Raw genomic sequence first — 288358 nt, forward strand, 5'->3', positions numbered from 1 at the left:
ATCTGTTGACAATATTATTGAGGAACCAGCTTCAAAGTAAATGAAAGAAAGTGAAGTTGACAGGAGGTGATTGTTTTAAATAGTATGATGTAGGAAGCAATCTTTGTGGTAAGAAAATAAAAGTTTAAATGGAAGCTGTCCTCAGAAGTGCTTAAATTCTTCAAAGATCTTTGTGCTACACACAAGTGTCCTGATAAAGACTGGGTAAAAGAATCTTTATTTAGTGGATTAGGGGACATTTTTTGGATGGACCATGCAGTATGCCATATGCTAACTGAATTTCCGCTATTAGTTTCTCTTACATTCACCACAAATGATGTCTTTAAACATACACTTGGTTTACAAAGTATACACTTCCAGTTAGTTGTCAATTTTGTGGCTCATTGGAGTGAGAGTTTTTTCTAACTGAAGTGTACATCAAGGCAAATTGACAGAAACCAAGGGCATAAACAAAGATGAGTGAGCATAAATCTACACATTGGTCTTCTACTTTCATTAAAACAATAAGAAATAAAAGATTACTAAAACAATGCATTTCTTCTGACATCTCAAAAATTCCAGACTGTTAGAAATTATAATCTGATATCAAATACTCAGTTTGATTTTTTGCTTGACATCTTAGGGATTCTAGGCCATTAGAAATATGTAATTTGGGATTAAAGAACACAAATTGCTTTGCTTAACTAAAAAGTGATCATGTAGTCCTCTGACATGGAGAAAGCTACTAAAGTGAAGTCAGGGATAAGAAAAAAATTTTTAATTTAAACAAATTTAAAAATTGAGAAATAGTAATGACTAATAAGGTCATAAAAATGTGTTTAGACCCTATGCATGATATTAATTCCATTTCAATTAATTCCAAGTAATGCATACATGAGCAGTTTAAAACTAAGAAATGGTTACATTTTGCCCAAACTTTGAGATAAATTTATTTGCAGTTTAGGGAGATATTTTAAGAAATTATCAACTTTTCAAAATAAAGTGGTATAGCAGACAACTATTTGGGACTTACTCAACAGCCATTCTTCCCTGGTCTCCATTTCTAAGTTTGCAGAAATTTTATGTTACTAAGGTGTCAGGCACAGCTGAGGTTACAGAAGATGAGATTTCCCCAAGCCTCAGGGAAGAAATCACAACTAGCCTAAGACAATTATTGCAATACCACACCCTTTGGAGAAAGCTGTCCATCTTATCCACCTCTAGCTATTTTCATGTAATGGAAAGTCTGCTGGAGGGCAAGTGTTATTTGAGCTTCATCTAACCAAAACAACCACATAAAGAAATATTTAATGAGCTTGATCACTTAGGCACCTTATCTTTACCACCTCTCAGGTTCAGACTCTTGCTTCTTATTTCTTTCATTTCAATTGCAATTTAGCTTGTTTCCCAGTACCTTCCTTATTCCACTTAAATTCATCTTCTTCACAGCTGTCAGAGTAAAATATTAAAAATGCAAATTTGACCACGTTAATCTCCTGCTTAACTTCATTCATTCACTACCCAATTATCTATAAGACCCAATCTTCCTCTTTCAACAGGAAATCCACCCATACTCATCTCCTTTTCCCCAGGATGGTTAAAATGTTCATTTTTCATTATAAACATCAGTGTATGTGACTTCTCAGGACAATGTGAGTTTCTTGACTACAGTGGTAATTTATGTATTTCCCTATGCTCAGTACACAGGACAGTACATATAACATAAAAGAAACATTATAAATACTTGCTGAATAGTGAAATTAGTAGTGTATCTATAATTATTTAAAAGGAACTCCTAACTTCAGTTCTTAAGGTTTAAACAGATCTCCGATCAACAAGGAAAATTGATTTTTGGGATACATCTTTTGTCACAGCATGCTATATCATCCATGTCTGTAGTATGGTACTTTAAAACCATTTCACACTCAGTTCTGGAGGGAATTTGAGTATTATGCAACTTGATGTGAAACTCCGAGAGGAGATTTTGGGGTTCAGAAATTTTGACTCCCAGGGGCATAAGAATCAGAAAGGAAGAGGTTACATTGTATTGTACTCTTCTAAACTCTCTTCACTAATATAAATGTCTCATAAACATTAGCTTCTCAATACACTTTTGGTCAATATGTGTTGAATCTTTGAGCTATTTGTACTGTACTTTATTCTATCTTGTGCACCTTAACTGGAAATATATCTTTAATTCCAAAGAATTTATAGCATCTGTACTATTCTCTCTCTTACATCACAAGAAAAAATTAATCTTCCAGTTCTAACAGCCATAGATTGAACAGACATCATTGAAAAAAGAAGTGGCAAAATGCTGAAACATGGCAAGTCACTGTTTTCAGATGATATGGCCAAAGGAAACAAAATAATCATCTGTCTTAAAAAAATTATTTATTAAATGTATGGCCACATTCATCTTTTAGTGTCAGGTCACTCATTTTTCTTGTGCTTTCACTAACTGTTTTTCAAGATTGTCTTTTTGTTTCTACATAAAATCTAACGACATTTTACTTTAATCTAGTTATAAGTGCAAATTTCAGTGAATTTTTACAAAGTAAACACATAATGAAACTACCACTCTGATAACATATTTGAAGGTTGTCATCCCTCTAGAACAGGGGTTCCCAACCCACGGGCCACAGACCAATACCAGTCCATGGCCTGTTAGGAGCTGGGCCACACAGCAGGAGGTGAGCGGCCGGTGAGCAAGAGAAGCTTCTTCTGTATTTATAGCCACTTCTCTTCACTTGCATTACCACCTGAGCGCCACCACCTGTCAGATCAGCTGCGACATTAGATTCTCATAGAAGTGCGAACCCTACTGTGAACTGTGCATGACAGGGATCTAGGTTGCCACACAAAAGTAAGTACTCTCCTGACTTTTATCACCATGGATTAGTTCATATATTCTTGAACTCTAAGTAAATAGAATCCTACATTATGCCATATTTTATGTCTGATTTCAGTTGCTTAACATTACCTTTTAAGATCTGTACAGATCATTGAAAGTAATAGTTTTTTTTCCTCATTTCTCTATAGCATTCATTGTTTGACAATAACATAATTTGTTTATTCATTTTACTTTGAGTGGCTATTTCAGCTGTATACAGATTGAGGTTAATGAGGATAATCCAATTATGAACATTCTAGAGCATGTGTGTTGGTACACAATTATATGCATTTTAGTTGTATGTATTTAAGATTTCAAATTATTGGGACATGAAGAATTCATATATCTAGTTTAATAAAAAAAGATAAACAGTTTTTCAAAGTGTTTTGTATTGATTTTAACTTATACCTGAAGTATATGAATGTTCCATTTATTCTATATTATTGCCAAAAGTGGCAAAAGCTTCCTTTTTAAATGATAGCCATCCCTTAAATAACATAACATCACTTTAATTTGCATTTCCCTGGTAAACATGAGGTTAAAAACAATGTCACATGTTTATTGGCCATTTGAATATCATCTTTTCATGGATGAAGTGCCTTTTCAACCTTGCCCATGTTTATTAGGTTCCTTTTCTTTTTTCATGTTAATATGTAGGGGTTTCTTACATTTTTTGTATTTGAATCATTTGTCAGATATATATTTTGGAAATTATTTCTGTGACTCTTTGACTTGCATTTTCACAGTTAATGGTGTCTTATGATAAATATAATTTCTTATGTAAATATATTCCAATTTATCATATTTTAATGGTCAAAACTATTTTAATACTGTTTATAAAATCTTTGCCTTTTCAAGGACATAAATATATTCTCCTATGTTAAATTAGCAGCTTTTTTACTCCTTCCCAATTTATGTATACTATCTATTTAATATATATGTATTTATGGTGTGAAGTGTACGACAATGCTGCACAATATGGTAGCCATAGGCAGTATGTTTATTTAAATTAAAATTAATTAAAGTTTAAAATTTAGTTTCTCTGTCACATTATTCACAAATCAAGTTCTCAACAACCATATGTAGCTAATGGCTACCATATCCAAGATATGTAGAACATTGCCATCATACAGAAACTTTTGGACTGTGCTGGTCTAGAGTCACTTTTTTCCCCCTCATAAATATTTAATTGACCCAACACCATTTCTATTCTTCCCAAATCTATTTACAAAGAATATTTGTCGCAAAACAACTGTCAATGTATGTGTAAAGAAAAAAATGTTGCCCGCCATTCCAGTTCTACAAGGTCAAACCATTAGCTACTGCAGTCACCCACCAATAGTGCATCCTGAGGGGGAACTCAGGATGGAGAAAAACAGAAAGCATTCTGTGCTTTGGATATATCAGCCCCTAGATAGTTAAGATGTATATCAAAGAAAAAAATACAATGACTCTAGATTCTTGCATCTTCCCATATACAGAGAAGAACTAAAATCATTAACTCGATATGTCTATTCTTTGTGATTAGCAGTAATCTTTTTATGCTTGACTACTTGTTTCTCCCAGCAAAAAAAGTTCATATATACCCTAACCTCTTAAGAACATTTCCTCAGAGCTATGTGACAAACTGTCTCCCAGGCCATAGTCCTCAGTAAGGTTTCCAAATAAAACAAGTCATAATTTTTATGTTGTGTGTTTTTATTTCAGTCCATATATATGTAGTTTTGTCTGGGTTCTCTATTCTGTGCCACTGAATTATTGTCTGTTCTTGTAACTAAACCACATTCTGTTCATTGTGTAACATATTAAGTATTCCTGTTAGTATAACGTCTCCAAATGTATTTTTCTTTTTCAAGATTTTCTAGCTATTTGTAGTTCATTGCATTTCCACAAAACCTACAGAATAATTTTGCCACTCTCTTCAACCACCCAGACAAGCTGCTTGAGTTTTGTTTGGGATTGCAATTAATCTAAAGATCAATTTGAGAATAATTAACATTTTACAGTATTTGATTCGATTCTTCCAATTCATGAACTTGTATTCATTTCATTTACTTAGGTTTTAAAATTATCTCAGTGACATTCTGTAGTTGTCTTTATAGATGTCTTTGATTTTTTTTTTAATTACATTTTCAGGTATTTAAATTTTTATATTATATTTTTGTTATCTTTATATTATTTCAAATGGTAGCACCAAAATATTGACTGTTGATTGCTTATCTACAGAAATATGACTAATTTTCTAAATATTGACATTGTATTTGCAACTTTGAGTTCAAATATTAATTCTAAAAATTTGTAATTAAAAAATGTTCTTATTGATAATCCTGTCATTGCCATATAGTGATGTTTTCATGTGATGTTTTTCAGAATATTTTGCATTATCTCAATGAATTGGACATCTAGGTCAGCATTGAATAAAATGGCAGCAGTAAAAATATTTTTCTTGTTCCTGATCTTGAAAAATGTTTCAGTGTTTTTTGCCGTTAAGCATTGTAACTGAGATTGCAAAAACTCTACTCTTATTCTACTATGCTTACAACTGTGGTCCATAAGAATCCCAACATCCAATATCTACATCATTAATGGGGAGAGACTTCTTCCTTGAAAGCTGCCAAGCCCAACCATTTGGCAGGCTTGGAAATGCCAGGAAACTAACACCTCAAGGAAGCAACACTTAACTACTCACTGGATCACAGTGGTATGTAAATATTCCTTTCCCTTGAGGCATGTGTTTTGAAGCACTTCCCAGAGTTTCCCCATTGAAGTAAGCTTCAATTACCTACTGTGGTAGCCAGCTCAAAAACCCTCTCTTCATGGAGTTCCTTCTGCATATCAATTCCCTCATTCATACTGGCCTTCCCTACAACACCCAAATAAACTATTTCCTATTTGCTCTTGGATCCTTGCCTCTGCTTTTGCTTCTGAGTCAATGCAAACTAGGAAAAGTGTGATTTTTTCTTCTCTTACCTTTTATCAGATTAAGGAATTTCCTTTCCATTCTTGCTTGTTAAAGATTTTTTTTTTTCATGAATGGGTGTTAAATTTAAATAAATGCTTTTCTTCTTTTTTCTATGAATGTGGTAAATTACATTGATTGATTTTCAAATAAACAAGTAAATTTGCATTTCTGGAATAAATGCAAGCTGGCTATCACTTATTATTTACTTAATAGATCACATATTTGGTTTGCTAATAATTTCTTTAGAATTTTTACATCTAAGTTTAAAAGAGATCAGTCTGTAACTTTCCTTTATTGCAGTGTATTTGCTACTGTCAAAGAAAAATTGCACCAAAAGGAGTTATAAAGGCAAGGGAGACTTTGTTCAAGACTACTGCAATAGGGAAAGAGATTGAGCTCATCTCCACTGAAACAAAAGGCAGGAGAATTTTTAATCACTGGGTGAACTAGTGGGAAAGTACTGGAGGACACTAGGGAGAGGCTGGTCAACGGTGATTAGGCCATCTTGTTTACTAATTGGTGCCTACTGAAGACAGGCTCCTACAGAGCCTGGAAGATAGGGGTATTACCTTTCTTGATGTTTCCATTTCAAAGAGATGGCTCCTAGGTCCCTAGGAAAGACATTCCTGGGTTGCAAACTGACTAGAGGTTGGAGACGATTAGCATCTCAAAGGGATGGAGAAAAGATTGATAATTACAAGTTTTTTAAATTAAATGTTATAAGAAAAGGGAGGTCAGATCTATAGTCAAGAAGAAACGTATCTAACATTTAGTGAAACTGAGGGGACAATGGAAACTTTGTTTGGAACACTCCCAGATTCTGCCTTATGCATCTCTTCTTTTGGTTGGTTCTCATTTGTATCCTTTTGCTATTATACAACTATAATCATAAGCATAGCTCTTACCTCAGTTTTGCGAGTCATTCTAGTCAATTATCAAATCTGAGGGTGGTTTTGGTTCTCTCAGACTTGCAAACTGTGTCAGAAGTCTGGGCAGATTTGCTAGTCTAGAGCACTGTTGTCTTCACATTGAGTTTGGCTAATTCCAAGTATTCAGATTAATCAAGTACTTTTATTGCACCCACCTTTATTAGCATACTCATTTTCATTCTTTTGCTTTTCTTTTAGTAGTTATCCTAGACTTTATAATGTACATGACTGACTTACTCTCCTTTTAATTTAGGTCTCTTAGCTATGAATGCTTTTAGTTTTTGTCTGCCCAATATTATTTCATTTATGCTTCATATTTGAAGGATATTTTCAGAGTGTAAAAATGTAGGTTGATCTTATTTTTTTCAGTATTTGAAGCACAGATATATATATTGTCATCTGGATTACTTTTCTTTTCCTACTGAGATATCAGCTGTATTGTGATTATTGCTTATTTGACGGTAATGGTAATGTGTTTTTATTTCTGGCTTCGTTTAAATGTTTCTCTTTTTCATATTTATTTACTATGATATGCCTCAATATTTTTTTGTTATAATTTTATTGCTTGGATTTGTAGTTCTTTTTTGAATCTGTAGATTGAGATTTTTGTCTACTTTGAAATATATTCAGTTGTCATAACTCCAAATATTGTTACTGACTCATTTTTCTAATGTTCTTCTCATTTTGGGACCCCAAATATGCAAACATCCAACTTTTTCTCAAATTCTGATATTGCCCTTATACTGTTTTTGATGTTTGCTATGTATTTTGCTCTCTGTGATGAAGTCTGGCATTTTCTCTTGATCTATTTTTTTCAATTCATTGCTTTTTTCTGTAAAAAGCAAAATCCATAGCCAATTAAAAGAGATGGCTTTATTCAGGTTCTGAGCTAAAGAGACCATTCATTAATAAGGATCATCTAAATGAAAAGGAGGGGAAACTAGGGATTTTTAGAGGCAGACCAACAAAGAGTCAACAGTGAGTGTTTTACATGGCATGAGGAAGAACAGAGATGGGCCTTATCTATGTCAACGACAAAAGATGAAGTTGAGCCTTGAATTGGGAGATATGAAAATAGAGTGTGGTTTTCTTTTTTTTTTCTTTCTTTCCTTTTTTTGCTTAGCCTTTCCTCAGAACACAGAATCATAGTGAGATTTTTCAACTCTCACTGCTTTCTGGGAACATCGGGCTTAGACAAAGTTCAATATTGTCATCTCTAGCTGTGTTTAATCTACTTGATAAATGTACATATTCTGTTGTTAATTTCACTTACTTTGTTTCCAAGTCCCAATGCATCTATTTGATTTTTTAATAGATTCCACTTTCCTCATGAAATACAACAATTTGTCATTTATTTTCTTGAACATTTTAACCACAGTAATTTCAAAGTATCTATAGTATAATGCCTCCAATAGCTATATTATCTATGGTCATGTTTCTATTTTTTCCCTCATGGTTCTCTTTCTTGGTGTAACTGCTTATTTTTGATTGATTTTAGGAAAAGTTAAAAAGGCCTTTCAAGATACTGTCATTCCTAGATTAGATTCTGTATCCTCTGTCAGGAAGCTTTTGTAGAATCACCTCTCTCCCATCAGTGACTGCCTACTTAAAATAGGTATATAGTCTTAGGAGACTCAGTATAATTTTGTTTTGCTTTATTCTCTTCAAATGTCCCAACTGAAAGTCTAAGGTTTTTACTATGGCCCCTCTTCCTGGATCCCCTGATCTCCTACTTTTGTCTTTCAGAATCATAAGACTCCCTTAAATTTTTCTGTTTTTAATTTACTTTTTCCTCTGGTCTTTAAGCTCCTGTCTTTCACAGATTCTCTATTCCTGTCTTCCTTGAGCCTCCTTCTTGCAAGAAACTCACTCCTGAAGTGTTGGCTGCTTTTTCACTTTTATGATGCCTTTGAACCAAACCTATTTCTAAATTAATTTTTATGGCTTTTCTAGTTGTTCTTGGCAGAAGCAATGCCTATGACAAGCTACTCCATCATGGCCAGAACAGGAAATCTGTTTCCACTAATTTTTTTTTTGCTACTTTCCTTAAATTGAAACAAAATTGTTTAAAAAATATTTCAGAGATATACTGACCTACAATTTGTTTTTATTGCAGTGGCAAGTAACTCTGTCTCTTCATGACTGTGCTGAAGCATATTTGCTAAAATTTCAAGTTGTACTCGCTCTTAAAAAATATCTGCAGAATCACAGTAAGATGATTTTTTTAAAGCAAACCAACTGGACTGAAAACAACAGCTAATGTCTTTTTATAGTGTATAATTGTTTTCCTTGAGTTATTAGTGCTTCCATCCATGAGTAGAACAATTATGTGTTTTGAATAATTAAAAAAGATCTGTTGCTTGTTGATTTTGGATTTGTTTGCCTGACATATTGAATTAAATATTAAGTTAGTGAATGGCATATGGCATTTCTTCACTGAAACATGGCACATATGGCTTTTTCTTGGTGTACAGACCTTGTTTTCAACCAATTTTATAAGCTGTGCAGAATGAGTGAATTCAGGAATAGATTGTTCAAGATTTATAAATCACATACATTCAATGATTGTCTTCTGCCACAAGGTAAATCCAGACTCATGAATAATAAATATTTATGAAGATGAAAACTTTTTCAGAATTCTAAATTTAGAAACCATATGCTGGCTAACTGCCTTGTTGTATCTTTCTTCTGTCTTTGTTAGTTTGATATTGTCCAGTTCACCACATTTTTCATGGTTCCTCACTAGCTCAATTTTGTCTGTTGCTATCAATACAATTTGGCATATGAAAAATGCATACCACCGTGATAGTCTACAAATTATTAACTAATCCAATTGTGTGCATTGCTATCATATCTACATGTTCAATGAATAAGATTTTGTGTTTTATTCCTATTCTTAGAGAATTTAGCATGACATTTTATCTTGTATCACTTGGATATTCCCCCATATATAAGCACCTCAATAAAAAATTAAAACAAGTAGAAGAAAAATCAATGGAATCATATTAAATGTCATTTCATGTAAACAGATGAAAACTGGTTAAGAGAGATAATAATTTTAAGACTTTTTCAATTTTTTGGTATAACTCTACTAGATAATCATGATGAGAAATAAGAGAGCACAAGAATAATCCTGAAAATGGAGCAATGATGACACTTTAAGTTCTTTGAAGGAACGGATTTTGGTCTACAAAACTTCTTCATATATTTTCCATGTAACCCTTTGCTTTGTGCATACTAGAAGCTCAAATATATGGTTTATATTTACAAAATAATATTTCATGAGATTTCCTTAAAACTTAGCTGCAACTGAGAGACAGTAAAGATAAGTGGTTTTCTGGTACTCCTGATTAGAAGGAAATAATTTTTGTACTTACTTGGTCTCTATTCTCATTTACTCACAAGAACTTACTTCCAGTGACCTCCATTTTACTAAACTTTCTTAGCTTTTCCTTTCTCATATGGTCATGGATAAAGGCAGCCATAAGAGAAATCTGTGTGAGATTTGGAAAGCTGAAGTGAATACTTGACTTTTTTTTTTTTTAACATTCTGACTGTTGAAGTAAAGCTAAGACCTTTGCAGCTCACTCAAATTTTCATCCATACGCTCATCTTGTTGCTGTAGGGAAGAAGCTGGGCCCTTGGTTTCTGAGGTTCTTGACAGATCTGTGCTTCAGCTTCTGCACACTGCAACCCACAGAGAAGTGCAGCTCTTTCATGAAGGGTGCCCAGATTATAACTTAGGTTGCTCACATCATTAAGATTGGACACAATGAGTCACAGGTGTGGGTTCTACTTTGTTCTTATGGGTTCCATTTTGTCCTCATGGGTTCCTGTTTATCTCATAGGTTCCTATTTATTCTTATGGATTCCAGTTTTCCCTTAATCTTCTCAAATTTAAATACACTATTTCCTTCCATATCCTGGTCTGATTTCAACTCCAACATCAGATGCAAAAGCAATAGCCTTAAATAAACTGCTTAAGCAGCTTTGATAATTATGTAAGGTCTAATACCTATAACAAATCCCTTACCCTGTAATACTCATTGTGGTTCTTGTCCTCTTATTAAACCCTCAATTATACAAAATTTGGTAACACAAGTGATTCTAGGGGACCAGGACCTTAAGAATAAGTTATCTGAATTGGTTGTACAGAACTGTTTCTCTGATTTGATTAGTTTTAAAGATGTTAATGACTCTGTTTCTAGTAGCAAGTGGGTCAGTAGAAGTTCATGCCATGAAGTGACAAAAGAGATATTTAAATTATCATCTAGAGATATCTGTGATCAAGTGTTATAGAAGGTAAATCTTTGGATGACTATGCAGTTGCTGCCATAAAACACAGTAGTAAAAGTATGGAGTACTATCAGATTTGTTGTTTATTTCTAAATACGCTAGGGACTTGGGGAAAAAAACTGAAGAGCTTAGTATTTTAAAGTTTTAACTCAGGCCTTCCGTGGTGGTCCAGTGATTAAGACTCCTGGTTGGGGAGCTAAGATCCCACATGCCTCGTAGCCAAAAAACCAAAACATAAAAAAAAAAAAACAAACAAAAAAAACAAAAACAAAAGCAATGTTGTAACAAATTCAATAAAGACTTAAAAAAAATAATAAAGTCTTAACTCAAGTCTGGGTCAGGTAAGGGACAAGAATGCTTCTATGACCTCCTGAAATGAAACCCTTGTATCCTCTATCCATGGAACTCAGATCTGAAAATAAAACCTTATTCCACAAGTGAATGAATTATAATGCAAATTACATTTCTGTTATCATGGGTGTCTTTTGTTTAACTTAGAGCATTGATCGGGAAGAATAGGGTCCCTCAAAAATGGTAAGGATCCTTATGAGCATATTCTGATGAAGCTGGAGACTGCAAACCCATATATTATCCTGAGATCCTTTTACCATTATAAGTAGATGTTCCTCCCTTATGAAGAGGTTGGTATCCTTTTGCTTGAATAACCTGTAACAGCCTCCTCTGAAGCATTTGACTTACATGGAACTACTGAAACTCCTTAATAACTACCACATCATCTCTCATTGCTTCTGAACTCATAATCAGATTCAAGTTCTGGTAGGCCAGAAAGGATAAACCCAAAAGTGTACCACATGAGAAAGTACAGTAAGCATCAAAAAAAGTAAAATTTATGCTAACTTGTTATCAGCAGAAATTTTGAGAACATTTGTAAGAATATGTTCTAACATTATTGGAACACAGTGGAATGAAGATAATATTAGACTGGGATGAATTCTTTTTCATGAGTGCACTAAGCAGAGATTCTGGATTCAATGTACTATTATGAAGGGATGAGAAAGGTTTTAGCATTGTGCTTAGTTAACTGAAATAAAAACCCAAAGATGGCCTACACCAACAGAGCTGAAGTGCTAGAATTTTCTTGGTATATTATACAGGAATGCATCTAAAGGCTTAGGATGTTTTAAATGCTAGAATGAATTAATCACATAAGACTTATTCATAGACACTCCAACTCCGTTTTAACTACAACCACTGAGACAGTACAAAGGATGATCCCTTCACCAAGACTGTAAGAAACACACATTGAGAGAAACCTCAGAAAAGAGCACTTTGGTGTCCATTCCTTGTACACAGAAGCTAGAGGAGTTGCAGGCTCTGCTCAGAGGTTTGTGCAGAGCCAGGTGCTGCCACAATGAACACACATCACCGCTGATCTGCTAGCTCTTCTGGTTGCCACAGAACAGCAGTCAAGCCTGCAGTTCCTCCAGCTCCCACTGCATGATATCATTCAAAAAAGGGAGATGACTCAAATCAATAAAATTAGAAATGAAAAGGAAGCTACAACTGACACCATGGAAATACAAAGCATCATAAGAGAGTACTATAAGCAACTATATGCCAATAAAATGGACAACCTGGAAGAAATGGACAAATTCTTAGAAAGGTATGACCTTCTAAGACTGAACCAGGAAGAAATAGAAAATATGAACAGACAAATCACAAGTAATTAAATTGAAACTGTGATTAAAAATCTTCCAACAAAAAAAAGTCCAGGACGAGAAGGCTTCACAGGTGAATTCTACCAAACATTTAAAGAAGAGATAACACCTATCCTTCTCAAACTCTTCCAAAAAATTGCAGAGGAAGGAACACTACCAAACTCATTTTTCGAGGCCACCATTACCCTGATACCAAAAGCAGGCAAAGATTTCACAGAAAAAGAAAATTACAGGCCAATATCACTGATGAATATAGACGCAAAAATGCTCAACAAAATACTACCAAACAGAATCCAACAACACATTAAAAGAATCATACACCATAATCAAGTGGGATTTATCCCAGGGATGAAAGGATTCTTCAATATACGCAAATCAATCAATGTGATACACCATATTAACAAATTGAAGAAGAAAAACATTTGATCATCTCAATAGAGGCAGAAAAAGCTTTTGACCAAATTCAACACCATTTTATGACAAAAACTCTCCAGAAAGTGGGCATAGAGGGAACCTATCTCAACATGATAAAGGCCATATATGACAAACCCAAAGAAAATATTATTCTCAATGGTGAAAAACTGAAAGCATTTCCTCTAAGATCAGGAACAAGACAAGGGTATTCACTCTCACCAACATTATTCAACATAGTTTTGGAAGTCTTAGCCACAGCAATCAGAGAAGAAAAAGAAATAAAAGGAATACAAATTGGAAAAGAAGAAGTAAAACTGTCACTGTTTGCAGATGACATGGTGCTATACATAGAAAATCCTAAAGATGCCTCCAGAAAACTATTAGAACTAATCAATGTATTCAATAAAGTTGTAGAATACAAAATTAATACAAAGAAATCTCTTTCATTCCTATATGCTAACAATGAAAGATCACAAAGAGAAATTAAGGAAACACTCCCATTTACCATCACTACAAAAAGAATAAAATACCTAGGAATAAACCTACCTAAGGAGGCAAAAGACCTGTACTCAGAAAACTATAAAACACTGATAAAAGAAATCAAAGATGATACAAACAGATGGAGAGATATACCATGTTCTTGGGTTGGAAGAATCAATATTGTGAAAATGACTATAATACCAAAAGCAATCTACAGTTCAATGCAATCCCTATCAAATTACCAATGGCATTTTTCACAGAACTAGAACAAAAAATCTTCAAATTTGTATGGAAACACAAAAGACCCCACATAGCTGAAGCAATCTTGAGAAAGAAAAACAGAGCTGGAGGAACCAGGCTCCCTGACTTCAGACTATACTACAAAACTACAGTAATCAAGACAGCATGGTACTGGCACAAAAGCAGAAATATAGATCAATGGAACAGGATAGAAAGACCAGAGATAATCCCACACACATATGGTCACCTTATCTTTGATAAAGGAGGCAAGAATATATATGGAGAAAAGACAGCCTCTTCAATAAGTGGTGCTGGGAAAACTCAACAGCTACATGTAAAAGAATGAAATTAGAACACTCCTTAACACCATACACAAAAATAAACTTAAAATGGATTAAAGGCCTAAATGTAAAGCCAGACACTATAAAACTCTTAGAGGAAAACATAGGCAGAACACTCTATGACACAAATCACAGCAAGATCCTTTTTGACACACCTCCTAAAGAAATGGAAATAAAAATATAAATAAACAAATGGGACCTAATGAAACTTAAAAGCTTTTGCACAGCAAAGGAAACCATAAACAAGACGAAAAGACAACACTTAGAATGGGAGAAAATATTTGCAAATGAAGCAACTGACAAAGGATTAACCTCCAAAATATACAAGCAGCTCATGAAGCTCAATATCAAGAAAAAAAAAAGCAATCAAAAAATGAGCAGAAAAACTAAATAGACATTTCTCCAAAGAAGACATACAGATAGCCAAGAAGCACATGAAATGATGCTCAACATCACTAATTATTAGAGAAATGCAAATCAAAACTACAGTGAGGTATCACCTCACACCAGTTAGAATGAGCATCATCAGAAAATCTACAAACAACAAATGCTGGAGAGGGTGTGGAGAAAAGGGAACCCTCTTACACTGTTGGTGGGACTGTAAATTGATACAGCTACTATGGAAAACAATATGGAGGTTTCTTAAAAAACTAAAAATAGAACTACCAGATGACCCAGCAATCATACTACTGGGAATGTACTGAGAGAAAACCATAATTCAAAAAGACACAAGCCCCCCAATGTTCATAGCAGTACTCTTTACAATAGTCAGGACATAGAAGCAACCTAAATATCCATCAACAGAGGAATGGATAAAGAAGATGTGGTTCATATATACAATGGAATATTACTCAGCCATAAAAAGGAATGAAATTCGGTCATTCGTAGAGACGTGGATGGACCTAGAGAGTGTCATACAGAGTGAAGTAAGTGAGAAAGAGAAAAACAAATATCGTATATTAATGCCTATATGTAGCATCTAGAAAAATGGTATACATGACCTTATTTGCAAAGCAGAAATAGAGACACAGACGTAGAGAACAAATGTATGGATACCAAGGGGGAAAGGGACGGGGTGGGAGGATTTGGGAGACTGGTATTGACACATATACACTATTGATACTATGTATAAAATAGACAACTGATGGGGATATACTGTATAGCACAGGGAACTCTACTTAATGCACTGTGGTGACCTAAATGGGAAGGAAATCCAAAAAAGAGGGGATATATGTATATGTATAGCTGATTCATTTTGCTGTACAGTAGAAACTAATACAACATTGTAAAGCAACTGTACTCTAATAAAAATTAATTTTAAAAAATTTCTTCAAATCTTGAGACAGGTGTGTATGTTGCTCCACAGTGAAGCTTTTCCTGCAGATCACTCACATTATTGAGATCTGAATTTGTCAGAGACAGATGTGGTTTCCAGTTTGGACTCCAACATGTCCTCAGGAGGTCCGTATTTTTCCCTGATCTCCCTCACTTCATGTCTGTCTTTTCCTTCCAACTACCAACTTGCTGACTTCAGGCCCCATATCAGACACAAAAGCAACAGTCTTACATAGAGCATGAAATTGGCTTCCACAATTTTACAAGATTTAATTCCTACTATAAATTTCTTATTCTACAGCACTCATAGGCTCTGATTTTCTGATAAACTCTTACTGATACATCTGTCTATAACACTGAAATACAGGGATTATACAACAGGTTCTCTTCAACCTCTCATTATAATGTTAAATTTTAATATTTTCTAGTCATTATGCTTAAAATAATTCAGTGCCTTAACTGTAGCTCTGTGAATGTGGTCTATTAGCAAACTCACTGTCTCTGAGTATGACAGGAAAACATGGCTGAGCAGAAACCAAAATGAGAAATATAATTAGGAGTAGTTGTTGCTCATTTTTGAGTAAAATATATTTTCAGGAAAAAAGTAATTAATAAGTCTTGATCTCTTTTAGTTTTATGGGCAGTGACATTGAGGAGTCATCTTGAGAGATATTGTCCATATTATGTGTCAGTAAGTATGTCTGAGAAGTGTCATATTTGGAAGAGCAATTTCATAAAGATAAAGGCAACATTTCTATCCTGTAAAGTCCAATGAAAGAACAGTCATAGATATAACCAGGAGTATATTTGGATATACAACAATTGATTATTATGGCTTCCATCTTCTGCCCATGTTCATGTTCCAAACGATGACAGGCTATAAAGCTCTTACAACTGTTAGAATCAGGAGGACAAAGGAGGAGAGTGGTAGAATGTGGATTGGAAGGCAATGTTGGTTGGGGAAATTTCAGGAAACCTCTTATCAGGAAGCAAGAGAATCAAGTGTGGATCCCTGCTTCCCCAGTATTCACCCAGTATTCAATTCTCCTTAAGATAGGCTAATAAAATTAGTGCCAAATACTTGGGAACTCCAAGAATTTGTTTCTACTATTTAGAAGTTCTAATTACTCACAGGACCAAAACTGACCCCACTGATATGAAATCCAGATTGGGTAACACCCAGGACCAGGATAGATTTGGATGCTATTCTTCCCCTATTCAGCTTTCAGCAAGCTACCTGCATAAACTCATCCAGGTTAACTAATTAAACTCCAGTAATCTGAACCCACATTTTTGAACCACACGTTTTGCACTATGACTCTGTTTCTTTGCATTTGATTGATTTCTTCTCTTGGGCATAACAGCTATAATCCTGGATAACCAAAGAGCTTGGTCATTTAATATTTTCAATTAATAGAAGAAAGAAAAAAAAGTGAATGCTAAAAGATTTCTCGCATCCCATCTCACTCCTCTCCCTGGGAAAAAAGATATTTACATGCACAAATGTAAAAATGGGCTTGGTTCCAAGGCATCACTAGTTACTGAATAACTGCAGTAAGTGGTTACTGAACCTACTTCAGGTTTCCTGACCACAGAAGACCTTAGCTGGGGAGGTAAGAAGGTTAAACATTAAGTAATGTTAAACTTAAAAATCAGCACATAGGACTGCACATTTGAAATTACCGAACTGAGATAATTTCAACTTAAAAAGGCTGTAAGACTTTCTTTTCCTTTGGAATCAACAGATAATCATGGACACTCCCTGAGATCTTAGCTAAGAGCATAATTTCACTTGGTAAATAGTTTATAATATCCCCAAGCCATGCTTACTCAATGCCCTGCTTAAATGTTAAATATACATCTATTTTTATTAAAAATATGTGCTTATATTATACATATATATTTATATATCTATAGCTATATATGATGTAATATATTATATAGCTACATTTATCTATAATGTCTATATAGACATTATAGATATGTCTAGATATAGAAGATATGTCTATATCTATATCTAGATATATATTATGTATTAATATATAGATCTACAATCTATATATATCAACATCTATATATCTATCTATATTTATATTTATATCTAGATATATACCTCTATATAACATGTTTTTATATAGATAGATCTATAATCTGTACATATCTAGATATATATTTGTATATATGTGTATAATTATATATACATATATTTGTAAATAAAAATAGATTTCTATTTAACATTTAATCAGGGCTTTGCATAAGCATGGCTTGGGAGATATTATAAAATATTTAGTCAGGGAAAACATTTTTTCCCTGCTCTTGGCTAAAATCTCAGGGACTGTCCAGTATTGTCTTGTGATTCTAAAGGAAAAGAAAGTCTTAGTCATTTTAAGTTAAAAACATTGTATCAATTTAGTCATTTTAAATGTGTAGTCCTATGTAATAGATATGTTACATCTATCTATATTATATATGTGTATATAAAATCTTTTTAGATATATCTATATAGATTATGTATTTATATCTAGATATATAGAGATATTTGTACATAGAGATATGTAGATATATCTAAATATTTAGATATCGATATCAATCTTAATGTAGATATACACACAAGCAGCTCTAGATATATACATTCTCAGTTAAATATTGGTAATAACTGAGGTGAATGAATATGAGTATTTTAAAATATCCTTTGAAATTTTATCTAATTTATCTAAAACAGCGTAGTGTTAAAAGCATAGATTCTAGAAATAGAGAGGCTGGATTTGAATCCTAAGTTTAGAAGTGAATGAAATTTTTCCATGTCTCAGTTTACTCCTCTGCATATTGGAGATTAAAATAGTGACTTTTCCATAAGGTAGTTTTTAAGTCTTCAGGAGTTAATAATTTAAGATCTGAGAACAGTATCTAGAACATAATAAATTCTATATGTGTAACTCTTGTTTGATATGAATTTAAATGATTTTTCTCTGCAAAAATAATATCAGTTCATATTTTTTTGAATTAGGGATATAGATTTAGTTCACAGAAGAATGAAGTAATGCAACTTCCTGGCAATGTCTAATTATCCCTGTATTTCTATTGCTAAATTTGCAACAACAACAACAAAAAAAAAACTTCTTAAAACTGTGTGGTTTCTATATAACACTGTGTTGCCTCAAATCAGCTATGGTGATAATTAAATCAACCAATTGTTTTTTTTTCAGCTGACATGATGTTGAATTCAAATGTCATTTTACACAGGAATTTGATTTTTCCCACTGATTTATCTAGGTGAAGAAGTTATTTTGACATTGCACAAATTACAAGTGGGACAATTATATAACTCAAAAATTAGAGTTAAGACAAATTTCATCTGAATGAGAGGAAAACAGCAACTTGAAAGATGTCTTACCCCTTAATGTATTTAACAATGGAAGGTTATTTTGAAAAGGAAAGATACAAGTTTCTGGGTCCATGTTAAATGCTTTTTACCAAGAGGAATAAAATAAGGTGGAAAAAGAACAAATATAAAGATGTAGAAGAAATTTGCCTTTTGTTTTTTTGTATATTTGAAATTAGATTACTGTTCTACCTACTATAATATTGGTGTTGCCATTAGAAATAAATATGCTACAAGAACAAAAATATGAATAATTTTAAAATATAGAGAGACAAGTATAGTTAACTTATATTTGTATATTTCTTGATATTTTTATAGCTATTCCTGTATAGTCAGTTAACTGAAATCCATAAAACCACATTACAAAGGTAGATGTTGTTAATTAGAAATTCATATACAAATATAATTAATGTATCTAATGAATCCCTATTTTATGTACATAATTAAGCTATGCACTAAGAAAGAATGAAAAAAGTAATGAAGTCCTTGACATACAAGAGTGTTGTGGGGAATGGGAGAAAATATTTGCAAATGATGTGACCGACAAGGGATTGGTCTCCAAAATTTACAAACAACCCATGCGGCTTAATATCATGAAAACAAACAACCCAATTAAAAAATGTGCAGAAGACCTAAATAGACATTTCTCCAAAGAAGACATACAGATGGCCAAGAGCCACATGAAAAGATTTTCAATATTGCTAATTATTAGATAAATGAAAATCAAAACTACAATGAGATATCACCTCACACCAGTCAGAATGGCTATCATTAAAAAATCCACAAATAATAAATGCTGGAGAGGGTGTGGAGAGAAGGGAACCCTCCTACACTGTTGGTGGGAATGTAACTTGGTACAGGCACTATGGAGAACCGTATGGAGATTCCTTAGGAAACTAATAATAGAGCTAGCATATGATCCTGCCATCCCAATCCTGGGCATATATCTGGAGAAAACCATAATTTGAAAAGATACATGCACCCTAATATTCATTGCAGCACTGGAAGCAACCTAAATGTCCATCGACAGATGAATGGATAAAGAAGATGTGGTACATACATACAATGGAATGTGACTCAGCCATTAAAAAGAATGAAATAATGCCATTTGCAGCAACATGGACAGACCTAAAGGCTGTCATACTGAGGGAAGTAAGTCATACAGAGAAGGACAAATATCATATGATATCGCCTATATGTGGAATCTAAAAAAAAAAAAAAAACTGATACAAATGAACTTGTTTACAAAACAGAAACAGACTTACAGACTGAGAGAAAGAACTTATGGTTACCGGGGGGAAGTGTTGCGGGGAAAGGGATACTTAGGGAGTTTGGGATTGACATGTACACACTGCTATACTTAAAATGGATAACCAACAAGGACCTACTGTATAACACAGGGAACTCTGCTCAATATTATATAACAACCTAAATGGGAAAACAATTTGAAAAAGAATAGATACATGTATATGGGTAACTGAACCACTTTTCTGTACACCTGAAACTAAAACAACATTATTAATCAACTATGCTCCAATATAAAATAAAAAGTTTAAATAAAAATGTTGTGGGTTTTTTTTCCAGAATAAAAATTAGAAAATCATGTTCGTGTGAGTGTGTGTGTGTGTGTGTGTGTGTGTGTGTGTGTGTTTTAGCTACATAATCCTATACATGCCAGCTAGGAACATTTTACTTAAATTCCTTATTCATAAAATAAAAACTATAGTACTCTCTGCTTTCTATCTCAGAATAAATGCAATGTTCTATGTGAAATCATGTTTATTTATTGGAAGGAGAGAATGTATAATGAACAATATATCCATTAGCAGAGTGAGTCCCATTGTAGGAAGGAGTAAGCCATCTTTTCCATTTGCCGGGAAAAATTAGTGTCAAAATTTCCTCCCTCCGTATTATCTTTCTTAATAAATATGATAATTTTAATAGAATTTACTCATTTTTTCTGAGGAAAAGATATTGTAAATGGGAATAAAATTGTATTTCAAAATATTACAAAAAGTAGTACAAAGATTCTAACCCACAGCTTCATTATGTAATAGAAGGAGAAGTCAATTAAATTAAATGACAGTTTTGCCTTAAGATTAAATGAGGTCCTGACATTAATCTTTATTACCATGGCTGATGGTAAATTATCAATTCCAAGGACTCTTTTTATTGGACATAATTATTCAGATTTACCAGGTGTCTCTAAAGAAGATGTTATCAAATAACTTGTTCAACTTCAGTGTTGTAAATAATTGGGATAGGATGGTTTTCAGCCAAGGTCATATAAAAAATAAATAGAGCACACAGAAATGTCTGACAAGGTAATATGTTCATAAAATCTATCAACTTTCCTGAGACACTGAAAAATTTCTATTGTCAGCATGATATTCTCTATTATGTCTATACCTGGATATAATATTCCTTTAAGAATGAATACCTTGAACTATATCTATGGTATGCTTTCTTAATAGTGGTATTAGGGCTAACAGAATTGAAATATTTTTGAAAGTAGATAGTGTTCAAGTGGACAACTCAATAAAATGAGAATAGAAAAATAGGTTTAGCACCCCTTCTCTTGAACAAAAAAATGGATTTCAACTTTTTGGAAAATTCATCTTTCAAAAAAAGTTTATAGTTGAAAAGAGTTCTGTTAACAACATGTCCTCTTGCATTTATGCCTTTCTCTCCCACAGCATAAGAAGGAATTGACCTGACTTTTTGCCTACATCTATAGAAATGTCACCATCTTTAGAATAAAAACATGAATGTACATGCAATATGAAAATTTGTTGCAATGAAAACAAACTGACTCAAGAAAAGTTAAGAGCTTGATTCAAATAATCAACTAAAAATTAATTTTGATGAGGTTAATTTTAACGATTGTATATTACAAAGTGCATTTTAAGACAGTTCTATTGATCCTTAAATCAAACATAATGTATTGTTAACTTGCACAAACAAAAGCATTCACAGATAAATAACTATTCAAGGTCTCCATCAGGACCCCTTTGAGATTCTGTTCCTCCAGTAAACTCAACCTCATCTCCAGTCAGCTGTAATTTCTTACTAATTTGAATTCCCCAAACACTTTTTATCTCTTCCATTCAGTTGTAAATTAATCATGGATAGCAGGATTGCATTTATTTAAATCATGCCATACTAATTTAATTTGCCTGTGTATTTTGTTCTACCTACAAGATATAAAACTTCCAGACGGCAATGAATTCTATCTAACCTTTTCTATTACGGTACCATGCCACATATTTGGGTGCTCTTAATACATCTCTAGCTTGACCTTGTACATGCATGCCAGCATTTTACTGTTTTTCTTCAAAGAGAAGCCTAACATAAAATTTGTAATTAACTACTATACTATTAATCTCAATAAATACTAGTTTATCTTAATCTCAATTTCATTAGAAAAAAAAATCCTGCCAAATGCATGATATGTATGAAAACTGTTAGTTGCCTCATTTTTAAAGATAATTTTCTAATGGCATTTTACTGTCTCTCTATTTAGCATCTCCTCTGATACCCTATACATTTGGGAAAAGCAACACAGATGTCACCTCCTCCAGGAAGCCTTCACTAGTCCTCAGTCCCCGCCACCAGCCTGTGCTCTCAGATACACTCCCATAGTTGCTGCATATCTCATAGCACATGTGTTCTCACTATGCTATCATTACTTTCCAGGCAAGATTTGCACTGCTTTCCATGCCTGGCATGACACACCGTATCTGGAACCTCAGGGACTAAGCCACCTCCAACTAAAATGTGATTAGAAATTTAATTTATTCATCCAAGTGTCTAGCCATGTGTCTATCTACCTGCATCTGGCACAGCGTTTGCTAAAATATGATTAAATGCATACTGGTGTGTTGTAGTACTTTTTATATATTTCTGATGTTTAGCACAATAACACGTTGTGAGATTGCAGTGACAACACATTCTGAATTGATGAATATTTGAGGAGGTCCAGTAAATAGCACTACAAAAAGTAAGACAAAGGATTAAAGCTGGGTTGAAATATCTACAATACTACTGAGGATGCTAAAGTATTAGAGAAAGGGCTTATTCTGTGAGTAAATGCTACTTTGTACCAGCTACTACAGTCGTGTAGATTCACCAGACAATCACAGGAACTGCTAGACCAGTGAAGTCTCCTGCTGTGTGTGTGAAGGTAGGTGGGGCAGGTAAAGGTTGTCTGGAAAGCAGAAAAGCTTTGCTCTCTGTAGACAGACTGGCTCCATAGAGAAGAAAGGAGGAGGAAGGTAGGCTGAAAGTGACCAAATTGTTCTGAAATTATCAGTCTGGCATAATTTTCCAACTCCTCTGATGTAGAATGAGTGACAGGGTAGAGAGAGACCATGCTTATTGAACTTTCTGCATATGGAAAGAGATGGCAAGAGCAGGTAAGAGACATCTTTTAGGCCCATTGAATGAATAGAACAAGTAAACAAATGTATTTTTATCAGATTCTTGTGTCAAGAAGAATATATATATATATATATATATATATATATATATATATATATATATATACACACATACATATATACATAACCATGAAATATCACCATCTTTTTTTTCTCTCAAATGAGTGATCAGTGGCAACTGAAAACATGAAAATAACAAAAAATGTAAGTTCAGACCCAATTCTAGCAAATATCAGAAGGTGGGAAAACATAGTATAACCTAGATTCATGTTTCAAATCTAATGGACAGTGGCTATAATACAGCCACCACTTTTTGATATGTGTCCTGCCAGTAAGTATGACTTAAATTTAAAGACGTTGAATATTTGCCAGATGTAATTCAGTTTATAAACCATAAGTTCACTCTCATTCAGCCTCTTCATTACTTACATTCTCCTGCTGTCTCCTGACTGACTCTTTTCCACTTCCATAATTACCTCATTCTGTCTTTCTATCTAGTCCCAGATCAGTTATGTTTTGACCTTCAGTATTCTTTTTGGAAACATATAACACTACCAAGTCTCCTTCTTCTCTAAATTCCTGTTTTACCTTGAGGGAGATGTGCATATTCATATGTGATACACTTTGGACTAAGTTTCCTGATAGCATTTTTTTCTTGCAGCTCAGTAACATCATACTGCTCTATTTTACAGAAAGCAGAAAATTTTATGAGTTCAGTTTAGTTTGTATTCCAAAGCAGTAACTGAAATTGTCAATTTGCTCCATTTGCTTACAAATAAGCAATTTAAGGCTTGAATGAATTCTTTTACTGATTACAGTCTTCAGCAGGAAGACATGGTATTTAATATCTTAAAAATAAACATAACTCTAGTAAATTTAGGGAGTCAAATGATGAATAATATGAGAGTATTCACATTGCAAAGGGACAAAATAAGTTCACATCACACAAGAAAAATTACTACACATAAGAATGATAGTGGTATTATTACCTGTGTCAGTGTGCTCTCATACCCAGGTAACTCCCTTATATAATAAGTGCACATTCTACCTAATTGATGGTAAGTCTAAAGTATGTGATGACAGGTGAGTAAATTTCACTTTGAGCTGTCTGTGAGGAAAATATTATTTAAACACAGTATTTCAAAATAGTATTGAGAATAACTTGCTTTTTGAACATTGTAACTCATCCTGTTTTTATTTTCTGATCAGTTGGAGATATATGATTTTGGTGAACCATAGCATGATGTAATTTGCATCTTGATGCGTGAGTTTAAAGAGTAAGAAATAGTCCAACTTACTTATATTTTTTTAACTTGTGATTTTTTTCTGCAAATAAGTAACAAATTTAGCGTTTAAATATGAAGTTAAAATCTTTTTTACGGAAAATATTTGTTTCTCCATTAATTTAAAATATATTAGGTTATTTTCTAAAGTCTTGTTTCTACAAACTTCTATTGCTGCAACACAAAGTGTATAAAGTGGCTAAAGTGCTTTCGAATGTATCATAAAATTTTTAGTAATTTAAGTTTAGCACAGGATTTTGAAAGCCTCAGCATTACTATTTTATAAATTATCAAAAAAGTGTAATGATCAAAAGAGATTCTATAATTGAATCACCATTAACTAGATTATTTAAAATGAAATATAACAGATGATACATTATTTTTATTGATTAAATTAATTTTAATAGGGATTTAGCTGATATAATGGCAGTCATAAGAATTGGGTAATATATAGGTTTTTGAGTTACTTGTTAGATGTGGCCACATCATCAGAAGTCTAGTAACTCAGTATTTGGTAGGAATCTACAGGTATGGATTTATTCAATTTCCCATTTTCACCAGTCTGGGTACATTAATGATATTGGTGTTATTTTTTCTTTTATGCTGTGATTCTGAAGCAATGATTTGTGAATTTGAAGTATTATTCAAATTATTTAATTGTAAATTAACACTGCCTTCCTCATACTCTTGGAACATCATTTATCTACCCACTCTGCCAGTATTTATGGCCATTGGTAATAGAATATCACCACTTTGCTTTTAATCACGACCATTTGATATTTAGAAATATCTTAGAATTAAACTCAACTGCCAGTTGTTAACTTGGATGGTTTTACTGTCCTTATGCAGCAATAGACCTTCACAGAACATAGGCAATCCAGTGCCCTACATTTGACACAAATGTGACAAACACTCAAGATAGTTTAACACTCAGATAGTTCACAAGACATTCCTCCTGCCAGAATATTAAACAAGAGTCTCTCAAGTTAGCCCCTTCCCGACATAACATCCATTACATTTAATGGGATAGCAGAGTGACAGGAATATTATCAGAAGAGACTGGATAAAACTAGTTTCTAGATGCTTTTCTTTTGTTTTTTAGTCCTAGGAGAAATTCTTTCATTTTATCTCTGTCAACTTCCTTGGCATCTTACAATTTTTAGCATTAGCTCATAAGCACTCAAGCCTCTGGTAAGTGGGTTCCTCTTGCTAGTTCAGAAGAGTGTTACAATATAGAGAGGTAAGGAAAAAGATAAACAATGTTCCAAGTCAAGAGGAAGAGCATTTACCATGGGGGAAGAGGGTGGGTTGTTCAAGGAAAATTAAGCTGGAGAACATAAAACAGAATGACCAGGGGTCAAAACAATGTGTTTCTTGATCAGAGATGCTGATGTGAGACCACAGAATATTACTCTAATTTGTGTAATAACCACCCTGTCATACAGTTTTTTAACTTAAAAAGAAAATCAAACAAAAAATGTGATCGACCACTCTTTTTTGGACAACTGGGAATTTACTAACAATAATACTTGATACAAGTCTTCAGGGAACTATTGTTTACAGTTATGTAAGAGAGATTCAGAATACATGAAAATAAATGTAATAATTGAGACATATTTATAAAGTTTAAGGTGATCACAATAGCAATAGTTCTTGTCCGTTTGAGGTGTCCGGCATCATTCCTTAATATTTTTAATATTTGAAGTATTGGAACACTTATAATGATTCCTACTACAGTCATCTTTGGGTAGCTGAGAAAATATTTACAATCATTAATGACAAAGTCCTAATTTATTGAATATTGATTAGATAAATTATCTAGTGTCATCTATATAAAACCTAATTAGCTGTAGGAGAGCCTTTTGAAATGACTTAGCAAATTTTGTGGAATAGAATGAAGGGAAGTTATGATGTAAGGATGGAGTGAGTATTCATATATGAGTATTCATATATGCCACATTTCTCCAAAGAAGATGTACAGATTGCCAACAAACACATGAAAGGATTCTCAACATCACTAATTATTAGAGAAATGCAAATCAAAACTACAATGAGGTGCCACCTCACACCAGTTAGAATGGGCATCATCAGAAAATCTACAAACAACAAATGCTGGAGAGGGTGTGGAGCAAAGGGAACACTCTTGCACTGTTGGTGGGAATGTAAATTGATACAGCCACTATGGAGAACAGTATGGAGGTTCCTAAAAAAACTAAAAATAGAACTATCATATAACCCAGCAATCTTACTACTGGGCATATACCCTGAGAAAACCATAATTCAAAGAGAGTCTTGTACCACAGTGTTCATTGCAGCTCTATTTACAATAACCAGGACATGGAAGCAACCTAAGTGTCCATCAACAGATGAATGGCTAAAGAAGATGTGGCACATATATACAATGGAATATTAGTCAGCCATAAAAAGAAATGAAGCTGAGTTATTTGTAGTGAGGTGGATGGACCTAGAGACTGTCATACAGAGTGAAGTAAGTCAGAAAGAGAAAGACAAATACCGTATGCTAACACATATACATGGAATCTGAAAAAAAAAAGAAAAAGAAAATGGTCAGAAGAACCTAGGAGCAAGACGGGAATAAAGATGCAGACCTACTAGACAATGGACTTGAGGATATGGGGAGGGGGAAGCGTAAGCTGGAACAAAGTGAGAGAGTGGCATGGACATATATACACTACCAAATGTAAAATAGATAGCTAGTGGGAAGCAGCTGCATAGCACAGGGAGATCAGATCTGTGCTTTGTGACCACCTAGAGGGGTGGGATAGGAAGGGTGGGAGGAAGGGAGATGCAAGAGGGAAGAGATATGGGGATATATGTATATGTATAACTGATTCACTTTGTTATAAAGCAGAAACTAACACACCATTGTAAAGCAATTATACTCCAAAAGAGATATAAAAAAAAAAAAAAGTGAACTAAGCTGAAAAAGAATTTGGTATTATCTTATAAAATTGTTCTGTTGAATGAGGGCTTGTGACTCATCAGAAGCTCACATTGTCTTCTCTAAGTAATGAATAGATAAAATAGCCAAAGGAAAGTCTAAGATTATCTCAAATAATTAATTTTTCATAAATGCAAAAATTTTGTTATGGAAAGTAAAAAAATAGACAAATGCCCATCTTCACACAAAATTCACATAAGTAAATCATATTAAGAAAATCTCTCTTGGAAAAATAAAACCTTCTAATGATCCCCACAAGGTTATCTGGTTAAAAATCCATCTCTGGTCACAGAAAAGAAATTGTTAGACAGCATTATTAACTACTAGTAATTAAAAGTTATAGTGGGATGGGGAGGAGATAACCTTGATAACCTTGATGTAGAAAATTGATTACTGTTAACTTTTCTGTGTTTGTTTGTTAAAATTCACCCACCGTTTCACCCCTCCCTGTATCCACACTCTTTGCAATGTGACTTCACAAAACTTCTCATCAAGATATGATGTTCATTCTCCCTATCCTGGCAACTTGGTTGCCCTTGTGATTTACTTTAAAAGAAGGCAGTAAAAGTCTCATTTCCAGTTCTGAGCATAGGCCTCAAGAGGTCTTGTACAATTCTGTTTTATCTCTGGACATTGCACCGCCATGTGAAGAAGCCTGGGCTAGCCTACTGGTTGATGAAACTACAGTGACCCATTTACTTCTGTTATTCCAGAAGACAGCTAGTCATACATCAGATATGAGAATGAGGCCTTCCTTCCTTTACCAGTCATCCTCAGGCTACCTACCAGCTGACCACAGACACATGAGAAATCCCAGCCAAGCCTGGCCAAAAACAGAAGAATCACACAACTGACCTATACTCTTAAGAGCAATAATACACATCTATTATTTTAATCTATTGTGCATTTGGGGGTGATTTGTTATGCAGCAATGTCTAACTGATACATGTCTTTTCCAACAATGAAAAGGAAATCATATTTTCCATTAAAGTTTTGAGTATTACAATTTTGAGTAATTGATGATATAAAGTCAAATAACTATAATTTTGAAGATTGCTTTCCTCTCTTGTTCTTTGTTTTTTTTTTCTTTCTTTATTTAGGAGAATATGGATTGCAAATGATACAAAATTGTTAAGAATACTAAAAACAAGGGAAATTAGAACACATTCTTGTTTTACTCAACTTGGTGTTATGATAGAACTTTTCTAAAAATCATTTTCCTAATGTCTTCCTACCCTTACCCTCATCCCTATACACTCACTTATTCTAGATACACACTGAACTGCCATAGCCCGCTCCACAACATTCAATAACCTCTATTTTTATCTCATCTCAGACCCTTAAGTGTGTTGTTCCCTCAATATGAAATAATCTTGACCCTAATTTATCTAATTTTTACCTATTGTTTAGAATTCAGCTAAAAATCAGCTTTTCATAAAAGTCTATACTCAGTATGGTTTTACCAACTTTTTTTTTTTTTTTTTTTTTTTAACAGGATAAGTATTCTTGTTGTGCTGCCATGGAACTCTGAATATATCATCATGGTGTCCATGACGATTTTTAACTGGATCTTCAATTGATTGTCTTCTGCTTATAGACTAATGTTCTTACAGGGTTAAGAACATGTTTCAATAATATTTTACTATTAAAAAAATGTCAAGTTCACAATGAGTGTTCAGTAACTGTTAAATATGTGAATTAAAGATTTAATATTTAATTACACTGGTCTCCATGACTGTCTTAATGTATGTTCCATGTCATTCTAAGTAGGAAAACATATGAATCAAGTATTCTTAATGCTAGCTGCAATAAAATATAAATCCTAAAATCTCAGTGGTTTAATATATTAGTTTATTTCTCATTCATAAAGGATGAAAACGTGTGTCTCTGATTGGCATCAGCCTCATGGAAGTTAGAGTTTCTCAGCCCTGGCTCTATTAACATTTTTGGCCTATCTAATTCTTTGTTGTGGTAGACTGTTCTTGTAGATTGTATAACAGCATCTACAGCCTCTACCAACTAAATTCCAATAGCACCTTCCTAGTTATGATGACCAAAAATATCTCCAGATGTTGCCAAATACCCCATAGGGGACAAAATCAGCCCCAGTAGAGAACTACTGATTTAAACAATTACAAGGACCCAGGCTCCTTCAATCTTGTGGTTACAGTATCTTCAAAACATGGCTTCCATGTTCTCCAAGCTCTTATGCTTCAAGAGGTTGAAGGAAAAGAACAGGAGAATCAAATGTGAGAGAATTCTATGGCCCATATATGGAGATGGTGCAACTTTCTTCCACTCACATTCCATTGGATATACTCAGTCACATGGACACACCCAATTGCAGAGACTGAGAAAGTGTAATTGTGTTGCTTGGATTTATCTTCTAAACCATGGACTATATTTTTCAGTAACTGCTATATCTAGATGAGTCCATGTGACTAATTCTTTGTAAAGGTATGTGAGCATGAGTAATGTGTCATTTCTAGTATGAAACATTTAAGAAATATATGTGTCTTCTCCACATAATTTTTCACCAGTTATTATCTGGGATGAACACACCCAGGCTCTAGGGCTTGGCTGTGATGTAGAATGTAAAGTGCCTGAATCACTGTGTAGAAAGCCATCTGTGTAACACTCAGGGTAGCCCATTACATGAGAAAGAAATGAAGTTTTATTATGGTAAGCCAGTACAATTTTGAGGATTGTTTGTGATATAAGGTAAGAAATACCATTCAGCATGTAACTCTCTACCTATTCCACGAAAATTGCTCACCACTGTCATTTTTGCTTCACCTTTTGTCCCATGTTGATGTTTCTGTATTCACATATTTCCTTTTTAGTTAGTTTTCTCTCAAATAGCTACATTAGAGAGAATATATAGATTTTACAATCTTGGGATTCTAGTATATTCTTCAATATCTTCATATTGTCCTGTAATTTTATCTTACTGAAAAATAAAGTTATTTTTTCTTCATAGTTTATAAATGTCCCTTCAATGTCTTCCAGCTTCCAGGGCTGTTAATGGCAAATACAATAACAGAACTTATTTATTTATTATTCTTGCATAGAAGCTAGAACAAAAATTTATTTTTATAAGTCAGGAAGTTCCCAATAATCTAACTTGGAAATCAGTAATGTCTTTAATTATCTCACTAACCTTTTCTTCTACTATATTTTAATTTTTGTCCTCTACCATCTTTATTTTCATTGGGGAATATATATTTTCCCCAAATAACGTCTTCTGGATATATCTTACATTTCCCTTTTGTTTCATTTATTATTGTAGCCTGTTTATATTTGTGTTCACTTCCTTGAAATATTTCTTGTACTTAATCATCCTGGATGCTGACACCTTATTATGACCATCCTCTTTAATTCATCTACTCATTTATAAACACTTTAATGTTCAAAAGGTCTTTCTTTTCTCTTTCTTTCTTTCTTTCTTTCTTTCTTTCTTTCTTTCTTTCTTTCTTTCTTTCTTTCTTTCTTTCTTTCTTTCTTCTTGCTTCCTTCCTTTTTCCTTTCTTTCCTTCAGTTTTCTCTTCTTTTTTGCTTCATTTGGATTTTTTAAAACACAACGACTTTATTTATTATCACTGAATGGCTCATCTTTCTCATCCAAAATTTTATTACACTGGATTTGTGTTCTGACGCTCCAATATGATCTACTTTTCTCTGGTTGCTACACCTCTTATGTGGATTGTTAATTTATTTTGCTAGCTCAGTGCATCTGGTCTAAAGACTGATTATTTAGATGATAAAATGAATGTTGTATGTCTTAAAAGGACTTGATCATATTTAGGAGAAACAAAGTAATCTACAGTCAGCCCCCCAAATCCACAGGTTACACATCCACAAATTCAACCAACTGTGGATCAAAAATATTAAAAAAAAAAAATTCCAGAAAGTTTTTAAAAGCAAAACTTGACCAGGGGATGCAGGGGTAGGGGAATTGGATGAAGACAGTCAAAAGGTACAAACTTAAATAAGTACTAGGGGTGAAATGTACAACATGATAAATTAATTAACACTGCCATATGTTCTATATGAAAGTTATATCAGTAAATCCTGAGTTCTCATCACCAGAAAAACTTTTTTTCTGTTTATTTAATTTTGTACCTATATGAGATGATGGATGTTCTATAAACGTATTGTGATAATAACTTCATGAAGTATGTTAATCAAATCATTATGCTGTGTAACTTAAACTTACACATTGCTGTATGTCAATTAGATCTCATTACATTGAAAGGAACAAAAGCAAAACTTGAAGTTGCCATGCACTGGCAACTGTTTACATAGCATTTACATTGTACTTACAACAAATTATATAACATGAACATTGTATAAGGCACTATAAGTAATTTAGAGATGGTTAGAAGTACATGGGAGGAAGGTTATATGCAAATACTACACCATTTTATATAAAGAACTTGAGTGTCTTCAGATTTTGGTATCCTTGGAGGGGATGGGGTGCTGGAACTAATCCCCCATGGATACCAAGAGACAACTGTATTAATATAACTAGTAGAAACCAAGCTAGTAAATTTTATGCTCTTGTAACTGTCCTCCTTAAATTCATGTGTCACCAAACAAGATTGTCTTTGTTTAATTAATACTGAAATTTAGGGACCATTAAGCAACTGAGTCATAGAAATAAGCCTTCATTTCAACAATGCATGACCGATATGACTAAAAATATTTCGTGTAGGTTATTAAAAACAACAACAACAAAACAAAAATAACAGCAAAATTTTCTTAATGAATAATTTGAAAAATAATAAAATAGTCTCTGGAAACATTAGAATAAACTCTCAAATTTTTAAGAGTTATTACATCTTAAAATATATGTCCAAGAAAATGAATGAATCAATACACTTTGTTTTAATTTTATAAATTTCACTCACCAAAGTTTTTTTTTTTTTTTTAATATAACACAACACATACAAAATGAAAAACATCTTTTGGGGGCCTCACTAATTATGTCATAGAGAAATTTTCCCTTCTTATTGCTAGAGTCTCTCAAAATTGCAAGAATACTCCTTGTTGAAATTTCTCCAGTATTTAGGAGAAAAATAAATTATTCAGATTCAACACAGAGACAGGTATTAGAAATATCTTAATATTAGAAAGTAGATTCAGAGCATAAAAATATTTTTTTCAGAAATTAATGTTTTTCCCTTGATTTGAAAGCTAAAGTATAAAATACATATGACTGAAGATGTATTAAAAAGTTATATTACTTAATTGCATGTTTTTCAGATATAAAAATATCATTAATGGAATAAAAGCTTCCTTTTACAGATTCAATCACTGTGCACACCTATTCATAAGCTCTTTTATGTTAAAATTCAAAAAGAGTGACTCTGAATGAAATCTTAATGTGTGCTGAGTAGGTTCCATTATTGAGAACATAATTACCATATACAGTGCCTTGCCCAGTTAATAATGCAAGAAAACTAAATGACAGGGCTGCAGTGAGAGGTGGTCACAGTTTTAATGACTGCATGCAAGAGGTTTCATAAATCTCCACTAAAATAAAAGACTAACTCCTGGAAGAAAGTGGCATTAAAGTTGGGAAGAGCTGGCAGAACTGATTGTAAATAACTTGAACCATAATATTCACACACATCCACTCTAAGTATTTTTTCTCTTGGTATTTAGAGAGATATCTATTATACTGTTTGGCCCATAACACAGAAAAAGAAGGATATAAAGAAACAGGATATAGAGATATACATATACAAATTTAAATCATTATGTAATATGTACATATTCCTAATACATGTATGTGTATTAATTTTGTGATTTTTTTCCCTTTCTACAAACAGAATTATACTTGAATGACACTTGATGTAAGGTTGAACAATTACCATTTTTCAATTAATATATTTTTTAGAACGATGATTGGCATATGTATAATCCTTGCCCCTGAAATGAATAAACACATTCAAATTCTAGGAAAAATTATGTTCATGAATTTATAGATGCAGATGTCTGGTAATTAAGGTGCTGTAATTGCCGTACAATTAATTCTGCATTTAATAATAAAGAAGATAACAAATTTTTGTCACAAATAGCAGAGCAATTTTTTATGGATAATGTATCTTTATATTTCCTGATTGGACTTTTCTACCAGAGTTCAGTGCAGGAAACGGAAACCACTGTAGGCATTTTTAAACATGAGGAAATTTCATACAGGATATTCTGTGCTTACCAAAGCATTGACAAGCCTGAAGGAACAGTTTCTAAGCTGGGTCTCCTTGAATAACTCCTGGACCTATACAGAACTGACTTACTAGGAGGGCACTACCTCTGAGGTCACAAATGGCAATATGCCGGAAACAAGAGTCTCTGCCTTTGCCAACACAGACCAACACTCAGGAGGCTGGAAAATGTGCTCCTGATACTGGAGTCAAGGGATGAGACGCCAGATCAAGGTGCTGAACCTGCTGCTTGTCAACACTTAGGAAACTGGAGTTTGGACCCTGCAGTACCACTGTTGGCAACCCTCATATCTTCTGAGCATTGTTTGCCAATAGTAAGAGGTAAAAGCCACAAGAAGATGGTTTTTAATTAACTCTTCCCTTTCAGATCTTGCTACACATACATGTTAACGAAATGGTGGAAATCAATTTTCATTCAGGACCTTAGCTGAAAGGGAGTCTGGGAAATGTAGGTTTTAGATTTCAACCTTGTAGTAAGTAAAGGTTTACATAAGATAATGAATTGGATGCCTAATGTGAGTTACGTATAAACAGCATAATCTCCACATGTGAATAAAATGTTTTAAATATACTGTAGCAGCATACTACACTAATATTTCCTCCATGAAAACAAATATATCTCAAATTTTGCAGTATTTTGTTCTGGCAACAAAAACTATTCCAGTGGAAAAAAACATTTTTCAAAAAAAGAAATTTAATACATTTGGCAAAGAGAAGTTAAAATAAGAGACAACACAAGAATATCCTAAAAGATTTTAGAGTTTGGTAGAGATAAATTCAGTGTGTTTTGAGATCAGCAGCAACTGGTGATCATGTGAAAATTAAAAGTCAAACTGAGACCACTCAGGATTAAAGATAGTTTCCTAAATGTTTACCTATTTAAACTTAGAACGTAGTGGACATTCATGGAGGTGGGGGAGGGCATATTTTAACTAGATATTTACTCTATGATAGTAACACATGTTAATCATTCTAAAAAATAAATGTTTTCATGGAAATTACCTTGTCTGCTGTATTAGTTTTCTACTGCCTCTGTTATCACAAACTTAGTGGCTTAACACAACACAAATCAATCATCTTACAGTTTTGCAGGCTAGAAGTCTGACATGGGTCTCACTGAGCTAAAATGAAGGTGAGGTCATCAAAGGCAATGGTTTTGCAATTCTCTGTGCCTTTGTTTTCTCTAGTTATATCTCTGTCTCTTCTGCCTTCCTCTTCCATTGTAAGGACACTTGTGAAAATATCGGTCTCACTTGGATAATCCAGGGGAATGTCTGCATCATAAAGTCCATAACCATAATCATAGCTGCAAATTTTCTTTTGCCAAGTAAAGAAACATAATCACTGGTTCTGAAAATTAGGAATGGGCATTTTGGGACACTCATTATCTGCCTATCACATCTGCTAAGAGTAATAACAACAAAAATAGAATTTTCTTATACAGAGAAAAGCTCTTAGTTGTGATATCTCAGTATCATATTACATATCGTATTACATTTGATAAAAGGGAAACATTTTATTATATCCTTTGAAAATATCTGAAAGTTCATATTCTGTTTGATTGTTTTTCATCAAATATATGCAGTTTATATCAATCTAGTTGGAACACTCAGAAAGAAAGTTTATTTTATAGTAATAACTCCATGTGAAAAAATATTTTACTTTTAAATGATCTTATTAACAAAGATCAGATTGCTCATATGCCATGAAAACTGTTTCAGGGAACTTCTAAACACCTAAATTACATTTTATCATTCAACTATAAATTAAACCTAACACTTGGATCTATTTACTCACTACCTATAATATAGAATGTCACTGTTACAAGATATTTAGAAATGTGCCTATTATCTGTGTCAGTATTATTGTGTCTATTTGAGGATACTGATTTAGACAAAACTAACCTGCAGGTGATTTCAGTTTGGAAGAGAATATAAGAGTTACAACATGCAGTTTAGAGGTTATAGATTTTAGGGTAAAGAAAGACTCTACTGTTGACAGAAACATAACATAGAAATGTGAAGGCAGATATTAAACAGGGACATGAAATAAGCCCTGCTTATTATGTGTAAACTGATAAAATACAGATGTGTGACCCCTCAAAAAATCAAATTAGGTATGGGCACAAAATATACAAACACAATGTGTAATTCTCAGAGGAGGTGGAAGTATACATGTTTAATTCACATTTCTGTCAAAACAGATTAAGAATAGCACCACTGCTGTGACTGGAGTTTCCACAGGCCTCACCAACCTACAGGGCACCATTAACAGGGATAACTTATACTTCTCAGGGCATTTTCCCCACTGACTAATGTAGAACATCAGCCTCCCTTCTGGTCCCTGCTCTTTCCACCTAAATATCTTGGTTTTCCTAGGTTGTCTCACATGTGGATCAAGTCCAGAGAATGGCAACCTCTGCCACTTCTGTTGGGTACTGTTCAACTGCTATCACTCCTTGAGGTTGAGTTCACTGGAGAAAAGCCCTCCAAAGGCACTTCTACCTGCTGGACATGCTGGTTCTTTCATTAGGCACCACTCCATTCAGTGTCTCCTAGACCACATCATGAATGCAACAGAAATATCCATGAGATTTTTGGTAGAACAAAATGGGAGAGTGTCTTATTACTTCTTCAAGTGTTTTGGAGTCTGTTTAAAATCTACCAAATCCTTATGTTCAGGTCCTAAAATATAGCATTTTGTTGAAACACTTTTCTCTGTTTGTTGACGGTCCTCCCTATTTTTTGGATTTAGAGGGGAGAGGTTCAAATGACTGTTTCTTCAAATTCATACTATCTCTTTTCTCCTACAACAAAGGCTTTATTGTTCAGATAATCTTCTTTTGTGCCTTCCAGTGAGTTCTCTTAGGAGATCCTCAATCCTGCATGCAAGTAAGACTTCTATTTAGACTTCCCCACCTGTTCATCATATAGGCATACCCTTCTCAACAATAAGACACAGTTTAAACCTAGGCTGAAATTTACATCCTTTCATAACACATATTACCTTCAATGTAGGAGCTACTGCAGCACACTGAAACACTCAAAAAGCATGGAAATATTTAAAAAATGGGTGAGCATACTCCATGGATTTGAAACTGAAAATAAAGTCACCAAATATCAAGTTGATCTAGCCAGTGCTGGGAAACTATTAATCCAATCATATAAAGACCATAAATCTCCTATTTCCAATTTTGGGAGGAGTAAGTATCTACAACATGGTTCTAGGATATGTTGGGCATATCTGTGTCTGAATACAGAAGGAACAATTTTCTAAACTTATTCTCACTTCACCCAGACTTGAGACATGTCCTGTTTTGTGATCATCCTGCATTCTGCAGAATGTGTGGACAAATTCCCAGAATAGCTCTATAGTGAAAGGATTTTCTGGAATTCACTTTATCTCTGTGAATCACTTCTGCATCGATATTTCCTACCTGTAATATATCTAGCCTCTCTGCTGAAGAAAATGCTCTGTTCATGAAACTGGATACAATCCTGCTATGTATAAATTTTAAAAGATTTAGGACTGACATCACTTCATTATTCTCATAGGAAGGAAATGTTTTGAAATAACTGAAAAGTTGATTAGCTGTTTAATCTTAATATTTGACATACTATATTTATGTATAGCCTGTAGTTTAAAAAGTTAAGTCAGATATTGGGAAGGAATAAAACTTATTCTAAATATGTCAGAACCTAACATACTTTATACAGTAGAGTAACTTAAAATAAGTTTTTGTTGATAGTGTTGCTTTCCCTTTAAAAATGTTACTTTGGGGGAGGAGATCAAGATGGTGGAGTAGCAGGATGCTGGGCTCACTTCCCCTCATAAGCACATCAAAACTACAACTATATATAGAGTGACTCACACGGGAATCAACCTGGGAATTAGCAGAACAGCTCTTCTACAACTAAGGCTGTAAAGAAAGATCCAAATGAAGTCTGGTAGGAAAGGAGGAGAAGTGATCTGGTTAGAAACAGCACCCCTAGCAAGGGACACAGAAAGGAAAGGATAACACAGGCTTGGGTATCATCCCTGGGGAGTACAAGGTTTGAACCACATATTTAGCACTTAACCCCCAGGTCCAACACTGGGAAGATGAGCCCCCTTAGCTGGTTTAAACACCAGTGGGACTTACCAGAGGACTAGAAGAAACCAACAGTCTGCCCTTGAAGAATACACAAAGTTTTGATTACTCCCAGTTACAGTGTGGAGGCAGCAGACTGAAATTTTCTTGGGCATCTGGCTGGCTTACCAGGACCACTCCAGCCCCCAGCTGGGCTCCTACTCCAGCCCCTCTTGCTCTGGCACTTCTCTTCACTAAGGAGGAGGCTTCCTTTGCCAATGAGAATACTCATATATGGAGGAAACAGAGCCAGCTCTGAATGCAGCCCTGCCTCTGACCAGGGTAGAGGTAGCCATTATCAGCTCTCATGTCTCTGCACACACTCCCAAGGGATGGAAGCTAGCTCCAGGGCAGAGACCACCATCACTGAAGTATACATCCCTGTGCACACTAAGGAGGGACTGAGGCCAGTTCAGTGGAGTGGCACCAATCCCTCTGGTCCTGATCCAGCCTCTAACCAGGGGACACACTCTAGGAAAAAATGAAATCAGCATAGAAGTGCAGCCCCAAGTCCTCAGATTCCAGCTACATCTCAAACCGAGGTAAAGACTGCCATCATACCCAGGAGAAACAACTCCATCAGGTCTCCTGCTCCAGCCCCTAAGCTCCCGAACTAGCCCCCAATAGGATAGTGATGGACAGTAAACATAGGAGAAGCCCTGGCTTGCACATGGCTCTGGCTCTGGCCCCTCCAAATCAAGCCCTACCTCCCACCAAGATGGTGGCTGCCAGCCTATGCTCACTTCAGATCCAGCTTTCCTACCAAAGCCACTGTGCACACACAGACTGCCTAAGAACACTCCCACACAGGACACCATTTCAAGATCAGGAAAGGTAAATATTTCCCCTAATTTTATAGAGACAGAGAAAATTAAACAAAATGAGAAGACAGTGAAATAGGTTTCCAAAAAAAGACCAATAAAAAAAACCCTAAAGAAACAGAGATAAATAATTTACCTGATAGATTTCAAAGCAACAGTAAAAGAATGCTAACTAAACTGAGGAAAAAGTATATGAACACAGTGAGAATTTTAACAAAGAATTAGAAAATATAAGAGCTGAGGAACACAATAACTGAAATGAAAAATACACTGGAGGGAATTAACAGCAGATTAGGTGAAACAAAAAAAAGCATAAGCAATATAGAAGAGAGAATAATGGAAGCCACTCAGTCAGAAGAGCAAAAGAAAAAAAAACATATTAAAGAATGAGAATAGTTTAAAGGACCTCTAGGACCACATCAAGTGTACTAACACTTGCATTATAGAGGTCCCAGAAGGAGAAGAGAGAGAGAAAGGGGTGGAAATGTACTTGATGAAACTATGGCTGAAAACTTCCTGAACCTGAAGAAGGAAACAGATATTCAGGCACAGGAAGGACAAAGAGTACAAAACAAGATGAACCCAAAGAGACCTGCACCAAGACATATCATAATTAAAATAGCAAACATTAAAGATAAAAAGAGAATTCTAAAGGCAGCAAGAGAACAAAGAGTAACATACAAAATAATCCCCATAAGGCTATTAACTGATTTTTCAGCAGAACTTTGCAGGCCAGAAGAGAGTGGCATGTTATATTTAAAGTGCTAAAAGGAAAAAACCTAAAACCTAGGACACCCTACACAGCAATGTTATCATTCAGAATTGAAGGAGAAATAAAGAACTTTTCAGACAAGGAAAAACTAAAAGAGTTTATAAATACTAAACAGACTTTACAAGAAGTGCTAAAGGGTCCTCTTTAAATGAAAAAGAAAAGGCAACAACAAAAAATAAGAAATTATGCAAAGGGAAAAATCTCAATGGTATAGGCAAATATATAGTAAAGGCTATGGATCAACCATTTAAATAAGGTAGTGCAAAGATTAAAAGAAAAAGTATATAAAATCAAATATAACCACAATAAACAGTTAAAGGATAACTATGAAGATGTAAAACATGACATCAAAAACACAAACATTGGGGGAAAGGAGTTAAAACATGTAGATCTTTTAGAATGTGTTTGAAGTTACATTACTAACAGTTTAAAATAAATAGATTTAGTTACAGGTCAACATATATAAACCCTATCAGAATGAGAAATCAAAAACCTATAATATATACACAAACACTAGAGAGAAAGGAACACAAGCATACCACTAAAGCAAATTATCAAATCGTAATGGAACAAACTAAAAGAAGAAGAAAAGAATAGAGAAGAATTACAAAAACAACTAGAAGACAAGTAACAAAATGTCAGTAAGTATATACCTATCAATAATCACTTTAAATTCCAATGGACTAAATGCTCCAATCAAATGACAGAGTGGCTGATTCAATTAGAAAATGACCCATCTATATGCTGCATGCAAAAGACTCATTTCAGAACTGAAGACACATGAACAAAGTGAGGGTATGGAAAAGGGTATTCCATGCAAATAGAAGTTAAAAGAAACCTGGGGTAGAAATACCCATATCAGACAAAGTAGACATTAAAACAAAATCTAAAATAAAATACAAAGAAGGGAATTACATAATGATAAAGGGAACAATACAAGAAGAGGAGATAATGTTCCTAAACATACATGTACCTAATATAGGAGCACCTAAATATATAAAGCAAATATAACAGACATAAAAGGAGAAATTGATAGTAATACAATAATAATAGGGAACTTTAATGCCCCACTAATATCAGTGGATAGAAAATTAATAAGGAAACAATGGTCTTAAATGACACATTACACCAAATAAATTTAATATATATCTAAAGGACATTCCATCAAAAACATCAGAATACACATTCTTTTCAAGTGCACACGAAAGTTGCTCTGGGATAGATCACATGCTAGGCCACAAAACAATTCCCAACAAATTTAAGAAGATACAAATTACATTAAGCATCTTTCTGACTAAAATGGTACAAAACTAGAAATCAATTAAAGAAAGAAAAATTGGGAAAAACACAAATACATGGAGAATGAACAACATACTATTGAAAAACAATTGATGGGTCAATGAAGAATCAAAGAGGAAATCAGAAAATACCTTGGGAGAAATGAAAATAAAAATACAACTTTCCAAAATCTATGGGATCCAGCAAAAGGAGTTCTAAGAGGGAATTTATACAGATACAGAGACATCTCAAGAAACAAGAAAAGTCTCCAATAAGCAATCTAACCTACCATCTAAAGGAATTAGAAAAATAAGCACAAAGAAAACTTAAAGTCATCAGAAGGAAGGATATAATAAAGATCAGAAAGGAAATAAATAAAATAGAGACCAAAAAAAAAAAAAAAGTAGAAAAGATCAATGAAACCAAGAGTTGTTTTTTTCCGAAAAGATTAATGAAATTGACAAACCTCTAGCCAAGCTCATTAAGAAAAAAGGGAGAGGACCCAAATAAACAAAATAATAAATGAAAGAGGAAATATTTCAAATGATAACACATAGATACAAAAATTATAAAGGAATACTGCAAACAGTTATATGCCAACAAATTGGATAACCTAGAAGAAATGAATAAATTCCTAGAAACATACATTCTTTCAAGATTGAATCAGGAAGAAATAGATAATCTGAACAGAACTATTACTAGTATTGAATCAGTAATCAAAACACTCCCAATAAACAAAAATCCAGGACTGTATATCTTCACAGAAGAATTCTAACAAACCTTAAATGAAGAGTTGGTACGTATCCTTCTCAAACTATTCCAAAAAGTTGAAGAGGAGGGAACACTCTCAAATTCATTCTACAAGGTGACATTTACCGTGATACCAAAACCAGACAAAACACTACAACGAAAGAAAATTGTAGGCCAACATCACTAATGAATATCAACTCAAAAATCCTCAACAAGTATTAGCAAACCAAATTCAACAATATATAAAATATCATAGACAATGATCAAGTGGGATTTATTCCAGGGGTGTAAGGATGGTTCAACATCTACAAATCAATCAATGAGATACAAAACATTAATAAAAGAAAGGATAAAATCACATGATCATCTTAATAGATGTAGAAAAAGCATTTGACAAAATTCAACACCCATTCATGATAAAAACTATATCCAAAGTTGGTATAGAGGGACTATATCTCAACGTCATTAAGACCATTTATGACAAACCCTCAGCTAACATGATACTCAATGAAGAAAGCTGACAGCTTTTCCTCTAAAATGAGGAAAAAGACAAGGATGCCCACTTTCAGCACATCTATTTAACATAGTATTAAGTCCTACCCACAGAAATCAGAAAAGAAAAAGAAATCCAAGGCATCCAAATAGAAAGGAAAGTAGTAAAACTGTCACTATTTGCAGATGATATGATACTATATTTAGAAATTCCCCAAATCTCCACCAAAATCTGTTAGAACTAATAAATTAATTCAATAAATTTGCAGGACAAAGATCAATGTACAGAAATATTTTGCTTTTCTATAAGTAAAAATGAACTATCAGAAAGAGCAAGCAAGAAAACAATCCCATTACAATCACATCAAAAAGAATAAAATACCTAAAAATAAACTTAACCAAGGAGGTAAAAGACATAAACTCAGAAAACTATGAAACACTGCTGAAGGGAATTGAAGATGATACAAATAATTGAAATGCTATCCCGTGTTCATAGATTTGAAGAATTAACATTGTTAAAATATCCAAGCCACCCAAAGCAATCTGCAGATTCAACCCAATTCCTATCAAAATTGAACTAGAACAAGTAATCCTAAAATGTGTATATGAAACCACAAAAGACCCCAAATAGCCAAAGCAAACTTGTGAATAAAGAACAAAGCTGGAGGTATCATATTCCTGAATTCACCTCCAAACCAGGTTTACAACAAATGCTAAAGGAACTTCTCTAGGCAGGAAACACAAGAGAAGCAAAAAACCCAAAATCAAACACAAATCAAGAAAATGGTAACAGGAACATACATATAGATAATTACCTTGAATGTAAATGGATTAAACGCTTCAACCAAAAGATGCAGACTGGCTGAATGGATACAAAAACAAAACCCGTATGTATGCTGTCTACAAGAGAAGCACTTCAGATCTAGGAACACATACAGACTGAAAGTGAGAGACTGGAAAAAGATATTCCATGCAAATGGAAATCACAAGAAAGCTGGAGTAACAATACTCATATCAGATATAATAGACCTTAAAATAAAGACTGTTACAAGAGATAAGGAAGGACACTACATAATGATCAAGAAATCAATCCAAGAAGTACATAACAATTATAAATATTTATGAACCCAACACAGGAGCACCTCAATACATAAGGCAAATGCTAACAGCCATAAAAGGGGAAAGTGACAGTAACACATTAATAATGCAGGACTTTAACACCCCACTTACACCAATAGACAGAACTTCGAGACAGAAAACAAATAAGGAAACACAAGCTTTAAATGACACAATAGACCAGATAGACTTAATTGACATTTATAGGACATTCCACCCCAAAATGGAAGAATACACTTTCTTCTCAAGTGCACATGGAACGTTCTCCAGGATAGATCACATTTTGGGTCACAAATCAAACCTTGGAAAATTTAAGAAAGTTGAATTTGTAACAAGCATTTTTTCCGACCAAAATGCTATGAGATTAGAAATCAATTACAGAAAAAAACTGTAAAAAACACAAACAAATGGAGGCTAAAAACAGTGTGCTGCTAAATAACCAAGAGATCATTGAAGAAATCAAAGAAGAAATTTTAAAAATACCTAGAAACAAATAACAACAAAAACATGATGATCCAAAACCTATGGGATGCAGCAAAAGCAGTTTTAAGAGGGAGGTTTATAGCAATTCAAGCTCACCTCAAGAAAAAAGAAAAATCTCAAATAAACAATCTAACATTACACCAAAAGCAACAAGAAAAACAAGAAAAAAGAAAGCCCAAAGTTAGTAGAAGGAAAGAAAATCATAAATATCAGAGAAGAAGTGAATAGAAATGAAGAAAACAATAGCAAAGATCAATAAAACTAAAAGTTGGTTCTTTGAGAAGATAAACAAAATTGATAAACCTTCAGCCAGATTCATGAAAAAAAAAAAAAACGGTAGAGGACTCAAATCAATAAAATTAGAAATGAAAAAGGAGAAATTACAACTGACACTGCAGAAATACAAAGGATCATAAGGGACTACTACAAGCAACTCTATGCCAATAAAATAGACAACCTGGAAGAAATGGACAAATTCTTAGAAAGTCTTTCCAAGACTGAACCAGGAAGAATTAGAAAATATACGCAGACCAATCACAAGTAATGAAATTGAAACTGTAATGAAAAATCTTCCAACAAACAAAAGTTCAGGATCAGATGGCTTCATGGGCAAATTCTTTCAAACATTTAGAAAAGAGTTAACCCTATACTTCTCAAATTCTTCCAAAAAATTGCAGAAGGAGGAACACTCCCAAACTCGTTCTACTAGGTCACTATCATGCTAATACAAAAAACAGAAAAAGATATCACAAAAAAAGTAAATTACAGGCTAATGTCACTGATGAACATAGATGTAAAAATCCTCAACAAAATACGAGCAAACAGAATCCAACAACACATTAAAAAATCATACACCATGATCAAGTGGGATTTACCCCAGGGATGCAAGGATTCTTCACTATATGCAAATCAATCAATGTAATGCACCATATCAACAAATTGAAGAATAAAAACCATATGATCATCTCAATAGATGCAGAAAAAGTTTTTGACAAAATTTAACACCAATTTATGATAAAAACTCTCCAGAAAGTGGGCATAGAGGGAACCTATCTCAACTTAATAAAGACCATATATGAGGAACCCACAGCAAACATCATTCTCAATGGTGAAAAACTGAAAGCATTTCCTCTAAGATGAGGAACAAGACAAGAATGGCTACTCTTGCCACTATTATTCAACATAGTTTTGGAAGTCCTAGCCATAGAAATCAGAGAAGAAAAAGAAATAAAAGGAATACAATTTGGAAAAGAAGAAGTAAAACAGTCACTGTTTGCAGATGACATGGTACTATACATAGAAAATCCTAAAGATGCCACCAAAAAACTACTAGAACTAATCAGTGAACTTAGTAAAGTTGCAGGATATAAAATTAATGCACAGAAATCTCTTGCATTCCTATACGCTAACAATGAATAATCTGAAAGAGAAATTAAGGAAACAATCCCATTTACCATCACAAGAAAAAGAATAAAATACCAGGAATAAACCTACCTAAGCAGGCAAAAGACCTGTACTCAGAAAACTAGAAAACACTGATGAAAGAAATCAAAGGTGACACAAACAGATGGAGAGATATACTATGTTCCTGGATTGGAAGAAACAATATTTTGAAAATGATTATACTACCCAAAGCAATCTACAGGTTCAATGCAATCCCTATCAAATGACCGTTGGCATTTCTCACAGAACTAGAACAAAAATTTCACAATTTGTATGGAAACACAAAAGACCCCGGATAGCCAAAGCAATCTTGAGAAAGAAAAACGTAGCTGGAGGAATCAGGCTCCCTGACTTCAGACTACACTACAAAGCTACAGTAATCAAGACAGTACTGTACGGGCACAAAGACAGAAATGTAGATCAATGGAACACGATAGAAAGCCCAGAGATAAACCCATGCAAATATGGTCTCCTTATTTTTGATAAAGGAGGCAAGAATATACAGTGGAGAAAAGACAGCCTCTTCAATAAGTGGTGCTGGGAAAACGGGACAGCTACATGTAAAAGAATGAAATTAGAACACTCCCTAACACCATACACAAAAATAAACTCAAAATGGATTAAAGACCTAAATGTAAGACCAGACACTATAAAACTCTTAGAGGAAAACATAGGAAAAACACTCTTTGACATAAATCACAGCAAGATCTTTTTATGACCCACCTCCTAAAGTAATGAAAATAAAAACAAAAATAAGCAAATGGGACCTAATGAAACTTAAAAACTTTTGCACAGCAAAGGAAACCATAAACAAGACAAAAGACAACCTTCAGAATGGGAGAAAATATTTGCAAATGAAGCAACTGACAAAGGATTAATCTCCAAAATATACAAACAGCTCATGCAGCTTAGTTTCAAAAAAACAAACAACCCAATCTAACAATGGGTTGAAGAGCTAAATAGACATTTCACCAAAGAAGACACACAGATGGCCAAGAGGCGCATGAAAAAATGATCAACATCACTAATTATTAGAGAAATGTAAATCAAAACTACAATGAGGTTCACCTCACACTGGTCAGAATGGCCATCATCAAAAAACCTACAAACAATAAACGCTGGACAGGGTGCGGAGAAAAGGCAACCCTCTTGCTCTGTTGGTGGGAATGTAAATTGATACAGCCACTGTGGTGAACAGTATGGAGGTCCTTTAAAAAACTTAAAATAGAACTACCACATTACCCAGCAAACCCACTACTGGGCATATACCCTGAGAAAACCATATTTCAAAAACACACAGGTACTCGAATATTCATTGTAGCACTATTTACATTAGCCAGGACACGGAAACAACCTAAATGTCCATCGACAGATGAATGTATAAAGAATATCTGGTACATATATATAATGGAATTACTCAGCCATAAAAATAAACGAAATTGGGTCATTTTTAGAGATGTGGATGAACCTAGACTCTGTCATTCAGAGTGAAGCAAGTGAGAAAGAGAAAAACAAATATCATGTATTAATGCATATATGTGGAATCTAGAAAAATGGTACAGATGAACATATTTGCAGGGCAGGAATAGAAACACAGATGTAGAGAACAGACATGTGGACACAGGGGGGAAGGGGAGGGTGGCATGAATTGGGAGATTAGGCTTGACATAAATACACTACCATGTGTGAAACAGATAGCTAGTGGGAACCTGCTGTATGGCATAGGGAGCTCAGCTTGGTGGTCTGTGATGACCTAGATGGGTGGGATGGGGGGAGAGGGAGGGGATATATGTATATATATAGCTGATTCATTTCACTGTACAGCAGAAACTAACACAACATTGTAATGCAATTACACTCTAATAAAAAAAATAAAGTGGAAAAAATAAAACAAAGCTGGAGGTATCATACTCCTGAATTCAAACTATACTACAAAACTACAGTAATCAATACAGCATGGTACTCGCAAGGAAAAAAAAATCAACCAAGAAAACCCAGATCAATGGAAAATAATACAGAGCCTGGAAATAAAGCCATACACATATGGTCAATTATTCTATGACAATGTAGCCAAAAATATACAACGTTGGAATAGATAACATCTTAAATAAGTGGTGTTGGGAAAACTGTCCAGCTGCATGTAAAATAATAAAATTAGAACTTTTTCTCATGCCAAAACAAAAATTCATAATGGATTAGAGACTTAATTTCAGACTAGGAACCATAAAACTCCTAGATGAAACATGGCACTAGACTCTTTTATGTAAATCTTAACCATATTTTTTGGGGGGATCTGTCTCCTCAGGAAAGGAAAACAAAATAAAAAATAAACAAACAAACAAAAAACTTAAAAGCTTTTTCACAGTGAATAAAACTATCAATAAAATGTGAAGATGATATACAGTATGGGAGAATATGTTTGCAAATGATATGTTTGATAAGGGGTTAATACCTGATATTTTAAAAACTCATAGAATTCAATACCAAAAAACAAACAGACAACCTGATTAAAAAAAGGATAAAAGACCTGAACAGACATTTTCCAAAGAAGATGTACAGATGGCCAAAGACACATGAAAAGTTGCTCTACATCACTAATAATCAGGGAAATGCAAATCAAAACCAGTCAGAATGGCTATCATCAAAAAGACAACAAGTGATAAATGTCAGCAGGCATATGGAGAAAATGGAACCCTAGTTCACTGTTTGTGGGAATGTAAATAGGTACAGTCACTACGGAAATAGTATGGATGTTCCTTAAAAAAATAAATATGGAACTATTATAAAATCCAGCAATTCCATTGCTGTGTTTATATCTGAAAAAAATGAAAACACTAATTGGAAAAGGTATATGCAACCCAATGTTCATAGTAGCATCATTTACAATACCTAACATGTGGAAGCAACCTGTGTCCATCAATAGATGAATGGATAAAGTAATGTGGTACACACACACACACACACACACACAATGGAATATTATTCAGCCATATAAAAGAATGAAATTTTGCCATTTGCAACAACATAGATGGACCTGGAGGGTATTATGCTTGGTGAAGTAAGTCACACAGAAAAAGACAAATACTGTATGTTTTCACTTATATATGGAATCTAAAAAATAAAACAAATGAATGAATATAACAAAACAGAAACAGATTTATAGACACAGAGAACAAACTAGTGGTATCAGTGGGAATAGGGGTCTGGGAGGGGCAAGATAGGGGAAGAGTATTAATAGGTACAAAGTGTTAGATATAAAATAAATAATATACAAGGCTGTAATATACACCATAGGGAACATAACCAATATTTTATTTTAACTTTAAATGGAGTAGAACCTATAAAAATATTGAATCACTCTGTTGTATGCTTAAAAATAATATAACATTGTAAATCAACTATGTTTCAATTCAAAGAAGGAATTTTACAGAAAAATGTTATTTTTAGCACTTTTGTTAACATGTTATTTTAACACGTTATGTTCACAGGCTATACCAGAAACCATTATTCAATCTAAAATAAAGTTAAATTGTTCAAGTCTCTTGTAAACTAACAGGAAATATAATGCTTTATACTCATATTTTATATTTTATAATGCTATATATTACATGATATATTTTAATTTAATGTTACACTAAAGCTTTCAAAAAGGCAAATTTAATCCATGTAGATAGTGGAAGTGAACAAAAATTAGAGGATCTTACAAATAATTTCTGTCATAATCTCTCCAGGATACAAAAGATAAATTCCTCAGTTTTAGTGAAAATTTTTTTCTTTATGCCCAATTTCAATATGAAATAATTTTGTTATTTTATTAGGGGTTTTAACAAGAATGAAAAATATGTCTAACAACAAATGTTCTGTCAATATTTTGAAGTAGGAAAATGAGGAAATATAGAAGAATGTATATGAAACAAGTAAATATGTTTAGAAAGTTAAATATATAACATAAGTAAATGTGTTCTGTATGCAATCTATAACGCAATTTTTTTGCCAGTATGATGCATGGTCTAATGTAGATTGCTACTTCATTTTCTCATGATTGCAAAAGATAAGGAAATATTATTTTATATATATTTCCATAAATAATACATTATTTTTATACACATTACTCACTGAGGTATAATATCCATGTACTTTATTAGTTCCCTTTTTGTTTTAGCCTCTTGCATTGTGATATTATCAGCCCAGTCTTAACAAATTGTTAAAATAAACATTAAGCCAGAACAGAGTTTTGAAAAGTAAGTAGGTGAACAGGGGCAAACTCATTGCAAGTCTAACATCCCTAGCATGTTACTATGATATTCAGCCAACAAGAAAGTTCAGCCAAACTTAGAAATACAGTACTAGACATGAATTTATATATAGATATTTTAATCTAAATCTGTTTTAATTCCTTCTTTTGAAGACATTTTTATAAAAGAAAGCAATTTCAGAAGTCAAATTTTAATCATTCTTATAAAAAGTGAAGTAGATATAGGAGAAATAATATTTTTACTGAAATGGAAAAAAATAACACTTCAGCCAAAGAAGTAGGAATTTTCACTGAAACAATTGTGAAAATATGTATTCATTTCTGAATGTTGGGTTATTACTTGACATTTGTCCATAATTTTCCCTTATTCTTTTAATATCTGTCTTCTGGCATCCATTTTTCCTGATGAGAAGTCAACAGTTAATCTTACTGCACATGATGAATCAGTAATGAGTCCTTTCAATGTTGATAATATCAGGATTTTTCTCTTTTCCTTTTGATAGTTTTATTTCAGTTTGTCTAGGAATGAATCTCTCTGAGTTTAGCTCACTGAACTTTTTAGATGTGTACATGAATATTTTTCATAAAATTTGTGGAGTTTTGGCTATTATTTCTTCAAATATATTGTCTGTCCCTTATCTCTCTCCTCTCCTTCTGGGACACTCATCACAAGCATCCCAGTTTGACAGTGTCTCATAAGTGTCTGAGCCTCTGTCCATTATTTATTAGTTCTTTTTACTTTCTCCTTTTAGACTAAATTAGGTCTAATAATTTGGTTTCAAGTTTTGCTGACTTTTTCTTTTGCCTCAAATCTTTTACTGATCCAATCTAGTGAATTTTTCATTACAGTTATTGCACGTTTCCACTCCAGTTATTTCTACTTGTTTTTCTTTTCTTTTGTAAATTTTCTGTCTCTTTAGTGGTTTTCTATATTTGATGAGGCATTGCTGTCATGCATGCCTCTAATTCTTTAAGCATGGTTTTCTTTGGTTCTTTGAACATATTTATAACAGCTATTTTGAAGTTTTTGTTTATCAAACCTATTAGCTGTGTTCTGATATACTTTTCACTGTTTTTGTTTTTCCTGTGTATGGTCACACTCTCCTGATTCTTTGCATGTTGATATTTTGTTGTTGTTGATACCTAGACATTTTAGATAATATATTGCAGCAACACTGGATGCAGATTCCCCTTACCAAAATTATTTATTTTTTGTTTTAATTTGTTTGTTTAGTGACTCTCCTGAATTAATTCTACAGAAACTATCTCTTCTACTATGCACAGTAATTGATATTTTTGCTCATTTTTGATTTTTTTTCATATTTAGATTTTTTATATGAGTTGCCTTGGCTGGCCAGTGGGTCAGCATAGCATATTGGTTAGCCAATGTTTACTCTGAGGTTGGACTTAAATACCTTGAAATATTTGGCTCAAGTAAGTTAGCAAATAAGGCTTGGGTGGGAGCATCATTTGTAGTTCAGAGAGTTTACAAGTCTGATCCAGACTTTTTGCTTGTTCAGGATTTCATATTCGGCTGGGGATGAGTATATAAATGGGGCACTTTCCAGTCTCTTCTGAATAGTATCCTGTGCTTTGCATGCAAGAAGGCTTCCAAATTCTGAGTAATGTGTGAAAGCTTATCAAAAACCCTTATGGCCATCTTGTTCCCCAGGTCTTTCTGTTAGGTATTTATTGGTCTCTTGCTTACCCCAACCTATATTGAATACTCAGGCAGCTGTGGTGATGGCCTACTCCAACTGCCACTGAAACCGCTATTATTTTCAACAGTGAATCTACATATGGGGCTTTTCCTTTGAGATTAATATCAGAGAAATCAGCCTTCTCTGGTGGCAGCGAGGCTCTAGTCCTTTTAGTTATTGCCAAGGAGCAGGTGGAGGGGCATGGGGGATGGGAGAAGCCCCGTGTAAAAATGCCACAAACACCCACTGTTCTGATTGAATTTTGGTTGTTTTCCTTGAATAAATGCTTTCCAATTTGTTGTATACCTCTGATTACTGTCCAGACTTGTGAGATGATATTTTTGATAACTGTGTCCAGTTTTCTTCATTGCTTTTTGGTAATGGGATTTGCTAACTCCTCACTCCACTATATGAGTGCTCACTATTTCTTTTAAGTATTAGAAAACTTGATTGTATATTAGATATTTATTTCTTTTTTGAATCTCTTTTAAAAGGTTGTTTTGTATTAGCATATTTGGTCATTTTAAATTGAATTGTTTGAGCTTTATACATCAAGAGACACTTTATTATTAGCTTTGCAAGCACATTTCCTTATTTTGTTGTTTTCTTTGTTACATTTCATATATATATTTTTTACAGATAGATGTTTTTCATTTTATGTAGTCAAATATGTAATGACTTTTTAATGGATCTTTAATTTTGCAGAAGTCTTCCCTACACTGATACCAACAATATTTTCCAATATTTTTCATATTTCCAATATATTTTATTGAAACTTAAAACTAAATCCATAATCTTGATGGACTATCTTTCTGATGTATGATATTTAGGGGAATCTATTTTGTTGTTAAATGCTCAGTGAATTATGATATCACCATAATTTATCAATAATTTACATTTATTCTAGTGATATAAAGTAACTTTTTGTATAACAAATACATTTAGAAACTGGGTCCCCTTTTCTTTTACATTAAATTATCTCACTATCTATCTAATTTTACATATTGTAAGACACACTATCACTTTTTTCTAATTATTCAAACAGTTTTCTTGTTTTAAGGAACTTAGAAACATATACAGATTTATTTCAATAATATTTCATCAGTGTCATACCTATATTACAACTTGCTTGCTTCAATGAATATCTATAAACATATAATGATAGGATTTTAATAGTTGCATGATATTACATTGAATGAGCTGTAAACAATTTTTTCAACTATTTCCTTCTTTTGGAAATTTGGATTATTTTCCAAAATTTTATTCAGACAAATATCACTATAATCAATATTTTTATTAAAAAAATTTTGGACACTTGTCCAATTATTTCTTGCTCCATTTAACTGAATTGCCCTTTTAGTTCTAAAATGTTTGACATGAATTTTGGGAAATTTATTTATAGGCAATCGCATCTACAAACCAATACTGGTTTATCCTCCTTTCTAATGATTCTATCTCATTTCCTATTTCAGGGCTATCAAAGTGACTACAACAATGTAGGGTGATAATGGTGATAGTAGTCATATCTGTTCTGCTTCTGAATTTAATAGAAATGATCAAACGTTGCTTGGTTAATTATAGATACATTAAACTTTTGTGATTAATTTTGCTTATAAGGTTAAGAAAATATACTTCTAAGTCAAAAAGCATTTTTATCAAGAGTGTCATGCTCTTTATTATCTATAGGAATGGCAATTTTCCTCTCTCTTCCTTCTGCTCTCTCCTTCTTTATCATTCAATTATGATGCTGTTGCAACACTATTAAGAATAGCCAAGACATGGAAAAAACCTAAATGTCCATTGACAGAGGAATGGATAAAGAAGATGTGGTACATATATACAATGAAGTACTACTCAGCCATAAGAAAGAACACAATAATGGCATTTGCAGCAACATGGAGGCAACTAGAGATTATCATACTAAGTGAAGTAAGTCAGAAAGAGAAAGACAAATACCACATGATATCACTTATATGTGGAACCTAAAATATTACACAAATGAACCTATCTATGAAACAGAAACAGAATCACAGACATAGAGAACAGACTAGGTTGCCAAGAGGGAGGGGGTTGGGGGAGGGATGGAGTGGGAGGTTGGTGTTAGCAGCTGTAAGCTTTTATATATAGAATGGATAAACAACAAGGTCCTACAGTATAGCACAGAGAACTATATTCAATATCTTATGATAAACCATAATGGAAAAGAATATTTTAAAGAAGCATGTATATATATGTATAACTGAATCACTTTGCTGTACAGAAGTAAATGACACAACGTTGTAAATCAACTATACTTCAATTAAAAATATTAGTATTATAGTATTAAATATTATGATGGTAAAGTGGAAATAATAGAATTACTTATATTCAAATATTTTGGGTCACTTTGAATATGTATTTCAATTTATGAGTAAGTTTTGCCTATCAGTATCTGCATGTGTGCATGTTTGTGTGCACACACTTGTACGTAAACTATGTGAGTCTGATATTTTTGAAGTTTCTTACTGCTACTATGTTAGCTATATAAAATGGGTCAGATAAAGTATAAAAAGTTTATTATACTCTTTAAAAATGTTCCACTGCCATAAACTGATTTGTCTCTGTATCTTTAGAAGCTTCTTTTCTGACTTTTTCCCAACTGCTTCCATGAAGTTGTCTATTCTTTTGTGAGTCAATTTTAATTAGATATGCTTATAAAAGCATACATTTTAAAATTCTATAATTCTGCAGCATTAAATTGTATCATATTCACTTACCATAAAAATATATATCTAACATATTTTAATGAGCATTTTATTCATGTTATTTACCCTGTGTTTTTGTATTTACTTTACTCTTCACAAATGGTTGTATATTTTGTTGGTGTTTTCAAAAATAAACTCATAATTTATTTTGTGATGCTACTCATTCTATGTAACTGAAACTATTATTTTGTCACATTATAAGATACTTCTCTTTTAATTCATCAATTTTATTCTTGAAACAAGAAAACATTTAGTTGTTTTACACACTAAAATTGTCTTCATATTCACAGTTAATTTCTTACTGACTAGCAATTATTTAGAACATAGCAGTAACTCAATGTTTTAATTACTTATATAATTAATCATTGGAAAAAATATCCAATGAGATAGATAATTCTCTTATTTTAAGAGAAAGGAGGCTGATATGTAAGTGGGGAGAGAGGTCTGTGACAGGTCTTTAAATGCTGAAATGTTTATTTTTGTTGAATACCATACTGCATTTGAATGGTTATGGTGAAAAAGCATTAGTATATTGTGAGAGAAAACCATTTTGAAAGGCAAAGGTAAATTTTTAAACTTTGAAATTTGAAAGAATTATCCCACTTATTTTTTAATCTGTTTCTGTTGATCCCCACTGCAGGTTTTAATTGGCATAATTGGATTATATACCCAAATAATTAATTTTATATTCTATGTATTCTTGATCAATATTCTTTTTACTTTGTATGTGTTTGTAACTATATTAAATAAAGTCCATTTCAACACTTTCACTTTACTGATCTTGTTTATTATACTACTTCTTTCCTACTATTTAGTTATTGATTTTAATTATCCCTTGTTTATCAAGATCGCTTCTTAAACTCCCTTTGGCTTTTCAAAGGTTGTTATTCTATTTGAGTCAGTTTATGCCTGAGAATATTTTCTATTGGTCTTACAGAAGATACCATATCTATAGCCAGGTGTAAAATTCCAAGGACACAATTTTTGTCTTTAAAATTGTACCAAATATCTCAGCAATCAGTTTCAGAGATAAGTGGTACAGAGAAATTCAGAGATGTCAGTGTAATATTCTCCTTACAGTTCCACTTAAAATATGTGTATGTATGAGTAGGGAGAACTGTATTTAATTGGTGTATGCTTACATGACAGTGGCTGGTGGAGACTACGGAGCAGGAAGCAGAAACTGAATGGTCTATTCCAGTTTTACTAAAGCTCAGTATAAGGTAAATTAGAAATAATCCCACTAATACAAAAATGATACCTGGTTTCCTAAGTCTGTGTAGTAGGCAGAATTTGAAGATGGTTCCCATAATTTCCAACCTCTGGTCTTCATACCTTTGTTTAAGCCCAGCTCTCAGCCTTGTTTCACTTTCTGTATTTAGTAAAATTTCATCTATTATGGCTCAGTTACTAGAGATGGAATATTTTTCTGTCTCCATAGCTTATTTCTCTGGCCATCTAAACATATGTTTATCATGTATATTACTGGCTCCATGCCGGGCTTCCTTTCTTAACATTTCCTAATCACCACCCATTGTGTATCTTGTGATTCTATATCTCCTGGGATTAATGCATAAATGCTATCCATATTCTACTTGTGACACTGCCATCTTATGGGAGCTGACATCTCTGAATAAATGAATAGGAAGTAACAAATGCAATCCAGCAGATTAAAAATTCATCAGTCATTAATAGGGCAAATCTTGCTTAATTTTCTAGATGATATACTACATGAATTTTTGAAACCTAGGGCATCTCTTTGGGGTATTATCAGGGTCTCTTCATTTGCTTTTAGGTGAGAATGTTGATATGCTTTATATTTATGGGTCATCTATTAAATAATTTTTTACTAGATTTTTAAAATCTAGTATTCATTTGAAAAATTTCCAGATACTGACAGTGTATATTAACCAATTTATTTTATTAATTCATTCAAAAGCAATTACTATGTCTCTATTATGTGCAAAGAATTTGATTTTTTAGATAAGATCAATATACTCATTAAAGTCTTTCTGGCCTGGCTTGTTTGCAGAGGCTCTGGCCAGTGTCAACATCTGGAACCTCATCCACAATGTAGAGGGTTGGTAGACCGTCCCAGCAGCTGGAGCTGCACCAGTAGGAGGCTCTTCCCCTTCTACCACTGTGGCCCCAGCTGAGAACAAAGTAGAAGGAAAGAAAGAAAAATCTCAGGAGTCCCATGATGACATGGGTTTTGGTCTTTTTTGACTAAACCCCTTTTGTAATATGTTCAATCAAAAGCTGAACTCAAAAAAATATATAGAATGAGACATGCAGAAATAGAGGCTGAGGGATAATATCTCTTAGAAAGAACACACTGTACAAAACCCTAGTGATGTGAGAAAACAGAATGCATTAATGTTACTATAATTAAAGGGCACATGAGGTAAAGACTACAAAGACAGGGACTATGTTGTAAAACTCATATAGATTTACATTTCTGATGCCTATATTGTAAATAGGTTATCTATGTGTTAAAATAAGAGTTGAGCATCCATAAAAAAGTCACGTGTGTAATTCTTTTAGTTCCTTTCTCTCAGTAATTTCCTTCAACAGTTAACCAGATCCCAAGGACTAAGGTCCCAATTAACGCTTGGGCAGAGAAAAATTAAGTTGGTCTGGCTGACAATTAACCAAAAAAGAGACTATAATTTATTGAACAAGTATTTATACGTGTGTGTACATGCATATGTGTGTACATGTCTGTGCACATGTACATGTCTATATGTGTATAGATATGTATAGGTATGTGTGTGTATATATGTTTATATAAATTTAATGGACTCTCACACTAATGATCTTGGATACCTCATACCAACGGCCTTGCATAGTTATTCCAATGTGTTACCAGTGCAAATTATAAGGCCCATCTACTCCAGACCTACTGAATCAGAAACTGTAAGAATTGGTCTAATAATTTGTCGTTTAACAAGGCTTCCAACTGATCAATGACTAATCTAAAAGACATCATTTGTAGTATACTTTTCATATATGTGAAATATGGAAAGAAATTTTCAAGGGTTTTTCAAGTGAGGCATTTTATTAGACCATTCTAGAGCAAAATCCAGTACTTCCTTTGTTGTTTCTAGGTGAGGGACACTGGGATATGACAGTGCATCTGTCTTCTTATAAAGACTGAAATAATTATAAAATGATCACTGACTTTTATTTATTTGTGTAGTTCTATAATCATTAAAAAAGGAAACATTAATAAATATAGTCTAGATTAAAAATCATAGAAAACAGGCAGATATAGGGCAAAAATATCTTTGCAACTGATATTCATTTTTGTTTCAAAACTAGAGAACTTATTTTCTAAGAAATCATATTAGGTGAAAAAATGTTAATATGAATAAAATAAAAATCTAGAATTTTTATTCTTACCATCATGGTATCAGTATATTATTTTTTGAAGCATATCATATTATATATGCTAATTATAATACAGTACCATTTAAAGAAAACTAGTAAAATATACACCATGAACCGTATTTCTATATCAAGAAACAAAACTGTAGAAGAGTCACTAAAGTCCCTGTATACCCTTCCTTTTTTGTCTTGTTATTTTTTTCCTGAGTGTAATATTATTTTATTTTTTGATGTTACTGAAAATGGATTTTTAAAAATACTTTCTTTTCCAAATGTTTGCTAATACACAAAAATATAATTGATTTTCATATATTGATATTATATCCAAAAACATTGCTACATTTACTCTTTTAAAATAAACTTTATTTGGAGAAAATTGTAGATTCATATGCAACTATAAGAAATAATAGAGATTCCATGTACCCTTCATCCCTTCATCCAGTTTCCCCAATGCTTCCATCTTGCAAAACTATAGTAAAATATCTCAATTAGTATACTGACATTGACAGAGCCAAGATACAGAACGTTTACTTCTCCGCAAGGATTCCTCATGTTGCATTCAGCCCCCCACACACTGGATCAAACCTACATTTTCTTAATCCCTAGACATCATTAATTTCTTCTTCATTTTTATAATTTTTTCATTTCAACAATGCTATATAAGGGAATCAGACAGTATTTAACATTTAGGGATTATTTTTCTCAGCATAAAACTTTCGTGATTCAAAGTTTGTATGTCTCAATTGTATGTTCCTTTTTATCACTGAGTACTATTCCATGGTATGGGTGTTCCACAATTTGCTTAACCATTCATTATTGAAAGACATCTGGGCTTTTTTCCAGTTTTTTCATTATTAGGAATATCTGCTTTGAATATTTGTGTACATGTTTCTAAGTAAACACGGTTCCACATCTCTGGATAAGTGCCCAAGAATTCAATTACTGGGTCAGATGGCAATTTCGTATTTAGTTCATAAAAATCCACCAAAAGGTTTTCCTATTGGCAATGTATGGGTGATCCAGTTTCTCCATGTTCTCACCAACATTTGCTCTTACTTTTTCCCCCTATTTTTAAAATTTGAGCCATTTGGTTAGCTGTAGAGTTTTATTTTACATTTCCTTAATGGTTAATGATGCTGAACATATTTTCACATGCTTAGTTACCATCTTTATATCTTCTTCAGTGAAAAGTCTCTTCATGTCTTTTTCCCCTTTCCTGATTGGATAGCTTCTGTCTTTTTTAATTTTTACTGTTGATTTTTGGAAGTTTTGTATGTATTTTAGATTCTAGTCTTTTGTCAGATATGTGATTTGCAAGTATTTTTTTTCATGTTTGGAGGTTGTCTTTTTACCCTCTTCACATGGGCTTTCACAAAGCAAAAGTTTTTAATTTATTTACAGCTCAAATTAACATTTAAAAATTTTTTTCTGGATTTTTCTTTTGGTGTCAACACTAAGAACTCTTTTCTGAGCCTTAGATTCTGATGATTTTCTGCTGTTTTTTTCCTAGACATCTTATATATTTTACATTTCACATTCAAATCTCTGATCCATTTGAGTTACTATTTATATAATGTATGATTTTTAAGACTGACAGCTTTTTTTTTTTTTTTTGTCTTTGGATGTCCAACTGTTTCAGCACCATTTGTTGAAAAGGACAGTCTTTAACAATTTAATTGCTTTGACACCTCAGTCAAAAATCAGTTGGGCATATACATTCATTTTTTATTTATATTCTAGTCTATTAGTATACAGTATTTGTGTATATAGTTTTATGATAATGCCACCCTACCCTTGTTGTTGTAGATTTCTAGTGAGTCTAAAAATCATTAATGTGTATTCTCTAACTTTGTTCTTTTTCAAATTTATTTGACTATTATAGTCCCTTTTTCTTTTGACATACATTTTAGAAATAGTCTTCAATTTAAACAAAATAGCCTGCTGGAATTTTGATAAGAATTATGCAGAATCTATGAATTTATTGATCAGTTTGGGAAGAATTAGCATCTCAACAATACTGAGTCTTCTAGTCCATAGCCATAATGTATGTTTGTATGTATGTCTTGTCTGTCTCTCTGTCTCTCTCCTTATTTATTTAGATCTTAATTCATTTTGCTCAATGGTATTTAGTAGCTTTCACAGTAAAGGTTTTACACATAGTTTGTTAAATTTATACTTAATATTTCTAGGGTTTTGATGCTATTAAAATGGGCATTTTAAAATTTCCATTCCTAATGGTTCATTAGAATTATATAGAAACACAATTGATTTTGTACATTGAACTTTACCCTGTGATCTTGATTAATTTACTTATTAGTTTTAGTATCATTTTTGTTGATCCTTTAGGATTTTCAATATTGACAATTTTGTCATTTAAGAATAACTCCATTTTAAATTCTTCCTTTCCAATATATAGGTATTTATGTAATTTTACTTTGAAGTTAGTTGAAAAAATATGCTTTGATAATTTTTATTTCCTCTATCATTCAATTTTTAAAATTTTATTTTTTATTCATTCATATGTGGATTGTTTATAAAATTTTAAAAATGTGTTAATGTATTGGTATTTTGGTTTTAATTTATATTTATGTAAATGATTTCTAAATAACATTTTATGTTCAATGTTATTAGTCTTTATGACAGCATTTTAAAAACTTGTTTTGAAGCTTCATACCTTAAGACATTCATGTTTTTGTATTTTTGTCTATATTTGGAGACCTACTTTCCATCTGTTGGGTGCACTAATGTCTTAATTGTATTTGTATGTTATTATTGGTTTTTAATTGATTTGATCTATATATCTGTAGGAAAAGCTTGTTTAAATCTCCTATTATGCTAAAGCATCAACCATTCATCTTTTCTTTGGACAACTGACAATTTTTGCTTTATTGTACTGAAACATTTTTCAGTGAATAAAATGAGTTTTTATGTCTAGTTAGTTAATTAAAACTTTTAGCAGTAAGTGGTGATGGGTATTATTTCTATCAATGATGAAACTTGCTCTCATAAGTTATTAGTAGAGATAAACCAGCTACCCTTACATCATTTCCTTCTAATCTTTCCCAATTCTTATACTTTTAAAAGGCTCTTATTTTGTCTGTACAGTCTATGTATTTAATATTCAATATATAATATATTTTTGGAGTGACTGAAGTATTGTTTTATTTTTTCCTCATCCCATTTCTCTCTGATAGCTTAGATGGTGCATATTCTATTTCTATTTTATAGGTTACCCCAGAAATTTCCCTTTATTAAATCCATGTTATTTAATATATAATTACACAATATACAAACCATCAAATGCTTAAAATCTGATGACTTTGTCCTTTTAAAAAAATTACACAGTTATGAAATTTTATTTGTTTAAATGCACTCATATGTTTATCACTTTATTTAATTATTAATACTTCTTGCAGCTCAGACCTTCCTTCAGGGATTACTTTCCAACTATCTAATGCATATTCTCTATTCATTCCTTTAGTAAAATTGTGTTAGTAGAAAACCTTCTCAATTTTTCTTTCCTGAAATATTTTATTTGATCTCAAATATTTACTTTATCTTAAAGTTTTAATTTGTTCAAATATCCAGGCTAAGAGACATTTTTTATGCTGCTGTTGTTATTGTTTTTGGTAAGAATTTAGTTGATGCTCTAATTGTTTTTCATAAATACTTTGGTTTTTTTCTCAGTGCTTTTAGAAGAATTTTTCATCTTAGGCATTCGATAGTTTACTAAAATGTTCCTAGATACTAATTTCTTTTTATTATGCATGCATTATATATATTGTGTTTCCTATATATGTGGATTTATGTCTTTCATCATATCTGTCTTTCATCAATTCTAGCCATTTTGTAATCAATTTCTCTATGTTCTTTATTGTCTTCCTTGCATTTTATATATTCTTACTCTTTCCTTATTCCCTTTTAGTTTTCAATTTCTAATGGCCTACATTACCTTCTGGTAATTTGGTCTTCTTGTTTACCAATTGACTCTCAGCTATATCTATTTATTTTAATTCATGCATTCAATTCCAAATTTTAATTAATACAGTTCCAGTTTTAGAATTGCTATTTTTCTGTTCTTCAAATATGGCTTACTACTTTTTAACAAATAAATCTCTTTTAGCCATATGTTTACTGCTACCTCATATTTATTTAAATACATAACATATCTAATGACTTAAAGGAACAATTATTTTATTATCTCTCTAGATTTTGTGGGTTGATTGGGCTTAGCCACATGTTTTGAGCTGAAGCTACAATTAATTGGAGGTTTAATTGAAACATCCTGGATAGTTCACTCACCTATCTGGCAGTTTATAATTCTTATTGACTGGGAGCTCAGGTGGGGCAGTTGACCAGAACAACTACATGTGGTCTCTTCTATGGCTTGGTGCCATGCTTTCTATGCTCATGGAGAGTGGGTTCTAGAAGGACATGTTCCTAAAATAGGAGTTCAAAGAGCATGAAAGTAATTTTAATGAAAATTAAATTAAAATTTGCCACTAGCAGTCATTGAAATTATCCATAGTTCTTGCTTCCTTTTACAAAATGGATGCTTAATAAATTTTTTTCTTAAATTTGTATTTTATATTGGAGTATGAGTGATGATGATTAGTTATTAGTGAAAGCCATTATTTCAAGGTAACCTACTTTGGATACAAATTACAGAGATGAACTTAATAGACATATTTTTTAAATTTTCAGACAGTTTTATGGCCAGAATGATCATAACAGGACCTCTTTACCCAGGCAGTTTTCATAAAAGAGTTAGCAAATGTAATGCAAAATAAGTAACTGAATATTAACATAGGGAATTTCAGTAAGTGATAGTTCTGTAGAGCCCTATGACTTTCTTAATAGAGACATATGCTTTCACATTTTATAGAAATGATTGCCACTCACTTGATAGTGTAAGACTGATCTTAATCTTTAAAATCTTAAGAAAATGTTAAATCATCCTTGCGTGATACAGTATTACAATAATGGCCCCCAAAATGGTATTCACTCAAAACTATAATGAATTCTAAGTTTGTACTTTTTTGTATTTGTTTGTTTTTGTTTTACTACTTAAGTATTCTTATGGACCATTGTATTCAAACATATATATATATGTAGTCTTAAATCTCTCTTTCTCTCATTTCTTTATATGCAAAATGGGGATAAAAATACCTAAGTTTAAAGAAAGGGGTGGTGTGAGGATTAAAAGATATATGTAAACTTCATGATTTTATTCAGTGAATACCTCCTACCATATTAGAACAATTATTAGAAACAATTGTTATAAAAATCTATTATTTAACTACAAATAGCATTTATATTAACATCTTCTAAAAATGAAATATGTAGGTATAAATCAAAAAACATATGCTCAAGATCTATATGAGGAAAACTATAAAATTTTGATGAACAAAATCAAAGAATATCTAATTAGATGAATAAATATTCCATGTTCATGGATAGGCAGATTCAATACTGTTAAATTGTCAGTTCTTTCAAACTTGATCTACATATTCAATGAAATTCCAATCAAAATCTCAGCAAGTTATTTTGTGGGTAAGAAAACCTTATCCCAATGTTTATATGGAGAGGCAAATGACCCTGACTGGCCAACACAATATTGAAGGAGAAGAACAAAGTTGGAGGATTCATACTACCTGACTTCAAAACTTACTATAAAGCTACAATAATCAGGACAGTGTAGTATTGGCAAAAGAATAGATAAATAGAATAGAAAGCCCAGTAATAGACCCAGGTAAATACAGTTAACTGATTTTTGACAAAGGAGTAAAAGTAATAGAATGGAGCAAAAATAGACTTTAAAAAAAAAAAAGGTAAGGGAACAAGTGGACGTGCACATGCAAAAAAACAAATCTAGACACAGACCTACATCCTTCACAAACATTAACTCAAACTGGATCACAGACTTAAATGTAAAATGCAAAACTATAAAACTCCTGTTAGATAACATAGGAGAAAACCTAGATGACCTTAAGTATGGCAATGACATCTCAGATACAACACCAAAAGCACAATCCATGAAAGTAATAATTGAAAAGTTGGACTTCATTAAAGTTTAAAACTTCAGCTCTGCAAAGGACATCAAGAGAATTAGAGGACAGCCACAGAATGGGAGAAAATATTTGCAAAAGACACATCTGATAAAGAACTCTTATCCAAAATATACAGAGAACTCTTAAAACTCAATAATAAGAAAACCACCCAATTCAAAAAATGGGTCAAAGGCCTTAACAAACACCTCATCAAAGAAGATATACAGAGAGCAAATAAGCATATGAAAAGATGCTTCAAATCATATGTCATCAGGAATGCAAAGTAAAACAATGAGATCCCACTATACATCTAGTAGAATGGTCAAAATCTGGAACACTGATACCACCAAATGTTGGCTAGGATGTGGGGCAACAGGAATTCCCACTGATCGCTGGTGGAAATGCAAAATAGTACAGCCACTTTGGAAGACAGTTTGGCTGTTTCCTAAAATACTAAATGTATTTTTACCATATGATACAGCAATTGCACTTCTCATTATTTACCCTAAGGAATTGAAAACTTATGTAACTATACAAAAACATACACAAGGATATGTATAGCATTTCCATTCATAATTGCCAAAACTTGACAGCAACTAAGATGTTCTTCTTAGGACATATTAAACAATTTACATGCTGTAAACTATGGTACATTTACAGAATGGAATATTATTTAGTGCAAAAACAAATGAGTTATCAAGCCTTGAAAAGTCATGGTGAAACCTTAAATGCATATTACTAAGAGAATGAAGCATCTGAAAAGGCTACACACTGTGTAATTTCAAATATATGACATTCTGGAAAAGGCAAAACCGTGAAGACAATAAAAATATCAGTGGTTGTCAGGCATTGGTGGGGCAGGGTTGGGGTGGGGGTGGGGAGTCCAGGAGGGATGAATAGGAAGAGTCCAGAGCATTTTTAGGGCAGTGAAATACTTTGTATGACCTTGAAATGATGGATACATGCTATTATACATTTGTCCAAACCCAGTGAATATACAGCATCAAAAGTAAAACCCTAAGGTAAACTATGGACTTGGGGAAATTATGATATGTTAATACAGGTTTATCAATTGTAACAAATGTACCACTCCAATGGGGATAATGAGAAGGCTATGTATGTGTGGGGGCAGGGGGCACATGGGAAATTTCTGTACCTTCTCCATAATTTTGCTGTGAACCAAAAACACAATTTGTTTTTCCATTGTTTTTATGAGGAGGATTTAAATTTTTAAATAAAAATTAGCCAGATATCATTCTCTTGCAGTTATAAACACATAGTCATCTAGTTATTTTTTGAATTCATATTATAATTGAAATTATATAATTTATCCAATAATGTATTAAAATTATAAAACAATAAATTTCCTTTTTAGAAATCCACATCTTTTACTGTATCAAGAATCAAGCTCCATCCTGACAATTAAATGTATACTTGAGCCTTGTATACCCCCAATAATATAAAACTACTGTCTTAGTTCCAGTATACCTAGTTGAAATTTTCTAATACAAATGACAGGTGGGTCTTAAAGTGATACCTTCATGCAATTCTAAGCCTTTTAAATTAATTTCTTCATGGCTGCCAAGAACAATATGATATAGAACAGTGTGCTCATTGTGAAATAATTTTTATTTTGTATTTTAGTTTCAGATATTCCTAAAAATATTCTAAACATTTAAAATTTCATTGAAATGACTATTAGGTAAGTAGAACAAAATAAAGCTTTTCCTTTATACCTCTTTTTCATTCTTTATGATTAGAGTGTAGATTGTATTCCCTGTCTCTGAGATACAGTATTATTTTCCCCTGAAAAAAATATCCTGTCTATTGTACCATCCACTTTTCAGATACTCTTGGGAAATATACCAGCTGTTAAACAGAAGAATAAATAAGAAAATGATTGTAATTAGAAGATAAGCCTGCTTATAATCTTTTCCCCCTTTAAGAGCAAAGCTGACACTACCATAAGATGACACCAGGGGACCCTACTACAGTCTGTGTCAGGTAAACAGATTTGCAAAATCTTGAAATGATCTACCAAAAATCATATTGAATTAAATGTATTTAGGATTGGAGATAACATTTGAATGAAGATGAGGAAGTGATTTCATTTAAGTAATTTCTTATGCACCTGTATAAGAAAGGGAAACTGATGTTTCCCTTTAGGAATATTGTTACTAAGACTTAGAATCCATTCAAATAATCAAGCACAGATACTATAATGCACATGATACTAGCTCATGTGCTTCTTATAGGAAGCTACAGAGTTCATGAAGGTATATTGGTAATGCTCTCAGGCAAACCTCAGTAGACTAGGAAATAAAATCATCACTTAATCTCCTAGCACCATCATGGTTCTGATACAAATGCATTTATTTTTTTTATTTTTATACATACAGACGTTTAAAACAATTCAACTAATCTAGTAGTCTTGAAAACAACAAAAGACACTTGATATTTTAACTTGAATGAAAAACTGAATAATAGAAGAGAATTTACCAAACCTAACTTTGGCTGGGTGATTGCCAGAATCTCATCAGGATTCTACAGTGAATCCAAACCAATATGATATAGGAGGGATGGATGGATGGATGGATGGATGGATGGATGGATGGATAGATAGATAGATAGATAGATAGATAGATAGATAGATAGATAGACAGACAGATAGATCTAGACAGATAGATAGATAATAGATGGAGAGAGAGAGAGAGGGAGGGAGGGAGGGAGAGAGAGAAATGAAGAAATTGCCACATGCAATTGTGGCAGGCTGGCGAGAGTGAAATCTTTCAGAGAGGCTAGGGCCTGGAAATTCCAGAAGTAATTGATGTTGCAGTCTTGAGTCCAAAGGCAGTCTAAAGATATAATTCCTTTCTTTTGGAAGGACTCCAGTCTTTATTCTTAAGGCCTTCCACTAATTGGATGAGTCTCACCCACACTATGGAGGGTAATCTGCTTTAATCAAATTTTACTGATTTAAATGATAATCACATCTAAAAAATACTTTCACAGCAATATCTAGATTGTTGTTTAACTGAAAATTGGGCACCACAGTCTAGTCAGGCTGCAGTAGAAAACTAATCAGTACAGTGGTTTATCAAACTATGCAAAAAATACTTAATGTACAAGGCCAATCAATGTGGCATTGTTTGTCAGACATTCAAATGACACTATCCTAAATGGCCATCAGCCAACAGATATGTTGAATAAATTGTAATACAACCAACCAAAGAAATGCCACATAGAATTTAAAAAAAGAATGAGTTGGCTATACATGAATATGGAGAGATCTCCAAGACATACTGTTGTTGAAAAATGAGGAACAGAACAATGTGTATAATAAGCTACCTTTAGAGTAAAAGGAAGACGTGAAAGTATATGCCCAGGTATGCTTATTTGTATCTATAAATCTAAGGAAGGATGCAATAAAAATATAAAAATGTTTTACTATGATGGTGAGGGGGTGGGTAGTTAGTCACTAAATAGATAGGGAAGAGGATCAGATAATGGATAGTGGATAGAAGACAGAGAATAAAGAATGGAGACAGGGTAATGGATAGAGGATAATATAAAAACAGAAACTATACATCATAGATCTTGTTATATTTTTGGATTTTGAAACATGAGCAAGTTTATTTTTAAAGAAAATTGTAAATAAATAGATAAGAAAACAGGGAAGACATCTTCAGATATATTCCTAAGGCTTTTTTGTTTCTTCCAACATGCCCTTTATGCATTTTGAAATAATAAGTAATGCAAGTAATATGAAAGTCTGACTTCAGACGTAAAATTTGAATGACGTAAAAATATCACTTAAAGTGTTTTATTGGCTCTTGTGTTTTTATATAAATTAGTATTTATTTAAGAATAAACACTAAAGTCTCAGAGACTACCCCATTCCTTATCTGTGCTTATAGAGAGACTATTTTTCTTCTTTCAGATTGTGAAATATATTTTATCTTTCCACACATACATATATACATTTGACAATTATTATGAATGTGAACTTAGCTTGGAATGCTGTAACTTTTGGTGTATAATATAAGTGTAATGTGCATGTGCCACTTATGTAAAAGTGTACAAGAAATGGTTACTCAAGTATGTGTGTGTATATGTGTATATATGTGTGCACACATCATATTCAAATGATGGTCAGGCTTAGGTATATAAGCTTGATTCATATATTCTGAGCATGCTTTAATCCTTGTGTAATAGAATAAGTAAAAGAATAAAATGTTGCTTTATGGGAACACTTTAACATTGTAGCATCTCTTAAAAATTGGAGCCAAAGCAATCTTGAGAAAGAAAAACGGAGCTGGAGGAATCAAGCTCCCTGATTTCAGACTATACTACAAAGCTACAGTAATCAAGGCAGTATGGTACTAGCACAAAAACAGAAATATAGATCAATGGAACAGGATAGAAAGACCAGAGATAAACCCATGCACATATGGTCACCTTATCTTTGATAAAAGGCAAGAATATATAATGGAGAAAAGATAGCCTGTCAATAAGTGGTGCTGGGAAAACTCTACAGATACGTGTTAAAGAATGAAATTAGAACACTCCCTAACACCATACAAAAATAAACTCAAAATGGATTAAAGACCTAAATGTAAGGCCAGATGCTATCAAACTCTTAGAGGAAAACATAGACAGAACACTCTATGACATAAATCACAGCAAGATCCTTTTTGACCCACCTCTTAGAGAAATGAAAATGAAAACAAAAATAAACAAATGGAGCCTAATGAAACTTAAAAGCTTTTGCACAGCAAAGGAAACCATAAACAAGACAAAAGACAACCCTCAGAATGGGAGAAAATATTTGCAAATGAAGCAACTGACAAAAGATTAACCTCCAAAATATACAAGCAGCTCATGCAGCTCAATATAAAAAAACAAATAACCCAATCCAAAATTGGGCAGAAGACCTAAAGAGACATTTCTCCAAAGAAGATATACAGATTGCCAACAAACACATGAAAGGATGCTCAACATCACTAATCATTAGAGAAATGCAAATCAAAACTACAATGAGGTAACACCTCACACCAGTCAGAATGGCCATCATCAAAAAATCTACAAACAATAAATGTTGTGGAGAAAAGGGAACCCTCTTGCACTGTTGGTGGGAATGTAAATTGATACAGCCACTATGGAGAACAGTATGGAGGTTCCTTAAAAAACTAAAAATAGAACTACCATATGACCCAGCAATCCCACTACTGACCATATACCCTGAGAAAAGCATAATTCAAAAAGTGTCATGTACCACAATGTTCATTGCAGCACTATTTACAATAGCCAGGACATGGAAGCAACCTAAGTGTCCATTGACAGATGAATGGGTAAAGAAGATGTGGCACATATATACAATGGAATATTACTCAGCCAAAAAAAGAAACGAAACTGAGTTATTTGTAGTGAGGTGGATGGACCTAGAGTCTGTCATACAGAGTGAAGTAAGTCAGAAAGAGAAAAACAAATACTGTATGCTAACACATATATATGAACTCTAAAAAAAAAATGGTTCTGAACAACCTAGGGGAAGGACAGGAATAAAGACGCAGATGTGGAGAATGGACTTGAGGACACGGGGAGAGGGAAGGATAAGCTGGGACGAAGTGAGAAAGTGGCATCGACATATATACACTACCAAATGTAAAATAGATAGCTAGTGGGAAGGAGCTGCATAGCACAGGGAGATCAGCTCTGTGCTTGTGCTTTGTGACCACCTACAGGGGTGGGATAGGGCGGGTGGGAGGGAGACGCAAAAGGGAGAGGATATGGGGATATATGTACACATATAGCTGATTCACTTTGTTATACAGCAGAAACTAACACAGCAACGTAAAGCAATTATACTCCAATAAAGATGTTAAAAAAATTTTTGGAAAAATTCCATTATAACTTTTACATTAAAAAATTCCTTGCTTCCTAACTTTACAACTTTTTTTGTGGAAAAATAAATGTCATTGATGCATTTATGCTTCAATAATTTCTTGATAAGTCATCAAGTCCTTTAAAACAAAACATGTTTAGATATTTAGCAAAGTATTGTGTGTTGATATATATCTCCACATTAAAATCAAACATATCTCCTTTTCAAGTGAGATATATCTTTAATAATATATTAAAAAACGGTGCATACAATTTTAATCTAGCAATTACTTTAACGATTCAGAACTACATGAAGTAAATAATATAATATGTAAGGGAAAACTGCACAATTGGGGGAAAACTTTATCAAATCCAGATTTGCTAGAATGTTAAGACTAACATTGAGATTCTTGGCTGCTAAGGACGTATCATTAGCATAGTCTCAAAATACAACCAGGAGATAAGTACAGATATAAAATCTTATTATTTTATCAAATTAATTAATAGAATGAGATTATATGACCTATGGGTAGAACAGGACAACAGTATGAATCTCTTCAGACTGCTTGATTGTATGTTTTATATTCATGGATGTAAATAAAGTGGAGACACTGCATTATAAAGAAGTGAGACATAAACAATAGAATAGTCTACTGTTTAGATCAGATTTTAACAACCTTTGAGATATGTTGTTTAAAATACATTCTGTCTGAAGTGACAGTGCCTATATAAAGGCAGAAGAAAATAAAACAAAACTGAGTGATATAAAAGTTGTGGCCAAAATATGGTTAAACAATTAGAACACATTTCAAATACTAGTAATGCTTGTTAAGAAGATGCTAGCAACTTCCAAAAGAACATTTAATAATTCAATTGAATTTGACAATCTTTCAGACATTATCTTGAATTTGTAAATATTGAGTTTTATTTGTTGTTATATATGCAGTACGAGGCAGAATTTACTATATCACATTTAAAATTACTGGTTATCTTAAAATTACAGACAAACATAATACTTGAAATGAAACAGAATACCCATTTTAATTGATAATATAAATTCCCTAATGATGTTCCAAATATGATGTTATATCTTATCTATATTATCATTATTTTTGTTTTATCTTATCTATATTATCATTATTTTTGATACAATAAAATTTTAGTAATATTATCATGTTTACAATTACAGATGCAGTTCAATAGATTGATTTTTAAATTTATGCTGAACTAAATAATTAATGAAAAAGAAATGTTTTAAAACTCTGAAATGCTAGAGATGGACTATAAATATTTTAAGACAAACATTTTTTAGAATGAAACTTTCATTTCACTGAAGGTACTGTTTACTTGTACCACATTAAACACTTAATACATAATTGTGAGCAGTTTTATACATTGCTAGCAATTCATTTGCAGAGAGAACTGCATCTTCATGTTCATTTCATCATTACTCACAATAGCCAGGACATGAAAACAACCTAAGTGTTCATCAATGAATGAATGGATAAAGAAGATACACACACACACACACACACACAAACACACACACACACCATTTATTATTATTCAGCCATGAAGAAAGAAGGAAATCCTGCAATTTGCAACATGGATGGACCTTGAGGGCATTATGTTAAGTGAAATAAGTCAGACAGAGAAAGACAAATACTGTATGATATCACTAAGACTACATATATGTAGTCTTAAAAAGCCAAGCTCAGAGAAAGAGAGGGTAAAGTCGTGGTTACCTGGGGCTGGGGTTTGGGGGAAATGGGAAGAGAATGGTCAAAGGGTACAGATATCTAGTTATAAGAGTAACAAGTTCTAGGGATCTAGTGTACATCATGGTGAGTATAGCAAATAATACTGTATTACATACTTGAAGACTGCTAAGAGAATAGATCTTAAATGTTCTCATCACAAAGAAAGAAATGATAATTATACAACAGGATGGAGGTGTTAGCTAATGCTGTGAGGGTAATCATTTTGAAATACCGTTGATCCTCAAACAACACAGGGATTAGGGCACTGACCCCCGTGCCATCAAAAATATGCTTATAATTTTGCAATCGGCTCTCCCTGCCTGTGATTCTGCATCCATGGATTCAATCAGTCTTGGATTGTGTAGTACTGTAGTATGCACTTATCGAAGAAAAGCTACATATAATTTGACCTGCGCAGTTCAAACTAGTGTTGTGCAAGCGTTCACTGTATATAAATGTAGCAAATAAACATATGGTTCACAATGTTTTTTGCCAATTATAGTTCAATAAAGCTGGGGGGAAAAAGAAAAAAAACAACTTTCCACACAATAATTTTCTGGATTAAGCCTCTAAAGGAGTTTATCCCTATTACTTCAACTGAGTCACAACTTATCCCATAACTAAGCCATATGAAATAGCCATTTATCATGCTCAAAAGTTCTGTGAGTCATGAATTTAGATAAGGCACAGCAGTGATAGTTTGTCTTTCATCCATGATATCTGGAGCTTCAACTACATGACATGAAAGTTAGGTGCTGGAATCAAATGAATTCTTGTGTCCTCATAGGTCTGCTGGTTGATGATGGCCATAAGCTGAGAGTCTTAGGTACTCTACACATGGACTTTGCCATACGGTGTCTCCATGTTGTCTAGTTTGGGCTACTTCCTAGCATGATGACTGGGTTTCAAAGGTAGACGTCCCAAGAGAGAAAAGGATGACCAAGTGGAAATTGGATTACCTTTGTTAGACTAGCCTGAAATCACACAGTTTAACTGTATTATCTTCATTGAACAGTCACAAGTCCTTCCCAGTTTCAAGGAGAGTGGAGATAGGCCCCATCTCTTAAAGGGGACTATCAATTTTCTCTCAGATGAGCCAGAAATATTGCTGTGACCTTTTTCAGAAAATATAATCTTCCACATTCTGCCCTCTAGCCACAACAATGAATTTTTTCCTACATGCACAATACTTTCACCTTTCCTCTCCAAAGTCACATCACATTAGGATATTTCAAGCATAGAATGGAGGTCAAGAATCTCATCATATAGATCGGGACCACGTGTGAATAAGACTCATTAAGTATAGTTTCTCTCCATGTGAAGACTTATGAACTAAAGGACAAGTTATCTGACCTCATATATCCAATATTTAATGGTGGATCAGATATAGAATATCCACTACAGTTCCTCTATAAATTGAAAAAAGTGTGAAATACATAGGAGTCACTAGTTCATAACAGTTCTGAAATATAGCTAGATATATGTTGGCAGTTTCTTGACCAATAAGTCCTCCTGTCTGCAAATGACTCACAGTAGCTTTTGGCTCCATCCTTTGGACTCCTGTCTATCACCTGAGTCACTTTCTTTTCCATAAAAAAAGTAAGTCAGTTTTGCAACTAAGTTGTTTTCCCAGCTTGTTACTTGTCTCTTGAAGTTTGGGGGCTCAAACACCTATTTCAGTGCACTTGAAGATTTTCTTAATTTGGAAACATTTAAGAGACCAGGAAGGAGAAACATTTTGTCTTCAAACCTATCATTTCTAGGCTCCTTTATATCTAGCAGATCTTTAACTTATCGAACCCCTCTCATACTATCCAGTAAGTAGCAAGAAGAAGCCAGACAGCAGTTTCAACCTTGTGCCTATTCTTGTTGGTTAGATCATTAGGTTCACTTGACTTATTTTCTACTTTCCATGTTACCACAGTCAACAGTATTGTTAAACTTTTAACCACCACATGCAAGGAACCCTTTTATTTAATTTCCAGGAATATTTTCTTCACTTTTATTTAAGTCCTCACTGACAGTTTCCTCCTCCAGGGTTATCATGATTCATTTAATGATCTCTTCAGGACCATGTTCTCAAAGCCCTGGACGTTTTTAGTTTTTGGTTATGGCACTGCCCACTCCCACCACCAATATCTATTTCAGTTTCTCTGACTGGGTAACACATTACCATATCACCTGAAACTTAGTAGTATTAAACAAGTTTTTTTGGTTTCAGTGACTCTATGAATCAGGAATTAACACACGAAACAGCAGGAATGGCTTTTTGGCTCATGATATATGAGCTTCAGAAAGAATTGAAACCTGGGGGCCAGATTCAACTGTCATCTTATTTGCTTATATATGGTAGTAGGTGCTGAGTGTAAGCTAGTCATCTCATTTCCTCTCTAGTGGGACTCTGTATAGACTAGGTTGGCTTCCTTATAGAATGGTGACTGGGTTCCAAGAATAAGATTCCAGAAATAAAGTGCTACCAGGTAGAAGCCATACTCCTTTTTCTGACCTAGCCTCAAAGTCACATAATGCCATTTTCATTGCATTCTACTAATCAAGGCAGTCCCAAAGTCTTGTTCATTTTCAAATGAAAGGGAAATAAATTCCACTACTTGTTCGGGAGTGGAGATGTTTGGGACCAGAAATATATCTGTGGTTGTTCTTTGGAAGCGACAATCTGCCACGGGATGAGATAACATAGTACAACATTTAAAAAAAATCTGTTATCATTTACAAATAGTTTGTGGACATAAACATTTTACTGGTATATTGCAATAAATTGAATAAAAATAGAGATATAACTGGAATTTTTATCTAAAACCATGATATGAGTTTTAGCTCTGCCAAAACAGCTTAAATTCTCAATGGATGATGTTAAATAATCTTTGTACTATGTTTTAACTCATAACTGTATAGAGTACAATAGTGCCTTTTTATACATGTGTAGTTAATAAGGTGCTATTTCAAATAAAAAGGATTCTTCTGCTAAAATATTTGACAACCACTGGTATATCAGAGCAAAAGGGTTTCAAATAATTGTATGGACAAAAATAAAACTTTCAATTTGACTCTTAATATATTTTGTGTTAACCACTGTCAAGAAAATGGCTTAGCAGCAATGTTAAAGGGCCAGGAAATTTAACATTCTAAGCATATGTCAAAATAGGAAAGAGAATATGTTGTTATGCTTGGAAGGTATATTTTGAAATAATACTTTGTCATCATAAAAAAATACATATATTATTATGGCTTTAGGGATAATTATAAGGGACCAACATACAAAGAAAAACCTCAGGAAATTATCTTATGAATTTAAGGGTTCATCCTGAAGACAAATGGAATGGATGAGAAGGAGTCACAAGCATTAGTGACAGGAGACTCTCTAGAATCATAGCTTCAGAAGTTCCCAGTATTATATTATCCTATCAGACATTAGAAAAATAATGCCACCAGTGTAGGAGCATTGTTTTCAAGAAGAACAGGTACAATTTCTATTCTTTGCCTCCCAACATATGCGGAAACAGTGAAAAGTTTATTGGTCATTAGAGTAAAAGTAATTCTTTGATAGCAGATAATTTTTAAAAGAACTAGGCATAAGGGGAGAATCTTAATAAATCAGACTTTAAAAATTCAGAATTTGTACTAACTCGATATTGTTAACTTGGCCTTTGCATTTAACCATTTGTAAAAAATACTTTATTGAGTAACTAAGGAACATAAATGTAATTATTAAAATTAAGCTTCTCTATTAACTAATTCATGACTACATGAAACAATTTCTTGTTCTGTATTCTAGGCATTCATCTGGTACTTGGGATATAACTGTGAATAATACAGCAATGATCTATGCCTTGGAATGATTGGATTGGAATGAACACTCAGTGAAACATGGAAAGAATTTTAACACCCATTACTTTGCCCATAAGTAATCACTATAGCAAATACAACAAACATATATCCATGCTTACTATTGCATAATTTGAAACACTTGACAGGTTCCTCTTAAATAAAGTCTCCTATTTTAACACATGTTAAACTCCCACAAAAACACATTCTCATTGTGATGTGAACTAATTTTTTTTTTGCTACATCTTCTCAAGAAATTGCTTTCATATCCGACAGAAGAGCAAAGTAAAAAGATGTTTTTCTACAGTAGGGTTTATTAGCCTAGGCTTTATTCACACTTTTGGACTTGATAATTCGCTGTGTGGATAGCTGTCCTGTGTACTGTAGGATATTTAGCAGTATCTATAGCCTCTACCCATGAATAACATCACCTCCAAATTGTGACAACCAAAAATGATTCCAGACATTGCCAAATTTCCCTGGGTGGTAAAGTCACTCCCAACTGAGAACTACTGTCTATAGTAAATAAAGGTACTTTAAAGAAAAATATGTGTTCCTTTCTGTGTTTACTAAAGTCAGACTTAGAAATTCAAGAAGAGATATATTCTTCCATCAAATGTCCCATTCATTAAAGTTAACTAAGGCAGTTATATGTTTTATGAATATATAATTAACTGAGTTCATATTGCATTGCACAGCATTAGACTGTGAGCAAAATATAAGCAATATTAATCTAGAGTAATATCTAGATTCATTGGAATAATTTTCTGTATTTATAAGACAGATTGACAGAATTGAAACAAATATTTTATAATTAATTAAATATATTATCATCAAAACCCTATAGATAACAACAACAAAAAAAAGAGATGATAAAATTGGCTGGCTCAAATTTTACTTCTCTGTTTAAAAATTCCATAGTGCTTAAGTAAGAGATGGGTCACCTAAGAAGAGGGAAAATGAAAGAGGAAGATCTCGAGTGCCTACTGTAAGTCAAGTCCTACACTGTAATTCAGGTACATTTTATCCTCAAAACAAACCTTTCAGTTAGATTATTTTTGGTGAATTTTATTTTATTTTTTATACAGCAGGTTCTTATTAGCTATCTATTTTATACATATCCCAATCTCCCAATTCATCCCACCACCATCACCCGTCCCCCTACCTTCCCCCCTTGGTGTCCATACGTTTGTTCTCTACATCTGTGTCTCTATTTCTGCCTTGCAAACCGGTTCATCTGTACCATTTTTCTAGATTCCATATATATGCATTAATATACAATATTTGTTTTTCTCTTTCTGACTTACTTCACTCTGTATGACAGTCTCTAGGTCAATCCATGTCTCCACAAATGACCCAATTTCATTCTTTTTTATGGCTAATATTCCATTGTATACATGTACCACATCTTCTTTATTCATTCATCTGTCAATGGGCATTTAGGTTGCTTACACGACCTGGCTATTGTAAATAGTGCTGCAGTGAATATTGGGGTGCATGTGTCTTTTTGAATTATGGTTTTCTCTGGGTATATGCCCAGTAGTGGGATTGCTGGGTCATATGGTAAACCTATTTTTAGTTTTTTAAGGAACCTCCATACTGTTCTCCATAGTGGCTGTATCAATTTACATTCCCACCAACGGTGCAGGAGGGTTCCCTTTTCTCCACCTCCTCTCCAGCATTTGCTGTTTGTAGATTTTCTGATGATTTCTGTTAGATTTTTATATATCCATTATAAAATAAAGAAAATGAGGGTTGTGGATTTTCAGTAAGTTTTTCATGAGCACATATAAGAAACTGGCAATTTAGTATTTAAATCCAAATCTCTGTTGCCCTTCCACCATACTACAGTGCTTCCTTTCTTTCTAACTAAAGAAAGTGGGAAAATAACCAAGTGCAACTATTCTGGGACCCAAGAGGGTCAGATACATGAATCTGCAAATACAGAAGATGTGGCATAGTCTACGGTTTGTCCCCATTGTTCATTTTCCCCTTCTTTATTACTAGAATTCTTTGACTTTTAACCAGGCACGTGGCTTCCCCACAAAAGACTATACTTCTCATATTTTATTGGAGCTAGGTGTTATCACATAACTCAGTTCAGAGCCAAAGGCATTTGTGAAAGTGATATGGGCAAATTTAAAGTACACTGAAAGACAAAGTTGTTTATTTTATTATTCCTTTGTTGGCTTGAAGTGACTGGAAGAATCTTGGAAGCCATGACTTAAGGACAGTATTATTTCCCATTAGCCATGTGCTGCCTATGTTTATAGACTGCTAATGTGAGAGTGAAATATATAATTTACTGTACATTGAGTTTTTTTGTTACAGCAACTTAGCCAGTTTTAACTTGAATAAATAGACGGGGCATTTATAAAGAAGAAATGTAATGCAGAGGTTTTATGCACAAATATTAAATACAAAGTTTAATTCATTAATCCTAACATTAGCAGATCTGTATATTATATCTATTTTTCTGATGGCACACCCTTATTATTTTGAATTTCATTCCTATTTCAAAAATAAATGGCAATACCTTACTTTATATAATTCAAAAATAGTATGAAAGACTTTCACCAGTCTCTATGATGGCATACTTGGTACCAGACTTATCTTTTCTCTTAACACACCTACAAAACTTGGAAAAATAGATAAGAAAATACTTTTCAAGAACTGAACAACATAATGCAGGACTGTGGTCATTGAGGTAAGTCATTAGATAATTCCACAATTGCCTTTTCTTTCTTCTTGAGATGAATCTTCCTATAAAGCAGGGAGGCAGAACCTAAGCAAAGAGTGGGTCTTCAGAGAGGAGAGAGGAGAGAGAAACACAGAGAGAAACACACACACACAGAAGGAGAGAGACAGAGAGATAGATCAGAATTGCAAGCTACTTAAAAGGCTAATATGTGTGGACCAAGTTACCTAAGAAGTGAGACCTGTGCATAACGCTTCCCCAAAAGTCTGTTTGGTTGTCCACTGTATATCTTGGCACATGCAAAGGCCAAGATGTCAGAGAGGGCTTCATAGAATCTGTGAGGGTAAGAGATGAACAGTGACAAAGTCTTGCAGTGATGGAATATGTTAAATTCAATCCCAGACAGAGTTGAGAGCCTCACTGAGTGCCTTATGCATTCAACTGAAACTACATATAGACAATGCATTAGAGTTAAGAACAATGCTCTAGAGTAAAGTGTATCCTCTAGGTCTAAATTAAAAACTGAAATAGACTTGTCAAGCAAAGAATAAAAGTAAGCCTAAAGGGCCAGAGGTAGCTAATTTAACTGACTGTCAGAAAAGATAATCAATACTGTTTAAAGGAAAAAAATATAATCCACACTTCCTATGCTTATTCCTAGTATATATCAATATGAGATATGAAAAGAAAAAAAGGGAAATGGAAAAGAATGACCCACCGTCAAGAAAAAAGGAGGCAATAGAAACTGATCTCAAGAGAAACCAGATGCTCTATTTAACAAATAAGGATTCTATAGTAGTCTTTGTAAATATTTCTCAAAGATATTAAAGACAATATGATCATCATGGATGAACAAAGAATATCTGCAAAGACCAAATGGAACTTTCAAAAGAAAACTAACATATCAGAAATGAAAAATGTACTGGGTGGGCTTAATGAGTTTATAGATAGCATAAAAATTGTATGTTAATTGAAGATATAAATTATTCAAGCAAAAATTCAAATAAATGAAAAGTATTTTAAAAGAAGTAAAAGAATATTAATATCATGTGGGACAATTTAATATGGTCTAACATACACATACTTGGAGTTTAAGACTGAAAAGAGAGAGAAAGAGTATAAAGTACTTGAAAAAATGATTAATTTACTATCAAGTTTTAAGAAAAAGCATAAACTCAAAGATGTTAGGAAGATCAGAGAATCAGAAGCAAAATAAATACAAAGAAAACCACACTATGCATTCCATAGTCAAAATGCTGAAAATAAAAGATAAAGAGCACCATGAAAATATACATACAGGGCAAAAAAAATATGATGTCTAGTCTGATTTCTCATCAGAAACAGTGGAGGATAGAATACAATGGAACAACATCATTGAAGTGCTAAAAAATAAAATAATAATAATTAATGATGATGTTATCCTACAATACTTACAAATGTAAAACAATAATTGAAAGGAAGTAAAATAAAAATATTTGCAAATTAAAAATGAGACAATTTGTAGTTAGCAGACTTACAAGTCAAAAATTGTTTAAGTGGGTTAAACTAATCTGTGGTATAAAAAAGTTATCTTTGAGGAAGAGAGTGCATTCAATAACTGGGAAGACCTACAGAGGGTTTCTGAGGTGCTATTAATATTCTACTTCTTAATCTGGGTGATGTTCACTTTCTGATGATTCACTGAGACATTTATAATGTTTGCAATTTTTTGTATGTATATTATATGCCAATCTAAAAGTTATTTTTATAAATTGCTTAAGGAAGTTATTTAAGCTGAAAGACAATGATGTCAGATGAATATTAGATCTATAGTCTCAAGAGGAGAACACCAGATATAGTAAATATTGGGTAAACATAAAATCTAATGTATTTTTTTATTTTTATCTCTTAACATCTTAAAATATATGATAGGTAAAAAGAAAAATTTAACCATATATTGTGGGTTTTTAATCTAGGTAGATTCAATATGTGCATAATAACAGCACAAAGTTCAGGGGGATGAAACCATATTATTGCAAGGTTCTTAGATTCTAAGTGATATAATAAAACATTGAATGGAAGTAGAATATGATGGTTAAGGATGTGTAGTGTAATTCTTAAAGTGACTAAAAAAGGGATGCAAAAGTAGTATAGCAGAAAAGGCAAATAAGAATTAAAATGGGAGTAGAAAAAATTAATCCCCCAAAGGCTGGAAATAAGGAACAGGAGGCAAAACCAACCAAACAAAAGGAAAGCATTTAGCAAAATGATTGATATACTCAATGTCAGTAATTACATTAAATGTAAATGGAACAAATCAGTTAAAATACAGTAATTCTCTGACTCAATAAAATACAAAACCAAACCCTAATAACTGTCTCCTAGTAGCATACTTTAAATAAAGAAACACATACAAGTATAAAGTAAAGGAATGGAAATAGAAATACCAGGTGATCATTAAGAATAAGAGTGTACTGTATAGCACAGGGAACTCTACTCAATATTCTGTAACAACCTATATGGGAAAGGAATCTGAAAAAGAATGGATATATGTATACGTATAACTGAATCACTTTGCTGTATACCTGAAACTAACACAACATTGTAAATGAACTATACACCAATATAAAATAAAAATTAAACTAAAAAAACATAAAAAAAGAGTTCCTGAATGACTATATTAAGAACAGGCAAAATATCTTTGAGGACCAGGAGTATATCAGAGTTAAAGATTAGTATTTTATAATGATAGAAAGGTAATTCATCAGAGAGACATATCAGTTGTAAATACATATGTACCTAATAACAGAGTTAAAAATATATTAAGCAAAAATTAACAGAAATAATGGGTGAAGTAGAAAATTCAATAATCTTGTTTGGAACCTTCTAATATTATTCTCTCATCAGATGATAGACAAACCAGAAAATAACTTGTAAGAATCTGGAAAATCTGAACAACACTATCGAATATCAAGATTATGTTACTATAGAATTCCATAATCTCACTTTTCTTTCAAATGAACATAGACTCTTCATCAAGTTAGTACATTAGTTTACCCATATAATAAGTCTCAACAAGTATCAAATAATTGAAATCATACAGAATATGTACTCTAATGTTTGACAAATTTTGCCACCAAAATAAATACTGATAGTAAGAGATAATAGCCGACAAAATAAAATAAAGATCCATAAATTCTATGCCAAATGTATGAAGGAGATGGAGCAGAACCTCCTTCTTACGCTATTATGCCAATTTATATTACATTGAAGATAGAAAATTATCAGTGGATACTAAAACTAATGTAAGAGACTTTCATGAAGAACAGGATATTAAGACAGTGGAGTCTCAAACTATATCCCCACATGTTACCTACTAATTATAAGGAGAAAAAAAAATAAGTTTATGTGAAAAGTCCTAGCATATACCACTTTATGCAAAATGATCATTTAATACTACCAATATTGGGATAATCTCACCAATGTGTACTTACTTATATGATGCACTAAGATATATACATCGATTTTGTAACATTCCTGCCAAAAATGTAACGTCTCAAGTCTAACCATGAAGAAACATCAGACAAAGCCAAACTGAAGGACAATTCCACAAAAAAACTGGTTGTAGTCTTTGTAAGACTCGTGGAACATAGTCTTTAAAATACATGAAAGAAAAACGTTCCAAATTAAAGGAGAAAAAAGACAAGTAATCACTAAACATAATATTTTGTCCTAGAGTGAATTTGGGGTAAGAATTTTAAAAATGTAAAAATGTTTTTGTCACAGTTGATAATTGATAGATCATTTGAATTAGTATTAATAGATAACAGAAATCTATAAATGTTACATTTTAAAATTTTAATATTTTAACATGGTTATATATGAAAATCTGCTTGTGAAATGTGCACTGAGGTTTTTAGTGGCTAAGAAAAATAATATTTTTAACTCTCAAGTAGTTCATAATTGATTTCTGTATGTTAAAATTATAACAAAATAAAGTGTTACAAAATAGTATAGGGATCATGAAATATGTTGTTGAATTACTTTCAGCCCTTAAGTTAAAGATTTATATTCGTATATCCAGAACATACTTGATCTTAGTGAAGTCTACAAACAAATGAATATACATTAACATTCATTTCTACTGACTTAAAGTGTTAACAATTTATACGTTTTTTTGGTATTTTTTGAATCAGGTCAAGTTATATGTGTCAATCTTTCTCTTATTTGAATCTCTATGTTAACAATCCAGAAACAGTATGTTTTTAAAGCGAGAAGAATCTAATCTATCATATTTAAAGATTTTCATTTAATTGCTTAGAGCACTTAAAATTAATTAATTTCATTTTTAATTCAGTGGTATAGGTCTTCTATTTTTAGATTTTTCTATATTTTTTCCCCTATGTTTTACTAGCTGTCTGGCTTTGGATTGCTCCTTGTCCTCTCACTGTGTCAGTTTCATTGGTACAGTAATAGTTTCAGTATTATATGTATATTGTGATTAGCCAGAACATAACCAAGCACATAATAAGTCATTGCCAATTGTTATTAAACTGAGGCAGTATATTTGGTTTCCCAGAGACTAAAGCCATACTGCCTAAGTTCAAGCCCAGCTTTGTTACTTCTTACTGAGTAACTTAACTTTTCTTTCCAGCAGTTTCCCTACCTGTAAAATGCAAATAGTAATAATATCAACTTCCTGGGGTTACTATGTAAATAAAATCAATTAACGTTTATAAAATACTTAGAGCATTACATGGAAAATAGTATGCAGTTCTTGCATTAAATACTAATGATAATAATTATTATCATTATTATTATCCTTATTATTATTATTAATCTATCACAGTCTAATATATGTTACTTTTGTGTTTCTTTCCTTACCTTTGACTAGCTCAGCTAGCTGTATTAAGTACCTCAGCAGAACCCATATTACTTTAGAGTAATCTACCTAAGTGTAATCCTTTTAAATTCACATAAAGCACAAGTAAAGTTCCTTGATGCTATAGAAATCTGTATTACTATGGTTTCACAACCCAAGAAAAAGAAGGACTTCATTTGATTCTCTTTACTAGAGACAGTTTCTTACTTTAAACAACTCTTTACAACTGCTAATACATTAATTTGCTGAAAAGCTCCTGTACTGAATTTATATTGGGTGTAAATTTCACCCAATGTATTTACTTTCATTTCAATAACTGTCTCCATAATAAAGTAGCATTATTTTAATGTCTATGAAGGATATACAAATGAAATCTGAAAGAAAATTGACAAATTTATTATGTACTATTGTAGACAGCTTTCAAAGATGGTCCTCAGTGATCCCCATTTCTTGACATTCACCAACTTGGGTAATCCCCTCTCCTTGAGAGTTACTTCTAACCAATAGACTACCAGTGTGGTTATAAGCCATAACTTCTATGATTAGGTCAAGAAAGACCATGAGTTTTATCTTCTGCTAACAGACTCACTTTATTGCCTTCTTGGCTTGCATACTTTAATGATAAGTTACCATGTTAGAGAGGCCCACCTGGCAGAGAACTGAGGATAGAATCAGTCCAACAAACTGCTAGGAACTGATTTCTGCTAAAAATCCTGTCCAGTTAAGCAGTGAAATGACTTTGGCCCAGCAGACACTTTGCAGACTATGAGAGACCCTGAAGTAGAGAACCCAGTTAGGGTCCAGAAATACGAAATTATACATGCATGTTAAGACACTAAATTTGAGGGCAATTCATTATGCAGAAGTAGAAAATGAATAGTGTTTTAACCATAAAGCAACTAAAGAGCCATGTTAGGCTGCATTTGACTATTTTAAGATAAAATATCTTTCAAAGATTAATTAATATGTATGTTTGTTTTTGCTAGGAGAAATGATTTCTCAAAAAGAGATCCCCTTAATACAGCACAGCAACTCCTAGGTAATTTTAAATCAGTTTGACTTCTATGCCATTAGATAATCCCCTCTCAGAGAGTCCAAAGTAAAAGAACAAAAATTTAGTTTTATACTGACATGTTTATACTCCATATAAGCAAAATCTTAGTTGAAGAACTCAATTAGTTTTTAATCGTAATCTGTATTTTTCAAGAATATAAATAGAGTTTTCTAAATGTATAAGCTAACACCTAAAATAAGTAACTTGGCCTTTCTAAAGAATTAAAAGCCCTTTGAAGCTGGATCAGTTTTGAACCAGAAACTGCCTTTGGAAGTTGCTGGACCACTGAGTACTAGTGTATTTGTACTTTTTGGGCAATCAAGGTTATAGTGTATTACTAGATAAATCCTGGTTATATAACTATATAACATTGCTTTTAATGTCATTTCACATTAACCAGATCTATACTGAGTATTAACAAAATTATTCCAAAAAGTGAAGTATGAAAATGTAGAGCCCACATTGGGTATATATTATTCCTAATTTTCTAAATTGTTCTTACACATTTTTCACTCTTGTTTCCCTTATATTGCTGCCATTGAGAAGGGCAATTCATTTTGTAAAATTTGTTTTGTTTACCTCTTAATGAATTGCTTTCATGCCTACTATATTTCCTGCAAGTTATCCCAACTAAGCCAATCACACAGCTAAACGTATTTAATTCATGCATTATTTTAGAAGAACATTTCTTCCTTGATGCTGAAATAGTTATTTTAATGTAAAAATAAAATTTCCCTAATTATTTGTAAATGGGACTTTAAGTTATATTTACAGGTTAAATTAAATGGGATTATGTCTTTGATGTTGTATTTCAATGTGAGTTTCAGAGAGAAACTATATTTTGAATTTCTCCTTTAAAGATCTTAATATGAGGAGAATCTGAGTTATAAGTACATATAAACTCTATAAAGAAATTGAGAATATCATTCTATATTTTAATATGCATTCTGACTTTTAACTTTGAGCCTAATCTTTGCTCAGTTATAACATAAAATTATTGTATGCAAGTGTGTGTGTGCATGTTTAATGATCTAAGTTAGTTCTTTTATTAGTTCTCTGGTGTAAATAAATAATCAGTAAACACTTGGAGGAGTCATTGTTCTAATGTGAGATAGCAAGTGAGTTCTTAATTGAATACATGACTGTCTTAATTATTACTCCATATAACCCTTTTTCTTAGTTTGCTTGGGCTACCATAAAAAAATACCATAGACTTGTGGCTTAAACAACAGAAATCTCACAGTTCTGAAGGCTAGAAGTCAGATATCAGGTGCCATCATGGTGTACTTTAATCCCAAAATCTCACGTATTAGTAAATGCTACTTGGGAAACACTTAAAATGGTTATTCTTGATCTAGAGTTAGGTAGGCAGCATACAACCCTTAATATTTCTCTGAGCTCTTCAGTATGATTCAATGCATTTCATTTTAATGACCTCTTCAAGTATATTCTAAGAATAAAAAGTTGCTAGTGACACTTTTCTAGGTAAATGAAGGTATAACAAAGACTGTTCTGCCCTAACTCAAGATGGCTTCTCTGCAAGAATGTGATTAAGGGAAAAACTAATTATGTAATACAAGGATAATAATAACATTATCAACAGCGGAAAAGAGCTGCCCTGCTCTTCATTCCAGGAAAATTGTGTTTGAAAGTACTACCTTTATGTAATGCAATATTTTAGAACCGATTAATGTGGATTTTTTAATTGAAGTATAGTACTGTGGTAGACAGCATGTAAATACTTAAATTACTGATTTTAATAGTAGTTAATTTAACAGTACTAAATATAAATGTGAAATTACTTTTGTGAAATTATTTAATATATGTTTTTAATAAAAATTGTATTCTTATAAGTTTTCAACTAATATTATAGTAAGGAAATATATTGCTAACTCTGTTACTTACAGCCATGTATTATCATATATCTGAAAATTTCTAAGATTAATAAGTAGAATATTTATCTTTTGCTGTATGTGTACATGTATGTACATGTCTATTAATTTGTTTTTGTTATAATAAAAATTAAAATAAACAAAAAAGAATATGCTTCCATTAAAAAATATAAAGGTTATATGAAAGTTAGATAATTTTCTAATTAAAAATATCTCCAGATAGTATATGTAGTTTTAAATTATTTATATGTATTTGTTTATATATGTTTATATATATTTATATATGCATATGTATACTGTATCATATTGTTTGATATAGATCAAATACTACTTTCAAAAAATTAATACTTCATATTTTATTTTCATAAAAAGTGCTGAATCATAGGCATTAAACAATCTTTATGAAAACTTTCATTATTCTGGGTGTCACTAGTCCAGTTTTTAACACAGTTGCAATTTTTCCCCTGTTTTGGTATGCTCAGTGTTAAATAAAAGGTATTGAATACAATATGTCCCTTTATACATGAAAGGTGGATGTTGAATAATGTTAGTAGACACCTACAAGATGGTTAATGATATTGCAGAATTATATTGTTATCATTGCAAAATGATATTGTTAATTATCGCAAATTGCAGACAGAAGGAAAAGAAAGGAACTAATTGTATGTAGCATGACGTGTACCAATGAAAAATAAAAATCCAGTTAAAATATTTTGTTAGAGTTTGATATGTATTGGTTACTGTTTTACAAGGGAATCTCACCACTAAAATAAACTATTTATTTAAAAAAATAAGTATTCTTGATATAGAGGCACTGCAACTAATACTTTCGAAAGAGTATTACAATCTATTCAGTCTATAATGGATTTTTGCCTTTAAGGTTTCAAAGAATTAATACCATCCTTCAATTAAAGAGCAGGGAGAGTTTCAGCATCATCAGCTTTATCAGAGTATAGTCTGACATTAAATTATTTTTCTTGTTCTTTTGTTGTTATTTGTTTTATTATTGAGCTGCAGGGTCACAATATTTTCTTCTGAATTATCAGAGTACAGCTTCATTTATAGTGAATGAGCAATCAATAACAACTCTCTGAACTGGTACAATACTCGGTTTCACATCTTATATTTTTTTCTGAATGTATACACTTTAAAAAATCTTTATTGAAATTAGATGAAATCACCCTTAAAAAAATAAAGAAAAATTATTAAAGCCATTCTCACTCTGTTTCCAAATTCCAATACAGAATTCCACTTTTAGATGTTAGCCCTCTCATGCTCTACACCCCTATACTTTGTGGAAGTAGTTCGCAAACTGTGCCCTGGCTGTTCCAAAGACCTAGCCCCCCCCAGGGTTCCTCCTGGTAGAAAGAGTGTAAGGGAGGGACCAACGAGATGACATTAGATCACACCATCTTTTTGAATGTGAGCAGCTCTGTTTTCATCTGTGTTAAATATTAGATTACTAAGTAACTTTTCTTTAAATAAAGCAGTCTCTGATTAAAACATTTTAAAAGAGTTGGAAAATAACTCCATTCTGACATATTTTTAAACTTATACGAAAAGTGGCTTTTGTCTTATTGTACAGTTACTTGATAGTTTCAAGAATTCTCTTAAAATCACAGGAAGTACAATGCCTTAGATGTTGGGAAATTAGGTTTTGGCCTATAGTTTTATGGTATCACACACACAAACACACACACACACACACACACACACAACCAGCTGAGAAAAGAAGTCCGATCATAGAGACACAGTATGAATCTTCCCTGAGAAGGTCAAGGAATGTTCTAACTTCCTTTACAATTTCATTTCCTCAGAGAGCTTATAACTGATACTATCTCCCTTACCTAAAAAACTATATTAATATAAACACTGTCTTTTTAATATAAATTCAAACATCTCTGCTACATATCTTAATTTTTCTACAATCTTATTCTTAGAAAATTATCTGGGTAATTTTTCTGATTGCCCATTTACTTTATTTGCACAGGCTCTTCAACATACTTTTATGACTAAATAATTTGTGACATGAGGAAAAAAGAAAAAGAAAAGGAAAATAAAACTGATTAAGCACTAGGGTGAGCTACATATATCTATTTCATCAAATCCATCAACTGAAAGACACATTATTCATTTATGTACCCCTAAGAAAGAAAAATAAATACTACCAATTAAACTATGACAAGCTATCTATGTAGGACTGATTCCAATTTTATAAATGTCATAATGTTAAATATATGTACTTAGAAGAAATGAAATGTAGAAATCATTTATTTGATTTTTTATAAAAACATCACATAGGATGGATTATTAGTCCTGTTTCTAAGATGAAGAAAATTAGTATCAAACTATAAGTAACAAACACAAGAGTACAAAATAATATATAGCAGTCAGAATTCAGAATCAAAGTTGTCTGTACAGACCATCTTCTCCCTATAGATTTCTACTTCTTATGCATTCACTGTTGATGTTCCACTGCAGTTTGACTTCTGGAAATGCGTCTCTTGACTCTTATTTAATAGTCTCATATGCTATAATCTACGAAGAGATCATGTGTAACCAAGGTGTAATCAATGGCATAACCAAACAATAGATTTCAACATATCCTTAAGTCTTGATCACTAAGAAAAAAATATTGCTTCTCTACTCTAAAATCTCAATAAATGTTTTTGAAAAGTTCCATTTTATGATATTTATGCCAAATATAGTGAATTGTACTTAATAGTCTTAAGATGCTTTGACCATTTGGGCAAACTGTCAAAGGAACTATGGGGCTGAACAACCAAAGCTTTTTTAACCAATAAACCACATAACCCACATGTAATGGGTGTGAATTAGTTATTTTTTCCTTTTGCTATAAGAAATAAATTGAACATGGAATCCCTTTTATGAATTTTAACATTAAGCCATAATAAAATATAATTAATATCTTATATACTTAAACAGGTAATAATGTGTGCCAATAATTATCAGATGCTTATTGTGAACCAAGAACTAAGGTATGTAACCTAAGGATTCAACAAATAACTCCTTAAAACAGTTAAAACTGGAATGCAGGATTTATACTAGTCCCACACTGGAGGCTTTTAACCCATCTACATGTTTTCCTTTCAAGGAAGAAAGAGAAATGGGCTGGAACTCTAGAGACCACCATTAAAGTTCAGGTTACAAAGTAAGTGAGTCCTGGAGCCTAATCAAATCACTTTGCTTGACTCAAAGTGACTTTGTAAAATATTTGCCTTTCCCAGTTTATTCCAAGTTCTCCTATGCCTTACCATGGGTTTTCCTTTCTTTGTCCAGTTTAACCCGGTTGGCTTAACTCACCCTACTGACTCTGCATGAACATGCTTCTTTCAGCTCCCAACTCTCCAAATCCCATTCTTCATATAGAGGGTGCTCTTTCTTCTCTGCTTCCAGAGCACTCTGTGCATGCATCTACTGGTTCATTTAATTCACAATATTCCTCAAAGTCTCTGAACTTGTTTAACGCAGAAATGGTATCTCATTCTCCATGTGTAAACAGAGGGCCTAGCTCACATGAAGCATTTAGTAAATAAATATTAGATGAAAGAAGGACGAAATAAGTGAATGGACATCAACTTACTCATTTTATTATAAGGAATTGGGTCTAGCTGAAAGCTAAGACTCTCCCTAGCTCTAAAAACCAGTCACTTCTGCCTCTATTGACATATTAGAGCACTTAATAAACAACATTCATCTTTTCAACCTCAATCTTCATTACACATTTCTGTTGCTTTCTTACCTGCCAAAACTAGCAGCTATGGCAGTGATGATTATTGAAACTGAGTATGTGCTCCTTTCCATTTGCCAGCTTCTGTTGCAAATAATTAGGTTCTGTGACTAATATCTTGCCAAGAGGATGTTGGGAAAAACATTATATTACCTCTAGGCCAGGCATCCCAAAGATCCTGAAGAGTCTAATGTGTCTCTTCGGCTCCTCAGTCACCCTGATGGAGGGTATCCTCCAGGATATGCCATGGAGGCCCTAGAGGACAATGGAACAAACAAATGAAAGACCTCTAGGTTGGTGAGTCACTGTGTACATGAGAGCGACCCAAAGAAGCCACATGACCTGTGTCAGCTATATAAGACTATGTATGTGTAAGCCACTGAAATTTTTTTAACGGAAATGAACTTTAATACAGAAGAAAAAAAATCTTCAATTCCTAGAAGACTAATTTTATTTATTTATTATTTATTTATTTTTGTTTTAGCCTGAACATAACAAAGAATCTAGAATAAATTAACAGAATCTTCATCTGAGTTTTCCTATCAGACTTTCTGAGTCTGAGTTATAAATTTGTTTAGTCTTTGATACATGGAGCCATTATTAATGGGAGAGTAGAAACAGTCAATAAAGTTTCAAACTGACAATAAATCCTTTAATAATCAATCAATGCCCAAATATATGGTAGCCATTTTGTAGACATATCAAATAAGCAAAAACTTTAGAATTTAGGATGTTTATCTCTTGGTGAGTGGTATATAAACGTATATCCAAATGTGTTTCTTCTCTCCCTGCTGCTTCAGTTTTGCTTTGTTAAGAATAGGTGATGTAAAACCAAGAATATAGAATATGTGGGAAGGATATCACACTATAAGAACTTCATTTATGATAATTTATTACCTCCAAGATCAAATATTCTACAAAGCTTGAAATACTTTATCATCTTGTAGCTTAACGTTTAACCTTGTGAAATCTAATAAGAGATATCTTATACACAGAGAAAAAATACATGGTTGATTATTATAATTCCTCAAAAGTCTCTCTAAAACCAGGGTTACTTTAGGTCAATTATTTTTTAAATCATTTGCTAAAGTACTTGATGTTGACTCTCAAGTATTTAAAATATTACATTGAATAGCTTTAGAGGAATGTTCCTTTCAAAGGTTTCTTTCAAATGGAACTTATGACAAAGAAGTTATCCCATATTATAATCTCAATAAGTAATGATATTAACATCTAATTTCTGGTCTTAAACTTTTCTATTCCCTTTTGTGTCTTCTAACATTTCAGAGGCCTCTTGATTGTCCATTAGAATGTATACAGATGGTCCTCAAGTTAGTGATTTGATTTATGATTTTTTGACTTTGTGATGCTGTGAAAGTGATATTTATTCAGTAGAAACTGTGCTTCAAATGTTAAATGTTGATCTTTTCCCAGGCTAGCAATACACAGTAAAATACTCTCTCCCTGTGATGTTGGACAGCAGCAGTGAGCTGCAGCTCTCAGTCAGCCACACGATCACAAGCATAAACAACAGATATACTCACAGTCATTCTGTACCAATACACCTATTCTGCTTTTCATTTTCAGTATAGTATCCAATATATTACATGAGATACTCAACATTTTATTATAAAATTGGTTTTGTGTTAGATGATTTTCCCCAGCTGTAGGCTAATCTAAGTGTTCTGAGCATGTTCAAGGTAGGCTAGGCTAAGCCATGATGTTTGGTAGTTTAGGTGTATTAAATGCATTTTCAACTGATATTTTCAGCTTACAATGGGTTTATTGGGACTTAATCCCATTTTAAGTTGAGGAAGATATGTAGAGACAGAGAGAAGAAAGAGAGAGGAAGGGAGAGAAGGAGGGAGGGAAAAGAAAGAGGAAAGAGAAAGAGAGAGAGAAACAAGAGTGGGAGGGAAGGAGAGAAAGGGGGTGAGAGGAAGGTAGGAAAGAAGAATGGAGGAAGGGAGAGAAAATCTATTATTTTTGTGACGTGTGTATGGAAAAGATCTGGAAACTCAAGTTTTCCATTCAGAAAAAGAATGAGAGAGAAAAACCCATAGGTTTCATGAGTGGTTAAATTTGAAAATATGCCAAATCTTGGGGAAAAACTTCAGAATGACAGAGTTAGGCATATGTTGTATGATGAGACATTTTTGGTCAGCCCTAGAGATCACTGTCTGAGTACAAACTGATTCAGTTACACATTTAAAACATTAGATTCAGAAAATGGATAATAAATGAGACACAGTTCAAAGAGAAAAAAAAAACTTTATTACTCTAGGTAAAAAGGGAAAAACCTGAAACAACACTATTTTACTTTGTGTTTATTTCTTTTGTTTAAAAAATTGCAACCACTAATTTTATTGTTCGGAAATCTTTGGAAACTAGGAAAAAGTACATTAATAAACTTTGAAAACAACTACCAGTGGTGTAAACAGCCTGTCTCAAAGGAGACATTTAGGTAATTCCCTAATATTAAGACATTTTTTCCAGTAGATAATACACAAAAATGTCTGTGCTCTAATAAGAAAGCACCTCCCCCAAATTTTCTAAATCACTTTTAATGGTATTCATTTATACTTTAGAAAAATCTGATTATCATTACATGAATCAGCACAAATCTGCTAATTAGTGATAGAATTTTGACTAAAACATAATTCTGAATCCCAATCTCAACACCATCATGGCTCTTCACTGCTCTGATATTTAGGATATATATCTTTGTCTTAATCTCAGCTTGTTTACTATTAAACAAAAAGGATCATCCTTTTAAATTTTGTGACATCTTAGGAGGGGGAGTGGGAAGGGTTGAGTTGAGAGTTTGGGACTAGCAGATGCAAACTATTATGTATAGAATGGATAAACAACAAGGACTTACTGTATAGCACAGGGAACTATATTCAATATCCTGTAATCAACCATAATGGAAAAGAAACTCAACCAGAAACTATCACAATATTGTAAATCAAATATATGTCAATAAAAAAATAAAAACAATTATAAATAAATGAATGTATAAATAAATGAATAAATAAATAATTAAATTTCCCGATATCTTAAATCCATTTTGTTACATCCTTTCATGGAATGAATTATGTCCCCCTCCACATTCATGTGTTGAGTGAAATCCTAACCCCCAATACCTCCGAATGTAATTATATTTAGATAAGGTCTTTAAAGGGGTGATTAAGTTCGAGTGAAGTTTTTGTTTGTTTTAGGGTGGACTCCAATCCAATATGACTGGTATCTTTATAAAAAGAGGCAGTTTGGACACACACACAGACACCAGTAACATGTGCACTCAGAGAGATAACCATCTGCAAGTCAAAGAGAGAGACCTCGGAAGAAACCAGCTCTGCCAACTCCTTAATCTTGGACTTCCAGCCTCTAGAACTGTAAGAAAACAAATCTTTTTTGTTTAAGCCACCTAGTCTATCGTATTTTGTCATGGCAGCCTGAGCAGACTAATATAGATCCTAAGTTTTCTTTCCTGATATTTATTAAATATTATAAAGAAAAAGTATACAACTTTACCTCACTTTCCTGGAAGGACTGATGTAAACATTTATGAGATAATGATTGTAAAAAATTAGGGATTCATAAAGATTCAAGTAATAGTATTAGTTATGCGCACTTATTTTTTAAATGTTCAAAATTTTATGGATCTATTATATAGTTTTCAAATTAAGAGAGTATAGTAGATTAGAACATTGTTCAAAGATATTCACTGCCCTCCTTAGCTTCATAAAAGTGTAGTTCGCTGCCCCCTTATATTGGGCTTGTCAACATGCTTGCTTTAGCCAGTGGGATATTAACAAATGTGATACAAACAAAAGTTTGAGATGTGTTTGTGCAGTGAGGCACTTGTGACAGTTTGGCCCCTTTCATCTTGGGCCACAGAATATATTCACATTGAGCAGACCTAAGACCAACTTACAGTGAAGAGCCATGGCCAGTTGACCCCCAGCATAAAGCAGGGCTGCCCAGATGAATCCGAGCAAGATGAGCTGATGCATGGGTGAACAGCAGATGTGTGAGAGAGAACAAATGACAGCTGTTTTAAGTCACTTAATTTTGAGGAGTTATGCTGTGCAGCATTATTGAGGCCATAGTTGATAACAGACAGCAGGGTTACAATCAATAAAATAAAGATTGATTACAATGTAGGTAGAACTTTTCAGTAATTTCCAACAGAGTATTTAGGAAATTAGTATTCTTGTTGAAAATTTAAAGTATTGTCATATATTTTCAATACCAGAAATGACAGAAGCTAATGCTAAAATCTACTATTTCTTGAGCACTTATGTTCTGGGCACAGTGATAACCTCTGATCATTTTGTTTCATCTCAATGAAAACCCCAAGGTTAAATATAATGATTATCACACTTTACAGATATTTGGTGATTTTTACAGGATTATAAAGTTAATATGTTGTGGAGCTGGAATTTAAACTAAGGCAATCTGCCTCCTATGTCTGGGTTCTTAATTTTAAAGCATATTCAAATATCACAGATTATATATTTTTTGAAGGTGATTTTATAAATTTAATTTCCACTCTAAAAGATAATGTTTTGTATATAAAGATGTCTTCTCCACACTATACACACTAAAGATTATCATTTAATGTATATTCTATCATATATGAAGAATCTTACCTTTTAAAAAAATCTCTCTCATTTTATGCCTAAGTAGAAAAAATATTATAAATATACTCTCAGGCTGTTATCCTTAAACATATTCCTTGCATCTTAACATAATAGGAAACAGAACTAATAGGGAATTGCCAGGATAAACAGCTGTACTAAAACCAATTGGATTACCAGAGTTTTGCTTTAATGCTAACATCAAACTGATGAAAATTGAGTAAAAATATTATTCTCTGTAACCTCCATATCTCTCAGGTGGCCTATTCAAGAGGTATTACTGGACAAAGAAAGATGTGAGGCATTCATGTTAATGGGATTTATCAGAGCACTGAAGTTACTTTCAGAAAAACTGGGTGCTTAAAGAATATTTAAAACATTTGAGAAGGTCTTTGTAACTGGTCTAAAAGAATTCCGAATCCTCTCAGATCATCAGAAAGCATTCTAGGAAGCCCTGAAATAGAATAGTCCTTTTGGTCTCTAAAAATTCCTCCTAACATCCTATCCCTATTTCCCGCCACCTCCAAATGTCCAGGTCCAGGTCAACAAAATACAGTTTCTAGAGAATTTTCAGGGTGAACCATGACATACATAGAGACCTGAAAACATGAACATGAGAAAGAAGTTCTCATACAGAATACTAACCAAACATTAGCCAATCCCAAGGCAGGCCTGAAGTCAAAGTTGATGCTAAAAGCAGCCAAATCAAATTAGCTATCCTAACAGACCAGACGTGTATATTCAAAATGAAAGAATTTTGTTTATTTTAATTGATCAGGAGTATGCACTGGAATCTGGAAATCAAATATTGGTTTGATGTGAATATTAAGGCACCATCGAGTTGAGGGAGTTGAATAATTTTCATTTTACTCTATCATTTAACTTGCATTATACAAATTCATGTTATCTTTATGATACTGCTCAAAGGAATATAATTTTTTTACAGTTGTATTTCTTCAACTATGTAACATTATGGCCTCTCAGCAGTAATTGATTTCTAGAAGTATTCAGATAAACTGGATGGTTTGAGGCTGTCTCCAAAACTCCTTACAAAACATGTCCATACAAATATCGAGTCTAGTCATTTACTTTCATATTGGTCAGCTGGCGGTTTTCCCAGATCATTTAGAATTCCTATACTATTAACTTTAAATGACTATTGATTTCAAACTCCTATAGACAAGATGACTTTTCAACTCAGTGACACTAAAGCAGTGTCAGTACACATAGTAGGTATATAAGTAAGGAGCTGCCTAAGGCTAAAAATAATAGGCAACATTAAACAGGATTCATTGATATTAAAATTGATAAGGTTGTGTATTTGTATTTGATTTTAATGGAGTAAACAGCAAACGCCTTATATGTTAAGTGTACAGTTATTACCACATTATGGAACAATCTACCTTTTTACTTTCTAATTTGACTCTCTTGAAATAATTACATATTAAACTCTTTAACACTATAGCATTTAGGATTATGTAAAAGAAAAAAGAAACAACATGCATTCTTTTTCCACATTAAAGGAACAGAAATACTACTTGGATGCTTGGAATTTCTCCAAAACATACAGCTTAACATTAGAAGCAGCAATAGTTAAAGCATATCTAAAAGGTGCATTTTCTGCTGGTCATTTGACATCCTCTCAATCTGGCACAAACTGCCCCTGTGGATCTTGAGTCAACAGCTACCCTTGTGTGTCAGAGTTCAACAGGCCACTCTTCCCTTCTTTTCACATGAACTCCAGCACATTCGTGCATATTCATTGGCTCTAATGCACTTCTCATTCTCTTTACCATTCCTGGTGTCTGGGATTTTATTTTATTTTTTTTAATATCTAACAGGAATAGCATGACCCCATCTTAAAAATTGAAATATTCACTCATCTATGGTTATTCCTGGAATATCACTAGTGTTGGTGAATAATTCAAATTAAATAGTTTCCTATATATTCCATTTTAAAGGAACTTCATTTACTTTCTTTCAATGGTTTCCTCCTGCGCTGTTCTCACCCTGCATTATTCATATGCAACCTCACAAATTGCTTTGAGTTCGAGCAGTGCTGATATAAATCATAGGGCTATTTTCTCTGGAGGACTTTAGCCCTAAGCTCTACAACTTGTTTTAAAATGAAAACTGTGTTCAATTAAAGTGATTTGTTTGCTTCAAAAATTAACTATCTTATATTCCCATTTGCAGGGAGAGACTAAAGTTACATTCCAGGCTGTTGAATAATTTTAGAAGTAATTTACTTTCACACTTTCTGGCTGTATCCTTGCATCTGGCTTATCCAGTGCATTTATTTGTGCCTAGGTCATATTCCTCAAAATATAAATATAGCTCTCAAAGATTTCTTTCCCAATTGTTTTACATTTTGACTTTTGAATAGTTCCTTTGTAAATGAACTAAAATAATGTGTTCTTATTTGCTTTCCAGATCCATAACTGAATGAAAGAAACAGAGAGAATGAGAGAGAGGGAGAGGGAGAGAGAGGGGAGACAAATCAGTGGAAATCAAGCAAACTGAGAACTTAGATTCAATACTGAGAACTGATATAAAAGTAGCATTTTAAGAGTGATGTCACTGAAAACGGCAGAGGAGCAAATCCCACTCCTCCCTCCCCAAATGCAACTAATGAGATGAAAAGGCAACATCTGAAATGGGATAAAATATTTGCAAATCATATATCTGATGAGGGGTTAATAGCCAAGATATATAAGGAACTCATACAACTCAGTAGCCAAAATAAATAAATAAATATATAAATAAACTGATTAAAAATGGGCTGAAGACCTGAATAGACATTTTTCCAAAGAAGACATACATACAGATGGCTAACAGGTATGAAGAGTTGCTCAACATCACTAATCATCAGGAAAACGCAAACCAAAACCACAATGAGATATCACACATGTTACAGAATGACTATCATCAAAAAGGCAAGAGATAGTCATGGATACCTGGGGCAAGATGGCGGAAGAGTAAGACGCGGAGATCACCTTCCTCCCCACAGATACATGAGAAATACATCTACACGTGGAACTGCTCCTACAGAACACCCACTGAACGCTGGCAGAAGACGTCAGACCTCCCAAAAGGCAAGAAAATCCCCATGTACTTGGGTAGGGCAAAAGAAAAAAGAAATAACAGAGACAAAAGAATAGGGACGGGACCTGCACCAGTGGGAGGGAGCTGTGAAGGAGGAAAGGTTTCCACACACTAGGAAGCCCCTTCGTGGGCAGAGACTGCGGGTAGCAGAGGGGGGAAGCTTCAGAGCCACGGAGGAGAGCGCAGCCACAGTGGTGCGGAGGGCAAAGCGGAGAGATTCCCGCACAGAGGAGCGGTGCCAACCAGCACTCACCAGCCCGAGAGGCTTGTCTGCTCAGCCGCCGGGGCGGGCGGGGGCTGGGAGCTGGGGCTCGGGCTTCGGTGCTAGCCGGGAGGGAGTCCGGGAAAAAGACTGCAGCTGCCGAAGAGGCAAGAGACTTTTTCTTGCCTCTTTGTTTCGAGGCGCGCAAGGAGAGGGGATTCAGAGCGCCGCCTAAACGAGCTCCAGAGACAGGCGCGAGCCGCGGCTATCAGCGCGGATCCCACAGCAACAGGGACGCAGAGGGAAAAACGGAGAGATTCCCGCACAGAGGCTCGGCGCCGAGCAGCACTCACCAGCCCGAGAGGCTTTTCTGCTCACCCGCCGCAGCGGGCGGGGCTGGGAGCTGAGGCGCGGGCTTCGGTTGGATCCCAGGGAGAGGACTGGGGTTGGCTGCGTGAACACAGCCTGAAGGGGCTAGCACACCATGACTAGCCGGGAGGGTGCCCAAGAAAAAGTCTGCAGCTGCCGAAGAGGCAAGAGACAGCTTCTTGCCTCTTTGTTTCGCGGCGCGCAAGGAGAGGGGATTCAGAGCGCCACTTAAACGAACTCCAGAGACGGGCGCGAGCTGCGGCTATCAGCGCGGACCCCAGAGACAGGCATGAGACGCTAAGGCTGCTGCTGCCGCCACCAAAAAGCCTGTGGGCGAGAACAGGTCATTCTCCACACCGCCCCTCCCGGGAGCCTGTGCAGCCCGCCATGGCCAGGCTCCCGTAATCTGGGGACAACTTACCCAGGAGAACGCACGGCGCTCCTCAGGCTGCTGCAATGTCACGCCCGCTTCTGCCGCCACAGGCACGCCCCGCCTCCTCCGTACCGCTCCCTCCCCCCGGCCTGACTGAGCCAGAGCCCCCGAATCAGCTGCTCCTTTAACCCCGTTCTGTCTGGGCGGGGAACAGACGCCCTCAGGCGACCTACATGCAGAGGCGGGTCCAAATCCAAAGCTGAACCCTGGGAGCTGTACGAACAAAGAAGAGAAAGGGAAATCTCTCCCAGCGGCCTCAGAAGCAACGGATTAAAGCTCCACAAACAACTTGATGTGCCTGCATCTGTTGAATACCTGAATAGACAACGAATCATCCCAAATTTAGGAGGTGGACTTTGGGAGCAGGATATATTAACTTTTCCCCTTTTCCTTTTTTTGTGAGTGTATATGTGTATGCTTCTGGGTGAGATTTTGTCTGTATAGCTTTGCTCTCACCGTTAGTCCTAGGGTTAGGTCCGTCCGTTTTATTTTTGTTTTTTTTTTTTTACTTAAAAAAATTTTTTTTCCCTAATAAATGTTTTCTTAATAATTTTTTCCTTATTTTCTATTTTTAAAAAATTTAAAAAAATTTTTTTAAGTTTTTTCATATTTTATATTTTAAAAACTTAAAAAAATTTTTTTTCTTCATAAATTTTTTCTTAATAATTTTTTTCTTCCTTTTAGTATAAAAAATTAATAAATCTATCTTTAAAAAATTTAAAAAAAAATTTTTTCTTAATAAATTTACTCTTAATAATTTTTTTCTTATTTTTTATTATAATTGCTTTATTTTATTTTATTTTATCCTCTTTCTTTCCATTTTTTCTCCCTTTTATTCTGAGCCGTGTGGATGAAAGGCTCTTGGTGCTCCAGCCAGGCATCAGGGCTGTGCCTCTGAGGTGGGAGAACCAACTTCAGGACACTGGTCCACAAGAGACCTCCCAGCTCCATGTAATACCAAACGGCGAAAATCTCTCAGAGATCTCCATCTCAACATCAAGACCCAGCTTCACTCAACGACCAGCAAGCTACAGTGCTGGACACCCTATGCCAAACAACTAGCAAGACAGGAACACAGCCCCATCCATTAACAGAGAGGTTGCCTAAATTCATAATAAGGCCACAGACACCCCAAAACACACCACCAGACGTGGACGAGCCCACCAGAAAGACAAGATCCAGCCTCATCCACCAGAACACAGGCACTAGTTCCCTCCACCAAGAAACCTAAACAACCCACTGAACCAACCTTAGCCACTGGGGACAGATACCAAAAACAACAGGAACTATGAACCTGCAGCCTGTGAAAAGGAGACCCCAAACACAGTAAGATAAGCAAAATGAGAAGACAGAAAAACACACAGCAGATGAAGGAGCAGGGTCAAAACACACCAGACCTAACAAATGAAGAGGAAATAGGTAGTCTACCTGAAAATTCAATTAAGAATTAAGAATTCAAAAAAGAATTAAGAATAATGATAGTAAGGATGATCCAAAATCTTGGAAATAGAATAGACAAAATGCAAGAAACATTTAACAAGGACGTAGAAGAACTAAAGAGGAACCAAGCAATGATGAAAAGCACAATAAATGAAATTAAAAATACTCTAGATGGGATCAATAGCAGAATAACTGAGGCAGAAGAACGGATAAGTGACCTGGAAGATAAAATGGTGGAAATAACTACTGCAGAGCAGAATAAAGAAAAAAGAATGAAAAGAACTGAGGACAGTCTCAGAGACCTCTGGGACAACATTAAACGCACCAACATTCGAATTATAGGGAAGAAGAAGAGAAAAAAGAAAGGGACTGAGAAAATATTTGAAGAGATTATAGTTGAAAACTTCCCTAATATGGGAAAGGAAATAGTTAATCAAGTCCTGGAAGCACAGAGAGTCCCATACAGGATAAATCCAAGGAGAAACACACCAAGACACATATTAATCAAACTATCAAAAATTAAATATAAAGAAAACATATTAAAAGCAGCAAGGGAAAAACAACAAATAACACACAAGGGCATCCCCATAAGGTTAACAGCTGATCTTTCAGCAGAAACTCTGCAAGCCAGAAGGGAGTGGCAGGATATACTTAAAGTGATGAAGGAGAAAAACCTACAACCAAGATTACTCTACCCAGCAAGTATCTCATTCAGATTTGATGGAGAAATTAAAACCTTTACAGACAAGTAAAAGCTGAGAGAGTTCAGCACCACCAAACCAGCTTTACAACAAATGCTAAAGGAACTTCTCTAGGCAAGAAACACAAGAGAAGGAAAACACCTACAATAACAAACCCAAAACATTTAAGAAAATGGGAATAGGAACATACATATCGATAATTACCTTAAATGTAAATGGATTAAATGCTCCCACCAAAAGACACAGACTGGCTGAATGGATACAAAAACAAGACCCATATATATGCTGTCTACAAGAGACCCACTTCAGACCTAGAGACACATACAGACTGAAAGTGAGGGGATGGAAAAAGATATTCCATGCAAATGGAAATCAAAAGAAAGCTGGAGTAGCAATTCTCATATCAGACAAAATAGACTTTCAAATAAAGACTATTACAAGAGACAAAGAAGGACACTATATAATGATCAAGGGATCGATCCAAGAGGAAGGTATAACAATTGTAAATATTTATGCACCCAACATAGGAGCACCTCAATACATAAGGCAAATACTAACAGCCATAAAAGGGGAAATCGACAGCAACACAATCATAGTAGGGGACTTTAACACCCCACTTTCACCAATGGACAGATCATCCAAAATGAAAATCAATAAGGAAACACAAGCTTTAAATGATACATTAAACAAGATGGACTTAATTGATATTTATAGGACATTCCACCCAAAAACAACAGAATACACATTTTTCTCAAGTGCTCATGGAACATTCTCCAGGATAGATCATATCTTGGGTCACAAATCAAGCCTTGGTAAATTTAAGAAAATTGAAATCGTATCAAGTATCTTTTCCGACCACAACGCTATGAGACTAGATATCAATTACAGGAAAAGATCTGTAAAAAATACAACACATGGAGGCTACACAATACACTACTTAATAACGAAGTGATCACTAAAGAAATCAAAGGGGAAATCAAAAAATACCTAGAAACAAATGACAATGGAGACACGACGATCCAAAACCTATGGGATGCAGCAAAAGCAGTTCTAAGAGGGAAGTTTATAGCAATACAAGCCTACATCAAGAAACAGGAAGCATCTCGAATAAACAACCTAACCTTGCACCTAAAGCAATTAGAGAAAGAAGAACAAAACAACCCCAAAGCTAGCAGAAGGAAAGAAATCATAAAGATCAGATCAGAAATAAATGAAAAAGAAATGAAGGAAACAATAGCAAAAATCAATGAAACTAAAAGCTGGTTCTTTGAGAAGATAAACAAAATTGATAAACCATTAGCCAGACTCATCAAGAGAAAAAGGGAGAAGACTCAAATTAATAGAATTAGAAATGAAAAAGGAGAAGTAACCACTGACACTGCAGAAATACAAACAATCATGAGAGATTACTACAAGCAACTCTATGCCAATAAAATGGACAACCTGGAAGAAATGGACAGATTCTTAGAAATGCACAACCTTCCAAGACTGAACCAGGAAGAAATAGAAAATATGAACAGACCAATCACAAGCACTGAAATTGAAACTGTGATTAAAAATCTTCCAACACACAAAAGCCCAGGACCAGATGGCTTCACAGGCGAATTCTATCAAACATTTAGAGAAGAGCTAACACCTATCCTTCGCAAACTCTTCCAAAATATTGCAGACGGAGGAACACTCCCAAACTCATTCTACGAGGCCACCATCACCCTGATACCAAAACCAGACAAAGATGTCACAAAGAAAGAAAACTACAGGCCAATATCACTGATGAACATAGATGCAAAAATCCTCAACAAACTACTAGCAAACAGAATCCAACAGCACATTAAAAGGATTATACACCATGATCAAGTGGGGTTTATTCCAGGAATGCAAGGATTCTTCAATATATGCAAATCAATCAATGTGATACATCATATTAACAAATTGAAGGAGAAAAACCATATGATCATCTCAAAAGATGCAGAGAAAGCTTTCGACAAAATTCAACACCCATTTATGATAAAAGCCCTGCAGAAAGTAGGCATAGAGGGAACTTTCCTCAACATAATAAAGGCCATATATGACAAACCCACAGCCAACATTGTCCTCAATGGTGAAAAACTGAAACCATTTCCACTAAGATCAGGAACAAGACAAGGTTGCCCACTCTCACCACTATTATTCAACATAGTTTTGGAAGTGTTAGCCACAGCAATCAGAGAAGAAAAAGAAATAAAAGGAATCCAAATAGGAAAAGAAGAAGTAAAACTGTCACTGTTTGCAGATGACATGATACTATACATAGAGAATCCTAAAGATGCTACCAGAAAACTACTAGAGCTAATCAATGAATTTGGTAAAGTAGCAGGATACAAAATTAATGCACAGAAATCTCTTGCATTCCTATATACTAATGATGAAAAATCTGAAAGTGAAATTAAGAAAACACTCCCGTTTACCATTGCAACAAAAAGAATAAAATATCTAGGAATAAACCTACCTAAGGAGACAAAAGACCTGTATGCAGAAAATTATAGGACACTGATGAAAGAAATTAAAGATGATACAAATAGATGGAGAGATATACCATGTTCTTGGATTGGAAAAATCAACATTGTGAAAATGACTCTGCTACCCAAAGCAATCTACAGATTCAATGCAATCCCTATCAAACTACCACTGGCATTTTTCACAGAACTAGAACAAAAAATTTCACAATTTGTATGGAAACACAAAAGACCTCGAATAGCCAAAGCAATCTTGAGAACGAAAAATGGAGCTGGAGGAATCAGGCTCCCTGACTTCAGACTATATTACAAAGCTACTGTAATCAAGACAGTTTGGTACTGGCACCAAAACAGAAATATAGATCAATGGAACAGGATAGAAAGCACAGTGATAAGCCCACGCACATATGGTCACCTTATCTTTGATAAAGGAGGCAAGCATATACAGTGGAGAAAAGACAGCCTCTTCAATAAGTGGTGCTGGGAAAATTGGACAGGTACATGTAAAAGTATGAAATTAGAACACTCCCTGACACCATACACAAAAATAAACTCAAAATGGATTAAAGACTTAAATGTAAGGCCAGACACTATCAAACTCTTAGAGGAAAACATAGGCAGAACACTCTATGACATAAATCACAGCAAGATCCTTTTTGACCCAGGTCCTAGAGAAATGGAAATAAAAACACAAATAAACAAATGGGACCTAATGAAACTTAAAAGCTTTTGCACAGCAAAGGAAACCATAAACAAGACCAAAAGACAACCCTCAGAATGGGAGAAAATATTTGCAAATGAAGCAACTGACAAAGGATTAATCTCCAAGATTTACAAGCAGCTCATGCAGCTCAATAACAAAAAAACGAACAACCCAATCCAAAAATGGGCAGAAGACCTAAATAGACATTTCTCCAAAGAAGATATACAGATTGCCAACAGACACATGAAAGAATGCTCAACATCATTAATCATTAGAGAAATGCAAATCAAAACTACAATGAGGTATCATCTCACACCGGTCAGATTGGCCATCATCAAAAAATCTAGAAACAATAAATGCTGGAGAGGGTGTGGAGAAAAGGGAACACTCTTGCACTGTTGGTGGGAATGTAAATTGATACAGCCACTATGGAGAACAGTATGGAGGTTCCTTAAAAAACTAAAAATAGAACTACCATACGACCCAGCAATCCCACTACTGGGCATATACCCTGAGAAAACCATAATTCAGAAAGAGTCATGTAGCAAAATATTCATTGCAGCTCTGTTTACAATAGCCAGGACATGGAAGCAACCTAGGTGTCCATCATCGGATGAATGGATAAAGAAGATGTGGCACATATATACAATGGAATATTACTCAGCCATAAAAAGAAATGAAATGGAGGTGTTTGTAATGAGGTGGATGGAGTTAGAGTCTGTCATACAGAGTGAAGTAAGTCAGAAAGAGAAAAAGAAATACAGTATGCTAACACATATATATGGAATCTAAGGGAAAAAAAAAAAGGTCATGAAGAACCTAGTGGCAAGATGGGAATAAAGACACAGACCTACTAGAGAATGGACTTGAGGATATGGGGAGGGGGAGGGGTGAGATGTGACAGGGTGAGAGAGTGTCATGGACATATATACACTACCAAATGTAAAATAGATAGCTAGTGGGAAGCAGCCGCATAGCACAGGGAGATCAGCTCGGTGCTTTGTGACCACCTAGAGGGGTCGGATAGGGAGGGTGGGAGGGAGGGAGATGCAAGAGGGAAGAGATATGGGAACATATGTATATGTATAACTGATTCACTTTGTTATAAAGCAGAAGCTAACACACCATTGTAAAGCAATTATACTTCAATAAAGATGCTTAAAAAAAAAAAAAGGCAAGAGATAACAAGTGTTGGCAAAGATGTAGAGAAAAGGGAACTCTTATGTACCATTGGTAAATTGGTAAGGTCACTATGGAAAACAATATGGAGGTTCCTCAAAAATTAAACATCAGCAGCTGCACTTCAAATGCAGATTTGGTAGAACCAGAGAAAGCAGTATGAACCTTATTCTCAAAGGACTGTTGCTGTGGGTCTCCATATATCTGGCATCTTCCTCAAGGACAAGTACATAGCATTTGTTTCACCTAACTTGAATCACTCCCTGGGCTGGGATGACTTCCCCTGTGGCTTTTGCCAGAAGCATTTAAACTTAACAGATATTAATTACAGCAGTCTTAGGCAAGGAATAACACTTGGAACAAGCTTGGGATAAACTTGGTTCACAATCTTAAACAACCATGCAGTGAAAGCAGAGTTCATTTGGAAATTTAGAGCTATAAATGCTTACATTAAAAAAAAAACCTAGGAGGACCTTCAAGATGGCGGAAGAGTAAGACGCGGAGATCACCTTCCTCCCCACAAACACATCAGAAATACCTACATGTGGAACAACTCCTACAGAACACCTACTGAATGCTGGCAGAAGACCTCAGACCTCCCAAAAGTCAAGAAACACCCCACTTACCTGGCTAGGGTAAAAGAAAAAAGAAAAAACAGAGACAAAGAATAGGGACGGGACCTGCACCAGTGGGAGGGAGTTGTGAAGGAGGAAAGGTTTCCACACACTAGGAAGACCCTTCGTGGGCGGAGACTGCGGGTGGCGGAGGGGGGAAGCTTCGGAGCCACGGAGGAGAGCGCAGCAACAGGGGTACAGAGGGCAAAGCAGAGAGATTCCCACACAGAGGATCCGTGCCAACCAATACTCTCCAGCCCGAGAAGCTTGTCTGCTCACCCGCCGGGGCGGGCGGAGGCTGGGAGCTGAGGCTCAGGCTTCAGTCGGATCCCAGGGAGAGGGCTGGGGTTGGCTGCGTGAACACAGCCTGAAGGGGGCTAGTGCACCACAGCTAGCCGGGAGGGAGTCCGGGAAAAAGACTGCAGCTGCCGAAGAGGCAAGAGACTTTTTCTTGCCTCTTTGTTTCCTGGTGCGCGAGGAGAGGGGATTAAGAGCACCGCTTAAAGGAGCTCCAGAGACGGGCGTGAGCTGCGGCTATCAGCGTGAACCCCAGAGACGGGCATGAGACGCTAAGGCTGCTGCCGCTGCCACCAAGAAGCCTGTGTGCAAGGACAGGGCACTATCCACACCTCCCCTCCTGGGAGTCTGTGCAGCCCGCCACTGCCAGGGTCCCGTGATCCAGGGACAACTTCCACGGGAGAAAACACGGCACGCTTCAGGCTGTTGCAACGTTACGCCGGCCTCTGCCGCCGCAGGCTCGCCCTGCTTCCCGTACCCCTCCCTCCCCCAGCCTGAGTGAGTCAGAACCCCCGAATCAGCTGCTCCTTTAACCCCATCCTGTCTGAGCGAAGAACAGACGCCCTCAGGCAACGTACACGCAGAGGCACGTCCAAATCCAAAGCTGAACCCCGGGAGCTGTGCGAACAAAGAAGAGAAAGGGAAATCTCCCCCAGCAGCCTCAGGAGCAGCGGATCAAATCTGCACAATCAACTTGATGTACCCTGCATCTGTGGAATACCTAAATAGACAATGAATCATCCCAAACTGAGGAGGTGAACTTTGGGAGCAACAATATATATATTTGTTTTTTCCCTTCTTCTCTTTTTGTGAGTGTGTACGTGTATGCTTCTGTGTGTGATTTTGTCTGTATAGCTTTGCTTTTACCATTTGTCCCAGGGTTCTGTCTGTCCGTTTTTTTTGTTTTTTGTTTTTGTTTTTTTTTTACTTTAAACAAATTTTTCTCAATAATTACTTTTCATTTTAGTAACTTTATTTTATTTTATTTTACTTTATTTTATCTTCTTCTTTCTTTGTTTCTTTTTTTCTCCCTTTTATTCTGAGCCATGTGGATGACAGGCTCTTGGTACTCCAGCCAGGCATCAGGGCTGTGCCTCTGAGGTGGGAGAGCCAACTTCAGGACACTGGTCCACAAGAGACCACCAAGCCCCATGTAATACCAAACGGCGAAAATCTCCCAGAGATCTCCATCTCAACGCCAAGAACCAGCTCCACTCAACGACCAGCAAGCTGAAGTGCTGGACTCCCTTTGCCAAACAACTAGCAAGACAGGAACACAACCCCATCCATTAACAGAGAGGCTGCCTAAAATCATAATAAGGCCACAGAAACCCCAAAACACACCACCAGACGTGGACCTGCCACTAGAAAGACAAGATCCAGACTCATCCACCAGAACATAGGCAATAGTCCCCTCCACCAGGAAGCCTACACAACCCACTGAACCAACCTTAGCCACTGAGAACAGACACCAAAAACAACAGAAACTACGAACCTGCAGCCTATGAAAAGTAGACCCCAAACACAGTAAGTTAAGCAAAATGAGAAGACAGAAACACACAGCAGATGATGGAGCAAGGCAAAAACACACCAGAACTAACAAATGAAGAGGAAATAGGCAGTATACCTGGAAAAGAATTCAGAATAATGATAGTAAGGATGATCCAAAATCTTGGAAAAAGAATGGAGAAAATACAAGAAACGTTTAACAAGGACCTAGAAGAACGAAAGAACAAAGCAACAGTGATGAGCAACACAATAAATGAAATTAAAAATTCTCTAGAAGGGATCAATAGCAGAATAACTGAGGCAGACAACGGATAAGTGACCTGGAAGATAAAAAGTTGGAAATAACTACCGCAGAGCAGAATAAAGAAAAGAGAATGAAAAGAATTGAGGACAGTCTCAGAGACCTCTGGGACAACATTAAACGCACCAACATTCGAATTATAGGGGTCCCAGAAGAAGAAGAGAAAAAGAAAGGGACTGAGAAAATATTTGAAGAGATTATAGTTGAAAACTTCCCCAATATGGGAAAGGAAATAGTTAATCAAGTCCTGGAAGTGCAGAGAGTCCCATACAGGATAAACCCAAGTAGAAACACGCCAAGACACATATTAATCAAACTATCAAAAATTAAATACAAAGAAAAAATATTAAAAGCAGTAAGGGAAAAACAGCAAATAACACACAAGGGAATCCCCATAACGTTAATCGCTGATCTTTCAGCAGAAACTCTGCAAGGCAGAAGGGAGTGCAGGACATATTTAAAGTAATGAAGGAGAAAAATCTACAACCAAGACTACTCTACCCAGCTACAATCTCATTCAGATTTGACAGAGAAATTAAAAACTTTACAGACAAGCAAAAGCTAAGAGAATTCAGCACCACCAAACCACCTTTACAAAAAATGCTAAAGGAACTTCTCTAGGCAGGAAACACAAGAGAAGGAAAAGACCTACAGTAACAAACCCAAAACAATTAAGAAAATGGTAATAGGAACAGACATATCGATAATTACCTTAAATGTAAATGGATCAAATGCTCCAACCAAAGACATAGATTGGCTGAATGGATACAAAAACAAGACCCCTATATATGCTGTCTACAAGAGACCCACTTCAGACCTGGGGACACATACAAACTGAAAGTGAGGGGATGGAAAAAGATATTCCATGCAAATGGAAATCAAAGAAAGCTGAAGTAGCAATTCTCATATAAGAAAAAAGTAGACTTTAAAATAAAGTCTAAAAAAAGAGACAAGGAAACTACTTAATGATCAAGGGATCATTCCAAGAAGAAGATATAACAATTGTAAATATTTATGCACCCAACATAGGAGCACTTCAATACAAAATGCAAATACTAACAGCCGTAAAATGGGAAATTGACAGTAACACAATCATAGTAGGGGACTTTAACACCCCACTTTCACCAATGGACAGATCATCCAAAATGAAAATAAATAAGGAAACACAAGCTTTAAATGATACATTGAACAAGATGGACTTAATTGATATTGATAGGACATTCCATCCAAAAACAACAGAATACACTTTCTTCTCAAGTGCTCATGGAACTTTCAACAGGATAGATCATAGCTTGGGTCACAAATCAAGCGTTGGTAAATTTAAGAAAATTGAAATCGTATCAAGTATCTGTTCTGACCACAACGCTATGAGACTAGATATCAATAACAGGAAAAAATCTGTAAAAAATACAAACACATGGAGGCTAAACAACACACTACTTAATAACCAAAAGATCACTGGAGAAATCAAAGAGGAAATCAAAAAATACCTAGAAACAAATGACAATAAAAACACGACGACCCAAAACCTATGGAATGCAGCAAAAGCAGTTTTAAGAGGGAAGCTTATAGCAATACAATCCTACCTTAAGAAACAAGAAACATCTCAAATAAACAACCTAACCTTACACCTAAAGCAATTAGAGAAAGAAGAACAAAAAAAATCCAAAGTTAGCAGGAGGAAAGAAATCATAAAGATCAGATCAGAAATAAATGGAAAAGAAATGAAGGAAACGATAGCAAAAATCAATGAAACTAAAAGCTGGTTCTTTGAGAAGATAAACAAAATTGATAAACCATTAGCCAGACTCATCAAGAAGAAAAGGGAGAAGACTCAGATCAATAGAATTAGAAATGAAAAAGGAGAAGTAACAACTGACACTGCAGAAATACAAAGGATCATGAGAGATTACTACAAGCAGCTATATGCCAGTAAGATGGACAACCTGGAAGAAATGGACAAATTCTTAGAAATGCACAACCTTCCAAGACTGAACCAGGAAGAAATAGAAAATATGAACAGACCAATCACAAGCACTGAAATTGAAACTTTGATTAAAAATCTTCCAACAAACGAAAGTCCAAGACCAGAGGGCTTCACAGACGAATTCTATCAAACATTTAGAGAAGAGCTAACATCTATCCTTCTCAAACTCTTCCAAAATATAGTAGAGGGAGGAACACTCCCAAAATCATTCTACGGGGCCAATATCACCCTGATACCAAAACCAAAGATGTCACAAAGAAAGAAAATTATAGGCCAATATCACTATCGAACATAGATGCAAAAATCCTCAACAAAATACTAGCAAACAGAATCCAACAGCACATTAAAAGGATCATACACCATGATCAAGTGAGGTTTATCCCAGGAATGCAAGGATTCTTCAATATACGCAAATCAATCAGTGTGATACACCATATTAACAAATTGAAGGAGAAGAACCATATGATCCTCTCAATAGATGCAGAGAAAGCTTTCCACAAAATTCAACACCCATTTATAATAAGAACCCTCGAGAAAAAAGGCATATAGGGAACTTTCCTCAACATAATAAAGGCCATATATGACAAACCCACAGCCAACATTGTCCTCAATGGTGAAAAACTGAAAACATTTCCACTAAGATCAGGAACAAGATAAGGTTGCCCACTCCCACCACTATTATTCAAAATAGTTTTGGAAGTTTTAGCCACAGCAATCAGAGAAGAAAAAGAAATAAAAAGAATCCAAATTGGAAACGAAGAAGTAAAGCTGTCACTGTTTGCAGATGACATGATACTATACATAGAGAATCCTAAAAATGCTAGCAGAAAACTACTAGAGCTAATCAATGAATTTGGTAAAGTTGCAGGATACAAAATTAATGCACAGAAATCTCTTGCATTCCTATACACTAATGATGAAAAATCTGAAAGTGAAATTAAGAAAACACTCCCATTTACCATTGCAACAAAAAGAATAAAATATCTAGGAATAAACCTACCTAAGGAGACAGAAGACCTGTATGCAGAAAATTATAAGACACTGATGAAAGAAATTAAAGATGATACAAATAGATGGAGAGATATACCATGTTCTTGGATTGGAAGAATAAACATTGTGAAAATGACTGTACTACCCAAGGCAATCTACAGATTCAATGCAATCCCTATCAAACTACCACCAGCATTTTTCACAGAACTAGAACAAATGATTTCACAATTTGTATGGCAACACAAAAGACCCCGAATAGCCAAAGCAATCTTGAGAAAGAAAAACGGAGCTGGAGGAATCAGGCTCCCTGACTTCAGACCATACTACAAAGTTACAGTAATCAAGAAAGTATGGTACTGGCACAAAAACAGAAATATAGATCAATGGAACAGGATAGAAATCCCAGAGATAAACTCACGTAAATATGGTCACCTTATCTTTGCTAAAGGAGACAAGAATATACAGTGGAGAAAAGACAGCCTCTTCAATAAGTGGTGCTGGGAAAACTGCACAGCTACATGTAAAATAATGAAATTAGAACACTCCCTAACACCATACACAAAAATAAACTCAAAATGGATTAAAGACCTAAATGTAAGGCCAGACACCATCAAACTCTTAGGGGAAAACATAGGCAGAACACTCTATGACATAAATCACAGCTACATCCTTTTTGACCCATCTCCTAGAGAAATGGAAATAAAACCAAAAATAAACAAATGGGACCTAATGAAACTTAAAAGCTTTTGCACAGCAAAGGAATCCATAAACAAGATGAAAAGACAACCCTCAGAATGGGAGAAAATATTTGCAAATGAAGCAACTGAGAAAGGATTAATCTCCAAAATTTACAAGCTGCTCATGCAGCTCAATATCAAAAAACAAACAACCCAATCCAAAAAATGGGCAGAAGACCTAAATAAACATTTCTCCAAAGAAGATATACAGATTGCCAACAAACACATGAAAGAATGCTCAACATCACTAATCATTAGAGAAATGCAAATCAAAACTACAGTGAGATATCATCTCACACCAGTCAGAATGGCCATCATCAAAAAATCTACAAAAAATAAATGCTGGAGAGGGTGTGGAGAAAAGGGAACCCTCTTGCACTGTTGGGGAGAATGTAAATTGATACAGCCACTATGGAGAACAGTATGGAGGTTCCTTAAAAAACTAAAAATAGAACTACCATATGACCCAGCACTCCCACTACTGGGCATATACCCTGAGAAAACCATAATTCAAAAAGAGTCATGTACCAAAATATTCATTTCAGCTCTATTTACAATAGCCAGGACATGGAAGCAACCTAAGTGTCCATCAACAGATGAATAGATAAAGAAGGTGTGGCACATATATACAATGGAATATTACTCAGCCATTAAAAGAAACAAAATTGAGTTATTTGTAATGAGGTGGATGGACCTAGAGTCTGTCATACAGAGTGAAGTAAGTCAGAAAGAGAAAAACAAATACTGTATGCTAACACATATATATGGAATCTAAAAAAAAAAAAAAAAAAAAAAAAATTGGTCATGAAGAACCTAGGGGCAAGATGGGAATAAAGACCCAGACCTACTAGAGAATGGACTTGAGGATATGGGGAGGGGGAAGTGTAAGCCTGGACAAAGTGAGAGAGTGACATGGACATATATACACTACCAAACGTAAAATAGATAGCCAGTGGGAAGCAGCCGCATAGCACAGGGAGATCTGCTTGGTGCTTTTTGACCACCTAGAGGGGTGGGATAGGGAGGGTAGGAGGGAGGGAGACACAAGAGGGAAGAGATATGGGAACATATGTATATGTATAACTGATTCACTTTGTTATAAAGCAGAAACTAACACACCATTGTAAAGCAATTATACTCCAATAAAGATGTTAAAAAAACAAAAACCAAAAAAACCTAAATCAATAACCTAAATGTACACCTTAAGGAACTATAAAAGGTAAAGCAAGATAAATCCAAAGCTTAAAAATAATGGAGTCAGTCCCCTACCTTATACTGCACACAAAAATTAATTAAAACTTGATCAAAGACATAAAGAGAGAACTAAAAAAATATAAAGCCCTTAATGGAAAGGTGTATCTTCATGATCTAGAATTTAGCAAAATATTCTTAGACATGACACCAAAGCGCACACAGCAAGAGAAAAAATAGACAAATTGGACTTCATAAAAATGGTAAGTAAAGTTGTGTTTTAAATGACACTATTAAGAAAGTAAAAAGGCAACCAAAAGAATGAAAATATCAGCAAGTCACAAATCTGATAGTAATCTAATACACAAAACATATAAAGATCTCTTATCACAGCAAAACAAACAACTCAGTTAAAAACAGGCATAGAACTTGAATAGACAGCACCCCAAAGAAGATGTATAAGTTGCAAACGAGCACATGAAAGATGTTCAACACCATTAGCGGTTAGGAAAATGCAACCAAAACCTCACTGACATTCCATTTCACGCTGGCTAGGATGGCTATAATTTAAAAACAAAACAAAAATGGAAAATAAATATTAGGATATAGAGAAATTGGAACCTTTGTACACTGCTCTTGGATGTATAAAATGGTGTAATTACAGTAGAAAACATTTTGTCAGCTTTTCAAAAAATTAAACATAGAATTACCATAGGAGTCAACAATTCTACTCCTAAGTTTATATCCAAGGGGATTGAAAACACTTATTCAAACAAATGTCGTACACAAGTGTTTATAGCAGCACTATTTACAATAGCCAAAAAGTGGAAACAACATAAATGCCCATCAACAGATGAATGGATAAACAAAATGTTGTATATCCATGCAATGGAATATTATTCAGCCATAAAATAGAGTTAAATACAGACATATGCTGCAATCTCAACAAACCCTGAAAACCTTAAGTCAGTGAAAGAAGTCAGGCACAAAAGTTCACATATTGTATGGTTTTATTTATATAAAATATCTAGAATAGGTAAATTGACGGAGATAGAAAGCCAACTAGTGGTTACCAGAGGCTGGGGGGAGAGAACAATGGCAATGGCTGCTCAACAGATACAGGGTTTCCTCATGGAGTGATAAAAATATCTTGGAGCTATAAAGAGATAGTGGTTACAAACATTGTGACTGTACTAAACAACACTGAAACATACACTTTAAAATGCTTAGTTATTAATTTTGTTATATTAATTTTACTCAATAAAACATAAATAAGTAAAAGCTGCATTTTATCAATACCAAGCTAAATATTTGTCCTGGAAGGTGGATGCACTAGATGTTTTGTGAGTTCAAATTATGTTTGGGTTGAGGAAATTTGAACACTCTTTACCAATTTATTATGATAAGGCTAGATGCAGAAAAAGGCAATAAAGTTAGAAGTTAAGAGAAGGCTCATTGTTCCAGTAGGCAAGGGAGAATTTTAAGCAGAATGCTTAGGATATGTTGACTTGGATTCTGGAAATAAAATGAATAAGATAATAAAATTGATCTAAACTCTAACAGAAAATTGAAAGTAAAATCAAATAGCCTCACACATTTGTTTGACTGAATCAGTAAAGAGAGAGCCAGCTTGAGAGCGAATTTTTATATTTTTCAGGCAATTTAAAAGGCGGTAGTTATAACAGAATCACTATTAAGAATCCAATCTTGTAAACTTACAGTTAAATAAATTACATTAAAAACAAATATTACTCAAAACTTCTCATTTCCATGTTTTATTAATATTTATGTTCTTGAGATTATTTACATCTATTGTAACAGCGTGCTTTAAATGTTATACAATGCTGTGTAACCACTCATACCTTCCCAGTTCTGCATTGAAGGCTGTCTCTTTGGCCATGGTTGGGTGTATTTAAACCATGTAAATAAGCAAATATTACAAATTTTAAATTTCAACTTACTATTTTGTTAATTGTTTAGACTAAGAAATGATAGAAAATGTTAATAATGTAGAATAAACCTAAAAGTATGCTGTCTGCAGTTATTACTTTATTAATAGCCCCCCAACAAGAAAAGAGAGATACTTCCAGTATTCAAAAACAATTATCTAATTAATCAAAGCACTCACTGCAATGGCAAATGAGAGAAGTTCCAACGTATGTATGCTTTTTTGTTTCACTTTTGTCATTTTTGTTAATGTAAACAAAAATATCAACAAACAAAAAATATCAGAACTATACTTATTCATCAAATGCAACCATAGATTGGCTATGGATAGAAGAATATTTCAAAAATCAACAAAAGCATCCTATGATATTCTTCTATATACATCCATTGGCTATACGGAATTTACAATGAAGAGTGTTGCATATTTTAGCTTTATTTGTAAATTTTATTTTACATAGTACTGATACTAATAAAATTTATAATAAACTTGTACAATTCTTTTCCTTTGAGGAGCCATTTGTAAAGCATTTACCAGGAAAATACTGGAATGATCTTTCTTTCTTTCTTAAATTTGGAATGTTCTGACTTTCATATTAGGACTGGTCTCTGTGGGGAACTAGAAGCTTAGAGCTTTCAATGATCCCTGAAGATTTCCTCTGTTAAGTCAGAAATTGGAACTTGTTCTTATGTGGCAGTTCTTAGGAATCTTCTTGTTTAAATTTGCTTCTGTACCTGGCACCCCACTCAATTCTCTAAGGAGACTAAACTTCATAGAGAAGTCATATTATCCAACTTGAGGGCAGAATAGCCACATAAGTTTTTTGGAATTTTCCTGCATGAGAGATTTGTTTATTTTGCCCTATTTATGTTTTAAATTATTCAATAATTTATATCAGGGAACTCTGTTCAATACTCTGTAATAACCTAAATGGGAAAATAATTTGAAAAATAGATAAAAGTAAAAAAATAATAATTTTTAAAAAATTAAATAAAATGGTTAGACAGTTGTCACCTTCTTCCAAACTGGGATATCCCCAAATCCTAATTTATTAATTTTAAAATTTCTATACATTAAGGTTCACTTTTTATGGTCTAAAGTTGTATAACTTTTGACAATAAATAGTGCCACTTGACCATTAATCAGTATCATTAATTTTGTTGCCCTAAAAAATCTCCTGTGTTTCACATATTTAAACCTTACCTCTTTCCACTGGCAACCAGTAATCTTTTTACCAACTCTCTAGCTTTGCCATTACCAGAATGTCATGTAAATGGGATTTTTTTATCCATTCACTTATTGAAGGACTTATTGGTTGCTTCCAGTTTTTGGTAATTATGAATAAAGCTGATACTGATATTCATGTATAGATTTTCATGTGTACATAAATTTTCAAATGGTTGAAATAAATATATATGAGAGTGATTACTGAATCATGTAGTAAGACTGTTTAGTTTTATAAGAAACCATTAACGTCTTTCAAAAGTGCCTTTACCATTTAGAATTACCACTAATGAATGAAAGTTTCTGTTACTCTGCATTCTCACCAGCAATTGGCATTATCAGTTTGTTTGATATTAGCCATCGTATTGGTATGTCATGTTGCTTTAATTTGTGATTCTCTAATTATAAATTATGTTGAGTAGGTTTTTATATGTTTATTTACCACCTGCATATCTTCTTTGGTTATATGTCTGTTCAGATTTTTCCCAATTTTTACATTGTGTCATCTGTTTTTGTATTGTTGAGCTTTAAGAGTTCTCTGTATACTGTGGAGACAAGTATTAAATGTATGTTTTCAAATACTTTCTTCCATTCTATGTCTTGTCTTGTAATTCTTTTAACAGTATTGCACATAGTAGAATTTTTAAATTTTAATAAGTACAACTTTTCATTTTTTCTTTTCAGATAGTGCTTTGGTGTTGTATCTGAAAGTGCATTGCAAAGCACAAGGTCATCTACAGATGAACAAAAATAAGAATCATAGTAGACTTCTCATCACAAACCACGCAAGCAAGAAGAAAGTGGAATGAAATACTGAAAGTGTTGAAAAAACTGTTGACCTAGAATGCTATTTACAATAGGATTTTTCTTCAATGCTGAAGGAGAAATAAAGACTTTCTCAGAAAAACAAAAGCTGAGGTATTCTTCACAGGCAGATCTTCCCTACAATCGATGATCAAAGATGTTTTAAAGGAGAAGGAAATCATATCATCAGAAATTTTGATTTTCATTAAGAAAGGAATAGTATCAGAGAAGGAACAACTGAAGGTAAAATAAAGTCTATTTGATTTATTAATTGATCTAAAATGTAATGGTTCATTCAAAGTAATAATAACTTTGTTGTCAGTTACCTGTACTCAAGTGAAGCAGTATAGTGTTATTTGAAGGTGCAATTAGATTACTTTAAATATATATTTTAAAATCCAGAGCAACCACTAAAATATTTTTGAAGAATAATTTCTATCTATATAGGGAAGAAAATATAAACATATGTTTGTTATGGGCTGAATTGTGACCCCCAAGATGCATATATTGAAGTCCAAACCCCAATAACTCAGAATGTGACTGTATTTAGAGGTAGGGCCTTTAAAGAGATGATTAAGTTAAAATGACACTGTTAGGATAGGTCCTCTTCCAATCTGACTGCTGTCCTTATAAGAAGAGAAAATTTGGACACAGAAAAAGACACCAGGGATGCCAGTGCACAGAGGAAAGACCATGTGAGGACAACAGCATGAAGGTGGCCATCTGCAGACCAAGGACAGAGACCCCAGGAGAAACCAACCATGCCCACATCTTAGTCTTGGTACTTCTAGCCTCCAGAACTGTGAGAAAATAAATTTCTGTAGTTTAAGCCACACAGTCTTTGGTATTTTATTATAGTAACCCTAGCAAACTAACATAATGCTCAATTAAAACCGGAAAGGGGAGAAAAACAAGAGAAGAAAAAAATGGTCCACATATACAAAGAAGGACAGATTGTCATAGTGGATAAAAAAAAAGAAAGAAAGCTGAATGTTGTCTACAAGAAATCCGTTTAATTATTAAGATTCAGATATTTTAAAAGTAAAGGGATAAAGGAAACTATATCAGGCTAACAATCAAAAATAACCTAGAGTAGTTATATTTGTTTTAGATAAAGTAGACTTAAGAGCAAGAAAAATTTTCAGGGATAAAAAGGGGGATTACAAAATGATAAAGACATCAATTCTCCAAAAAGAATAACAATCCTAAACGTGTATGCACCTAACACCAGAGTGTTAAAATATGTGAGACAATACTAAAAAAATCTTCAAGGAGAAATAAATGAATCCATTATTATAGATGGAAACTTCAACACCCTTCTTTCAGTTGACAGATGAAGTAGGAAGAATATCAATAAGGATATATTTGACCTAAACAGCACTATCAATCACCATGACTATTTATTCTACATTTCTTCCCAAAGTCTTGATTTCCTTCTCAAAATATACATTTTAATATATCAGAAGACTCACATACCCTAATTCCCTTAATGTATTACTTATTTGTACTTCCAGATTGTTGTTCATTAAGCTCATGAGATATTTATAATTTCTTCTGAAATCATTCTTCAAAAAGCTCCCTGATATACTGTTCTAATTTCATTTTATTGCTTTCTAAGTCCTGTATTTCTAAGTTACTATTCTTTGCATATTTTACAAGATATGTCTGATTAACTTAAATTTGAAAAAAAATGGAAAATGCTTTTAGGTAAAGCTGGCAAGTCTGAAATTTTATTTTTCTTCATTCTTAAAAAAAAGTGAGACTAGCTCTATATTCTAGGTTCAAATCATTCAACAGAACTTGATAAACATTGCTTTATGGTCTTTTAGCATCTAGTGTTGATGATTTCTGATTCATATTAGTTTCATTTTTTACCTCTATTCATTTTTAGGATTTTCTTTTGATTTTTATAACATTAAGATTTTAGTTGATTTTCTACAACTTTCATTACTTAGTATTTCACAAAGTCTTACAAAGTAAAGTGCAAAACCTTTATCCAAGCCATAAGATTGTTTTCTATTATTGTTTTGATTTTATCTTACTTCCCATGATCTCAGTTGAGTCCTCTTTGAACTCCTGTTAATATCTATTGGACCTTGCTCATCTTATCCTTGCTTGTATTAAAGGCTGAAAGTTTGAAATGTTTTGTTTTCTTCTACAGTATTGCAGGCTTGTTTCCCCTCTAGATATCTTTCCTGGATTTGGCTATTCGGAAAATTAACAGGACATGTCAACACATAGTCTTCCCTCTAAAAAGAGCTCTAAGGCAATGAGGCAGGGTTGGCCAACATAGTGGTAAAGGTAGCTCCTTCACTCCCCCTGCACCACCTCCCCTTCTATCTTCTTATTTTTCTCCACATCTGTTCTCTTAATATTTTCTTTGCTTTCACTGTTATTTTTCAAGAGGGCCATTAAACATGTGCTCCAATGCCTATCTTGAATCAGAAGTCCTTACCATATTATTTTAAGGAGTGTATTTGAGGACCTCATGAGAGAATTTGAAGGTATTTTGCATATCTACTTCACATTTTCACTGAGGAAGTTCTCCTGGGCCAGCCCCTTAGATTCTAAAAATGAATCAATGTGTTCTAGGATAATGTCTTGCACTTGACTGATTATGGTAATATAAAATGAGCAATTGTACTGAACACAATATGGAAGGTCTCATAATCTTAGTACCATAACATGCCAACTATAACTTTTAGGGCAGTGGTTGTTTTTGCCAATTATGGTCATACATCTTGCTTTTGATGTTATTCACTGGGATTAGCCTTCATAATCACTATTTCATACTATAAAAATTCATATTTTATCCGATTTAATTCATTAACAATGACAGGCAATAATATTTTTATTCTGGAGAAGGCAAATAAGAAAACTGGTCTACTAAACATGAGTTCCAACTTCATATCTTACCAATACAGCACTCTATTCACCCTTCATATTTGAGTAATTACAATGAAGCCAAAATACATTCAAGACCACTGGTAGAAATGGTTAATGGGTTAACCTAATAAAATATTACAGTTTTTACATTTTTTAATAACTAAAGAAATAACCATGACATTACTTCTCAAAAATCTGTGCAAAAGTCATCTACTTTTATTGAGTGAAATTTCAAGCTATTTAGAAAAGCATCCAAAAACTTGCTACAAAAGGAAGCTACTTTAATCTAAAGAAAAAAAACAGAAAAGAAAGATAGAGTTGGTTCCTGAACGATGTAGAGATTAAGGGCACTGACTCCCACACAGTCAAGAATCCACTCATAATTTAACAATCGACCCTCCCTATCCATGGTTCCCACATCTGCAACTCAACCAACCTCAGATCGTGTAGTACTATAGAATGTATTGATCAAAAATAATTCACATATGCGTGGACCCTCTCAGTTCAAACCAGTGTTGTTCAAGGGCCAATGGTTTTATTTGTCAGGTAAGACCTACTTACTTGAGGCAGTTCCACCTAGCCCTTTTCCTATAAGGCTACCAGGAAGTAATTCACAAGGTAAATATTCCCTACAGCTGTGTAGGGTAAAGAATATTTATGAGAGGTTGGACTCAACCATCCAGCATGCATGTGTATACTAGCAACATGCTTAAAGGGAAAGAAGCACAGGGAAAGCAAGGAGCACAGAAGTTGTAGTAAGAAGAAAAAGGTAATAGTTCCGTTTCTGGTTGGAAATCAAAACCCTAAAATTAGTAACATATGCTATGTTTAAATGGATCCACAGCTTAAATCTTTTTATAACACATATACTGGCTCTACAACCCAAATGGTAATTTTAGGGATGAATGTTAAGAGTGCCTTAACTTCTTAATTAAATAAAACTTAACTGGAATGACACTGGAATAGATTGATATTTTAAAAAAGAGAAAGAATCATTAAAGCACACTATTTTAGCATTTGATATTTGGTATTATTTACAAGTGTTAATATAGATAAAACTACTCAAAAATTATATAGGTAGAAGGAAAGTATCTTCTTTTTATGTTCTCACCGTGTGTGTATGTGTGTGTGTGTGTGTGTTTGATAAATTGTAAAACCTCTTCTCTTCTTTCACAGAATAGACAGTTTTAAATTGTAATGCTTTCTTCCCTCTCATTACCCAATTGTGAAAATATGTGTTTGTTTGTCTTATCCGTATAATGTAGCATGGGGAAACTTTGTTTAATATATAGTAATTATATAGTAAAACATTCTGCCTCTACCTAAACAAAAAAGTTGCCAAGTCATTTCCCAAAGACGACCAGTCATTAAATTAGAAACAGCTGGGGCAGACATATAATCATCATATGCCACTACTAGAAAAGCAGGAGACAAATGAGGAGATTAGTTTGGAAAAGTGGTTGATCCAAAACAGAAAGTGAATTCCAGAAAAGATAGTTTACTTTTAAATATAGAAAGGACAGTTGTTAATGAAAACAAGAAAGCATGGGACCAAGTGCATTTCAAGTTCCTTTCTTAGGAAAGAGATTTCCTAGGCAATAATGAAGCTGTTTCAACAAAGGAATTTGTATTACTTTTGTTCTAAAACAGAAGCTATAATAGATATTTTAAGCTTACAAAAATCTGAAAAAAACTAAAAATATGTACTAAAATAAAAATATATACTAAAAAAGTAACACATGTTTAGTACATGTAAGACTTTACACTTATTTTGATTATTTGCCTTGTTTTATATTAGGGAATTTATAAAAATTAAAAGTGAATTTGTTACTATTTTAGTTATAGTAAATATAAGGTTATATTTCCTTACATAATTGCTAGCAAAACATAATGTGGTATATCCTTTGGGTGTTAATTTTCCATGCTCCAAGGAGTTACGGTTTAAACCAGATTATACCATCTGTTATATCACAACCTAACACTACTATCAAATACTTCATAACAGAAACTAGCTGGCAATTGATTTGTATACAAAATATTCTTTGAGAGGCACTTTAGGACCTCAGTCTTTGAAAGGAACATCACATTGCCATCATCTCTTTGAGATTATTCTAACTCTGAACAATTGCAGATTTCTTCAAGCTAATCTATATTCTTTGCTTCCTCAAATATTTATTGCATACTTAAGGATGTGCCAGGTACTATGTTCTATCTGTATTTCTCATTTCTCTTGAACTGTAACAGTTCATGAAGAGAGGCTGGCGATATCCAATAGGAAATGTGAGAGCACTGGTGAATATATTAAGGTACATTAATACAAGAGGATAATAGCAATAGCTAACATTTTTGTTAAGTGCTTACTATGTCCCCAGCATGATTATAAGTACTTAACATACTTAATATCTATTAACTTATTTAATTCTTACAATAGCTATATTAGTTAACTGAAACATAGAGAGGTTACATAACTTGTCCACTTATCTAGAAAGTGGCAGAACTGGGATTCAAAAGCAGTCAGTTTGTCTTCAGATGTTGAGATCATAAACTATGCTGTATTCTACTCATTCCTCAGAAATCAGTCAAAAGCCTTGGTCTACTACTTTGAAGTTAACACCAATCCACTGCAGTGAGCCTATAGCTGAACCCACACAAAAAAATAAAGAACTGGCCAAAGCTTAAGTCACAACCTTGAAGATATAGTTCAGTACTAAAAAAATTAAGGATCTGGTTTACTGTATAAAATCTTAGAAAACAAAATTGGGAGGGATGGAGATAGTTAAGAATGTGACTTCTATCAAGTATATAAATTAGTTATATTCCATGGTTTCTATCACATTTCTGATGTCAAAGAATAAAAAGAGAGCACAAGGAAAAAATACAAAGCCAAGTTTATTAACTCACCTCTAGTGAAGCAATTCATTGAGTAGTCCATTTATAGGAAAAGGTAAGATTTTTTTTTTTCTTAAGTGTTAGAAAGGGCCATGGTAGTCAAGGTGGTAATGCTAATTAAGGATTGGAAACTAGCATTCGGACAGGACAAAATGGGTGCACAGATCTGTATCCAGCTGATAAAAACAAATCCTATTGTTTATTGATCAGGAAAATGTCTCCTGATTGACATGCCCAGTAACAGTCTGGTGTATTGAGGTAATTCATAGTTTAGTTCTATAACAGCTTCAATTGGTTAGATTCAGGTATAATGAAACAATATTCATTTTTATATCACTTAGGCAAATTCTGTTGTAATCATAAAATTTCCTTGTATGCTCTCATGGTGTGACAGAGAACTGACATAAGCTTAATTTGAGGTAAATGTCTTTCCTTGCTGGAACGTTTTAAAGACAGATGTTCATTTATACAAGCAAATCATTTCTACTTCTATGTTCTCCTGAGGACCAGGACTGCTGGTATTTCCTCAGATTGTGTCATTGAGTATTTATCTCTAATCTTATTAATTCAATAGACATTCAGCTTTTCTTTCATTCAATACTTGGAAAACATGGTGTTAAGAACTAGTGGAACCTACTATGCATGATCTTGTTTTTTCCTTTTAATTTCATTATTTTAGTCAACCCTTCTTTCTAATATTTAAAGAGCAGGGTATTAAGACCTGGAAGGAAAAAGGCATATGACATACTACCCTGCCTCCAGGGAGTGTATCTTTTAGGAAGTGAGACAGAGGAAAATTATCATTCAGAGGCTACTGTTATATTATAACATAGATAGGATGAGGATAAAATGGAATATAGAAGAAGAGTACTAAATGAGGCTTGGATGAGAAGTCAGAGGAAGCTTCCTTGAAGAGGTAACAGCTTAGTATTCTCTTCCACGAGGAGTTATATGAAGAGAGGGAGGAAAAGAGTATGTAAAAAGACAAAACCCACTAAATAAGGGAAATAACTTAGTATGTGTCCTATTATTCTTGAAGCTGATGAGAGGTTTTTTTTTTTTAACAAAAGAATTTTATCTAATAAATGCATAAAGAATAATAGAATTAGAAGTCGACCATTTTGCAATCACTAATGGAATAATGGATCTGGCATTAATGGCTGCACAAATCATTAGGAGAAAGACTGTAAGAGAACAATCAAGGTGACTATACTCAAACATATTGGTCAAAACGAACATCAATAAGAAAGAGACAACCAGACATTTTGTGCCTCCCAATATGTTGCAAAAAAGAAAAAAAAAAAAGGATAGAGCATCACATATGGGACCTTCTTTTTAAAAAAAAGAAGGGAGGACTTCATCCAGCCCAGCTCACAGTCTCTATATTTTATTGCCATTTTATAAGAAATATAGGGACTCTGATGCCCAACCTAAATTTGAATCCCGACTCTACCACTTTTATGCATGTGCTTGAAAAAATGACTTTTCTTTTTGTACTTTGGTCTTCTGACATGTAATATGGAATAATAATTAGCAACTGAAATGTACAGCATCTTCTAGGGTTGTCATGAAAAGGTCAATGAGATAATTCAAGTACGGCTCTTACCGAAACTGTTGTCCAAAAGTAAATCATATAATCAATAATTATCTATTATTGTTAATGCTTTTTTGTTATTAAAAGTCAAATAACCTTACAGAATTTAGGATCTAATTGGAGAAGGAGGAGTACACTGGCAATTTTAATAGAATAGGAAAGCTCCTATGAGAACAATAAAAGAATAAAAAGTAAACATACAGTGTATTCTCATTACCTATTCATTCTCTGAATCCCCATAGTTATGAGGTTGAAAAGATAAACAAAATTTGCTATAGTGCAAAAATAATCACTAAGGAGCTGACAATTTATAAAATTATTCTGTAGTAAAATATTTCCCTCTCCCTTTTCAGCCACTTAACATTACTGAATATCCCTGCTCCTCTCCTCAAGTTCTTTATCAATAACTCTGTTCACTAACGATAGTGGCCTGTAAACATTAGTCAATGAAATGCAAATATAATGCAAATTAATTAGAAAGTGAAAGTGTGTATCTTGCAAGAATCTCATTTTAAGTATGTCAATAAAATAATGTTCATGGACTATTCTAGTCACATACAAAGCCACTGCCAAATGAATACTTTAAGAGGTTTAACAACAAATGAAGAAGAAAATATTGATAAAAGTTATGTCAATTATTTTTTTAAAAATAATGTTTTGGAAATCAAGATTTAAGGTAGTCTTTTGGGGAAACTAATAAAAACATATATTTTAATAAACATGACATTCTTTATGATCCTTTTGTAAAACCTAAATTGTGATAAAGAATGTAATTTCACAATATTACAAAATATCAGAAAAATTCTATGCAAAGAAGTAACACTTTGACAATGTATTAGAGAATGAGAATATAGTGTCTCTATATGTTAAAACTTGTTGAAATATAATAGAAAATAAGCTATGTTTTTATTTCTTAGTTTCATTGTAATTCTTCTATTAGCCATGCCCCCATCCCAGTCCATTACTGCCTCTGCCACTATTTTCTACGAAATTTTGATTCCAGTTTTAAATAGATCTATTTTATCTTTTTCCTGTATTAATCATTCTTTGATAATGAGGAGCTCCCATGTACATCTATTCCAGAGACTGTAGTAAGCACAGGATCACTTAAAAAGAAACTTGACTCAGATTTAGAGGGATATATACAGCTTCCCAGAGAATTCTTGCATGGTAAGGATCTTAAATTTTTTGAAGCCATGCACATTTGTAAGCATGGACACTGCACACTCAGATTCATTTCATGGAATGAGCACTTAACCCAAAAACTTACATGAGCACTTACTGTTTGCATCTGCTGCTCAACTCACCTCCAGCCACTGCTGCAGTAAACAGCTTTGCACAAGTATACTGGACAGTACCTTGCTCAGTTTCACTATAGCACTTGCTTTCTACCCCAGGGTCTTTCTGAAGCCAGGCCTCTGGACACCTGAAAAACTACTCAGTACTCATGCACACATAAACCTGGGAGTTCTAAAGAGTAAACACTCCATGGACTACCATTTGACCAAAGAGAACAGGAACCAGTGGATAACTACTCTCCTTTTTTATCTTTCCGCAGACAATTCTGACGCCCTCAGGCTGGTGGTGACCAGTTGGATAACTCACTGGTGCCTTGGCTTTTCTTCCTTTCCCTTTTCATTCTTTTCACTTGAGATCATGTTGCCAAATTAGGTGAACAACAGAATGGGGGGATTTACAAGGAGGTTCCCCTCCAATGAAATTCTCACACACACCAAAAAATGGTGCAGAAAAATGGAGTTTACAAAACTAAGAAATTTGGATTCATATCATACATGATTTGAATAAGTCTACCTGACAAAATATAGTTTTGTTTTGTGAGCAAATCATATTTGGGCATTTTACATAAGATATATTGTTATATTAAATTTTGTCAGGAATACTGATTGGTGAAATACTTTATTTGATAATACTCTCATGAGTTATGATAGTATATTGTCTTATTGATATGAGTTTATTATACAGTTGGGTCATTTTGGTGGGGTTTAAAAGGGTTTAATGAGAATAAAGGTGAATTATGTGGTTATGAACATGAGAAAGCCACAGGATAATAATTATAATCATCAGTGAAACCAACCTTCATCAGTGGCATGTTTCATTTCCATTTGTAATGCACTAGAACAAGTATTTTAATTAATCCTGAAGCAATACAATGGAAAAACCACCCTTGCTATTAGACAGCAGTTGTTCTGTAAGAAAATTATCATTACAAAAGGAGTTGTGAAATTGGACTATATAATTTTATTTTAATCTCTATAACTGCTTGAGCATAACTTTTAAAGTATAATACCGCATTGTTTTATGATTCTAAACTTATTATGCATAATTATTGAATATTTTGATAGCTCCAACTTGGAAAAAGTATTATTGAGGTATAGAAAGAAGAGAAAAATAAGTAAAGGTTTTGATCATGATATATTGCCTTTTTCTGAGTAATTTGTTTTTGTCTGATATCAAAAATGCATCAAAGCTTTTATGGTAATCTACCTCTTCTTTTTAATTTGATATTTAATACTAGTACTAACAGACTAATTGCTGAAATCCATTTTGTGGTTTTACATCTTTAAGCTTCATAGTTTGGGTCATAGTCAGGAACATATAATTCATCTGCAAAAATAAATCTTTTTTTTAATTCAGAGTTTTTAATATTAAATAACCACCAGGTGATATCCCTACTTTGGAAAAATGTGAAGTTAAACACTCAAATTTGTGTCACTTCTGTATATAATATTAAGAAACACTACTTACTTAAAAATACAGCTCAACTGTTATATCTAGCATGTTCTAAAAAGCTTCAAATTTATTCTATATACTCAACTTCATCAATAATACCTAAAATATTACTATTCAGTGTTTTATATTTTATGAAGTTAAAGTCCCTGGTTTCTATTTATCATGAACTTTCAACAGTCTCATAAAATAAAATATGAATATGCTTTGAAAACTTGAAGACTAAAGTTTCCTTACTTCATAGAAAAAAAATAAATAAATGAGTCTTAGCCATCTCTATATTCAGAGCCGTGTTTTGAACATAGCAAATGACTTGCACTTTTTCTACTGAATATATGAAGAAAACTCTGAATTAAAAGAAATCAGGGGCTTCCCTGGTGGAGCAGTGGTTGAAGAATCTGCCTGCTAATACAGGGGACATGGGTTCGAGCCCTGGTCTGGGAAGATCCTACATGCCACGGAGCGACTAGGCCCATGAGCCACAACTACTGAGCCTGCGCGTCTGGAGCCTGTGCTCCCAAGAGAGGCCGCGATAGTGAGAGGCCCGCGCACCGCGATGAAGAGTGGCCCCCACTTGCCACAACTAGAGAAAGTCCTCGCACAGAAACGAAAACCCAACACAGCCAAAAATAAATAAATTAATTAAAAAAAAAGTTTATAGAAGAAATCAGATTGTGTAACAGGGCTAAGTAAGCACCAACACTATATATTCAATGAAAAACTTGCATACAACCTGCTATAAACATATTTTCCAAACCTAGTTGACACTGACTGTAAATTTGTTCCTTATGTGTGTGAGGTCAACAATGGAAAATTTCATAAAACACTATAATAGGCTTTTAGCTCCTTTCCATTTTCTGAATTTCTGTCCAAATGATTTGTTCCAGGGAGCTCATGATGACTCTGTGGCTTCTAGTGTGTCACTAAAGGGTACCTTCATGGAAGGTAGCCCTTCTCTGGGTTGTCCTCTGCCTCTAGAGTAAAAACTGCCTTATTTTAAGTTGATTTTACTTAGGCATTTGAACTTTCTCAATAAGGTTAATCTAATAAACTAATATATTCTGAAAGTAATTGCAATCTTCTTCTCTACCCAGGAACAGATGTTTTAACAGGTGCTTTCTAGAGGAAATATCTTAATCCAAGAAGTATTTCTGATGGTGCTAATATTTAGGATTCATGTTATAACAATGGGGGAATCTCCTGAAAAGGAATTGCCTAAGTAACATATCATGGTTATCTTTAAATATTAAAAGAATCTTCATTAGAAGAATATAAATATATTTGTTTTAAATTGCTATAAAGATATAATTATTGGCTATATTTACATGCAAAAAGTATCAAGAGTTTTCTTTCAATTAGAGCTCTCCACAAATGGTGTGATTGCCTTAAATGAAGGCTGTCTCTTTAATGTTACTTTGTTTCTCAAGATCTCATTCATGATCTTTTCTTATACACGAATTCTCCAAGGAAGATGACTTATCTAATAAGTCATTAAACAATCTATATTTTACTGCAGAATTCTTTGTTTTTCAGATGTATATATTGAATTTCTTATCATTTACATCTCATTGAATGTTCTGAAGACTTCTCAAACTCAACAAATCTTAAACTGAAGTATCTGCTCATTTCCATTTCTTTAAAAAAGCATTTTTTACTCTAATAAATGACACTTTCACTTACCTCAATGCCCAACCAAAATTCTAGAATAGGTTTGCAACATAATAGAGAGGTAAAGGGGCCAACATTTGAGGGCAGACTACCTGAATTTGAAGATTTACTGATTGGGTGACTTGGACAAATTAGTGAAGCACTCTGAGTCTTTACCCCCATGTACAAAATTAGAATAATGGTGCTCGTACAGATATTTTAAGGATTAAAGGAGATAATCCACATAAAGCACTTAGCATATATTATTACCATTTAAACAATTTATCATATCCATTCTTTTAGTCATCTCTTTTATCTAATCAGTTATAATTTATGGAATTTTTAAAATGATGATTCTCTCACTGTATTATCCTTTGCTATCTAGCCTCTGCCTAAATTTTTATTTGGTCTTCTTCTCCTGGTCGTCCAACATATCTTTTGTGAGTTACACCAAATCACTTGTACTTACTTGAATGTGCTTTTTCACATCTCTGTAGTTTGCACATACTATTCCCTTTTTATGGTATTCTCTTTGCCTTATTTCTTCTAAAAAAAAAAAGAAAAACTCAAAACAAACAAACAAAATCTGTAAACTTTCAAAAACTGTTCTCTTGTCTCTAAGCTGGATGAGATCCCTTTTCTCTATGTTCTCATAACTTTGTGGGGAATATCTTATATTGTATTTATAGTGCCCTGGTGTTGTTATTTATAATGTGTTATTATGTGTTATAATGTGTTGTTATTTGGTGGTTCCTCCATCCAACTGGGAAGACCATAAGGGCAAACACTGGACGTTCTAAGTGTCCATCACAGTGCCTAGCACTTCGTAATGGTGCAATAAATATTTGTCGAGGGGATTTTGTATTGGGTGGGCCAGAAAGTGCCTTCTGTTTTTTAAGTAAAAATAAAAGACATGTTTTTCACTTTCACGAAGAACTTTATTGAACAACGTATTCACCCTTTTGTTTCACTACCTTCTGCCATTTTTTTGGCAACTTCATAATTCCATCTTCCCAAAACTTTTTATCTTTTTGAGCAAAGAACTGTTCCAGGTGCCTATTACAGTCTTCCAGGGAACTGAAATTTTTTCCATTAAGAGAATTTTGTAAAGACCAGAATAAATGGAAATATGAAGGTGCAATGTCTGCTGCATATGGCAGATGAATCAGAACTTTCCAGCCAAGCTATAACAGTTTTTACCTGGTCATCAAAGAAACATGTGGTCTTGCATTATCCTGATGGAAGATTATGCATTTTCTGTTGACTAACTCTGGACGCTTTTCGTCAAATGGCATTTTCAGTTGGTCTAATTGGGAGCAGTACTTGTGGGAATTAATCGTTTGATTTTCCAGAAGGAGCTCATAATAGAGGACTCCCTTCCAATCCCACCATATACACAACATCACCTTCTTTAGATGAAGCCCAGCCTTTGGTGTGGTTGGTGGTGGTTCATTTCGCTTGCCCCATGATATTTTCTGTTCCACATTGTTGTACAGTATCCACTTTTCATCGCCAGTCACAATTTGTTTTAAATATGGAATGTTCTCATTAAGTTTCAGTAGAGAGTTGCATGTGGAAATATGGTCAAGAAGGTTTTTTTTTGGGACTTCCCTGGTGCTGAAGTGGTTAAGAATCCTCCTGACAAGGCAGGGAACACTGGTTCGAGCCCTGGTCCGGGAAGATCCCACATGCTGTGGAGCAACAAAGTCTGTGCGCCACAACCACTGAGCCTGAACTCTACAGCCCACGAGCCACAACTACTGAGCCTGCGTGCCACAACTACTGAAGCCCATGTGCCTAGAGCCCATGCTCTGCAACAAGAGAAGCCACCGCAATGAGAAGCACGTGCACTGCAACAAAGTAGCCCCTGCTCACCGCAACTAGAGAAAGCTCTCACGCAGCAACAAAGACCCAACACAGCCATAAATAAATACTTAATTAATTAATTTAAAAAAAAAAAAAAAAAGGTTTTTTTCATTTAACTTATGTGGAACCCAAACATCAAAGTGATTCACATAACCAAGCTAGTGCAAATGATTTTCAACACTTGATTTGGATATTTTGAGTATGTTGGCTACCTCCTGCATGGTATAACATTGACTGTTCTCAATTAATGTCTTGATTTGATCGCTGTCAACTTCAACTGGTCTACCCGACTGTGGAACATCGTCCAGCGAGAAATCTCCAGCACGAAACTTCGCAAACCACTTTTGACACGTTCTATCAGTCACAGCACCTTCTCCATACACTGCACAAATCTTTTTTGTGCGTTTCAGTTGCGTTTTTACCTTTCTTGAAATAATAAAGAATAATAGGCAGAAAATGTTGCCTTTTTTCCTTCTGTCATCAATATTAAAATGGCTACACAAAAATCACCAATTTTGATGTCATTTTTTAAATGCATGCTGATATGACAGCTGTCACATACAACCTAACAAAATTGTTTTGAATGAAGTTAAAGACAACTAAGTGCTACTAGAGCCATCTTATGGAAGAAACTGAATGAAGCTTTGGGTTACCCAATATTTATTCTCTCTATTTATTCAGCACAGCATTACTGAGTTATAAAGAAAGATACTTCACTGCTGGAGTGTTTTCTGGGATGCACAAAACTGTTATTTTTCACTCTGCTGTATCCTTTGATGTTTAGTTCACTGGTGATACTGTGATAAAACTCTTAAAAAAAAAACTGACTGTAAAGACCAATCTTTTTCTCACCTCATGTGGACATCACAGGCTCTCTGCTGACCCCCCAAAAGATGTGCCAGATAGACGGGTCTGTTATCAATATCTCTGTCACCGTCTCTTAACAGTACATTTCAGAAGCTGCAGATATCATCATAGTTTTCACCTCTTTTTAGATTTTCACAGATGAGACTGCTACGTGTCTGTAATATTCTTCAGCTATATATATATACATATATTTTTCTTTGCCTGAAGTGTGATAAAATGCCTAGTGGCCCATAATTCATTGAATTGATCTTGTGAGTAGATATAGAAAATCGTAAGTAGAAATATATGCATTTATTCTCTCATTTCCAAATCAAGAAATTTAAAACTTTGCTCTGTAAATCTGTTCTATTGATATATCCAATAGAAAAATTTAGACTGTAAATCTGGTATAAGATCTGAAGAACAATTAAAGTTTCAAACTCAAAGGAGATATTTATTCTCAGAATTTTCCTAAACAATATTAGGATGATAATCTGATCTATTAAAAAATAACAGTTAATGTGGTATCTACATTTATTCAAAGAGATAAAATTATTTTAAATTTATCTGATTAATTTAAATTTTAAAAAACCTTATTAACAATTTATTCTTTTTTAAAAATTGTATTGGAGTATAGTTGATTACAATGTTGTGTTAGTTTCAGGTGTAAAACAATGTGATTCAGTTATATATATATATATATATATATATATATATTCATTTTTTCAGACTCTTTTTCCATATAGGTTATTACATAATATTGAGGAGAGGACCCTGTGTATACAGTAGGTCTTCATTGGTTATGTATTTATATATAGTAATGTGTGTATGTTAATCCCAACCTCCTAATTTATCACTCTCCCCCACGTTTCCCCTTTGGTAACCAGAAATTTGTTTTCAAAATCTGTGAGTCTCTTTCTGTTTTAAGCACATGAAAAATGCTCAACATCACAAATTATCAGAGAAATGCAAATCAAAACTGCAGTGAGGTACCACCTCACACCAGTCAGAATGGCCATCATCAAAAATTCTACAAACAATAAATGCTGGAGAGTGTGTTGAGAAAAGGGAACCCTCCTACACTGTTGCTGGGAATGTAAATTGGTACAACCACTATAGAGAACAGTACAGAGGTTCCTTAAAAAACTAAAAATAAAATTACCATATGATACAGCAATCCCACTCCTGGGCATATATCTGGAGAAAACCATGGTTCAAAAGGACACAAACACCCCAATGTTCATTGCAGCACTGTTTACAATAGCCAAGACATGGAAGCAATCTAAATGTCCATCGACAGATGAATGGATAAGGAAGATGTGGTACATATATACAATGGAATATAACTCAGCCATAAAAAAGAATGAAATAATGCCATTTGCAGCAACATGGACAGACCTAGAGGTTATTGTACTAAGTGAAGTAAGTCAGCAGAGAAAGACAAATATCATATGATATCACTGATATGTAGAATCTAATTTTACAAAATGATATAAATGAACTAAAATGAGCTTAAATCTATATAACTATAACATTTCTTTACATATTTGGAATCAGTATGGTAAAGGCTTTGGTTATTTTCAAAATTATTTTTTATAATTTCAGATTTTTTCACTCTACTGGAAAAAATTATTATTTCTGCTTTTCCTTTTTCAAATAATTTCTGCTTCTCAGATTAGAACATCTAACAGCTGAGAGATAGTCTACTTAGTTTTTAAGTGTCAAATTTTTTTGACCTCTTTCATTTCTAAGGAGATACTGGGACTGTCTGAATATCTTTTTACAACTGAAAATACTTCCAATTAAAGGATAGGAAGGTTCTATAACAATGAATAGATAGAATCATTTTAAATGAATGTCTTTCTACCTTGGTATAGAATATGAGAAATAGGCCATAAACAAAATGAACTGAAAATAATGTAAGGATAAAAGAAACAACACTTGAATTAAGATATAGTTTAATTTGTTTTAGATATTTGTAAATTCATTTTAATTTTATAATCCCTAATTACAATACATTAGTGATGAGCTGTTTTTCTTTTATATAATCACAACAATTGATTCTAGCCATACTTTTCCTGGTAAAAACATCATTGTGCTAACATATGGGCCTTGCAAAGCTTAAAGTATAATCTTATTATCTGATTTTTAAAATATTTGTTCCTTTATATTTTTATTTACTCTAAATAAATTTCCATTTACTCTAGATTTACTCTATTCAAATTAACCATTCCTGCCTTCCAAATAAAATGGTAGCTTAGCTCAGTTTATTCATCCATTCAACGAATAAGGACTGTTGTACCTACCATGTATTTGACACATTAGAAAAGTCCTAAGGATAGTAAATCAGACATGTTTCTGCTGTCACAGAGCTTAGAATTTAACAAAAAGAAATAGATGATTATATTAAAACACACACACTAAAGTAAAACACTAATGTATAAAACACCAATATATATAAAATTCCAACTCATAAGAATGGTAAAAATTGGGTTTGATGTGATACTATGAAAGTCAGGGCATGTGAGTTACTCATAGAAAGTAGTCTTCCTCCAGGAAAGTTAGGAGCTTAATTGATATCTGAATAATAATTAGGAAGAACAACAAGTCATGGTGACAATTTCTATAAAACAATATATAAAAAAAAGAAAATTAGTATGAAGAATAACATCAAATAATTAGATGAATTATTTAGCAAATATTTTTGGATTAAACATAAATTTAAAAAAATAATTAGAAAGGTAAAAAAACTATAAAAGGTAAAAATAAAATTCAACTATATAAAAGTTATACAGATTTCTATTTTAATTAGAATATTTTCAAAAGTATGAGTGCTAAATACTCATATGGAATTTTTTTTTAATTTTTAAATTCAGTTTAATGAGAGTACATTTTTCTTTTGTCATTTTCAAATATATCTTTTCCTTGAATACTAGTTACATGTTTTCCTTTTGGCTGAAGTATGGGTGCAACATATTATATCAGGTGACCATATTAATATTTAATTTTGTTCTCAAATGATTTCTTTTCCCAAGATCTCTAACTATAAAAAAGAATTAGTAATTGCCACTTCTTTCTCCACTTCTATCTTCCAGTATGCAAAATAGCATTTGATTCTTTTATTATTTACTAATGTTTGTCATAAAAAATACATGTGGCTAAAAGAGAATTAAGAGATTGGGATTTCCTGCCAAGATTCATTGAGAAAGACAGAAAGAACGTTTCACAGTTAATCCAGTTATGCAAGCTTTGTAGCTGAGTTAGAAATTATATTTTTCTTAGTTCAGAAAGTAATTATGTTACTATGTGAAACATAAGAATTTTAATTAATAACAAAAATACTCTAATTAAATTTTCCTATGTACCTCTGTTATTCCAATACTTATTTTTCTCATCAAATTGTTGTACGGTCTGCCCTGCCTATCTGCAGATACAGAGGGCCGACTGTACAAAGTTTTGTTTCACACTTATTGGCTGTGAAAAAGTTGAATATGCAGAATCCTCTACAATTCTTAGAGAATTCATAAATTAAATTATACCCATACTTGCCAATGTGCTTAAATGGGAAGATAAGTTAGGCGTGGTTCACAACAAATATTTATCACTAAAACATTGATGGTGTGTCCCCCCCCCCCTTAGATATATGTCTAGACATAATTTTAATGAACTGCTATATAGTCAATATTATTCTACTGGTTTAACCTTATTCTAACAACAATAAAATCCAGTTATTAACAATTGCACTTTGAATTTATTTTTTCCAAGTAACATGGTCTTTACTTAGGTCAGGTATATAAAATACTTCTAATTTAAATGATCTCCTTAATACATAAGTTCTTTGTGTGTCCTCGCTCAGGCTGCTGTAGCAAAATATCATAAACTGGGTAGCTTAAGCAACAGACATTTGCTCTCTAACAGCTCTGGAGTTTGGAAATCCTCAGAGATCAGGGTTGCAGCAGGGTAGAGTTTTGGTGAGGAGCCTTTTCCTGGCTTGTTCTCATATGATAGAGAGAAAGAGAGCAAGCTCTCTGGTGTCTCTTTAAAGGGCACTAATCCCATCATGAGGATCCCACCCTAATGTACTCATCTAAATCTAAATCCCAAAGGCCCCATCTCCATCACATTGGGATAGAGATTCAACATAGGAATTTTAGGGGGACACAATTCAGTCCATAGGACATGGTATTATTCCTTTGTTCATTAAACAATTTTTTAAATTGAAGTATAATTGATATACAATATTATACTAGTTTTAGGTGGAAATTCAGTGATTTTAATCTAATATCTATGTTCTAAGCACTCTTCTATGCTTAATTTTCTCTGAAACATCCCTATTTCGAAGCATGCAAGACATTGTTATACTTGACTAAATTGCAGCTGAGCACAGAGAGTGTTAAGCAAATAGAAACTTCAAATTTCTTCTTCACATTAAAAAATAGAAAACATGATATGTATGGTTGTCCATGCTTATTTAGTATATAAGTGGTGCATTATACTAGAAATTTGAACATCTGTACATACTTGCATTTGTATAACTGACTAAAAAATGTTGATTTGAATATATTCAACTCAACTATGAAGAATTACTGAACTTGTATATGAATATGATCGTATGTAAGCTATGCTAGGACTGAAAATGTAATTATTCTTATTTGGACTGAAGTATGATTAGTATACCTAAAATTAAAAAAAAAAATTCTTTCAGTAAAACAAAATGTCCATAAATATGCTATACATATTCTATAATCTCTTTTATTATAAATTTTATTTGCCAAAAAAGGAACTTACAAATTAGAGTTTAGAATTTAATTAGCCACTATTTTTAACTTCTTTGAAGTAAAACTGTTTATTTGATATTTGAATGCGTTATTTCACTATAATTAATGATAATTTAATAACTATGCAGGAAAGGCTGGGTTATGTTTTTCTCTTGATTTTTTTTCTTGTAGTATAATAAGCATTAAGTTATTAGCATAGTAGTTACAAGCATAGGATATTTTGGAATTCAGACAATCTGGGTTTATACTTTGGCTCTAATATTTACAATATGACCTTTGGAACATTACTTAAGTCTCTTTTGCTCATTTTCTTCATCTTTCAAATGGAATTATAAAAAATAATACTTATTATGTCCTGTATTTGTTTCCTATTTCTGTGGCAAGAAATTACTACTAATATGGTGGCTCGAAACAAGAGAAATTTATCTTAAAATTCTACAGGCCAGAAATGTGAGTCTTACTCTACTAAAATCAAGCTGTCAGCAGAGCTGTGTTCCCTTTGGAAGCTCTAGGAGAGAATCCCTTTCCTTAACTTTTCCCAGTTTCTATGGGCTCCAGGTATTCTTTGGCCTATTGTTTCCTTCCACCTTTTCCAGGAATGTCAGTTTGAGTCTTTACATCTCCTCACTCCAAATTTGCTTCCCTTCAGCTTCCTCTGACTCTCTGCCTCCATCTTACATGTTTAAAGAACACTTGTGATTACATTGGGTTCACCTGGGTAATCTAGGATAAATTATTTATCATTTGATTAACAACTTTAATTCCATCTGCAACCTAATCCTCCTGGCCCTGTAACATTAAATATTTGCAAGTTTCTGGAGGATTAGGATGTGCACATCCTTGTGGGGGGTGGGAGGCATTATTTTGCCTACCACACATACATTCTATATGCCAGGCACTATGTTACTCTTTTTTTATGAATTAAAAGTCATTAAATTATTAAATAATATTATGAAATAAATTCATATAATTAAAATTATGGACTTTATCTTCACAAGAACCTGTATTCTTGGTACATCTCCACTTGACAGATCATTCAACTGATTGTAATAGTAATAAAAGCTGTCTCAAAATTTACCATTTACAGATGCTGTCAGAATTCAATAAAATGACATATGCAAAAATTTTAAACAGTGTTTAGCACCTCTTTAATTAAATATTTTCATTATTATATAATATTATCCTGATTTTTATCATTTTTATTCCATGTTCCTAGAAACACTCTTCTCAAACGGGAATACTCTACAGAAGTAAATCATTGTGTCCTCTATTTAAATAGAGGACTATTTAAATAGTCCTCTATTTATGACTTCTCCCTCCCAAAACCACTCTGAAAGTCAAATGGATAAAAAGAGCATAAGCACATAAAGTACACAAGAATAAAGAAAATAGACAGAGCCTGACAGCAACATTTTTACAACTGGAAATCAAAAAAGTCCTAAGTGACTTGGAAAAGCAAAGAGAATTAAGACCATAAGCCAGCAATGGGGAAGTTTTACATGTAAGATGGATCACACCACAGAATCCTAAAAAGACTGAGAAATTGGAGGCACTGGATTCTTGACAAAGTATAGCTGCATTTCAATACACATTGGTACAAAAAAATAAGATTTTTAGTTTAAAAATATAACATAATTTAATCCTAGAACAGTCCTTACCTACCCAGTTTACTCCCTGCAGATGTTGAACCAGAAAGAGTTTGGACCCTAGGACATACTCACGTGGGAACCCAACCAGCCAGTTGGGTAGAGTTTTCATCACACAAGGGCAGTGCCCTATGCCTATGTGCTTTTCTACAGAGTTTCTCTTTGGCTGCCCAGAGATGCCTGGGAGTTATATTATTACCACGACCAACACCAAAAAGAAGGAAGGCAAAGTATTACTGGTACACAGGTACAGAAGCATCATATGGTGATATTTATGTCCCAGGTCACTCCCCTATCTCTCTTATGGATTAGGCCAAGGCTGTAATTTGTTTAAGACCATAGTTATTTCTCTTCTTTATTCAGCTTCCCTCACACCATTCAGGTTTCTGCTAAAGAGACCCTCCTTTAATAAGTCCTAAGCATCTACATCTCTGTCTTAGTTTCTGCTCCTGTAGTACTTAACCCAAGATTACGGGTCAAGCTACTCAACATCCAAGTATGGAATAAAATTTCATAAGCTGAACACTGAGACCCTACGCCTATCCTCCCACTCAGCTCTAAGAACACTTGTGATTAGATTTCAACACATAATTTAGGAGATTGAAAATTTTCTTTTAGAGAAACACCAATCCAAGAGAAAAGACCTATAGATATTGAGAGTTGAGACCATCTAAACAAAAGGGCAAAATCAGATCACCTTAGAGTGAAGTCTACTAGTTAAAATATACTACTCTTCCATACACAGATTCCAAAAAAATTTTTATTACTTCTCTTCTTCTTGGCCACCATGAATTATCAGATTTTTGCAGAAAACCTCCTGCATTAAAATATGTATTATAAATATATATATGTATAATATATATAAAGTAAGAAATGAAATCCCAAAGAAATAAAGATAATACAGGGAGAAACAAACAAATGAAAAATATACTAAGTATGGTAGAGCCACTTTAGAAGATATTTTGCCAGTTCTTTACAGAACTAAACCTACTCATATCATATAATCCAACAATTGCCATTCCTTGGTATTTGCTCAAACTTGGAAGCAACCAAGATGTTCTTCAGTAGGTGAATAAATAAACTGCTGTACATCTAGACAATGGAATATTATCCAGCATTAAAATGAAATGAGCTATAAAGTGATGAAAAAGAAGTCTTAAATTCATATTGATAAGCAAAATAATCCAACCTGAGAGGCGGTATACTGTATGATTCGAGCTACATGACTTTCTGGAAAAGGCAAACTAAGAAGACAGTAAGAAGATCAGGGGTTGGGGAGTGAGGAATGAATAGGCATAACACAGAAAATTTTTAGAGCCGTAAAATACTCTGTGTGATACCATAATGATAAATACATGTCATTATACATTTCTCCAAACCCATAGAATATAGTGAACGATGATTTAAATTATGAACTTTGTGTGATTATGATGTGTCAATGTGTTAATGTAGGTTCATCAGTTGTAACAAACATACCACTCTAGTGGGGCAGTTGATATAGGGGGAGACTATGCAATGAATGGGGGAGAGAATACATGGGAAATATCTATATCTTAATGTCTATTTTGCTTATGTATAAAACTGCTCAAAAAATAAAATCTGAATTAAAAGATACACACTAATTAATAGCCTTAGAGAGAGAAAAGATAGTTTGTTTTCCTTACACAAGAAAAGGCGTCTTGAAAGTGAAAATTTCAGAGTAAATCTGTTAGCCAAAAAGGAAATTTTAATTGAAGGTGTATTCCTTAAGGTAAAGGTGGCTAATGTCATACAGTTATAAATGTTTAATGATGGAAACATGATAGATACTTATTCCTCACTCTAATGTTTAAAAAAATGTCCTCAAGAGATATTTAGATTTATTTCCTGAATTAAATTAACAATTAGGTAAAATGTCATAAAGAGTTAAGTGCTATGAAGAAGCTAATTCATATCTCAAAATGTTTGTCAGTAAAATTCTCTATGAAGAGCTAATATTTGAGCAATGATAAATTGAAGAATTATTTAATAAAGATACAAGTAAATATTAATGCTTTTGAATAAATTAAAAAAGTAGAATATATATATACACACACACACACGTATGCTTTTTAAAAATGTTAAATGATTAACCCATATGATAAAGGAAACAACACATCAAATAAATACTTAATTAAAAATAAATATAGATACAGAGGAAATTAAAGGAATCATAAGTTCCTCCACAAAAATGAATTTAGAAATATGGAACAAGAGGATAATTTTCTAAGAAAATGAAATTTGCTGATTTCAAAATAATTGGAAAACTTACATAATTATGATGAGCTAGGGCCTGAAAATTATCAAAGTACTACCCATCAAAAATGTAACAGTTCAGTTCAATCAAATATTGGGGGGAAAATAGCATTTGAATTTTATTAACAATATTCCATAGGAAAAAAATAATTCTAATTCCACTAACAATATTCCAGAGGATATTAGAAGAAAGTGTTTATGGTACAAGTATACCTACGATTCACAAATCCAAATAAACAAACAAAAATTAAGATCAGTTTCATGTTTGAAGATCACTGCAAATATCCTAAATATAATCTTAACAAATCAAATTCAGTAGCACATTAATGAATAATATATTAATGCACCATGAATGATAGCAGGATAAATCAGTACCAGGAAATTAATATGATTTATCTTATCAATATATTTAAGAAAAGTACATTAACATTTCCATTGCAAATAAAAAGACCAACTGATAAAAGAAAACCAAGAGCCATTAAAAAAAAAAATCTCTGAAGGTGTATAAGGATCAATTTATTGGATTTCACATGGATTGTCATGAAGATGTTTCTTTTCAAAAACCATGTTGGCTTTGCCTTATCACTAATGAGAAGTATAAAACTTTTCATGGTTTCCTTATTACCTTTGCTGTCAAGAAACTAAATTTAGCTTTCAATTGGATAACTGAAGCATATTTAGTTAGCATGTTAGACAATAATAAAATCATTTATATATATGTCTCTATATATTTTTCAGATTATTTTCCATTATAGGTTATTTCAAGACATTGAATAGAGTTTCTTATGCTATACAGTAAATCCTCATTGCTTATCTATTTTATGTACTGTAGTTTGTATCTGTTAATCCCATACTGCTAATGTATCCTTTCTCCCCCTTTCCCCTTTGGTAACCATAAGTTTGTCTTCTATGTCTGTGAATGTATCTCTGTTTTCTAAATAAAGTTCATTTGTATCATTTTTTAAGATTCCACATATAAGTGATATCATATGATATTTGTCTTTCTCTGTCTGACTTACTTCACATAGTATGATATTCTCTACTTCCATCCATGTTGCTGCAAATGGCAATATTTCATTCTTCTTTATGGCTGAGTAATACTCTAGTGTATATGTATACTATACCACATCTTCTTAAACCAATTGTCTCTTGATGGGCACTTGGGTTGTTTCCACTTCTTGGCTATTGTAAATAGTGCTGCTGTAAACATTGGGGTGCATATATTATTTTGAATCAGTGTTTTTGTTTTTCTGGATATATAACTCTGAATGGAATTCCTGGATCATATAGTAGCTCTATTTTTAGGGTTTTTTTTTTAATTTACTTTTTTAAATTTTTGACTGCACTGTGCAGATTGTGGGATCCAGTTCCCCGACCAGGGATTGAACCTGGACCCCCTGCAGTGGAAGCACGGAGTTCTAACCACTAGACTGCTAGGGAATCCCCCATTTTTAGTTTTTTAAGGAAAACTCCATACTGTTTTCCATACTGGCTGCACCAACTTACATTCCCACCAACAGTGTAAGAGTGTTCCCTTTTCTCCAAACCCTCTCTAGCATTTTTTATTTGTAGACTTTCTGATGGCCATTCTGACTGGTGTGAGGTGATACCTCATTGTGGATTTGATTTGCAAGATGTTGAGCATCTTCTCATGTGCCTGATGGTCATCTGCATGTCTTCTTTGGAGAAATGTCTATTTAGGTCTTCTGCCCATTTTTTAACTGGGTTGCTTGTTTTTTTGATATTGAGCTGTATGAGCTATTTGTATATTTTAGAAATTAAGTCCTTGTAAGTCACATCATTTGCAAATATTTTCTCCCAGTCTATAGGTTGTCTTTTCATTTTGTTGATAGTTTCCTTTGCTGTGCAAAAGCTTTTAAGTTATTCTTAATTGTGAAACTACAGACATTTCCATTAATTTTAAAAATATGTAGTATTTTTAATATTGTTCTAAAAATGTTAGCCAAGAAAATAATTTTTGAAAATGATAAATTATTGAAAATAACAAAACAATAATTTTTAAACAAATGTTTCACTTTTCCACCTAGGAAACATGAGAATAAATTCAAATGCCAAAGGAATACATAATACCATGGTAAACTAATTCATAATCAGGGAAATGAAAAAAAAAAAGGGTATTGTTTTTAGAATACCAAATAGGAGAATATTTATAAAAATAACATGTGTTGACATGTGTATAGAAATCTGGACATTCTCAAACAGGGTTGGTGCACATAAAAATATTTTGAGAGATTTATATATCAAAATCTTGAATGTATAAAAATTTTGGGACCAAGCTTTGTTTTTTTTTTTTAACCAGAGTTAACAGGATAAGAAGTATACAGGATACTCTGTGTGTGCACATATGTGGGTGTTTTTTATGTGTTTGTATGAAGTACATATCATTCACTATATGCTGGGCAATGTTCTACATGTTATACAAATATACATTTATTAAATTCTTGTAACAAGCCCATGAAAAGGCATTATTATTATCAACTCCATTTTACCTAGTAGAAATCTCTATTAGCTGAGATATGATAAATAATTTAACCAAGATAATCCAGCTGGTTATTTGGTAAATCCTGAATTAGAATCCAGGTTACCAAGTTCCAAATATCTCTGTTATTGATCACTATGATAAACTGTCACAATTTAGTATGAGGATTTTTATTTTAGCATTATTTATAATAGTAAAAAAAAAAAAAACTACCCAAAGATATGATTCTCCATTAGGTCAAATTTTAAAAATATAACTGTATAAACCTACAACTATATAGTGAATACTATGCAATTATTATATGGAAATAAATATATGAAAAGTATTAAGTAAAAAAGTAGATTAAATATTATATACATTTATCCTAAATTTTAAATCAATATCAGTATAAACATAGGTAAAAGAGTGCAATAAAATGAGCCAAAGTGTAATCAGCATTTAATTTTGAGCAGTAAAATTTGAGATTATATTTGTTCTTTATATATCTTTATTTTCCAGATTATTTCAAAAGATGAGCATTACATTTTTTAGTCAAATAATTAAAAACACTTTATAAGTCAGCTCATATAAATTAATTCACCTACTGAAGGAACTGTCTGCATTCTGCATTTTAAAAATGAACCTACTTATCCAAGTCCATACTGCTAACACAAAATCAAGTTATTTAAGCACATGTACTCCAAAATGGAATCTGCGTTTCCCCAGAGCTGGAACTCCAGGCTTGGGATTTCTTCCCTCCACTGTCACTGAGCTTCCCTGGAGCCCAATGGGAGGATGACCTCTCTGAGGCTGCCGGCTCTGGAGAGACCCTACTGGCTGAAGCCTGACCGTCCTTGGGACTGCAGGCCAGTTGTTTCAAGAAGTAACTTAAAGACAAAATGGAAAAACAAAGAGATATGTGCCTGAGATCATATTGATCTGAAACCAGGGATGGCCACCTTGGGCCAGGACTTCTCCTGAAGTCAGAACCAGTTCCAGGGAGGTTGACCACTGTATATCTCTCGAAGTATACATCTCAAAGATGCAAAGCATCCCTGCCAAACACCAGTTTATAGATGAGGACACAGACAGTGAGGCACAGGGAGGTTAAGTTGCTTGGTCAAAGTCACATAGATGCCGTGTGGCTGACAGGGTCTTGGTGCTCTGACCAGGTGTCAGGCCAGAGCCTCTTAGGTGGGAGAGCCAAGTTCAGGACATTGGACCACCAGAGACCTCCCAGCCCCATGAAATATCAATTGGTGAGAGCTCTCCAAGAGATATACATCTCAATGCTAAGACCCAACTCCACTCAATGACAAGCAAGTTGCAGTGCTGGACACATCATGCCAAACAACTAGCAAGAAAGGAACACAGCCCCACCCATTAGCAGAGAGGCCGCCTACAATTATAATAAGGTCACAGACACTCCAAAACACATCACTGGATGCGGTCCTGCCCACCAGAAAGACAATATCCAGCCTCATCCACCAGAACACAGGAAACAGTCCCCACCAACAGGAAGCCTACACAACCCACTGAACAAATCTTACCCACTGGGAGAAGACACCGAGAAAACGGGAACTATGAACCTGCAGCCTGCATAAAGGAGACCCAAACACAGTAAGTTAAGCAAAATGAGAACACAGAGAAATATGCACAAGATGAAGTAGCAAAGTAAAAACCCACCAGACAAACCAAAAGAAGAGGAAATAGGCAGTTTACCTGAAAAAGAATTCAGAGTGATGATAGTAAAGATGATCCAAAATCTTGGAAATAGAATAGAAAAAATACAAGAAATGTTTAACAAGGACCTAGAAGAACTAAAGAGCAAACAAAAATGATGAACAGCAAAATAAATGAAATTAAAATTTTTCTAGAAGGAATCAGTAGCAGAATAACTGAGGCAGGAGAACGAATAAGTGACCTGGAAGATAAAATAGTGGAAATAACTAACTCAGAACAGAATAAAGAAAAAAGAATGAAAAGAATTAAGGACAGTCTCAGAGACTTCTGGGACAACACTAAGTGCACCAACATTCAAATTCTAGGAGTCCCAGAAGAAGAAGAGAAAAAGAAAGGGGCTGAGAAAATATTTGAAGACATTATAGTTGAAAATTTCCCTAATATGGAAAAGGAAATAGTCAATCAAGTGCAGGAAGTGCAGAGAGACACATACAGGATAAAACCAAGAAGAAACACACCAAGACATATATTAATCAAACTATCAAAAATTAAACACAAAGAAAAAATATTAAAAGCCACAAGGGAAAAACAATAACATACAAGGGAATCCCCATAAGGTTAACAGCTGAACTTTCAGCATAAACTCTGCAAGCAAGAAGGGAGTGGCAGGACATATTTAAAGTGATGAAGGCGAAAAAACTACAACCAAGATTACTCTAACCACCAAGGATCGCATTCAGATTCGAAGGAGAAATTAAAAGCTTTACCGACAAGCAAAAGCTAAGAGAATTCATCACCACCAAACCAGCTTTACAACAAATGTTAAAGGAACTTCTCTAGGCAGAAAACACAAGAGAAGGAAAAGACCTACAATAACAAGCCCAAAACAATTAAGAAAATAGTAATAGGAACATACATATTGATAATTACCATAGACGTAAATGGATTAAATGCTCCAACCAAAAGACACAGACTGGCTGAATAGATACAAAAACAGGACCCATATATATGCTGTCTACAAGAGACCCACTTCAGACCTAGGGACACATACAGACTGAAAGTGAGGGGATGGAAAAAGATATTCCATGCAAATGGAAATCAAAAGAAAGCTGGAGTAGCAATTCTCATATCAGACAAAATAGACTTTAAAATAAAGACTATTACAAGAGACAAAGAAGGACACTAAATAATGATCAAGGGATCAATTGAAGAAGATACAATACTTCTAGATATTTATGCACCCAACATAGGAGCACCTCAATACATAAGGCAAATGCTAACAGCCATAAAAGGGGAAATTGACAGTAACACAATCATAGTAGGGGACTTTAACACCCCACTTTCACCAATGTACAGATCTTCCCAAATGAAAATAAATAAGGAAACACAAGTTTTAAATGACACATTAAACAAGATGGACTTAATTGATATTTATAGGACATTCCATCCAAAAACAACAGAATACATATTCTTCTCAAGTGCTCATGGAACTTTCAACAGGATAGATCATATCTTGGGTCACAAATCAAGCCTTGGTAAATTTAAGAAAATTGAAATCATATCAAGTATCTTTTCTGAGCACAACGCTATGAGACTAGATATCAATTACAGGAAAAAAACTGTAAAAAATACAAACACATGGAGGCTAAACAATACACTTCTAAATAACCAAGAGATCACTGAAGAAATAAAAGAGAAAATCAAAAAATACCTGGAAACAAATGAAAATGAAAACAGGATGATCCAAAACGTATGGGATGCAGCAAAACAGTTCTAAGAGGGAAGTTTATAGCAATATAATCCTACCTCAAGAAACAAGAAACATCTCAAATAAACAACCTAACCTTACACCAAAAGCAATTAGAGAAAGAAGAACAGAAAAACCCCAAAGTTAGCAGTAGGAAAGGAATCATAAAGATCAGATCAGAAACAACTGAAAAAGAGATGAAGAAAACAATAGCAAAGATCAATAAAACTAATAGCTGGTTCTTTGAGAGGATAAACAACATTGATAAACCATTAGCCAGACTCATCAAGAAAAAAAAGGAAGAAGACTCAAATCAATAAAATTAGAAATGAAAAGGAGAAGTAACAACTGACACTGCAGAAATACAAAGGATCATGAGAGATTACTACAAGCAACTATATGCCAATAAGATGGACAAAGTGGAAGTAAAAGGACAAATTCTTAGAAAAGCACAAAGTTCCGAGACTGAACCAGTAAGAAGTAGAAAATACAAACAGACCAATCACAAGCACTGAAATTGAAACTGTGATTAATAATCTTCCGACAAACAAAACTCCAGAACCAGATGGCATAACAGGCGAATTCTATCAAACATTCAGAGAACAGCTAACGCCTATGTTTCTCAAACTTTTCCAAAATATAGCAGAGAGAGGAACACTCCCAAACTCATTCTATGAGGCCACCATCACCCTGATACCAAAACCAGTCAAATATGTCACAAAAAAAGAAACCTACAGGACTATATCACTGATAAAAATAGATGCAAAAATCCTCAACAAAATACTAGTAAAGAGAATCCAACAGCACATTAAAAGGATGATACACTATGATCAAGTGGGGTTTATCCCAGGAATGCAAAGATTCTTCAATATATGCAAATCAATCAATGTGATATACCACATTAATTAACTGAAGGATAAAAACCATATGATAATCTTAATAGATGCAGAAAAAGCTTTTAAAGAAATTCAACACCCATTTATGATAAAAACTCTCCAGAAAGTAGGCATAGAGGGAACTTACCTCAACATAATAAAGGCCATATATGACAAACACACAGCCAACATCACAGTTTCAATGGTGAAAAACTGAAACCATTTCCACTAAGATCAGGAACAAGACAAGGTTGCCCACTCTCACCACTATTATTCAAAATAGTTTTTGAAGTTTTAGCCACAGATATCAGAGAAGAAAAAGAAATAAAAGGAATCCAAATCAGAAAAGAAGTAAAACTATCACTGTTTGCAGATGACATAATATTATACATAGAGAAACCTAAAGATGCTACCAGAAAACTACTAGAGCTAATCAATGAATCTGGTAACAGGATACAAAATTAATGCACAGAAATCTCTTGCATTCCTATACACTAATGATGAGAAATCTGAAAGAGAAATTAAGGAAACACTCTCAAATACCATTGCAAAGAAAAGAATAAAATACCTAGGAATAAACCTACCTAAGGAGACAAAAGACCTGTATGCAGAAAACTCTAAGACACTGATGAAAAGAATCAAAGATGACACAAACAGATGTAGAGATATACCATGTTCTTGGACTGGAAGACTCAACAATGTGAAAATCACTATACGACCCAAAGCAATCTACAGATTCAATGCAATCCCTGTCAAACTACCAATGACATTTTTCACAGAACTAGAACAAAAAATTTCACAGTTTGTATGGAAACACAAAAGTCTCCACATAGCCAAAACAATCTTGAGAGAGAAAAACGGAGCTGGAGGAATCAGGCTCCTGGACTTTAGACTATACTACAAAGCTACAATAATCAAAACAGTATGATACTGGCACAAAAACAGAAATATAGATCAATGGAACAGGATAGAAAGACCAGAGATAAACCCACACACATATGGTCACCTTATCTTTGATAAAGGAGGCAAGAATATATAATGGAGAAAAGACAGCCTCTTCAATAAGTGGTGCTGGGCAAACTGGACAGCTACATGTAAAAGAATAAAATTAGAACACTTCCTAACAACATACACAAAAATAAACTCAAAATGGATTAAAGACCTAAATGTAAGGCCAGACACTATCAAACTCTTAGAGGAAAACATAGGCAGAACACTCTATGACATAAATCACAGCAAGATCCTTTTTGACCCACTTCCTAGAGAAATGAAATAAAAACAAAAATAAACAAATGGGACCTAATGAAACTTAAAAGCTTTTGCACAGCAAAGGAAACCATAAACAAGACAAAAGACAACCCTCAGAATGGGAGAAAACATTTGCAAATGAAGCAACTGACAAAGGATTAATCTCCAAGATTTACAAGCAGCTCATGCAGCTCAATATCAAAAAAACAAACAACCCAATCCAAAAATGGGTGGAAGACCTAAATAGATATTTCTCCAAAGACGACGTATGGATTGCCAACAAACACATGAAAAGATGCTCAACATCACTGATCATTAGAGAAATGCAAATCAAAACCACAATGAGGTATCACCTCACACCGGTCAGAATGGCCATCATCAAAAAATCTATAAACAATAAGTGCTGGAGAGGTTGTGGAGAAAATGGAACCCTCTTGCAGTGCTTGTGAGAATGTAAATTGATACAGCCAGTATGGAGAACAGTATGGAGGTTCCTTAAAAAACTAAAAATAGAACTACCATATGGCTCAGCAATCCCATTACTGGGCATATACCCTGAGAAAACCATAATTCAAAAAGAATCAAGTACCACAATGTTCATTGCAACTCTATTTACAATAGCCAGGACATGGAAGCAACCTAAGTGTCCATCAACAGATGAATGGATAAAGAAGATGTGGCACATATATACAATGGAATATTACTCAGCCATAAAAAGAAATGGAATTTAGTTATTTGTAGTGAAGTGGATGGACCTAGAGTCTGTCATACAGAGTGAAGTGAGTCAGAAAGAGAAAAACAAATACTGTATGCTAACACATATATATGGCATCTAAAAAAAAAAAAGTTTCTGAAGGACCTAGGGGCAGGACAGGAATAAAGACGCACATGTAGAGAATGGACTTGAGGACATGGGCAGGGGGAATGGTGAGCAGGGATGAAGTGAGAGAGTGGCGTTGACATATATACAGTACCAAATGTAAAATATATAGCTAGTGGGAAGGAACTGCATCACAAGGTGAGATCAGCTCAGTGCTTTGTGACCACCTAGATGGGTGGGATAGGCAGGGTTGGAGGCAGACGCAAGAGGTAGGGGAATTGGGCATATATGTGTATGTATAGCTGCTTCACTTTGTTATACAGCAGAAACTAACACAACATTGTAAAGCAATTATACTCCAATAAAGATGTTTAAAAAAAACCACAGATCCTACAAAATGAAAATATATTTCTTATGTTGTTTCATACAATCTGTATTTCAGCTATATTTCATAAAAATTTCAGTTTTTACCATGTGGAGATATAGTTGCAGTTTAAGGAAGCAAATAAATATTTCCCAGAAATTTGCACATTTAATCAAACAGCCAACACTACATCTCTCCAGCTAAATAAACAAAAACAAAGAAACAAACAAAAAACCCTAGCAAAAGGAACGACTGTTTATATGAGGAAAAAAGGGATTATCTAAACTCCAAAATCTAATTCATAATTCAGTTGACTTTTGAACAACACAGGCTTGAACTCTGTGGGCCCACTTACATGCAGAAATTTTTCAATACATAGACTATACGACTACATGATCTGCCCAAATTCATGGATGCAGAACCACGGATATGAAGGGCCGACTATAAAATTAAATGTGTATTGTGGGCTGTGTGGGGTCAGCCCCCTAAGCCCCCAGTTGTTCAAGGGTCAACTGTGGTTCCTTCTGCTACTTTTCTATAGACCCCGCCCTTTATGTCTCTATGCTATAAATAGCAGTATCACTTTTTCTTGAAAATTAATTTCCCTTTGTAATGTAATATCTTACATTTAAAAAGTAATATTTGTTAGTCTCACTAGAACTTTGCAAAACGGCTTTTCATTATATCAGCTTAGTTTGGTGATCTTGGCCTAATTTTGGAATTTCAATTAAGATCAGAAAAATCAAGACCCGGCATTTATTTTCTGTAGAACACTTCATTAATTCTGTTTATTAATACTTTGTGACCTGTTTCTTGCTTAGTAACGATTCTTATTTTGCAAACTTTAATTCTGTTTGCAGTGTGTATTACCCTCCTGCAGAGCATTTAATAGATTATCAATGAGAACAAATTTTGTGTCATTGTAGTGGTTCATTGTTTCTCCCTTCCACAAGCTATTTAACATAATATATTACCAAGTCATATATTATGCTACGTAAGCTAAAGTTAGCACAGGTTTTTCATTTCCATGACATTACCAATTAAAGGAAAATAAGAATCAATAGCAAAAAGTTCCCTCTCTAAAAAACAAGGAACCAAAAGTAAATGATAAAATCTTCAAGAAAAAAATAACTTCCTATTAGTTAACTACACATTAGAAATCATCATTGATATTTACGGAGCATTATTATATGCTTAGAGGTACAAAGAACAAAGAAAATGATTTGTTAATTTTCTTATTTGATTTTGGTTTTAGAAAAGTTTCTGTCCCCAAGGATTTTCTGTTTGCAAAGTTAATCTTTTTGAGATGTGGTATAAGACAAAACATCCTGAAATGCCTAATCATATTGAATCATCTCTCAAAGTACTCTTTTTTTATCTGCTCTATCAAAAACAGTATTTTTTGAGGATCAAACTGCATAATGTCTATAAAAGTGCTGTCTAAATTTTACCATTCGATATTTATACGCTGTTAATCTCTGTTTAGTTGCTAAATAAATTTAGAAAGTTTAAAAATTTCAAATACAAAACCACTAAAGTGCAATAAAATTCTATCTATCTCCCTAAATATATTAAACTCTTTATTGTTGTTACTTACAGAGGAAGTTCTCTGGGACGAGGATCTGTTAACCTTCTTGACCCTAACTTCTTCGATAAAGTTTTGTTTTGTTTTGTTTTTTTCCTTTAGTGGCACTCGCTGAATACCACCCCTACCACGCTGGTCAAAAAGAGACAGCCTTCATGCTCATTCTTTTCTGAGCATGAAGGGAAACTATAAAGGAATAAATAAATGGAAGCTGATTCCCTGTAACATACTGGAGCTGATCTATATCTGAGTCATGCAAAATGTTTTCTGGTGAAAGGTTGATGTTAAGAAAAGTGAAGTAGTCCCTGAGACTGATATAAATTCAGCAAGTCAGACTTTTACATTATAGTTTAGTAATTTGTATTATTCATCCATGATGGGAATAACCCCCATCCTGACTCCAGAATGGCTTCAAGGCCCCTCGCATGAGGGGCACACTATTACGAAACCCCTAACTAAGGAAGCTCTGTTTTAGCAATTACTCAAATTCAAATCTTGGCATGAGGAGGAATAGGAGGGTGGGGGAGGGAAGAGAGAGAGAGAAAGAGAGAGAGACCTTTTCTGCTTAAGACAGGTTCCATCCACAGAGTGCAAGCCTACTGTCTGAGGATGAACCTGTATCTATGGCGAATTCTAGCCTTAACTTAGCCTGTACTTAAACTCCGTTCCCTGCATGGCTATGGCCCTATTCTTCTGGAACCTTTTGTAAACTACTTCTTTGAACTCACTCTAATACTTTGAAATCTGAATCATTTTTCCTAGGCTATTCATGCAGCTCGAATTAGGCCACCTCTTGAATAAGAATTTTTTAAGAAGTAAAAGATCTCAGAGAGTTGGATTTTAAAAATAAAATAATTTGAAGTGGTACCCCTCACCTGGCCCACCTTTCACTAACAACAACCTAAAATGAGAACAAAATTATTCATATTGCTCTAGCTCAAAGTCTTTATTCATGCCACTCAACTTGCCCCGTAAAATTGGTGTGAAGTTGTGCGTCACAGATATTTAGGATTTACCCCTAAATGATGTAGTAAAAACAATAATAGACTATAAGGTTGAAATTAGACTGTTTATCCTGATGTGATCCAGTTCTGAAACATAAAAGCCGCTTCTGTAGAACAAAGTAGAAAATCAAGTCAGTCTTCATAATTTATTCAATATCAGAATGGTTGGCTTCCACCATGCCTAAACTGTTCAACTCTTTTTCTCTTTAAACACAAGGACTAGTTAACTAGAGCTTTTAAACTTCATTTAATTGTTAACACTATTTGGATTTAAATCCCTAACCTTTTTCTCTTAGGTTTTCTCTATGAGACAATCTTCTCTCAATAATAAACTTCGTAAACACTCTACTTTGTCCCCAGATGTCATGTAGTCTGGGTCTTTTTGGCAAATCCTTTTCAGGTTTGACTAGAATTGGCCATACTGGTCAAAGATGAACCTTTTCTGAATTGCATCAAGTATAACAACTCCAAAAAATTCTTACTTAGAGACTCCCAATTCATAAGTCTGTTCTGAATTTCCCCACTTTGATCCAAGTATTCTTCCCAAGATTAAACATCTATATCTGTATCCATACTAAATACAGAATATTTACAAGTATATTCAGCTTTCTCTTGTCCATGTGAACAATCTTATTAGATTCCGTATTAAGATGGTGGCACAAGCTAATCTTTTCTAATTGATAAGGACTTGTTTTGGATTATAAGTATTTCAACGTTATCAATTACCTTGTTTGAACAAAGGTAAATTAAATTAATTAAGCTTAAAACAAAATCACTTACAGACTTTCTCAAACAAATCGTATATTTGTAAAGCTTTCTCTATGGGTATCAACGGTGCTAGTGCCTCTTTTAAAAATTATTTTTTAATGTTTATGTATTCGTGAATTTTGTTATTTGAGAAGATATACTTTCTTGCTGGGGGTTGATTACTCAATTCAAGAAAGATAAATGTATAAACAGAGGAAGAATAGAGGGAGATTTGCTCACTTCTCTGAATTTCTGTAAAATATTAGTGAAAAAAATGATGCTTCTAAGGATTTTTATTCATGTAAAAATAAAGTTCCCAAGTATATATTTCTGTGGACATGTAGAAAAAAATGGGAAGGCATTGGGAATATTTATAATTTGTCCCATTTCATTGCTTTTCTATGAAGAAAAGTATATCTTTCACTTATTCTCTGTTTACTGGCATTTACATTTGGCTGAAACACTGCCTTATGGCCATAGAGACACCACTCGCCACTAGACACTGTCTTAGAATTTTTCTCTTTAATGTCTGCTATTTTCAAAATTCTCATAGCAGCTAGAAAATGATAATCTCTTTCCAAGTCTAATGGACTTATTTTTCCACTGTTGGATTTCTGTGTCACTTTTGTTAGCTTGGTTGTGATTTTGTTAAACAGGAGATCAGGTGTCTTAGACAATGTGTGAGTGATTGTTAGAAAAAGAAATCTAAGGCGATTAATGAATTCTATTCCAGGCTATGGATTTACTTGCTGATATCTTGAGAAACTGTAGGCCTCTTTATGGGGGGAAAAAAAAAATTGACCACAGAGTGACATGAGTGTAGGTTGATTTACTTTGGCTTTTAAAAATAAAAATATAGTTTAAAATGTGTGTTTATATATTTTGGTCAAAGTAAGGATGGATTTGTGCCCTTTCTCAGCGATCAGTAATAGTGCTGTAGAGATTCCATTATTTAATGTCACCTGAAGAATGTGGATATTTTCTGAATAGGAATAGTTTTGCTTGTCAAGAAGAAACAACAGAGTTTTGAAAAATTAAAGACATGCCAGTTCAAGTTATAATGTTTTTATGGTAGGTCAAAGTATTAAAGCAAACCAGTAAAAGGAATCACTTTTAAGATTAATTCTACTTGCAAGAATGGATGTCACCTCAGAGATGGCAGTGGAGAAAGAAGGCAGTCTCCTTACTAAAGACAGATCTCAACTGGGAATGTTAAGAGTCCTGCAATGACTCAACCGTCCTGGGCATATTTAAATATAGTATCCATCAAATCCCAATCCTAAAGGAACTCAGTTCCAATGAAAGTACTGTGATCATATCATCAAGCACTTTTCATTTTCCCAGTTTTATTTACTCAGATATAACTTTCTAATGATATAAAATATAATTCATAGATTTAAAGCTATTTACTAAACCAAATGAGTGATTGCTTCTCTGTTTATTGATATAGCAATTACCTAAAAAAATGTATCACAGGTAAAATAGACATTTTGAGGATTTTGGACAAATACCTAACATCTTTTCATATCTTAAAATAATCTAGTAAGAAAATAGCTTTGTACTTTCCCTCCAGATATTAGGTTAAGAGAAGGTTGTTGCTGTTTGCCTGCACTGGGTTGGTAGGCGGGGGAGTTACATTGTACATGAGGAGAAAGCATACTTTTCAATGATTTATATAAATAAAATTCACCAATAATGATTTTAATGAAACTCATATCCAGCTAAATAACAGTAGCAATGAAGTGAACTCAGCCTTTCCTAAACTTTGTCAGTTTAATGAGGTGTTAATATTATGGTCAATGGGAGCACAGCCATATTAGATGCAAGCAACTTTTTTCTTTGGTTCTGCTTTTTGAAATAGTAACATTCAGCGATGCATTTACCTGTAAAGCCTTTCATGTCAAATTTTAATTTAATGAAATCAGCACTTTTCTGCAGTCACAGGATGCAGTGTAATTGCCATTGGGAAGAAGGTGAGAAGATAGTTCTGACTATAATGGAAACAAATGTTTCCTTTTTTCTCCCTTGCATCAGGCTTTTCAAAATTTTACTTTTCATTTCACAGCCAACCTGAGAGAATTTAGCGCCAAGTGATTTCAAAATTGTTGAAAACAAATATGATTTTCCTCCACTCAACTTTCGTGTTCTGTAACAATATATCAAAAAGAAACATTAAACACTAGAAACAATAGACAAAACAAAAGTCTTGTTCAGTAGGGCCAGTATAATCATCTAAATACCTGTATTAGGCAGCATTAATAAGTCAAACTAAAAATAATTTGCTTAGTTAAAATTTTCATACAAATGAAACATGAGGCTAATACGCTAAAACTTTCAGATTCGGTAAACAGTTCAAGCATTTCATCCACAAATGCACAGCAAACACTAACTGCCAGTTACCAAAATGCTTTTTAATGTGTAGATTCCAGGTCAACACAACCAAAATCAAGCTTATAATCTTTCTTCTCAACTCACTCATCCTCCTATATCTCCATTTTCAATAAACCATTTATTTTATTTAACCCACGATTGCAGGAGACCCCTAAACCTCCAACCCTTCTCCTACCACATCTCATGGGGCATTGAATCCTATATGATTTTACTATGTTAGTATCTCTAAATATCAACCCCTTCCAACTACCAATGACTTAATTTAGATTTTCATCATCTCCCACCTAAAGCACAGTAAGCTCCACTCTTGTCCTTATCCACAGTCTCATAATCTATTATCTTATCTTCAACAAAGATTGAATCAAAATAGAAATATGACCTTGCTACTCCTGATTGGTTTTTAATGTTCTCAGTGGGACCACTGACTTAGGGCTTATTAGAATATCATAAGATACACTCCAAAATGTCTCCTTTGGCTAATTTGCCTTTGCTACATAAATATTGTCTACATTTCAGTCAAGACCAAAACTCCACAGTCCCCTTGGCTGTCTAACATACTTCTAGTTTGGCACATGCTGTTCTGCCTTCTGAAATACCCTTGCTCACTAATCTCCCAATCTCATTTTGCTCTCATTTGGAAAAAACCTACTCCTATTTTATGTTCCATGTAAAACATCTCTTCTTTGAAAATATACCCTATGCATTCAAGTTGATCACTTGTAATTTGTGTCAATATTCTATTTTGAAAATACTGGCAAAATTGTACTCATCACATTTTATCCCAATGATTTACTTACATCACTCTCTTCATCCCTTGACTGTGTGCCCTTGAGAGCAAACAGCATTCCATATTTATATTTTTATCCCAAGCATTTCCCACAGTGTCTGACACATATTATAACTCAAAAATGTTTGTTGAATTTAATTGGCATAATGTGAATCAAAGACAATGTACTTATGTGAAGATCTACCACCTGTACAAAATTTTGTTAGGCTGTGAATCACATCGGAAAAAATACAAGCTTTGAGATGTCTGTTAATGCAATTAGTACTGCTGACTAAAAGGAGGTTATATAGGTTGTGAATAGAGTACTAAGAAAGATGTTGGCGTCATATAATATAATGAACCAAAGCTGATAAGGAGAGTCAGGTATTATTTTTCATCATTTTTGAAGACTCAAATTCTTAGCCTTAGTTTTCACTCTTGTTAAAAGTATAGCAATGTTTACCTTCTTCGTAAGAATTATGACTTGTTCACTGAGTCAATTTTTAAAATTACTTTGAAGTGCAGAGTGGTAATAAATTATTTCTTAAACAAAAGTGATGTTGCCTTTATGTGGAGTTTAGCCTGCTTCTGATGTTTAATTTTTTTTTTTTTTATGTTCACTCCATGGATTGGAAGGAACTTATGAATCATCAGAACTCACAAAAGCTGATGGAAACTGGACAGAAAGATGAGACAGTCTAATGAAAAATAATTCACATTGAAGTAAATTTGCAAAGATGAGAGGAATGGCACAACTTGCTTCTGTGATGTTGTGTATCTAATATAAATAGAAATCCCTTTAAAAGTTATTTTGGAAAAGATTTTCTCTCCTAACAAGCTAGACATTCTATTCTAATTGAAAATATAAGACATCCTAACTGAAAAAGTCTTCCACAAAACAGTCAAGTATTACTTTAATTTGGGAAACTCAATTTTCTTCTTCTTTTACATATCTATATAACATGTCTATATATATATATATATAATATTTCATATATCTATGACATTTTTTCTCATGTTAGCATGTAGTTTTTATCTATGTGTGTCCTAGTCTGTATGTGTGGATATACCTCAGCATAACTAGTAATTCTTATAATAAAGAAAAAAAAAGCTAAACCTTATGAGTATTTCAAAAGTGAAATCAGTTCAGTATTATATAAATGATTACATAAAACTTGAGAGTTTTCACATATAGGTTACACTGTCTTCTAAATCACTCATTGCAGAGATAGACTTTTTGTATATCTATTATGTATTATATACATAAAGTCATATATACATATTAACATATACATAAATATAAAGAAGACAGAGCTGTCAACACTTGAGACTTACAATCTATGGAATGAAATATAAATATAAATAATGAGTTAATAATAAGCATATTAGATAATTTTTTTAAAAAAGCATACCATGTATTGGGAATATTTTAAAAGTGAGACACAGATAACAAAAGATATAAGCAAATGTAGAAGATGCCCTTAGTATTAGAGGCAAGAGTAGTGGAGAGGCACAAGTAAAGAAGCAGACTCAGAGAGAACTTGATTAATAAATGAGACCAAGTCACTGGAGTCTGAAATAATGGATAGCAACTTCTGAAGGGAGAGCAACTCGACTGGATTGTAGGAACTTCTATTCTGACACTTAACTATGTTTCCACCTAAAACAGCAATAAACACTATTTTACTGTAGGAAGCTTTCCTGAGAAGCTGCTGAAATAGTCTCCTGTGTTTCCTGTGTTTCCTATGTTTCCTATGGAAACTAAAAATATCTATTAGTGAGCAAGAAAGAGCACATCTACATCCTCTGGAAATTATAAAAATGCAATTTACATTGCTGCTAAGATGAGTGGTAAATCTAGAGTTTTTCTTATGTGATCTTTTGCAATTGATCATAGCCCTTGAAGGTGGCATTATGCCCTTATAAATAGTACCAAATTTCTTAAAGATATGGGACACCTGATACATGATATCAATTTTATTTGGATATAATTGACACAGTAAAATGCAAACATGTTGTTTATAATTTTTTTATGCACTTTTTTTTTTTTTTGGTTGCTCCATGGGGCATGTGGGATCTTAGTTCCCTGACCAGGGATTGAACCCACACTCCCTGCATTGGAAGCACGGAGTCTTAACCACTGGACCAACAGGGAAGTTCAATTAAGTTTATAATCTGATATGTTTTGTCAAATGTACATTCTAATGTTACACTATTATAATTAAGATATAAAATATTCACATTACATTAATTTTTTCTGTTCTAGAACTGCATAGAAATAGAATTCTACAATAATAATAAATATCTTTGTGTCTGGCTTCTTTCACTCAACAAAATGATTTTTGAGATATAATTATGTTGTTTTGTGTATTATTAGTTTCTGCTTCTTTATTGCTAAGTAGTATTCCATTGTATGAATATACATTTATTGTATGTTATATCCATTTATGAGTAGTCCATTTATCCAGTCATCTGTTGATGAACACTAGTTGCATTTCCAGTTTGGGACTATTATGGACAAGCTATTAGCATTGGCAGCAAAATGTGTTTATAAACATAATCTTTCATTTGCCTGGATATATATCTAGGACTGAAATTGCTGGGTTGTTTAAATGTGTAAGAGCTTGCCAAACTGTTTTCCAAAATGGCTGTAACATTTTATGTTCTCACCAGCAATACTTGGGTGCCCCATTTCCTCCATTTGCTCTCATTTAGTAGCGCCATCTGTTTTAATTTTACCATTCTGTTTAGAAGACAAACTTTTAAATTTGGATTAGCTTTTTTTAAAAATTTTGATTAACTACAATTTAGCTATTTTTTCCTTTTTAATGCTTTTTTAAAAAAATTAATTAATTAATTAATTATTTATTTATTTTTGGCTGTGTTGGGTCTTCGTTTCTGTGCGAGGGCTTTCTCTAGTTGCGGCAAGTGGGGGCCACTCTTCATCGCAGTGCGCGGGCCTCTCACTATCGCGGCCTCTCTTGTTGCGGAGCACGGGCTCCAGACGCACAGGCTCAGTAGCTGTGGCTCACAGGCCTAGTTGCTCCGCGGCATGTGGGATCTTCCCAGACCAGGGCTCGAACCCGTGTCCCCTGCATTGGCAGGCAGATTCTCAACCACTGTGCCACCAGGGAAGCCCTTAATGCTTATTTTTATGTCTTGAATCAGAAATCCTTGTTTTTCATAAGGTCAAAAAGATTTTCCTTTGTGTTTTTTCTTTAAAAGTTTTCTAGTTTTATCTTTTACATTTAGGTTTATGATCCATTTGAGATAATCAGTGTGTGGTATTAGGCAAGACTGAAATTCATTTTTTTCTCATAAAGCCATCCAATTGTGGTAGTATTGTTTATTAAAAATACTGCAGTTGACCGTTGAACAACACGGGTTTGAATTGCGTGGGTTCACTTATACACAGATTTTTTTCAGTGAATACATAGTACAGTACTACATGATCCACAGTTGGTTGAATTTACAGATGCAGAACCATGGACACGAAGGGCCAACTGTAAAGTTATACATGGATATTCCACTAAGTGAGGGTCAGTTCCCCTAACCCCAGAGGTTGTTCAAGGGTCAACTGTATTTTTTCCCCTATTCAATTTTCTTAGAACTCTTGCCAAAAATCATTTAATTATATATGTGAAAGTTAAATTTTGGACTCTATTGTGTTCCATTGATATCCATGTCTATCCTAACATCAGTACCATATTGTTTTTATTAATTTAACTTTGTAATAAGTTTTGAAACCAGGTAGAGTATGTGTTATGATTTTGTTCTTTTTCAAAATTATGTTGGCATTCAAAATCCTTTGCATTTCAACATGAATTTTAGCATCAGCTTCTCAATTTCCTAAGAAAAACACTTGCTGAGAGTTTGTTTGGAATTATGTTGAAGTGATAGATCAATTTGGGTAGAACTATGTTCATATATTGCCACGTGCTTTTTCTGCATTTATTTAGTGATTATATAAATTTCTCTTTATTCAATGAATATGGTGAATTACATGCATTATTTTTGGAATGTTAAATTGACTTTGAATTCCTGAGTAAGGCTTACTTTGTTACAGTATATTACATGCTATTACTGGATTCTATTTTCTAATATTTTAAAAAGTAGGCTCACAAAGAGTATTAGTCTACAGTTTTGTTTCCTTATAAGGTATATTTTTTAATAACAAGCTTACCTTGCAAAATGACTTGATAACTGTTTTCTCCTCCTGTTGTTTGAAAGAGTTCGTCTAGAATTTACAGTATTTATTCTTTAAATATTTGACAAATTCACCAGTGATTTTGTTTGGTGGTAATTTAAAAAATTACAAATTGACTTTCATATATGTGGCAATTATATGTATATACACACATGCACACATATATGAATACAGACACTCCTATATGGCATTTGTATATGCATATATATGTGTATATGACATGCACTATAATATATAATTTTTATATTTCTATTTGTGTTGGTTTTTCTACAGTGTGATTTTCTAGGAATTTGTCCTTTTTTGTTGTTGTTTTAATGTATATTAAGAGGTATTTTTAAACTACAGTAACTGTACAGCACAGTACTGGCTCAAGAACCAGACAGCATCAATGTCTCATAACTAATAACTCTAAAACCAACCTTACTATGGGCATAAAAGCAACATGAAATTAAAAAAAAAAAAAGCATTGCAAATCAATGAGAAAGAATTAAGAACAAAGGGTGTTGAGAAAATTGACAACTTGGGAAAGTATCATTTTAGATTTTAGATCTTTACCTATCTTTACCTTTTTCTGAGGTAAATTTCAAATAAAGTATAGTGTTAAATACAAGAAACCACATAGAAGAACAAATTATTTTTTTTAGTTTTTGATTATACTTCATTTATTTTATATTTTTTAAAAATAAAAATAATGCATGTGAAAAATAACACAGGCACATGGTTTGTAAAAATGAAACAATGCCAAAAGGAGTGAAAAATGAAAATCTCTTCTTCCTAGCCTCTGATCCCCAAATCTCTAAACTCTCTCCAAAGGTGGCCACAGTTAATAGTTTCCTATATACGGGTCCAGTGGTAAACAATTAAACAACAGATACACATACTTTCAAAAATTTTACACAAATGTTTCACACCTTTCTGCACTTTGCTTGTTCCACTAAATGGTGTATCTAGGAGATTTTTCTGTATTTTAATGGCTGCAGTTTTCGGACATATGATTACTTGCTAGCTTCTATTTTTTCACTTAGCGTAATGCCCTCAAGGTTCATCAATGTTGTTGCAAATAGCAGGATTTCCTTCTTTTCATAGTTGACTATATAGTTTATCTGCAATGATGCAATGAAGATGAGGGTGGAGGTCCTTTTGATACAGGGATTTCATTTCTTTAGAATAAACACCCAGAAGTGGAATTGCTGGATCATGTGGCAGCTGTATTTTTAATTTTTTTTGAGGAACTTCTACACTGTTTTCAATGTGGCTGTGCTAGTTTACATTCCCATGCCCATTTCTTCTTAGCAAAGTCAGTAGCAAGAAATTTTTCACAATATTCTCTGTATCTGCAGGACATATAGGATGATTTCTTCTTGATATTGTTAGTGTGACGTTTTGCTCTTTTCTGCCATTAATTTAAATCAGACTGTCTCAAATGTAGTTTTGTAAGAAAATCAAGGCCTACAAAAATTATTTGAGGATTTCTTCCAAACATAATATATAGTTAGCAAAGTCAGATATATAAGCAGTTACATTAAAAAAAACTTTAAAAATAGAGTTTAAATCTTTCAAAAATTTTGTGTGAGAGGGACTGGTCTAGCTAGAAATTTATCCATTTTAATGACATTTTCAAAAATCTATCATTGATTTAATAAGTTCTCTATTTTAATTCATATTCTGCTCTTACTTTTATTATTTCTTTCCTTTTACATACTTTGTGTTTGATTTGTTCTTTTTGTTCTGCCTTTCTAAGGTTAAAGCTTAGATCACTGACTTTAGATAATTCTTTTTTACAAATGTAGGCATTTACTTATATGTAATTAATTTTAAAATTTATATTCATGAAGCACTGCTTTAGGGGAATCCAAAAATTTTGATAAGTTGTTTATTCCATTCAATTAAAAATATTTTATAATTATTATTTTGATTTCTTCTTTGGCCCATGGGCTATACATAAGTATTATTTAAGTGATCATTATTTTAATATTTTAGACTACTTAATTCTTTAGTGGTCTGAGAATATAAACTGACTTTAATTCTTTGAAATTTATTGGGATATTTTTATGGCCCATATATATTGTCTATATAGATTAATATTCCATGTGCACTCACAGTCTGTCTATTTGAGATAGGAGTTGAGATAGGAGTTGCAACTTTCACTTATAATTATGGATATATCTAGGTCTCCTTTCAGTTTTGTCAGTAATTTGTCTTAAAGGAGAGCAGAATATGACACCCTAAAATATGCCACTTTGGCACACTGATTATTTTGAATTAAAGTTACTAAGAAACAACCATGCAAAAAGGACACTCTGATCCTCCTTTATCCCCTTGAAAGTAGGAAATAAATCTCCCATGTGAAACAACCTTCCCTATATCAGGAAGGTAGAAGGTATCCTTATAGCTAAAGATAGGGAATTCAAGGCTGAAAAAGCTGCATAAACAAACCTGTTACTTTTTTCACTAATTTACTACCCAAAGCCCAAATCCCTTTGTTTTGTCAATTTCTCATGAATTTATTGTTTCCTTTTCTAAAAGGTATAAAAGATGCCTGCTTTGGTTAGCTTGGGGAGTCTCATCTTTATGGGCTCCCATTTGTACAAAATTAAATTTGCTTTTCTCCTGTTAATCTGTCTTATGTCAATTTAATTATTAGACCAGCCAAAGAACCTAGAAGCGAAGAGGAAAATTTTCCATTTCTACCATTTATATGTTTTGAAACTCTTAAGAGGAACATACATATTTAAGTATATTTCATCTTATTGATGAATTATCACTTTTATAATCATGAATGCCCCTCTTTAGAAATATGGTTTATCCAAAAGAATACATGGTCTAATATTAATATAGTTCTTCCAGTCTTCTTAGGATTATTTTTAACATCTTATAGTTTTTTCATCTTTTTACTTTTTACCTAGTTATGTATTTATATTCAATGCAGGTTTCCTCTAGATAGCATGTTGCTAGGTCATGTTTTTTATCCAATTTGACAATCTGCTTTTTATTTAGAGTATTTAGACCATTTAAATTTAATTATCTCTATGTTTGGATTAAAGTCTACCATCTTGCTATATATGTTTTCTATTTGTACCATCTAGTCTTTGTTCTTTTTTTTTTTTCCTTTTTCTTTTCCTAACATCATTTGGATTAACTGAGCAATTTTAGCATTCCATTTTAGAGCTACTTATTATCCATACCTCTTTTTATAATAATTTTCTTCTAGGAATCTGCAAGATTCATCCTTAAATTAACAAAATATATTTTAATATTGCTATACCATATACATCTTAATTTTCTCCTCCTATCCTGTGTTGCCACTTCTACCTATGTCACAGATCACATAACACATTGTTTTAATTATTCTTTTAATAATATATTACCATTTGGAAATAGTAAACATTATAAAAATGTCTTATATATCTTTCTCCATATATTTACCTTATTTAGTACTCTTTGTTCCTTTGTGTATATTCAATTTTCCACTTGTATGATTTTCTATTCACTTGAAGAACTATGTTTAATATTTCTAATAGTGCAAGTTGGCTGATGAATTTTATCAGCTTTTTAATTCTGAAATATTTTTATTTTACCTCATTTTTCAAAAGAATATTTAGCTGGATACAGAATTATAGTTAACTATTGTTTTTTGGTTTACATGTTTGTTCCTGTCCTTTAAAGATACAATTCTGTTTTCTTCTGTCTTACATCATTTCTGAGGAAAAGTCTATGTAATTTTTTACCTTTTATCTCCAGGAACATAAATCTCCAAGTGCTTTAGGATTATTTCTAGCATTGGTTTGCACAATTCAAATATGTTGTGCCTTGCTGATTGTCCCGTTTCTGCTTCAGTGAGTTTCTTCGGTTTTTAGTTTACTGATTTTATTAAACTTACAAAACTCTAAGCCATTATTTAAGTTGTTTTTGATGCTCTTTTCTACATTCCCTTTTTTCTCTTCTAGGTCTCCAATTACTCCATTTACTGCTTGATTTTTTTCCCCATGAGAGTGAGGATCTTTCATTTTCTCATATTAATTTTTCCCTTTGAGCCTCAATTTGGATACTTTCTTTTGCTATATTTTCAAGTTCACATATCTTATCATATGCATGATTTAATTTTTATTTTATATATATGAAAGAACCCACCAGATCCCACAAAACATACTTGTATAAGGCTTTTATTTAAAGGCAAAGGATATGGTGCAGCAAAAGAGAGGACTGGAAAACACTGGAGAACTAAGCAACATCAACATGCAAGTATACCAGGGGTTGGGCTGGAACAGAGTAGACTGTCTCCAGCTTGGGATGTTACCTATGTCAATATCTAGGACCAGGATCTTGGCTTTGGGAGAACTCAAAGGAAAAAACTTTCAGTAGGTACATTTAAGTCCCTTTGGCCATCTGATCAAGCCAGACTTTTCTAGTTGGTTGGACTGTATTAATCATGTTTTTTTATTTTCCATATCTTATGGTGCTTTGATATTTGGGGTGGGGAGGTGTTAGCTGGTTGGGGAGAGACTGCCCCTCCCAAAGCTAACTAATTTCCAAGATACCAATTTCACTGAGAACACACCTTTCATATGCAAAAAAACCAACTCCAAATTATACCCCCAGCCACCTCCTTTATCTCTCACACACCAAGCCAGTATTTCCCCTACCCTAAATCATCTCAGGGCCTGGTATCAGACCACAAGAGATGACCACTATAGCCTAGAGCCCAAAGACATTATTCAGACTGGCCAATTCTAAGCCGTTTCCATTCCCTGCCTTACCTTTCCCACAGAAAACATAATAATAAAGGTCTAGGTCATGCTTTCCTTGTTCCTTCTGCTTCATAATCAAGCCTGGTGCTTCTCCATGTGGACCTGCATGGCAAGGCATGCTACCTCCTCTTGAGAACTATAAGTAATAAGTTCTTTTTTCAATAGCATTGACTGCTCTGTATTCCCACTCAATCAACTCCAGAAATTAAAATTCCAGAGGTACAAGTGGGACACAGACCATTTGCAAGCCATCAGTAAAGAAACTGACCTCTGGGGTTGCCAGGAGAGTTTAAGTCCTTAAGCAGCATATAAATTCCATTGTCCTTACCTTGGACAAGAATTAATAACCAGACATCTACACAAGCACAGAGATAAAGATAGAGTTTTCATACTCAGATAATCTACAGTATCTCTACAATTCAAGCTCTAACTCTTAGTCACGGTGTTGTCATTATAATTTGCTCATGATTATTTCTTTTCTGGTATCTTTTGCACAATTTATAGAACATAAAAGCAAAAGGATACTGATGAAAATAAGAATCATTTGTGTCAAATGAGATGCATATATTGCTTTAAAGAAGTATTTCAGTTTACCAGTACAAAGTTTTTAATAATCTTGTAAAAGCTTGACAATTCTTTTATTTTGATTTTTGAACTTTACGAAAGGTATTAATAGATTAATTCAATATAACAATTAATTGGTTATTAACTAATCAATAGTTCATAGTTCTCCTACCAGCCAATAAGCTTCTATTAAAATAACTTCATGTGTAGGTTTTAATTCAATTCTCCAATATATTTGATCATCAATATCAGTGTTGTCATTGTTTTTTATCAAAATTAAATTTATACTATCAAACAGTATTATTCCGAATAGGAATTAGAATATGAATTAGACTGAGAACATTACAAAATAAGTCAGAAGAGTCTGAGTGCCTTTTTTTTCCTATTTGAGTCTTCCCTACTTGAATCAACATCTTCACTTCAAGCTCTCTCTGAATTTCTCATTTTAGTACCCCATCAGAAATAATCTTTGCAATTTCACACAAAGTTTATATTTTGTTCCCACTTGACCAGGTTGTCCATGGAATTACATGTCCCAATTCACCAGATATGATTTGCGGTAATATTAAATAACCAATGGGAATATTTTACCATAGGAGTAACCTATGATTAAATGACCCCTGGAATGTATTTCCTTTCCTTTCTGGTAATATACAGTTGTTAAATATGTTTGCCTTAGAGAAAGTGCCCTGAAATATTTTAACTCACTTTTTAAGATCTATTTGCTCTGTTAGTCACCGAGAAATGAATGTTAAAATTTTAACTTTCCATATGAATCTTTTTTTCTATTGCTCACTATACTGTTTTACATAAGACAAAATCATGTTTTTGCTGATTTTTCCAGTAAACTTTTAATTTTCAATTTTTTTCTAGAATCTAAGATTTTTCATTTCACTTGCATTAAAGGTAAATTTCTTGAACTAAAAATTTAACGGTTTCTAGAGAAAACTAACTCTTAATATGCAATTATATTCATAGCACAGTTGCGGTATTTTACCTTCCATAATAATATTATTTAGGAACTCTTAGCTTACTGTAATGTATTTCCTCATTTTGAGATGAAGGAATAGAAATATATTTTTATTTATAATATATAATATAATAGCTCAATCAGTTCATTCTTTTATTCAATCAACATTTATTAAGGGTATACTATGTAACAATTCTTCAGTAAACATGAATACTCAAAGATTAAAGATTTGGTCTCTATTCATTTAGCTCACAGAGTAATCTGGATCCTTTCATATAAGTTATTACCCTGATTCATTTTTCTTGTACTTCAACAAAGATAATGATAAATGCCTGAATAAAACTTATTTCTACCCTCAAGGAATAAATTAATGAAAAATTCTTATGAACTTGTTATAGTAAAGTAAGATTTCAAGAATAACATATACTATCTTATTTATAGCTATAATTTATAAGCTTTTTTAAACCAAAATCTATTCACCTGTGTAGTCTTTCTGCTTTTTACAAGAGGTCTTTTATTGGGTCTTTACTAATTAGTAAAATTTCCAACCCATGCAATTATTTGCATAAAGTTTATAACACAAGGTTAGAACATCCAAATACAAACAATTTCAATACAAAAAAATGTAAATATCAGCAGTGTATTTCTAAATATTCTTCACAGTACTTCTACATGGCATAAAATTTGTAAAAGCAATTATAATACTGAAATGGCTTTGACAACAAAAATACAAGGTATTAAAAGTCATAAACCACAAGGGCATAACCTGGATACCCACTGCTGTCACAAATAGATCCCTTGAATTCAAAAGACATTGAGATTAATTTATTCAACCATTTTGGCTAGCGAAATGGATATTGTTACTAGTTGGCCTTCTTAAAAGAATCAAAGTTTCTTTAAGTTCAACTTATTAAAGATTACCATATAGGTAATCATTTTTAATGTTCAAATGTAAATAATCTAATAAAAATTACCTAATTCAACTTATTAATGCAAAAGACATTTTTGACAATTTGAATAAATTATATTTTAATAGGTTAAAATATTTTCAATACTAGTAATATTTTTTTTCTCTTCGTGAAAAGAGTATCAGGGTTTTTTTTTTTTTTAATTTCAACACTGGATTTCTGATTTCAGCTGTAATATGCAAAGAGCTCTGAAATGATCAAAACTATCCTTACAATAAAAAAAAATTAAACTGAAATTGAACAACTTTTTGGACTCCTCAAAGAACTATGATCACAGAACCAACAACCATCGTAAATTCTGAAGGGAGAATATAAAGAATCACAGGAGAGATCTGCTTACCTGAAGCAGAAAGCTTAGAGGTACAACCTGGGAAGAAGACTTAAATCATAATTTTAACAACTTGATGGATTCTGAGCATGGACTAGTGTGAGAGTGAGAAACTCCTGGGAGACGCAGTCCCCCACACATTTGTGGGTTTCACCTCCCACAGACTCATTAGTTTTACTTTCATGGGTTTGACTTCCAGTAACAAGCATATTATAATAAAAAGCAAAGAAAGATTCCTGTTCCCCCCTCCCTCATAACTCTGGCTGAAAAAGGAGAAAGGCAATTATCGTAAAATAAGCAGAACATTCTTGAAAGCAAAAGCTTAATCTCCAGGAGAAAAGACTTCATACTTTTCCCACCTGGGAAAGTCCACTCCTCCTACTCCAGACAGCTCAAAACTTCCTCTTTCAAATAAAAAGAAAACTATTAAAAATCAAAAATAAGACAAAAAACAAAGATTAAAATGGGAAAAAAACCCCAAAACCCAACAGATACCTCACCAAAGAGAATATATGGTTAGCAAACATGAATATGAGAAGATGCTCATTATTTTTTCCCTAAAGATGCTAATTACACTTCCCTAACATTATTTTTCATTAAGGAAATGTAAATTGAAACAGTGAGATACCACTGTAAACCTAGAATAGCTAAGATAAAATTTTAAAATTATATTATCAATTGCTGGCTAAATTGTGGAGGAAAAGGGACTCATTATTTTCTGATGCGAATGCAAAAATGGTATAGCCACCTTGTAAAACAATTTGGCAACTTCTTACAAAAATAAATATATTCTTACCCTACAATTTAGCGTCCACGTTCCTGAGTATATATCCAATGGATTTGAAACTTTGGACATAAAAATTGGCATATGGATATCTATAGCTGCTTTAGTCATAATCACCTAAAATTGAAGTTACCAAGACGCCCTTCAATAGTTAAAAAAATAAATAATATTTCGTTGTATAGGATTTACATCTAATTGATCGAATATTTTTAAAAGTCAGTTATTTTTTAAAATGAGTTATCAAGTCACAAAGAGACATGGATGAATGTTAAGTGCATACTGCTAACAGAAAAAAGTAAGTTGGAAAATGCTACATATTGCAGGATTTCCATTACATGAGATTCTGAAATAATCAGAAACTGTAATCAGATAAGAAATCACAAGGGGTTTGAGGGAGGAGGGATAGTTGTATTGGTAAAACAGGGGAATTTTTTTTTTTTGGTAGTGAATCTATTCTATACGACACTGTAATAGTTGATATATTTCATTATGTATATGTCAAAGCCCATATAATTCTATAGCACAAAGAACAAACCTTTAGGCGTACAAATTTTTTTTTTTTTAATCATTGAGGAGGTTGGGGAATCCCAGTATGCAATGCAGTATGTTACAAAATAATCTAACTATTACAAATATATGAAACAACCTCACTGAATTGGGTGGTGAAAAAGATGCAGACCTAAGTCTAAGTCATTTGGAATGGGTTAAATCGGTAAGACTAAAGACTATTTACAAATTAATTAAAAGAGTTGCTCATAACCACTGTATTCTAGCTGGTAAAACTATTTCCCATGAGGGTACAAGTTAACAATTCTGATACTACTAAAAATGTACAGATCTGCCTCAACTAACAATGGGAAAAATCCCTATAAACCCATTGTAAGTTGAAAATGTTAAGTTGAAAACGCATTTAATACACCTAACTCACTAACCTCATAGTAGAGGCTAGCCTACCTTAAACATGCTCAGAACACTTAGATCTAGCATACAGTTGAGCAAAATCATCTAACACAAAACTTATTTTATAATAAAGTATCAAATAATTTATTGAGCAGTATACTGAAACTGAAAAACACAATGTTTGTATTGGTATATAATGGTTGCAAATCTATCAGTTGTTTACGCTGTGATCTCATGGCTGGCTGGGAGGTGTGGCTGGCACTGCTCAGCGTCACCAAAGAGTATCTACCGCATATTGCTAGCCCAGGAAAAGATCAAAGTTCAAAGTACATTTTCTACTAAATGAATATCATTTTCACACCATCATAAGACTGAAAAATTGTAAACTGAACCATTGTTAAGTCAGGGGCTGTCTGTATTCCGTAATTGATTGTAAATGAAAGACGGATGATGGGGGTCACTTTTCCCACTATTGGAGTGGTAGTTACTTGTAAGTAAGAAATAAAAAAGGGGGCTTCCCAGGTGGCGCAGTGGTTGAGAATCTGCCTGCCAATGCAGGGGACACAGATTCGAGCCCTGGTCTGGGAAGATCCCACATGCCGTGGAGTAACTGGGCCCGTGAGCCACAATTACTGAGCCTGCGTGTCTGGAGCCTGTGCTCCACAACAAGAGAGGCCGCGACAGTGAGAGGCCCGCACACCGCGATGAAGAGTGGCCTCCGCTTGCTGCAACTAGAGAAAGCCCTCGCACAGAAACGAAGACCCAACACAGCCATAAATAAATAAATAAATAAATAAAATTAAAAAAAAAAAAGAAATAAAAAAGGGTTTGAATAATCCATGTGGAAATGAGTTGGACTTGGAGACACCAATATGAATACATTTTCAGTTGAATATAGAAAAAGATGGTGATGTATATATTTATACGTGTGTGCACGTGCACAGGTTAGTATACACACATATATTTCCTTGCTGTAGAGGGCCTGGAAGTAATGACAACCACTCGTAGAGCCCAGATCTTGGTTTCTAATAGCAGTCTCCAATTAAAGGAAACAGGGCTCCTTTAGAAGAATGGTTCTGGGACTGAGGCAGGAAATATTCAAGATGAGTCTGGAATATCTCGTAGTGACAGAAAGTAAGATAGTACTCAATAAACAAGAACAAAAGAGACAAAAACCCTACGTGGCTTTTTGGGTATGTCAAAGGGACACAGAAGCCAAATGAACAACAAAATGAATAAAGTAGTATTGGATTATAACCCAAGGTGTAAAATAAGTATACGTGAGTCCACACTGATGGGTCATAATTGAATGAATGAGGCAGAAGAACCAAACCTCACAAGCACAAAAAGAATTTCAAATAATTTGTGTGGATCTTCTGTTCTCAAGGTGAAGGAGCATAATTATTCACTCCTTAAATTTGTGCACTGTGACTTCCTTTCAAAGTGTACAGTATGAAAGGCAAGAGGGTGTTGAGGGTAGGGGAGTAACTTTGCAGTGGAGAAATCTGAAAAATGCTATCTCAGCCAGGTGATCAAATTTAACACCTTCAGTGATATATCATCTTGACAGCATTTACTCTTGATACATGATAAAACGGAACTTTAGCCTGTGATCTTCCTTTTAAAAACACATAACCCCGAACTAATACGAAAAACATCAGAGCAATTCCAATGGAGGGAGAGTCTACAAAATATGTAACCAGTACTACTCGCAACTTCAGACACAATGAAAGTCTGAGGAACTATCACAGGAAGAAAGCCTAAGGAGACATAGAGACTAAATTGTAATGTAGTGTCCTAAATGAAATCTTGGAACAGAAAAAGGAAATCAGGTAAAACTAAAGAAGTCTGAATAAAGCATGGACTTTGCTTAATATCTCAATATTGGGGCATTAGTTTTAAGAAGCATAAATTAGTAACATAAGTTACATTTCTTATACAACATTACAATATACAACATTGTATATATTGATTGTTGATATATAGGGTACAATCATATATACAACATCAATAACAGGGGATTGGGTATAGGTTATATGGTAACTATTTTATATTCACAACTTCTTTGTGAATTGAAAGCTCTTCTAAAATAAAACATTTATGTTGAAAAGTTCCACCACTACATTATAGATTCTTTTGAATAACGTCAATACTTCATATGCCATAGAAAACTGCTTAGCTAACAATATGTTTACATAATGTATACTGTTAACTATCCTTTACATTTCTCTGATATATTTCAACTGTTCTGGCCCTGAAAAAAGTGACATAGTAGAAAGCCATCTAACTTGAATTCACTTATATTTTTATTGTAAAAGGTGTTTGTTATAAAGTGTTACATTATATGTATTTATTATTATTGATTCATATCCATGCCAGAGTAAATAAGTAAACACTTTGCCGAAAACATAAATTTTTATTCAGCTCTCTGCTGTGTCACTGTGATTTAGAAAAGATAAATGTAATTTTCTGCTTAAAAAGTATAGACTTTAAAAATCATATCAAAATAAAGTTAATGAAAGTCAAGCTTCTCTTGAATCTATTAATCTATTGCTATGTTTCACACTATCCTAAAATTTACTGGTTTACACAACAGTGAAAATGTTTCTCATGAATTCTGTTGCATTGGCTGAGTGACTGTAGTCAGCTGGAGAGTGGGCTGGAATAGAACATATAAGATGGACACAGTCACACTGACAGATGGAACTGGCTGTTATTTGCTGTACCACTTGGCCTCTCATTTTCCATTAAGCTCCTCGTTGCCTTCCATACATGGCCATCTCAGGGAAATGTTAAAGATGGCAAATGTGGAGGTGCCAAGGGGTCTCTTGTGGCCTAGACTGCAGAAATCACACAGTATTAGTTCCATCAGATTTAGCTGATTGAAGAAAATCAGAAGGCCTGCCGGCTGGATGGATCAGCAATGCCAAGTTACAAAGTGCCATGCATACTGGGCTGAAAGGAATTTGTGGCCATTAAGCAATTTAGCACACACAGATACATTGGCATCAAGTATACTGATACAGCACGTGAGCAGGAGGATTTCTGTTGTGATGGGACTGTTTCTCATGTTGTCACCATTTCGATCATCATCAATATCATCATTACCTCCATCAACTCTAATGTGTACTGAGATTTTCCTATCAGCAGGACATTCTTCTGAGCATGCCCTAATTAATTCATTTGAGCTTAACAAAAACTCTGCAACATATTGGCAATGTTATTGCACTGTAAACTGGTGCAATAGTATACATGTTAGGAAAATGGTTTTATTTTAATTAATTGATTGATTGATTGCATTTTCTACCATATACTCGAGACATGACTAGGGCAATTTAATCTCTCTGAGCTTTGGTATTTTAAACTGGTAAAATTAGATGGTTGCAATAAAAATTAAGGTCACTTCCAGTTCTGAATATTTATGAATGTATTTCTATTGATCAAGTATCATGGATCATATTTGCAAATATACTTATAACAACTGATGTTCTTATATTCATGGCCCTTCCCTTTTTTGTTCTCATTGTCAAAAAATATTTAAAATAATTTCATGAACTACTTCATATGTTTGAGTTTCATATTGGGAGAAGCTGAGCTGAAAGCAGAAAGTTTTCATTTGTATCATTTTTACATTAAAGAATTTCCAAATCAAATAACTTATGAAAAATTGGAAAATGTTAGTCCTGTTAGTAGAACTTGGAGCAGTTTCAACAGTGCTGTCTTCTCCATCTTCTTTTTCCATTCAGTCTTGCATGTTTTAACACCTCAACCCCAATTTATTATTAATATTTACATAATAAATGAATTATTATTTATATTTTAATGGACTCAGCTATTTAACTCAACTATATTTTTGAAATAAATTTTGTTTCTTATAAACTGCTTTCAGTTAGATACTTTTCTAGATTCTCCAATATTCTTAGTTCTACAGACATTCCAACAAGGTAAACATAATATTCCTCAATTAGAAGACTAGCCCAAGGCTCAGACTATATACGACTTTACCAGGACTCCGGGACTAATCAATTAGGTCTCTGACCTAATCAATTTAGGTCTCTCTGATTCAAAATAACCATTTTACCTATAAGAAAGATGAAGTATTTTATATTAAGTTTTCAAATAAATGCTTACAAATACATTTCAAGCAATCACATGTGTTTAAGCTGTAATTGTTACCTCTTAAATAAATGTAAATAGCATCTTCTAATAATTTGGCAATGCTTATTTATTCTAGATACTAGGTCTCCAAATCCATTAAAAAATGAGATATAAAGAGCAAGTAAATATTAATGTTGTTTGTTGTATCTTTCCAGTTTAAATGTTTCATGATCAGAAATCAGAGTAGATATCATTATATGAAGACTACAGTGAAATATGATATAGAATACATATCAGCTATGTCTGTTTCTAACCTTGTTCAATACTGAGTATTTAATAACCATATTTAAACATTTTAAAATTCCCTAAAGGTAAAAATCCTACCACTCTTATAGGTCAAATTATATAATTTACGTAATGTTTGTGGGTGAAGTAATGTTATGACTAACTTTTAAGAAAACTGTCCAGTGATGTTGAAGTAAGGAAGAGATATGGGGCAGAGATAAACATGATTTGCTATGAATTGTTAAAAGTTGAAGCTGAGAGCTGAGTACAATAGGGGAGTTATGCTCTAGGTCTACTTTTGTAAGTACTTGAATACTTTAATAAAAAAAGAGGATGTGTTTAGTCCTTGTGCATGGCATGTCTATTTAATGTCTTTACTAGAGATCAATAAAAAGTTAATTTAATTCCTTAATTGGAACTTGAGTTATACACACTGATTTATGACCAAATATTGATATTTAACTTAATCTCCTGAAGTCACATAAAAAACGAAAATCAAGACAGTCTTAGCTATCTTGTCATTGCCTCCTGAGATGTCTCCTCCTCCTGATCATCTAATTCCGATATCACTGATTACTATTTTCTTAGTCCATATCCTGTGTATAAATCTGACTGTACCCCTAGGAGCCAAGGGAATAATCTTTGATGGATGATAATCAAGTCATTCCATTCTTGGGGCTACAGAGGTAGGCTCAGCTATTGGTGTGTGCCTAATTCGGGGCAATCAAGAGGGAAGAAGTATGTGTGAGCCATCAGATTCTCCCTTATGTTGTGAACTGGATATTGTGATGATTTAAATCGGGACTTGAGAGTAAAAAATGCAAACTTGGGAAAAGATTCTAGTGACCATTTGAGTCATGAAAAAACCCACACCTGAAGCTATATCCCCCCCTATACTATTATATGAGGCACTAAATTATTTTTTATGCATATGCTCATTTGGATAAGGAATCATTTCCCTTGCAATAGAACAAGTCCTAACTAATAATGTACACATAAAAAAAAGGACTATAAAAGGATAACTTTTCAATTGTCATGAAGACCAGGACTTGTGAAAACATCAAATTTAATCGTGAACAAATATTAGGTGAAAATTTTTTTAATCCATTAAAATTTTTTAGGACTTTAGACATAAATTTGTTTATTCAAGATCTATAGATGTATATTTGTTGGCCTTTAAGTCACATATGTTGTATATTTCTGTAGAAAAGTGAATTTATAAAGTGAAAATTAATCTTATTTTTTGTCCAAAGAAACCTCTGCATTACTAATGAAATGAGAATACCAGAAATAATAAATTAAAAAAAATTGTTAAATATTTTTATAAGTGACTTGACAAAATGAGTTAATCAATTTTTCTGATTATTTATTGTTACCTAATGTTACTTCCATTCTTATTTGATGGACAAATAACAGTATACATTTGATTTTTAAAAATAAATAAGGATTTAAGTTTTCTACAGTATGCTTCATAGTTATATAGCAAGTATTTCAGAGTTAATAGTGCAGTGTAACCAATATTATAAAGATTTTCTCATTCTTATAATTTTTGGAGTGTTAATAGTGATAAAAAATATTTTGAAAATATTCATTGGTCAAAATTAACACTGGATTTGGAAGAGTTGCAAAAATATCTATAAAATATATTATTTTTCTATGAATATTATCTCTATATTTTATCTAATCCTGTCTATACATAAATTCCCTTGGAAGTAAAACTAATTTAAGCAAATGTTTATATAAATATTATACTTAAATGAAACTATATACAGTGCTTAGATCCAAAAGCACATTCACAACTAAAATTGGTAATGGGAATTAAAGTTATTTTAACTGACCTTTGAAGAAATAATTTTACCTCAATTTACTTATAGAAACTATTTTTTGAATAGTTTTTCAGTTGTGTCTTTTGGTATGTCACTTCTAAGACTGTATAATTTTTACACAACATTCAAAAATTTAGAGTTAAATTAAACCAAAATTAGCTAAAAATTAGCTAAAAATGAGTAAGGAAATAGAGAAATTCATGATAGAAGTATAATTTAATAAAAGTAAAAACTGAATTTCTAAAATATATCAAAGTCTTCTTCAAAATACATTTTTACTCAATACTATAGAAGTATAATATTTAACTTGGTTAACAGTTACCTATTAAATTATTGTGTTTATATTAAGACCAAGTCAGATTTGTCATTCTTAATTTCCCATGAATTTTGCTATGGAAATTGTTGAATTCCCCAAGGTTGTTGTGACATATTTGTTGAAAGGTTAAATGAATGATACCATGTTATAACAAAACTTTGACAACTGAATTAGTTTAACAGCAACATAAAGAGATGACTACTGAAAGGTTAAGTTAGTAGCTTTAAGAGGAATAATAATAACCCAATAAAATATAGATGTACTTCTGATCATTTACTATAAGGAGGGTCAAAACTCTGATGATTGTACTTTTTCTTATTGTGTTGTTCCTTTGGAATAGGATAAGTACTGTCTTCCAAGTATGTATTTTAAAATAACCAGTATGGTGACCATTCTGTTCTCCTGATATGATAGGGTAATTCTTTAGATTGTGAATATACATGTGTGTATGTATATATATTTGTATATATGTGTGTATATATTTATATATATTTAGGAAAAAATACAGTTATGAAGAAACCATATATTTTCATATTATATTTAGTCAGCTTAGTGAGTCCAGAAAAGTATCTCCTAATGATTGTCCCCATAAGTTTATAAGATTTTGGAAAAGGTATATAACCATGATCAGGTCAGGTTTTTGCATTCAACAATACTCTTTATCATATTTTGGGTATAAAGTGAAAAATCAGTAAAATTCCCTTTTTGTTTTATTTTAGTCTGTTAAGGCCTAAAAAGATGTATAAGGGCCATGTGCATGTGTGTGTGTGTTTGTGTATGAGTATGCGTAGTTAATTTCATGTAACAAAAACTTGAATGTTTCCCCATGTAGATTCCCTGATATGAAAATTCAAACCTGTAAAATTCAATCCAGTTGGTATGGTTTTATGTAATCAGATACTACTTCATTTCTTCATTCCTTCCTAATTACTATAGTTTTCGATATTAAATTTATATTAAGTGAGGATGTATTTATGGTAGCATATTTAGGGACAGTACGAATTTAAAGTTAATTTTAAGACAATTGATCATCACAAGTTTAAGACTATTTTTCTAACTTTACATAATAGCATTGATTAAAGAAAAGGAAACCAAGAGGTATAACCAATCTAAAAGCAACAAAATCAATAAAGACCGATGGGCTTGTTTCATTTAACAAAATGGGATTTCATGCACAATGGACCCATTAATTCATTTCCTATATAAAGCCTCTGGTCTACTACCTTATGAAACGGATGTAAGCATTATCATTTTTGCATATATGGATGGGATACGTGCAAACATATTCTACATACAAATCTATGTTTTAAACACTAAACATTTTCTATATGTTTTTTATTATATATTACAAATATATATGTATTTTAAACATTTTCATAATTTGTCTTAATTCCTGTCAGCTTTCAATATCCCTGTAAAATATCATGTATTTAATATCATTATAATTTAATAGAATTAAATATATAATAACTTAACAGGCCAAGAAATACTAATATGTATGGATGATTAAAAACAAAAGTGTTTTAGTACTATGATGGAATCTTTATACTGATACCATGTAATACAATCAGCCCATGACAGACAAAATAATAGAACAGCACTGATTCTTAAATGATTAAGCAGTATTACCCCCACCTCCTGCAGGACAGGTAGGATAAAAATTTAAAACACTGCCTAGGAAAATACTATGACAGTCAACATATTTCTTAGTTATTCATCAACTACTCCAAGAAGTCCAAGGGAGTTTTAACTATCCATGTATTCTCATAATATCAAAAAGGATGATAAGTGGACAGAAATAACAATCAGTTCAGGGAATTCAGACCCATAGCACACAAGTTAAAAAAAAGAATTCACAATGAGGAAAATAAAAATCTCCTATGATCTGATCCTTCCTTTCTCCATTCACTTCATCCCCTCCCTTCTTCCTTTCTGTTTATTATTTAAATTATGTACTGAATCTACTTCCAACTAAGTGCTGGGAATAACATAACAAACAGGAGGCATGATGGAGAGTATATTATACTGGTACATAGAAAAATAATGGATAAGCATACAATCTTTAGTAAGTTCTATGACCAACCTATTATAATATAATAAGGAAATTTATGTAGGCAGTTTAATATAGATTTTTGAGATTAGAGGACACTTCTTGAATGAAAACTAGACAAAAGATGAGAACTGAATAACTTGGTAAATAGAGGAAATAGTATTCCAGATGCAGAAAATAGTATGAACAAAGCCTAACTTCAAGGGGTAATTCTCTAAATATGTGATAGACTTCTAAATATATATTATAATACTAACAAACTTCACTTAAAATTTTACCTGAACATTTCCCCATTTTATAAACTTGCCCCTTCCATATTTAATAACTGTTTAATGATAATAATTACAGTAGTGAGTCACACTGAGTTCTTAATATGTGCCCAGAATTGTTCTATGTGCTTAATACCCAAATCTTTGACTTAAGTTTGAGTATCATCTCATTTTATAAATGTATTTTTATTAAGAAAATAGTTAATATTAATAAAAACTTAACTGTGTGTATTGCTGGTCCATTACCTATTTATGAATACTGTTTATTTTTACTTTAGAAGTATCAAATTTTTGTAAAATATTTTACAAATTTATTCAGTTTTTTCATTTTGTCACTGAAATTACCAAAATTCAGTGAACTCTGAAAGTAACTGCCTGAAGTACAAATGGAAAACTAGATAGAGAAAATTTCCAGAAAAAGAGATATAAAATATAGAATTAGCATCAATATCTGAATAATAAGAGGGAAAAATTAAAATGGGAAGGCTGAGCTGTTGTATAAAAAGGGATTTAGATTTCAATAATCTAAGGATATATAAGTGACATTAGACTGAAATCACCCCTGGCTTGACAAACAAATGAAACTAAGAACACCTCATTCCTCAAAGCATCATAGTGTCATGAAAAAAATCAATAAAAGAAAATTATGAGCGTTTTCAGAAATAAATAATAGGCTGTTAAGAAATAAGAATAAGGTGACATTAAATTTCTCAATTGTAATCCTAGATAAAACACAATAAGTTGTTTTTACAGCATTAACAAATACAGAACTTTCAAATTAGATACAAACACACTGGCATTTGACTGAATCAACACCAAAAAGACTCTCAGAAACACAAGACCTTCAGGATATGTGCCAAAGCCCCACTTGAAAAAAAAAATTACTTTGAATAAAGAACTTGAATACAAAAAACAAATCCAGAAAGTTCTGTAAAAAAAATGTATAAAGCAAGGGTGGTCAAATACTTTTGTAAATCTCTCTTTAAAAAAACAAACAAAGCATCTTTTGTTTGTTTTTTAAAGAGAGATTTACAAAAAGCACATGAAATGTTGCTCAACATCACTAATTTATTAGAGCAATGTAAGTCAAAACTACAATGAGGTATCACCTCACACTAGTCAGAATGGCCATCATCAAAAGATCTACAAACAATAAATGCTAGAGAAGGTATGGAGAAAAGGGAAGCTTCCCACACTGTTGTTGAGAATGTAAATTGGTACAGCCACTATGGAGAACAGTATGGAGAACAGTATAGCTTTATTTAAAAAAAAAAACTAAAAATAGAGCTACCATATGATCCAGCAATCCCACTCCTGGGCATATACCTGGAGAAAACCATAATTTGAAAAGGTACATGCACGTCAATATTCATTGCAACACTGTTTACAATAGCTAGGACATGGAAGCAACCTAAATGTCCATTGACAGATGAATGGATAAGGAAGATGTGGTACATATATGTAATAGAATATTACTCAGCCATAAAAAAGAATGAAATAATGCCATTTGTAGCGACATGGATGGACCTAGAGATTGTCATACTGAGTGAAGTAAGTTAGACAGAGAAAGACAAATATCATATGATATTGCTTATATGTGGAATCTAAAAAATGGTACAAATGAACTTATTTACAAAACAGAAATAGAGTCATAGATGGAGAAAACAAACTTATGGTTACCAAGGCGGAAAGGGTGGGGGAAGGATAAATTGGGAGACCAGGACTGACATATATACACTACTATATATAAAATAGATAACTAATAAAAACCTACTGTATAGCACAGGAAACTCTACTCAATACTCTGTAATGACCTATATGAGAAAAGAATCTAAAAAAGAGTGGATATGTTTCTATGTATAATTGAATCAATTTACTGTACAGCAGAAACTAACACAATATTGTAAATCAACTATACTCCAATAAAAATTCATAAAATTTTTTTAAAAAATAAAATAAAAATAAACAAACAAAAAACCCTAATAACAAAAATTTACAAAAGAGAAAAATAGAATTAAAAAAGAAAGTATAGCCATAATTTTCAATAAAATTCTACACAATATGAACATGATGAGTTTGGGTTGGTAGAATATATATGTTCTAGGTATTGCAAGGGAAGGCAGGGGTTTTGCAGTCATACAGAAATGTATGCACATATATGTATATATTTACTACCATTAGGTGTGTGACCTTAAGTAAGCCGAACAGGGATTCAAAAGAAGTGATGAATCTTCTTTAGCTGTTGTTCAGTTCCAGCCCATACTTGTTTTGAGTGATGAAGCTAGACCTTCCACTTTTTCAATCATACCAAAAATTCAGGGTTTTTTGGTGTAAAATCTCCTCATTTTTACATCTGGATAAGTAATATATTTGATTAATACTGAATAGGCCAAAAGAAACATACTTGTGGGCTAGATCCAATAGTTTTAAGGTTCTATTTAGATTGTTTCTTAGCTCTAACCATTACATGGAATAAGGAGAACTCATAGGATATACCCATAAAGCAATATTATTATTCCCTTTCCACACCTGCTCAAATGCATTTAGGAGGCTAGTACCTCCTCTAAACTTGAATAAAGCCCTAGAATTGGGTCTTAACTTTTCCTGTCACTCTCTGATAATAAAAGCACTACAGCCTTTTTAGTCCCTAGAAAAGTAGTCTTGCAAAAATAATCAACGCTATATATTTTATGTAAAGTTGAGTATTTTTATCCTCCTCACATTTTGGCTTGCTTAACTAAACTGCTTCTAAAATCTCCATGTGTTATAATGTTTGCAAAATGTGCCACAATATTTTCCCTCTGTCTCCATACTCCTCATAGACCATAGGTTACACTTGTGAACTGTTTTGGGCAATAGGACAGTATGCCATGCAAATAAAGAGTTAAAAGTAGCTGTGCATTGAGGCTTACCCTCTTTGGGCTGCTTTTGGGAACACTGTAACCATCTCCATGTGAATGTGTCAGGAATAACCTGATGGATAATGAGAGATATTATGGCAAAGTCATCGTTTGTCTTGGCTGACTTCAAGCCAACTGCCAACCATGTAAGACTGGCTATCCTAGATTATCCAGTCCTAGCCAAGCTACCAACTGAAGTCTAATATTAGCTATGCCAGCTCACACAAGGAAAACTACCAAGCTTACACTTCAATTCATGAGAAATCAATGTTTATTGTTTTAACCCACTAAGTTGTAGGGTGGTTATACACCAAGAGCCTACTGATACTCTCCAAAGTTAAGATTGTAGTCAAGTGCAAATATAAAAAGCACAAAAGTTCTTACTTAGGCAAATGTTGAAGGCTTACCCTTTTCCTCCTGCTTCCTTTAGTGGGCTCCCTGATAGACTCCTCCTACTGCAACTCTCATGATGTTAGACAGTATTTCTCCTTACAAGGACTGTTTAATACCTCTACACTTACTGGCATCTTGTTAATTTTTCTGCATCTGAGAGGCCATTTCCATATTCATTCTGCCTATCTGTTTTGCCTCTGGCACAGACTTCTTGGCCAGGATCTTTTAAAAACAATCTTCAGCCATTAGTCTAACCGTAGATTCCAGGACTAGTCCCTGAAAATCATGCACCTTTGGAGTAAGTGTATGGAGGTATGTAATTATTTCCCAAACATGACCAAAGTCAGGCAGCCTCAAGCCACTTCAGCCTACCTTGGAGACTTTTTTTTACAATTGACAGTTTAAAACCAATTCAATGTGTCCCAAAATTACAAGGGATAAATATAACATCTCTAAGTAGTTTCTTCTTCTTAGATCAAGGTTAGAGGAAAGAAGTATATCATTCAAGATGAGGGAATGGAGCACAGTAGAAACTCTCAAAATAAATTCTGCCACAATGTTACCACTGCCCTTTCTATTTTCAACCATGTTATACCCTTGATGTGAGGGTAGGAGTTGTCAAACCAGATTTTGAATATGTTCTTTTCCTCTCTTGCTTAGAAAATCTAGCACCTCAATTTATTATCATGTGGTCTCCAAACCTGAGAAAGAGAGAACTGTATTTTAAAATTCTGTTATATCCTGAAAGCTTATCCACTAATTGGCAAAACTCATATCTTTTGGCTTAAACATGTGTACCAATCATCTATCTCAAATCAAAATACTATATTGAAAAAAAAAAATCAATGAGTGTATAATTGTCAGAGTCCAACGCATGGTTCATAATTGTCACTTTAAGATTTCCCATATGTTTTGCTATAACGTTTTTGGAAAGTTTGACATAATTAAACTTTCAAAAACAACTACTATATTTACAAAATTAATAAACATCAGTTTATGTGTGAGATTATGAATTGTAACCACAAGTAAAATATACTAAGTTTTTTTCAGTCATCTGCAATTGCCCTGAAAATGCAATTACCCTCTTGGAGATTATGTTATCAGGGAGAAAGGGCCTGATCATTGAGGCCAGGAGCGCCTAATTCGCATTCTGTTTCTGTCAGTCATTAACTGTGCCATTTTAGCCGAGTCACTTTAAGGGATTATCATAAAGATGAAAAATAACATATAGATTATGTTACACAATTTTCCTCCACCTCTGTTATCCAGAAGTAAAATATGGAATGTGAATGATCAGCTTCCCAGTTCAAACTTAGAAGCAGTTTTCTCTGAACTGTGCAAAAATCCCCACTGCAAGAAGTGCTCTGCTGTCTCTCTGGGATGGAAAGCATATAGAACAGAGATCCTACCCAAGCCTATGATGGGGCCCCCAAGGTTAGCTATCCTGTGCTTCGAAGAGAATGAGTTTTTGACTACCAATGGCTGGGGGGGTTGGACAAAGCCTTTCCTGTCCCAAGAACTCCACATCAAAGCCATAATGTTAACCTCATCATGATACAACAAACCTACAAGACCCATACTTGAGAATAAGCCATAAAATCCCCTTCAGGATTAAATAACTCATTGACTTCTTTGTCATTACACCACTAATCTCCATATTACAGAAAGTACCAACCATAGAAGGCATTCAGCACAAGGCATTTCTTAAACTACTATTTGCAGATTACTCCAAGAAACATTACTACTTAAATGCAAAAAACTTGCAAAATAGTTTATAACTATATTGATAAAGTAATGACTATGAAAGTTAGGATTTTAAGTAAATTGAACTGGGAACAATATGGATAAATTTTGTTTTATGAGCTCTTTGATTGAAAGAGTCAGGTATAAGTGTAATCTTATTTAGCATGTTGTTACAGCTGTTAGTGTGGAAATAGGTTTCTGGCCAAATGGATAGCTTTATTATTGATAAATTTGTTTAACTCTTATTTACTTTAAGGTGGCCAGATGCTCTAGCAATACATGGTAAAATATATTTTAGATGGATAAATACATGAAACCTAATGCAATAAGCTGCATATGCAAGAAATAATTAAACCAGAACAAGTGCTATAGCAGATAAATCAATGCAGGTACAGCACTTAATTTGTGAGACAAATGGTTGTGGTCAACAGAGTCAAAAAGTGCAGAAAGCTACCATAATAACAACAGGGAACAATTCCCCTGCCATATATCCACACAAGCAGCAGACCAGCCACAAGACAGTGCTTTAAAGAATTTCTGCCTAAAGTGAAATTGGACATTTGAATATTTAGATGCAACCTCATCTGAATTTCAACGTATAAAATTGTTAGTTGTACAAAGAATAAGAATGAATTCCTTAGACACACCTAGGTTCATTGCTGCATTCTACATTGAGATAGTACTTTTCTAAATTTCGTTTTAGTCATCTCTAAGACAGGAAGAATCTTGGACTGAAACAAATCTATTGAATAATGATAATCTAATGATAAACGAATAATACAGAATTTAAATAATATTTGAATTTCTAAAAAAGAATAACTATTTAAAAATAAATGAGGAAAGCACTGGATCATTTTTAGTAACACATGAAAAGCTTGTACTTCAGATTTTTAAATAATTTTGCATCATTATGTACATGATGCAAATGTTTAGAGCAGATATTCTGTAATAAAAGTTTGATTTTAAAATACATTTTACTTTTAAAATACTTCATCTGAAAAATTACTGTGCTTGTTAGAACTGTGGCTATAAAGATTTTAATACATTTTTAAGCCTGAACTTTATTTTCCAACCACAATGGATAATTATTGTTTTTTTTAGAACTATGTTATTGGTATTTTATGTAAGCAAATATTTTATCCAGTGAAGAGTTAGTAAAGGAACACTCCACTTTAATGTCTGTTTTAAGTTGCATTTTTTAATAAAAAAATACTGTATCATACTATAATCCTAAAGGACAATGACTAGTTTGCCACATAGAATTAAAAAAAAAACAAAAAAACATAATTTTCATTTTAGGCTGAGTTGCTCTAGCATAAATGGGAAACTCCTGGGGCCACAGCCTTAGGGAGCCCAACACTTTCATGGGTTTTATTTTGAGGAACTGCATCAGGTTTTCACAGTCAAGAGTTGACAAAGATCACCTATGGCTCTGATGGGAGACAGGAAAAATAATCATTGTGAAATAGAACCAGAGCACATTTCATAAGAAAAGTCCTTCTCTCTAAGGGTGAAGGCTTTAGCAGAGTCTTATCCCACCTGGGTAAAAGGCAATCCTCCTACCGCACCACTTCCTGTATCACCTAAAGGGGGGAAAGGGGGCTAAAAAAGTCTTGTAAAGGTCACATGCCAGGTCCCCTGAAATAATTAGATTTAATTATGATTATAGAATGCTTACCCTCCTCTCCACTATCAAACAAACAAGGCTCTAGCATAGTAATAGTGGATCACAACTAAAAGAACTTTATTCATAATTTTGGAAAGAAGCAGTTAGAAAAACCCAAAGTCAATAGGGGAAAACAAATGAAAATTACACTAGAGGAATTTGAAGCCTTTGGTATATATAACTACAGCAAACATTAAACACAGGTCAAATTCTAGCCAGATTAACTTAAAATTTTAACTAAAGCCCAGTTCCTATTATCCAATATATCATGCCCAGATTTCAACAAAACACTACAAGGCATGCTAAAGCACAAGCAAAATCATGGTCTGAAGAGACCAGGCAAGCATCAGACCAGATTCATGAGACAAATGGTGGAATTTTCAGACATGAAATTTAAAATAACCCTGATTAACATGTTGAGGGCTCAAATGGAAAAAGTAGACAACATACAAGAACATATGGGCTGAAAGGAGAAAGATGAATATTCTAAGAATTTAAAGGAAATATTAGGGAAAAAAGTATCAGAAACCAAAGAACGCCTTTGATGGGCTCATCAGTTCACTAGAAACTAATGAGGAAATAATCAGTGAGCTTGAATACAGACTCATAGAAACTTACCAAACTAATGAAATTCAAAGTGCTAAAAAATGATAAAGAAGGTGGAGGAGGAGGAGGAAGAAGAAGAAAGAGAAACAGAAGGGAACATCCAAACATCCAAGAACTACAGAACATCAAGAACTACTATTTACAGGGCAAAATTTAATGTGTAATATATATGTAACTGGAATATTAGGGGAGAAGACAGAAATGAGAAGAAATATTTGAATATTTGAATAATGGCCCAGAAATTTCCAAAACTGACAGAAAACAAACCAGAGATCCAGGAAGCTCAGAGAACATCAAGCAGGATAAATACCAAAAGGCACACCCAGGCATATCATATTCAAACTGATGACTACCAGAATACCAAAGACAAAGAGGAATTTTTTAAAAAATGAAACACCTTAACTTTAGGACAATAAGAACAAGAATTATATCGAACTCCTTATCAGAAACCATGCAAACAAGAAGAAAGTAAGAATTTTAAATATTAAAGAAAAAACTTTTAATTTTTTCCCCTATATCTTATTTAAACTCTTATCCTTGGCAAAAACAATTCTTTCATCATTTATGAGAAAACAGACATATGAACTGAAAACAGAAATACAAATATGTGAGAGTAAAGTTAATTTTTCTCTATTCATTGTTTTTCCCTTTTTAATCTGTCCTTTGTTAAATTTCTGTCTCTTTTTTCTGCTAAGCAGAGGTACACTGGCAATCTACTCAAGGAAGAAGAAAATACAGCTTTTGGTACATATTCTTTCAAAACTTCATTGAAGAAATGTCATCACAAAAAAGAAAAAATAAACCTGGTCTCTTTATGCTTTGGATAAAGGAGCTATTCCAGATTTTAGCATCCTGTCCTCCTCAAAAGAATTGTTGATTTGAACTTTAGCAGTAAATGGCATTCTAATCTTGTTGCCATAGATATATTAGAGCTTTTGGCAGGTTACTGCTTTGTGTTAGGTTCTGTCACTGAGGAAAATGTTCTTGTCTGGAGAAGAGAATACCTGCCAGGAGCAGACAGGGGCTTAACATGGTGTCAGCATTGTGAAAAAGTCAACATTTCTCTGTAGTTCACTGCAAGACTAACGAAAATGAAAGGCAAGTCTAATAGAGTTATAGCCAAGGACAAAGTAATGGAGGTAAAAGGAGGGCTGGGTTCCTGAAATAAATTAATTCTCTTGTGTATTATATTTGTTAGGGCTGCCATAACAAAGTACCACAGATTGGGTGGTATAAACAATAGTAGTTTATTGTCTAACAGTTCTGGAGTCCAAGATCAAGGTGTCAGCAGGGTTTGTTCCTTCTTAGAGCTGCCAAAAAATCTGTTCCAAGCCTCTCTCCTTGGCTTGTAGATAGCCAACTTTTCCTTATGTCTTCCAATTATCTTCCCTCAATACTTTTCTCTGTGTCCAAATTTCCCCTCCATAAGGACACTAGTCATATTGTATGAGGGCCCACCCTAACAACCTCACTTTAGATTAATTACCTCTGTAAAACCCCTATCTCCAAATAAGGTCACATTTTGAGGTACTAGGGGTTATGCATTCAACATATGAATTGGTGGGAACATGACTCAATTCATAGCACTCTGAAACATGGATAGTTATTTTACCCAGAGTTTCCTCAGGCTGGTCACTCTTACCAATATATTCAAGTTATGTATGAGATTTAAGTAATTAGCCAAGAAAATTACAGTTAATAATTTATTAAACATATGTGAAAAGAAATATATTGGTCAAAATTGTAACCCTACTTTGGTTAATGGAACATCTGGAAGCACTTATAATTTTGAATTTAAAGGCAAATCTTATGGGTTGGCCTGTTTTATCTTTTGCCCTAAATCTGCAGTTCAGTCCACTCTCAATCAGGATAATATTTTTGCTATGGATTGGGCTACAAGGAGCATATACAGCTGTTAGGCTTGTTTTGAAACAATTACAAAAGGTAATGTAATTCCAACTGACCTCTGTGAATCACTAAAATCATTTTGTTTAATATTGTAATAAAGGACTCTCACTTTTGGACAAAAAGAACTGGGTTTTTACCTCCTTCCTGAAATAACTAAAATATCAGCTATGGAAAAAATGGGAAATATTTCTCAGGACATTGAAGCAATGTAGAATATTTTTCCCTTGAGAAATGGATCACATGAAAAGATATTCAACATTATTACTCATTAGGGAAATAAAAATCAAAACCACAATAAAATATCATTTTACGTCCACTAGGATGGCATAAATCAAAAAGACAGACAATAACAAGTATTGACAAGGATATGGAAAATTTAAAACCCTTAAGCATTGATGATGGAAATGTAAATTGCTACAACCACTTTGGAAAATAGTTTGGCAGTTCCTCAAATGTTAAACATAGAGTTATTATATTACCCAGCAATTCTGCTCCTAGGTATCTACCAAGAAATGAAAACATATGTCCACATACAAACTTATACCAAATATTCATAACAGCATTGTTTATAAACTCAAAATTAGACTACCCAAATTTATTCTACTGATGAAACAGAAAATGTTGTATATCCCTACAGTGAAATATTGAGTAATTAAAAACAATGAATTACTGATACATTTACAGCATAGATGAATCTTGAAAACATTATGCTAAATGAAGTAAGCTAGTAATAAAGTATCACCTATTTTATGAATCCAGTTAAATGAAATGTCCAGAACAGGTCAATCTAAGAGGCAATGTAGATTATAGTTTCCTAGGGCTAAGGATGGAGTTGGTAAACAACTTCTATATATGTAAAATTTTTTTTAGAGAGAGGAAAAAAGTTCTAATGTTAGATTGCATTGTTAATTCTTTGAATATAAAAACCATTCACATAACTCTGAATATACTTAACACCACTGAACTGTATGTTTTGAATTGATACATTTCATGATAATTATATCTCAATAAAGTTGTTATAAAAGAATGGAAAATTAAACTTGAAATATAGAAATTAGTAGAAAAATAAATCAATAATTATAATTATATTCTGTTTGTTCAAGAATATAAAATGATTTAGCATGTTAAGAAGAGACATCAAAATTATAGAAAAATAAATACCCAAAATGAAGCCTAGAAAAGAAAATACATTGTCTAACATCAAAAATACACTGGATGAAATTAACAGCAGATTAGACATTACAGAATATTATCGTATTTGAAGATCTAACAATAGAAATAAAAAATAGAAAAACATCTGGGGTAAAAAATAACAGCATCAGTGAACTCTGGGAGAACATCAAGCATCTAAAGATGTGTGTGTTGAAGTCACTGAATTAAAGAGGTGATGAAAAATATTTAAATAAAGGCCAAAATTTTTCTAAATTTTATGAAAAAAATATGTATATATACACACAGATATAAGAAGTTAAAGAACCTTAGGCATAAGAAACATGAAGAAACTACACCTAGGCATATCACAAGTAAACTGCTTCAAACCAATTATAATGATAATTTATAATACAATTTATAATCTAATACACCTATTACAACAGCTAAGATAAAACAGAGGCAACATTAAATGCAGACAAGGATGAAGATAAAAATGTATCTCTCAAGGATGCAGATAAAAATGTATCTCTCCAGCCCAGCTACTCTGGAAGTTAGTTTAGCAGCATCTTTAAAAATTAAACCTACATTTACCATATAACTCAGCAATTGCACTCCTGGACATTTATTCCAGAGAAATGAAAACTTGTTTCACCACAAAACTCTCTACACAATTGTTCATAGTACCTTTATATGTAATAGCCAAAAACTGGAAACAACCACGTCCCTCAGTAAGGGAATGGTTAAACCAACTATTGTACATCCATACTGTAGATACTACTTAGCAATAAACAGAATTGAATTATTGATACACACAAACTTAGATGGATCTGAAGGGCATTACGAGCAAAAAAAGACAATCTCAAAAGGTCACATACAGTGTGATTCCGCTTATACAATATTCTTAAAATGACAAAATTATATAAATGGAAAGCAGATTTGTGGTTGGCAAGGGTGGCCAATGGTGGGAGTGGGGGGTGGGTGTGACCATAAAGGAGTATGGAGGGAAATCTTTGTGGTGAAATAGTTCTGTATCTTGATTGTGGTAGTGGTTACATGAATCTACACATATGATAAAATGACACAGAACTATACACACAGATTAGACCAATGTCAGATTCTTTTTGATATTGTACTATATACCTTTCACCTAGTTTCCCCCAGTAGTTACACAGGACCTCTTTGTACTACCTTTGTAATTTCCTGTGAACATATAATTATTTCAAAATTAAAAAAAAAAAAAGAAAAAAAAAAAAACATTTTCATTTCAGTGGGAACTTTCCCCAGGTAGATGCTGACCCTTCTGCCTGGGCAAAAGGGTCATATGGAGCCAAACTGAATCCAGCCCACAGTGAGGAGCTAAGTCCAGACCAGCTCTTCCTGGATCAGTTGACCCATAGAAGCATAAGGGAATATAAATGGTTGTTGTTTAAAGCCACTGAGCTTTGGAGTGGTTTGTTTTGCAGCATTAGTTTGACAATAGCTAACTAATATATGCCCACTTGCCTCACCTCCTCTCTATAGCCCTAAAAAGGATGGATGTCTGTCATTGTTGACTGTGGCAGAAACAGCTAGATGTTGTCCTTCAACATCTGTTCTACCCTTCTGTCACCCCAGAGTAATGATATCTTTGATTTTTATCTGGCCATATGGCTATCTGAATTAAGACTACATTTCCAACCTCTCTTGTAATTAGGTGTGGCCATGCAACTAAATTCTAACCAATGGGATGTAAGAGAAAAGGGCCACATGACATATCTGGGAAATTTCTCTAAGAAAGAACTGACTTTCTTGCTTCTTCACCTTTCTCACAGATTGGAATGCAGAAGTAATGGCTGAAGCTCAAGCAATCCTGTTGGATATGTGGTGAAAGCTACATTTTGAGAATGGCAAGGCAACAGAATAGAGAAATTAGGTTTCCTGTTGATCATGGACATGCCATACCAGTCCAAGGCTGCTTATTTCTGAATTTCCTTTATCTGAGAGTGATGTAAACTTTTACCTTATGTTTTCTGTCATTCACAACAGAACTCAGTCTTTATTGCATGGCTTCTTATTTGGGCTACCCTTTCTCATGAGCTTATCCTGTCAAACCAACCATGCTAAGCACCATATGTTTTATAACCATTAAATAATTACTTATTAGGCAGTGTGATAATGCTTAGGAAAGAGTAAGGAGCAAGACAGATATGCTCCCTGCCCTCGAGGGCTTTGGGAGAAAAAAAAGAGAGAGAGAAAATCTTAAAAGCAGCTAGAGCAATATAAACACAACCCCTACAGAAAAGCAAAAAGAAAGATGACAGCCGATTTCTTGCTTTAAAAAACAGCAAGCGGGAAGACAGTGGAGAAACATCTTTAAAATACTTCAAAAATAAAAACCCCCAACCAAGAATCCTTTAGCCAGCAAAAATATCTTTCAAAAATAAAGGCTTTTAAAGATACACAAAATGCCAAATATGGCAAATGAGTTAGAAGCCAGCACACATATACTATAAGAATATTAAAGGAAGTCTTTGAAGCAAAAAAATAACCATATTAATAGAAATCAAGATGTACACAAGGTAATAAGGAGCAATGAAACTGGTAACTATGTGGATAAATATAATTTTTTTAAATCTCTTCAAAACATAATTGTTTAAACAAAAACAACAATGCATTGTGGGTTTTAAAACAGAGAGAGAAGTAAAATCTGTGACAACAACAGCATAAAATCCATAAGGGGAGAAATAGAAGCATACTGTTCCAATAATGTCCTTAAAATTTATATGAGATAGCACAATATTAATTGAAGGTAGACTGTGATAATTTTCTTTGTTTTTCTTTTTTTCTATTTATTGTCTTTTTTTGCTGTAAAATGTACGTAGATTTACCATCTTAACAATTTTTTTTTTTAATTTAACCTCTTTATTGGAGTGTAATTTCTTTACAATGCTTGGTTAGTTTCTGCAGCATAACAAAGTGAATCAGCTGTACGTATACATATAGCCCCATATCCCCTCCCTCTTGCGTCTCCCTCCCACCTTCCCTATTCCAAACCTCTAGGTGGACACAAAGCACCGAGCTGATCTCCCTGTGCTATGTGGCTGCTTCCCACTAGCTACTTATTTTACATCAGTAATGTATATATGTCAATGCTACTCTCTCCCTTCATCCCAGCTTACCCTTCCCTCCCCGTGTCCTCAAGTCTATTCTCTATGTCTGCGCCTTTATTCCTGTAGTGCTCTGAGGTTCATCAAAACAACTTATTATTTATTTATTTTTTTAAGATTCCATATATAAGTGTTAGCATATGGTATTTGTTTTTCTCTTTCTGACTTACTTCACTCTGTATGACAGACTCTAGGTCCATCCACCTCATTACAAATAGTTCAATTTTGTTTCTTTTTATGGCTGAGTAATATTCCACTGTATATGTACGTGCCACATCTTTTTCCATTCATCTGTTGATGGACACTTAGGTTGCTTCCATGTCCTGGCTACTGTAAATAGTGTTGCAATGAACATTCTGGTACATAATTCTTTTTGAATTATGGTTTTCTCAGGATATATGCCCAGTAGTGGGATTGCTGGGTCATATGGTAGTTCTATTTTTAGATTTTTAAGGAACCTCCATACTGTTCTCCATAGTAGCTGTATCAATTTACATTCCCACCAACAGTGCAAGAAGTTTCCCTTTTCTCCACACCCTCTCCAGCATTTATTGTTTGTAGATTTTTTGATGATGGCCATTCTGACTGGTGTGAGGTGATACTTCATTGTAGTTTTGATTTGCATTTCTCTAATGATTGGTGATGTTGAGCATCCTTTCATGTGTTTGTTGGCAATCTGTATATCTTTGGAGAAATGCCTCTTTAGGTCTTCTGCCCAATTTTGGATTGGGTTGTTTGTTTTTTTGATTTGAGCTGCATGAGCTGCTTGTATATTTTGGAGATTAATCCTTTGTCAGTTGCTTCATTTGCAAATATTTTCTCCCATTCTGAGGGTTGTCTTTTTGTCTTGTTTATGGTTTCCTTTGCTGTGCAAAAGCTTTTAAGATTCATTAGGTCCCATCTGCTTATTTCTGTTTTAATTTCCATTTCTCCAGGAGGCAGGTCAAAAAGGATTTTGCTGTGCTTTATGTCAAAGAGGAAGTGTCCCCATGTCTTCCCAATCCCCACATAGTTTGGCCAATGGGGAGCCATGACAGGAGGTCAGAGGGTCAGGGTGTTCCTCTCCCTGAGCCTTCGACCAGGTCACCTCAGATGGCTGAATCCTCAAGTGTCAGACTGTGCCTCTGAGGTCGGCCCTCTCTCTCTCCACACGAGTCTCCTTCCAGGTTTCCATCCCATTTTTTTACCTCATCCTACAGCTGGTAAGAGTAAGGCTGATACTACGGGTACCCGCACCATCACTTATGGTGCCCTGACTGCCAACCCTGTCTAAATGTCTTTCTGTGAATAAACACTCCCTATGTTTTCCTCTAAGAGTTTTACAGTGTTTGGCCTAACATTTAGATCTTTAATCCATTTTGAGTTTATTTTTGTGTATGATGTTAGGAAGTGTTCTAATTTCATTCTTTTACATGTAACTGTCCAGTTTTCCCAGCACCACTTATTGAAGAGGCTGTCTTTTCTCCATTGTATATTCTTGCTTCCTTTATCAAAGATAAGATGACCATATGTGCGTGGGTTTATCTCTGGGCTTTCTATCCTGTTCCATTGATCTATATTTCTGTTTTTATGCCAGTACCATACTGTCTTGATTACTGTATCTTTGCAGTATAGTCTGAAGTCAAGGAGACTGATTCCTCCAGTTCCATTTTTCTTTCTCAAGATTGCTTTGGTTATTAAGGGTCTTTTGTGTTTCCATATAAATTGTGTAATTTTTTGTTCTAGTTCTGTGAAAAATGACATTGGTAGTTTGCTGGGGATTGCACTGAATCTGTAGATTGCTTTGGGTAGTATAATCATTTTCACAATGTTGATTCTTCCAATCCAAGAACATGTAATATCTCTCCATCTGTTTGTATCATCTTTAAATTCTTTTATCAGTGTCTTATAATTTTCTGCATACAGGTCTTTTGTCTCCTTAGGTAGGTTTATTCCTAAGTATTTTATTCTTTTTGCTGCAATGGTAAATGGGATTATTTCTTAATTTCTCTTTCAGATTTTTCATCATTAGTGTATAGGAATGCAAGAGATTTCTGTGCATTAATTTTGTATCCTGCTACTTTACCAGATTCATTGCTTAGCTCTAGTAGTTTTCTGTTAGCATCTTTAAGTTTCTCTATGTACAGTATCATGTCATCTGCAAACAGTGATAGTTTTACTTCTTCTTTTCTGATTAGGATTCTTTTATTTCTTTTTCTTCTCTGATTGCTGTAGCTAAAACTTCCAAAACTATGTTGAAGAATAGTGGTGAGAGTGGGCAACCTTCTGCTGTTCCTGACCTTAGAGGAAATATTTTCAGTTTTTCACACTGAGAATGATCTTGGCAGTGGGTTTTTCATACATGGACTTTATTATGTTGAGGTAGGTTCCCTTTATGCCTACTTTCTGGAGAGTTTTTATCATAAATGGGTGTTGATTTTTTTTAAAAGCTTTTTCTGCATCTATTGAGATGATCATATGGTTTTTATCCTTCAATTTCTTAATATGGTGTATCACATTGATTGATTTGCGTATATTGAAGAATCCTTACATTCCTGGGATAACCCCACTTGATCATGGTGTATGATCCTTTTAATGTGCTGTTGGAGTCTGTTTGCTCGTATTTTGTTGAGGATTTTTGCATCTATGTTCATCAGTGATATTGGCCTGTTGTTTCCTTTTTTTGTGACATCTTTGTCTGGTTTTGGTATCAGGGTGATGGTGGCCTCGTAGAATGAGTTTGAGACTGTTCCTCCCTGTGCTATAGTTTGAAAGAGTTTGAGACGGATAGCTGTTAGCTGTTCTCTAAACGTTTGATACAATTCACCTGTGAAGTCATCTGGTCCTGGGCTCTTGTTTGTTGGAAGATTTTTAATCACAGTTTCAATTTCAGTGCTTGTGACTGGTCTGTTTATATTTTCTATTTCTTCCTGGTTCAGTCTCAGAAGGTTGTGCTTTTCTAAGAATTCGTCCATTTCTTCCAGGTTGTCCATTTGATTGGCATATAGTTGCTTAGAGTAATCTCTTATGATCCTTGGTATTTCTGCAGTGTCAGTTGTTACTTCTCCTCTTTTATTTCTAATTCTACTGATTTGAGGCTTCTCCCTTTTTTTCTTGATGAGTCTGGCTAATGGTTTATCAATTTTGTTTATCTTCTCAAAGAACCAGCTTTTAGTTTTATTGATCTTTGCTATTGTCTCCTTCATTTCTTTTTCATTTATTTCTGATCTGATCTTTATGATTTCTTTCCTTCTGCTAGTTTTGGGGTATTTTTGTTCTTCTCTCTCTAATTGCTTTAGGTGTAAGGTTAGGTTGTTTATTTGAGATGTTTCTTGTTTCTTGAGGTAGGATTGTATTGCTATAAACTTTCCTCTTAGAACTGCTTTTGCCACATCCCATAGGGTTTGGGTCATTGTGTTTTCATTGTCATTTGTGTCTAGGTAATTTTGGATTTCCTTTTTTGATTTCTTCAGTGATCTCTTGGTTATTTAGAAGTGTATTGTTTAGCCTCCATGTTTGTAATTTTTACAGTTTGTTTCCTGGAATTGATATCTAGTCTCATAGCATTGTGGTTGGAAAAGATACTTGATATGATTTCAATTTTCTTAAATTTACCAAGGCTTGATTTGTGACCCAAGATATGATCTATCCTGGAGAATGTTCCATGAGAGCTTGAGAAGAAAGTGTATTCTGTTGTTTTTGGATGGAATGTCCTATCAATATCAATTAAGTCCATCTTGTTTAATGTGTCATTTAAAGCCTGTGTTTCCTTATTTATTTTCATTTTGAGTGATCTGTCCATTGGTGAAAGTGGGGTGTTAAAGTCCCCTACTATTATTGTGTTACTGTTGATTTCCCCTTTTATGGCTGTTAGCATTTGCCTTATGTATTGAGTTGCTCCTATGTTGGGTGCATAAATATTTAAAATTTTTATGTCTTTGTCTTGGATTGATCCCTTGATCATTATGTAGTGTCCTTCTTTGTCTCTTGTAATAGTCTTTATTTTAAAGTCTATTGTGTCTGAAGTGAGAAAGGCTACTCCAGCTTTCTTTTGATTTCCATTTGCATGGAATATCTTGTTCCATCCCCTCATTTTCTGTCTGTATGTGTCCCTAGGTCTGAAGTGTGTCTCTTGTAGACAGTATATATACAGGTCCTGTTTTTGTATCCATTCAGCCAGTCTGTGTCTTTTGGTTGGATCATTTAATCCATTTACATTTAAGGTAATTATTGATATGTATGTTCCTATTACCATTTTCTTAATTGTTTGGGGCTTGTTATTGTAGGTCTTTTCCTTCTCTTGTGTTTCCTGCCTAGAGAAGTTCCTTTAGCCTTTGTTGTAAAGCTGGTTTGGTGGTGCTGAATTTTCTTAGCTTTTGCTTGTCTGTAAAGGTTTTAATTTCTCCATCAAATCTGAATGAGATCCTTGCTGGGTAGAATAATCTTGATTGTAGGTTTTTCCCCTTCATCACTTTAAATATGTCCTGCCACTCCTTTCTAGGTTGCAGAGTTTCTGCTGAAAGGTCAGTTGTTAACCTTATGGGGATTCCCTTGTATGTTATTTGTTGCTTTTCCCTTGCTGCTTTTAATATTTTTTCTTTGTGTTTAATTTTTGATAGTTTGATTAATATGTGTCTTGGCGTGTTTCTCCTTGGATTTATCCTGTATGGGACTCTCTGTTCTTCCTGGACTTGATTGACTATTTCCTTTTCCATGTTAGGGAAGTTTTCAACTATTATCTGTTCAAATATTTTCTCAGACCCTTTCTTTTTCTCTTTTACTGGGACCCCTATAATTCGAATGTTGGTGCATTTAATGTTGGTCCAGAGGTCTCTGAGACTGTCCTCAATTCTTTTCATTCTTTTTTCTTTATTCTGCTCTGTGGTAGTTATTTACCCTATTTTATCTTCCAGGTCACTTATCCGTTCTTCTGCCTCAGTTATTCTGCTATTGCTTCCTTCTAGAGAATTTTTAATTTCATTTAATGTGTTGTTCATCATTGTTTGTGTGCTCTTTAGTTCTTCTAGGTCCTTGTTAAATGTTTGTTGTATTTTCTCCATTCTATTTCCAAGATTTTGTATCATCTTCTCTATCAATACTCTGAATTCTTTTTCATGTAGACTGCTATTTTCTCCTCATTTGTTAGGTATCGTGGGTTTTTACCTTGTTCCTTCATCTGCTGCATATTTCTCTGTCTTCTCATTATGTTTAACTTACTGTGTTCGGGGTCTCCTTTTTGCAGGCTGCAGGTTTGTAGTTCTCATTGTTTGTGGTGTCTGCTCCCAGTGGGTAATGTTGGTTCAGTGGCTTGTGTAGACTTACTGATGGAGGGGACTGGTGCGTGTGTTCTGGCGGGTGGAGCTGGATCTTGTCTTTCTGGTGGGCAGGACCACATCCAGTGGTGTGTTTTGGGTTGTCTGTGAACTTAGTATGATTTTAGGCAGCCTCTCTAATGGGTGGGGTTGTGTTCCTGTCTTGCTAGTTGTTTGGCATGGGGTGTCCAGCACTGGAGCTTGCTGGCTGTTGGGTGGAGCTGGGTCGTATGGTTGAGACAGAGATCTCTGGGAGAGCTCTCGCCAATTGATATTATGTGGGGCCAGGAGGTCTCTGGTGGTCCAATATCCTTAACTTGGCTCTCCCACCTCAGAGGCTCAGACCTGACACCAGGTCAGAGCACCAAGACCCTTTCAGCCACTTGGTTCAGAAGAAATACTAAAAACTATAGTAAGATGAACATAAAAATCAGAAACAAATCAGTCGCAGACAGCAAACCCCAAGTCTACAGTTGTTCCCAAAGTCCACCGCCTCAATTTTGGGATGATTCATTGTCTACTCAGGTATTCCACAGATGCAGGGTACATCAAGTTGATTGTAGGGATTTAATACCTTGCTCCTGAGGTTGCACGGAGTAATTTCCCTTTCTCTTCTTTGTTTGCACAGCTCCTGGGGTTCAGCTGTGGTTTTGGCCCCACCTCTGCATGTGTGTCACCCTCAGGCATCTGGTCTCTGCCCTTACAGGAGGGGGTTAAAGCAGCGGCTGATTAGGGGGCTCTTGCTCACTCATGCCAGGGAGAGGGAGGGTTACAGTAGTTATAATTGTATGCGGGGTAAGCCTGCACCGGCAGAGGCCGGCGTGACGTTGCAACACCCTGAGGCACACCATGTGTTCTCCCAGGGAAGTTGTCGTCCCTGGATCATGGGACCCTGGCAGTGGCGGGCTGCACAGGCTCCCAGGGGAGGGCAGTATGGAGAGTGACCTGTGCTTGCACACAGGCTTCTTGGTGGCTGCAGCAGCAGCCTTAGCATTTCATGCCCATCTCTGGTGTCCGCACCAATGGCCGTGGCTTGCTCCCATCTCTGGAGCTCGTTTAGGCAGTGCTCTGAATCCCCTCTCCTCGTGCACCCAGAAACAGTGGTCTCTTGCCTCTTAGGCAGTTCCAGACAATTTCCTGGACTGCCTCCCAGCTAGCTGTAGCACACTAGGCCCCTTCAGGCTGTGTCTACATAGCCAACCCCAGTTCTCTCCCTGGGATCTGACCTCTGAAGTCGGAGCCTCAGCTCCCAGCCCCGACCCTCCCTGGCGGGTGAGCAGACAAGCCTCTCAGGCTGGTGAGTTCTGGTCGGCACTGATCCTCTGTGTGGGAATCTCTACACTTTGCCCTCTGCACCCCTGTTGCTGTGCTCTTCTCCATGGCTCTGAAGCTTCCTCCCTGCCCCCCTCACCCCCATCTCTGCCAGTGAAGGGGCTTCCTAGTGTGGAAACTTTTCCCACTTCACAGCTCCCTCCCAGAGGTGCAGGTCCCATCTCTATTCTTTTGTCTCTGTTTTTTCTTTTTTCTTTTGCCCTACCCAGGTACATGGGGAGCTTTTTGCCTTTTGGGAAGTCTGAGGTCTTCTGCCAGCATTCAGTAGGTGTTCTCTAGGAGTTGTTCCACATGTAGATGTATTTTTGATGTATTTGTGGGGAGGAAAGTGTTCCTGATGTCTTACTCCTCTGCCATCTTGAAGGTCCCTGACTGTGATAATTTTAAATTATTAAATATTATAAACCTTAAGTCAACATAAACAGTTATAACCCTAAAGATGTGTATCTAATAATCAGAGAAAATGGAATCATAAATAATATTCAATTAATCCAAAAAAAGGCAGAAAGAGGAAAATGTAACAACAAGAATAGAAGGTACACATGAAAAACAACTAGCAACATGGTATACTTAAATCCAACTATATCAATAATCACGTTATATGTAAATGGTTAAACTCAAGTAAAAACACACACACACACACATTGCCACAAACTAAGGGCAAGACTCAACTATATGCTACCTACAAGAAACCTACTTCAAATATAATGACACAAACAGATTAAAAGCAAAATGATGGAGAAAAATATACCAGGCTGAGAAAAATACGATTAATCAAAGTAAAATTTGTTCAGTTCAGAGTTGTTGAGAGACACATAAATATCCCTCCCATCATTACGACAAGGCAAAAACTGAACGTAATTCAAATTAACAACTCCTCTTGAACCCACCAGAGAAGAGAAATTGCAGGACAAACAACAGACCCAAAATCTGTAGAAACACAGGCACTTGAAATAAGAAACAATACTCCAGCATTTGCTTACCTGGAAAAGATGTTGTAGAATGAAGTATCAACTGGTAAGAAGTTACAGCTATAACATTTTAAAGAATATCTAAAAGTCAAGTGTAGACAAAAACAGAAGCATGAAACCCTTAGAAGTGACAGATATACGGAAGCAAGGTCATACCTTTTGCAGACTTTTCCTCCACAAACCCTACCGGGTGCTCACAGAAGGCTGAGGAAAATCCAGAAGAAGCTTTTCTTGTTGTGGTAGAGGGGAAAACCAGCTGCTGGGGAAATCTGCAGAGAAGGGTCTCCCCCGTCTTCCCTTCAGATAACAAACCTTAATCTGCAGGGAAAAAGCAATAAAAACTGTTACGTGCAGGCTGTAGATTGGGGGAAATCCAATGCAATTTAGAAAAGAACAAAATAAAGACCAGCACGGTTCCTAGGAAAAGATGCAGGAATACTTACTAGGCTCAGTATTCCAGCTCCAAAAGGACAAGTAGGATTTGTGAAGTCTACACTATGGAGTTCAGGCCAAGACTGAGGTTAAATCAGAGCAAAGAATGCACCCTTCCCCCCACACCTGCCCCCCAGGCTAATAAGCATTGAGTAAAGGCAATGATGGAATACAGCTGGGAGAACTGCAAGAGCATGAGTCTCTCTAGGCCGCAGCACAAAAGGGAAATGCAAGGCCAAGAAGGGAGCAGGTATTGAGGAAACTGACAAAAAAATTTCTGCATATTAACCCACATCTCAAGAAAGTTTAGCCAGAAGAATTTGATGGCTAGAGTGTAATGAGAGTAATCACAGCAACAAGGGGCCTAGAACCCAGCTCAATTCCTCACTATATTTTCAGAAGCCTACGCATCACGGGCCTGGCAGAAGGAAAGGAGTTCAATTTTACCAGCAAAACAAAATATTTAACTCATATCTACTGTCCTACGCAACAACATTTCAGGCTTCTGATAAAAATTCATGAGGAAAAAAAAAAAAAAGAAAAAAAAAAAAAAATTCATGAGGTATTCAAAGGAGTGAGGAAAAACAAATTCTGAGAAGACAAAAAGTAATCATCAGAGCCAGACTCTGATATGAGACAGATGTTAAAAACAATCAAGCAGTTTGTCCCAGTTGACATTTATAGAACATTCTAATCTACAAAAGCAAAACACACTGTGAGCCCATTGTGAGCCCATGAAAAGGTGTTTGACATCACTAATCATTAGGGAAATAAAAAATAAAACTATAACGAACTACCATTACCTACCCTCCTGTATGATAAATTAAACTGACTGATTGGCAAGAATGTAGATCACCCATAACTCTCACCAGAATTGGCAAGAATGTAGATTACGCATAACTCTCAACTTGTAGGCTCACTCTGGATAAAGTTCTGGCAATATCACATGTAAGTAAACATCATTATTCAATAATCCTGTAATTTCATTACTAGGTATTTAACCCCCAAATAAAAGTATATGTACAGAAGAAACTTGTACTAAAATGTTGCACAGCAGTTTTATACATAATAATTGAAAACAGAAAACAGCTGAGTGCACTAGCAGGTGAATGTATTAAATGAATTGATGTTTATCCATACGAAGCAATGCTGCTCACCAATAAAAAGAGATAATACTATTTGACTTAATTAATTTCAAGTTCTGAAACAGACACAAGTAATATGTGTTCTAAAAATATCAGAACAATAGTTGCCTCTTGTGAGAGGCATGAGTTGAGTGGGAAGGGCATGTCCGAACTTTTGGGGATGATGGTGATATTCTGTATCTTGATTTGGTTTACAAGAGTGTGTGAATTTATCAAAACTCAGAAAGCATACACTAAAATTTGTGAAATGCATTACACACAAATTGTGTGTAAATTTGACATCAGAAAAAAGACCTGTATATAAATATTGAATTCTATTTAAGATCTGCACACTGAAATATTTAGAAATGTTCTGATGTCTCTGATTCATTCTGAAATCGACCCAAAAATAAGATGGATGGTTGGAAGAATAGAGGATGGGTAAAGGAATGGACTTCTGATGAAGCAAGAACACCAAAAGATTTGTGGTATAATCTAGGGGAGTGAATATGAGTGTTCACTCTACATTTTTTCAACTTTGGTACATGTTTTAAAGTTTTCATAATGAAAATTGAAAAAAAACCAGTATACGTAGAAAAGACTGAACACTTTCTCAAACCACTGCAGGTCTCTAACTGAAATATGGCAAAATGGAGGAAGTATAAATTTTTTAGAAGTTTACAGTTCTCACTATTACATGAGAATGGATATTCTAATAACCATAGGGAGGAAAAAAATCTTCTCTTCTACCCTTCTAGGTTCTTGCTGGGGGTCTGTAACAAAAGAGATTACCAAGAAAAAAATATACAGATTCCTGTACTATGCCATGTGGGAGTTTTCCTGAGAAAATGAAGATGGGAAGAAGCTGTTAAACCTGAGGATTCTAATGCTAGGCTTGATGAAGTGTGCCATGGAAAAATGTGATAGGACAAAAGGATATGAGCTAAGTGTGATAAACTGGGGGAACTCAGCAAGGTTTGTTCATTTCCATTCCTCCCTGCCTTCCTCAGTCTTCAGAACTAAGGACTGTCCTTTCCTTTGGGTCTGGGCAGGCACCTCTCATATGATGGTCTTATGATCAAACTTGGGGAGATGGGGAAAATGTCAGAGAGTCCTTCTTGCACCTGCCATTTCTCAAATTTCTTCAGCTTAAAATATTCAGTGTGCCAAGGCACCGTATTTTGGAGTATTATGTCCTGAACTGTGTCATATGAAAATAAAACTTAATTGTGACTAAAGTAATCATGGAACATTTTATTACCTCAGAGAGTGAGCAGAAAAATCATAGATCCTGCCCGAGATATCATCCAAGGGACAGGGAAGAACTAGCCAAACATAATAGGTTTAAAAGGACAGTTATAGGAGGAATATAGTTACTTTATCATTACATTCTCTTGTATTTGCCTTTTCAATGTAACAGTTCCATACAGATTTTCCTGGCAAGGTTAAATGCCCAGTTTTAATTACATATTATAGTTATAGTGTTTCCAGTCTATGCAGAGGCATGATTTTTTCACCAGTGGGACAAATTATTTTGTAGTGGTTAACAAAATAGACATTGCAGCCAAACTGCCTAGAATTTTATGCTGGCTCTAAAACAGGCTGGGACCTGGGACCCTTTGCTGCAGTGCTTGCACCTGGACAAATGTCTCCTCAGAGCAACGGAATACAAAGAAACTGTAAGGAACTAAAAGTAACTTCACTCATGTGCAGTTGGGGCAAATGATGTATAACAAGATACAAAAAGACCAAAAACCCAACTGCCGCTTCTGAGGGGCAAAAGCAGGGTACTGCACATGATCCCTACACACAGCATCACCAAGGGGGTGGGCTAACCACCTAAACCCCCCTTCAGCCCAACCCATGTATCTGCCCCTGCCCTCACCCCCATTTAAGGGACCAGCTCGACCCCCTACAGAGAGCAAGTAAGGACACCTGTTAGTTGTTTTTGCTCCCTCATGTGGCAGCATGAGTCCCAATAAAGCCTTGCCTGAATTTCTCATCTGTCCTTTTATCAATTTCTAGTGATTAAGGAGTCCAAGAACCCTGGTCGGAAACAGCTCTACCTTTATTAACTGTTGAACAAAATTACTTATCCTCACAGGGCAAGTATCCTTGTCTGTAAAATGGAGATAATAATAGTACACATCACATAGGGCTTGTTGATTTGTAAATTTGCCCCAGTACACGAGGGCAAGGTGAGACCAAAGAGAGAGGCAGACCAATTCAGATTGGTAGGTGGTGGGTTTAATAAGCAAGGGAACTTACATAGGAGGCTTGCCTTGGGCAGCTGCAAGACGAGTACATCTCAGTACCCACACGCCAGAATCTTAAAAGTACATACAGAGACCTTAACTGGTATGTACTTCAGTCACATATCCAGTCCAGATGGTTTCAATAACTCATTGCTCTTTCAAGGCTGCATCCTTGAAAATGGCTACAGCTGTGGGTACGGTGGGCGGAACGTACATTCCAAGGACAGGAGAGGGGGGTGAGGAGCCTCCACTGTCTGGGTCCAGCTTGTGGGTCAACAGGTGGTCACATCCTCTTGAGGACCTCATCTAATGAGGTTATAGTTAGAATTAAGTGGGGCTTCCCTGGTGGCGCAGTTGTTGAGAATCTGCCTGCCAATGCAGGGGACACGGGTTCGAGCTCTGATCTGGGAAGATCCCACATGCCGCGGAGCAACTGGGCCCGTGAGCCACAACTACTGAGCCTGCGCATCTGGAGCCTGTGCTCCGCAACAAGAGAGGCCGAGACAGTGAGAGGCCCGCGCACCGCGATGAAGAGTGGTCCCCGCTCGCCGCAACTAGAGAAAGCCCTCGCACAGAAACGAAGACCCAACACAGCAAAAATAAATAAATAAATTTATTAAAAAAAAAAAAAGAATTAAGTGAATTGATGACTAAACCCTCTAGGGCAGTGCAATATAAATATTGGCAATTATAATTTTGAATTATTGTTTGCACTTTCATAAAAGCATTTGACATAATAGGTAAAAGACTCTCTTTTACCTTTACAGTATTTATTAACTTTTTCACTATTATCAAAGGCATAAACCAATCAAGCAAAACTATTTCAGTGGACGTTTAAAAGTGTAAATTGAACAAAAGGAAAAATGACGAATGTTATAAAATAACTTCCTTATGATTACAAAAAATTTGTGCTTTTCTTCCAAGGAGTTTGAAAATCTTTCACACATAGTTTATCACATCAAATGATTGTATCTTTAGCACTGGATTATTATTTTAAGTACACACACACACACACACACACACACTCATACACACACGACTGGCATACATTTCCTAATGTTTAAAATGTTAGTTTTATATTTTTTATAGTATTTGTATAATTTTCTTAATATGCAGCATGTGCCACATCTATACAGATTCTTATTTGGCATGTGTAGTATTGTTGTGCAATAGATTAGTAAAAAGAATATACTCCAGATTACACATTCTCAATTAATTTAGCCAAAGATATAGAAATTTAGCACCCATGTGGTGGCCTCATGGAGCAGGAGTTGATACAGCATACCTCATCACAACCTCTTTAGACCCAACCCTCAGATTCCCTAGCAAAGCTTGTGTAATTCTCTATGATGTCATCACACAAGTCAGGGTCTTGCCTTGGTGAAGAAGTTTTAATTTTGCAGGGAGTTATTGATTTCTACCCCTTCCCTCACAATTCACAATATTATTCAATGGTTTACATAGACAATTTCTTCAACCTCTTTCTGTTAAAGAGAATATTTACAGACCCTGGACTCTCCATTTGTTGGCTTTACCTGGATTCAGCGTGGCTGCTTTCCTATGAATGAGCAGGAAACCAGAGCATGTGCCCAGTTTTTCTTTCAGTGATTTGTGACTCTCCATCTTAATTTCTGGCTTCCAAGAAAGAGCTCTTCTATGCAACATTCTAGAGTTCTAGATGAAACTGAACAACATTGGAGCAAACACTGGTTAAAACAAACAACAACACAAGGCTGAGTGGTTTCTTTTCTTCATGATAGTTGCAAGCACCTCAAGCTCCTCTCTTAATTCAATTAGCTTCTTAACCCATATTCAGTGGCATGAAAGGAAGTAACTGTGCTGCTGTCACATGTTTGCCAGGTCACAATTTTCCTTTTTATTTATCTGGTTTTGGTTCATTATTTTATGTTGTTTCTGTTGTTGCTATTGTTTTAGTTATGTTTTCTAAGCCCCTGAACATTGTTGTGGATTCTACACATTTTAATTTCCATGGCCAGAGAATCCAGTGATGCCACAAAATCTGTTCCACAAAAGATAATTTTTTTATGAGTATCATTGTGTGTGTGCACTTTCAGGGGAAATAATAGAGGTATATCAATTTTTTTCTTGGTTATCTCTCATTTTTTCTGAATAGATACAAGTATTTTCAAAAAGTGAAATAAAGACCCCCTTAGTTAGAATGGTATGTCGCATTACATTTCTAAATTGTAGAAAACATTATTGTGATATAAGGGTAAGAGAATTGTGTACTCCTCACATAGACACTCAGCAATCTACTTAATCACTCTGAGTTTTAGTTCCCCTTTCTAGGAAATAGAAAGCAGTAGCTATTATTAAGTTATCTGTTTTTCTAGTTCAAATATCAGATTTCAATTCAATGCAAAACATACAAATAAATAATTTTTAAATAGATAAACAGATGTGTACACTATATTTATAAATTGAGCCCAGTTTGAGCAGGGCAATGCACTTAAGGAAATTCAATTAAAGTTCAAATAGTTTGATGAATTTAAAAGATAGATATAATTATGAATAGTGTTTAGGTAAATATTTCAAACACTACCAACTGAATCATCTGGTAGTGTTTCAAGAGAAGACTAGCACTGAAATGTTGCCTAGATTATTCACATAATTCTCCATGTCAATAATAAACAGCCTTTGCTTAAAACACAGCGTTCAGGAGACAATCAATGGTGTTCGGAATTTCCCCACATCACAAATATAGGAGTTTAAATAACAAGACTATAAGAAAAATTTAATAGACACATTCACCTTTATTCTGGTAATAGACATCACATCTTCAAGATGTTATATATGTGAAAGTTCAATCCATTTTCAATGAGAAGTAGCAAATAGTAATTTAGCTAAACCTTGCACAGATGCTTGGAAGAACTTTCTGGCTGAGATGATGAAGAGATGTGAGACTTGGGTTCCAAGTAAGATTGCAGATTCTCATTCCTTAAAGATAAAAATAAGATGTCTATCTTCTTGGTATTACTTTACTGCCAACCTAGGATTAAGGCAGGGAGATGAATGAAGTAGGCATTAAAGTTTCATTCTAGGCCTGTAACCCAATGAATTTCTTGAATTTACCATTTTTACCTTGTAACAGATTCAGCAATGAGGCAAAATTACCAGGCAACCCAATTTCTTAGGGTTGTAGCAATGTCACAGATAATTAAATAGAAACTGGGGTTTTGTCCTGGTTTCAATAAATTGGCCAGCTGGACCACAAGCAACATCTCCCCATGCAGTTACAGAGATGTAGCAGTGTGTTAATAAAAGCCTCAGGGAGGTCCTACGAACTACTGGCCATTTTCTACATGAGATGTAACTCTGGGCAATTTCAAAATGTCTATCTAGTACTCCTCTTCCAAAAAAAATAAAAGTATAAGAGTACTCTTATGTATGTATGTATATGTGTATGTGTGTTAAGTGGCCTAAAAAGAATTGAAAATTAATGAAACATGGAAAAATGGCTACCTTCTCTCCCCATTCCCCCATATACAGCTTTGCTAATCCAACAACTCACCAGCTGTTAATACTTAATACTCAAAGGAAAAACACATTTGCAATTTAATTAAAGCACAAGCTGGTAGGTTCTATTTAGAAATTCTATGGTAAAGGCAATTTTTTCTCCCCACACCATTTTTCTAAACCAACCTTTCTAATACCTGAAATTTCTCACATTTGACTTGCTAATGCTGTTAACATTGAAATTAGTCTAATGGAAATAATGAGAAGTTTAAAAATAATAAGAATAAAAATTGATGTACAATTAAATTCACTTAGATATTTAAGCATAATATAAATAATATCATTCAACATTTTTGAATAATTCAATTAGGTGAAAATTGACTATGGAGAAAAACAAGATGAGGGGATAAAAGTAGGTACTTTCTTCTACATTTTGCTCATGAGCTAAGAAAAGATTATATTTCTGCTCATTTAATAATCAAAATCAACAATACTAATAAGTTTTAATAGAATTGCCACAAAAAGTTAAATATCGTTACATTTTCCAAATTTATGGAAACAATAATAAAAAAAATATGTTCTAATAGGGCTATTTCTTGCTCAGCTTGTTAAAAAGAAAAAAAAAAACTGTAATTACAAGATCCTCTCTCTAGGGAACCAATTCTTGACTATAAATTTCAATGGCAATTTTCCCACTTATCAGAACAATTTGAAAATTACACACAATCCATTTTTAGTTTTTTTATTTTTCAAATTCAGACATCACAACCCTTATATGTTTTAATAAATGTTAAATTGACATGCTACTAACTTACAAACTAAAGTTTAAAATATTTCCATTACCCAAATTTTCTTTTAGTTTGATTCTCCTTTTCTTATCTGTTATAAATATTACCCACAAAAACAACCAAGTATAGATTCTGACAAAGAGCCTTATATAAACAGCCCCTATGTATTTGTGGCACTTTTGTCTATAACTTTTTTTAAAAACCTAAGAAATTTCTAAATCACAGCATACTTTTGTAACATAATGTGAAATCTTAAGAAAAGCGACAATATTTTGGTGATATGTAGTCCAAGACAATCAACAAATTATTACTAATTTATCAATAAAGAGGCATGTATATACACACATGGAAGAAGACAGAAGGCACAAATAAAGAGAGAGATCAGTAAGACTCATTAATGCAATGTTAATAATGGCAACGTATTGTGGTAGGATTATATTTCAATTCTATTTTCTTTTATATTTTATATTTTCTTTTTTTCAGTTTTTAAAATTTTCTATAGTAAGCATGTATTACTTTTATTGTCATAAACATAAACATTACTTTTAAAGACTTGTTTCATGATTAAATAGAAGAGATTATATGCTTTAATAGTAAAGACATTAGTATGTCTGAGGAAAGAAAAAAAAATAGTCTTATGACAATTTAATCTCTGTACATTCAACTGATACCATTGAAAACAAAATTTTTTCATAGCTATAATATGCTTTATAAAAATAAAATTACTACCACTAATTCTTTCTGCTTTCTATGCCTTGTAGATTTAGAAACTAAATGTCATATGTAAATTTAGCTTTTATTTAATTTTTAATTTAACAGCATCCATAGCAATTTTTTACTTGATAGTTTAAATAATTTCACTTAGACTTTTTCAGTAATTTGCTTATTTTCATTTATTCTTACTTCCATCTTTCCTGAGAGAGGTCTAAACAAGTGCATTACAATGTGATTTGAATAACAGAAGCACCTATAAAGTGTAGACACACCCAGAAGAAGGAGAAATTAAATTGTTTGTAAAAACTGTGAAGTCATCCAAATTTCTTCATAGGTGGTATGTGAGATTAGAAGAATACATAGTTTTCCAGGACCAGATGTCAGAAAAACTGACCTATTTAGTGTTGTCTTGGATTCCTTCTCTTCTTTCACACATCAGTCTCCCCCATCAACAAGCCATCATATTTTGCTTTTTCTGCTTTCCAAATATGTTCTCCTTTTATTAACTATTACCAGCGCTTCCAGTCAGTCTGTCTCTACCTTTGGCCTACATAACAGTGACTGACTCCTAGCTATTATCCTTGATGTTAGCCTCTCTGCCCAATATTGCATCTCACTCCTATCCCACAAGAGTTAATTTCTAAACAAGCATTTATTCATTTCACACACTACTTAAAAAGGTAGCACTACACTCTATTATTCACGCAATAAGCTCCAAAATATTTATATGACCCCTAAAACCTATTCAAACATGACCTCAAATAAATTTCCAACTTCTCTCTAGTAACAAACTCTGCCCCACCAACACATTTCCATCTATAATACACTCTGTGCGTCTCTCAGTTTCTGTCTCTGTATTTCCACTGCTTCTCTGCCCCTGCTCATGCTTAACCTCTGCCAATATGGCCCAATAGTTCCTCCGCCTCTTCTAAGTTCCAGTATACCAGTTTTTACTGACTGACATTTTCTTCACTACGATATGAACTCCTTCATGTTGAGAATTACATTGTCTTTCTTTGTATCCTCAACATCTAATATATAAAAGAAGGAATGAATGAATATTCTGAAATCTAAAGCTCCCAAGTAGTTCCTTTACTCTATATCATATCTAAGATCAAAACTATCATATTCATTTTTTATTTTGTAATACATTTCTGACAATGAATTCTTTTTGTGTGACTCCACATTTCAAGTGCACACAACTTTAAAAAAACACTGATTTTTCCCTGTAATATATTCTATTTCTTACCCAAAATGATCTAACCTCCCATTAGATAAATTTCTGAATATCCTTGAATAAACTCCATTTTGGAATAGAATAAAATTAGAATGGAGTTCCCTTGGTTTTTTTTTAATTGACAATTTTTAAGACAGGCAGAGATGCAATTTTAAATACTTCTGCTGCACATAATATATATCAAATAGTTTCTTGTTTCTTAAAGCTAGTATCTCCACCACTCTCTAATAGACAATAAAACAAAAGAAAAAAATACAAAGTACTTGAGTTTTATAGGACAGAAAAAAAATGCTTCTGTGAATTTCGAGAGTGCTTTAGAGGTGCCTACTTTTATCTAGGGAATATTTTTACAAGATAGAAGAGTTAAACACAATCATTTAGAGATGCTTGGTTTTAGTGTTTAAAAAAAATCAAACTTACACATTTTCTGAAAATGACTTTTTTACCAACCTGAACTCATTTCATTTCCTATTTACAATTTGTCAATAAGATAAAAGCTTATTTATTTCTCCCCTTTAAAAGCAACTATTTTTATGGTGGATAACTGAACGAAAAATCAGAATCCTTGAAATTCAAATTTCCTATGAGGGAAGACTTTTCTAAAGAATAACATCTGTTTGAGTTTTCTTTTTTTGTAAATTAAACATGAAAATGATAATTACTAAAAATTGGTATGGAAATTTCCGATGTATATTTTCATGATTTTTATTTCCACAGTATCACAAAAAAAAGTGTGTCCAACTTGCTGTGAAGTTACTTGGATTGACTGCATAAGAGGATTTAAAAGTAAATCTAAGAGAAATTGGGCAGTAGTGTCAACAAAAATCAAGCAGTGTGATGTAAGAAAAACCTGGGTTCTATTTTTGCAGTCAGTGGAATGTTTTTATTCTTAGTAACAAAGCACTGCTCTTCAGATTGACAAAATAATTGATTTTTCTTTGTCATAAAAATACTATAAAATTAAAAATAGAAACATTGATATTTAAGTGATATGTTTCTCATGCCAGCATCTTGAAGTCAAAAAAGATAAAGAAAAAAATGTATTCCCTACCTTTCCTATTCCAGTTAATACCACCAAAAATTTTGTTCATATTGGTTTTTCCCTCTGGCTCAAAGTTTGCCAGGAGGAATTCCCCGTGTCTCTAAACCCGTCATCTTTTTCTCTATTATTTTGTGACATTCTGGCTATTAAATAGATGGAATATTTCCAATGCACACATGCCTCTCCACATTTGCTTGCAGCTTGGCACCCACACTGATCCCCAGGGAGCCTGCAAATGAAGGGAAGTGCATCTTCCTCAGCTACTCTGCCCCAGTGGGACAACTCCAGGTTCCAGAGCCAAAACAGATGGGAAGAAAACTGTTCTAAATGTTCTTACAGTATGTTAAAGCAGTAATAGTAGCAGAAACAATAATTAAACCGAACATCTATTGAACACTTAAAGTAGCAAATGGACTAAGCTTTAGATCTCAAAAAAGCCCAACCTGTTGTCTCAGAAACTTCAGTGGTATTACAATGGTTATTGTGCTTATTCTTGATTACAGTCCACTTTCCCTTAGAGGCAGGCACTTGTCCTAAGGGAACAAGGCTTGACACTTGAGTGTTCTAGTATAAGCCTGAGAGAACAGCATGTTAAAATGCTGGAAACCAGACAGTGAAGAGAGAGGATGGATGTTCAAAGAATGGAAAGTACCTGTACTTCAGTAGGGCTGAAGCTTAGTATGAGAAAGGAAAAGAATGACAGAAGAAAGTGAATAAATGGGGAATCAAATCATGAAGAATCTTGTAAGTCTTTTCAGACGTTATGCTCAGGAACAATTAACATCTTCAGTGCAAAATACAGGCTCATATTAAGTTATAGAGAGGCCATTTTAGCTGCAGTGTTAAAAATGACATGGATAAGAGCAAGACTGATGGAGAAAGGTCAATTAACAGATTGTTGCAGTTACCTAGATGACAGTTAATAATGGCTTGACCTAAGGCAGAGTTTCTCAACCTCAGCACTATTGATCTCCTGGACTGGATAACTCTTTGCTGTGGGGGGCTGTCCCATACATTGAAGGATGTTTGGCAGCATCCTTGGCTACTACTCACTAGATGCCAGTATCATCCCCACCCCAAGTTTTGACAACCAAATATGTCTCCAGTCTTTGTTAAATATCCCCTGGGGGCAAACACCTCCCTTCACCCCATTGCATCTCCCACCTTCTTCTTCCCTTTAAGAACACTGATCTAAGATAGTGGTAAAGGGGATACACTAAAGAGGGGGACTGGAGTAATAGTTAAAGGATACTATCAACCTCAACCATAAAATGGTGATCTATTGGTTACAGAGTTTGAGGGAGAGGGGTAAGATATTTGAATTAGAATGAAAGGGTGTATTTTACTCTCTACTAGGAATAATATAGGTTTTTACATAGGGAGGTGATGATATCAGATTTACATGTTTGAAAAATAAATGGTGGAGATATATAGACTCATATATATATAGACACATATGCATGCATAGAGTATTTTAATGTGAAATGAAGAGCATCTCAGCTAAAGACATGACAGTGGAAAAAGAAGGAAACCAAATGGTAAAGGTTTTGATGACCTTCTGGGGGAATGAGTTAGACTTTTATCAAGGGTCACTCCACCTATTCTGGAAAACATAAAAGAAGCAGCAGATTTGGAGAATTAGGAGTCAGAAAACATATTAATTTTAGCTACCCATCACTAACAATGTTCGGAAATATAATTAGTTTCTTTTTTGGAGGGTCTATACAATTTTAGGCACATAATATGGAAAATCAAGGACAAAATATACTTTAATATTTTTTATAGAGAAAATGTGCTCCATTTTTGATATTATGGTACAATGCATTTATTTGCGCATTTAGATTAAATGAAGATAATCAACAAAAAAATGTGTGGACAGCTGGAGAGGAAAAAGTTTGCAGTTAGAGCAGAGTGAAAGCATATGATTATTCTTGAGAGCGTATTGGGAGAGCCTGTCCTCATGCTCTCACACAGGATGTTTCTACTATAATAAAATACTCTTCTATCAAGTGCTTGTTAGGCACTTGAGCTTCACGTTTCCTCCTCTAATGGTAAATGCAGGACATTGTTTGTCAAAAACCTACAGTTTTTGCATGCCAATTCACTATTTTCCCTGTAAGCATATAAAAGGAAACTAAAGCTTTTTTAAAAACTATTTTTATTATCATTAGGCTAACAAGAAACAAAACAGCATCTTTTATGAAGCATAAGAAAATTTGAAGTTTTTACATTTTCTTTAAGAGAAAGTAATTTTGGCAAGGATTATTTAACCTGTAAAGGGTACTTTCATATTCAGTCTGAAATCTTCAATCATTTGAATAAAATAAGGAATACTTGAAATATAGGTTTCATTATTTAAACTGTTGGAAATTAAATTTTAGCAAGATTAGAGAATCTAGTGTTATTTCAGTCTACTGTCACACTTCTAACAGAATATTTTTTGTATACATATTTCACCTATTTATATTTAAGGAATAAACAGGTGTTCAATATAAAATAGTCAGAAAAGTATTATCCAGTATTAATTATGGTTACCATTTCATATATAGGCTTTCATATCTATACTGATAATTAAATATTTTCAAAACTGTGATCAACACGTTTTGATAACTTCATTACTTCCTTATATTTATTGGCCAATTTCCAGTAAAGAGATTGAAATCATAAATTTGAATCAGTAAATTTTATTCCACTCAAAGGATATACCAAAATTTAACCCATCTCTTTAAAAATGACATATAGAAGTTGTGGCCAATATTTGAATAAAATAGACAACATCAATATGATTGCCATGATATATAAATTGTGGTTTATTTGTTCAAATCTTTATTATATATTTCTGGAAGGAGATTACTAGGTTAAAAGGCGTTCTTACTTTGGAAATTTCTTTTTAAGTTGTGAAATTGTGTTGATTCGCTCTTATGTTAGTTGTGCATGATTTTGCCCGTATTCCTACACCTTTTACAACACAAGCATGTTTCAATTGTTTAAATTGTGGAAACAATATAGACACAGTCCTGAATCCATTAGGAAAAGTATGTACATTATGTCCCACAGCCAGAAAGCAAAATGAAACAAAACACTTTGCACTGAGAGATAAACCATAAATAATCGGGTCTCTTTGTTTATTTCTAGGCTCCAAACTCAATAAAGTCCATGGCATTTTCTATAATTTTCTAGTTCCCTAATGAAAAAATTCTACCCTTGATTTTTGCACAGCTTTCTTCTAAGGATAAGACCTTATCTTTGTGGATAAAATGATAACAACATGAGAAAATTGTTTTTTCACCATAAACAGGTTAACTGTAAACTCAGTAAATTTGATAATTCTGCTGTGCTTAAAAAAAAAAAATCAATAACTGTTTTTGGTTTTGTTTTTTAAATTTGATAACCAGTTCTTTGAAAGCCTGGACTTTTTTCCAGTTCTTTGAAAGCAAACTTCTTTTATAAATGTTTTGGTCTCTGTATCTTTCTTTCAGAGATGTTTACCCAACCCAAAGGTTATAAAATGATTTTTAAATTTTAAAGCAGCTTACATGTTTAATTACTAAGTATGTCAACATCTTTTTATAGATTAATGCTCCATTTGTAGTTCTTCTTTTGTAAATGTCTTATACATATCTCTGACCTTATTTCTATTGTGTGTTTTTTTAATTGATTACTTTGGTTTCTTTTACATTTAATATGTTGCTATTCATCACATATGACACTAATTTTCTTTGCAGTTTACAGATTTGTTTTTTGCCAAGTCATTCAACATTATTTTTGTAGTCAAATCCATCATTGCATTTCCTTGCAACGTTTCATTCTTTAGAAAGCCATCTTAAACCTAAAATTTAAAAGTATTCATCTATATTCTAATACAGTTATGATGTTATTTTTAACACTTAAATCATTAACTCATTGGCTTTCAGCCTAAGGAAAACTGGGTTCAAATACCAGATTTGTCCATTGTTAGTTCAAACTTTGGACAGCTTCAGTGATCTTTGAGTCTCACTTTCTCACTTCTAAAAGGAGGTTGATAGTATCTACCTCATTAGTTGCTTGTAGCGATTGAATTAGATAATGCATATAAATGGTTCAACAGACTTCCTGCTGATAGTAAATAATAAATAATGATGAGGAAGACTTATGGATTCATACTTAAAAAGAATGTATGTAGGTATACATAATATATATATAGACCAAAACATCTATAATTTACCAAAGATTTATTTAGATATAGAAATTTAATTATCTGGATAGTCAAGAGATAGCTACTGTCAAAATATATATGAATATGGGCTTGAAATTAATTTCATCAAAATGTTTTTACTTCCATTTGGAAGAGAATGTCGAATTAAGCAGTGCTCATGAATAGTGGATACATAGAGAAACTTCCTGTGCATGGAAGCTACTTTGGACTTTGGTGTTTTAAGTCTTTGTTCTACTCTTTTTAATGGAATGATTCAATAAATAATGAAAGGTTAGCAGTGATGGCAGATCAACAAGCAAAGATAAACACAAAAATGATGCAAGACAGAGTGTTCCTGTTCAATATCCTTCAAGTAGTTTCAGATTTAGATTACTTCTAGGCATCCAGGCATCTGAGCTATCACCAGGAATATCTAAATTGCTTTCTCACAGGTTCTACAAAGCACTCTCTTTACTTTATCTACACATTTTAGATGGCACCTCATTGAATTTCTCCTAGCCAATTTACTTTCTGCAAAGCTCACATTTCTCTTACAGTAGAGAAATTTCTTCAGCTCTACTCTTTTAACTTTAGCCTAATAGCACTGGGGGCTTTCCTTAAGTTTCACTGTCAGCAGAACAGCACAAATTTAACATTTATGCGATCCATTTTTACTAAATAGCGAAGTGTAACGCCAAGGGCAATGTGGGTATTAATTTTCTCTATGGTTTATACAACTACCCGAATGCATCCCCAAAGAAAACTACTATATTGATCAAACCTAAAAATTAGCTTTAATTTACATAAAACCCTAGCATGAGTTACCTGTATGCTGTAGAAAAATAGAAGGTTTCAGCAAAAATAAGCCATAAGAATTTAGAATTCAGACTCATCTGGCACACAAGACATCAAAAGTATGAAAGTAATATGAAACAAAAATTCCAATCTTATAATAAAATTATTTTAATTAGAAAAAATAAATTTAATTATGTTTTAAAATTTGCTATTATATAACACATTTTATGTAAGATTATAATATGTAGGTTTTTTAATAGAAAAATAGAAATAAAATAAATTTGCCAATAATACCATCACTCAAATGTAAAAAAGTAAGAATAATATTCACTGAATCTTCTTCCAGACTTTCTACACACACACACACACACACACACACACAAAATATCATTCCACACATTCAGTTTTATTGTCTCCTGTTTTCATTTAACATTAAATTATCAAGATGTTTTCTTGTCATTTTTTAAATTCAACAAATACTTATTAAGCAAATACCACTTGCTACAGCAGTATGCTACTTATGTTGTAAACAAAAAATTATACAACAGTAATTGCTATTTTCTTGTGGAATTTATATTCCTATTGAGAAGACAGACCATGAACAATGAGCAATTCGACAAATAACTAAAATATATATTTGTATTTATATGTATGGACATAATTATAAATAATTAAGAAAATTATGAATAAAAGATAATCAAGAACTGAATGGGATAGCTACTAAAATAAAGTGGTCAAAGACGGCATTCTACAGGTGACATTTTTGCTGGGTATTGAAGAATAAAGAAAAAACCTTTATGTAGGTGCCACACAGCAGCAATCTAAACAAAAGGGAAAAAGTATGAGGGTGTTAGATGACAAAAGCTTTATTTTGGAGGAACAATAAAAAGATGCTTATTCCAGAGTCTAGTGGGGAAAGAGAAGAAAGAAGAGGAGGTAGTCAGGGGGAAATCAAATCATTTCTAATAAGATTGAAGCACTTGAATCTGGGCTAACTTTTGACCCCTTTTGGCCAAGAGAATACAGCATAGGTGATATTTTTCCTATTCTAGGCTTTTAAGAGCCCTGGACTACCATTTGCGTTCATGAATTCAGTTGTCATAATAAGAAGTTCAATTGCCTGCAGGGCACCACGCTGTGAGAAAGCCCAAACTAACCACATAGAGAGACCATATGAAAGAACACTGAATGAAACACCAGACATAAGAGTAAAGCCATCAGGATGTTCCATCCCAGCTCAACCACCAGCTGAATGCAGCTGACTGAGGAGTCCCAGCTAATAACATGGGAAGCATAACCAGCCAGCCAATCCCTGCTCAGATTCCTGACAAACCAGATTATGAAAAATAATAAGATCATTGTTTTATACAACTTAATTTGGGGGTGGTTAGTTACACAGCAATAATTCAAAGAAACAATAAACCTATATTATAATATGATGTTATAGAACAGCATAAAATACAATATAATATAATATACTGTAATATAATATAATTTCAGGTAGTGAGATTATTTGTTCACCTTTCCTAAACAAATATAATTTGATGGCATTTCCAAAGTTGTTATCAACATAATATTGAATCATAAATGAATACACTGACCATTAATTGAGTGAAATTAACCATGCTGCCCTATTCTCACTGCTGAGAAAGGAAATATTATTGCTGATTTTCCCATTAATAAGTCTCTTCAACCACCATCTTCAGTTGTATTTTAACATTTGCTATTACATTGTCAAATTGAAAATCTTAGAGGAAGTTTTGAAGATTTTGTGAAATTATTCTTGTTAACTCATAAAGAAGAACTAAAAAAGTGTGTCTTTGAACGTGGGCCAGTAATTTGCAATATTATATTCTCAGTTGGAATACAGCCTATTATTTTTTTTTTTTTTGGTAACATTGTTCTTTCAGGATAAAATGGAAACTAACTGTAACTCTCTCTTATTCTTCAGTTTTATATTCTTAGTACTTGATAAACATAAAGTACATGTAAATTGATTTTTTCAAATATCTGTGTTCCCCTAAGTACCCTCTTTCAGATATCCATTTTAGAAACACGCCACAGAAAAACAGTAACCCTTAAAAAAGTAACTACAAGAGTATATTGGTATTTTTCCACTCCTATTTTTAATATTCTATATTTTGTTCTTAATAAATGTTGACATATACACAGAGATAAATGACTCAAATTAAATGTATCCTGAATTTACATAGTAATTATTTTTATTAAACTGTTTTTATTAAATTTTACACTATTATCTATTAGTCACTTAATTTATTTGCTTTAAATAAAGGTACAATTTACAAATAATTCTTAAAGATTCATAACAGAAAAATTACTTAAAATAAATTAGGGTCAAAATTATCAATAATAAGAACTAGAGAACTTACATAATTAAAACAAATTTGTAACTGAAATTGTATGCAATATGAGGAATACTACTTTCCACTTAATTTATGTTGTATTAATACCTTACTTGAATACTATTGATTATATTAGTTTCATTTAATTATCTGCTACTTCCTCTTATTTGTATTCAGCTCTGTCTAGTACCATCCCAGAAATCATCACAAATATAGTAGGCTTCATCTCATCTGCACTCATGCGTAAAATTTACTGACACCAGAAATACAAATTACTAATCTCTTGTAAGCATACTCAAGTGATCCATACCTCCTTTAGCTGACAAGAATCTCTGTCACAATAAACACTTGAAATTGTTGAAATCATTCTATGCAAGCTTAGTTTCCTAGAAGAAGACCCATTTCTCCTATGATTCCATTTATCTTCTCAACTTGTAGAATCTATGTACAGTCTCAGGGGATCCTCAAATATTTGACCAAGTATCATTTCTGCCACAGGTCCTTTGGTTGTTCCATGTAAAGTTATTCTATTTATTATGCATGGTTCTTCCATAATAATATAATTATACACTTAGGAAATTTATATTAACACAAAATGGCAATTAGCAAAAGAGGATTAGGACATAGATGCTTTCTTAACTTAAAAAAATTAATTTTTCTACAAAATTTTCCTAAGATTCTGTTAAAATGAATTTAGAGTACCTAAAAGATGAGTTAAATTGAGTAGCAGGGCAACTTAAATATATTCGTTGTTTGAGAAGACTTAGTTTTGCCTAAAGAAACGGCCTTTAATTTTCTTTCAGTAGCAGTATTATTTTAAGTTCAGACTCTTACATATTCATATTTACCTTTATGGTCTTTTTCAGTGATTGTCTCCATATCAACAAGTGAAATAGCTGGAAACAGTTTATCTTTTCCTACATATTTAGCATTAATTTCCATTCGTGATTATATGTAATGCAAACTTGTTCCAAGAGGATTGTGAAAGTTAAATTCAATTAATCTCATAAAAACTCAGCAATAAGGGAATTTTATATGCTAACTGACAATGTGGTCTCCTAGTGACACTAATTTGACAGGTGATACAACAGATCTGTGGCAGACAAACCCTACACTAACCAGCAGTTCATGCTTCCTGGTGTTCATGCTCTTATGTGATCCTTTCTTCTTGAGTGTGATTGGGTTCTATGACTTATTCCTAAACCATAGGATATGGCAATGGTGAGGGGATGGCTCTCCCATGTTTAGGTTCTATTTTACAGCAAAAAGTGGAGGAAAGTCTCTCCTGTCATTATGTTACATCAATCTCCATCTCACAAAAGTTTCTCTTTCTCTCTGCTGGCCTTGAAGAATCAAGCAGACATTTTGTGAATTACCTATGGAGAGACCTCCAGGGCAAAGAACTGTGGGCTGCCTATAGGAGCTGAAAATCGAAGTCTTACAGCCATAAGGAAATGAATTCTGATAACAACCAGGTAAAGCTGGGAAGAGGATTTTTTCCCCATTTAGACTCCAAATGAAACTGTAGCTTGGCTGTTGTCTCTATTATGAGAACCTGAGCAGGGAGGACACAGCTGATTTGTGTCCAGACTCCTGACCCACTGGAAACTGAGAGATAATAAATGTTACAGTTTTAAGCCACTAAAATTTTAAAAGCACTTTTAAGCCACTAAGTAGAAATAAAATGTTAGCCACATGTTATTTTAAAAACAGTAAAAAGAAAAAGGGAAAATTAATTTTAGTAATATATTTTATTTAAATATTACCTACATATTTATGTTATTATGTATGTTATATATATAATATAATATTACATATACAATTAATATAATTAATTAGAATAGTAAATATATACTCTATATTTATTAATGTTTATATATTATACATTTATATTTTATCCAATATATCCAGAATATTGTTTTTTAAATAAATTTATTTATCTATTTATTTATTTTTGGCTGCATTGGGTCTTCATTGCTACGCACGGGCTTTCTCTAGTTGCAGCGAGCTGGGGCTACTCTTCGTAGCGGTGCACGGTCTTCTCATTGTGATGGATTCTTTTGTTACGGAGCACAGGCTCTAGGTGCGCAGGCTTCAGTAGTTGTGGCTCACGGGCTCTAGAGCACAGGCTCAGTAGTTGTGGCGCATGGACTTAGTCGCTCCGTGGCATGTGGGATCCTCCAGGACCAGGGCTTGAATCTGTGTCCCCTGCATTGGCAGGCGGATTCTTAACCACGTGCTACCAGTGAAGTCCCAGAATATTGTTATTTTAATATGTAATCAATATAAAGATAATTAATAATATATGTAGGTTTTTTTCACATCGAATCTTCAAAATTCAGTGTGTACTCACACAGTGCTGAATCAATCTATTCAGATGCTAGATTTTTATCAGAAATATTTAATCTGTTTTTAAATTTTATGAGATTTACAGTTGAAAAGATGGGTTCACATAACCAAGTTGTTCCAAATATATCTAAACATTTTACAATATCTGTATGAGTTTTTAAATTTAAATTTTAAATTAAAAAACTCATATAGATATAACTGAATTATAGCTAATTAATTTAAGTTAATTACAATTATATAAAATTACAGATTCTGTTCTCGACACACCAGAAATAGTTTTAGTACTCAATAGCTATATGTAGCTAGTGGTTACTGGCTACCATATTAAATGAGGAAGGTTTAGACCATGGAATTCATGGCCTTGTTTCCTTGGGACTATATTTGTATTTCATATCTAAATCAACTGTCTAAATTTTATGAAACATAATAATCACAAAGGGTACTTGTTTTCAGTGCAGTTTACCAGGACCCCACCCACTTACTTTATTCTGATTCAATAGATTGTAGTTGAATTAGTGAATTATGATGCAGGTTTTCCACAAATCACACTTTGAGAAAGTAACAGTGATGGAAGTCAATGGGGATAGAGGTGGGGTAGGGGGTATAATCTGGCTTGGCTTAATGTATAGAGTTCCTCTGGGTATCATATACCCCAAACCCTTCTGGCTAAAGATAGCATTTTGGTCCTAAGACCTTATTCCTGGAAAGTAAAAGAAAAAATAAAGAAACAAATCTCAAAAAGGAGACCATGTCTGCATCCCATGCAGAAAAATTGCATTGCCCTTTAAGTTGACCCATCCTTGATGGAATTATATTAGTAAAGAGGAACTCTGAGCTCCACTTAGTGTTTGGAGTGTTCTCATACCTCTTCTGGCTTGCTTTTACCCCTATTTCAATTACTTCACTATTTCATTTTCAAGTTACCATTTCTCAGCTTGTCCCTTATAAGTAAATGTAAAGCAGAGCTTCAACCTCAGGCTTAGGTTCTTCTAGATTTATGTACAAATTCTAGGAGATCTCATCTACATTCAAAACTTCTTGCTACCATTTATACAATGATAATTTCCAAAGTTTGTTTCTCTAGATCCTGGAGAAATTTCTAAATTCTACTCACATGTTATCATCATTTGAATGAGTCACAGATACCTCAGACTCAGCGTTTACAATGGAACATTTTTACATCCAGCTTTTCTTAATTCTTCTCTATTTTCCCTCTTTCTAAATGCACTACAATCCACATAGCTAAAGCCAGACATGAAGGATTCATCCTTGATGATTTTTCCTTCTCATTTTTCCCTTCAGTTATCAAAGCCTAGCATTTTATTTGTTTAATATTTCTTTGTCCCTTTCCTGTCTCTCCATTTCCACTGTCATTGCCTTGGCAAGTGCACATGACTACTTTATAAACTTCCATGTTAATTCTCTGATTGCTAATCCCACTTATTTTCTTGCTTTTAATATCATCCTGCAGGTGTCTGAGTAATCTATGTAAAATGTAATGCTGGCCCTCATTATTGCTTCTATTGTACATAAAATGGTACCTCATGGTTTTCTGAAAAATTTTAATATGCCTAATGTAATTCATAAAACCACTCATGATGTAAAACTCAGTTATCTCTCTGCCTTGATTTTTCTGTGCCTTGTACAGTTCCTGCTTCATATTATGTGCTCAGTAAATGCTGGAAGGGTACTTGTTTTCTTTTTCAAGAAGAAGAAAACATACATTTTCACACTTTTTTATTTTAGTTTCGATGGTATTTCAAATATTCACTTAAAATTAACCAGAAAATTTACTTGAAAATGGCGAGTATCTTATTCTGCTCCCTGAATGAAGTAATTTACAAATCTCTAATATTATATAAATAAAATCATCCTTACTATTATCTAAATATAATAAGCTTAAAATGTTTTATTAGTAGATATTTATAGATTAATTTATTATTATTATTATTACATAGGCAGTCCAGAATGACGTAGTAGACAGAGTAGTGGATTGGAAGTCAGAAAATTTAGATTTTGGACATAACTTTGCCAATAACTAGCTATATAACTTTTTTTCTGATAAACTAGCCTCTGTAAGTCTCAGCTCACAGACTTCTCTGTAAAATAAGTTGGCTAAACTATATATCCTTTATGTCTCTTTCTACCTTATTATTTCCAGGTCGGAAATGTTAAACAGAATAACGCCTCTGCCTCAGGAGACTTTATCAATTACACTCTTAATGACTATTAATTCCACTGGAATCCCTTGTTAAGTGTCTTCCATATATTAAAGCTAAAACTATTTTATTTTCTTGATATGAGATAGAGACAAAATAAAATTCATATACGAACAGTAGATTGACACATTCTATCTGTTGTTAATAAAATTATGAGCATTTATAAATAACATACAAGGAATTTAGCCCTCAGCCCTCATAACTCTTCCAGATAGCATCATTAAAAACCATTAATTCTCACTCAGCCTTGTTTTTGTTTTTTCCTAATAGGAAAATTTATATATTTCATAAGTACCCTTATTTTTTGGTGAAGTTATTGGTCAAATAATTGTCATCCAGAACTGAATATTCTTAAAATAGGGCAGCAAATTTAAATAGAAATTTCAAGTATTCTATATAATAATGGTAATAATGCAAAATTTTTAAAATCTACATTATAATTTTTTAAGGAAAATATCCTCTAGCTAATATATAAAAAGCACATTTTGTTTGAAATAGCAAATTCTGCAAGAAATTTCAGACCAGACTTCTCATTTTAAAAATATAATGGTAGTTTCCAAATTTTTCAACTTAGTAATTAATTGCCTAATAATCGATAACGGTATTTCATATTGTTCCTTTATTATTCTTGACAGAAAAATCACTGAGAGGTAATAAAAAGGGGAGTCTATAGATGTTAATGTGTTTCTAATGAGTTAGAAAAAGAATTTGGAGGTGTTACTAGAAGCAGTACTAACAGGAAGTTTCCAATGTTAGACTGTTTTGTTACATTAATTTAATCAACTAATGAACTATTTCTTAACTGTTAGGTTTTACAATCTGAAATTTCAGCGAGAGGAGTATTCCTAATCATTAAGCAAGAGAAACAAGAGAAGTACTTATTACAAAAAACTAAGTAGAAAATAAATACTGTCAAAAAATACATGCCATAAATTGTGCAGTCAACTCACTTCCCTGGGATTTTACTGTTTGCTCTCAGGGTACATTTTAAAATATTAGAGGGATGATTTCTCAGGATTACAAAATATACTTTACTCTTGTCCCCAATAAAAAATGTACATTACATAGTATTGGTTTCCTGCCTGGAGAGTTTTTCAGGTGATTTCTGAAACTGGGCCCATACACAGAGGGCAGGCAAGGAGAAACAGAGCAAAAAGGCAGACCACTCCAGATTGGTAGATTGGCAGTTTAATGAGCAGGAAAACTTCCATACCAGACTTATCTTGGGTGGCCTCAAGGCAAGTAGATCTCCACACCTGCCTGCAGAATCTTAAGAGTTTACATAGAGGCCTTCACTGGGTTCAGTCACATATATAGTTCAGATGGTCTCAATAACACATTACTTTCTCAAGTCTGTGTCCTTGAAGTGGCTACTAGTACAGGAACAGTGGGTGGAACGTACATTCCAAGAACAGGGGGAGGCAGCAAAGAACCTCCAATTGCCCAGGTCCAGCTCACAGGTCAATTGTTGTTCACATCCTCATGATGACCTCCAACACTCCACTCCTCATGGTTGGTTCTTACAATCTTATATGCCCCCTTCTTCTGAAATGTGCCCTGAGGTTTCATTAGCATGGAGGTGGCTCATTTGGCAGCTATCTCGTTACACTTATTGCCAGATCCTTAGATGTTAATGTGACTGCAGTTTTAGAAATTTGACCTGGTTGTGCATACCATTCATGTTGGCCAGGGTGAGGTGCACTGTCAGGTACGAGGAGATGGACTGGAGGGGAGTGTAAAATATGCCAGAGCAGGACCTCCTCGCCACTTTCAATAGTATATGTTCCATTCCAGGTATAGTGCATTTCAACAGGTCCAGCTTGTAAAAGAACAACTGGATCCCAGTGGAGATTGAGTAGTTCCCCCTCACTCAGGGGTGAAAAGTAACTCACCCATCCTGGTGGGACATTCCACTGCAAATTCCAGTAGATAATGTCTTTCCAAGGCATGATGGCCTTGGTGTTCTCAGCAGCATAGCACTTTGATCCACAGTGAGAGTCAGGGCAGTGGCCACCTCTCATGACTTCCATACCTTTACAGTGTTGGGTATCTCGACAGGGGTCCCCAGTCTGGCATATGAGGCAACAGGCTCTACTGGCTAATCATTCAAATGTATTAAAGCCTGGAATAGTACATTAGTCCACCCAGCCAAAGTGGTTTTACCTGTTGGTAAAAGCCTCCCTACAGGATAGAGTAATTCAGTCTATAAGGAGTGAGTCCCTTGAACCACCTAAGTACCATGCAGGCAATGCCAGAGGGCAGTGTGTGGTGATATTGCTCATTTTCTCCGCCCCTTGCTCAGTCAGAGAAATGCCATCACCTCCCGCCACCCCTATATCCCACAGCCGCAATAACCATGCTTGAATATTTCCCCCTGCCTTTGTTGGAATTTGGCAGTTATATCAATAAGCTCAGTGGGCATTTCCTGAATTGGGGGCTGTCCTGATGGCTGGGGCTGTTGATGCCATGCTTGTGCTTTCCTTTGTATTAGGGATTGGACCACATGGGGCCAGGTGTTTCTGAGATGTTTTGTCCCTTTCACTCAATCACCACAACATCCTCCCCTTGGTTATCCTCACTTTCCCAGGGATTCCACTTAGTGTCCCAATCAAGGTTTGTCATAAGTGCTTGGACCTTAATTCCTGGCAGGCTACACCCACCTAACTTTGCAAAATAGCGTGCTATGGTCTCCAACCTAATTATCCTGTTCTCCCACCTTGTCTCCTAGCCTGGAAGCTAACAAAAGTAGTGTACAACTGCACATCTTTGTTTAGCCTCAGTTCTTATTCCCACATTCTAACCAGAGCTTTAGCCTCTCGTTGGGCATTGGTGACCAGCCAAGCTTCCCACAGTAGAGGCCAGCCCCCCTGCACAGCCATTCATTGCCCTTCTTTGCTGCAGTGCACTCTGTGGAGTTTCTCAGACAAATGCATTAAACCAACCAGTGTTTGGGGGCCATCCCTGTACCCAAGTAGTGGTTCACAAACATCTAATATATGGACCACTCTCCCCCACATAGAGGTCAACGGCCAACCTGGGATTTCCTTCTCAGATAAAGTTTTAATAAGCAAGAGAACTTCCATGTGAGGCTTGTCTTGGCAGCTGCAAGATGACTGGATCTCTGCACCCACCCTCCAGAATCCTGAGTTTATATAGAGGCCTTAACGGGGTTCAGTCATGTGTGCATCCTGATGGTCTCAATAACAAATTACTCTCTCAAGGCTGCATCCTCGGCTGCAGCCTCGGATTGCCCATGTCTGACTTGCTGGTCAACTGGTGGTCATGTCTTCTTGATGACCTCCTTCAACATGTAGGTTATAAAAGGGAGGTCTAATGTGTGGTTGTGTTTAATGATTATCTGGTCTACTTTCCCAAATTTCACCTTGCCCAATTCCTTATTTGAGTTACTAATTTTTCCTGCCTCCAATATTAAGAGCAAATTTCACTGCTGTGAAATCTGGCTAATCCTTTCCCGTATCACTATTTTATAGGGAGTGTGGTGTGGGGGAAATAATGGGGCTTTGAAATCAGAAGAACTATACTTTAAAATTCCAGAGGCTCAAAAGCTGGAGAGTAATTATGAAAAAACTTTGGAACTTATAGACTGTAAATGTCGGAAGCATTGGTCAGAATACTGTAAGTTGTCAACAGAGAGCTCTCTTTTGATTTATACTGAAGTTAGAGATTCTCCTTCCCTTAAAAAAAAAAAATCAGTGGAGAATGGTGATCTTTTCCCCCTTCATGTAGTTCTGCTATTCTCATTAGTCCTTCAGATACCAGAAGAAAATAAATACATAAAATCAGAAAATATTCTAGACTTTATACATCAGTTAGATAGCAGTGGAACAGGTAAATGAAAAAGGAAACTCTTGCATATTTATCCATTTGTTTCTGCATCATAACGAGTATTGAGAGAGAAAAGATTATAGGTATAATATTTTGTCTCTATGACAAGGTATGTCCTCCAACTTGAGAAGAAATTTTTGTCATAGTATACGACAATTTTTGCCACAGTATTTGTCACAGTATACAACTTTTGTCACCTTTTTAAATTTTATAATTAAAGGCAAGTATTATTATTTAAAAATATTTAGTAAATAAACTTTATTCTCAAATTATTAAGTTTAAGTATTAAGTTCTTTAATACTTATTTTAAACATTGAAGTTTTATAAAGTTAGGGTGAAAATTGCTATAAGTATTGTTTCAGATATCTAGAATCATAATTCAGTAAACTCTAGAATTTATTTAGTAACATGTCATGTCTTAGGATTCTTCTATATATATTTTTAAAAAAACAAAATATTTATTGGATTTAAAATATAATGTAGGTCCCTCCAAACTCACCATGCTTTATGTATCCTTTTTTTCCTATGAAAAGCAAAATAAGTCTCATAAAAATAATGAACAGATGTATAGTGAGTTTCAACTGGGTCATGGAAGCAGGCTGAATGTAAATGGCTTGAATATAGGAAGTATTGAATTTAGAAGGTAAATTTAGATTAGGCAATAGAGAACCAACAGAAGAGATAGTAGGTGTTAGCAGGAAAAGGTTCAAGTTAGGCAGTCATTAAAGCTTTAAACACATGTGATCATACACTATGTCAAATATTAAGGGTATGTATGTTGGTGAAGAAACAACAACCAGTATCTTAAAAGTATTGTAGTTTTAGTCTACTGATAGTGAAACAAGGAGTAAGCCATATGATTTGTTAGTATAGGATGTTACTGGATACATAGAAATGGCATTCAGAGTTGGGTGTCCAAGGAAGAATTCCAGGAAGAAGGAACATTTAAAATGAAGCCTGAACATAAAGCAGGAGCTATCTAGGGGAAGGGAAAGGGAGGGGAAATCAGATGAATATGTAAAGTAAAATGAATATTCAGGTAAAATTAAGAGGTGAAGCAGAGCATGACACAGGCAAGAAGCTGTACAAAATGATAGGAATCTAAGACACACTCAAGAGATTGTTGAAAGATGAAGAAGAATTTCCAGGTATCTATTTATAATGGGTTTTTTATGTTAGCTTAAGAAGTTTAGAGTTTATTCTGAGAGAAAAGTGAGCTACTAATATTTTTAAGCAGGAAATGACTTGTGATATTACTTTGAGATAGGAAGTAATGAAGTATACATTTTCAAAGAGTTAAAACAATGACATACAAATGTAAAATAAATATATATCAAACATATTTTAATTTATTAACCACTGAGGGTAACAGTAATATGCCATAACTGATTCTAGCAAATTTATTTTGGCATTCTTGATCATTTAGTTGGATGGCCCCCTATTCCTGCCTTTGGCCAAGCCAGAGGGTACCATTTCTCTTCCTACATTAGGATGATTTATGCCAAAATTCATTTGCTAATAGGTGCAAACTGGTAATTATCTCCTAGGGCAAAAAGCTTATATACAGGGTTATCTTTTTCTAAAAAAAATCAACTGTATTAATAATACATATTTCTATGGTCAATAATTTTTTGCATTGCTATTAATTTCAACAAGGTAACTTCACCTTTATATCGTAGAACTATAAAATAGATTAGTCAAAAGAAAGTCAGTCAAAGACCAAAGACTCATACCATACAGAATCAGTTAATCCCCAGAGGTTCTGCAAAAACACACTCAGAAAGGGAACTCAGTAACCTTTTTTGCCCATTTCCAAGTCTTTGATAATTTTTCTGGACATAATCCAAGTAAGAAATGATAGTGGCCTGAGTTAATGTGGTAAGAACAAAAACAAAATAACCAGATTGACTTGAGAATATCCAAAGGCATATTTAGCAAAACTAATTAGATGGGGGAGTAAGTGTGCTAGTTTTCTATAGCTGCTGTAAAAAGTATATATATACATAAACCACAAACTTGGTGGCTTAAAACAAAACAAATTAATTATCTTACAGTTCTGTAAACAAGAAGTTCAGCACAAATCTCACTGGTCTAAAATCAATGTGTCTGTAGACTGCATTCCTTTCTGGAAGCTGTAAGGGAAACTTTGTTTCCTGCTCTTTTGGGTTATGCAGAATTCAGTTTCATGGGGTTGTAGGATTGAGGTCTGGTTTCTTTATTTCAATTGGAAGCCAATCTCAGATCCTAGAAGCCTCTCTCCAGTCCATGCAATTAGCCCTTACATCTAAGAACCAACAACAGGGTGTAAACGGATCCTTCTCATATTTCATCATTCTCTAACCATGGTCTGGAAAGATCCTCCACTTTTAAGGACTCCTGCTTAGATTGGGTACACCCAGTTAATCCAGGATGATCTTCTCATCTCAAGATCTTAATCATGTCTGCAAAGTTCCTTTTGCCATGTAAGCTAATATAGTCAAAGTTTATGAAAATTAGAGTATGAAAAGCTTTGTGGTCCATTATTCCACCTAACAGTAACAGTGTAGAAGAAATCAAATAAAAAGTAAGTAAAAGGTAATTATATTTATTAAGCTATAGGAAACAAGAAAAAAAGCAAAATTGTTCAGAATAAAATAAGTTTGATTTTGAAGACTTTGAGAAGTCTGTGGAAAACTAAAATAAAATATGCAAATGAAATAATACATGGATCACTAAGAACTCAGTATAGTTATCTAGATATGTTTGAGATATAAATGTTTGAAAATTAAAAGTATGTAAACAGTAAATTAAGTAATGAGATTAATTGAGATCATCCATCTGTAATTTGTTGGAAGGGTGGACGAGAAAACAGATACCATGGAAAATAACATGAGAAATTGCAAAGAATAATTGGATAAAGTTGTTTCAAGGGTTTTGGCAATAAAGGAGGGACAAATAGGATGATCTTCAAGGGAAAACTAAAAATGTTATTGTTTTTGGTAATGGTGGTTTTGTTTAAACATAATAGTCGTTCTAGACTGTTAAAACACTGATGAAAGTAATGACTGATAATAGGAAAGAATAAACATAGGAGGGAGACTGTTTACTTATCATAGTGAGATCTTTGAGGAAATGAGATAGAAGCAATCCAGAGAGCAAAGTAGGAGACCCTGACCTTATAGATTTACCTGTATACCATGAATGAAAGGAAAGAGAAATATATGAATGACAAAGTAGGATGGTGAAACTGTAGTAATTTAAGTAGTATTTTGAACATTTATTATTTTGTTAAGGAGGAAGGAAAGTCATCATCTTGGAAAGTGGAGAGATATATCGGAAAGATAAAATAGTTCAGGAATAACAGAGAATTTAGGTAATCAGACAAACGTAGGTGATGACCCACACCTACTAAGAACAAATATAGACTATTTAAGAGTGCCCTCAAGAGGGCAGACAGCAGAAGCAAGAAGAACTACAATTCTGCAGCCTGTGGAAAGAGAACCAAATTCACAGAAAGATAGACAAAATGAAAAGGCAGTGGACTTTGTACCAGATGAAGGAACAAGACAAAACCCCAGAAAAACAACTAAATGAAGTGGAGATAGGCAACCTTCCAGAAAAAGAATTCAGAATAATTATAGTGAAGATGATCCAGGACCTCAGAAAAAGAATGGAGGCAAAGATCAAGAAAATGCAAGAAATGTTTAACAAAGACCTAGAAGAATTAAAGAACAAACACCTAGAAGAATTAAAGAACAAACAGAGATGAATAATACAATAACTGAAATGAAAAATACAGTAGAAGGAATCAATAGCAGCATAACTGAGGCAGAAGAACACATAAGTGACCTGGAAGACAAAATGGTGGAATTCACTGCCGCAGAACAGAATAAAGAAAAAAGAATGAAAAGAAAGGAAGACAGCCTAAGAGACTTCTGGGACAACATTAAACGCAACAATATTCACATTATAGGGGTTCCAGAAGAAGAGAGAGAGAAATGACCCGAGAAAATATCTGAAGAGATTATAGTTGAAAACTTCCCTAACATGGGAAAGGAAATAGCTATACAAGTCCAGGAAGGACAGAGACTCCCAGGCAGGATAAACCCAAGGAGAAACATGCTGAGACACATAGTAACCAAATTAACAAAAATTAAAGACAAACACAAATTATTGAAAGCAACAAGGGAAAAATAACAAATAATATACAAGGGAACTCCCACAAGGTTAACAGCTGATTTCTCAGCAGAAACTCTACAAGCCAGAAGGGAGTGGCAAGATATATTTAAAGTGGTGAAAGGGAAGAACCTACAAACAAGATTACTCTACCTGGCAAGGATCTCATTCAGATTTGACGGAGGAATCAAAAGTTTTACACACAAGCAAAAGCTAAGAAAATTCAGCACCACCAAACCAGCTCTACAACAAATGCTAAAGGAACTTCTCTAAGTGGGAAACACAAGAGAAGAAAGGGACCTACAAAAACAATTGAGAAAATGGTCATAGGAACATACATATCGATAATTACCTTAAACGTGAATGGATTAAATGTTCCAACCAAAAGACACAGGCTCACTGAAGGGATACATAAGCAAGACCCATATATATGCTGTCTACAAGAGACCCACTTCATACCTAGGGACACATACAGACTGAAAGTGAAAGGATGGAAAAAGATATTCCATGCAAATGGAAATCAAAAGAAAGCTGGTGTAGCAATACTCATATCAGATAAAATAGACTTTAAAATAAAGAATGTTACAAGAGACAAGGAAGGACACTACATAATGATAAAGGGATCAACCCAAGAAGAAGATATAACAATTATAAATATATATGCACCCAACATAGGAGCACCTCACTACATAAGACAACTGTTAACAGCTATAAAAGAGGAAATCGACAGTAACACAGTAATAGTGGAGGACTTTAACACCTCACTTACACCAATGGACAGATCATCCAGACAGAAAATTAATAAGGAAACACAAGCTTTAAATGGCACAAGAGACGAGATAGATTTAATTGATATTTATAGGACATTCCACCCAAAAACATCAGATTACACTTTCTTCTCAAGTGTGCACAGAACATTCTCCAGGATAGATCACATCTTGGGTCACAAATCAAGCCTCAGTAAATTTAAGAAAATTGAAATCATATCAAGCATCTTTTCCAACCACAATGCTATGAGATTAGAAAAGAATTACAGGGAAAAATACATAAAAACACAAACACATGGAGTCTAAACAGTACGTTACTAAATAACCAAGAGATCACTGAAGAAATCAAAGAGGAAATCAAAAAACACCTAGAGACAAATTACAATGAAAACACGACGATCCAAAACCTATGGGATGCAGCAAAGCAGTTCTAAGAGGGAAGTTTATAGCAATACAAGCCTACCTCAAGAAACAAGAAAAATCTCAAATAAACAATCTAACCCTACACCTAAAGGAACTAGAGAAAGAAGAACAAACAAAACCCAAAGTTAGTAGAAGGAAAGAAATCATAAAGATCAGAGAAGAAATAAATGAAATAGAAACAAAGAAAACAATAGCTAAGATCAATAAACCTAAAAGCTGGTTATTTGAAAAGATAAACAAAATTGATAAACCTTTAGTCAGACTCATCGAGAAAAGAGGGAGAGGACTCAAATCAATAAAATTAGAAATGAAAAAGTAAAGTTACAATGGACACTGCAGAAATACAAAGCCTCGTAAGAGACTACTACAAGCAACTCTATGCCAATAAAATGGACAACCTGGATGAAATGGACAAATTCTTAGAAAGGTATAACCTTCCAAGACTGAACCAGGAAGAAATAGAAAATATGAACAGACCAATCACAAGTAATGAAATTGAAACTGTGATTAAAAATCTACCAACAAACAAAAGCTTAGGACCAGATGGCTTCACAGGTGAATTCTATCAAACATTTAGAGAAGAGCTAACACCCATCCTTCTCAAACTCTTCCAAAAAACTGCAGAGGAAGGAACACTCCCAAGCTCATTCTATGAGGCCACCATAACCCTGATACCAAAACCAGACAAAGATACTACAAAAAAAGAAAATTACAGACCAATATTGCTGATGACTATAGATGCAAATATCCTCAACAAAATACTAGCAAACAAAATCCAACAGCACGTTAAAAGGATCATACACCATGATCAAGTGGGGTTTATCCCAGGGATGCAAGGATTCTTCAATATACGCAATCAATCAATGTGATACACCATATTAACAAATTGAAGAATGAAAACCATATGATCATCTCAATAGATGCAGAAAAAGCTTTTGACAAAATTCAACACTCATTTATGATAAAAACTCTCCAGAAAGTGGGCAGAGAGGGAACCTACCTCAACATAATAAAGGCCATAGATGACAAACCCACAGCCAACATCATTCACAATGGTGAAAAACTGAAAGCATTTCCTCTAAGATAAGGAACAAGACAAGGATGTCCACTCTCACCATTATTATTCAACATAGCTTTGGAACTCCTAGCCATGACAATCAGAGAAAAAAAAGAAATAAAAGGAATACAAATTGGAAAAGAAGAAGTAAAACTGTCACTGTTTGCAGATGACATGATACTATACATAGAGAATCCTAAAGATGCCACCAGAAAACTACTAGAGCTAATCAATGAATTTGGTAAAGTTGCAGGATACAAAATTAATGCACAGAAATCCCTTGCATTCCTATAAACTAACAATGAAAGATCACAAAGAGAAATTAAGGAAACAATCTCATTCACCAGTGCCACAAAAAGAATAAAATACCTAGGAATAAACCTACCTAAGGGGGTAAAAACCTGTACTCAGAAAACTATAAGACACTGATGAAAAAAATCAAAGACGACAAAAAAGATGGAGAGATATACCATGTTCTTAGATTGGAAGAATCAATATTGTGAAAATGACTATACTACCCAAAGCAATCTACAGATTCAATGCAATCCCTGTCAAATCACCAGTGGCATTTTTTACAGAACTAGAACAAAAAATCTTAAAATTTGTATGGAGACAGAAAAGACGCCGAATATCCAAAGCAGTCTTGAAAGAAAAAAACGGAGCTGGAGGAATCAGACTCACTGACTTCAGACTATACTACAAAGCTACAGTAATCAAGACAATATGGTACTGGCACAGAAACAGAAATATAGATCAATGGAACAGGAAAGAAAGCCCAGAGATAAACCCATGCACCTATGGTCAACTAGTCTATGACAAAGGAGGCAAGGATATACAATGGAGAAAAGAGAGTCTCTTAAATAAGTGGTGCTGGGAAAACTGGCCAGCTGCATGTAAAAGAATGAAATTAGAACACTCCCTAACACCATACACAAAAATAAACCCAAAATGGATTAGAGACCTAAATGTAAGACCAGACATTTAAAACTCTTAGAGGAAAACATAGGAAGAACACTGTTTGACATAAATCACAGCAAGATCTTTTTTGATCCACCTCCTAGAGTAATGGAAATAAAAAAAAAAAAACAAATGGGACTTAATGAAACTTAAAAGCTTTTGCAAAACAAAGGAAACTACAAAGAAGACAAAAAGAGAACCCTCAAAATGGGAGAAAATATTTGCAAATGAATCAACGGACAAAGGATTAATCTCCAAAATATATAAACAGCTCATGCAGCTCAATATTAAAAAAACGAACAACCCAATCAAAAAATGGGCAGAAGAGCTGAACAGACATTTCTCCTAAGAAGACATACAGATGGCCACAAAGCACATGAAAAACTGCTCAACATCACTAATTATTAGAGAAATGTAAATGAAAACTACAATGAGGTATCACCTCACACCAGTTAGAATGGGCACCATCAGAAAATCTACAAACAACAAATGCTGGAGAGGGTGTGGAGAAAAGGGAACCCTCTTGCACTGTTGGTGAGAATGTAAATTGATACAGCCACTATGGAGAACAGTATGGAGGTTCCTTAAACAACTAAAAATAAAATTACCATATGATCCAGCAATCCCACTACTGGGCATATACCCAGAGAAATCCATAATTCAAAAAGACACATGCACCCCAATGTTCACTATTTACAATAGCCAGGTCATGGAAGCAACCTAAGTGTCCATTGACAGACGAATGGATAAAGAAGAAGTGGTACATATATACAATGGAATATTACTCAGCCATAAAAAGGAATGAAATTGGTTCATTTGTAGAGATGTGGATGGATTTAGAGACTGTCATACAGAGTGAAGTAAGTCAGAAAGAGAAAAACGAATATCGTATATTAACGCATATATGTGGAACCTAGAAAACTGGTAAAGATGAACCGGTTTGCAGGGCACAGATGTAGAGAACAAACGTATGGACACCAAGGGGGGAAAGTGGCAGCAGGGGTTGTGGTGGTGGCATGAACTGGGAGATTGGGATTGACATATATATACCAATATGTATAAAATAGATAACTAATAAGAACCTGCTGTATAAAAAAATAAATAAAATAAAATTCAAAAATTCAAAAAAAAAAAACCTAAATGCATGCAGTGTACTGTATGTTAATTACACCTCAATAAAACCCATTTAAGAAACAAAAAACAAAACCAAAAAGAACCTGCTGTATAAAAAATAAATTAAATTAAATTTTTTAAAAAAGTGCTCTCACACAAGTAACTTAAATATTTTCCTAGGGAAATCACTGAGTAGATTTGGTTTTAGAGAGAGATCAAAATCTGGATCAAGGCTTTCTTATCAATTAATAAATCACAGTCTGTTCACAATATGCTACAGAAGAATTCTAAATTGTTAAAATAATGCCACACATTTAGACTAAGCCTCACTTTCTCGGTGCCCAAATTCATCCTTACTGCTTTCTAAAATCTATAATGAAATATACATTTATCCTAGCTGGATATTTCATGGATATGTCCATACAACTAGGGCATATAGCCCTGGGAACTTATTCCTCTTTTTCTTCAATGATTACTGTTTATCATTGCTGACCTAGCTTTCCCTGAAGTAACTTGGCCAAAGCTTGAAAAGTTGTACATGAGTTAATATTTCTTATAATAATGATGTTCCTTACATTTTTATATAAGAAGGATGTAAGTAGAAAAATAAATAAATTAACAAATAATGAGACATTTATGCATTACAGGGAAGAAAGAAATAGTTATCTAAGTTGGATCAGCTTAGTTAGTATGTTAATTCCTTTCCTTTGCCCTTGCTTACCATAGAGACGGTCTACTGATGTTATTCCACTATCAATGAAAAAAATTATTGCCTGCCATATCAGTAAATGAAGGATGTTGAAGCCATCAAGCCATCACATTACAGCCTCCCCGAAGATGAGTGCTGAGGGAACTCAGGATGAAAACAGGATGCCTGCCACCTAGCAGTCAGCCACTACAGCCACCCCGCAACAGCACCCTGAGGAGACTCAGGATGAGAAAGCACAGGATACAGGCTCCAGATAGCTGAGGTGCATATCAAAGGAATGATTTCAGTGAACTCTGACTTTTGCATCTTCCCACACATAGTAAAACGCTAAATTCATTAACTTGAGATATTTGGTTTTCTTTAATTAACAGTAATCTTTTGATATTCCCACTGCCTGGTCATTGTTGCAAAAACTCCTGTATATCCTGGCTCCTCCCTTACCTCTTCTGAACAGTCCCTCAGAGCTATTTGAGAGGCTGTGTCTTGGACTTAAATCCTCAGTTTTATTCAGATTGTGCATTTTTTAAGTCAATACCATGATTATCATATATCAGGTACTCATATAGACATGGAATTGCTTCTCAACATTTTTTTTTTTTTTTGCATTGATCTGAGGCCTATCCTTTCAAGAAATGGACTGGTTTTATTTCTATAACCTCTTAATATAACATTATATTAAGGTAATCCTCTTTCTGTTATCTTCTTTTCCAAAGTCTAATAGATCTTTAACTTTTATTATACTATATAAATATGAGAATGACTATAGAAGTCCTAAAAAAAAAATCAAGCTGATATTTTTTACTGGAGGGTTTTTAATTTGAGGATATAATTGCAAAAATAATTACCATTACAAAGATGTGTCCCAGTAAGAAATATTGTATAATGATCAAGTTAATTCAAATATTTCATGTCCCTTAATATGATTAAAAATCTTTTAACCATAAAGATATTTTCCATGATTTTCAGGCTGATTATTTTACACTTGTAATTTGCCTTAATAGTGAGAAATAATTCAATTTCTATTTCAGAAGTGTTGATATAAGGAAGTTTAACTTTAAATATTGCATGTGCAAGAACTTATTAAGACTTGCTGATCTTGGTTACAAGATTTTTGTTTCCATATTCTATTGTAGCTTATTAAAGGAATAATTATGTAATCCACATATAATGACATTTTTCTCTTTTTTTCTTATATTTACATATCTGATGCTTTTCTTTTCATGTAGCATTGGTCACAACCTTCAGTACTGAAATAAAATGTAGACACAATAGTGACATCCTTATGGTGCATTTATTCTTAAAGGAATACATCTAAAGATTCTCCATCAGGTGTATAAGCATTTTTTATTCTACTTATTTTGTCTAAGTGTTCTTTTTTATTTTTAGCCATAAACAGGGTTGAATTATGTAATTTTAAAAATTTTGTTAATTTTAAGACTTTTTAAATTAACGTGATGAATTGCATTGCTAGATATTTTAACTTATAACTCTTTTTACCTTTATGAGGTAGGTGGCACTTGATTAGAATTCATTTTAATAAACTATTAGATTCATTAATTAATATTTTCTTCAGACATTTGAAATTTATATTTCTATATAAATTAGAGCTATAATATTTTCCTATGATGGCATTATTTATATCAAGAATATGTTAGCCTCATAAGAATATTAAGCCTTTCTCTCTTTGTATCTGATTGCTGGCATAATTTGTATAGAATAGAAATTGTTGCTTCCTTTAAATAATTGGTGGGACTTCCCTGGTGGTGCAGTGGTTAAGAATCCTCCTGCCAATGCAGGGGACACGGGTTCGATCCCTGGTCTGGGAAGATCCCTCATGCCACGGAGCAACTAAGCCTTTTTGCCACAACTACTGAGCCTGCGTGCCACAAGTACTGAAGCCCGCGCGCCTAGAGCCCATGCTCCACAACAAGAGAAGCCACTGCAATGAGAAGCCCACGCACTGCAACAAAGAGCAGCCCCCGCTCCCCACAATTAGAAGAAGGCCCGCACGCAGCAATGAAGACCCAATGCAGCCAAAAATAAAATTAAATTAAAAAAATTTTTTTTTAAATAATTGGTAAAAATAATCTGTGAACTATTTGAGAAATACAGATTTTAGGATAGGAGATAATAAGTCCCTACTTGGTGGGAATACAAGTAGCCATATCTGAAATATGTTTGTCCATTCAGCCTGTTTTCTTTTTCTTTTCTTTATACTCAGTCTTGTGTTATATTCGAGAAGAGTTTATTATTATTTTACTAGTAGCAGGAGATGCTCTAATCACATTGCAAACATTAAGTGATTTAATCCTCACAATAGTATATACTGTTATTGCCAGAGAGGTTAATCAACTTGTCCAAGGCCACAAAGCTAATAAGAGGGCTACCTAGCTAACCAGCTAATTTGAATTCAGATGGTCCATGGACTTTGACTGTAGCTATTACCCTAAAAGCCACCACCTTAAAAATAAGATTTTAAAAGCCTGTGAATGTTTATTCAATCAGAATCTTGGTCTCAATATCTAATTTTATTTTTATTTATAGATTACCTCTTAGTCATCTTCTAGAACTACTCACTTCTTCCGTATCTATCATATCTATTCCTTTCTTTACTTTCTGCATCTGGATATAGGAGAACTACCTCTGCAGATAATGGGATAGTTCTACACAAGCATGGTCTTGAATGTCATATGGTTGGGGGGTTGTTTAGAACATAGGATACAGGGAGTCAAATACTCACCATATCCCATCAGCATGCTTAAAGCAATCTAAATGTGACTAGGCACACTGATTCCAGAGTCTATCTGTCTGGTCCAATCCTGGCTCCTCACTTGGTTGTGTGGCCTTGAACTATATGTTTATCTTCCCTGAGAAAAGAGGGAAACATTCGGTTACTGAATCAAAGAATATAGCTAGTTATGAATTGGAGAATTCAACTGAATTTTTTTCATGTTTTAGGACAGAAAAGTACTGGAACAATGGTGTGGTAAAACAATAGAAATAGAACAAAACTTCCATTTATTATTTAACTTCTTTCAAGTGTAAAATAGGTACAGGTTTCTTATTATTTGGAAACAAACTTCTGGAGCTGAACTTAAAAGCAGCATTGGTTTGACTTGTTATAAAAGTGAATGTTCCTAATACAATATTAAAAATCAGCAAGCCAGGACATTGGATGATTCTTTGCAAGAACATGGTAGTAGTAGAAGGTCTACTTTACCCTGGCTGATCTTGGTCTCTCCATTTCTTGTAGGGTTATAAAGTTCATGTCTCTGTAGGAAAACACTAGCTTGAGGCAAGAGCCTAAGGGCAATTAGATGGTAATTTAAGACTCTGATCCTACCCTTTGAGTAATTCTCTTCCATAAGAAAAAAACAAAAAATTAAGCTCTTCACATTGGTACTCAGTGCAATAAAAATTTGTATGTTACAGATTAGGTTGTAGGGAGAATGGTTTATAAAAAAGAACCATTAGGGAGGAGATTATGATTTATAATAGATTTATTGTAAATTTTAAAATACACACATTTTTAAAAATCAAACATTTTTATTAACAAAAATATCTTTCAGAAAGAAATATTTTATTTCAGTATTATCAGTTATAGTCTTGGTGAAATTAGAGCCAATTTCAGTGGTTATTTGTATGACATTCTTTCAGTTTTGTTTCCAAATAATTTTTTTAAAATGTTTATATATGTGCCTATATCTTTCTTCCAAATTAATCAGCATAAGCTTTAGTGTTGATAATGCAATGCTTCTGTCCAAGTCTCAACCATAAGAAATTCCACAGCCTAACTCATTCATTCATTCAGTCAGTCAATTATTGAGCAGCTACTATGTGTCAAAAAGGTGCTGATTGCTGGGATTCAATGTGGAACGAAACAGACATGTTTCCTGCCCTCTTAGAACCAGGGGAAGAGGAAGGTAGCAATCAAAAACGTATGCAAAGAAGAATATATCTGTGACAGAAAAAATTATAAGAAAAGAAACATGCGACTCTGAGAGCATAAAATAGGTATTTCTCCTAATCTCAGAAATCAAGGTAAACTTCTCTAAGGGATTAAAAGAATGCCTGAATTAAAAAGGAAAACATTTAGTCATATCGTTAATCACCTTAATCTAATATTGGTTGCATGATCTATGAAAAATCTATATAAATTATAATTATATTTCTATAAGCACTTACAATTATTGATTATTCATTAACAGTCTACTTTTATTCATCTAAAATATATTTGATATAGTCGATCTCTCTCTCTCTCTCTCTCTCTCTCCACACACACACCACACACACACACACATATGTGTGTGTGTATATACACATATAGGTAAAACTAATGTTATAAAACTAATATGAATCTTATTCTTGCTTGTTGTGACTGGGTTTAGTCATCTGCATGAATTAAATACTAAGGATCACTTATGTTTAATAAATAACTTTGGTAAATTAAAAGACTGTAGAAATTTACAAGGTTTCCTTTCCAATCAATATCCACAGAAAGTGCAAAATCAATTTTAACTGCCCCCAATGAGCAACACAGAAGCAAGTCACCATATCTATTGCCTCCTGAAAAACAGCAGCATACTATAAAAGACAAATGAATAAATAAATAAGGAGATTAACATTTCCAACATAAAGCAAAATAATTTAATGTGATTTTCAAGGTATATATAATTTTTTGAATTATACTTTTTTTCATATAGTGAATATACTACGTTCAAAATAAATATTTAGGATGTTCCATAATTTTAAAAAAATTTGCAAATACTATGACTTTTGCAAACTAAAATCCTAGAAACATACATTATTTTGATAATAGAAATATTTACTTTGGTCAACTGTGTAGTTTTTAGAAACATCTCTCAAAAATATGTTGGAAGATAAGACCATAAAGCATTATTGTTACTCAAATGATAGATTACTAAATCCAAAAGAAATCATAGAGATAAATGTGATTTTTAGATCACATCCATAGTAGCATGCTCCAAATTTACCTTTAATTAATTTTAGTCATATTTTAGCAATGTTAAAATCAGTTATCTTTTTGAACTTTCTAAAAATAAACAATCTGTACCTCTAGAAATAAAAATATATTGGCTTTCTGTATCTTCAAACTTTCACAAAATAATAATAACATTATTGTGTACTCATGAAACTTTAAGTATTCACTTATTTAAATTCTTTATGTGTAGTAATTTATTTAAACCTCAAAATAACCATGTGAGATAGATATTATTTTTATCTTAAGTTTACAATAAACAAATTGAAGAACAGGAGGTTTTATTAATTTACTTAAGGCCCCACAACTCATAATGGTGGAGTAAGGGTTTGTATTTAAGGACAAAGACCCAGAACTTGGACTTTTACTTACAGAAAGACTGAGTTTCTATATACATTTAATTAAATTGCAATAATTATATTTCAATACCTTAGATGAGGAGGAAGTACAGGCAAGTCTTTATCAGCAAACACTAAATTCATATGATTAAGAAAAAAGATAATAATAATATAGTTTATATTTATTGATATTTTTATCAGTCTGTAATTGGCAACTCTCTATCAATCAAAAGTTTTATTGTCATAGTAGACCTAGGTTTATAATGCTTCTTCAAAGTATATACCACATTATTGTGACCACCTAAATGATTAAAAATATTATTTCTATTTTGTGCTTTAATTTTAAATTTATATCTATATAAATTGATTTGACTGTTAGATAAAATGAGTTCAAATCCAACTGTCAAATACAAGAAAAGTCCAAATTGTCTGTTTCTGTAAAGTGGCTAAAGTTTGTGATTGGCAAACACAGCATCATAGATGCTAAATCTCAATTTGTTCTTGTCACTTCATTTAGTTGGTTCAGTAAGAACAGTATTAATACGGAATATATTGTATAAAAAAGGTTTGAGTTGATCAGTTGAATAAAATACTCATATGATTTAGACATAGATAATAACAAAAGTTTCACAAATTGAGACAAACACAAAACATGGACACAAAATAATACAAATTAAGAAACAAAAGTGGAGTTAAAAATATAAATAATACTGATATATATATCAATTCATTGGTAAATTTAAGAACTTTCTTTAAAATGAAGATATCAGTGGACTAGTCATATTTAAATAATTTTATTTTTAATTGTGTTTAGTTGTAAATTTTACTTTATGTCAAATGTCAAGTAAGAAGATAATGTGAACATGAATGAAATCAATAGATTAAAATAATATTTATTGATCATGCTAATCAGCAGGGTACTATGAAAGGATATATGAGGGATAATAAGATCTATGATACATTATCCCTACTCTTAATAAGTTTTCTCAAGACTTACCTGGAATACTTTCACCTCCCCTTCCTGTCATTCTACTTCACAAGGTGAAATTTCATAAATATTTTAAAGCTGCAAATGTCATATTGTCATTTTACTTATAAGCCTTTCTTTGACATACTTTAGAATCAAATTTCTCCTTCTCTTCTCTGTGCACTTGTAATAAATAGACCCTAGTGTGAGAAATAGAACTTAGTGTGATCCTCAATGAGTCCCACTTCCTGGTGTTTATACTTTGGAGTAACCCCCCCTTGCTTGAGTGTTGGAAGGACCCATGACGTGCTTTTGATCAATTAAGCAAGGCAAAGAAGATATGATGTCACTTTGTGATTACATTATGTCATGTAAGACAAATTCTTAGCAAACTAGAGCTAGAGGATTTTCTTGTGGGCATGATGAAATAAACAGCCAGGTTGAAGAATCCCACATGACAAGAAACAGGAAAAACCCAAGGTCCTCAGTTATGCAGCTACAAGGATATGAATTCTGTTAACTACAGATGGATTTAGAACTGGATTCTTTCCCAGTTGAGACTCCAGATGAGAAAGCAGCCTGGCCAACACGTTGAGTGCAGTTTTATGAGACCCTGAGCAGAGGACCCACCTAAACCATGCCTGGAGTCCTGACCCACAGAAATTCCAAGGCAGTAGATGTGATTGGTTAAGCCACTACTTTCCTAGTAATTTGTTTTACAGCAATATCAAACTAATACACTATTCAAAGCACTTTTTTTTGCCCCTTAAATATTTGTCTAGCTACCTATCTTTGACACTAGGCTGTGAGCTACCCATAGGTTTCTTAATTATTCCTCTCTATTTAGAAGATGAGTACAAAATGTTTGGCACACATTATTTTGAATCTGCGTTGTCACACACAAACACACGAGCTATTTCTTGTAGCAAAATACTATTCTATGTATGCTAATTGCATGAATGAATAAATAAAAAGTGAATGAGTTTTTATTACTTCCATTTTAATGATTAGGAAATTGAAGCCTGAGAATGTTATATGGCTTGTAAATGGCAAAGCCAGGATATGAACTAGAGCATCTGGCTATAAATCCTGTACTTCTTCTGCTACAAAACATAATATACAACCTTATGTATTATAGGATTATTGTATTGTAGATTAAGTGAAATAAAACAGATAAATTGCTTAAACGATTGACTAACATAGAGTAGGATCTTAATAAGTCTCCAATAACTCTTATTATGCCTAAGCTCTCAGAAAGCTGAAAACTCAAATTTGTACTCAGTTATAATAATCAGGTCACCCTATCTCTAGAGTAATTTAATTTCTTCCTCCTTTTAAATTGTGTTTGTGTTACGTTCAATTATATATTTCAACAATCCTGTTTTATGTGTTTTTTAATAACAAATATCTTAAAATTGTTGGAGGAAATAAGCAGGGTTAAAAATATTTAAGTAAATATGAAACTTTACTCAATACTGTACATTTTGCAGAATGTTTTATGTACCAGATATTTAGAAAATCAAAATGTTTCTAACTGATGCAAGTCTGTATAACAGTTCATTAAATTCAAATGTCTACATGACAAACAATAGGAACACTGGTTTTCTGCTTCCTCAGATGTTTCCATTCAGCAAAAACTGAATCTATTTTCTCTGGCCAGACTTTTCATTTCAAAATTTGTAACACTTCTGACAGGTTCAACCCAATCAGAGTGGCAAGTCTATAACGGTAGGACACAAATGGAAGGCTGAGAATGTGCTTTCTTTTTTAGTCATTAAAATCACAGAATACCTGAGATTTAAACATTTTTATATGATGTGAGAGACATCTTATTGAGTTGTACAGTGAAATTTAAAAATTTACATACAATCCTCATATCTTTGCATTTATACATATATTCTCCTGGATATTAGTTTCCATGTAATGTTTCCAAATGGGATAAGCACTAAACTCCATTGCCTACTCCAAGTCTTGACTTCTGAGAAAGACTAAAGTATCAGATAATTATTCTTATTTCTGAGCCATGTTAGAAATTACAGCAATCAGAAAATACTGCATAGTGCCATGTCAAACATTATGTGTGTGTTCTTCCCAGAGGAAGACAGAATTCCTGAGCCATCTTGGCTTTCATCAATAACCACTGACATTCATTTACTTGCCTAAAGTGAAGTACCTGAGTATGTGTTTGTTTTTATTTTAAAGCCATATGATTTACCAGCTATACAAGTTAATTATTGCTGCATAACAAACTACCCTAAAACTACAAAAAAGTGTTTATTATTGTCATAGATTGGTTGGACACATCTGATGATAAGTTTCAGGGTTGGCTGTTTGTAGCTGGGTTTACTTTTGGATTTGCTATCAGCTGGAAGTTTGAGTGGAGGTGGTGACTCTAGGACAGTCAAATTCAGGTTGTAACTGGCTATCTGGCTGTTAGATGCAAAAGGCTAGCCTGGGCTTATTCACATAGTGGTGAATGGTGGGATCCAAGAGAACAAGTAGAAGAGCACAAGCTCTCTGAGGTCAAATCTTGGAACTGGCACACCATTACTTTTTCTACATTTTATTAAACAAAGCAAATTATAAGACCAGCCCATATAGAAAAGGTAAATAGATTCTAATTTCTGATGAAACTATTGGAAGAACAGCATTGCAAAGATGTGGATACAGCAGTGGGTGAAGATTTGAGGTAATTTTTGCAAATAGTACACCACAACGTTTTGCCAATAATTTCACTGACTGTGCTAGCTTTGTTGGTTTGTTGGTTTGTGTCTTTTTTTTTTTTTTAAGTTATTAGACTAGCTCAGTCTTGTGCCAAAATGAACTTAACATCTTGCCCTTATATACAGACTGTATATCAGAGGAGAACAGAAAACACTACTCTACAATCTATTCCAGATGACAGCTATTCCTCTCCTGCTGCTAGCCCCATTGCTGAAGTCTTCATTTTTGATCTGCTCCATTTCACACACTTCCCTGAGAATCCAGAGGCCACACAGTTATTGTTGGCTACACAGGCTGTAAGAGCATGAACTTTGTATTTAGAGAGACCTGGATGTGAAACCCAGCCACTGTCCCACTGAGTGGCCCTACACTGATAATTTATCCTCTCTGTTTCCTTATCTTGAAAAAATGAGTTTAATGCTCTGTACCTCATAGGTCTGTTGTGAGGATTTAGAGATTGTAAATAGCTCAAGCGAGTGCTATTATACAGTAGGTGCTTAATACTTATCAATTCATTCTACCCCCATGGCTTTCTTGAAATAATTTTTGTTTTTTCATTATAGGATATCTTGTCTCAAAAACAAAGCCCAGAACCGTTCACAAAGGAATAAGCTTACGATTTTTAAGTGCAGAAATATTTAGCCTGCAGAGTAAAATAAAAGAGTAAACAAGTTTTTATATATTATTCTAAGGTTTATGATTTTCTTGAGGATATTTTCATGGATTTTTTCCCATCATATATATCCCCAAGGTGTATATTCTAAAGATGAATAATGAGAATACAGAGGAAAATGCTGTCTTAGGTAGTATGTATTCTTTGTGGATATAAATTATATTAGTAATTCAATCAAAACCAATGTATACTGGGATGACATTATTAATCTTTGATATATTTGGGGGTCACCTTTAATAAGGGGATATTGAGGTTATTAATACAAATGAAAAGGAAAAACATTAAAAAGTGGCATTGATTCATAGGACAGCAGAATATATTACTTGGTGCAAGGTAATGATTTAAATGGTCTCCACTTAAACTGATGAGGTTAGAACCCCCTCATTTCCACAGGTATGTCTCCTTAGCCAGGCTTTCCAAAACCCAGTAAGCGAGTGAAGAATTTATATTCCTTTCAGCAGAAATAATCCACGTGAAACATTCAATCTCAGTAATGAGATTTAAAGTCTAATTTCATTCCATGTTGGGGGGGAGAAAAAGCAGATTGTTTTAAAGTCACAGAGAAATGCTTGTAGGAGCCTTTTCAAATATATGTCTTCTCTCATTTAAATTAACAGCGCCACATCCTGACTCCTCTAAAGAGACCCCAAAGGCAATGTGACTGGTAAACATCGGATTCAAACAAGTTGTACAGCAGGCTATACATTATGACCGCAACTCAAGTACCTGTAGCCACAGGAAATGATCCATAAATCCACGCCTGTTCACTTCCTGTCAGAACTACTCTTTGCAACACATTGCCCAATCCAACCAGGTAGCTATAGTCCTATAGTAACTCACTGACTCCTATGTTAAGGCCACGTTCAGACTATTTCCTAGGACTGACTTTTGTTATCATAGGAACTCTTTGCAAATTTTCTGTCTGAGGTAAACATCACTCTGTTTCAACTTTTCATTGTCACTGCTGACTCCTTTCTGCTTTCCTAACTGCTTGTCTCGTTTCTGATATCTCACCTTGCCTGGGTCTCTAGTATCATGTATGGCCTGGTTCCATAAATTCTTATGAAGCTTGTTCCCCATGGCCTTGTCATTTATTTTGTCACTTGATTTCTCCTTCAACTCTGCCCGGACCACTGGGCTCTGGGTCTGAGATGTCTGAGATCAAGGCTGCTTGGGATCTCTCATTGCTCGCTTTTCCTGGACTTTTCCTGTCTCTCCAGCTATTCTGTCCCTGTGAACAACACTCTTGCCCATGCCTGTTTTGACTAGTTATATTCATTTCTTTGTAGATCAAAAGGGAGTTGCTTATTTAATCACAAAATGTACATGTACTGTTTTGAGGGTTCTCAAATATGGTAGTCTGGTTTGTATATCCAAAGGTAGAGTAAATATTTATTTTATAAAAATAAACAAATCATTTCAATTTCAGTACTTCATTTACATAACGAGGTCCAATATTGTATTGTAAATGGGAGAGTAAGTCCCCTAGTGGGGTCTTTAAGGATCACTCCAAAATGACTGTGGAAATTACACTACAAGAGGCATGTGATATTGAAGTATTTATTATCCTCACAGGTTCTAGAGAGGAAGGCAAGGCATGCTCAGAGGGCCACACAAAGTCACCAAAAGCTCAAAGTTTGGTCATGGCAGGAAGGAAAAGAGAAGAGCAAGGATTCATGAGCAAATGACTGGGTGGGGTAGCTGTGGCATGCGAGAAGCATTCTCACTGGGTAATTTGAGTGTAACTGGGTCACAATGAAAAGGAGAAAAATAAAATGGGAAATCGTCAGGGGATTTATTGTTCATACGTGTTGGAAATGAATGCCCAGAGATAAGAAATAACTAGGTAAAAGTTCAAAACAAGCAAGGTGGGTGCCAACACTCAGGGAGCCATTGAAACAACAAGTAATACCTTTACATTAAAAATACATAAACCGATGCGGAAGGAGGGGCAAGATGGCGGAAGAGTAAGACGCGGAGATCACCTTCCTTCCCACAGATACATTAGAAATACATCTACACGTGGAACTGCTCCTACAGAACACCCACTGAACGCTGGCAGAAGACGTCAGACCTCCCAAAAGGCTCTTGGTGCTCCAGCCAGGCATCAGGGCTGTGCCTCTGAGGTGGGAGAGCCAACTTCAGGACACTGGTCCACAAGAGACCTCCCAGCTACACGTAATACCAAATGGCAAAAATCTCTCAGAGATCTCCATCTCAACATCAAGACCCAGCTTCACTCAACGACCAGCAAGCTACAGTGCGGGACACCCTATGCCAAACAACTAGCAAGACAGGAACACAGCCCCATCCATTAACAGAGAGACTGCCTAAAATCATAATAAGGCCACAGACACCCCAAAACACACCACCAGACGTGGACGAGCCCACCAGAAAGACAACATCCAGCCTCATCCACCAGAACACAGGCACTAGTTCCCTCCACCAGGAAACCTACATAACCCACTGAACCAACCTTAGCCACTGGGGACAGATACCAAAAACAACGGGAACTACGAACCTGCAGCCTGTGAAAAGGAGACCCCAAACACAGTAAGATAAGCAAAATGAGAAGACAGAAAAACACACAGCAGATGAAGGAGCAAGGTCAAAACACACCAGACCTAACAAATGAAGAGGAAATAGGTAGTCTACCTGAAAAAGAATTCAGAATAATGATAGTAAGGATGATCCAAAATCTTGGAAACAGAATAGACAAAATGCAAGAAACATTGAACAAGGACGTAGAAGAACTAAAGAGGAACCAAGCCATGATGAAAAGCACAATAAATGAAATTAAAAATACTCTAGATGGGATCAATAGCAGAATAACTGAGGCAGAAGAACGGATAAGTGACCTGGAAGATAAAATGGTGGAAATAACTACTGCAGAGCAGAATAAAGAAAAAAGAATGAAAAGAACTGAGGACAGTCTCAGAGACCTCTGGGACAACATTAAACGCACCAACATTCAAATTATAGGGGTCCCAGAAGAAGAAGAGAAAAAGAAAGGGACTGAGAAAATATTTGAAGAGATTATAGTTGAAAACTTCCCTAATATGGGAAAGGAAATAGTTAATCAAGTCCTGGAAGCACAGAGAGTCCCATACAGGATAAATCCAAGGAGAAACACACCAAGACACATATTAATCAAACTGTCAAAAATTAAATATAAAGAAAACATATTAAAAGCAGCAAGGGAAAAACAACAGATAACACACAAGGGCATCCCCATAAGGTTAACAGCTGATCTTTCAGCAGAAACTCTGCAAGCCAGAAGGGAGTGGCAGGATATACTTAAAGTGATGAAGGAGAAAAACCTACAACCAAGATTACTCTACCCAGCAAGGATCTCATTCAGATTTGATGGAGAAATTAAAACCTTTACAGACAAGCAAAAGCTGAGAGAGTTCAGCACCACCAAACCAGCTTTACAACAAATGCTAAAGGAACTTCTCTAGGCAAGAAACACAAGAGAAGGAAAACACCTACAATAACAAACCCAAAACATTTAAGAAAATGGGAATAGGAACATACATATCGGTAATTACCTTAAATGTAAATGGATTAAATGCTCCCACCAAAAGACACAGACTGGCTGAATGGATACAAAAACAAGACCCTTATATATGCTGTCTACAAGAGACCCACTTCAGACCTAGAGACACATACAGACTGAAAGTGAGGGGATGGAAAAAGATATTCCATGCAAATGGAAATCAAAAGAAAGCTGGAGTAGCAATTCTCATATCAGACAAAATAGACTTTAAAATAAAGACTATTACAAGAGACAAAGAAGGACAGTATATAATGATCAAGGGATCGATCCAAGAGGAAGGTATAACAATTGTAAATATTTATGCACCCAACATAGGAGCACCTCAATACATAAGGCAAATACTAACAGCCATAAAAGGGGAAATCGACAGTAACACAATCATAGTAAGGGACTTTAACACCCCACTTTCACCAATGGACAGATCATCCAAAATGAAAATCAATAAGGAAACACAAGCTTTAAATGATACATTAAACAAGATGGACTTAATTGATATTTATAGGACATTCCACCCAAAAACAACAGAATACACATTTTTCTCAAGTGCTCATGGAACATTCTCCAGGATACATCATATCTTGGGTCACAAATCAAGCCTTGGTAAATTTAAGAAAATTGAAATCGTATCAAGTATCTTTTCTGACCACAACGCTATGAGACTAGATATCAATTACAGGAAAAGATCTGTAAAAAATACAAACACATGGAGGCTACACAATACACTACTTAATAATGAAGTGATCACTGAAGAAATCAAAGGGGAAATCAAAAAATACCTAGAAACAAATGACAATGGAGACACGACGATCCAAAACCTATGGGATGCAGCAAAAGCAGTTCTAAGAGGGACGTTTATAGCAATACAAGCCTACATCAAGAAACAGGAAACATCTCGAATAACAACCTAACCTTGCACCTAAAGCAATTAGAGAAAGAAGAACAAAAAAACCCCAAAGCTAGCAGAAGGAAAGAAATCATAAAGATCAGATCAGAAATAAATGAAAAAGAAATGAAGGAAACAATAGCAAAAATCAATGAAACTAAAAGCTGGTTCTTTGAGAAGATAAACAAAATTGATAAACCATTAGCCAGACTCATCAAAAGAAAAAGGGAGAAAATTCAAATTAATAGAATTAGAAATGAAAAAGGAGAAGTAACCACTGACACTGCAGAAATACAAACGATCATGAGAGATTACTACAAGCAACTCTATGCCAATAAAATGGACAACCTGGAAGAAATGGACAGATTCTTAGAAATGCACAACCTGCCAAGATTGAACCAGGAAGAAATAGAAAATATGAACAGACCAAACACAAGCACTGAAATTGAAACTGTGATTAAAAATCTTCCAACACACAAAAGCCCAGGACCAGATGGCTTCACAGGCGAATTCTATCAAACATTTAGAGAAGAGCTAACACCTATCCTTCTCAAACTCTTCCAAAATATTGCAGAGGGAGGAACACTCCCCAACTCATTCTACGAGGCCACCATCACCCTGATACCAAAACCAGACAAAGATGTCACAAAGAAAGAAAACTACAGGCCAATATCACTGATGAACATAGATGCAAAAATCCTCAACAAAATACTAGCAAACAGAATCCAACAGCACATTAAAAGGATTATACACCATGATCAAGTGGGGTTTATTCCAGGAATGCAAGGATTCTTCAATATATGCAAATCAATCAACGTGATACATCATATTAACAAATTGAAGGAGAAAAACCATATGATCATCTCAATAGATGCAGAGAAAGCTTTCGACAAAATTCAACACCCATTTATGATAAAAGTCCTGCAGAAAGTAGGCATAGAGGGAACTTTCCTCAACATAATAAAGGCCGTATATGACAAACCCACAGCCAACATTGTCCTCAATAGTGAAAAACTGAAACCATTTCCACTAAGATCAGGAACAAGACAAGGTTGCCCACTCTCACCACTATTATTCAACATAGTTTTGGAAGTGTTAGCCACAGCAATCAGAGAAGAAAAAGAAATAAAAGAATCCAAATCGGAAAAGAAGAAGTAAAGCTGTCACTGTTTGCAGATGACATGATACTATACATAGAGAATCCTAAAGATGCTACCAGAAAACTACTAGAGCTAATCAATGAATTTGGTAAAGTAGCAGGATACAAAATTAATGCACAGAAATCTCTTGCATTCCTGTATACTGATGATGAAAAATCTGAAAGTGAAATTAAGAAAACACTCCCGTTTACCATTGCAACAAAAAGAATAAAATATCTAGGAATAAACCTACCTAAGGAGACAAAAGACCTGTATGCAGAAAATTATAGGACACTGATGAAAGAAATTAAAGATGATACAAATAGATGGAGAGATATACCATGTTCTTGGATTGGAAGAATCTACATTGTGAAAATGACTCTACTACCCAAAGCAATCTACAGATTCAATGCAATCCCTATCAAACTACCACTGGCATTTTTCACAGAACTAGAACAAAAAATTTCACAATTTGTATGGAAACACAAAAGACCCCGAATAGCCAAAGCAATCTTGAGAACGAAAAATGGAGCTGGAGGAATCAGGCTCCCTGACTTCAGACTATATTACAAAGCTACAGTAATCAAGACAGTTTGGTACTGGCACAAAAACAGAAATATAGATCAATGGAACAGGATAGAAAGCCCAGAGATAAGCCCACGCACATATGGTCACCTTATCTTTGATAAAGGAGGCAAGCATATTCAGTGGAGAAAAGACAGCCTCTTCAATAAGTGGTGCTGGGAAAATTGGACAGGTACATGTAAAAGTATGAAATTAGAACACTCCCTGACACCATACACAAAAATAAACTCAAAATGGATTAAAGACCTAAGTGTAAGGCCAGACACTATCAAACTCTTAGAGGAAAACATAGGCAGAACACTCTATGACATAAATCACAGCAAGATCCTTTTTGACCCAGCTCCTAGAGAAATGGAAATAAAAACACAAATAAACAAATGGGACCTAATGAAACTTAAAAGCTTTTGCACAGCAAAGGAAACCATAAACAAGACCAAAAGACAACCCTCAGAATGGGAGAAAATATTTGCAAATGAAGCAACGGACAAAGGATTAATCTCCAAGATTTACAAGCAGCTCATGCAGCTCAATAACAACAAAACGAACAACCCAATCCAAAAATGGGCAGAAGACCTAAATAGACATTTCTCCAAAGAAGATATACAGATTGCCAACAGACACATGAAAGAATGCTCAACATCATTAATCATTAGAGAAATGCAAATCAAAACTACAATGAGGTATCATCTCACACCGGTCAGAATGGCCATCATCAAAAAATCTAGAAACAATAAATGCTGGAGAGGGTGTGGAGAGAAGGGAACACTCTTGCACTGTTGGTGGCAATGTAAATTGATACAGCCACTATGGAGAACAGTATGGAGGTTCCTTAAAAAACTAAAATTAGAACTACCATACGACCCAGCAATCCCACTACTGGGCATATACCCTGAGAAAACCATAATTCAGAAAGAGTCATGTACCAAAATATTCATTGCAGCTCTGTTTACAATAGCCAGGACATGGAAGCAACCTAGGTGTCCATCATCGGATGAATGGATAAAGAAGATGTGGCACATATATACAATGGAATATTACTCAGCCATAAAAAGAAATGAAATGGAGGTATATGTAATGAGGTGGATGGAGTTAGAGTCTGTCATACAGAGTGAAGTAAGTCAGAAAGAGAAAAAGAAATACAGTATGCTAACACATATATATGGAATCTAAGGAAAAAAAAATTATAAAAAAAAAGGTCATGAAGAACCTAGTGGCAAGATGGGAATAAAGACACAGACCTACTAGAGAATGGACTTGAGGATATGGGGAGGGGGAGGGGTGAGATGTGACAGGGTGAGAGAGTGTCATGGACATATATACACTACCAAATGTGAAATAGGTAGCTAGTGGGAAGCAGCCGCATAGCACAGGGAGATCAGCTCGGTGCTTTGTGACCACCTAGAGGGGTGGGATAGGGAGGGTGGGAGGGAGGGAGATGCAAGAGGGATGAGATATGGGAACATATGTATATGTATAACTGATTCACTTTGTTATAAAGCAGAAGCTAACACACCATTGTAAAGCAATTATACTTCAATAAAGATGTTTAAAAAAAAAAAAAAAAGACATATATGCACCCCAAAAAAAAAAAAAAAAATACATAAACCATTTAGCTTTCTTTCCCCTCTCTACCCTGGTTATTGTCAAAATTATATTTTGAAAAGCCATTCATTCTTTTATTTTAGAATTTTTTTTATTATAAACACTGTATACAACAAATTAAAAGATATACATTGAAGACTGGAAACATTCTGAGCAAAAATCCTATTTTCTATACCGAAAATAGCATTGGTAACATTTTGCTATTTGCAAATGTCTCAGTAAAATAATGAAGTTGTTACTGTCTCTTATGCTGGCATTAAGTAAGTCAATTTAAAATATTCAAACCCATAAAACACTCTGCCAGGACTGCTGTCTCTCACTTTAAAGGCAAAGCTGTTCCTTTAAAGACCTAAACACTTTTTGGAGATTTAACTGTGTTATAATTTCCATAGGAGACTGGCAGTGACCATTTCATTTCTCTAAGGAAATCAAAAGGCTACATGAGTCTCCAGCTGTGCCTCACATATGCTTTTTTCTCAATGGCTTTTTATTTGCTGTTCCCCACACTTGAGCACCCTTGTCCTAAATCGTAACATAGTTTTCTCCTTCACTTTCATTGATTGAGTTTTGTTTTTTTTTTTAATGTCACTTCAGAGAAGCTTTTGTTGATTACCTCATGGGTAGCAGCCCCTTTCACTGGATTTGCCATTACTACACATTACTATACTCACAGACGCAAACATGCATACATATGATGTTATTGCCTATACCCTACAATAGATTGTAAGCTCCAGTGGGGCAGAAAGTCTTACAAGGACTAAAAGATACCAAACAGGTTTGTCAGTAAACACACACAGATACACACAATAACACAGAAAAGTCCTTTTTGAGGGTGGAATCCTTGATACTTTACAGTAGCTGCAGCTAAGCTGGTGGTCAACTTCCTGAATAGATAATTAGGATTACTAGCCAAAACCTCCCTGCACAGACAGCTAGGCAAAGATGTCAGCTACACCATAAGTCAGAGCTATGCTAAGTCCTTAAATGACTTTTCAAGCCAATCAGAATGGTTTCCTACTAAAAAGAAATTCCCAATGAGTAGAGAGTGGTTAATATTTTATATTTAGACAACTTAACAAAATCATCATCAATTTTTAAATTATTAATGGAAAAAAGTCCAAAGAAGTGCTCAAATACTGAAGGATGTAGCTAAATTTTAATGAGAGTAATTCCTACAGCAAATTGTATACCCCACCATTATGTTTATACTTTATGACACATAGCTATGTTCCTTATTTTTTTCCAGGGCAGTTCCAATAGCAAATCTTTAAAAACATTTTTGAAAGTGCACTTGCCTTCTGTGAATACTGTTCAAAGTTCTAATTTAGAAAATGATAGGTGTTAATATAAGAAATGCTAACTATGAGGCATGCTTTAATAGAAGCCATTCTTATAAGTTGTTTTCAGATTTTTCTAATTGCCTCCAGTTCATTGAGTAAAACAGTAGAGAATCAAAAGTAAGAATTCTACCTAAATTCTATTTGAAAAATTATCTAAATTTTATAGCTCAGCTTGTAGTACAAATATATATTAATGTATATTATTCTACTCATATTTGCACAATAAAATAAGTAGAACCATGACTCATCAGAAAACATTTAAATCGGTCCTATACTTTAGAATTCAAATATGTCAATCCTTTCTGAATCTCCTGTACACACCCATGGAATACGAATTTACTTATGAGCTCTGTGTTCTTCACATTGACCTTGAACTAACTCTGGACAAATTCTATTTGAGAATAAATATATTAAGACACTGTGAGAGAATAAACCTCCTTTGTTCTAGGTGAATTGTACATGTTATTTTAACTGTAGGTTTATTATCAGGCTGTAATTACTTAAATCTGAGATCTATATGTAAAGAGCTGTAGGTAGAGACATCCATGATATTGAGAACCTATGGAAGTAACTGTGGCTGGTGACCATAGGTGGTTTGAATCATTTGTGTAATAAGGTGGCCTTCATCTCTCTTCTGCCAATGAAATCAGGATTGGAGGTCCTCAGAAACTTGGGGATGAGATGAAAAATGGAGACAGTTTTGTCATAGCTTATAGGTTTTGAACAAATTTCTCCCTCAAAGTGTATGTGGAACATAACTCTTTGTGAAATAATCTTCCTCATATTACCTGAGAACAGGGTATGACAATGTGTATCTTGTGAAACAATATTTTCATTTGGATGGAATATTGGGTTTGTTTGGAAAAAAAGTTGTCTTTGGTCAAATAAAGATAGAGAATCAGTTTAAACATAATTAAATAGGTTCCTTCATTGCAGGGCTTTTCAGAACTATAATTATGTTAGTGTTAATCATGACTAGGCCACAGAATCCCATTACATAAATCATCATTGGCAACTAATGTTCTAAAGAACACAGTTTGCAAAGCTTTTACTTTGAACAACAGGAGAATAATGTTTTACCTCAAAGTAGGAGTAGACTTTAAAATAATGGTTAATCAAAGCCTTTCAGGAAAGCAAAATGGTACAAAGATAGATGGACAAATGATAGAATTACAGAGATTTACATTCAACATAGACGTAAAGAATAAATATATATTCTCTTAAATGTGGTTCGGTATGCTGACTGTCAAAGGAGTACAAATCTAGATGTGTAGAAAGTAAGGCAAGACACAGAGTTATGAGAAGGTAAGTCATTCATGCAGGTTTTCATTTAGCTATTAAGCAAATATTTGCTTAGCACCTAGTATGTGTAAGATGTTGCTTTAGTGCTATAAATACAGAGGGAAGCATGACAGGGCCTATAACACCTAAATTCACTTAAATCTAAATAAAAATCAGGAATGACCAATTAGTTATTTTTTTAAATATTTTTTGGACTAAATAATTCTTCAAGTGATTCGTGCTTTATTCACTATTTTTCATTTCTTTTAGTTACCAGCATTAAACCCTCTTAAAAATACAAAAGTTTGAATTTCTATTTTTCAGAATAGCCATTAGGGGAGAAATAGATATATCCTGTTTCCTATTGTTTAGCAGCCTGTCCGCATCTAGGCAGGGGTCAGAGACTCAAGTACAAAAGAGGAAAGTGGAAATTGGGAAAGAAAGGTAAAATGAGGAAAATATCTGGAGCTCATATGTATATATACACATATATATATGTATATATATATATATATATATACATATATATATATATGTAGATACATTTCTTTTTCTTTTAAATAAAAGAAAGCTACAAAATGAGGTAGATCTGGAACTGGCCCTGAGGAAGATAATTGAGAGCAGGAACCTAGCCTACCTCCACGGGCACATGTTCCTTCTGTTTGTTATTAGATTAACTCCACACAATACTAGAAAATTATCTAAGTCTACAGCTTCTGAATCTAAGTGATGATTATATCATCACTAATTCCTTGCTGCCTTTTGAATGATTTTCAATCCCTTGGTGGTTTATAAATTAGACATTGCAGCACCTAGCCCTCATAATATGAGCTGACAGTACAAGAGGGAATACGTGAAGATTATGTATTTTTTGTTTAATGTACCAAATGTCACCTGTCAGCAAAACATATGCCTGTAATCAGTTCAGTAAGAAGTTAGTAAGGAGCTTTTGAGGAGGTTGAGCCATACAGTTCTCTGCTTTCTCAAAACACGCATGTTAGAATCATAAAGAAACTAAAACTGTCATTTAAAGCCACTCAGTCAAAGCACAAATATCCTAACAAAACATGAGCAGAAATCAGTTTAGAAGTCACACATTGTGTGCCACGTAGACAGATTTTGATTTAAAAAGAAAATATTGTGGAAAACTTGGTTATGTGCACAATCTTCCAGAAACCTCTAAAGACGTGTAAGGATTTTTACATTTTTTGCAAAAGCCATGGCCTATATAGTGCCAGGGATTCAAAATGTGTGAAGGTCCATGTGTTAGTAAATGCGTAGGATTTAATATCATGAAGCTCCACCTATGATGAGAAAAGAAAGTATGGTCTAAATATGCTTCCCTTTTCCTGTTATTTATAATTTGACCCTATCCATTTTCCTTAGTTATCAAGTATGCATATACAAATTTAGATTCAGACTTCAATAAGCTGAAAATTCAAGTCATGCATGTAAGGCATGTATAGGCTGACACTGACTTTTCTTTCGTAGCCCAATATTCACTACTACTTGGTGATGATATAAAAAGAATAAACAAAATCACTATGTGCCACATATCCTCTACATGTGTGGTCTTCCAATTGCTTCAGTTGCTCATCTACCCTAGTTTAGATAATCCAAGGCCACTATAAATAATTTTAAATACTTATTTTCATTTTCTAAAAATATAAAACATTGAAATTGCAAAATATTAACAAAAGAAACAAAGTAAATTTTTTAAACGTAGCAAAGATTTATTTTTTCCTCCTATTGTCTGTTATCAATTTTTTTCCCTAAAAATGTGTTGTAGTAGGAAAAAAATAATAAAAGAAAGAACATCATACACAGTGATTCTAACTTCTTTGTAGAGAAATTACAATTGATTATATCATTGATGTTGGAAAAATATTGTTAGTAGACTAATCAAGCCAATCATGTTTTGTCATAGATATTTCCAGTAATAGATGGGGTTCCCATGTTAACAGCTCCCCCTATTATCACTTACTTCTGAATGCCCATAAGACAGGATGCATTTAGACCCAGTAGCTATATATTATAGCTGTGCATTTCTCTCCTTAACAGAGTCAATGATCTGAACACAGCCCAATGCCACAAAGCAGAGGCTGGTGGTATCCATTCCCTCACTCATACATTTTATATTTACTGGAGCCTACTATGTGCCTTTGCACCATGCTAATCATAGTTTGGAAATATGTGGTGATGGTAAAATTGGATACTAAGATAAGTAGTTGGAGGAAACAATGTGAGATGAAAACAGATAAATTCAAACCAACAGTAAAAATATCAGTACAATTTCTGGTTTATGTGTATATGAATAGAAACACATGGTTCAACTTTTTTAGGGTTGTTTGTTAAAACAGTTTTTATTTGGAAGTAGACATGATATGGTTTCAATATCTAAGTGTTTAGCTTTATACTTATTACATGCTTTTACTTTTCTTTTAAACATTTAATGAAAAGAATAGTTTTCTAATGATCACAGAGATCTAAATTATTTTAGGGAATATAGAGCTCTATATACTCATTAATTATACCCTGTGATATCAGACATTTTAAAATTATTCCAGCTATTTGCCTAACAAAATTACCTATCAAATTTGAGTTCTTTTAAATTATTTGTATAATTTTAATTTTCAACTGTTGCCACTAACCTTGAGTGACTTCTTTACGTGGCTCTTCTTCCCTCTGTTAATGTGTTGCTTCTTGGGCTGAAAGGCCAAACAGTCATACATATAAGACCTGTGTATAAAATAAATAGTCCACAAGCAATATCCAGAAAGTACCCCTTGTGAAAAAGAATAGGCAATTTCATGCATTGACTGTGTGACATTAATATTTCTTAACCTACTTATATTTTCTTTATTGATTGGTGCTTAACTGCATTCATAAAGGAGATTTGCAGATTCATAAATTTCAAATAGGTGAGGTGTTGTACGATCTTTTACAGAAATAAAGGTGTCATGTTTATTTATAAATGAACATGATCATTGCAGAGTAGCTATAAAGTGCTTATATAAGAAAGAGTGATCTTAACAGTTGTGTGCCTGTATGTGTGTAAATATGTAATCTGTATTTTAAATGTGCATGATGGATTGAGTAAGAAAAATTATACACATGGTCAAGATATGTACCTATAGCTAATTTAATAAAACTTTATTCTAAAAAAGATTTTTTAAATATACAAGATGGACTCTCCAATGTTCTTTGCATACCATTTATAGATACTGTGATCTGACCTCAAATACATCTTTGCCATCTATCTCATCCCTTCATCATGCCTTTACCTTATAACAAAGTCACACCATTCAACCTCTCCCTGTTGCTTGCTTCCTTTTATTTGCTGCCATGTTGCCCGTGTTCACATTGTTCTCATTATCAAATGCATTTCTGTCATTAACAGGTATCATCTTCATCAGTTTAAACCTTACCCATCCTTCAAGATACAGCTCCAATGTCAGCTTCCCAATGAACGAATGTCTTTATTCAGCATTCATATCACTCCCTTCTCTGTTACATAGCATTTTGTTTGTATTTTTAGTACCTGTCCAATATTTTAAATTTGTATCCATGCCTGTTTCTCCTGATGGGTAATAGAAATTTTAAGGTCAACGACCATATCTTGTTTATTTCTATATACATAATACTGCCGAGCAGTGTCTTTCCAAAAGTAGATAATAAATATTTTTAGGATTACATTGAAATGAGACAAACTGAATTAGCTCAAGGTTGCTACACATTGTTTCTTTACTGTCCAGAACTCTTTGCTCTTGAATTGCAACATTTGTCTCAGTTTTTGCTGTACTTGAAAGCTGATATACACTTAACTTACTTCCATCTAAGTGAATTGGAGAGTGACATTTATTAATATTTGCATAGCTCCAAAGCAGTTCATGCTGTGCAAAACACTCTACGAATTGGAAGTGCTATTTAAAAATAAAAGGATGTATAGTGCAGTAAAGTGCAGTAACTTGGCACAATCAATACATCTCTTGAATTTTTCAATATAAAAATTAAAAGAAAGAAGCACCTGTTACACATTTCCCAAAACAATGGAACACAACTTTATTTGCAAATAGTGACATTATCTTGTTAAATGAACAATCTAAGAACAGATGCTAGGGATATTTTATGCACTCACGGTGTCTATGGAAACTAAGCCTGCACAAAACTTGTAAGGGGGAATAAAGAGACACCTGGAAGAGTGCCCAGTGTCAGAAAGACAATGAGAATATAACTTTTCAAAATTTATAAAGAGCAAAAATAGAATAAAAAATACACTTACCTGGTGTCTTTGGGTACTAGCAGGAAGGTTTAATCCTGGGAAAAAATATAAAGAACAGAAAAAAAAACACAATTTTTTAACCTTGCTTCAATTTACTAACACATTACTAAAGTTTGAAAAGTAATGTGGCCATTGCTTCCTAGACACTCATAGAATTGACTCATGCTTGTGTAAGCCATGGAAGAATCTCCTCATGCTCCGAAACAGCATTTATATTTCAAAGATAAGGGAACACAATTTATTTTGTTTTTGAAATTTGAACCCTGGCACATCTAATGATTTTGGACTTCATTAATTAGAACAGAGTGCCATATCCTTGACCGGACATCTAGTAGCTCACTTTGCTGATATAAATGAATCTTTGTCTGAAAGAATGGCTGTCATTTAGAGAAAAAAAATAGATCTAACCCTTGTCCTTTATAAACTGACAACTTCAGATGTTGTGTTTCCACAGAATTTCATCTGTCTCCAAACGATGATATGAATGCAATAAGACCTTTAAAATTAAAAAAAAAAATCTATTAGCAGTTGGTTTGTATATAGTAAAGATTCTGAAATAATGCATTATTCAGTGCTTAATTTAATTTTGGAAAATGAGCATTTCTTATGGGTCAGGAATAAGTACTAGAAATAAATAGCAGAAATCCAGAAAGTACCAGAAATAAGTACCAGAGAGCCAGTGGTAAGTATAAATAGACACAATCCTTGCCTTCCTGGGACTTGCACATTAATGAGGAAGACAGATCTTCATCAAACTATAAGTAAAATATGTGTCAAAGATAGTTCCTTTTAAAATGATAAATTAATATGTATTTTTATTTAAAAGAGGTAATTTAGAGATTATAAGTGTAAGAAAAATATACTTTGTGTTAATGTTTTAAAAACAATAATAATTACTTTTCCAATATGGAACAATAAGCAAATATTTAAAAATACTTTCCATGCTGAGTTTCTTTTTTTTTTTTTTTTTTTAATTTTTATTTACTTATTTATTTTATTTATTTATGGCTGTGTTGGGTCTTCGTTTCCGTGCGAGGGCTTTCTCTAGTTGTGGCAAGCGGGGGCCACTCTTCATCGCGGTGCGCGGGCCTCTTGCCAGCGTGGCCTCTCTTGTTGCAGAGCACAGGCTCCAGATGCGCAGGCTCAGTAATTGTGGCTCACGGGCCTAGCTGCTCTGCGGCATGTGGGATCTTCCCAGACCAGGGCTCGAACCCGTGTCCCCTGCATTAGCAGGCAGACTCTCAACCACTGCGCCACCAGGGAAGCCCCATGCTGAGTTTCTTTAGCTTTTTATGGTATTTGAAAACTGAGCTCTACTCCTGATCAGAGAGATATTTATAGCTTTACATTTTGAGTAGCAATAATTATTGTTCTCAATCCATTGAGTACTAAGTACTATATGTAGACTATATAATACTTCTTTATTTTCTGATTTGCTAAGCAAATTCTTTAAATTCAAGAATTATTAAGAATAGACGGGTCTTTTTATAAACACTCAGCCAATTGAACAACTCAATTGACCAGAACATTGAGGGACAGTAAATAAGAAAGAAGAGGGAAAATGTTGCACAAAGTAGCCAAAATTGGAGAAAATAAGAATCAAAACCCCTAAAGGGCCAGTTGGGCCCTGCTGAAGTCCATTAGTTCAGGAAGAACTCCTGTAGTTCAAACCAATCAATCATTTCTCACTCAACCTCATGGGGTCAAATTCTGCCCTCAATTACACGCACCTAACTTTCACTCAAGTTGCAGGGAGTTAGACACACATTCAGGAGGGCAGGCTGTGGCCCTGCACGCTGAGTGGGGAGTAATTGATGGCTCTTTCCTGCTGTGTTTGGCTTGGTGAGCACAGCTAGCAGAAGAGGCCTGCAGGCCTAAGCAGAGTGGGAGGATGCTATAAAAAATCTGCAGCCTTGAGTGCTGTATCAGAGCTGTGGCAGCCGTTCTTCATTTCAAGACTAAAGAAGGCCAGCTTCACTAAGCACTGAGATGTATGTATTTTCTCACATATTCTTTTCCTTAGTTTACTCCAGTTTCTCATCCTATCTCCATTCTATTTTCTTCTCCTATAAGAAAGTGGTTCTTTTCTTTCTTTGCTCCCATTTCCCCATCATTGTTTTCAGGCTTTTACAAATATTAAATGAGATAAAGTGCTTAGAACAATCTGGCACAGCATAAGAGTTCAATAATTGTTAGTTTAGTTGTGACAGTTATTATTTTGTATTATCATTGCTATCGTAGTATTAATTTTCATTGATTCAAAGAGGTTTTAGATATATGCGGGAAAGGCAATCCTTTAATTTTGATAAGATTTTACTTAGAAAGTTTCATCTTTTGTATATTTGTCTAAAACTGCTAATTTCACACCAAACTTATAATCACATACTGAATTTATCTGTGAAGAAAAGATGAATGATATTTCTGAGACATTATCCTTTTATGAGAAAAGTGATAGAAAAATCATTTAGCAACATTGAAAATATTCTCAAGAATGTCACTGGCACACGCATAATACTTGACCTAATAAAACTTGAGCTTCCTGAAGTAAATAAACATTGAATTGGTTTACTTTAAATAGTTTAAAAAAATGGAGCTTGAGGAAAAATAGTATATTTTAATAACTGTACTTTAATTATAATATTTGTTAAGATAGAGCATAATTTAGGCTAATTTTTTGGGTAGTATAAAGCTTGAAAATATATAGCAAAAACTATGGTAACTTTAAGCAATATATAATATTTCAAATAATATATATATATAAATATGTGTGTTAAGTATACTATGTACTAAAATTATATACTTTAACATTCTGACTGCTAGATGGCTTATTGTGCTATACCAGCACACTCAGGAATATGAAAACTATAATATATACATTTAATAATAAACTAAACTATTTTAACAGAACACAACATATTTAAAAATATTAAAATTTTGAGCATGCATTATAAAAGCAGCTCTATGAATTCCTAGGTACCTCCATTACTCAAATGACAATTTGTTATACATAGTTTTCTCTTCAGGTTCCATGTGCAAAAACTCTGGTGTTTGTTGCCCTTTGGATCAGTTTTCACAGTTTCTCAGACTTCTCAGAATTTCCCGGAGCATGCTGATTGTGGATTCACCTGAGAATCTCAATGAAAACTTTCAACATTTTCACAACGAGGTCTTGAATGGCTACTATAAGCCCAACATTCCTCAGAGTCTGTCCTTACATACTACTTGGCCCGTCCTCAGGGCAGGTGGAATAAACCTGCTCTTGTTTGATCTCCCAGGTTTTCTGAGTTCTGTGTAGTCCATGTTCCAATAACATATGAGGGGACTATTTTTTTTTTTTAAAGTTATACAATTTTTATGTATTTATGGCTGTGTTGGGTCTTCGTTTCTGTGCGAGGGCTTTCTCTAGTTGTGGCAAGCGGGGGCCACTCTTCATCGCGGTGCGCAGGCCTCTCACTATCGCGGCCTCTCTTGTTGCGGAGCACAGGCTCCAGATGCGCAGGCTCAGTAATTGTGGCTCACGGGCCTAGTTGCTCCGCGGCATGTGGGATCTTCCCAGACCAGGGCTCGAACCCGTGTCCCCTGCATTGGCAGGCAGATTCTCAACCACTGCGCCACCAGGGAAGCCCCAAGGGGACTATTTTTAACTAGAGTCTCCTCTACCACATTTTTTCAAGAAGAAAAAGAATCACGCTCCTTACTTGTTTTTGCTATTTTTCAGTCATCCATTAACAACTATCTCTTTCCATGTGTGTATACTACCAGATCTTGCTTTCCTTTTACTTGAAAGACATTTTACTGTCCAGTTAATTCAAACTCCTTCCTTTATGTCATTGTCCACAGTGCTTAGAAATGGGTTCTTTTTCAATGTTTGCTCTAAAACCTTTGTTGATTAGTTTTATTAATAAAGCACCTATAGTCAAAGATTACATTGAGAGGTAGTAAAATTAGAGATCAAAAGAATGGGCACTGGAGACAGACTGCCTTGGATTTTGGTGCTGCAATTCTCTAGCTGATTACTTAATCTCTCTTCTTTCAAGTTGCTTACCTGTTAAGTGAAGAAAATAATAATTCCTCATAGGATTATTAACAATATGCTAACATGCTAATAGTTTTAATCTGCTAGTGAATATTAACACATCTAAAGAACCATACACAAAGTTAGTATTCGATAAAAGTAAACATAAATAGAGGATCAGGGTTTCATTAAAAACTTATTGATGAAACTGAAATAAATATCCAATTAATATAGAATTGTCTTTTTAAAACATTGTGTGCTCTATAAAAACACTAATTTTACAGGATGTTAACTAACATTATGTGAAAAAGTGTTCTATCATTAGATAAATTGTAAAACTCAGGTTTAAAAAAGATAAATTTTTTAATGCAGGATTTCACAGACCTGCATGTTGATCTCCCAAAGATATATAACTTATGTAATGTTTCTGAAACAAATTCTATTTTGAAACTCTTGCTGTTTGTGGAGCATCTCACAGTGTGTTGTTCTAGAAGATGCAATTTTGGGAAGGCAATTTATATGAAAAAATTCCTCTTTGATGACTAAAGAAAAGATAACAGAGGAATGGTTGGTTAAAAGACAGAAGGATAGGTAGCAGATAAAGTATATAATAGAGTGAGTTGTGATTCCAATTTAATGGGACTGTGCTTTGTAGATTTAGTTATTTTTATTTATAGTTCAAAGAAGTAGAAACTTATAATTACATACATAATTCTTAGCTTAAGAATATTCTATGACAGAACTAACTGTATTTTCCCATTAGTGAAGCATACTCTACAGATTGTTTTATTGATTCTCCTTCACCTAATGAATGCAGTAAAAAAAGATATTCTGAGTAACCAGCTCATAGATGTGTGAAAGGGAAGTCTGATAAGAGCTGACTACTCACAACTCAGAAGTAGAGGTTATAGGAAGATAGCTAATATCCTGCAACTTTATTCAGATGTGAGAAGAGCTTATTGTATATCTTGTGAGTTATTATTTGTTCTTCTGAATTTGCCTAATATGGTAAACTGAATAATGGCCCCCAAAATGGCCATATTTCAATCCCCAGAACCTGTATTTTATATTATATAACAGAAAGGAACTTTGCAGATGTGGAAAAATTAAGGATCATGAAATGAGGATCTTATCTTGGATTACAGAGGTGAGAACAATGGATTCACAAAGACTATCAAAGCATGATATTGTTTAACTTTTGAGATTTATGTAGAATAGAGCTTGTCTTAGCCATTAAAGATAAATGAATATCCGTCCTAAAACTGTTTTAAAATCAGAAGAAAGAAAAAAAAAACAAGGAATGATAAAATTGTCACCTCTTCCCTGCCTTCACCTTATGATTCTGTTATAAAAAGCCAGTGGAATAAGGATAAACTTGCACCTGTGAATCTTTCAACAGCAAATCTAAAATGGACTAATTAGAATTTGGAGTAGAGCCCATGACTTATTCATCTTTATATCCCTTCCATAATCCAGTGCACATAATAGAAGGTCGAAAGTATCTTGTTAAATGAATAAATTAAAACTGACTCAAGTATATTCATGGTGAAATGTATTTACTACCAATTACATTACACTCAGATTACAGGTAAAAAGGTGACTTTGCCTACAAAGAAAAATGGACAAAGGCTGTATCCCTCTCTCCTAAGCAATAAGTCTGTGGCTAATGTAACCTTGAAGTTTCATACCTGATTTATTCATCTTCTTAGATTTGCTCTTGCCTCTGTGTGTCTCTGACCCTTCCCTCCACACCTGGGCCCAGATGAAGCACTGTGTTTTGAGACATCTCAGGGCTCAAAAAGAGTACAACTAGAAGGGAGTGTGTAGGAATTCATGTATCTTGAGATTATATTTGACCAATGAGAGACAGGACATGGCACATACTTAAATTCCTTGCCCTTCCTATTTGGAGATGTCCCAGGTGAATAAGCATTCAGTCTAGTGTTTTTAGTGACGTTTTGGAGCTGCTGTAATGTACCACTTTGTATTTTTTCCCCCTTCCTAGGTTCACTCTCTTTTTTCTCTTACCCTAATTTTCCTGGGATTCTACTCCTCAGTAGAGTTGGCAATTGACTTTTGCCTCAGGCTATTTTCTAGGTATCTTTGACTAAGATGGTTTTCATCCTTAGGGGCCAGGGCATGGGAAATGACAACTCAGTTTTGCAAAATCAATGGAAATTGCAAACTAGAAACCTCTCTCACAAAATAAATCAGCATGAAACAATATACATTAACTTTCCACTTGAACCTAAAGATCAGATATAGTGGGACCTGAAACTTACATAGACCTGGAAGACCTCCTAATCAGAAATGAAGTTTTATCTAAGAGTTAGACTTCACAAATTATAGGATAATTTGTTCCCAAGTATTTAAGCCACATATAATGATTTTTGAACTTAACTTTGAAGAACAGGAATAATGAAATAATAAGTGGGTTTTTCCCGACAAAATTAGGGGAGCTTTTCCTTAGACAATACATGCCTGAGGGAAATTCCTAATTTTCCTTCAGAGTCTCTAACAAAATTTTACTTCAATCATGTTCTCATTTGAGTTCAGCTCAGGCTGTTATCCACTTGAATTTGAGAACTTCATGAAACCTGATGCATAGAATTTTTAATCTGATGAGAATATTGTGGACATTGTTCCTAACTGTACTGTGCCACTTCTTGAGTTAGAAAAAAAATACCTAATAAGCAAAAAAAGCAAGTATTCCTAAACCTAAAGTCACCTTATAATTACAAGACAGATAATAGGTCAAGAAGACTGGGCATAAATGAATGCTATCCCAGTAAAATGATTTATTCAGGGTAAACTAGTATGATTGCCCCACCCCTTCAAGGCCAGCTTACACAGTTGTATAGGAAGCTGTGTAAGAAGGGCCCCCCTCTTGGTCAGCACACATCTGTTTCCCTCTTGAAATCCTTAATGCTTTTGGTGAAAGGGGCCCTGCATTTTCATTTTCAGTTTGATCCCACAAATTATGTAGGCATCCTGTACAACTTACAAACTTGATGATGGATTCAGCTCCAGTTTTTAGCATGTATTTAATTCCTAGAGTTTAGAGGGCAAGGCTTATAGGTAAGTAAATAATTCTAATAGTCCTGAGATTTGTACAAAAATAATCTTAAATCTATCTCCATTCTGAATTTTGACTTGTTCCTGGCCTGGGTTCCCCAGGAGCAGGTCACTGCCTAGAAGCTCAGGGACTGGATACCCTGCCTCTTGGTATTTGGCTCCTGTCTTTTTTATGTCCCCAGGAGACTCATCATTTGTATTACCTTTTGCCCCCAAATGTCTGGATCATGAACTCTTCTCTATTTAGGATTTTTATATAAAAGAAACAGAGGTTCTTCACATTGCCTCAAGACCAAAGGAAGATTAATTTTAAGGTACATAAGGTTTCAATCTATACATTCTAGGGATGACCTAGTTTCTCTGTGAGTCTCTTACTCTTTTGAAAGCCACATAGTCTCCTTTCTTGTATCTCTGGATATGTGAAAATGAGTGTTCTCTTATTATGAATTACTTATGGGATCTCATGGCTATTCTGCTTATCTCTTTTCAGTTATAGCATACCCTGAAAGCTGTATTATTAATTTGGTATACCTTAATTTAGATATCAAAGAGGGAACTTGTCTGGCCTATCTTTCTAAGGCAGGCCATGTCAAATTAACTTTCCATTCAGTGGGTTGTCAGCCCATGAGTCCAGGACATGTCCCAGGTAGCATCAGGGCTAATTAGTAAGTCCCAGGAAAAAAATCATGTAGTATACAACATGACTGCCTACTAAGAACTATGATTTCTATCAGAACTGGTGCATGGTAACAAATGTACTTGAGACAAAAGTTAAAAATTCTGACCCAGAATATGATTCCCAAAGTCTCCATGGTAGTAGATAGAATGCTAGTCTGTGGCTTAACAGGATCTTCCTTGGTGCCAATTATGAGATATGCGAATTTCTTGCTCTATTTTTCAACAGTCGCTATAATTTTTCATGCTGAGCACCCATTGCTTGAATTCCCATCAGTTATTTACTTCCTGGATATCTTTGAAACAGCCATATTCTCTTTCTGGGCTAATCTTTTTCTAAATATTGTCTGGACATGCTCTGACCCTCTCTTCTGCTGATCAGGTCCCACATATGATGCATTTCTTTTTAGGTTATTAAAAATGTTCATCTACAATTTAAAAAAAAATTCTTACAGAAGTACTTTCTCCAGGCAGTATAAAATGATTTGAGAATAAAATAACTATGTTTTGCATTGACTTTTGGTTATTTCATTTACATCCAAAACATCCCAGCAAGTTAGCTAAGAAAGGGAAAATTAAGGTTTTTCTTTTATTTTTTAAAAATATTTAAACTATTTTATTTTTCTAACAATTTTAATGAAATGTTGTATTTTGACTTTTGGCCTTATAATTCCCTACTGTTTGCCCTATATAATGAGGTATCAAATTGAAGTTCAAGGTACAAAAAATTTCTATCATTGTGTAATTTTGTGGTCTTAGAATATACCTTAATGTCTACTATTTGCAGGTTATGTGTCTTCTATCTTTTTCTATTCTTTAGACACAAGCTTAGTTTATAAATAATCTTAGTTTATGAATAATCTTAGTTTGACATCATTTACCTACAAGAGAATGCAAAAAAGTATCAGGTTTAGATATCACTAATAAGTAAAAAGTATTTTTTCAGTTTTCTGGTATTGTGAGAATATTTTCTGAGAAAAATAAATTAAATCAGTATTAATTAAAATAGTATGCAGACAAAATATGTGTGTATACTTTTTGAATACGAAACTCAAGAAGTATATGTACAAATATTTTATAAAGGAAAAGAGCACACTTTTACAGAAAATATGATTAAACACACTGTTTTTGCATAATATTTGAAAATTATCTTATTAAGACAAAAATAACTTTACAGTAGCAAATTATTTCAGAAGCAAGAGATAGAGATACAGACTAGCTGAAAAAGAAAAAAAAAAAACTTTCAAGGAACGTAAAAGTAATAAGCCAGTCTTCTGTGTCTAAATGCTGTGTTGTGATTTTTTGTCTGTGTTTTGCCTCTTTTTAAGAAAAAGCATCTTGGCTCCTTTCCTCAATTTCTAGCATTTGGTCATTTAGATAAAGGCACAGATGCTCACTTGCTTAAGTAATTTTATTCAAATGATTTTTATTGCCTAAAAATGATCTCACTGTTGGAGATTGCCTATGGTTTAGAGTATACAGCACAAGGCATTTAAATGATAAGGTAGTAGCTTCCAACTTGAATCTTGCCTGAAGAGAATAACAGGCAATGTTTAGCTTCATTACCTTTTAGAGGTTTAATGTACAATATTTATTAGTGTTGCTACTTTCTCAACATCCATAACAATTCTTCTGTCCCATTTAGTAACTGTTTGTGGTAAAATGCTCCTGCATACCTGTGATTTGATAAGATTTCTACCATTTATCATCCATAGTAGTAAAAGAAGGTCTTTGTATACTCTCCTGAAATTTCACTCTATCATATCATAGGATGGATATATGTGTTGCAATGTGTGTGTGTATATACATACAAATAGATGCATATATATAATGTATACATATGCACACTGTTCTTTTCTGTTGACTTTAAGAAGTTTTAAAAAAATAGCAAGACATTATCCTTTTATATATAGGAGTTAATTCAGTATAATCAATAAACAGTATTAGGCAGTATCAAAATCACTGAATGAAACACTGAAATTATTTTAAGATTACATTTGCAAAGCAGAATAGTGTATTGACAATTACACAGCACTAGGAGTAAGAACGGGGTTCTAGTCTCTATTCAATTATTTATAGCCTCTCAGACTTGATAAAGTCACTAAATTGATCCAAACCTCAGTCTCCTTACCTATGAAATGGGATAAGAAAATATTTTCAGAGCTAAAAAATTTTGTCTGCTATGTTTCTATAGCAGGGTGCTCAGAATCTTGAAGAAGCTCAATAAATATTTATCAGACAGAATAAAGCAAGTGATTGTATCAGATGATTTTTTTAAGGACTATTCTCGCTCAAAGAACAGTAAATTTATGATGTCATTTTTCTTTTTTTGAAAGCAAGTGGCAGAGAAGTGTAAACATATATGACAAAAGGAAGACACTTTTACAAGTATTAGTCTTTTGTGTCTAATGGCTTAGCCACTTTCTAAGGACTGAGGCTTCTGGATTCATTTTGAAGTAGTTTGTAGTAAATAGAGATATTTGTTTTTGGATATCTAAGTCCACCAATTGTGAATTGTGGACATTTGAATAAAGTGAACCTGTGGTAAAACACCTTGAGAAAAATATATCATAAATGATCTGCACAGTGAATGCTGCATTCTAATAATATCACATATGCTTTTTTTTTTTTTTAAACTACACAAACTGAAGCTCCCTCTAATGGGTCTGAAGAGCTGAAATTCTACTATCACTCTCTTTGCTTTTGGCCTTCTTAGATTTCCTCAAAATGTGGAAATGTATGAAGGGCTGAAAAGAAGCCAGTCCTACGGACTTAAATGGGGATCCTCTGAAGTCTGTTCAGTGGGCTCTACTGGTCTTCTCGAGGCTGCATGATCTCACCACTGATGCTCAGAGGAGTTGACCTGAGGGGCTGTACGGATCTGCTGAGTCTCTTTATATATCTGATTCCTTGGTTAAGCTCTTCCCACAGTGTCCCTCTCCTATTCACATTTCTGTGCTCTTTTAGCTCATTTTAATCCCGTGTACATGTCTACAAGATGCTGGTGGTCCTAGGGACGCTGTCCATGTGGTTTCTGCATTAGTCTTTTACCCAAAAGCATTTTTACCTTTCCAGCAAGGAGACTGACCTCTAAACTTGGAACAGCATCACTTCTCTTTTACCTTCCCAAATATATCCAAGGTAACTTTCTTGCTATTTGCTTGTGGTAATGATAAAACATTCAAACAGTAACAACAGAAGTTAAATCTGCAGTAGGGCATCTTGCTATAAATATTTTCAAAATTGACAGAATAAATACAAACTTACTGATATAAATATATTTATATGAAACAGGAAATAAATTAGTGTTTAAAGAATATTTTGGGGTATGTCCATCATATAGCTTGAAAACACTTCCCTCTCTAAATTTCAGGATATTTATATTACAGTACTTGTTTAGTGTATTCTTCTTTCATAAATTAAAAAGATCTTGAGGACAGGGACCATATTTGCTCTGATAACTGCTATATATTCAGCAGCTTTCTGGCACAAAACAGATTCCCATACACATACTACATTTAACGGAAAAATAAAGATTGATCCACTTAGAGTTTAATTCAAGCTTCCTTTTTATGTACCACCTTTACTAAAATTATGTGTTTTTTCTGTCTATGGAAACACTCTATCAAACAAAGGTTTCCAAATTATATCTAGAATTTATTATTTTTCATCTAAAACTTATCCCTATTTCTTCTACTTCTTAGCAATCTGTCCAAAATATGTTTCCTCTGTAATCTTCAATGCAGTCAACTCTCTTACTATGCTGAGTAGGTCAGCACTGAAAATTATTCTTGGCCTCTACTTCTATTTATGTACATATGCATACACATGCACACATCAGAAATAAGTTCTTGAGTTTCCTCCTTTATGTAAGATGTAAGAAAGATTGCTTAACTTAAAACACATTAAGAAGCAGCATTCACTTAAAGCATTAACTATGCTCTAGATACGTATGCATTTTTCTCACTGTATATTCACAAAATCCTACGTAATTATACTGTTATTAACCACATTTTACAGATGAGAACACAGAGGCTTAATGTGATTAAGTTATGAGCAAATTCTCAGAGCTACTGTCAGCTCAATATTTTTTCAGAAATATTTCTGATTCTAGAATCTATACTCACAACCTGTACACCACTCTGCAGTTGGTCCTATGCTCCTTCTATTTTTATTCGATTTCATCTTTCAAAAGGAAAATCAAAAGTTTCTGTTTTTGCTTTAACTGAAGAAAAATTTTTCTTCACTTTTATTTTTTAGAATACCATCTATATCAAGCAAAGCAACATAATTACCTGTTGGGTGAGTACATCTTCTTTCTTATTAGCCTGAAAGTATAAGCTAGTAAGAGCATTTGAGTTGTGAAGTCATCTTTCCAAGGACAAAATGAGTAAGAGGAGATTATAGATCTACTACCATTTCTGCAATTAATTCTTTAATTTTGGACATGGACTAAGCCTTTGAAATTATTTAATTCACAGATTCCATATGTCTAAATATCCAAAATGAAGATACTATATTAGATTACCTCCCAGTATCTTTTCAGCCCAAATATGTGTGTTTTAACATGTTTTCATGAAAGATTTCACACAAACTACTTGTTTAGTTAAGAGCCAGCAGCTTCACCAAACTGATTCAAATTATTTTTTGCCAAATATTTATTTACTATAGTGCCAATACAGGCTAGGAATCAGATACTTGATTTGATTGTGTATTTTCTTTGATCTATAATGCTTCTTTTTATTGAGTTCCAACCTTGTGATTGTACCTATTTTATTGAGGAGACAACTATGTACATTAAAAATTCTAAAATAATTTATGTGTAATCCGTTCAAGATATGCTTAAATATTAAGATTCAAGATTTGCAAAACAGCATAGAGCTAAGGAATAACTAATGTTTATTAGTAACTTTTTTATTAGAAAAATAGTGTTTAGAAATATGTTTTTGAAAGTTCAGGAATTCAGGGTATTTTTCAATTATTTTTTCGCCATGATATTATGAATTTTAGTATAAGAACATATACTAAAACATACTATTTGCTGGAAATTATACTATACAGAGGAAACCATTGCATATTGTCAATGCAAATAATCAATAAGCAATCTCTAATAGGACTAGAAAAGAGTTGTATTCAAACCAAACAGAACTATAGCCCAGGAGACATGGAATCAAGAAGCATTTGAATTGTGTTCTATCCAGTTGCAAAATGGGGGAGGCAAAAACCACAAAGTTATATAATTTGTTGGTCAAGAATTAAAACTGGAGCTGGCAAGGATTTAAGGATGCTTGCTAAGCAAGGATTGGTTGGAGTCCAAAATTGTTGCATAATTACAACGGGAGACTTTGAGACCGTAAGGTTACAGCTGGCAGCTTCTAGCAGATATTGTTTTGAAAATCGGTTGGTAGAGTCCTTGATTGATACAGTTTAGAAAATTCAAGTTCTCAGTGATGCAGATATGTGTCGGAAACCATATCCAAAATGGCCACCGGGCTCCATTTTGGATGCATGAACCACAGTTTTACAACTTGTCAGAACAAAGAACAAACATCAAACATGACAGGAGTACATTCCTTTAAGGTTTCAAAAGAGATAGATTAGCACATACACAGTGAGTCAGCATGACCTTAGTGTCTGGGAAGGGAACCTCATCGTCAAAGGAGTACTACCACTGATACCATAGGAAAGGTGGGCATTTATCCCTATCTTCAAGGTGGACATTCCACAAAATCTGGTAAAAACTTTTTTTTTTTTTTTAATGGTTAAAGAAGATGTGCAATACCTGTTTGACAGGCCATAAGACAGGCTATTCTAGTTAGCATGAAATTCAAGCCAAAGCAGATACAAGCCAGAATGACTTCCCTGTACCTCGATATGTGAAAATTTCTTCCATCAATATTTTAGAATATTTGTATTATAGAATGATAAATAAATGGTATAATAGAAGAATGAAAACAAATGGTTTGTATAAGACTATTATGAGAAAACATGTTTGCATGTGTGCATGATCATACATTTTGTTTTAAATTTTACTGTATTTAAGCTAGAAGCAGTTGATGTGAATGTAGAGTGTATATAAAGGTTCTGACCAAACAAATAAGCCTGAATCCCACCTATTTTAGACATGTTTTTTAATTAATTTGACCCATTTTTATTTATGTTTCTGTGGTAGGTTTTGGAAAGGTAAGATGTGAACAAAGCTGTTCCCAGCCAAATAGATTTATTTGGCACTTACAGTATATAGGGCCTCCACTAAATCTTTGCATGCATTTTCTCAACTAAACCAATCAATGAGGAGATTACAATTATTAATCCCAATTTTATGGATAATAAAACCAGAGCACATATCCAAAATATAGAAGAACACTTAAAATTCAAAAAAAAGTGGGAAAAAATTAAAATGGGCAAAAGATCTGAATTTATAAATCACCATGAACATATAAAAATAAATAAATAAACATTAAAATACTCAGCAGCATTTATGATTAGGGAAATGTAAATTAAAGCACAATGAGATACTACTACACGCATATTAGAGTGGCTAAAATCCAAATCAGAACAACAACAACAACAACAACAACAATAAAAAAACTAACAATACCAATTACCAGTGAGATTGTGGAACAACAGAAACTCTCACTAATAGTGGGAATTAAGCCTGGTACATCCACTTTAGTAAAAAAAATATACTTATAAAACTAAACATAATCGTACCATAGGATCAAGCAATCACATTCCTAGGTAGTACCAAACTTACTTAAAAATTGATAGCCATAGAAAAACCTGCACATGAGTAACTATAGCAATTTTATTCAAAAGCATCAAAAACTGGAAGGAACCAAGATATCCTTCAAGGTGAATGGATAAACAAACTGTGCTGCATCCATACAATTAAATAATATTTAGTGATAAAAACAAACGAGCTATAAAACTACACCAAAACCTGGATGCAATTTAAATGTATATTGCCAAATGAAAGAAGCCAGTCTGAAAAGGCAACACGCTGTTTATATAAAATTTTGCAAAAGGCATAGCTATATAAATAGTAAAAATATCAGTGGCTGAGGAGAATGAGGACAGGGGGTTGAACAAGTGAAGAAAAGGGATTTTTGAGAACAATAAAACTATTCTGTATAACAATTTAGTGGTGGATACATGACACTCCATATTTGTCAAAACTCAGAAATTTACAGCACAAAGAGTAAATCTTAATGTATACATTTTGTTTTTAAATTAGAAGGACAGATGACTTTACTGGTGAATCCTACCAAATATTTAATGAAGAATTATCTTAATCCTGTTTACACTCTTCTAAGAAATAGAAGAGAATAGAACACATCCTAACCCATTTCAAAAGTCAGTATTACCATAATACCTAAATTAGATAAAGACATTACAATTAGAGAAACTAGAGACCAGTATCCCTTATTAATGTAAAAGTAAAAATTGCCAACAAATCAATACAAATGAGCAACATAAATCCTGCAGCATATGAAAAGGTTTATACACCCTGACTAATATTTACCCAAGGAATGCAAGGTTGATTCAGTATAAGAAAATGAATCACTGAAATACAACATATTAGTAGAATCAAAAGAAAAAAACCATGATTATCTCAATAGATACAGATATAAAATTTTGACAAAATCCAAACCCTTTAATGATAAAAACACTAAAAAAAAAAAAAAAAAAAAAGTAACTGGAATGGAATTTCCTCAGAGCTAAGTCATACTTACTGGTGAAAAAATTAAAGTTTTCCCCTGAAGATCAGAAACAAGACAAGGCTGAGTACTCTTCGCATCTCTTTTCAACAATGTACTACAGGTTTTAACAAGGACAGTTAGGCAAGAAAAAGAAATAAAAGGTACCTGGATTGTAAAGGAAGAAGTAAAATTATGCCTTTTGCTGGTGGCATGGTCTTATATATAGGAACTTCCCCAAATTCACAAAAATCTATTAGAACTAACAAACAAGTTCAGCAAAATTGCAGGACACAAGCTCAATAATAAAATGCTACATTTTGATACACTAGCAATAAACAATCTGAAAATGAAATTATGAAAATTCCACTTGCATTAGCATTAAAAAGAATAAAATACTTAGGAATAAATTTAACGCAAGTGCAATACTTATATAGTGAAAACTAAAACAATATTGTTAAAATAAATTTTTTAAAATCCCTTGATTATGGATTGGAAGGCACAATGTAATTAAGACAGCAATACTCCAAATATTGATCTATAGATTTAATGCAATCCTAATCAGAATTCCAACTACCCCCTTTTTTTTTTCCCCCAGAAATAGAAAAGCCGATCCTGAAAATTCAAGGAACCCAGGTTCACAAAAATAAATTTTGCAGAAGAACAAAGTTGACGGACTCGCACTTTTCAATTTCAAAACTTAACAACAAACTAGAGTAATCAAGATAGCATAGTACCAGCACAAGGATAGACAAAAAAATCAATGAAATAGAATTGAGATTCCAGAGATAAACCTGTGGTCAGTTGATTCCAACAAAGGTGCCAAAAGCATTCAATGAAGATAGTATAGTCTTTTCAACATATGTTTCTAGGACATCTAGATATCAGCATGCAATACAATGAATTTGGATCCCTACCTCACACTATATACAAACATTAACTTAAAGTTGATCAAACAACCTACAAACATTACTAAAACTATAAAACTCTCAGGAGAAAATATACCTGTCAATCTTGGTGATCTTAATTAGTTGATGGTTTCTTAGATATGACATCAAAAGCATAAGCAACAACATAAAAATAGATAAATTGGACTTCATTGAAATTAAAAGCTTTTGTGCATCAAAGTGCATTATTAAGAAAGTCAAAAGACAAATCTATATCTGATAAGGGCCTAGTTGCCAGAATATATAAACACTTCTTACATCTCAAAATGAAAAGACAAATAACCCACTTAAAAATAGGCAAAAGATTTAGAAAGGTATTTCTACAAAAAAGATATACAAATGGTCAGTAAACATTTAACCATTAGCAAAATGCAAATCAAAATTACAGTGAGATACCCTTTTATACCCATTAGGATGGCTATAATCAAATAAATGGAAAATGACAAATGTGGATGAGCATGTAGGAGAACTGAAACTCTGACCTATAGCTGATAGAAATGTAAAATGGTGCAGCTTCCATAGAAAACAATTTGGCAATTCCTCAAAAAGTTAAACATAGAGTTGTCCTATGACCCAGAAATTCTACTCTAAGGTATATACCCAAGAAAATTCAAAATATGCCCCTATAAAAACTTGTACACAGATGTTTAGAGCAGCATGATTTATAATAGCTCAAAAATAGAAAGAATGCAAATGCTCATCAACTGATGAATAATAAGTAACTCATTTTATCAGTACAATGGAATAAATGCACTTAATGAAATAAAAAGAAATGAAGTACTAATACATGTCACAATATGGATGAACCTAGAAAACACTATCCTAAGTGAAAAAAGCTAGTCACAAAAGTCCACATATTGAATAATTCAATTTATATAAAATATCCAGAATAGACAAAGTCCATTGAGACAGAAAGTAGATTAGTGGTGGCCTGGGGATAGGCATAGGGCAGAATGGAGAGTGACTGCTATTGATACAGATTTGGGTTTTTTTGTAGTGTTAATAAAATATTCTGGAATTAGATAAAGGTGATGGTTTCACAATCTGTAATATATACTAAAAAAATTTTACGGTTTGTGAATTATATCTCAGTTAAAAGAAGTAATTTGTCATTTTTATATTATATCAACTCTTGATAAAGAGTGTCACTAACATGCTTTCCACGGTTAAAATAAAATTTGATCTCACCAAATTAGAAGTATTTTCCAGAACAACATAGTGTTTCCAGATTACAAACTTATGCTGATCTAAAAATGTATATATGAAAGATTTATTACACTGCAATGTGCCTTAATGGTATACATACTTAGTACTTTGGGTTTGAGTGATCCTGAAGAATGCTGTGTCTCTTCACTTTGATTGAATATGAATGACTTTTTAATGTTCACATTTATGTTTTGAAAAAGTTAAAGAAGTTTATAAATTTGGGAAGAATGTATTGTACTTTCTCTACCCTGTGCACTGTGTTTGTTGAATGTACTCAGTAAATGATTACAACAGCAGTATCATAAAATAATGTATAATAGAAGTGTCTTACACATTTTCTAGCACAAAAGTTACTGTATATAATGAGAAATAGATATAATGCTCAGTCCAAAAACTCTGGTATTTAATTAACTATAATTATTATTTAATTATAATTAATTAAAATTTTACTTGATTTTCAATTACAATTTAATTCCCATACTTCTCCAAGTGTGGTGTCATTTTTATCATAGTCCATTCTCTGTGTTCACTTGCACAGATTCTCATTTCCCTGAGAGTTCAATTCAAGTTCAGGAAGGTTTACATCATGCTGAGGAGTTAGGTATGAATATCTGGTTCTTAATGCCACCCAGCTGTTACTAGAATGTAACTTCTGCAAAGGCAGAGATTTTGAGTGCTTTGATCACTGCTGCTATGCTTCACAATCTGTAAAAATGTTTGGCACATAATAGAGGTTCAATAGATAATTGTACAATTGATAATGTGTATGCTAACATCTCCTGAGATGACCATTGTTCTTACTGGTTCTCCATTATTTGTGTACAAATTACTATTTTCAAGGTATCTGCAGGCAAAATTTTGGGATAATCTCTGAATCTTTTTAGGTCTTATACAGCGACAGACATTACACATTCTTTTCTGATGTCTGCATTCCTACCATCTCCCAAGGACTCTTCACAGGAAATGAGAAACAGGTCTCTTTTATGCTTGAATATCAAAAGTTTACCTGGGATTTGGCCAAAGAAAAGAGCACAGAGTCCCTTTCTCTAACATTCAATACCACTTGCTTCATTCTATGTTGTTTCTGCTCACGGAATGCTATTCTCCTCTAGGTTATGTGGAAAGAGAGTGTGAGGAGGGAGCTCCTTGTCAGGAATAACAGCATCTTGGCTCTTAATTTTTTAAAAAAACTTTTATATACTTTTTATCCTTTTTTGGGTACAGGCTTTTACAAATTAAAGTCTCAACAGTAACTCACCTTTTAGTTGCTTTTTCCTCTCATATTCTTTTCTTGAGGTAACGAGTAAGAATGCCGGACTGTTTAAATGTGGGAAAGGCAAAGAAGGCAATACTGCAAGTGTGAAATATTAAATAAGTAAAATTTAATAAATATAAGTAAATAATTATATTTTTGTATAAGGTAACGTATATAGGTATGTCGCAGCTTGAGCCAGAAGCAAAAAGTTAATGTAATAATCTAAAACATTGATGTATAAAATCACCTATCTAAATTGTGAAATCCTAAATTATTTCAGTTGTTCTGCAAGATTATTAAAGAAAAATTAATTGGAAAATATAATAAAAAGAAGATAATTGAGGTACATTTTATCATGGAAATATCTACTCCTCGTTCAGGAATTAACTCCCTGTTAATTGAAGTTGGGGGAGGGATGTACAAAATAAGGTTAAGATGTAGATTCCCTGGTGCCCTTCAACTAATAGAAAGCCAGAAAGAATGGTTTTTATAGAGGGCCCTGTATTCCATTACAAGGAGCTTGAACTGTGTCCTACATCAGGTTGTAAATAAAAAGTCATCTCGTTTAGTCAACATTGACTTTCTTTTCATTAAATCTACCAACAAAGACCTCATTCTGCTTTCTATTTATCCTTGGTACTCCACTGCAATATCTATCCTTTCCTATTTTCGAACAATTTAAAATTACCATCAAAATGGCCCTCTCCTACACTTTAGGAGGATTATTATCTCGATAGTCGGATCACTTATACCTGCTTATTCAAGAATGAACACCACTAAGTTAATACATAGCCCTAAGCTCTATTTTATTGTATCTTTTTGTCTTTCAATGTTGTGTTCAGTAGATTGCACTTTAAACAGATAAATAACTCAGGGTTGTGATTTTTGGCACCTTATTCATCAATGAGGATGATACTGTAACATACTTGGAAAATTTCCTATTTCTTTAATCATACTCCATATTTGGCTGTACATTGAATCCCATGTGAAATTGGTCTTACTTGTGAATAAAGTTAGTAGCCTACAAAATACAGGGCAAGATAAGTTTGACATCTCAAAAGATGACTGACTAAAGCAAAGAATTAATTGAATTGCTAAAACGATATTTTAATTGATTGGCTAAAAAAGCAAATAATTTTATATATATATCATGAATATATATTATAAAAATACTGCTAGGGTTCTTATAATAAATTTATTATTCCTGTGTTAAAAAAAAAATACTGCTAGGGCCATAAAACCTATTTATCTCAGTGTTATTTCTCTCTTAAATTTTAAAAAGAATATTTGTTCAGCCTGAGAGAAATAGATGCATAATTCAGTACAAATTAGACATAAAAGCAGTTTAAGCAGTTCAATTAGAATGGCAAGTATCTCATTTACTGAAATTTAAATATTATAGTCCCCTCTTCATTTATTTATTCACTATTGTACTTGTATATCCCTAGATTTATAGAGATAGCCTACTCTTTGAAAAAGCACAAGGACTCTGAAACTTTAATTGGTATAATTTCATATATTTTCTGTTAAAAATATATATATATCAATAGATTTTAATTCATTCTCAGATCAGCTAATATCTTTCCACATTATATATTCCAGGAGGGTGTATTAACAGTAAACTCCTGGAAGTAAGAGTAAGACAAGCTCAATCACTTCTGAAAGTACATTGTAATGTCCCCAAATCTCGGTAAGAATATCACTAGAATGTCAAAACTGGGAGTAGGCATCAATTTTTTTCTAAGCAAATATTTTGAAAAGAAACCCTAGGGGAAAGAGCATTTGGATGTCAATTTAGAACAGGTGGACAAGACAACAGGGGAGTTCCATCAGACAGGAGCCAGTGCAGAGGCAATAATGGAGAGGGCTCCTATTACTGTATACGGTGCCCATCAATTAACTCCTTAAAGAAATAAAATCACAGTACTAATATATACCATAGACTTCTTTGAAAAGAAGTGGTTCCAGCATATGAGAGACAGTGTTTAATTATCAGGAAATTACAAAGTAAAATTTTACTAGACTTTTATCTTAAAGTTGAAACTCTTTGAAATCAGACTACTATTTTAATAACTTCTTTTCTCACCATTTTTTCACACTCCTTAAAGAGGTTTAAGAAAATGTAAGAAGCGTGATGGTAGTATCAGTCTTCATAATGTCACTCCTCAATTCTAGCCATCTTTTAAATTACTAACTTTTCTAATCTAATTATATAAATGGTAATTACCTATAAAATAGCAATTAATTCTGAGAAGCACCTGTAAAGATGGAAATGCACTCATGAAGCCTGTAACCGGTACGGATTAAATTCATTGAAATCAATGGTATGCAATGCTTGAAGTAAGCTTTGCACCGAGGCCTAAGGTTATAAACTTTCTAAACATGGTAGAATAATTTTCTCTTCTTTACTTGCGTTTCTCAGATGTAGTGGTAAAGAATGTGACTAATTAATGACTTGACTTTTATCCCAATGGAAGCTTACATAATTAGGCTTTGTAATATTCAATGTCTTTATTCTAAATATGCAAAAAATGAAATTTAATGGTAAGAAAAAAGGCACGTAAATAAAAAGTGGTCAACCTCCCTTTTACTTGGCTCTGTCACATCAGAGCCAAGTATATCAGCCAAACATTTTATGTATATAGAATGTGTGACCAATGAGATACTTGCTCGATGAATGTAGAGAAAGGAAGGAAATGATATGCATCAGGGAAAATATGAAAATCTGTATGTAGCAGTGATTCTAAACAAGAGCAATTTTGCCCCTCCCCCAGGAGAATATTTGGCAATGTCTGGAAAGACACCTTTTTTGGTCACAATTGGGGGTGGGGTGGGGTGGAGTCTTAATACTGGCATCTAATGGGTAGAAAGCAGAGGTGCTGCTAAACATTCTACAGTGGATCAGAAAGCTCCCTACAACAATCATCTGCCCATAATGTTGATAGTAACCTCATTCCTGATACATTGGAACAGAAAATATTAAAGTCAAACAAGCACCATCAAAGAAGAAAAGAGACAAAGATGTGGTAGAACCATGCTTGAATATGTATGGGTTATACAGTGTTGACATAAAAATATAGTATGAAATACATTAAAATCCATATTGTGAGTAGAAACTGGGAAATAATCATTTTAGAGATAATTAGATACACACTGGAGTACTGCGTAGGACAGTTACATTTAGACTACCTCTCTTAAAAAGTGTATTTGCTAGAATTCCAATTAAATTATTTCTAATATCTCATCTCCTCTATTCTATAATTTATGAGTTCCTAATAAGGGAGGTTTTACAGCAATCAGTAGTTCCTGTCAAAAATCTTGGCAGTAATGCTGAGACAAATTCATGAACTTGAACAGACCACTGAGAAGTCAGATCATTAATTCATCAATTAATGAGGATTTATTCTATTGGCTGTGACTTTTGGTTTTATCAGAAAATCCTAAACTAACAGTTTGTATCCTATAGCTTGAAGTAGAAGCTCTAATACTGCCACTGTGGAAATATTGGTTTATATGTGCCTCTAGATAGGAGTAGTCTTTTATTCCAAAAAAAAAAGAACATATCTCTATTAATTATTTTCTGTGTGGAGGTATTTTATCAATCAAAAACTCCTTATGTCAAGACTTTTATTCCTTTGAAATCTATCCCTATTGTGCCACAATCATCCCCAAATGATTCTCTCCATTGTTATAGTTTTAACTTATATATCATATACAAAATATTGGATTGTTACAGCTTACAGAAAACCCAAATGAACTCTTTGGCCAACCCAATATTATAAAACTGGGAAAAGATGAAAAAAATAAATAGCTGTGTTGTTTAACTTTGTAAAAACAAAAATACAAGATGATTTAATTACAGTGTCTGATATATTAATTTTTTTTTATTAAGGGAATTCTCATATCTACAAAGGATTAAGAGAAGTTGCTTAATGAATTTAGTAGAAGCATGAATGTGAATACATAAGCAATTCTTTACTGTTTACCATAAAAATTCTATCAAGGAATATTGACAAAGATTGTTTTATATTTACCCATCTGAAAACCTTGTATTTACTTGTCATATTTTGTTTTAAAAAATCTTTCTATGGCACAAACATAAAGGTGAAATTTGAAAATAAATACAATTATTTAGATATATACTAGGCAAAATGAATCTAACTGGCTTATGCAGAATAATCCACTAATTATATTCTATCATATAGTATATTTATATTTAATGAGCCAGATGTTGAATATGGAACTATTCAGCAAACTATTGAGAAATTTATCACAAAATTCACCAACATTTCATCTACTTGAAAAGAAGACTACACATTATCTTTTTCTATTGTTTTTCAATGAAACTTAGGTGGGAAAAACAGATGTACACATAGGCCCTGCTGCTTTGGAATCATTCCTTTAGGATTTCAGGTGAAATCACATGTAAGTTAGTAAGCTAAAATCATTTCCTTTATATGTTCATTTCCTCCAATCATTCTTATTTAATCAATTTGGTCTGAGACAATAGAAAAAAGTATCTTTATCCAGACCACAACTAAAAAAATCCTTAGCATGAATTACAGGTAACATGAAAATGTTAATATATCTTCTGTCGGGGCTTCCCTGGTGGCACAGTGGTTGAGAATCTGCCTGCCAATGCAAGGGACACGGGTTTGAGCCCTGGTCTGGGAAGATCCCACATGCCGCGGAGCGACTAGGCCCGTGAGCCACAATTGCTGAGCCTACGCGTCTGGAGCCTGTGCTCCGCAACAAGAGAGGCCGCGATAGTGAGAGGCCCGCGCACCGCAATGAAGAGTGGCCCCCACTTGCCGCAACTAGAGAAAGCCCTCACACAGAAACGAAGACCCAACACAGCCATAATAAATAAATAAAAATTAGAAAAAAAAAGAAAACAACAACAGTTAAAAATATATATATATATATAAATCTTCTGTCGATTTCGTCTTCCTCTGGGTATACAGATTCATTTCTGATCATGGTAGGAACTGTGAAAAGAATGTTTCCTGGGAAAATGACTCTTTTGCTACTGTGCTTCAGAGTTCTTTTATTATTGTTCACTGTGAGGCTTCACTGAGGGACAGTCACCTATCACACCTATGCTTGCTTAAGAAGGGGACCCTTGACTCTCCTCTGTCACCAGAGTGCCAAAGTGGTGAGGATTCCAGGACAAGTGGAAGAGTCTTCAGGAAGATCAAACCCTCTGACTGTACTCTGTGACAGGAAATGACAGAAGAGAGTTCTGGACACGAAGGAGTAAAAGAGAATAAGGCACCCAGACAAAGGAACTGAGAAGCCACCCTGGCTTTTCTGACCAGAGGACTCTTATATAAGAAGAGCTGACTGTGTGAGTTAAACCTACACTTAAATTGCATAATTGCAAGTTATTAAGCTCAGATAATTATGTGTGTATAAAATGTAATTGGTTTTCTGTGGTTGTTATTGTTCAAATTAAAAGACAAAGAAAAGGAGAGACGGAGCTGTGTGTGTCCACATGTCTTGCTTCTCATGGCTGGGGATTAAAATATACTACATCAAATTTTTAAATAGATTAGATAGTTGTGTAAATGTGTAAGTTAAATTCATAAGAGTAAGTAAATATGAACAAAATTCAGTGCTTTCTTCAGCAAAATGGGGATGTGGGTATCTTTTTATACCCTTTGAGGATTTTTTTCATGTTTTCTAAAAATCCAAACATCTTTTTCAGTAATAATAATTGTAAGAAATTACTGTACTTAAAATGCAAAAGAGTCATCAGTTTTCAGATATAATAGCTAATATATAAAATATGCTGATATTTATGGTAGATTATGTGAGTGTTCTGTAAATACTCTTCCCTTCCCCTCTGCCACCACCACAAAAGTTGTACAGGCCCCTGACCCACTGATGTAAACTTCCATGTGATTTTCTCTGGCCAATTAATGCACCAGTATGCCTATTCTAACTGGAGGCTTTAAAAGGCATGATGGTTTCCTTGGAGGCCTTGTGCTTCTGCCACCTGCCTGGGGAAGAGCGTGCATGCTCCATGTGGCTGCTAGCCCCAGAAAGTGAGATAGGTAAAGTATATCTGCATCAACGTGAGAACAGAGCTGCTTCAGCCAATCCACACCACTCTTTTAAATTTAAAAAAGCTAGTGTGAGTGAGAAGTAAATGTTTGTTGATATAAGCTGCTGAAGTGTTGAGGTTTGTTTGTTTCACAACATTATTGCAGTAAAATGTGGATAATATAATCATGCTATCATTTTTGCCACAGAAGGTGAGTGCGCTTTAGTTCCCCCAAAATGGGTAATGGAATATTGTTCTTATCACAAAAATATTTAACAGAAATTCCAGATGACAACTAATTTGTGTTGGGCTCTCTGGCTAAATTGATGACACTGAGGACATTATTACAGGCTTTAGAGTGAGAGAGATTGTGTTCAAATCTTGGTTCTTCCATTTAATACTCTGGTTAACTTTGAACAAGTTGCTTAACTCTATGAATTTTGGTTTCTTCATTTGCAGAAAGGAAATAACACCAATCATAGATTTGTAAGTGTCAAATAAAAGTAACATGTGGAAAGGATCTAGCACATTTTATGGCACATTGTAAGATCAACAATTAGTTGTTATAGTTACTAATGAGCTGTATTTCACTGTTTTCAAAAAGGAGAAACAGTTCCATATAATATTGTATTCTAAGATTCCTGATATGAATTTTGATTCCTTAAGTAATCTGTAATACCATCAAGAGACTGTTGATTTTGGAAGTGAAGCATAAGCACGTGAAAGATATGAAATAAAGGAAAAGAAGGGCAATAGAAGGAATAGTGCATGGAACATGCAGGACTTTTTTAGCTATAAGTAGCAGACATCTAAAATCAAACTAACTTTATTATAAGGAAATATATTACCTCACACATGTTGAAAATATGGTAAGCTTCATAGTTGATTGATCTTTTCATGTCTCCCATCTGCCATCTTCTGTATTGGCAGATTGTTCTAAAGTAGCTAAAACTCTTCTAGGTTTCACCATCCAGGGTCAGGTAAAGTGGGAAATCATCTCTTCCTGTGGTTTTCTCTAGGGACAAGAAAACTATTCCCAGCGGCTCCAAGCAGAATTATCCTCATGCTTTACTGACTAGAATTTTTTTTTTTTTTAATTGCAACCCATCTCTCTTTTTTTAAAATTTATTTCATTTTTATTTTTGGCTGTGTTGGGTCTTTGTTGCTGTGCACAGGCTTTCTCCAGTTGCGGGGAGCGGGGGACACTCCTGGTTGTGGTGCGCAGGCTTCTCATTGCGGTGGCCTCCCTTGTTGCAGAGCACGGGCTCCAGGCACGCGGGCTTCAGCAGTTGTGGCTTGCGGGCTCCAGAGCACAGGCTCAGTAGTTGTGGCGCACGGACTTAGTTGCTCCGTGGCATGTGGGATCTTCCCAGACCAGGGCTCAAACCCGCATCCCCTGCATTGGCAGGCGGACTCCCAACCACTGCGCCACCAGGGAAGTCCTACTGACCAGAATTTGATTACGTCTAAACGTGAGGAAGATGGATGAGCTCACTTTAAAAATATTGCGCCTTCATGTGGAGCTGGTGGTGGCTCAGCTTCCTCTGATGAGCAAGGTGCCGTAATGGAGAGCTGGTCACCCTAAAACAAACAAGGACTCTGTTAGAAAAGAGGAAGGGAAGGATGGAGCAACCAACCATGTCTCCCAAAAGGTAAAAATGTACTCTACCTGATAAACTGTTGCTCATATTATATTTTTTTATGTATAACAGGTATCATTTTTAACATATCGGCTAATCTTAAGAAACAAAGAGAAACTTTTGAAAATGGAATATGACATATTTTAGCCTAGTTGACCATTAAACCCATAATTGATTTGGAGTGCAGCCACCACAAGCTGTTCCAAGAAAGAAAAAATAAAGAGCTTTTATGAAACACTCATCTAAGAATAGAAGTGTGCATTTTCCTCTACGTGGGCAGTGCACATTATAGTACTTTCTTTAAGAACTCTGCAAGAAGTTAAAATGCAGCTGTAAAAGTACAGCCCAACACAATGGTCCTCTGTTAGTCATTTGCACTGGTTCTTACATATAAAAATAGTTGGCTTTTAGGTCACCTACAGATAAGAAATTTCTGGGTCTTCAGAAGAAAAGACTGATCATTTTTACATTCTATTCTAGTATAACCCCTTACAAAGACATTTCCAAATGCATGTTCAACATTTTTATATATTTAAATCCAACAAATGGAAAAATATTTTCCATCTTCAAAAATGGCACTTAACTCTTGAATCCACAGATTTTTGTATTTCACTTCAACAGTGGTTAAAAATGATGCCTGCAAATAGAAATCTTATTATTACTCAGTAACTTATAAAAAATGTATATAAAGCCATTTAAAGTATGAGATCTTATTAACAATTAAGTCACTCCCAGATGTATATGATTAAAAAATATAATAATAATCAATACTTAGTCATATAGTTGTGGGGTCCATCATACTACATGCTTTAAGTCTAATTGTGGCACTGGTGTCTGCTATTCTACTTGAGTTTTGCTATTGCTTCTGATTTTCTATCTTAGGCAAAGTCTAGCTTCAGGAGTTTCTACTTTTACTTTTCTACCATTATAAATCTTCCTGGACAGTTTAGATAACTAATTTCAGGGTTCTGAAAGCTTTTATGTACATTTTATCCCATTTTTAACACAAGAGTCAAGTAAATGAACATAGGATGGGTCCACAGACCTCACTGAACCCCTCTGAGATAGACCTCAGCTAGGACTCTATCTCCCAGACTCCCCACGTTCCCACCCCAGCGGTGTTGGGAAGGTATGATGGCATTTTGGGTCCCCTGTGAGAGAACTGCTACTGTATATACAAACTTTAGCATTTCAGAGGCTTTTCTCAAGGGTCCCAAACTCTCCTTCCACCAAAGGGTTATGTCTGAGAACTGACTTAGGTATGAAAACTATACCTGTCACCACAGATCTATGGAGGTCAGTAGCCACAGTCACTATTGTGGTTTTGCTGCAGATTGTGGTAATTATGTCCACGTTGCCTCTGGAGGTGAAGAGATACCAACCCTTGCATACAGAGGTCAGACAACACTGATTCTCTCAATAATGACAGTGACCATAACACTAACACTTTCATCTTGATTTAGTGAATGAAGATTTCTTTGGAAACTCTAAGGGAACACAGTTGGTGGGTTCTCTACCCTGATAAACCCATTTAAGTGTGCCCACTTTTCTGAGTCCGTTGACTGCTTCTTCAATCTACCAAGGCAATTCTTTAAAACCTCACTTGCTGTAGGTCATCATTCTTTCTAAACTTCAGGTAGACATCTTGGAATACATTAGGACTGGCTCCAAGTATCCTCACCAGGACACAAATCCTGACACACATATGAGTAACACCATGTCAGTGAAAGTCCCCTTATCTAGCCTGATATTCTATTATAACACCCCCAACCCCGGGTCAGCAACCTCAAGATCCATTCCAGGATATTTTCTTAAAGTTCCAGCCGTACTTATGACTTAGGTCCTTCAGTTCTTTTCATGAATAATATCTTTTCTCCCAAAGCAGAAAGAGTACTTCTACAACTGGTTTTTGTTTACTCCTTACTGCCTTGTTGACCTAGAAGCCATAAGAGGAAGCATGGATTATCTTTAGGAAGTCTCCTTCCTCAGGTAAGGCTCTGCATAGTCTGCAGGCTAGAGGGGGCTATCTCTTCTAGCAGAGGAGAGAGGGCTGCTTCCAACAGGCCAGTAGGTCGAGGAGATCTGAGCATTTAAACTCTTCAAGTGCATGTACCTATGTCCCCATCTCATGTCCCACGACCCCACTTTTTCCTGATAGCTCTCTGATTTTAGTCTTGGAGACATGCTGCAACTGTGAATTAAGCCTTTTCTTGAGACTGTCATAATCATATACTGGGCTTTGTTTTCTGCCCAATCTGAGCTCTAGCTCTGGAAATAAAGGTCTTTTAAAATGCTGTCACTGAGGACTCTGGCTTTCTCACCATGCTCCTGAATTGAAGGCTGACTGTCATAAGCCTGACATTCCCTCCTTCAGCACATTTATGGTGCTAACAGTATGCAACCAACCAACACTTCAGACCTTAACATTACTATTGCCACCACATCTCTTAAATTCTAGAGACATTAGGTAAGCCAGGGCACCTCCTATGTGTATCACATCCCAAATCTCCACAGATAAGGGTCCTAGTAAGTGTGCTGCTACAATATGTCAGGGCTAGTACAGTATCACCACCCCACTTACCAACAGCATAATTGTCCTTGCCATCTGGCCAGCCCAGAATCCAACTCAGAATCCTATGCTGAGGATTTACTCTTAGGAGCAGTTCTGGTACCAAATCTTTTCTTGTGATTTTCCATAGATTCAGACCCAGAGACAATATCCAAGTTCAATCCTGCAGGGAAATAGAGATTAATATACAAAAAGGAAGATGGACAATAATATATTATTAAGCCAGTTACTGCAGTGGGCAACTTAAACTTAATCCTACAGAAAACATTTGGAAAAAGGTATAAAACCGCATTATTCTTCTTGAGAGTCAAGGGAACTAGACTGTTAACATTAATTTTCATCATTCATATTTTGAAGACTGATAGTTGTTAATTCCATAGTACTTCTGATCTGCTTCATGTGCAGGAAGGGAGACACCCTTAAAAAAAACCATCATCCACGAAGATATAAATATTCACAGTTAGAAAATGTTTGGAGCACACTGAAACTGTAAGGCTATAAGGTTATATATGGGTGCAGACAATTCCTGTCATTATCATATTTAACATTACCATATTTGACTGAGAAAATCTATTACAAATCTAGAAGATTCTGCCTTTTCTAGATTTTGATTTTCTCTTCAATTTTGGTCTGAAAATTTATTTACTTTCGAGGAATACTCATAATATTATTATCGATAA

This window comes from Eubalaena glacialis, chromosome 5 (assembly GCF_028564815.1).
Source record: "Eubalaena glacialis isolate mEubGla1 chromosome 5, mEubGla1.1.hap2.+ XY, whole genome shotgun sequence".
Classification (NCBI taxonomy): domain Eukaryota; kingdom Metazoa; phylum Chordata; class Mammalia; order Artiodactyla; family Balaenidae; genus Eubalaena; species Eubalaena glacialis.